Source organism: Trachypithecus francoisi, unplaced genomic scaffold (assembly GCF_009764315.1).
Source record: "Trachypithecus francoisi isolate TF-2019V2 unplaced genomic scaffold, Tfra_2.0 Lachesis_group3, whole genome shotgun sequence".
Lineage (NCBI taxonomy): Eukaryota > Metazoa > Chordata > Mammalia > Primates > Cercopithecidae > Trachypithecus > Trachypithecus francoisi.
Window position 1 is genome coordinate 48,250,795 of NW_022681468.1, and position 288,358 is coordinate 48,539,152.

The 288,358-nt window shown below is 40.7% G+C and overlaps 2 protein-coding genes, 1 non-coding gene and 1 pseudogene across 4 annotated transcripts; 1 reads left to right on the forward strand and 3 right to left on the reverse strand.

Moving 5' to 3' along the window:
- Positions 1 to 28,203: 28,203 nt before the first annotated feature.
- LOC117071172 lies at positions 28,204 to 29,413 on the reverse strand (annotated as a pseudogene).
- Positions 29,414 to 88,519: 59,106 nt separating this feature from the next.
- On the reverse strand, positions 88,520 to 209,922 carry LOC117071020. Its single transcript, XM_033190830.1, has 5 exons — positions 209,874 to 209,922; positions 207,792 to 208,049; positions 206,582 to 206,739; positions 89,246 to 89,818; positions 88,520 to 88,927 (listed from the first exon to the last, which is right to left on the reverse strand). The coding sequence occupies exons 1-4, from the start codon at positions 209,920 to 209,922 to the stop codon at positions 89,798 to 89,800; spliced, it is 486 nt and encodes a 161-aa protein (XP_033046721.1). The 3' UTR covers positions 88,520 to 88,927; positions 89,246 to 89,797.
- Positions 194,601 to 194,707, reverse strand: LOC117071664. The gene has a single exon (XR_004432429.1). It is a non-coding gene; the product is annotated as a U6 spliceosomal RNA (small nuclear RNA).
- Positions 209,528 to 219,339, forward strand: OTX2 (orthodenticle homeobox 2). 2 transcript variants are annotated; one of them, XM_033187931.1, is made up of 5 exons: positions 209,528 to 209,669; positions 209,828 to 209,891; positions 214,475 to 214,690; positions 215,706 to 215,857; positions 217,694 to 219,339. In XM_033187931.1, the coding sequence occupies exons 3-5, from the start codon at positions 214,594 to 214,596 to the stop codon at positions 218,312 to 218,314; spliced, it is 870 nt and encodes a 289-aa protein (XP_033043822.1). In that variant the 5' UTR covers positions 209,528 to 209,669; positions 209,828 to 209,891; positions 214,475 to 214,593; the 3' UTR covers positions 218,315 to 219,339. The 2 variants fall into 2 exon arrangements, with proteins under 2 accessions (XP_033043822.1, XP_033043823.1); XM_033187932.1 differs by lacking the exons at positions 209,528 to 209,669; positions 209,828 to 209,891 and adding an exon at positions 211,165 to 211,250.
- The last annotated feature ends 69,019 nt before the right edge of the window (positions 219,340 to 288,358 follow it).

Sequence of the window (288,358 nt, forward strand, 5' to 3'; positions counted from 1 at the left end):
GAAATTAAGGGACTGCCTCATCCTGCTGTATTTTACTGAATGAATTTGCCTGAATCACTTGGAGACCAAATTCTTCCTGGTTACAGTCCGCATCACATTCAACTATTATCTGTGGGTTTCCTTGGCTGGGCAGCTAGGGGTGGCTAATGATGAGAGGCATATCCAAATCCCAGCAAGCCTCCTCAGGCTTTGAACTCAACTTTGGGACGTGACAGGACCTGGCAAAAATGGAAATACCTTCCCTGACATTTTCGCTCATGTTTTTCTAAATTCACTTTCAGATAAGGGCAGTGAGTTTGCTAGAGTGGGAAGTGCTGACAGACAAAGTGTAGTCTACTACAAAATTCTTCCTGGCACTCTAATTATCCTTTCCTTCTCTACTTCAGTATCACATGTAGCCATGTGTAGAATCATAAAATAATTATGCAGTGTACAAGCTTTCTGGGAGCATGTACCACTGTTTTCCTAATTCTTTATCTCTCCCATTGATCGTGGTGTGTGTGCATTGATCCAAGTCGGCCATCTGGTTAGGCAAGATAAGCGTGCTAGTGTCTTTGCATTGCACTGTCACGCGGGGAGGGGGCACATTTTGGCTGTAGGGAATTACGGGGGCAGGATTAGCCCTCTTCCTATGAGGAAACTGAATTTTAAATGCAATGTTGCAGCTGCATGGACCATGTTGCTAACTTCTGTTTTTGCCATGAACTGGGTAGATTTTTCTTCTTGTTCATATTGTCTCCAAAGGTATAGAGATGCCTTGTATTAAATAGAGGGGGATGGAATGGGTGGAAGATTCATTTTTAGCACATGTAAGATTTGCAAGTGACTGATACATTAGAGGATTTCTATATGGTAAAATTGCTTTCAAATGACTACAAAAGGCTGCTGAATAAAAAGCATTTTAAACTGAGACTTGTTGGGCACCCCCCTCCAAACAAAATTATTTTCAAGAGGAAAGATATTTGTATTAGCCTATGAAAAAAGAAAGGAAAATAGAAGAAAAATATATGCATGTATCATAGCAGAAGGAATTACTGCATGAAGCCCAGAATGGGACTGTTGGATATAGTCTTCGTTTGTTTATCTCTTTCTTTCACATACTGAAATGAATGTTTGCCCCAAGTTTATGACCACTGGGACTGACTGAATGTGCTATTTAATTCAAAGAGACTTTTTTCCAGCCCTGTTGGTCACTGTTGTTTTTAAAATTTGATTGTGGCCATTGTTGTCTCATATTCTGCAAATGTGTGGAAGACTCAAAAGCTTTTCCTCTAAAATTGAACAATTCTGTCAAAAAAGATTAGTTCTATTTTGTCTGCTGGGTGCTGACTATTCATGAATGTAAAGAGAGAGGGCTTGGGTGTCATACTAAGTTGCTAAGGTGGCTGGATTTCGGCTATTGACTTGAGGATACCAAACTGGAGGCTACAAAAGAGCAGCCAGAAGGAGAGGGAGAGGCGGCCTGCCATGTGTTTAGCTACACCTTCTTTAGCTGCCCATTTATTTCTTTTGTTGCCAGAACTTTTATTGTCATACAGTTGAAAAAAATGTTAGACACAAGCTTCAGGCAGCACCAAGCAGAAAAAGGGATTAGCATATCACTAGGATCATCTTACACTGAACCAAATTCTTTTCAGGATGTATAATTAGTGAATACAGTCTTTTTTTTTTTGAGCCTATGGACAGGAAAAAAATGAGCTCGGATCTCTGGCTAGAATATTAGAGGAAATAAAAGATATTTGCCAATTTCAGAGAGATATATACATGTTAACTGTTTCTTCGCAGAGCCTTTGCAATTCCCTCAAGAAATGTCTGGTTGAATGGGAAAACTTGCTATGAATTCTGGTCATTGTCTCAGGTTTTCCAAGAGGGAAACACTCTGTAGTCGAACATGCTCAAAATTTTAGACCGATGAAATCAGATTCAGGATTAAATGAATGTAGAACTTTTCTGAGCAGGGGGTACTAAAAGGAAATGTGTGGTTTTCACACGATGATATTGGAGTCTGCAGAAGGTACTTTGACAGTAATTAAAAATATAATTGGGAAGTTAAAGGCAGTAAAATGTACATTTTGGGTCTGTTAGTAAATAATTCTGTGGGGCTCACTTAAAGCTGTCTAAAACTTCCTGTATAATTTGTGGGTGTTAAATATGTTTATCTGAAGTATGAAAATGGAAGTCTTGGATTGCTTCCCTTTTAAATCTCTTCTCTTCTCTTCTCTTCCTCTTCGTTGTACATTTAAGCTGTTTTACACACAGCGTGTAGGTAAAAGCAGATTTGTCTAATTAATTCATATTTAACTGGAAGGATATCTATTTACATTTCCAGATATGCAGGCTTTTAGAGAAGCACATAGTGAGTGAAGGGAGAAAAAGAACCTTTTATCCAAAAGTGTATTTTTAAGAATTAACAGAATATTCATTAAAAGTAAAAGTGCTTATCTGCATATATCTCAGTTTAAATTTCTCAAGGTAGATGATGTTTCTGTTTAACAGAGGAGGTATTGCTATGTTGGTTTGTGTGCTTAGGGATTCTTTATTACAGTAGTTATTACTTATCTTCATTTTTCTTTTCACTCTCCTGTGGATGGCATCACCCTGTGCCACCGTCCTCCCGCCCCCTCCAAATAAATCACAGAATCCCAGCCTTAATTCTGGTTCAGTTTCATATCATATTTCTTAAGGACACTCTTACCTTGTCTTTGAGGCACTGTGTTTTTTTTTTTTTTTTTTTTTTTAAAAAACACATTTTAACTATTGACAAGAGTAATGCAAACTCGGTTCCATAGGAAGCAGCTATTTCAAATTTTACAACCCTTAAGAGACTAGGGAAAAGATTTGTTGAGCTTTTCCTTGGAATTAGAGAACCCAAGCCTGGCTCTTTATTTTCTTATTGATTCTCTTTTGGAATTTTTGGTCAAATGTCTTTCTGTTGGCTAGAAACAGACTGTGAACCTAGGTAGCACAGAAGACTCAATTGTGTTGTCTTCATGTAGAGAAAATCACTTTAGTTTGCAACAGTTATGTCTCCATGGAAGTTGATGTGCAGAATTAGAAACATGGCAAAAAAGAAAGAATAAACATAAAATTAATGTAAAAATGTGAATTTGGATATCATTCTTTAATTACTTTAATTATCATAACGATACTTGAAAGAGTCATTCTTTGTCATTTTAATATTTAGAGTTTGTAACATCTATATTTTTCCTCTGACATTTACTTGTGGACAGAAATATCGGTGGCTAAAAGGAACTAGCTACATACATAGTTGCTCATGATTTAAGATGGTCTTCAGTCACTAACACGTTTGCTCATTTTCTAAGAACGTATTTTAATCAAACTTGTGATTTGCTATTCCCAAATCATTGGCTCTTTATTATTCACATAAGTTTTTTGGTTTTGCACCTTGTCAGTTCACACTACTTAGATTCTTCTCATGCATAAGCACACTTACGCCCTCACAGATCAGAGACTTGGGCTTCCTTTCAGGGGACCGGCCTTCAGAAACATGGCTCTTAATAGTCTAGAAAATAAGAGAATGATTCTTAAATCTAGAGTCCAAATTGTTGAATTCAGAGAATGTAATGTCAGCCAGACATAGAATATCCTCTGTTGGGTAAACTAAAAGTGAGGTCTGAAGAGTTTTTTTTTTCTGGAACTTGAAAGCAATGGCATTGAAGTATAGAGGGCTTCCTATAAAGCAATTTTTAGGTTACTCTGGACCCTGGAATAGCACAACGTCAGGAGTAGACAGGGAAAAAAAGAGTGTGGCCAGGAATAAGAACTCAGCATGGGACAGAGAATTCAGAAAGGTAACAAAGTAGAGAGAAACGCACAGAGAAGAGGTGATAACAAAGTCTCTATTTTAGAGTTTTATGAAGACCAAAAACAGAGAGCAGAATATCTTTCTGAATATCAGGTTTGAGATTTAAAATAAAAGTCATTTGTGATTAACCAAAATATAGTTTGCTAATCGATAGAATCCATGTTTTTTAGCTCATCAATGTATCACTAGCAATGCGATTTTTTATACAGAATATTGCATATACTTTTAACATTGCATACATAGTATTATCATGTTATTCAGATTAACCTACTTGACCTTTCTTTGATATATTCATAATGTCCCTTGTAAAGTTTAACCTCCATGATGGGAATAGCTATTTAATATAATGTGTCAGGCCAGGTGCGGTGGCTCATGCCTGTAATCCCAGCACTTTGAGAGGCCAAGATGGGCAGAGCACCTAAGGTAAGGAGTTCGAGACCAGCCTGATCAACATGCTAAAAGCCTATCTCCACTAAAAATACAAAATTAGCCAGTTGTGGTGGCACATGCCTGTAATCACAGCTACTGGGGAGGCTGAGACAGGAGAATTGCTTGAACCCGGGAGGTGGAGGTTGCAGTGAGCTGAGATCATGCCAGTGCACTCTAACCTGGGTAACAAGAACAAAATTCAAGTCTCAAAAAAAATAAATAAATAATAAAAAATATAACGTGTCATCAAGTTCAGTGCCACACAGTCATTAACATCCTTAGCTAAATTATTTTGAATTCTATGATTAGATACACTTTAAAGATACAGATAAGATTCTCCAAAACATGGGTATGGTAAATATGACTCTAGCCTAATAAACCTCATGACTCCTGTTAGGGATGAACAAAGAGACTTGCCTTTTTAAACATATAATAATGCCATAGTCCACATTTTAAAGATATTAACTTATTTTAATGTATACAAGTAGAATTTTAAAACTTTTTTTGCAGATAGGCCCTGTATAAATTATTATTTATTTTTCCAAATATCGTTTACTCTATGTTACAAAATCCACTGGCTTTTTGACTCTGAATGTGTACACAGCTATTAAGAAAGAGGAGACGTTCCAGTCTTAGGAGTAAAAATTGTCATGATGACAATAAGAATGTGTACATTTTTAACAATGTGATAAAAGCATGGGTCCCTCTCAGACATAACTATAAAGGCAGATGTTATAAATAATGTTTAAAAGAGAATAACATTATGAGTCATGTGTGACATATTCTGATTAATCTATTTTACTGATTAATCTATAATGTGAAAGCAAGAGGCTATTTTATTTCAGTGGCTAGTTTTAACTGAGCTCTAACCAAGGTCGAGGTTCCACTCTAAGGGTTTTACAACGATCATCTCATTTAGTCCTAATAACTGTATGAAATATAGATTGTTATTATTATTATTATACTCTTCCTATAGAGGAGGAAACTGAGATTCATGGATGTTAAGTAACTGGCCCAACGTCATGCATCTGGTAGGTGGTGAAGCTGGGTTCAAAACCAGGTAATCTGACTTGAGTTTGTTTTAACCACAACACTACACTAGCCTTTTACATATTCAGTAGAATTGAGAATACAAAGTTACATCTAGGCCTGCAGGATTATTATAGTGGGATGTATACCTCTAGGCAGACGGAGAGGATATATGTAGAGTCAATGGGACTAGCCAGATAGCAATTGTCATAAGATCCTGCACTCCCAGTTAGGAGTTTTAATCCAGGCCTCTAGATGCATAGGATGTGAGAGTTGGAAAGGAGTTAATAATTCCTAACTTTAACCCTGTTATTTTACAAATGAAGGAACTGAGATGCAGAAAGGTAAAATGACTTACACCGTCAATGGCACACTGAGACTGGAACTCCCAGGTCTCTTAAACCCCAAACCAGGCCTCTTCCCTCTATTAAAGTCAATAAGCTGCTTCAGGATTTTTTGAGAAAGAACAAAATGGGCAAAAGATATGTATGAAAATGATGTCTGCTGCTACTTGTAGGCATAGGAATTGCTGAAATATGTTAATGTTATGAAGGGAAAGTATCTATGGGATTGAATTGGCAGCACAGTCGACATGAACAATAAAGGAAAATTAAAACTTCAAATTTAATTTCAAGACAATGGTGAAATTGGGAAGGAAGGCAAGGACAGAAAATAATTTCTTGAGTTTTAGCATACTTGCTTTTAGTTGGAAACCAGCTCTCCATGTGGAGATGTCCTACTGCCATTAAGAAGTTTAAGCATTCCAAGGGAGAAAAGATCTAAGACAGAGATGTAGAACTGAGAGAGCGAACAGAACACGAGAACTGGCATCAGGAGGTCCAATTTATCTTTAAATACACACACACACAGACACACACGTCTTCACCTTTTTTCCTTTTGTACTTCTTGCTGCCAAGACATCTTTTAGATATAGGAAAATATCACTTTTGTTCTAAGTTAGGCTCACACTCACACTCATAGAAATAAATTTGTTCTGGAAAAACCTGTATTCCTTTTGACTTGAATAGATGAGGAAATGGTCTACAATGTGACAAAGCAGAGAGCAGAGCTGTGAAGAGGAGTAATATGTTTTCTTTTTTCATTTTATAAATTCTCATCACCATTTTTCAAAGTCATTTTTTTTGGTTAATAAATATCGTAAGATGTTTATTTAAGCAATGTTTTGGACTTGAATTCACAAAACTTTGCACTCTTAACCTGCTGCCACTAACCTAAATCTTGTTCAAATATAGAAGGTTAATTCAATATACATTTTTTCCTCATGTTGTCTATTTCAATTATTACAAAACCTGTGAAGGTAAACAATGATATGGCATTTTTGGCAAAAGATATACCTGAATTATAAAATGGTCAGCTCAGGCTTGTATCTGTGGCTTCATATCCCAACCACTCCCATGTTAGTTCAGTGTCAAAAGTTAGCATTTACCAACAAGGAAAGTGAGTTGGTCCCCAAAGAAAAGGAGTTTTGTTTTTACTACTGGGAGAATGTAGTCTTCATTAGGTAAACAAAGAGGGTTTTCATTACACTGTAAACACATTTCACAAAAAAAGACCCCATTTAAGTTTCTTTTTAAATAAACTGGAAAATTTAAGAGAGTTAATTGGAGGTCACTCAAATGACAATTAATGAGCAGGCCCAATTATCTTCTGACTACTGTGGGGCTTAGAGATGTTTTTATCTTTTATTTATGGCACGAGTTTAAAATGTGGGCATGCCAACCCAAGGAGAGGCCGGCACAATATTAAATGACAGATTTCTCTATTTATATTTAAATAACCATCTGCATGAAATTATGCACAAGTCATGGAATAATTCCTAGCAGAAATTACTGTTTAGAAAGTAAAAAAAAATCTGAGACATGGTGTGCCTTTCATATTAAATTGCCCATTTCCAGAACATCACATACGTGTTTGCACAATGTAAAGATGCTGCATTGCAGGACCAATACAAATCGCTCACAATGTTAATGAAGATGGATGGGGAAGGCTGAAAAACATTCATTTACGAGCACAAGAGAAAACGGGAGCAGCGATGTTCACAATCTCTAATTTTTTTGTCTTGATAATATCCAACTGAATGATGGTAACTTGAATAATACAGCTCTTGGGGAGGTTTTGTGATACATTTTTATTTTCGGTTTTGAATATGGTCTACTTTTTCCCATTTGGGGTGAAAATGTGCATGTGAAGTTTGGAGGCTTACAGCTAAACTAGGAAAAAGAATCTTACTCTAAAGAACCATGAACAGGGTAGACTGACTACAAAATTTAAACAGCCTTTAAAATCAAAAAGAAAAAAATACTTCCTCGTACTAAAAAGACTCCCTTTCCAACTAAAGATGTGTTACTTTTCTCCCTCCCTCCTACCCCAGGTAAACCATCCACCCTTCCCAAAGCTCCTCAGCCAAGGGGCAGCTGTGGTTGAATCTATGGAGAGTAGGACGTGCTCTAAGGACTGGGAGATCTATGCCAGGATGACAGCATCAGGACCTCCCTCGGCCCATTGCAACATGCCACCCTTTGCCTAAATTGTAAGAGATTGAGGAATGAGCATGTGTATCGGGAAAGGAGGGGCCACCCTTTACCAATCAGTGAAGGGACCTGATGCTGCCCCACCAAGGCTTCATCTCCACCGTTCCCACCAACTCCCTCCAACACCTTATATCCAGCTTCATCCCTCAGTTAGCCAGGACTCCTTGATATCCCCGGACAATGACTGGACTTCCCTTTGCTTTGAAGGTAGTATCTCCATTTTCCAACATCCCTCAGAAGAGTGAAATCAAGGCACAGAGCCACTCAATCAGATATTTCAAAAAGCTGCTGCTCCGCAGGCCCCATGATAGTTGAGTTATACTCATTCAGTCATCCCTGTTCGCTAATTTGTTTATTTGTTCAACAAACATTTGTTGAGGTCAGTTCTATGTGAGATACTGGGAATACCACTGTGGACAAGAAAGATACAATCCCTGTCACCACAAGGCTGACAGATCCATGAGCAATACAAAATACTAAAGGTAAACAAAGGATACATAATCCAGACTAAGGAAGTCAGAGAAGACTTCCCAGAAGTACAAATCTAAGACCTGAACTGATTGAGCGTCTATTTTGTGCAAAAAAGTAGGAACAACAAATGCTTAGCAAGAGAGGCCCATTCCAATTTGCAGGGCAGAGAAAACTTCATGAACAAAATGATTTAAAATTAATCTTGAAGAACGATTGGACACGAGTTCAGAAGTAGAGTAAAAAGCCAGGCAGTCCAGGTGAAAAGCTATGAGCAACGCTACAGAGGTGAGAAATTCTGAGAAACAGGAGTGGTTGTGTTTCCCTAGAGAGTAGGAAGAGCAGGAGGACATATGCTGAAGAACTCTGGAGAAATGGACCACGTCTTTTGGGGGATGGACTGTCCCGGGGAGGACACAATAGCAGACACTGCCCTCTGGGTGGTGCTCTACTAGCCCATCCTCACTGATGTCCTTGGAAGGGGCATGAGGTATGTGTGCCCAGAGACCCCATGGGGCTTAGGACCCACTCTTCCTACAAATAAAGAACAGCCAGGGGCCTGGATCACTTGGGCCATTCGCAAGTCCCCTGCCTAGGAACCAAGGTGCCTTCTTAAGCCCTGAGGCACACAGTAAGATCTTATTGCAGAAGAGCTTGAACAATACATTGGGCAGTCACTCTGGTCCAGTCTCTGTACAGAGATGAAGAGACTCGCATGGATACGGGAATAACATTCAGCGAGGGAATAGCCATGACCTGTAAGAAATTATTTACAACATAATATAGAAATTATTCAAAGGAGGTTTTTACAAGGTGTAAAAGGATCATGGAAGAAGGTGCCTGTGAGTAGGGTCTGGGGATTGTGGGGGTGGAGGGCAGTAAAGAACAGAGGGTAACATAAATGCTAAGACTTGAAGGTGGGAGAAAAGTTTTCTGAGTCTACTAGGATATTTCTGACATAGGAAATAACATATCATGGAGGTATACCAGAACATAATATGCTCACTAAATACACACATATATATATACATATACACATACATACATACATACATGCATGCACACATACGTAGCACTCTCTCCAGAATGGCTATGGTATAGAGGGGGTGGAGAGATGATATTGAACAGAAAGTCAGAAGCCAACCTTCAAGTTGCTTTTGTGTTACGACATCTAGACCTTAGACAACGACAGCCATTGAAACTTTTTGAGAAGCCATGATGTGATCGAAAGGGGACAAGATGGAGGCAAGGAGTTGAGTGATGATGGTATTTCATCACCTAGCCTGGTTCCTCAATGGGCCATGTCTTAGCTAATTAATAAACAGCAAATTGGAACCCTTCAGTAAATAGTTGAACTGAATGTGTTTAGTGAGTTGGCAAATTAAGATGGAGAGGAACAGAGAAAGACAAAAGAGCTATTCAGACATAGAATTGACAGGACTTTGTATTTAAATGTGTAAGTCAGGGAAAGGGGAGTACAAAGTCTAGGATTAGCCCAGGTGTCTCCAGCTTAAGAGCAGCAGTAGAGTCACCACAAGATAGAGAAGCAGATTAGGACAGGGAAGAGTCCAGTCTTGAACGTGTTGTATTTTAGGTGGGCAAGTGGAAATAATGACTGGAAACTCTGAAGATCTGGACTAGAGGTATCATTTGGAAGTCGCTGGTTTACAGTGTTTGTTGAAGCCACGGATATGGTTAAAGTTGCCCAGGGAAAACAGACAAAGTAAGAACACTTGAGACAAAACCCTAGACTGGGTTTAAGGGGTGGCACCAGTGTTTAAGGAATGGCATCTGTGAAGAAGCAGCCTAATCTTAGAGTTGAACACTGCAGGGAATACAAAGGACTCTCTGAAGATAACTTGTGACTACAGCCATAAGGCTCATGTTGATATCCACAAGACTCTCTAATACCACAATAGTGTTATCTGGGTAAAACTACAAATCTTAGAATGTTACATCTTTTCCAGAAATTGAAATGGATGAATTATGAAAATAGTTATAGTCACAGTTAATTTATAGGCTCCTGTAAATTAAGAGCTTGGACTCTCTTTACTCTTGTCTCCCCATAACCACTAGCTATTCCAAGATGCTTTCAGTTTCCAAATATGCCATACCTCTGGGCTTTTGCAGCTGTTTTTTTTTGTTGTTGTCATTGTTACCCTGGCATGCCCCTCTCCTCATTACACCCTGGCATCCCAGCAACTCCGTACCCCCAATTGCTTAGTGGTGTCCACTTGTTTTCAACACCCATCTAAAGCATCCCCTCTTTTGGGCATCCTTTATCCCTAAGCCCCTGCACTCCCCACCCCCAGAATAGTTAGTTGCCTCTCCTCTGGTTTCCCCCTCTGGGCTACCAAAGCACCTTGACACACTGGATAGTAATGATCAATTTTCTGGTCTGTTTCCTCTCCCACATTATAGATAGGTAAATGCTTCTTGCCATGCTTATACTCCCAGCACACAGTATGCACAATATGCAATATCTGACATACAGCAAGTATCTGCTAAACATTGTTGAAAGATTACAGAAATGTGGATCTTCAGCCAGGGGTGGTGGCTCACATCTGTAATCCCAGCACTTTGAGAGGCCAAGGCATGTGGATCACCTGAGGTCGGGAGTTTGAGATCAGCCTGGCTAACATGGTGAAACCCCGTCTCTACTAAAAATACAAAAATTAGCCGGGCGTGGTGGCAGGCGTTTGTAATTCCAGTTCCTAGGAGGCTGAGGCAGGAGAATCACTTGAACCCGGGAGGCAGAGGTTGCAGTGAGCCAGGATCGCACCACTGCCCTCCAGCCTGGGCAACAGAGTGAGACTCCACCTCAAAAAAAAGAAAGAAATATGGACCATCTTCACCCTCCTTGCTCTCTTTCTGCCTCTTAATTTGTCTGCCTTTTAATTTGATAGAGATTGGGAAAGGTGTTTCAAAGTTCCCTACCGACTTTGTCAACTTCTCCATTGATAACCTTTTTCTTCTTACCCCTTTTGCTACAAGTCCAATCGCAGCTTGCCAGAACACCATACTCTTAATGGAACTCCTTTCTGTTCAGCAGTCCTGGACAGCACACACAAGAGAGTCTGAATATTATATGTGTGGTATTTCAAAGAGAAGTGGTAGGTTTAGGGGAAAAAAATGGTATCTATTGTTGGCCAAGTAGGAAATTGGAGCTGACATAAAAAAAAATTAGGTGGAAAAGTCCCAGTGAAGAGTCCAGGTCCCTTGGGGAATCTCCTTAGTCTTGGAATCATATGAAGATCCTGAGGCAAATGTTCTCTTTTGTTGTTGTTTGGAGGTCATGAGTAGGCAATGGGGTGACGGAAGACAGCAAGGAGCTGGGGAGTAGTGAAAAGACGTAGAAGCAGCAGCAAAATTGTTGGCTATCTCTTGTAGTTTAAGTGATAAATATGGTAATACTGGCTGGAGAGATCACAGGAGTGGACACATGTGTTGATTAAAACATCTTGGAGAGTCCCCAAAATGAAGTTAGATATTTAAAAAGAATTGCTCTCTTCTCAATATTATGCTTTGACGCCCCTTGTGGGACCTTTTCTGTTGATGGGGAGATCCATGCCCACACATTTTACTGTGTTTTCTGCTCTCCACACACAATAGACTATAATAGAGGTCAGGAAATCCCTGCTCTTGCCCAAAGGAGCCTGTCCCAGGGGAGGCTGAATGATGTTATCCCAAGAGAAATCCAGCATTTGCAAACTTACCTATTTTCCAGTTTTTACCAAAGCTTGTTCTGGAAAATAATAACAAGTGGCTTATCTTATCAGCCATGTGGGTTCTCAGTGGCCAATCAGAGGAGAGTGATTTTAGCAAGACAAATCTAATCAGCTAATATCAAGACAGTGGGAGGGAGGTGCATTCTAAGTAGAAGTAGGACTGTAGAAAGAAGGCAACTCTTCCTACAGCCATGGACAAGTTTCACCGCATCTGAAGACAAAATGGCTTGAGGCTTAGTCATTGTTTAAAAGCCATTCCTCAAATTCCGTGTTTACTCTCAGCACCCTGAGTTGTGGGTTCTGTCACTTTAGCTGTTAATGGGACTAAACACTTATGCCAACAGATTAAGCCTTGCTGAAACATTAAGAAAATTGGCCCAAACAGAGTTTAGATGGATTGTTGTTTAGTGGCTGTGGCTTTTGGGTGGGGGGAAGGGGAATGATTGTCCCAAGACAATGGCTTTTTGATACCAGTGAAATAGTGACAATTGTGTAAGAATTACTGGTAGACTTCTGCTAAAGGAAAGAGATTGTTAAAAAAGCAAACAGTTAATTTCAGTCATTTGGACTGACTACACAGAATACAGATGAGACTTTCTGAAATTAAAACTGACAAATGCATTGAAGCCCATCGCCAGTCTCAGGAAGGTTTAAAAAAAAAGTTATAATAAATTTCCAGATGAAATGAAAAATCACTATGCCTGTCATTGCAAAAGGATCCTCCAGGCATGTAGGTGATATTGAAGGTGGAAAACTTTTCTTTGTTACACTGGTACCTTTTAAGATTTGTCAAACCTATTTCCTGTCATTGAGAAGAGGAGCGGTGCCTGCACAGTAGATGTATTTAACTTCAAAAACAGTTTTTCAAGTCTTTCAGGCACCGTAACCCTCTTCATGTAAATTCATTTATCTTTACTTGTCATGTCTTCTTAACCAAGGATTTTTTAAGGTGGCTCATAAAAATCTTTTTCCAGGAAAGAATCAAGAACAACTAAATGTTTCATTTTGATTCCAAGTCTTAAACTTAGTTTGGAAGGGGCTTTACATTAAAAGAATAAGAACACTGTTTGATTATTTTTATAATCAGAAAAAATATTAAAATCTTTCAGATTAAGACTTCTTTGCTGGGTCAAAATGGAATGGAAAGTTGATTTTGAATTTGGAAATAAAATGTTTGTACTCTGTGCTGGTCTTTGGGATATGTGTCATGAAAAACACACGATTTGCATTTGTTTGCCAGGAAGAAGTAGATGGAATGATGAATGGCTGTTATCTGTCTCACTAGCTCTCCTTACATTTGCATCAATGGCCAAGTTGCTTATTCTACATTTATTATCATGAATCACAAATTTCCTTTTGCTGGAAACTTACTGGTAATTTTTACAACAGTTCTTATAAAAGATGGAAGAAAGGAAAGAAGGAGAAAAAGAAGGAAGGAAGAAAAGAGGGAAGGAAGGAAGGAAGGAAGGAAAGAAGGAAGGAAGGAAAAGAAAAGGAAAGAAAAGGGAAAAGAGAAGAAGAAAAAAGAAATCTGCAGTGCTTTCTCTAAATGCTAATATTCAGAGAGGTGCTGAAATATCTGTGATTCTAATGTCTTTGGAAACTTCAAACTTGACTTTGATTAACCATGCTAATAACCAGGGTGCTTCCTTTTAGCTCTACTCCTAATGTCACTTCACCAGAACTGTAAAGACATGCTCATAATATTTGCTTTTCATCTAAATGAAGAAGGCAATGCTAAGCAAAAAAAGTATTTAGCAGTGCATATAGGATTGAAGCGATGATAATCAGGGACCCTGGTAATTGAAGCTTTTGGGGAGGGGGAGAGAACCTTTCTTCTGGATCCTTCAGTCTGTTTAATAGGATAAAATTAGCTTGAGTGGTTTGGTGTTTGAAGAGGATGTGATGTAATTGGAAGTGCCTCCTGGGTTTGCTGCTGGACAAAGCAATCAGGTGGAGACACGGGAGGGCATGAGAAGCTCTGAAGTACGCATCTCGGCTTCTGCCATCCTAATTAGCCTAAATTAGCTATGCCAGTTTTCTGCTTGCTTTTGAATTTCCCTGCTAATGTCACTTTCGGGGCTGAAAGGAAAGAAATATGAAATGCCCACCAAGCGCCTATCTAATGGATGATGACAGAGTCTAAAACTGGACAGTCAGGTTTTATCGTTAAATCCTTAAAAAGTGAGTGACTCACAGGGAATACAAATGGGCACTCGGGGCACAAACCAAAGGGACCAATGGGCACGGGCACTGGTCCTGTGTGATGAGGACGTTTACAAAGCATCTGTCTGAAATGGATAATTCTGAGAATTTTCCACACATCACTCCAAGGCCTCACCTGAGTATTCTAATATTGACTATTTAACTTGAGGTGAACTAGGTAGAACTTCTCACAGCAAACATTTTCTTCTTAGATCAAATTTCAAAGTCTGGGAGGGCCAAAGGAGGCATTTGTGGGTGGGGGAGGTGCTGCCATTTTTAAATGTTTCAGTTCTGACCCCAGTTAGTTAACTGTAACTGTGCAAAGAGATTTGCAGTATATTCAGAGTAGTTTCCACAAAGCTATTTTAATTGGAAGAGTATTTGGGTAGAAATAAATAATATCTCAACCTAAAAGTCACAGATTCTTTTTTTCTTTTTTTTGACCGCCAGTGAGTAAAACAAAATTCAATGGTGTATATACCAAATAATAAAAGCAAATGGGGGCTGAGTGTGGTGGCTCATGCCTGTAATTCCAGCATTTCGGGAGGCCAAAGGAGGCAGATCACTTGAGGCCAGGAGTTCGAGACCAGCCTGGGCAACATGGCGAAACATCATCTCTATTAAAAATACAAAAATTTTCCAAGCATGGTGGCGCACACCTGTAGTCCCAGCTACTCAGGAGGCTGAGGCACGAGAATCACTTGAACCCAGAAGATGGAAGTTGCAGTGAGCTGAGATCGCACCACTGTACTCCAGCCTGAGTGACAGAGATTCTGTTTCAAAAAAAAAAAAAAAAAAGCAAATGGAGATTATTTAGTTAGTCATTTTCTATAGTCATCCAACAAAAGCACAGTTTTCTCCAAGTCTCTGGTCATTAGTCCTCAGAGATAAACTTTCAATTACTCCTAGACAGGTGTTCTGAGTACAAATGTCATTGGGTTTTTCATTTAAGATAAGTAAACCCTGAACATCTAAAGCCAAATGTTCAAGATGAGTATCAGAAACATACACACACACACACACACACACACATGCACACACACATACAACAAGGAACTGTGTACTTATTTTACGCATTTAATGTTATGTATCAAATGGTTATTGAGCCCTACAATGTGATGGCTCTGTGCTAGGCCCTGTAGGGGATACCAGAAACCTCACTGATATCTGTTGATGTTTCCCTATAGAAAATGACCAATAAATGCATTTTCAAAAATTTCTGAGAGTGGCTAGAGAAAGAAGAGGTGCGTGGATCCAGGTTTTAGTGGATGTGAAACAATTTGAGAGCCTCTTTAGGAGAAATTAACTGTCCCCACCAACCTTGAAAAGCACCTATGTAAGTTACAGGCCCCAAAGCTTCACCTTTATTAGCTTCTGGGCAAATCTGCTTCTGGCCAGGACAGCTGTCCTCAGGTGCACCTCCTGTCCTCCTTACATGCTCAGGAACCCTGGCTCCTTGCTCTTCAGAGCCATAAACTTCATGATTTCAAAATGTTATCATTTTGCAACTTGGCTTGGTAACTCAGACAGTGGCCAAGAGCAATTGCAGACTACACAATAGGCATGGTTTGGTTTGTGTCTGAAACATTAGCAAATGTGATGTTAGATCATGTGAGACTGGGTGGTGCTCAGGTGGACACGTATGATACCCTGCAGTGTACTTTGCAATTTATTGTGGTGCAACACTGCACATAGGTCCTGTTTGTTTGCTACAGCTCCTTAGGCCATTTCCAGGATCCCTTCACCCAGTGACTCTGGCTCTTAGTAATCGGGAATGGCATTGTTGAAAACTTTCCATTGTGAAATTCTGTTTGTAAAGTGCACAGAAGCCATGTGTTAAGATTACATGTTGTGAGTGACTCACTAATTTTCAGACTTCAGTTTGTTTAGGAATTAGGTTTCTGTGACACACTCCTTCTATACCCCAATGCAATATTTTTCTTTTCTTTTTGAGACAGGATTTTGCTTTGTCACCCAGGCTGGAGTGCAGTAGCACAATTATAGCTCACTGCAGCCTTGATCTCCTGGGCTTAAGTGATCCTCCTGTCTCTGCCTCCTGAGTAGGTGGGACTACAGGCATGCACCACAATTTCTGGCTAATTTTTAAACTTTTTGTGGAGGCGGGGATCTTTCTATGTTGCCCACACTGGTCTCAAACTCCTGATCTCAGGTGATCCTTCTACCTTTGCCTCCGGAAGTGCTGGGCCTTCAGGCATGAGACATCACACCCAGCTCCCCCAGTGCAATATTTTCATTCCTGTTTACACATAGTACAATGCAGCCTTAGTATTGGGCAACTAGAAAGGGAAGGAGTGTACAATTCTCCATGCAAGCTTTATGAAAATTTTTAATTCACTTTGAATTCCAATTCTAATAACTAAATTTAATCTGAGGTTGATGCATATATTTTATGACATATCATTTCATTTAAATTGTGTTTAGTCTTCACTTTCAGAAGTCCTAAGATAATGGTGCTTATTGGTTCAAGGCTACACACAATTGTACATTGTGAATGATTTAATGCCACCAAATTCTACCCTCATGAATGGTTAAAATTATCAATATTATGTTATGTCTATTTTACCGCAACTTTTTAAAAAACGTTAAGGACCTTGGTGGAGAATGACTGGGAGTGGGAGGGGCACAGCTCTGATGCCTAATACAGACTGTGGACTTGTTACCTAATTCATGTGCTGTTGTTTAAGCACTGATTTTTGGACAAATAAATTAGCAATGATAGTCATATAGTTCTGCAAGAGGAACATCCATGTATTCCTTTATTTAATGTAATTCCTAGGTGTGACAGGAACAGTTCTGGATGCTGGAAATGTAGAAACGAACATAGAAGAAATGGTTCTGCCTTTATGAATTTCCAGACTAATAAACCCAGTAAGGGAAAATAACAAGACCATTTCATATAACGTTAAAGACTATGAAAAAATAGGTAAAACCACAAAGAGATACTGCTTCCAATCTATTGGGATGGCTACAATTTTTTTAAACAGGAAAACAACAAGTGTTGGCAAGGATATGGAGAAATTAGAACCCGTATGCATTGCTGCTGGGAATGTAAAACCACACAGTTGAGGTTCCTCATAAAGTTAAACATAGACCTAGCATATTACCAGCAATTCAACACCTAGATACATACCCAAAAGAATGGAAAGTAGAAACTTGAAGAGATACTCGTACAACCATGTTCACAGCAGTCTTACAATATCCAAAGAGTGGAAACAGCCCAAGTATTCATCAATAGATAAATGAGTAAACAAAATGTAGCAAACACAGACAATGGAATATTATTTCGCCATCAAGAAGAATAGAATTCGTAGGTGGTGCTGCACCACAATGAGCCTTGAAAACATTGTATTTAGTAAAGGAACGGAAGGACAAATATTGTATGGTTCCACTATATGAGGTATCTGTAATAGTCAAACTCATAGAAGCAAAAATACAGCCGTGGTTGCCCGGGTTTGTGGGGAAGAGAGGAAAAAGGGCAGTTTTTGTTTAATGGGTACAGAGTTTATATTGGAAATGATTTTTTTAATGGGGGTATAGATATTAATAGCAGTGATGGTCGCACAACATTGTGAATTATTTAATGCCACCAAATTCTACACTCATGAATGGTTAAAATGATCAATATTATGTTATGCATATTTTAGCCACTTTTTTTTTTTTTTTTTTAAAGTCAAGGATCTTGGTAGAGAAAGACTGGGAGGGGGAGGAGCCCTTGCTAAGACCCTAAGGTAGGAGCAAGCTTTTGAGGAAGCAAGAAGGCAGGTGTCCCTGGAGCGGAGTGTAGAAGGACCCTGCTGGCCGAGCTGACTGTGGAGCCAAAAGCACAGACTTTGGTGCCCCTCACTCGCATAGGCCCCTGCAAAGGAGCTGTACTGAATTTTCCATTTGCAATCTTTAATTCTCCTTAAAGAAGCGCCCTTATAAACTTTAGTTTAGTCTCCACGAAACTTTAACTTTAGTCTCCACAGAAACCTGGATCTGCTGCTGGGAATAAATGACAGAAAATGAGACCTGAACATTATCATTAGAGGAAGTGATGGTCATGTGTAGATAGAATGACAGCTCTGAAAAAGTGAGTGACAGCTCACTTTTGTACATATTGTTGCATTGGGAAATTAAATTTATGTGTTTATTCATATACTCACTCATTATGTTACTTACTTGTTCAACAAACATTTATAAGACCCCTAATGTTGTAGGACTTTTCCTTAGTTCAACTAAAAACAGAGTCCTTGTCACATGACGATGAGAGATTAGGCTCGCAGACACTTTGAAAGGTGAGAAAAATGGAATTTATTGGGCAAAAAGGGGAAAAAAAGGGAAACGGGAACTCAGCAGAGCAAGAGTCCTGCTCCTATAGGCTTCCCGCCTTGCAGATTGAATTCCAAGTACCCCGCAGGAAGAGGAGGGCCCAGGTTCTTCCGCCCTGCAAACAGCACGGGCTTCCGGAGGCTCCACCCCGCTGTCCGCTCCTCCCAGTGCGCAGGCTGGTCAAAGGTTCTCTGGTGACGCGTTTATACTTGACTGTGTCACTAACATGCCTACCACACACTGAACCTTGGAGGAGATAAAGAAGACACCCACCGCCCTAAGAAAAAAGAAACACCACAGCAATTATAATACAAAGTTTAGAAACATTTCTAAATATTGAAATATTGAACTTGTCTCATCACCTCACTGGATTGTACATTCTTGGAAGACAGGACCTCTGGAATTATCACATTTTATAGCTACAAGGGACTTAAAATGTTTTTAAGTTGAACCTCTCATTTTACCTCTAATAAACCCAGGCTCAAGGAAACTAGGTAACTTGTCTGAGGCCAAGGAAATAATTTGTAAGACTCCAAAGTAGAAGGCAGTCCTGCCTGGCTCCCAGGTCTGGTCTTGTTCCCCTATTCCATGCAGCCATATTGCTTTGGGCTCCTTCCAAGTCTCCGGCTTCCTTTTTATCCTGTACATTGTCTAATCTAGTGCTCCAGACATCATGATTATTCTGTAAACAGGAATTTGGCAGTGACGGTCATATGTAGATAGAGTGACAGCTCTGGAATTTCTACCTGGGATGGTCTTCTGGATTGCCATACGTATTTACTTAGCAACTGTCCTCACTTGGATAAAATGTCTATTTGGGTGGCTTGGAGGAGGCAGTTTCTGACAGAGATCATGGTAAGTTCAAGTCTTCCAAGCTTCCCACCTCATTGCCACTATTGGACAGATGACAAGGAGTTGCTGGCTCATGTTTTTGCTGCCTGCTGTACTTCTCTAACCCTTAATTTCCTCATTACTAACATGGAGGTTGTTATGAGAATTATGCGAGATAATATATGCTAAGATCTTAGCACAGCACTAGGCACATAGTAAGTGCGCAATCAATATTAGCTTGTGTTGTTAGTATTATTGTTATTCATGCTGAAAACTGAAAACTATCCTTATGGATTTCAGTGAAAGATGGTTGTATTATGCTTCTTTTTTTCTTTTTTCTTTTTTTTTTAAACAGGGTCTCACTTTGTCACCAATGCTGGAGTGCAGTGGCACCATCACAGATCACTGCAGGCTCAACCTCCCAGGTTCAAGCGATCCTCCCACCTCAGCTTCCTGAGCTGCTGGGGCTACAGGTGTAAACCACCATGCTCCATGGGAATACGGGAAATGCTTTGCTGTATTTCTTGAGAGGAGGAAAGATGTGCTGACTCATATTACCTTCCTCCTAGGTTCACACAGCTCCTCACTCTGCAAGTGTTTGTCCCTAGAATAGAGGTGAAACTTGAGAAGTACCCACTGTCTGTTTGCAGTGGAGAAGATGTCCATGGAAATATTAGCCTGCATTGCTTCAAATCTTGACGGGTCTTGAGAAGGCAATTACAGATATTATGCAAAGTTGTCTGACATATCTGTGGCTTTTCTTTTCTATTTTCAGACTTTTTCCTTTATGCATTTAAAACCTGGAGTTCAATTTGCAACACAGCACCAATCTGGATAAATTTCTTTTGCAAAAGCTACAGGTGGCTTCTCTTAAACATCAAGATAAGGTGTGAGTTACTTGAACACTTACAAATTTGTAGGACGCAAGCTTATTAAATAAGTAGTTCAATAGAACCAGTTAGTAAGTGACAGCCAGGAGGCAGGAATAGCAAATGGTAGTGGCATGTTTCATTTTTTATTGCTTTTAGGTGATTTACACCTAATTTAGAACTTGCTTCTGAAGATGGCTTATGACTTAGAAGCAGTGGAAGTTTCTAATACATTAAGATATACATTTGGCCGGGTGTGGTAGCTCATGCCTGTAATCTCAGCACTTTGGGAGGCCAAGGTGGGCAGATCATCTGAGGTCAGCAGTTCGAGACCAGCCTGGGCAACATGGTGAAACCTTGTCTGTACTAAAAATACAAAACTTAGCCAGGTGTGGTGGTGGGCGCCTGTAATCCCAGGTATTTGGGAGGGTGAAGCAGGAGAATCGCTTGAACCGGGGAGGTGGAGGTGACAGTGAGCCGAGATTGCACCACTGCACTACAGCCTGGGCTACAGAATAAGACTCCATCTAAATAAATAAATAAATAATACATAAATTCATGGTGATCTCTATTGTATCACCTTATCTTACATTCTTTGCAGCATTTATCACCATCTTCCATAAACCTTTTGGTTTACTTGTGGGTGGTTTGGTTTATTGTCTGTCTGCCCATGCTAGAACGGAAGCTCCATGAAAATAGGAGTCTTGCCTGCCTTGCTCACCGTTATGGCCCCACCACGGACACTGCGCCTGTGGGCCCTCCACAAATGTTTGCTGACTCAATCAGCCTGTACTTCAGTAGAGATGTTTAACTCAAATTATGCTCAAGAGGAACCTTGGGGGTCCACAAGTGGAGTGAGATTAATTTCATTGCTACAGTTCAAGAATGGAGTTCCTCCTGCTTCCCATTGCCAGGAAAAAAAAAGAGTTAATGTATAAAGTTTCACAATTTATAATTTTTCTCCTTTAAATTTCCCATGCTTTAGTTTTCTGTGACTTCCTAATCAGTTTGCAATCAACATGACAAGCAAGTAGCAACCTGATATTGTCAGGAAATTTGGAAAAAGACAACTAAATTTAACAGGTTCTAAATATGCTTGTAATATATTTACCACAATGAAAAAATAGTTAAAATTGGAATATAGATTAAAAGTTTATGTTTAAAATAGTTTATGAAATATATATATATTTCTAGTTCTGGAGCTGGATGGTGGTGATAGTTGCACGACAATGTGAATATATTTAATGCCACTAAGCTGTACACTTAAAAATTGTTAAATTGATGAATTTTATGTTACGCATAGCTTACCACAATATTTTTAAATGATTTAAAAAATATATAACCAGTAACTACTGAGTAATTGAAATGTGGCTAGTGCAAATGAGGGACTGAGTTTTTAATTTTATTTAATTTTGATTTGTTTTTGTTTCAATCTAAATAACCACATGTGCCTAGCAGCTACTGTATTGAATACAGTAGCTAAATGTACAGGGCTAAATGCCTAAAGAATTTCATTTAAATAATGCATTTTAGCATGCTAATTTTAAAAGTTATCATTTGAGTGGATTTTCCCTTGCTTTTTGTTTTCTGACTTTTTGTTATGAAATTGTCAATCTTACATAAAAGTAAGGAGAATAGTATAATGAATATCCACTTGCTTGTCATCGAGATTTAGCAATTGTTAATATTTTGTTATATTTCCCATAGTAATTTTTGAGATCCAGCTACTCTAATGAGTTGAGGCCAAAGCTCTGGAACTGAAAAGGGCTTAGTCTGACATCCATCTCTGGACTCAAAACCAATTCCATCGGCACTGCCCTTCCCTATTGTTAACTAGTTACATTTTCATTTTCATATTTTCTAGGTAATGGTGCCAGAAATGATAATAATACAATCACAGTTATTTGTGAACACATTCACAACTTCTAAATTCATTTCAGATTTGAGCTGGGATTGTTTTGTTATTAGACTGTGACTTCTTTGGGTGGGTGGGTGCTAACAGTAAAATGTCACCAGTCACTGAGTGTGTGACACCTCAAATGACACACAGATGTGACCCAGCAAGTATGGCCCAGATGCCAGATGAACTGGTTCTTTGAAATCTATATTCACATTTAATTTAGCCTGGAGGTATGGCTATAAAATAATGATAGCTATAAGACACTGTGACAAGATGCTTTAATGTCATGATATAGTTGTGGTTCTAAGCGTTACTGTGATTATTGAGAACAGCTGAATTCTAGCTTCACTCTCTTCCTTTGGGGTTGTCCATTGGCATGGTTAGAAAGCTGGTTAATTGCGAGTCAAACTTGTGCAACTAAAATGGGGCAGGAAAAAAAGCACCATGTCCCAACAAAGCATCTAAAAAATGCAATTCCAGAACCGCAGAGAAACATGCAACTCTACCCAGATTTCTATAGTGAGTCTTCATATTTTTGTCTAGTAACTATGGTCTCATGGAAGGAAGGTGTAAATAGTACCGTGGACAAACATGCGGCCCTGGCAAAAGACTTCTTAGTTTCAAATCCTGGCTTTGCCACTCATTGATTGTGGGCCTTGGCCAAGATACTGAAACTTCCTATAACTCAGTTTTTTCATCCATACAATGGAATTAATAATCACATTAAATAAGATACTTAGCAAGGTATGTTGCACATAATGTATGTTCAATAATAAATTATGCCACAAAACATAATAGTATTCACATTTTTAAATATAATAATGATAGCTCTTTGAGGGAAATACCAAATAGGTATAGTTTTATATTGTCTTTATAAACACAGTCCTCATGATCTGAGGAAAATTACATTCCAGGAGACTGGATATAGGAAGCAACATGGAAGGGGCAAAAGATACTTGTCAGTGGTCTCTATAGTTTTCTAGAAGCAGCCAAATGATAGATAATTCTAAAATCCAAAAAAACTCTGAAAACAAAAATTTTCACAAGTTTTCAACAAAAATTCATTTGAAGGCAAAAGCTAATCTGAATTAATATGAGACTATGTATGTCTTTTTTTTCTTTTTTTCTTTGTTGGAGATAGGATCTTGCTGTGTCTCCTAGGCTGGAGTGGAGTGGCACACTCATAGCTCACTGTAACGTCGAATTCCTGGGCTCAAATGATCCTCCTTCTTCAGCCTCCTGAGTAGGTAGGACTACAGACAGATATACCATACCTGGCTAATTATAAATTTTTTTTGTAGAGATGGGATCTTGCTATGTTGCCGAGGCTGTTCTTGTTGCCTGGCCTCGAGTGATTCTTCAGCCTCAGCCTCCCAAAGCACTGGGATTACATGTGTGAGCTGCTACACCTGGCCTTATGGTATTCATTTATCCCACTTAGGGATACTAGTGAATTCTGTTATAATTTGTTGCAGTTAATTGTGAGGTGCTGCCCTCACAGCACAGACTTCAATGGATATATTCCATAAGAAGCTGTATATACATCATGTCACCTTCAAAATCAAAATAAATCTGAATTCCAAACCATATCTGGCCCCGAGGGTTTGGGGCGTGGAATTCTGGATCTCTACTCTGCTTACATTCCATTGGCCAAAAGTTAGTGATGGGTCCACTGCTAGCTACAGGGCACCTGGGAAATGAGGCCTTTATTCTGAGCAGCCAAGGGCACAGCAAAAGTCTATTGCTATGGGATGAGGAAGATTGGACATTGAGGCCCAACCAGTAGTCTCTGACACAGTCTCACTAGTTTTCTCCAAAGCTTTATCCTAAAACATCCTCAGAACCTCCTGAATGGGACCAGAATAAATAGGAATTTTCCATTTCGTCTTCTGTAAGTAGCCTAGATTGACTTCAAACAACCCAGTTCTAGCTTCAAAAGACCCAACATGGTTGGTTACCCTTACTCCCATGGAATGCTACCTTGGCTTCTCAGGCGAATCTATAGCAGTTCACAATTCTTCCCCCTGCAGAACCATTTCAATCTCACAGATATTTCCTAGTCTTCCAGTAAATTCAGAACTAGACCTTTGGTTCCAACTGGCCAGGGTACTTATTTAGTTGGGACCCTTCAAATGGACTAATTGTCAATGTCCCTTCAACTTTTCATGGTAGAAGAGTCAGGACATCCCATGAACATGTCCAAGAAACTTCTGAAAAGGAATATCCAGATTCAAACATTGTCTGTTTGAATTCATCAAACTCCATCAAATGCAAATTTTGCTTCTCTCAAAAAAAATTCAAGTTCAACAAATTCAGCTCTGGCGTAGAGATAGTATTGTGTTCTAGGAAGCATAGAGAATAAAAGATGAGTGTTTTTTTCTGCTTATTGCAATTGGACATAAAAGGTGGAATTTTTCATGAATGCTGAAAGAAGAAAAACAACTTAAAATTGGATTTTATTTTCAACTCGGAGGCTAGAGAACTTCAGTCTATGGTACATATTTTTAATAAATGGGTGGAGTTGATATTATGAGAACCCAGAAACTGCCAGTTCTGAAGCCTACTTCCTAGTCATTGGCAAAATGTAATTTTTCCTCAAATAAAGATGAAATGCAAGATGAGCAAAAAAGAGGTAGTCACAGACAGTAACAAAACAAGATTCAGCCTCTGGCTTGGGTGCAGTAAGCTGTAAATAGATCAATGTTTCATAGTTGTGTGAGAGTTGCCTAGTTGGCCTGTAGAATCTTGCTTCATTTTATGCATTCCTTGTTGATTCTGTAAGAGTGTGCTTTTTGAATGTCCTGTAGTTAATTTATCAAACAGGGATGCCAAACTTTAAGCATTCCATGGGTTCTTTTTAACTTTAAATGGAGTTTGTGCAACTATTCCAAGTAGGTTTAAATAGATAAGTATTCTGGGGAGTGTCAATTTTATTCAGCCTAAAAGCTAAGTTAACATAAATGGAAAAATAGATGGTACCTTCTGCATTTTAATATATTTTAATGGCTAGTTCCTATTGATTGCTGTGCTTCTTTTTGCAAGTAAAGGAAAAATCGGACATCACAATGTACATTTCCTTGCAATGGAAAGTTATTTTGATCATACCTTACAAATGATCCATACTGATATTAAGTTTACAGTGTTGGGAGGAGGAGGAAAGAGTGAACTTAATTTGAATTTAGAAAGTCTCTAAATGATAATTGAATCACAAGTCTGGATTATAATTCTAGGAGCAACACTTGACTTGGTCAAAATCACTGTTATGAAGAGATGCAATTTTTACACAGTACTTCACATTGATTAAGTAATGTGTGAAAATGAAAAAAAAGTATTTGAATCTTAATCACAGTCATTTGCATGAAATAAAAGTCTGTGTCAAGGGAATGCACATTATAATAACTCCTAGGTGTTTTGGTTGCATCAGTGAGCAAAGAAGTTGTATGCATTTTTTTTCATGCCGATATACAAGAATTCCTTTTATGTTTATTGTATCTTTGATTGTACAAAAATTTAGCAATACAGGATTTTGGTTGGTGAGAGACGACAACTGATTAACTACCTTAACAATAGCTGTAATTAAAACAGATGCTTGATAATGCATGCACTCGAATTAAACTGGGAACATTCAAAGACAGAAAAGAGAAATAGGAATTTGATATGAACCTCATTCTCAGTAAGGCTCTCCATTAGATGGAAAGGTAATGAATGAGAGAATGAACTTCAGAAAAATTCTGCCTGTCTCTTTTCTACATATTTTTCTCCCTATTGCTGTATGCTTAGAATACTTGAAATATAGAGACTTAAGCCTCTTTCCCATGTACCACCCCCCCCAAATCATATCTGAGACTGGTCTTCAAATCTACAGATCCTGTTTTTCTGCACCGGCACCTACTAATACCTCCAACTTAGCTTCTCTGTTGAGAATCATCGGAGTCCAAAGTGCCTCCAAACTCTGAAGCTAGACTCCCTCCTGCCTTCTTCAGACCCCCCAATAATTGAAATCGTCAATAACCTGAAATCTCCTATTTGGTTTGATATGTATTTCCTATGATGTTGAGTTAATTTTTTTTCTTATTTTGATAATCTCCCCCTAGTTTTAGGCTGACATTGTCTGGGAATAAAGGAGATTTTGGTCTCTGAAGTTTTTCATCTTTCCAGTTTTGTGGAAAAGAAAAAGAGACTAAGTAAGAGTTTTGATTCCTGAAGAGGTTGAAAATGCCAAAATACACTAATAGTTATTTTCAAAATGTGTAAGTCTAATTGTTCAACCTAAGTCAGAAGAAGAAAGTTGGTGGAAAAATATCTGCGACTATTGGCCATATTAAGGGATAAATGTGAAGCAGAGATGGGATGGTAATGGATGTAATAATTCGTTTAATTATAATTGAATAACAGTAAAAATAATAGTTACAATAACAATGTTTCACTAAATAAAACAGAGTAAAACAATACAAAACAGTAAAAAATAAAAATAAAAAAGATTACTAATTCAGTAATAGTGGAAAACAGTTTTGTGCTCAATCTCGCTTTAAGGAAGAAACAGACACTCTTCGAGAAAATGAAGGCATCAATAAAGTTTCAAAATAAATGCACTGACACTAATGTCCTGAAGTAATTACACACTTAAAACTTAAAAACACTCCAAAATACAAGCTTTCTTTCTTGACAATGACATTCTTTCAACTTCAGAATCTAGAAGTTTGCCTTGATTCTTTACCCTTTGTCTTCTGGTGGATAGCAGACACTTCACAATACCTATTGAAAGAAACAATCCCACTTTCCAATCTTGCAAAATCCACTTCCTTTTTTTAGAAAACATGCCATGTGGCTGCACGCCTTCCTACGTATGCCTCTTTCACCAACCTTGTCAGGCCCTTGCACTTCCAAAGATAGTATCCGCCCTCCTCTTCACCTCTCCAGAATCCCCCGCTTCTCCAACCCTAATTCAGGTTCTATGCCTTGCAAGAAGGTTTCTATGATCACTCCAGACAGCAGTAGTTTCTTCTTTCTCTGAGCTCCTATTGCATCAACAGAGAATACTCCCTAGTTCAGCCCATACTTACCTTTGTAATAGTTTGTAGTTTTTCTCCCTCCCCAGTTGTAAGCTCCTTGAAGATGAGAAAGATATCCCAACTTCCTTCCTTCTTTCCTTCAACAAATTTGTATCTAGTACCTACTCTGTACTGATGAGAGCCTTTCTAGATTTCTTCTACAGCACTTAGCAGCATTGCAGCCTGGAGTAGGCATGAAGTACATGCGTGTGTATTGTTTGAAGACATTTATTAAGCGCTCTCTATCATCCTGGATGATTCAACTTAACTCATCTGCTCTTTCCTCCCAACATACATTTAACCCATTCTTTTTAACCGAAGATCAAACCTTCGGTACCGTCACCAAGCCTACTCTGTTCTTTCTGATAGAGGGAAGCAGATAGATTTATGACAGGGCAGCAAAAACCTGTTTGTGAAACTTGTTTCTGTTCTTAGTTCCACTTGACTTCCTTTGTACTATTGCTCAAGACACTTAACTTCTTGTGCCATCATAATGTCCCCGTCTGTAAAATAGAGACAATAATATATGCTGTGCCACCCCCAACACTCCCCAGGGCGAGGGTTGATGAGATAATGGCTGTAAAACACCTTAAGCTCTTCCAAGGAAGGTGCCATAGTGTGGAAAAAAGTAAAGGTTTATTATGTAGCTAATCACGTTAAAAATACAGGGTGCAAACGGACCTGTGGAGTTTTGAAACAAAGCCTCAGGGAGACAGGCTGATGCTTAACTTGCCCTTCAGGACCAGGCAGCATTTCTGGAACTTTCTCTTACGTAAGTTAACTTTAGAAAATACATTTTATTTGTTTTTTAAAGGGGGTGGTGATTTATGCCTACAAAACAAAGATGAACTCACACAGCTACAATGCAAGTCCCTGCTGTTTGAGGAGATACTGCCTTTGTTTTTTTGTTGTTTTTGTTTTTGTTTTCCAGTGGAAAATAAGTTTTATTGAGACCCTACCAGCTGCAAAATCTGTTCCTGGCATTAAGCTCCTTCTTCCTTTGCAATTCAGTCTTTCTTGAGTGGTCCCATGAATGCTTTTTTCTCCTCCATGGTCTGGAAGCGGCCATGGCCAAACTTGGAGGTGGTATCAATGAACTTAAGGTCGGTTTTCTCCAGAGCCCGCCGTTTGGTTTGCACCAGCAAGGACTTGTGGGGAGGGTGAGCTCTTACTTCTTGGTTCCTACCACACAGTCCTTCAGCATGACAAGTCAATGGTCACTTCACCATAGTGGCCAAAGCCACCCAGAGGGTTGATACTCTTGTCAGACAGGTCCTAGTCAGTGGAGGCATTGTTCGTGCTCAGTTTGTCATCCTTGATAAGATAGCCCTGGCCAATCTTATAGATCTTCTTATTGATCTCAGTGCGGTGATGGTAGCCTTTCTGCCCAGCACGTGCCACAGAGAAGGCCACACTGGCAAGATGTCATGCCCCAATACAGGACTCCATGAGCAGGTCTTGGTGGGTCTTTGGGGGCAGCTTCTTGGTGAGCCAACGACTGGTGATCCCTTTGTAGCCTTTGCCCTTGCTCATTCTGATGACATCGATCATCTCGTCCTGCCTAAACACATGGTTCACAGGTACCTGCTGCTCAAGCCTCTCGTGGACCCAGTCCAGCTTCTGGGCCATGGTGTCTCCATTCACCTGGATCTCCATCAGGTGGGCCTTCTTGTGGCGCAGAGAAAGCAGGCACATCTGGGTGTGGGCAATCACGCAGATGACTTGACAGTACTTCTTCATGCTGCTGAAGTCCTTCTCCAGCTGCTTCTTGCCATCCTTATCCTGCCATTTCTTGCAGTACTTGATAAAGGCCTTCTTCTTAGATTTATGCCAGTTCTTACAGAAGCGCCACTTGCACTCATCACTGATGTGCTCAGCGAAGACGGTCTGGAAGGTCCAGAGGCTTCGAGGGGTTTCCAAGTAGCCCACAATGCCCACAACCACCATGGGTGGTATCTCTACAATGGTCACAGCCTCTACCACCTCCTTCTTATTCACCTTGGATCCTGGCCTGTCGACTTCCTGCATGATGTGAGTCATGCCAGCCTTGTATCCCAGGAAGCCTGTGAGACAGGCCGACTTGGAAGGGTCATCCTTAGGGAGGCTCTTCACCTTCCCACGATGCCTGCTGCTGTGCTTCTGAGGCAGGAAGCTGAGGGACCCATGTCTGGGAGCGAACTTTCTGTGAGACATCACGCTGTCAAATCCTGCTGGTAGAGTGAGATACTGCCTTTGAATTTACATACAAGCCAAAAGAAAGTAAACTCTAGCTTGGCAGAGCCCATCTCTCAAGCTTAGAATACCTTCTGGCCTAGAAGCTCTGTGAGGGCAGGAACTGGTTTCTTGTTCACAATTATATTGCCATCACTGCAAATAATGCCTGGAATGTAGTAGAGTAGAGCTCAACAAATATTTTATGTTCTCTGTATCACATGAATGAGTCTGGCTTTATTGCATGAGTGAACCACGGAAGGAGAGAAAGTGCTAAAATCTGGGCACTGGTAGGTCCAACACTCTCTTATTTGAAGAATGTGCTTAGGGGTTATATCGCCCACTGGGCTGACTGTGTAACAGTCACATTTTGTGGGCACTGCCACTGGCTGCTCAAGTCCTCAGGGCTAGGAGAGTACAGGAGCAAGGTCATTTTAATCCCACATTCTAATGGAATGTGCAACTTTGGATGTGCCAGGTGTAAGTAGGAAACATGCAAGGAACTTGAGCATAGAGTTAATGTGTGGAGTTAGATATTATTGACCCTCCAATATTCTTGTTAAAAAATTTGGATGCTGGAGGCTACCAGAGAAATCTGATTAGCCTAAGTACATGTGGAGTTAGAGTAGTCCATGGGAGGAAAGGAATAAGATTCATTCAGACCTTTTTCTCCCCACCAGAGGTTCAAAGATAGTATGATAGATCTGATAAACCAAGTGGCTATGACTGAGGCCACGTTGCAAGAACAGAGGTGCACCTAAGAGGAAGCTCACCACGTGAGAGGAGTTAGCGGGGGCTGGGGACCACTCTCAACCCCGGGGCTTGGGTCATTAGAGTCAGGCTGATTCTAGGCACAGTGCACAGTGGGTACTAGTGTGCCCAAATCACACTAACATAGCACTGGTCATACAGTTTTAAAAATAAATCCGGATGCTTATAATGCAAAACAATAAACGTGCTAAACAGTGATTTGGCATCTAAGAAGACTTAATGCAGAGTAATGTTCTATTTCTTTCAGGCTGCTCTAACAAAATACCAGAAACTGGGTGGCTTATAAACAGCAGAAATGTATTCCTCACAGTTCTGGAGGTGGGAAATCCAAGATCCAGGCACCTGCTGATTTGATGTCTGATGAGGGTCTGCTGTTTGGTTCATAGATGGCTGTCTTTTTGCTGTGTCTCCACATGGCCAAAGGCACAGGGAGCTCTCTGTGTCTCTTTTATAAGGGCATTAATCCCATTCGTGAGTGCTCCCCCCTCATGACCTAATCACTTCCCTAAGGCCCCATCTCCAAATGCCACCTCCTTGGAGCTTAGGTTTCAACATATGAATTTGGGGAGGACACAAACATTCAGTCTACAGTAGGAAACAAAGAGAAAAGGAACATCTTCCCCTTCAAGGGATGAAACTGCTTGGCCTCAATGACTCAGTGGAGGCCTCTGTGGGAGCCAGCAGGTGTGAAGAGAGTAAGAGTGGAGGCCACCAGGCCAAGCACAGTGTCTCATGTCTGTAATCCCAGCATTTTAGGAGGCCGAGGCGGGCAGATCACCTGAGGTTGGGAGTTGGAGACCAGCCTGACCAACATGGAGAAACCCCATCTCTACTGAAAGTACAAAACTAGCCGGGTGTGGTGGTAGGCACCTGTAATCCCAGCTACTCAGGAGGCTGAGGCAGGAGAATTGCTTGAACCCAGGAGGGGAGGTTGTGGTGAGCCAAGATCACACCATTGCACTCCAGCCTGGGCAACAAGAGCAAAGCTCTGTCTCAAAGAAAAAAAAAAAAAGAGTGGAGGCCACCAAGGATCTGCAGGATAATGTCACCATAATTACATATGTGGCAAGAACATCCAAAGGAAGGGATGGAGGGAAGGAGGAAGGAAAGAGGAAAGGAAGGAAGATAGATCTGGCTTCAAAAAACTGACAGAAATGCCAAAGACAAGGCTTTCATTCAAAAGTGACTGCCTGGTTCACCCTGTGGTGGTGAGCAGAGGGCAAGTGCAGATTAAAAGCAGAAATGGATGTTTCCCTAATGTGGCAAAAAGGCCTTGACCTGTAATACCAGACTGTCAACAAAAATCCTCAGAATGGATGTGTGTAAGACAGGGTGAGAGAGAAGGTTTTCCCAATTCAGCTATTCAGGTCCTGTGCCTTCTCATCATTCCCTAGAGACAGTTGGGAAAAAAGGAACAAAAAGCACCAAAGTACATACATCCGAATGCCCAGGTTAATTTTACAAGAGAAAAGTCTAATAAAGCCCAAGTAAATAAGAAAAATGAAAAGAATCTACCCAGGAAATTTAGGGGCAGATCACAGGCCAGAATATAAAACATTCCTGGGTTAAAAAGAGAAAAAAAGTTATGTGACCTATGCAATGATTATTATTTAGGAAGGAAGGGAGGAAGGAAGGAAGGCAGACTGAACACATATAAAGAAGAGGCACATTCAAAAGAGAATGAGAATCAGGAGAAAATTTGATAAAACAAATGGCTCAGACTTTAATACAGTTAAAGAGAACACAGGCTCTATGAAAGATGATATCAAACATAAAAAAACAAGAAAATGATGAAATCTAAAGGAAGTGGGCAGAGGCAAAGGAGAAAATAATTTTATTGCAGAAATCATAAATGATTTAGTCTGGGCATGATGGCTCACACCTGTAATCGCAACACTTTGGGAGGCTTAAGTGGGGGAAGATTGCTTGAGCCCAGAAGTTTGAGTCTAGTCTGGGCAACATAGTGGGACCTGGTCTCTACGAAAAATCTTAAAACAAAAATTAACCTGGTGTAGTGGTGGATGCCTGTAGTCGCAGCTACGTGGGAGGCTCAGGTGGGAGGCTCACTTGAGCCCAGGAAGTTGAGGCTGCAGTGAGTCATAATCCTGTCACTCTACTCCAACCTGGGTGACACGTGAGACCCTGTCTCAAAAAATATATAATAATAATAATAGTAATCATCATAATAATAAATGATTTAGAAACATCAAGTAAAATTGCAGAAAACTGAGTTTGTGATTTTGTTGATAGATGAGAAAATCACACAGAATGAAGAGGAAAGGGGAAAAAATTAAAAAGAAGTTACAAAGAAGTTAGTAGATATGGAAGGTACCCAACCTAGTTACAAAATATAGATAATCGCTCTTCCTAAAGTCAAGGAAAAAATATTCGGATACAGCAGAGAAAAAGTTTCTGATATCACAGAAGAGCAGAATCTTCAGATTAAATTAATTAATATATCATAATTAATCCAAGGCATATTTTCTGCTGAAATTACTAAACTTCAAGGATAGAAAAAGAATTCTCCTAACACCCAGACAGATGAAACAAATCAAAGAAGGGAAATACCAGGCTGGCTTCGGACCACTCCATAGCAACATTTGAGGCCACGGGACAGGGGAGCAATGACTGACAAACTTTGAGTGGAAAATCATGCGACCCAGAGAAGTTGTTGTCCAACATGTAAAGATAACAACAAAATTCTCAAATGTGTAAAGATTCAAGAGACATAGTACCTATAACTTCTTCCTAAAAAAATTATTTGATGACGTAATCTACCCAATTAAAAAATAATTCAAAATTAACTTGGAGTTGGAAAAGCTTTGTCCTAAGGACTCCTTATGTGTGCTAAATAAATGTGAACACACTGAATGAAGTCTAAATAGTGATGCTTATTACACCTAGGTAATTATCAAATATAAAGTCAATCTTTAAAACCTTCAAATCAAAGCTAAATATTATTTTAAAAATAATAATGGATTTGGTGTCCTATAGTATTAACAAAAACAGAAGGCTAAAGAGAAAGAGGATCTAAAAAGATATAAAGTGACTGGGCGCAATGGCTCACACCTGTAATCCAAGAACTTTGGGAAGCCAAAGCAGGAGGATCGCCAGGAGTTCGAGACCAGTGTGGGGAACAAAGCAAGGTCCGGTCTTAACAAAAAATTTAAAAATTAGCTAGGCATGGTGGTGCCTGCCTATAGTCCCAGCTACTCGAGAGTCTGAGGTGGGAGGATCGCCTGAGCTCAGGAGTTCCAGGCTGCAGTGAGCTGTGAATGCACCACTGCACCCCTGTCTGGGAGACAGAGTGAGACCCTGCCTCTAAAAAGAAAAAGAAAAAAAAAGATGCAAACTGAGCAAATTTCCTCGTCTTCAACAAAGGACTAATAGAAATTTTAATTTTTAAAATAGATAATTGAGAATTACAGACATATAAGTATTATTACAAGTTGTAAAATTCACTGCTGATGTAATAAAAAACAATGTCTACATTCAATAATATAATGCTGGCAGGGCTGGTTGAAGGAGGGCTAAAGGGGTGGAATGGAAACACTGATTACTTACAGTAGGAGATTTTTTATCCAGAATTCCAAGGACTTAACCTGCTCAGATTAATGACAGTATACATATGTACCTTCCAAAAGAGTTGGATAATCAAAGAACAAATCTGAGTATATAAATGTAGTGTGTAATAAAGCAAATAGGTCAAGTTAAGAAATAGTCTTTAAAAATGTATATATTTTGAATATCTCTTTATTATAAATAATATATCATGCCAAAGAATTGAATATTAAATTGCTTGTCATAATTTTGCATCAGTTTAAAACATCAGGCTTACCTATAAAAGTTAGCATTGTGTACTATAAACATAATAAATATGTTTTACTTAATTCCTTAGTGAAATGCACCCACGTTGCCTTAAAAATGTAGGGAAGGAGATGGGAATATAATGCAAGCATATAAATGTATAAAAGTTACATTCACCAAGAAATTCTGCTTGATCTTTATATAGTGGCAAAAATCACTCATCATCAGGATATGTTGTAACAACTTTTGCAAACCAGAAGAGAATGGATGAAGTAACAAGCTCTCTTGGAAAGAGGTATCTGCTTGCCCTTGCTAGTCATTTTTTTTTCTCAAATTTCTTTCTCAGAATGTACCTACAGAGTATTTTCTGCTTAGTAACAAATCACCATTTTAAAATAAAATGTATGAAATATTTTACAACATAGAACAACTAGAAACTATTTCTCATTCATCATAACCTTTCTATCTTGCCTACATTGTTTGAGTTGCACCACCATAAAAGTTGGACTGGCAGAATAGTTTTGATTTTTAGACGTTTGGGCTTCCTAAATAAACAATCTCTACTCTTAGAAAGACAGCAGTAACAAAGAAGGTGGAAAGAAAGTATTAAACTCGTAAAATATGTAATACAAAGACTGGCATAAGGTCAAATATATGCTATAACAATACATGTAAATGATATGAACACCCAAATAAACGTAAAAGAAAGCAAACCCCAACTTTATGTAAAACATTAAACAATTTTTATAATCTATGCTAATATCAAAACCTGAGTAAAATAGACCATTTCCTAAGACAATATAAGTCTACAAAACTAGCTTTCCTTTTTTATTTTGAAATGGAGTCCAGGCTGGAGTGCAATGGCGCAATCTTGGCTCACTGCAACCTCCACCTCCCAGTTCAAGCAATTCTCCTTGCGTTAGCCTCCCATGTAGCTGAGATTACATGTGCCAGCCACCACACCTGGCTAATTTTGTTGTATTTTTAGTAAAGACAGGGTTTCACCATGTTGGCCAGGCTGGTCTCGAACTCTTGACCTTGTGATCTACCAGCCTTGGCCCTCAAAGTGCTGAGATTACAGGCGTGAGCCACCGTGCCTGTCCCTCTTTTCTTTTTAACTGATAGAAAACCTATCTAGCCACCACAAACTGGTCAAGGAAGTACTACTCAAAGGCCAGTACCAAATGGCTTTCCATGGACTGAAATAATTAAATCATTTAATTATATCAGAGTTGAAGGAAATAATTCTTCTTACAAAGGCAGTACAACAGTGATGCCAGGGGTTTGCCACAATGGCACAGAAACAAATAAACAAAAACTACAGGCTAATCTGACTAATGAATAAGATTACAAAATACCAAATGGGGGTAATTCCAGACTTCTGAGGAGTTTCATAATATAAATAATAATATAAAATTTGTTAAGAGATTTTACCATATAAATAGATCAGAGAATTTGAACCACAGGATGATTTCAATATTTGCAAACAAAAATAAAAAGTCTTAACTTTTTAAAAGATCTTACTATAGTGGTAATAGAATAAAATTTTTTAAGCCATATTTTAAAAACATATATTTATCTGCATATCACAAACTAATAGCCAGTATAGCACTTAATGGTGAAAAACTAGAAGTAGTCTCATTAAAGTCAGGAACAAGACAAGAGTACTTGTTATCACCACAGTTATTTAATGATTGTTCTGGAAGTGCTCACCAATGTAATTAGATGAGAGAATGAGATAAGAAGCATAAATATTAGGTAGGAAGAAGCAGAAGTATCATTATTTGCAGATTATAAAGATTATAGTTTTTAAAAACCCAAGTGAATCAACTGAAAAACTATTAGAAATTTAAGAGAATTTAGTAGATTATCTGTTTAAAATATGAACATGATAATAACTTTCTCATATGCCTATAAAAAGTAGTCACAAAATTCAAACTTATGAAGTAGTTTCCTATTCACACACACAAAAATAAAAACCAGAAATGTGTCTGCTTTATATTAAGGAAGTTATAAAACCCAACAGCAAGCACATCATCCCCTTTAGGGGGCATGGTGGTTCATATCTGCAATCCCAGCTACTTGAGAGTCTGTGGTGGGAGGACAGCTTAAGCCCAGCCCAGGAGTTTGAGACCAGCCTGGGCAATATAGAGAGGTCCTCTCTCAAAAACAAACAAACAAACAAACAAAACATACAGAGGACACTGATAAGTATGAAAAGAAAAACTTAAAAGGTCATTACAGACTAAACTATAGGCCAGGCACAGTGGCTCATACCTGTAACCCTAGCACTTTGGGAGGCTGAGCCAGACAGATAACTTGAGGTCAGGAGTTCAAGATCCGCCTGGTCAACATGGCAAAACCCCATCTTGCCTAAAAATACAAAAATTAGCCGGACTGGTGGCGGGTACCTGTAATCCCAGCTACTTGGAAGGCTGAGGTGGGACAATTGCTTGAATCTGAGAGGCAGAGGTTGCATTGAGCAGAGATCATGTCACTGCACTCCAGCCTGGGCTGCAAGAGAATCTGTCTCAAAAAAAAAAAAAAAAAGAAAAGAAAAACAGCAAAACAGGCTAAACTATAAATATAATACAAAAACAAATTCCTGGCTGAGCACGGTGGCTCACACTTGTAATCCCAGCACTTTGGGAGGCACAAGACAGGCAGATTGAGCCCAGCAGTTCAAGACCAGCTTGGGTAACATACTGAAGCTCCTGTCTTGAAAAATAAATAAACAAACAAACAAATAAATAAATAAATAAATAAAGCAAATTCCTAATAGGCCTTTTTTGATAAATGTGAAAAAAATAATTCTAAAGTTTATTTGTAGAATTAACATGTGAGAATAACCAAAGCAGAGCTGAGAAATAAGAATATTAGAAAATTAATTTTATTTAAAATATATTATAAATTTAGAATATATAAATTGAATCTAAATTGGTAATTTTAATTACTTTTTAATTAGGAATTAAAAGTGTGGTTGTGGTCCAGCAATAGATCAAAGTAACAGAGCCAAAAATCTAGAAATATATTCACATTTACAAGAAAACTCACTATATGAGAAGGATGATCTCTCCCTGAATGGCAAAAAGATGAATCATTTTATAATTATATTGAGGCATCTGGCTCAGGCTAAATACATAGGGGTCATTATGATAGCTCCCTTTTCCTCCCTAAAAGCCCCTCCGTCTATCTGCAAATCCTACTGACTTTAGAGCCTTCAAAACACACTCTGAATCTGATTGCTTCTTGCCACCTGCACAGCAATCAGCTTCTTCACCACTTGCCCAAATTTCTGCAGCTTCCTAATCAATATCCTAGTTTTCCTCTTCCAACAATCTTCTCCACACTGCAGTCAGGCTGGTCTTTCAAAAGGTAAATCAACTCGTGTCATTTCCCTTCTCAAGACCTCCCAATAGCGTCCCATCTCACTAAAGAAAAACATCCCACCTCCTTACACATGCATAGACCCTCCCCGCATTCGTGGCCCCTGCCTAGCCCTCTGATCTCATCACTTCCCTGCCTCTCCACTCTAGACAAACCAGCCTTCTAGAAGCTCTGTCTCACCTCAGATCCTTGGAATTTCTTTTCTCTCTGCCAGAGTGCTTCTCCTAGATCTTCAGATGGCTCACCCTTCACATACTTCATGTTTTCCTGTGAAAATGTTCAGTCTGCAGAGGCCACGCCTTGCCATCCTATCTAACGTACTACCTTCCTGTCACGGTCTGCTTCACCTTCATTGCTCTATCGCTCCCCAGGTTGTTCCTTCAGATAGCCTTGCTTATCATCTCTCTCCCACTAGATTGTAAGCTCTGTAAGGACAGGGACTCCATCTGTTTTGTTCACCAGTATAACCCCAGTGCATAGCACAGTGTCTTGGGACATGGTAGATGCTTAATTAATATTTGTTGAACAAATGAATTGCAGTGGGTGTAGAGAAAAGGGGGTGCAACCTGCAGTTATTGAGGAAGTAGAATTAATAGGACTTTTTGACTTATTCAATGGAGGAATGAAGGTAGCCTGAGGGAAGGACCTGAGGATAATTTTAAGTTTCTGGACCAGGTAACTAAAGAAATACTGCATCATTCTTATGTTGGGAAATTGAGGGCAAGATTATTCAGACTATGTTGCCCATTTATTAATTAGAGAAATGGCTAATTTTTATCAGTTTGAGGAAGAATATGATAGGCAAAGCATAGTTTTAGAAAAACTTTCAGCCAGGTGTAGTGGCTCACACCTGTAATCCCAGCACTTCGGGAGGCTGAGGTGGTAGAATCATGAGGTCGGGAGTTCGAGACCAGCCTGGCCAATATGGTGAAACCCCATCTCTACTAAAAATACAAAAACCAGCCAGGCATGGTGGCATGCACCTGTAGTCCCAGATACTACGGAGGCTGAGACAGGAGAATTGCTTGAACCCAGGAGGCAGGGGTTGCAGTGAGCCGAGATCGTGCCACTGCACTCCAGCCTGGGCGACAAAGTGAAACAAACTCCATCTCACCAAAAAAAAAAAAAACTTTTTACATTTTCTGTGCAATTTTTCTGTAAACCTGTAAAAGACAAAGTCTAATAAAATTTTTAAGAATGAAGCTGTAACATTTACCTCCCAGTGTTTCTAAGGAAATTAAATAAAACGACACTCAAGAACATGCCTAGAACATAGGCACTGCTCTCTAGTTTTCCACCAGTCAAATGCCAGTGGCTTGGGCTGTCCCTTCCTTTTCCTCCCAAATCTCTTAATGGGGTTCATTTTCCTACTAGTGCTCACACCTAAAACTGTTCACATTCAGCATCTGATCATCGTAATCAGTTTCCCCATAAGTCCAGCTGGGTTTCAAATGCATGTGTCTTAGTTGTTGTTTTTTCCCATTGCATCACTCCTTTTTTCATTTTAATTTTTTTTAGAGACTAGGTCTTTCTCTGTCACCAAGGCTGGAGTGCCGTGGCGCAATCATAGCTCACTTACCCTCGAATTCCGGGGCTCAAGCAATCCTCCTACTTCAGCCTCCCAAGTAGTTAGGCCTACAAGTGTGCACCATCATGCCTGCCGAATTTTTAAAAATTTTTAGTAGAGATGGGAGTCTTGCTATGTTGCCCAAGCTGGTCTTGAATTTCTGGCCTCAGTTGATGCTCCCGCCTTAGCCTCCCAAAGTGCTGGGATTACACATGTGAGCCACCATGCTGGGCCTCCTTTTCTTTTTTTAACCATGATCATCTCAAGTTATGTGTCCTTGAGACAGTTGGGGCTTGGGGGGTAGGAAGTGCAGGTCAGATTGTCTGCATTGATATCCCAGTGCTGCCATCTTGCACGGTGAGACTGTGAACCAAGTGATAAATCTTTCTCTGCCTCAATTTCTTTATCTGTTCATTGGGAGTGATAAAAAATAATGTCTCCTTCATGTGTTTTTTGACAATTAAATGAGATGACACCTGTAAAGCACTTAGAATGGGAGAAAGCACATAGTAAAACATTAATATTATTTTCCTAAATAAGTATTTAAATGTTGGAGCTTTCTTCTTTATTTCTGTAGCTTCCTAATTGATGTCCTGGTTTTTCTCTTCCAACAGTCTTCTCCATACTTCTCCAGGTTGGTCTTTCAAAAACGTAAATCAACCAATGCCATTTCCCTTCTCAAGGCCTCTCGATAGCATCCCATTACACTGAAGAAAAACGTCACACCCCCTTATAAGTGCATAGACCCTCCTCTCATGCCTGGCCCTTGCCTAGCTTTGCCACAGCTACACCTATGCTGTTGAGAAAGAGAACATCTTCCATCCACATCCTGGGTAAACATCGTAATTTTTTTCAAGCAGACAGCAAAGATGTTGATCGTGAGTTTTTCTGCTGGTGTCAGTCAGGTGCATGTTAGACTTGCCCAATGACTAGATCCGCTCTTTGGATAAGATCGTTGCCATCACTTAACCAGGTCTGCATTCTCGGCATTTTATTAAGTAATGCAACAGCCTTCTACATATTGAAAATATCTTGTATCTGTTGTCTGTTTTTCAGTAAAGAAATAAGGATCTTTCTGATCGAGAGTGGGATTGCTTTTCTCTGTTCCTCTCTCACCTCCATACCTTGTCCACAGTCCCCGAGCTCCCTGGAGTCCAGTAGAACTGCCATCCTCAAAAAGTGAGCTTACATGAGAAAATACGTGCTCATTATATTTACATTCAGCACGTCTAGATCAGCAGCTTCATCTGGGACTTAGACCTACAACACTGGTGATGCAGACAGCCAGATATTTAGTCACATCAAAGCAATTTGCTAATTGCAGATGCCTCCTCTCTGTTTAATGTTTCATGTGTAAGATTAGGTGGTTGATTTAACTGGTTCATAGTGCCTGTTTTATCTCATTAGCTATCTCTAAAGAAAATCAAATCATATTAAATATAGACAGAGGACATTAATTATCTGGAAAACATAATAGTATAACCTGTATATGAGTATGAGAGGAATGATTCCAGTCACTGTTAATTTCCTAGCACTTTAAGTATATGAGAAGTTGTATATACATACATGTTAATCTGCAAGAGTATTCCATACGTGAGTTATGCATCTGTGCATGTTAATTACAATATTTGCTCTCAACTATCAGTTAAACTATATACATATATTATTTTAGCATAGATGAATAGATAATCATTTAAAAGTTAAACTAGGAGTTCTGAAGCTCCAGGTTATTCTCGTGATGTTTTCTTCATCTCTTTTATCTTTTGTACATTTTCAACCATAATTCTAGCAAAACATGCAGGTAGCTTTAGCACTGCTCTAACTATCTTTTGCTCTATGTTCCTGGCCCAAACTTTATTTCCATGGACTCTATCTGACCTTTTATTAATATCTGTCATAAGTATGCAATTGAAACATTTTTACCTGAGATCAAAGCAGCATGTTCATATTTGAGAGAAAAAAAAGTCATAAAATTTCCAGAGAAAAAAGAATGCCACAAAATATGTAATGTAAAAATCCCCTGTGATATTAACATCCCCCAAAAAGTGTTTAGCCTAGTGAACCAGGTTCTTGCCTAGGTTTAGCCTCTAATAAGACCTAATGCTTGTATTATTTATACTGCCACCCCACCGGCATATAGATACCACAATAGCCAATAAGGACTCCTTAGGGAATGTTTATCATGTCACTGAGCTCTGAATTCACAGAGCTTTACCAAGCACATCAGTCACTGAGGATTATCAAGGAAGGAATTCTTCATTTAAATGCTCCCCACTATTTTACATGATAGATTATAGCAATCTTTATATCATGTTAATTTTGGAGTTTTTAAATCTATGAAAATACATGAAGACAAATACAAATAAGAGCGCTATGAGACACTGTTCTCCTCTATCTGTGTCTCTACTCCTACCACTAAAGCAGTGAGTTATTTCTACAAACTCTCAGAATCTGATATTCTAGCCTGAGGGATTGCATACAGATTCAAGAGAATCACTTGTGTTTCTCAGTGTTTATCTTAGCAATGGGCTCAGAACTATTTGGGCATTAGCAATACCCTGGTAGGAAACTGGACAGATCTTTCCTACTTTGATTTATGTTCTTGCCACAAGGATTAAGACGCATTGCACAGATATTGATATTTTAAATCAGTTTCTTAATAAGAGAAACTAGTATAAGAAGAATGAGTATAAGTATATTCTCAGTGCTTATACCTTACAATAAATTTTTGTCATGCAACATACATAGTTCACTTTTAGAGATCAACGTACCTCAGAAACCACTCTTTGATGAGGCCAGGTGCGAATCCCTCCGTATATAAGGCAGTATAATGTAATGATGCTCCAATCCACTTAATTATAGAACTTATTAAAGTAAAAAATTATAATAGCCACTGAACACTTCGTTCAATCAGAAAAGATCTACTCCCCAGAGTACAAAGGTAATGGCTATACTATAAAGTCATCATTTCAGTGGAGTTTTACGTTCCACCCAAGAGACAGGGCATTCATCATGAACATCCTCCATGCCAAGCAATCACAACATCACTGATCACCTTTTGCTCGGGCCCCTTATAATGCAACTATTCCAGTTGTGCCATACCTGGCAGAGAAGATTCTGTGGATCCTAACCTCTTGTTGAGAGTTAAATAATTTCTGAAACGCACGATAGCTACATAACTCTCCCAGCCATTTTCTGCACCACGATTTTGCTCATTTTGCTTCCTTTGTGTTCCATTCAAGGTTTTCCTGCGCTGAGACAATCTTTTACATTTTTTCTTCTTCTGCCTGCATCAAAGTTAGGACTTTGTTAGGGATGCTTTGCTATCGGCATCTGTTACCTCTTTTTCTTAGGGGCTAAGGAGGAGGCTGCTGTGTGGCTGAAAAAGACTCTCATTCAGTTTGGAATTGCCTCCCTTTGCTTTCCTGTCACACTGTCAAGCTCAATCAGAACGCAATGAAAGTGATACAGAGGCGAGGCTTTGCTGGCGAGACTTAGAACAAAGACAGCTCCATAGCCTAGTACAGATTTCACATCCAATTTAACTCTTTGGAAAAGGATTTCAGGAAATACATAGTCAAGAGTTGAAAAAATGGAGTTGGGTCTACTATAAAGGCTAAAAGTATTATCCTGGCTTAGATAAGCTACAAAGATAGGTTGATACTATTTTCTAGCATAAACCACATTAGCCGGCATTACACATTGAGCTTTCTTTACTCGTTAAGTTGCAAGGAGATTTGAGAGGAATTTAGCAGCTACATAAAATGACTCTTTCATGATTCTAGCTTTACCAGTCATTTTAGTTGTACAAGGTGCATGAATAGCAAGGACCTAAATCATGTTGTTTAACAAATCTGGTATTAGAGGGTTAGTCTCAGTTTACTTATTAAGAATTTAGTTGAGTAAAGGATTTTAGGACTCAGTTCTTTGTGTAGATGACAATGAACGGCCCAATACTTGTATTTTTGGGGGAAAACATACGTCAACTACACATGTTTTGAATTGTGCTGTTGGGCCCATAACTAATGTATTGCATTGAATATATTTTTCTGCAGGAACTAACTGTAAAGAAGAAACTTCATTGAGAAGGACATAGGTCAATGGTGACTTGCTTCAGTGGCCTCTACTATTACTTCCTTTCTGAAGCCTAGTTTCTACTTGTTCTCTGTCTCACAAGAGACTCGGTTTAACTCTCTGAATTTTTCAAAGTGAGGTCATGACAAACTTGGTTTAATTCTCTGAGCTTTCAAACTTAGTTCATGATTCCGTTTTGAAGGATCATGGCCCTCATTTTCACTTGATGGATTTGAAGCATACTGAAAACTGTTTCACAAAGCAAATAGAATCTTGAACGATCTATACAGCAGCAGTAATGTTAATGGAATAGTGAAGAGAACTCATGCAGTTTAAATTAACTATTTTTATAAGCAATTCTTTAAAACTGTTATGGTCGCAGATACTGTCAAAAATTTCAATGTTTGGTACATAGGTCAGAGGAGATATTTTTTCATGTTTGTGTACTTTATCTTATTGAAAATAGAAACATTTAAGTAACTTTATATACACTTACGTATGTAATTTTATATACACTCAGTGAGAGAGAGAAAGAGATTGAGAGAGTCTGAAGTTAGTTTACATACACAATTGCATTTAAGGGGCATGCATTTCAAATGACTAGTACCATACCATCATATGAAAGAAGATATCTCTTTGGAAAATTTGTCATGAACAAGAGATGATTAGAAGCAGCATATGATAGACAACAACATTTCATCTCTGCATGCAATTATGGTACAAATTAGAAATGCTATTATGTTGGTGCTCCATAATTAAGTAAGTGATTAAAAACAAAAACAGTTCATTAACAAATGTCATAGCTATGCTGACAAATGTCCAGTGAGGTCACGGTCACAGCAATTGCACGAGATGATGACTAAGTCTTCCCAAGAGCAAAAATCCCCACCAACAGCAATGGTTCTATTTCTAATGCATGTGTTATATAAATAGCAATTTGGGCTGGAAAAACTGAAATAAACATTGCAGTCAAATGTAGAGAGGAGGTGAGCTCTTTGTGGTAAGTTACTTACTCCGTTTGTGAGAGTGTAATTGGAAACCAAAATGAAACTTTAGCTTTATTCAAAAAATGAAAATAAAATCTCTCTTGATACTTAATATAGCTGTGGTAATTTCCTTGTAAGTCTTCGGCCCGTTGGCTCAATTCAGTGTCTTCGCCATTGAGAAACTTATGCTCTATCTTAATGAAGATAGCAACTAGAAATTAGCAGTTACTAGTGGTGGCTGTTAGATCTACCTATTTGCATGGATTTTCTTTAACGGCCATCGGTTCATAAGTATTTTCATTTTTTGAAAATGTTTTCCATTATTTCAAGAGAAACCATATAGTGTCACATGAAAAAGTTATATCAACAATGAACAGGTTTGATAAATAAAATGCAGGGGGAAAAAAGTGAAATGGTTAATCCCTGTACTAATTATTTGTCCCATTTTTGTTAATACAAATTAAATGTTTCACTTGGTTAATGACAAGTTTGATCAAACAGTTCATAAACTGATGGATTGACTTTGAAATGAATTCAGGGAAAAAAAATGACATGATGTGGAGCTGGCAAGGGGCCGCCTCTAGTGGGAACAGATGCCCAACAAATTTGGCGAGTAGTTTTGTTCTCTTCTATCTGTTGCAGTTCACAATCCTAATGAATGTTATGTTTAAATAACATGAATAAAGATAAAGTGAAAATGAATTCAACTCCAGTTTGAGCAGCAGAATAAAAATGAGCAAACTGTATTATCTTCTGCCACCTAATCTGGGTTGAATTTCCTCTGTATCTTTTTTGTTTGTTGAAGAATCCTTTTCTTGAGTCTCCTTGGCCATTGACAAGGTCTTTTGAGATGAATATGAAAAGATAGATTTAAAGGTTAAGGCCAGGGTCAGATGGTTGCAGATGTTTTGTGAGAGATTGTTCGGTTCAGTTTGTGGTACTTCTCCTGACTAAGGTATTTCAAACAGGCAGACTCATGGCCAGCAACTGTCAATGAATGTTGTTTGTCTCACAATTGATCCATGCAAACACAAACACAGAGTAGAAAGAGTGTTTGTTTTTTCTTAGGCAGATAATTTTCCCCCAGCCCAAAGACTTTGTCTGAAACCAGAGAAGACACTATTTTTATTTCTAGAAAGTAGGACATTTTTAGATTTGGCTCTTCAGATGATCAGCTGAGACCATTTTTCAGGGGACAAATAATGGCACCATGTAGCAGAAGCTGATTAGACTGTAAAAGGTTGCAACATTTTTGGAGAGGAAGTGAAAGGAAGTAGAGCTTGAACATTGAAAAAAAAAAAGATAAATGAACTAGTCTCTTATCTCCTGACTTCAAATTCTAATTAACAGAAAATGTGGAAATAAAGGGACAGAGTTCATGAAAGTCATGCTGATTGCCATTGGGATATTTCATTATTTGATATCTTTAGATTGAATCATATTTCCCCATAAGGGAGGTTAGAATACATAGATGTGTATGTATGTAAAAAATGTGTGTGTGTATACACACAATATATATATGTGTATGTGAATCTGTTAAATTATGTGTATATACATTATATATACACATACATGTGTATGCAGTATACACACATATATACACATAAACATATGTGTGTATATGCACACACACGCTCACACACACAGATCCTCTTAACAGTCAGATAGCATTAGATGAAAGGTATTTCCTCCAGGAATGTCTTAAGGGTTTTCCTTTAAGAATTTTTATTTACTACCTCCATAGGTTTATAAACATGATTAAGACATTTCCATGGGCCATTTCCCATCCCTTCCTTTGAGCGTTTTAACATTTAAGTTATGAGTGTTGAGAGCCTATAGTAATTGTCTAAGGCCAATGGGATGGTTCCTTTCCACAATATACAATTCAGAACAATTCAGGTAGGGATGTTTTCTTTCTTAGATCTTGTAAATGGCTTTTAATTAACACATATTTTGGAACATTCTGTGTAAAAATATCTAGGATGTTGAAAAATACAAAGGACTATTAATTTTTTAGTCAACACTCTGAGAGAAAGTTTTTATAGCTTTTACTTTCCTAGCACCTATTCACTATCAGTTCTTCTTCACATTTACATTCTTCTGAATTTTATGCTGCATAATGCTACAGTGAAGACTGTGTTTATTATCCTGACATGATTCTTTGTGAAATAGGTGCTTGATAAGGATTATTTTTAAAAGACCAAAAGCCCCTCAAGTGATTACTCTCTCAAACTTCTTGTAAAGGAGGACAGATAGTGATCCTCACCATCACCAGAGGCAAATCTAGAATTTTCCGATGTTTGAAATGTTTGCATGCCACACAATATCATCAAAATACTTTTTTTTTGCTAAGATGAAAAATTAGATTTTTTTTCTACCCTGAGGCCTGTTACCTGTTGTTCTTTGGAACATTTAGTTACATTTCAAATAACGCAGTAAATTTTCTGGTCATTCCTATATATTTGGATCACTGAAGAATGTAGAAGCTTACAAGAATTACAAATAAAATCGTTTCTTATGCTTCTTCTTGTTGAAAATGAAGGTGTTTGAAAATACAAATTGAAATTTAATTTGCAAACCTTCTTAGTGCTATGGATACACACATAAAACTTATGAAACATTTCCTATTAAAGGGATTCAAGGATGTGTATTTCACTATTTCAGATTATACAATGAAATTATTATCTTTTTACACAAAATTATTCATTTCACTACCTTATCGAACTAAATTGTTTCATTATAGGACACCAAGTGTTAAAGATTGGGATTTTAGTAGAGAGAGTGTTAGCTCTACAACTTTTGCACATGAGTCAAATGTTATTTGAAATATGTATTTTCCTTTTTTGACTATTCTGAAGGCAAAAGAAAAAATGTACAGAACCGAAAAGAAAATCTCAAAATAAAAACAAAAAAACCCATATAAGTTATGGTTCCTGCAAGTGTTGTTTTAAAAAGCTTTATTTAAAGCTGCTTCAGGATATTTTTGTTATAAATAGGAATCAAAATAATTTATTCATATCACAGTTTTCTAAAGCATGTTTACTAGTTCTTTTCTAATTCACATCCTGCCATCATTCTGTTTTTATATATGTTCCTTTCAAAAGATTTGCCAAACATAAATAAGAACAATTACACAATTACAGAGCAGGATTATTTCTGAAGAAAAAAATTATCATCCGTTGTATTTTAATCAGCTATCCTATTAGACTCCATCATTAAGAAAAGTATTCAGGATGTCTAGTGGGTGAAGAGAGCAGAAGTGTGTTTTCATTTTGATATGATAGCTGCATTCAAGTTATTCTCCTCTTTACAATAGATTTTACCTAGCTTTATCTTTATAGGAAGCTGCTTTCAGTTGAAAAGCAGAAGTGAATAGAAGTGTCATGACATGGGATTAACAGTACAACCAGTTAGTAAATCAAATGTTTGAGGTGAAGAAAGTGGAATGTGACATGCATCAGCAGGATGGACTGGCAGGATTTTATAGAGACAAGTAAAAAGAAAAATTTTAATCATTGGTCAATGCTCCTGATATCTGTACCATTTTGAAAACACGTGGTCCATTTAACCAGTCAGCCACCGTAATGAATCTGAGTACATTAAGATGTTCTCAGCAATGTTAGTTCATATAGAAGTAATAATCATAGAAAAAACTAGTCCAAGTGCTGTTTCCAGCTAATAAAAAAAAAGAAAAAGAAAAAGAAAATTTCTTCCTGAGACTGAGAAACTGGACAGTATGGTTCAGTTTTGAGATGGCAATATGACTATAAGAAACCTCATGGTGGGTTTACCTCATGACACCCTCATTACAGTCACTGACGAACTATTAAAAATAACCTTCTCAAATACTTCCAATTACGTAGATTTGATATAGTCCTCATAATTAAGATTTTAGAGTTTCAAGAGTGTTTGTCCACTGTTTTAAGCAGATATAAGCAAGTTATTTAGATCACTTAAAAATGAATGTTTCAGCACAACCATGGATTTCTTCTCTCCTTCTGGTAAGTATCCACACAAATATGTAAAAACTTAAGTTAAAATTGGTAATGCTTAAAGATTTATCTGGGTAGCTTGGGTGAGTAGCTAAAAGGTCAATTTAAAGGCTTAGTAAAGGATATTTCCCATCACCATCAGTGTCTTCACATGAAAAAATATTTAAATTCCATTAGTCTGGCATTCATTTCATAACTCCATATTTTTTGGTCTCCATTTTTTCACAGCACAAGTTTCTCTAAGAATAGAGTTAAAACTCTTACATACCTAATATTTACTTAAAACTTTGTCTAAAAAAAAGAGAATTCACACAAAAAAGCCCATTAAATATTGACACTTTAATATAAGTTCCTTAGAAACAAATGTACAGTTAGATAACACATAAAGAATTATGAATGACTAATTATATTTTGCATATTTACAGCAAAGACAATTAGCAAATAGCTTTTATATGCAAAATAAATGAAAAAGTAATTAAGATGCACTAACCAGAGCAGCAATATCAAGTCTGTTGTCTTGTGATTCATTCCTAACAAACATAATAATTATGCATTCATTGTCATATAATTAAAACAGCTCTGTCCTTTAGAAAAATGGTGATTTACTGTATAATAACCTGAAGAGTGGCAGAAGTTCCTCATAATGGTGAGCAGGATAATTAAATATTTCTTCTTAGGAAATGCTCACCCAGTTTAGTTTATTATCATAAACTTCTACCAGCAAGCAGCTGCTCCTCAGGAATGCCAAGTGTTTTCTCTCTGGTCTGGGAAAGTTATTTTCCATTTTGTTCATCGGCTCTCATTTTTTTTCCTTGCTGTTGAATTGGGCAGGGGTGCTCCTGAGGCACCCTTCACCTTCCTCAGGCTGGTCCTCCTGGAGGCCATCCCTAGCTGTAGAGGGCTGTGGGAAGCAACTTCAAGACCCAGTTCTGTGGCTAGATCTGCTTTTGGTGATAAAAATGTGTAATGTTTGCCTCTCTGCTGAAATATATTGTCTTTTTGAAGATATTCTAGGAGTTTTTCATCACTAAGATAGATATAAATGTGCAAATAAATAAATGAATACAGTAGCATCCAGTGTTTCTCATGTTAGGTAAGCCACCTGCATTCTAGAAACACAGCAACACATTTCAAAATGATCAATACATTTGATATTTCAGCTAATTAAAGTGATATGAACTGTCCTCTGCATTCCACACAAATAGATCATGGGAGTCATTTTGTTTCCCCAAAGCTGAGAACACGTTGATATCTGTGCCCAGCAGTTACACCATCACCTATTGTTCACTCCTGATATTAGCACAGTCCCTACAGAAGTACATGCTGTAATGCAATCAGAAATTACTCAAGCAGGAGATATATATTATTTTGTGTGTATTTGGTGTGTTATCTTAATATTGATACTATTATGTCATCATGTACATATACCCAACAAAATTAACTTATTTTTATAATAAAATCTTGTGTCCAGCAGAATGGAGAGAGCAAGAGTAAATGGGAAGATAAGTGTTTGTTTATGAGTTACTGCTTGCTTTAAAAATATAATAGGAACCTTAAAAATTATTATATATAATAACTTAGATTTTAGGAAAGGATAAATCTTAAGTAAAAAAAAAATTATTAATTAAATTTTTTTCTTATTAAATGTATGTTGTATGAAATAATGCAACATTTAAGTTTTAAGACATTTTATTTTACATATTGCATAATTTTGAGTAACATTAAATGTAATACTCAACCTCAGAGAGTAAGAAAATAAATGATTTGGGTTAGGTTTTATCATTTGACTTTATTATATATTGACAACTAATTATTTTAGCAGTTACTGAGCTATCATTCCTTTCTTTATTAAGTTCAATAAACAAGTAGTAGACACTAAGCCCAACATCATCTTTTGTATAATTTTTTTTTTTTAAGAAGAATCTTTATTTTTCTTTTCTTTTTTTTGGTGTATAACTTAAATAAAGAGCCACGGTCTTACTTGAAACAGTTTACTCAGAATCCTTTAGATATTTTCTAAATATTCTTCACTATAAGCTCCTTTTGGCATGCAATAAAATGAAAACGGGCCAAGGAGAACCTAGAGAGAAAATACGTATTCCTTATCCCTGTGTTACATTTGGGAGAACTTAAACAGACCTCAGAGTACTGAAAAGAAATAATTGCCCTGAAGTAAAACTGGTTAGTATGTTATTAGAGATCCTCTATGCTAGCAACAGAATTTGGGGAAATAGAAAGAAAATAGAACTGGAATTCATAGCACGACATTCAGATAACCAATTTATTAGTAAAAGGTAGAAGAGACAAACAGCCTCATCTTAGATTCTGATGCAAAAATGGTGTAGGATTACCCATTATTAGCACACCGGACACACCAGGAAATGTAAGAGAAAATATTCTAGATTCTATCATTAATATTTTGAGAAATCCTAATAATCCCAAATTAATTCTAAGTAGTCATGATGGAAGAAAATTATATCTTTACTCCTGGTTACATATCCATAGTTTAGTATTGTTTTCTTTTTTTGTTACTCGGGCAGCGGAGGAGACAAGGAACACCACAGCTTTTTTCAGCTCTTAGTTCGTATTAAAGGTTTTCATGCAACCCTATATACATACATATTTCATCTCATTTAAATTCCTACTAAGGATGTCAGTAATCTTCTATCTTGCAACTTTAAAGAATAGGGTTATTCACTATTATAGCAGGAATATCAGTTTATGTATCTGCTATGACAGATAGTAAAGATGATCAAACATTACACTAACTCTTAATAATGAGCTTGTTTCTCTCTTCAAGGAACAAAGTTCATAAGGATGGGAGATGAGAAGGGCCAAAAGGTGAATGTATGCACCTGTTTGTGTGCCTCTTGTCATCCTTCCTTCCCAGAGTGTACATGCTTCTCAGTAAAATGGGAGGTAAGAAGACTAAGCCTCAACTTTCAGACGATCCTCTTTAACCACATCAAGAAACCTATAATTATTCAAAATTTACAATTCATTTTGTAGTTGTTATCTATACCCTTCAATCTGGAGCCTAGTCATCCACCTTGAATTAATTGTTTTATGTATGCATATCATGTGCACCCAGCCAGACTATTGAATGGGAGATCCAGAGAGGCAGAGAAAGTGCTCTTTTTTGGTATAAGTATTCCACACAGTACATGAGATGTGGCAGTTGCTTGGTAGATGCTGTTGAATGAATACTTCCATCACACATTCAACAGACACACACCAAACGGTCTTTGCCCGTTTATTAAAACAATGTCTAAGAAGAAATATGCTCCCGTCTTTATGTTATTTGTTTCCTACCCTGCTCGGTTTCCCTCTCCTACATAAATTTGCAGTTTCCATGTTATCTTACTAAAATACATATAACTCCAGCTATATATTTTGTTATGTTATGATGCATATGCAGTAGAGCCTCAATCAATAGTCATGAAATGACTAATGGACAGCTGATTGAATGAATGAATGACATAAATATGAGTGGAATGTGCATATGGAGAATGGAAATACATCTGTCAGCAGAAATGAATGTCTGTTACTCTGTCTCAGCTCTGGCTTATGTGAAGCCTAGTTCAGCCATCAATGTCGTGGCAGTTAGAACGCTTACATACCAAGCCCATGAACCTTTCCTACATGTGTATTTTTAAAAATAAATGCTCTATATTTAGGGATGGAAGATAAGGGAAAAGTTGAAAAAATAACTGTTTCTGCTGCTTCACGTGCATACTTGCCATTTCAAACTCCCTTTAGCTCTTACGCTAGCCAGTGCTATGATTGTCCATATAGACGGTTCTCTGTTCTCCTGAAGGGCTCAGGTAAAGCTGTATGTACTAAATACTTTGATCACCATCACTCCCCTGTATGCACTCCAAACAATTATACTGCAGAAAACTTTACTACAAAGAGGCCAAACTAAATGGAAGTTTTTCAAAATGTTAGTCTGATTACAAAAAAAATTTATAAAGACTTTCTTCCCTCTTTCCCAGGAACTTACTAAAATGTAATATAAACATACTCATAACTCCAATATTTACCCGTAAGTCTAATAAGCTAGGGCAAAAAAAAAAAAAAAAGACTTTTATAAGGTTGGTATTCAAAAGCAGATCAGAAAGGAAGATCCCAGGTAAAGCTAATGAAAATCGTCTCAAAGTACATTCTCCATTTCACAGTAAGGCTTAATAAGATAGGTGATGTTCTAGAACTCAGCAACATGAGCATTTTTATTGCTTACAGGCTTCATTTCTGACTACTAGTTTTCATGAGATTAATAAATCTCCTACGGAATGAATATGAGCACATGCACAGTAAAAGAAAGTCTATTTATAAACTCCAAATGATGCCACATGATAGAAGATTGGTCCTAGAGTCAAGCTGGCCTAGAATACTTGAATGTATAAGACACATGAGTCCTAGAGATTACATATAAAATCTTCACTCCCTTCTTTGCCCAGTAAATCAACAAGCATCTTCTGAATCCCCCCACCTCAATGTCTTAAGACTCTCCTGAAAGTTTGATTAATTTGGAAAACAACATAGTCAAGTAAACCCCAGAAAAGTCACTGTACAAGTACAAACAAAAAATGTCAAACTAGAATGCTGATATGAAATCGAGTTAATATACTGAAATTAAACACAGACCTTTAAAAAATTTTTTTTAAATTTTACATATGTGTTTGTTTTCAGTGGATGGACTCACTCTCAAATACAATTGGTGAATAACCCAGAGGGAGTGTAGGTAAGTTTCCCATTACCATTGTGGGTGCTATGGGCCTGTCAAGACTTAATAAGGGGCTCCATGTTGCATTGTCTCAAACTCCTTAAACTTCTGGGTTCTGGGATTGACTCCTTCCTCTTCCTCATTCATGTCTCAGATCCAGGGGACATGGCAAAAAGAACCTAAATTCATCATGAGGAAGGAACCCATCATGAGAAAGCAACCTGTGAAGACAGCCATTAGGCAAGGGGCATCTGAGGTGCGCACTGCATGTTCAAGAAAACACCTCTTCTGCCAGCTAGAGGTGCCTCCCGCAGTGGAGGATGAATCAAATTCCACCATCTTTAATCTGGCTACTCCATATTTGAATAATAATCCTGAAATTCACATTGATGCTCAAGAAGTCGCTTCTTCAAAACTTTAAGGCAACAATGAAGTATTCCATTGTCATGGCTCAATTAAATGGTTTGGCCTGAGAAAATTGGGGATTGTAAAGTGAGGATGGAATGTGCTTTGATCCTTTTTCCAGGGTTATTGTTTCATTAATAAATGAACATGTCATTTGTCTCACCAGAGGGAGCTCATGCCCTCCAGGCTTTTTTCCCTTTTTTGTTCAGGTTTTATAAAGATGAATTTCCAGTGCTCTGAAATACCATGGATTAGTAGTTAAGCCTGACAGCACTTCGGGGAGTAGCGAGCTTAAAGTGCCTCACACAGGTCTCCAAAGCACTTGTTTACTAATAGAGGAAATCAGCAACCGTCTGCAGCTGCTGATATCGCATTACCATTTGGAAAGACAGTAGCTGAGATAACAAATCACACAGTTTTAATAATTACTCCTGCATTCTCGTTTTTTGTTTCCTGCATAACTGTAAAGGCTGGATTTCTTCCAAATAAACAGATAAAAACAGTATGGAACTTTTATCTTTTAATGATAATGACAACACATCATGTTTCACTAAAAGTTTCCTGCTGAATTTTTTCTGATTTCTAGAGTTTCAATAAAATGTAATTATACTTTATAATTCCACTCTTTTAATCTTCACTTCAAAAACTATTCACAGTGAGCAAGTTTGCCAGGCACCAAAAAGTAGGGGACAAACTGCTTGGACTTACCCACGTTGACTATCTCCTGCTTTCTGTCTTGGAGTAAACCTGTCATTGAAATTGCATCCTGTACATTGAGCTGCTTTGCATTCAAATTAATAGCCAGTTTAATTTGAATGTAAAATAGCTTCATTTATGCCATCATTTCAAAAAAAAAAAAAGAAGTAAGCCGTTTGACAATGAATGGATGTTTAAGATATGATACATTTGCAACATATTTTTAATCCCAAATTGAACTTATATTAGGATGGAGACATTTTAATATCAATAGTTAAATCATAAAAGAAACCCTTTTAAAAATCTGCATAGTAAATATGTGCGTTAGGGGTCAAAACTACTCCATTGTACAGATACAGTACAGGGTTTAGCTCGTATGGTTGGCGCTGGGTAGTTTCTGGCAAATCTGTGCATTGTTACATTTCTATAGTCCAAGGATGGCAATTGATTTTTAAAACACATGCTGCAACTTTATTTGGTCTGTAATTACATGGACTTCATTTGGAGGTCAGTGAAGGGAACAACTAAATAGGAAAATGAAGTCTTCCTCCCTTGTGCAATGAAACCATAAAAGTTGGCAGACAGAAAGGAATGCTAAACTTTTTCCCAGAGCTCTGAGTTTGGTTTCCACTGGTCCATGTTCCATTGGGTGATTAGAGAAAGCTTTTTTAAAGCCTTACTTCAGAATGATCTTAATTGGTGCAAGGTTGAGCCCTTTCTAGGAGGGGAGGGAAAAGGTTGAATAGCCTTTTCAAGTCACATGAAAGTTTCTAGGATGAATGTACGATAATTAGATTAATAAGTAGCTTAATTTATCACAGCTGAGGATTTCAACAGCCACACATTAGAGCAAGAAAAAAAGATTAGTGTGATTCTAGTTTGCAAAAAAAAAAAAAAAAAATTGTACTGAAACTTGATTAAACTTAAACACAAAGTGCCTTTCTTTCTTTTTCAGTGTAAATGTCTAACCAGGGGGAGGGGTGTGGAGTGGGGAAATCCGGGAGGGGACCTAAAATAATCAGAAAAGTCCTATTTTATTCCTTTTTGTCTCCCGGTTAATGAGCAGTATCAGGATGCCTTGAACCAACTTTTCCTTTCTCATTTCTTATCCTTAAAATAATGGGCTGACCATAAGCCTGCAGAATCTTAAATTATGTTGCCCGCCCACATCATAGAGATCTGTCTTTTTTGATGTACAATTTGTCATAAGCAGAGTCACTCGTCTCTGTTAGGAAAAAGAAAGGTAGTGCGATTGGAAGGACACCATCATTTTGGTTAGTATGTGGCAGGAACTTTGAGGCTTAGCTTGCTGGGTGACATCTCTAGTTCTCTCAAGGCTGAAAAGCCTGAATTTAGACCCATGTATTCAAAAATTGTAAGTTGCCTAAATAAGGGCAGCAGTGACTTGAGATGAACAGTATTCATTGATAAAACATGAAAATCAAGATGATTATTATAATAGCAAGAATAATTGATTTCAACGGGGTTTAAAAAGTCAGATGAGAACTGACATTCAAAAAAAAAAAAAACATCAATTCAAATTATCCTCCATTGGGATTCTTTTTTTCCATCTTCTCCACAAGTGCACAATAAAATATTTTGAGAAAAAGGAGAATCTGCTAGACCATCAGATGATCAGATCAACGGGGTGGGCTAACGTCAGATTTGATTAACTAACCTTAAACTTCCTGACTTCTATCTGGCTAAAAACAAAACTGCAATGCGGTGTGGAACAAAGCTGCTGGCATCAGCGTCATTGTGCTATGGAAGAGCCTGGAGCGTGAATGTGGTACCTGTCAACACTCAACAGTCACTGCGGTTGGGAGGCTGGCTAACGCGAGCCCAGCGGTGGAGCAGGGGTTTGGGCATTGCCTATGTGCCTGCGTGGAAAAAATGTGTGGCTGGATGTGGGTAGGCAGCTATGACACCCTCCAAGTGGAAGGGAAAAATCCAAAGCTAAGATACCAGACAACTTTGGGGACACCAATACTTCCACAACGAAAATCGTTGTGTGTTTCTCTTCAGCCTCCAAAGCTTACATAGAAGCGTCCTGAAATAGGTTTGGGTGTGGCCTGTGCACACAGCCCCAGCTACAACATTGGGAAGTTACCTGTGGCCCAGCCAGAGCTATGAGGGCAATGCCAAGGGCACTTGTGCACCAGCTTGTTTGATAAGTTCAGTGACTTGAAACAGCGCCAGAGGAGAATCCATCTCCACTGCTAGGGAATCTTCTCTCAGAGCACCAGCCTTCTCTTCTGCTGGGATGAAAGGAAAGCTTTAATTTTTTTAAAAAAATCACACAATGAAAAATGACATATTGTAGATAAAATATACTGTAGTTTAAAATGTTGCCATTTCCAAACATTAGTGGAATTATAGACCCTGAATAAACTTGGAAAGCTAAGGCACACTGCAGCCAGCAGCCCAAACCTGTAAGTATGCTTATAATCTAAACTGGATATCTCATTACTGGTTAACATTATTTATTTAGGAGGAGATATGACCTCTAATTTGCCTTTAAATGATTAATTTGGTGTTTAAATAAGTGCCTTTTACTTAATAATGTTTTCTTCAACCAATTCACTTATGTCAATAAACTCTTTGTTTAACCTTCTTAAAGGAAACATTTTCTCTGCTCTGAGGCAATTAATGAGCTATCAAATAAATAGGTACAGGAAAATGAACTAAAGTTAAGGACTGCCCCAGACAACAAAAATGCTTTAATCTGTGGAGTGGGCACTGTGGGTTACTGTCAACCACGGTGCAGGAAGAGCGTCAGTCCATTCCTCACCCTCCCGTGAGTCTCCTTTCTGTCCTTAGTTCACAGAGAAGGCAACTCTCACTGTAGGACCTACCAAAACGGGAATAGCCCATATATAATTAGAGGCACTTTTCTCTCAATTGCTGCTTCTTAAGTTTGGTAAAAACAATGATAAATCTTCAAGTTGGGAATGGGTTGCCATTTTTTTCATGGGAAATTAAGGGGAAATGAAAATATATGCAATACTAACACAAAATATTAATATTAATAATATCACTGTTAATATCAAAGTGTCAAAAAGCATCTTATGCAGTCTTAGGGCATAAAACTGGATGACATATAACTCAGTTATTTATTTTGCAGGTAATTTATTCTTAAATACAGTTTTTCCTGATAATTAAAAATGAAATTAGAATGAATTTGGCTTTTTTTGTTGTTAATTAATAGAACTAAAGCTGCCAAATTTTGTTTAGCTTTCTGTAGTATGTAAAAAACTTTTTTTTTTTTTACAGTAATGAGGTCTCACTATGTTACCCAGGCCAGACTCAAACTCCTGGGCTCAAACGATCCTCTTGCTTCAACCTCCAGGGTAGCTGGGACTACAGGTATGAGCCACTGCACCTGGCTAAAAAGCATTTTTTTAAAACAATTTGACCAATAGTAACCATCAACATTATTTTAAAATTTGGAATTTTTTCCTAATAAGAGTAAATGAACCACCAAATTTGGTCATTCTCAGAGGAGTGCACCAAGTGTGGCAGAGACTGCCAGCCATCCCCTAATAATCATACCCCCCTTTTTTTTATAGTCATAGACTTTTGACCTAGGGCACACAGCCAACAAAAACATAGATGACACTTCCAAGCCTCCTTAACTGCTGACTGCAGTCATAAGACTAAGTTCTGGCCAAGGTGAAGTGAGTGAAAGTGTGTGTGCAACCAACTGGCTGTACCCTTAAAAGACAAGTCATCTTTTCCTCTTCTTCCTTTCACATCAAAATAAAAAGAGCCTTTAATGGTGTCCTGGAACACAGCTGCCATTCCAGCTCAAACTTTCATGAGAGAGAAATAAGCTTCCATCTTAAGCCCTTATGTTTTCTGCTAAACCTTTATCCTAACTAATACACTGACATAGTAGCCATAAAATAAATTCAAACTTTGTGCTGCAAGTGCCACACTCTTAATATGTCTCTCTCTCTTTATCCATGAATATTAGCAATTTCTGCTTTTTAGACTGCTCTTCCTAAAATACACCTCTGATTGGGAATCATTCAAAACCTTTTGGATGACTCCCCTTTGTCTCCTAAATCAGGGACAATCCATAACATGACATTCACTGTTCCAGTTTTTTCCAGCCTTCGCTACTCACGGTACTCTTCTCCACACATCGCCGAACCTCTCCAGTCATATCAGACAGTCGCAATTTGGAGGCCACGCTTGTCCTTCCTCTTTGCCTGTGCAAACCTTATCCATCCTGGATTTTTAAAATATGTGGGGGTTTTTGTTTTGTTTTTCTGTTTGTTTTAATGTGGACTTTGAGCTGGGCATGGTGGCGTTCACCTGTAGTCCGAACTTCTCAGTAGGCTGAGGTGGGAGGATCATTTGAGCCCAGGAATTTGAGGCTGCATTCCAGCCTGAGTGACAGAGCAAGCCCCAACCTCTAACATATTTTTGTAATTAAAATGGAGTCGAACAGGCCTGGTTGAAAGTCATGCTTGGTCACTGCTGGTTCCCCTCATTATTACAGCCCGCATGATACCCTCTAACTTTCCCTCACAGCATTTCTCACAGATTGTTGATGCACATTTGATTACCATCTGCTCCCCCATTAGATTACAAGCTTCACATGGGCAGGGATGATGTCTATTTTGTCTCAGCATTTTATCTCTGAGGGTAGCGTAGTGCCTAGCATTTGATAGATTATCTAAATATTTATTGAGTGAATGATAAACATCTCTGAATCCATTTTCTTATCTATTAATGAGTTAATAATACCTCATTCACAGGATTGTGAATGAAATAAAGATAATGTATGTCAATCAAATGCTGAGTACATGGTAAGTACCAAATTAATAGGAGGCAATATTGTGCAGTGACTCACTACACAAACTTTGGAGTTAGACCTACCTGATATGGCTTCAGCCATGTATTCGTTATATGACATTGGACAAGTTATTTATCTTTTCTAGGGCTCCATTTCTTCCTCTATAAAATGATAATTAATGTGCCTGGTATCGTTGTTGAATATATTAACTTTGATGATCTATGTGCTTACTGCAGTGTTGTTACCTAACAGACATTTAGTAATGGAATCTATTGCAACCGTCACTCATCTAACTATTCAATTGTTCATTCAACAGATGAACAATTGGCCAGACACTATGTATCAGATACTGAGCTTTGTACTGGGAATATAATGGGGAACAAATCAGAGTAGACCATAGGATACACCTCATGGAATCTAAAGCCGAGACCATCAAATAAATAAAGATGCCAATAAATATGTAAGAACTAATTGTGAACAACTGCTAAGAAAGAAAAGAACAGGGTGCTGTGAGATGAGGGATTCATTGAATCAGCTGTTCTCCATGACCCAGTTCAGATGCCAGCAGCTCCATGAACCTGTCTTTGTCTTTCCCATTCTCTCGTAATCATGTGGTCTTCCCCATTTTTTCAAACTCTATACCATACTATACTTTTATTATGACATTTGTTTTATCTATCATATGGCAGCTAATATTAGCTACTCTTGCTAATCTAATTTAAGCTCTTGTCTAATCTTTAGCATCTGGGCTACAAGCTTCTTGAAGTTTGGACTATGTCTTACCTACCTCTGTTGTACCTACAGGATCCAGCAAGGCTCCTGGCACAAACTAAAGCTCTGGGAGTATTTGTAAACTAGAAAGAAATTTTACACTCTTCTTTGACTTTTGACCGTGAAAAACTTACTCTGGCTGGAAAAGACCTTTCTCATATTCACATTAGCCTATTTCTTTAGTCAGTGAATTTTTATACATTAATTTCTTTCACATAGTATAGATGATGAATAAATCAGGAGCAAGTTAAAATAGTCAGAATTTTAATTATGAAAAGGGTCTAACATCTATGACGAGAAAGATTCTTGGAAGAACCCTGGACTTAAAACCCTAGATCAACATCTGGAGATATTATTTTCTGCTACGTTTAAAAGTACCTTCCCAACAAAAGATCCTGCTGCTGCTTGTCCCATGATCTTGTCTAAAACAATGGTCAGCTGGGTGCAGTAGCTCACACCTGTGGTCCCAGCCACTCACAAGGTTGAGGCAGGAAGATCACGTAAGTCCAGAAGTTTGAGACCAGCTTGGGCAACACAGCAAGACCCTGTCTCTATAAAAAATTTAAAATATTCGATGGGTATGGTGGTGTGTGCCTGTAGTCTTGGTTGTCTTGGTTCCTCTGGAGGTTGATGTTGATGCAGGAAGATAGCTTGAGTCCAGCAGTTCAAGACCAGGCTGGACAACATAGTGAGACCCCATTTCAGGAGAAAAAAGGTCATCATTACAACACAAAGCATTTTTTTTTAATATAGTCTCCCTTTGTAGCCCAGGCTGGAGTGCACTGGCATGATCTCGGCTCACTGCAACCTCTACCTCCCAGGTTCAAGCTATTCTCATGCCTCAGCCTCCCAAGAAGCTGGGATTACAGGTGCCCACCACCATACCCAGCTAATTTTTGTATTTTTAGTATAGACAAGGTTTCACCATGTTGGTCAGGTTGGTCTTGAACTCCTGACCTCAAGTGATCCACCCGTTTCAGCCTCTCAAAGTGCTGGGATTACAGGTGTAAGCCACCGCACTCGGTCAACACAAAGCATCTTAATGGCTCTTTCTGGCAGCACAAGCCATTTACTGGAAGGAAAACATTTAAGTTATACCCAGATTGAAAGTAAACAGTACAATAAAGAAAATTTATTCGCTCACATAACTGAAAAACCCAGAGATAAAGGTACTTTAGATGAGGCTTCATCCAGTGTCTCAAGGATATCCCAAAAACCTTGTTCTTCCATCTCTTCGCGTCAGCTTCATCCTAAAGCTGGCTCCACTCCTACTCCCAAGATGGCTGCTCACAGCTCCTGGATTCATATACTTTCTTTTTTGTGTGTGGCAGAGAGAGTTACTTTGTTTTAGCATTCCCAGAAAAACCCTTATAATTACTAGTCTGCTCACTTCACACATCTACCCTTGATTCTATTGCTGTAGTCAAGAGGATGAGATGTGATCATTGGCTTGGCCTATGTCATCTATTCAACCCCTAAATGGGAGGCAGTAAGGTCAGCTTCCACAAAATTATGTTGATCCCCAAAAGAAAACTAGGGACTGCTGGGAAGAGGGAAGCAGAAAATAGATGCTGGCAAGACATCTACTAAATGTTGAATCTACAGTCTTGGTCAGCCTCTGTCTGTGAAGCCTACCAAGTCAGGTGGGTAGGATCACTCACTCATATTAGTAGGAGAAAAGAACACAGCATGGACTTCTTCCATCTCTTCTGGAAATGGCATCATACTCTGACAATAAAAATGAGCTTTGCTTTGGTATTTGTTCTGCTCAGAGGAAAGGTGTTATGGTCTAATTAGAGTCAACATTTTTTTTTTTTGAGGCGGAGTCTCGCTCTGTCACCCGGACTGGAGTGCAGTGGCCGGATCTCAGCTCACTGCAAGCTCCGCCTCCCAGGTTTACGCCATTCTCCTGCCTCAGCCTCCCGAGTAGACTACAGGCGCCCGCCACCTCGCCCGGCTAGTTTTTGTATTTTTTAGTAGAGACGGGGTTTCACCGTGTTAGCCAGGATGGTCTCGATCTCCTGACCTCGTGATCCGCCCGTCTCGGCCTCCCAAAGTGCTGGGATTACAGGCTTGAGCCACCGCGCCCGGCCAGAGTCAGCATTTTTAAATAAAATTATTTTTATTCTAAAAAGGTGAAATCCTTATGAATAAGTGGAACTCAAGTAACAGTATCTACAGTCTTAAGTACTAAATTTCCCAGTAGAATGTTGACATTTTATCTCGTGTTCAAGGGAAAATAACTTGAGAGAAGTCTAGGGAGAGGACTGTCATTTGTTTTCACTAATTTTAAGCAAGTGAGAGTTGCTAGAGAATCTAGTCGATATTTCCTATTATCTTTCTCTTTTTCCTCTTCCTCTGTCCTTTGAGACCCACCCTGCGCATGTGCGTGCGCATACACACACACACACACACTCATACACACACACAAACACACACTCTTTTTCTTCTTTCTTTCTCTGTCCTTTTCCTCTTTCCATTTCTTCTTCCTCTACCCCCTCTCATTCTGCTTTCCCTTCCTCAAATATCCTTTTCTCTTTTTTCTTCTCTCTCTTCTCTCTCATGTTTTTCACTCTTTCTCTTCAAATGGATCCCAATAGGGGGATTCATTTAATATGAGAAAAAAAAGTTATTTTTTCTTCACCAATATCATGGAAACAAGTGTAAAACTCATGACCACGATTTAGGTCTGCTTTAGGGAGAATTACTCCTACTTCTCTGTGGCCTCCAAGATGCATCAGAGGACAAAGTTTGAGCTGTCTGGTAACAAATTTGCTGGTTTCACCAAAACATCCTGCATTAGCTATTAAAGGAAAGAAACTCCAGTCTGTTTACTGGTGAGCTCTACAGTCTAACTCTTATCTCCCTAATCCTCACACCACCCGTGAGAGCTAAGAAGGCAGCTTAGTTTTTTCCCTCCCTTTTCAGAGTCTTGAAGAACCAGTAAGTGCAGGCACTAACAGTGTGATAGAATGACCAGATTTTTAGACTTAGGGTATTATTGTCTTTTCTTCTAGCTGATTTTTCAACTCTGACATTTTCTCAGAGTAGCATGAAATCTCTTTCCCAAATAACTTTATCCATTAACCATTAGCATTATCAAGAAAGACAGCTCACAAACAAGAGACAATGACATTAAAGTCAAGTAAGATGTAGTAACTCATGTTTATAATGTAAAGGCATTATGCTTTGGGGTCAGCCTAAGCCAAATGTAGCCCTCAAATAAGTAAAGAAAATTCATTGCATATTTCCTTAGGGAATCTGCTACTATCAAAATGTTTTGATTTGAAGTTTTAAAACAGCTATTTGTAGTTACCAAAATGCCCTGGCGTAGGGGATAGCTCTGAGAAGATTAATGCCTAAAGTTCTTGTAAGAAAAATAGTATAAAAGTTTTGACCAATGTTTTCAAAATATATACATGATCACTTATGATAAAGAAAAAAATCTGTCCCTGGAAAGGTAATTTAATACTTAGCGCTTGCTTACAAAAGATGGGAGACTAATGACTTGTGTTGTTTTTCTACGTAGTTTTAGGTGTTGTTCTCATGATGATAGACAAACATGCTATTTTCTGGTAGTGAAGAATTTGCTTGTAACCAACAGCTAATGTTCTTCACGGTTTTTTGTTTTTTGTTTTTTTGCGATTCTGCATAACTATAGTGCCATTTGCACTAATGGGAGGATCAATATCGGAATACAGTCAACATTTAATACACATATATTGAGTGCTTGCTTATTTGTCAACATGCTGTATATCTGGCACTAGGCCAACATAGTTCCTGTCCTGAAGGATCTCACAATTTCATGAAAATAGTGCATTTGTAGTTATCAAAATGCCCTGATGTGGGGGACAGCTCTGAGAAGATTATTTATTCATTCATTTAAATAAGTTAATAACAATTAGCTAATCTCTGTATTATAGGCATGTGCAATATATGAGGGGGATATAAAAGGGGAATTAAGGTTCTATGATGAAGTGTGGGAAGACTTCATAGAGAAGGTAGCTTTTGAGATGGAACTTGAAGAATGAATAAGAACAAAGAGAAGTGAAGAGGAGTGCTGTGCCAAGCAGAGAGAAAATCGCATGCCAAGACATGGAGGTATGGTACAACTTGCCTACATAAGGAAACACTAGTAGTTCATTATTGTTGGAAAATAAAATATGAGAGTAGTGATAGAAGATGAGGTATCATCAGGAAACTGTAGACCAATCACAGAAATTCATTTCATGCCATGCTTAAGAATGTAGTTTTTATTCCATAGGCCATAGAGAGTCATTGATAAATTTCATGTAACATGATCAGCTTTGATTAGAAAATGTACAAAATAAACTGGGAGAGAACATCTTAGAAGCAGAAAAACTAGTCATTAAGCTACTGCAATATTCCAGCCAAGGGATTCTGAAAAATCTGAACCATTCTAATGTACAGAGATAGCAGGGCTAGAACAGAGGAGAAAGATGTAAGGTATATTTAGGAAATAGAATTGACAGTAGCTACTGATTGATTAGATATGAGTAGAAAGGAAAGATAAAAAATCTTTAATAACTCTTAGGATTTTGCTTGGGCAATGGAGTGGATGGAAAGTAGTATCACTCATTGTAATAAGAAAAATGGAAAAAAAAAACAGTGAGTTTTGAGAGGTAGGTAGTAATTTGGGGCATTTTCAGCTTGAGATCCTTTTGAGATATCCAAATGGAGTTGTCTGATAGGCAAGACTCTTCTTTCTAGACTCAAAAATAAGTCGGAGCTAGAGATATTATTGAAGCCTTGAATGTGGATGCCAAAGGGAATGTTTACAGTAAGACATGAAGAGGATTGAACATAGAATCTTAGAGAACTCCATCATTTAAAGGTCAGGAAGACAGCCAGAGCAATCAGGCAAGAGAGAGAAATAAAAGGTACCTAAACAGGAAGAGAGGAAGCCAAACTATCTCTCTTTGCAGATTATAGGATTCTATACCTAGAAAACCCCATAGTCTCTGGCCAAAGGCTCCCAGATATGATAAACAACTTCAGCAAAGCTTCAGGATACAAAATCAACATACAAGAATCAGTAGCATATCTATGCACCAAAAAGGTCCAAGCTGAGAGCCAAATCAAGAATGCAATCTCACTCTTAACAGCCATAAAAAGAATAAGACACCTAGGAATACAGCCCATGAGGAAGGTGAAAGATCCCCACAAAGAGAATCACAAAACACTTCTGAAAGAAATCAGAGACAACACAAACAAATGGGAAAATGTTCCATGTTTGTAGATAGGAAGAATCAATATTGTTAAAATCGCCATACTGCTCAAACCAATTTACAGAGTCAATCCTATTCCTATCAAACTACCAAGAACATTTTTCACAGAATTAGAAAAAGCTATACTGAAATTCATATGGAACCAAAAAAGAGTCTGACTAGCCAAAGCAATCCTAAGCACAAAGAACAAAGCCAGAGGCATCACACTACCTAACTTCAAACAATACAACAAGGCTACAGTAACTAAAACATCATGGTACTGATACAAATACAGACACATAGACCAATGGAACGGAGCAGAGAACCCAGAAATAAAGCCACACATCTACAGCCATCTGATCTTTAAAAAAGTCAACAATAACAAGCAATGGAGAAAGGACTCCCCATTCATAAATGGTGCTGAGATAACTGGCTTGCCATGTGCAGAAGATTAAAACTTGGCCCCTTTCTTTCACTATACAAAAATAAACTCAAATACCATTTGACCCAGCAATCCCATTACTGTATATATACCCAAAAGAATATAAACCATTCTATTATAAAGATACATGCATACATATGTTTATTACAGCACTATTCACAATAGCAAAGACATGGAATCAGCCTAAATGCCCATCAATGATAGACTGGATAAAGAAAATGTGGTTAGGCTGGGCGCGGCAGCTCATGCCTATAATCCCAGCACTTTGGGAGACCGAGGAGGGTGGATCACAAGGTCAAGAGATTGAGACCATCCTGGCCAACATGGTGAAGCCCCATCTCTACTAAAAACACAAAAAATTAGCTGGGTGTGGTGGCAGGCACCTGTAATCCCAGCTGCTTGGGAAGCTGAGGCAGGAGAATTGCTTGAACCTGGGAGGCGGAAGTTGCTGTGAGCTAAGATCGCACCACTGCACTCCAGCTGGGCAAAAAGCGAAACTCTATCTCAAAAAAAAAAAAAAAAGAAAAGAAAAGAAAAAGAGAAAATGTGGTACATATACACCACATGAATACTATGCAGCCATAAAAAGGAATGAGATTATGTCCTTTGCAGGGACATGGATAGAGCTGGAAGCCTTTATCCTCAGCAAACTAATGCAGTAACAGAAAACCAAACACCACATATTCTCACTTATAAATGGGAGCTGAATGATGAGAACACTTGGACACATGGTGGGGAACAATACACAGTGGGGTCTTTCACAGTGAAGGGGAAGGGGGCATCAGGAAGACCAGCTAATGTATCCTGGGCTTAACACCTAGCTGATGGGATGACCTGTATAGGAAGCCAACATGGTACCTGTTTACCTGTGCACCAAATCTGCACATCTTGCACATGTATCCTTGAACTTATAATGAAAGTTGGAATAATTTTTTAAATAATAAAAATAAAAACAAACTCAAGATGGATTAAAGACTTAAATGTAAAACCTAAAACTATAAAAACCTAGAAGAGGCCAGGCACAGTGGCTCATGCCTGTAATCCCAGCACTTTGGGAGGCCGAGGCGGGCAGATCATGAGGTCAAGAGATCAAGACCATCCTGGCCAACGTGGTGAAACCTCGTCTCTACTAAAAATACAGAAATTAGCCGGGCGTGGTGGCAGGCACCTGTAGTCCCAGCTACTCGGAAGGCTGAGGCAGGAGAATCGCTTGAACCTGGGAGGTGGAGGTCGCAGTGAGCCGAGATCGCGCCACTGCACTCCAGTCTGGGTGACAGGGTGAGACTCTGTCTCAAAAAAAAAAAAAAAAAAAAAATCCCTAGAAGAAAACCTAGGGAATACCATTCTGGACATAGGCCCTGACACAGGTTTTTCGACAAAGACTCCAAAAGCAATTGAAACAAAAACGAAAACTAACGAATGGAACCTAATTAAACTAAAGAGCTATTACATAGCAAAAGAAACTGTCAACAGAGTAAACAGACAATCTGCAGAAGGGGAGAACATATTTGCAAACTGTGTGTTAGACAAAGGTCTAATATCTAGAATATGTAAGGAATTTAAACAAATCAACAAGCAAAAAACAGAAAACCCCCATTTAAAAATGGGCAATGGACATAAACAGACACTTTTCAAAAGAAGACATACACATGGCCAACAAGCATATGAAAAAATGCTCAACATCACTAATCCTTAGAAAAATGCAAATCAAAACCACAATGAGATACCATCTAACACCAGACAGGATAGCTATTGTTAAAACGTCAAAAAACAACAGATGCTGGCCATGTTGTGGAGAAAAGAGAACACTTAAACACTGCTGGTGGGAATCTAAGTTCAGCCACTGTGGAGAGCAGTTTGGAGATTTCTCAAAGAGCTTAAACTAGAACTACTATTCCACCCAGCAATCCTATTACTGGATATATACCTATAAGAATATAAATTGCTCTGCCATAAGAACACATACACACATATGTTCATTGCAGTAGTATTCACAATTGCAAAGACATGGAATGAACCTAGATGCCCATCAGCAGTGGATTTTTTAAAATGGGATTTTTTAAACTGAAATTTTTTAAACATGATACATAGACACCATGGAATACTACACAGTCATTTAAAAAAAATCATGTCCTTTGCAGCAATCTGGATGAAGCTGGAGGCCATTATCCTATGAGAATTAACGCAGGACCAGAAAGCCAAATACCGTATTTTCTCACACATAAGTGAGAGCTAAACGTTGAGTACACATGAACACAAATAAGGGAACGGTAGACACTGGGGCCTACTTGTGGGGTAGAGGGCAAGAAGAGGGGGAGGATCAAAAAACTACCTATCAGGTACTATACTCACTATCTGCCTGATGAAATAATTTGTATACCAAACCACTGCAACATGCAATTTACTCATGTAACAAACCTGCACATGTACCCCATGTTCTTAAAATGAAAGCTGAAAGGAAAAACAAGTGAAGATCAGGAAGAGGACAAAGAGTATACAAAGAAAAATCGGATGAAGTCTGCTCAGAGAAGTAGGAAGAAAGGCAAGAAATAGTGCCGTAATGAAAAAACCAGGGAGGATGAAGATTTTATTTATGCCCTTGATTGCTTCACATTTTTAACCAAGCACATATTTCTTTTGTAATATAAAAAATATTAATAACAGATTTTAAAGAAGAATGAGAAACTCAACAACAAAAATACAAAAAAACCAATTAAATAATAGGCAAATGACTTGAATAGACATTTCCCCAAAGAAGAGACACGAGTGGCCAACAACCATATGAAAAAATGCTCAGCATCATTAGACATTAGGAAAATACAGATCAAAACACAGTAAGATATCACTTTAAGCCCACTAAGGGTGCCCATAAGTAAAAAAGAAAAAAACAACAGTAAGTGTTGAGAAAGAAACAAAGATGTAGAGGAAGTGGAGCCTTCATTCATGGCTAGTGGGAATGTAAAATGATGCAGCTGCTGTGGAAACTGATTTAGCAGCTCCCCTGATAAGTTAAACATAAAATTACCCTATGACCCAGCAATTCCACTCCTGGGTATACACCCATAAGAATTGAAAACAGATGTTCAGACAAAAATTTGTACATAAATGTTCACAGCAGCTCTATTCACAATAGCCAAAGGTGGAAACAGCCCAAATGTCCATCGACAAATGAATGGATAAACAAAATATAGTATATCTATACAATAGAATATTATTCAGCCATAAAAAAGATGAAATACTAATGCATGCTACAAAATGAGTGAACCTTGAAACCATTGTGCTAAGTGAAAGAAGTCAGACACAAAAGGCCACATATTGTATTACAGACAGTAGACAGGATAGGCAGACCCCTAGAGCTTAGTGGTTGTCAGAGGCTGGTGGAGAATGGGGAGTAAGGACTAACTGTGGAATGGGTACAGGGTTTCCGTTTGTGGTAATGAAAATGTCCTGGAACTAGATAGGGTGATTGTTGTACAATATTGTGAATGTGTTTAACACTGCCAGATTGCACATCTTAAAATGTTTACATGGCAAATTTTATGTCATGCATGTTATGCTATTTTTTAAATGAGAGAATGTGAGGTTAGCAGTGTCTTGTTAGATGAGGACGATAAAGAGGAGGGTCTTAATGACAACACTGAGGGCAGTGTCAGGGAGATAGGAGCAGTGCCAGGCTGCAGTAAGTTGGAGACTAAATCAGACCTGGGATGTGAAGACAGCAGATGAAGACAGCTTTTTCTTGAAGCTGAACAATTAACTCTAGCATGTATCAATACTTCGTCTGTCAGTAGTCAGGGAGACACAGGTTCAAGAAAGGTGATGTTTGTGTGTGTGTGTGTTTTAAGATGACAATAGGTTGAATACATTTATTTACTGGGAGAAGGAAACCCTAGAAAAGAAGAATGAAGACTTATGGACAGAGGTAATTGATAGAACTGGATCTTCAATAAGGCAGGACACAAGTGTGGGTAGAAGCCTTCAGCTTTGTAAGGAAAATGAGTCCTCATCTTCAGAAAAGGAGTCAGTTACCCGTAAAGAAACATTTGTAGGTAGGAAACCAGAGGTTGAAGGATTTTGTGCCCAAGGGCTTCCATCAGAGATTCTGAGAGTTGGAAGTAACCTTAAATACCATCAGGGTAAGTTACTGTCAATGCTAAATGCACACTAAAATCATCTGGATATCCTTTTTTTAAAAAAAATATTGATATTGGGCCTTCTCTCCAGAGATTCTGATTTAATTGGTCTGTAGATGATTTTTCAGAAGCTCTTTGGGTGTACAGTGTGGTAAGTATCACTTTCATTCCCACTTTATAGATAATGCATTTGTCTGGTAAAGAATTTGTTCGAGATCGCAAAATTTGAGTATGGCAAAGGGAGCCCTAACACCAGAACACAAGTCATTAATCGCTATGCTATATAGTCTAATGTTAATAGATAACACTGGAAATAAGGATGGCTCAGGCCAGCTGTATTTTCATCACAAGTTTAGAGCCTTTTAAAAAATGAAATTGGGTAGGGTGTGATGGCTCACATCTGTAATTGCAGCACTTCAGGAGGCCTAGGTGGGAGAATCACTTGAGCCCAGGAGTTCGAGACCAGCCTGGACAACAGAGCAAAACTTCATCTCTGGAAAAAAACAACACAAAATTAGCCAGATTTGGCAGTATGTGCCCCTAGTCCCAGCTACTCCAGAGGCTGCGGCAGGAGAATCACTTGAGCCCAAGAGTTTGAGGCTGCAGTGAGCTATGATTACGCCACTGCACTCCAGCCTGGGTGACAGAGCAAGACTTTATCTCTAAAAAATAAATAAATAAAAATAAAAAATGAAACTGCATTCTTCTTTCATATCAGTATTACTTTTAAGATATTCCCTTATACTCAAAAAACAAGGTTTGAGTTGCCTCATCTCAGGCTGTTTTAGCTGAAAACAGTCACAGACAGGAGAGGTTATATTTTGCATCCGTAACTTCATCTTTCATAATTTATGTCATCTCTGATGTTTAATAAGAGAGGGTGTGTGGTAGAGTGATTTAAAGCATGAGCTTTGGAGTAAGACAGACTTGTGTTGAACCCAGCTCTGGTATATACTAATTATGTGACCTTGAACACTGCGAATCTTCAATTCCCTCAATTGTACAATGAGAATAAATAATACATATGGCACAGTGTCAATGAGAGAAGAAATGAGATGTTTATGAAAGGAGATTAATACAATACCTGGTGTATTGTAAAAGACAAGTGGCACTAGCTTTTTATTATTATTATAACTTTCATCATCATACCATCATCAAGTTTCATCAGGAGCATCATGAAAGTCAAAGAGTTGTGTTGCCTCTTTCAGAGATATTTATGGCTTTTAGATTCATTCTGCCCAATAGAAGTTTCGGCAATGACGGAAATGTTCTATAATGTACACTCTTCAATATAGTAGCCACTTGTCACCTGTGACTGTTGGGTACTTGATACTTGGTTAATGTGACTGAGAAACTAAATCTTTTATTTTAATTAAGATTGAATTTAAATAGCCATGTGAACTTAGCAGCTACCTTACTGGATAAGCCTCTTACTCCTGCTTGAGTAATTTCTCGACTCAGGTGATCTGTCTGCCTCAGCCTCCAAAGTGCTGGGACTACAGGCGTGAGCCACCACACCTGGCCAGTAGCTTCTTAGGAGATATCATGATTGGGTGCTGTGGCCCATGTCTGTAATCCCAGCACTTTGAGAGGCCAAGGCAGGTGGATCACCTGATGTCAGGAGTTTGAGACCAGCCTGGCCAACATGGTGAAACCCCGTCTCTACTAAAAATATACAATTTAGCTGGGCCTGGTGGTGCACACCTGTAGTCACAGCTGCTCAGGAGGCTGAAGCAGGAGAATAACTTGAACCCAGGAGGCGGAGGTTGCAGGAGCCGAGATTGCGCCACTGTACTCCAGCCTGGGTGACAAAGCAAGACTCTGTCTTAAAAAAAAAAAAAAGAAAAAAAAAGAAGAGATATCACTAACCAGCCTGGGCAACCAGCATGAAACCCCCTCTCTATCTAACGAAGTGCTGTGGAAAGGAATAAGGAATATCTGTCTTTGTATACTTCCATTCTCATTGATTCATCTCCAGGATATTTTTTTAAGGTAAGTGCAGAAAAGTATACATTTACATTTATATTTATTTGAGTTTATTTGAATGTATAGTGAATATAAATATAAATTTGAATATATATAATATTCAAGTAGAGAAAGTATAGTATGTTTGTTAAAAGCATTTGTGTGTGAGTGTGCATGTGTAATCTACTTTTATTAATTAAAAAATGGAATGATAAACCATAAAATTATTTAAATGGTTATCTACTGGGGAGGGAAGGAATAGAATAGAATTAAGGAAATAAAAACTAGACTTCTTTGAATATACATTGTTTTCTAGATAAGTCTTGGGAGGCATACAAAATTAAAATATAAAAAAATCCCTATAAATAAAAAGTAACATAAAATAAATGAATTACATGTATATCCAGTCATCAATAGAATGAAAAGAGCAGCAAAAGAGAACTGTAAACACTTTACAGTAATCATATTGTGAGTGGTAACTTTATTATTTTATTTTATTTTATTTTATTTTATTTTTTTGAGACGGAGTCTCACTCTGTCGCCCAGGCTGGAGTGCAGTGGCGTAATCTTGGCTCACTGCAAGCTCTGCCTCCCAGGTTCCCGCCATTCTCCTGCCTCAGCCTCCTGAGTAGCTGGGACTATAGGCGCCTGCCTCCTCGCCTGGTTAATTTTTTGTATTTTTAGTAGAGACGGAGTTTCACCATGTTATGCAGGATGGTCTCGATCTCCTGACCTCGTGATCCGCCCACCTCGGCCTCCCAAAGTGCTGGAATTACAGGCGTAAGCCACGGAGTCCGGCCGTGGTAACTTTAATGGTATTATTCTGTGTAATGTAGAATAAAGAAAATAAGAAAATTTCTGACAATCTGTGGTGCCATCTGTGGTGTCCTTAAGAGCTAGAATTCTTAGTGAAAGAAAAAATATATATAGATGTAAGATAGAAGAGTTTGAATAACAAAGCCTATAGTTGTGAATTTGAACTAGAAATATTAGTATGAACTCATTATATATTTTATCTTAAAAAAATTCTTGACTCTATCCACTGAAAAGGGTTACAATAACCTTATGATAACTTACAATAATAACTAGCATCCTTAGTGTCCAGACAGTGGACTTGAAATTCCATTTTTCCCTAAGAGAAAGGACAACTTCACAGGGAAATGACTGGTTTTTAATTCTGAGGCAGAAAATGTACAGATTGGCCAGCTGCAGCGGCTCACGTCTGTAATCCCAGCACTTTGGGAGACCGAGACTGGTGGATCACGAAGTCAGGAGATCGAGACTATCCTGGCCAACATGGTGAAGCTCCGCCTCTACTAAAAATACAAAAATTAGCTGGGCGTGGTGGCACACACCTGTAATCCCAGCTACTTGGGAGGCTGAGGCAGAAGAATTGCTTGAACCCGGGAGGCAGAGGTTGCAGTGAGCCGAGATTGCACCATTGCACTCCAGCCTGGGTGACAGATCGAGACTCCGTCTCTAAAAAAAAAAAAAAAGAAAGAAAGAAAGAAAAAGAAAATGTACAGATTAGCCTGGAATATCTTGTTATCTTATCAAATAGGAAGGAAAATATCCAGGATTATTAAGGGCATGTCAAAAAGATCCAGGAGCCACCTCAGAGATAGTCCTTCTTGCCAAGGATGGAACAATCTGACCATCAGTAAAGATACGGTTTGAAGCCCATCAAATGTGTTTAAATTCTCATTTGTATAGTGATGATTAAACTCATGAATTCATAATGCTACTGAAACAAACCAACTGGTCGTTGTTAGAGGATGCTGGTCAACAAACTCATTAGTTGAAAGCTGGTAAATAAAGTGAAAGAAACAAGCATTAAACCTGGCTTTCCTACACATGCTATACCACTGGTTAACCACATACTATATCAGGAGAATGTGTTCTTTTGAAACTATTCCACGTTGGGCATGGTGACTTATACCTGTAATCCCAACACTTTGGGAGGCAGAGGTGGGGGGATTGCTTGAGCTCAGAGCTCCAGGCCAGCCTACACAACGTAACAAGACCCCCGTCTCTACAAAAAATGCAAAAATTAGCTGGGCATGATGGCACACAACTGTAGTCCCAGCTACTTAGGAGGCTGAGATAGGAGGATTGCTTGGGCCCAGGAGTTCCAGGTTACAGTGAGCTATGATTGTGCCTCTGCACTCTAGCCTGCGCAAGAATGAGACCCTATCTCAAAAATAAAAAAAAAAAAACCATACCATGAGGATACAATTAGAAAAACAAAAACAAAAAATACAGCTAAAGACTCAGCTTCTTCAACAGATAAATTACAAGAGAGGAAGATGGCTTGGGAAATCTATAGATTAAAAGAGATTAAGGCCAGCATGGTGACGCACACCTGTAATCCCAGCACTTTGGAAGGCCAAGGTGGCTAGATCATGTGAGGTCAGGAGTTCAAGACCAGCCTGGCCAACATGGGGAAGCTCCCATCTTTAAAAAAATACAAAAATTAGCTGGGCATGGTGGCAGGCACCTGCAGTCCCAGCTACTTGGGAGGCTGAGGCAGAAGAATTGCTGGAACCCAGGAGGCAGAGGTTGCAGTGAGCTGAGATCATACCACTGTACTCCAGCCTGGTGACAGAGCAAGACTCACTCTCAAAAAAAAGAAAAAAAGACATCACCTAGTGTGATGGTTAATTTTATGTGTCAATTTGGCTAGGCCATGATATCCAGATAGTTGGTCAAACACCAGTCTACATATTGCTTTGAAGGTATTTTTATTCTTTTTTTCTCCAACTTTATTGAGGTATAATCGACATATTAAAGTGAAATTAACATTTAAATCTGCAGTCTTTGAGTAAAGCAGATTATCCTCCATAATTTGGGTGGGCCTCCTCCAATCAGTTGAAGACCTTAAGAGAAAAGACTAAAGTCCTCCAATGAAGGGGAATTCTGTTTCCAGATTGCCTTTGGACTTGAGCTGCAACATCAAGTCTTCCCTAGGTCTCCATCCTACCAGCCTACCTTGCTAGCCCTCATAATTATATGAGTCAATTCTCTCTCTCTCTGCACACACACACACACACACACACATGCACACACTCCTTATTGATTCTGTTTCTCTGTAGAACCCTAATATACCTGGTCCCCACATGTGGGCCTTACTTGTATCTTCATCCACATAAACAAACTGCTGAAATGTAATACTGACTAAATAAGTTTTATATTTAAAAATTATTGTTAATGTATGATTGTGATAATGGTATTCTTGGATTTGCTTCCAAATAATAAGTGGCTAAAATTAGCCAGGCATGGTGGTGGGTACCTATAGTCCCAGCTACTTGGGAGGCTGAGGCAGGAGGATCATTTGAGCTCAGGAGTTCAAGGCTGCAGTGAGCTATGAGCACCCTACTGCACTCCAGTCTTGGCAACAGAGTGAGACCCTGTCTCAAAACTAATAATAATTATAATAAGTGAAGGTGGGCGCCGCCTCTCCGAAGATTGGTCATTAGTTAATTATTGTTGACGGTGAATGATTAGTATGTGGAGGTTCATTAGATTATTCTGTCTATTTGGATATGTTTGCTATTTTCTGTAATAAAATGTTCTTGAAAGTGTTTTCCGTAGTAATACATTCACCTGGTTAAAAAATAAAAATGATACAAAAAGGTACACATTGACAGATGTTACTCCCATCTCTGTGTCTCTCTCCTTTGCCATGGTGACCAATGGTCCTGATTTGCCAGGGATGCAGGACTTTTAGTGTTAAAACTGGGACAAAAGTCAGGTGTGGTGCCTGTAGTCCTAACTACTTGGGAGGCTGAGGTAGGAGGATTGTTTGAGCCTAGGAGTTCAAGGCTGCAATGAGTTATAATTGCTTCACTGCGCTCCAGCCTGGAAAATATAGTGAGACCCTGTTTCAAAGCAAACAAAACAAAACAAACAAACAAAAAAACTGAGACGGTCCAAGCCAAAACAGAATGGTTGGTCACCCTACACTTACCTCTTTAAGGAACCATTATTGTTAGATTTGTTTTTGTTTGTTTGTTTGTTTTTTGAGAGGAGTCTCACTCTGTCGCCCAGGCTGGGGTGCAGTGGCCGGATCTCAGCTCACAGCAAGCTCCGCGTCCCAGGTTTACGCCATTCTCCTGCCTCAGCCTCCTGAGTAGCTGGGACTACAGGCGCCCGCCACCTAGCCCGACTAGTTTTTTGTATTTTTTTTTTAGTAGAGACGGGGTTTCACCGTGCACCATGTTAGCCAGGATGGTCTCGATCTCCTGACCTCATGATCTGCCCGTCTCAGCCTCCCAAAGTGCTGGGATTACAGGCTTGAGCCACCGCACCCGGACTTATTGTTAGATTTTTATTTATTTATCTATTTATTTATTTATTTTTGCTCTCCTTCCAAGATTTCTTTACAAAGATAAAACAATTATATCTTTATAAAATAAATATTTAATATTATCTTTATAAAAATAAAACAAATATTGTTTTTCACATTTTCTCATAAAAAGGTCATGTTATATACATTGTTCTATACCTTATTTTTTTTTTACCTTAACAGTATACCCAAAAGATTTTCCTACATCAACACATAGAGAACTTCTTCCTACTTTTTTTTTTTGTTTTTTTTTTTGAGACTGAGTCTCGCTCTGTTGGAGTGCAGTGGTGCCATCTCACTGCAAGCTCACGCCTCCCAGGTTCACGTGATTCTCCTGCTTCAGCCTCCCAAGTAGCTGGGACTACAGGCGCCCACCACTAAGCCTGGCAAATTTTTGTATTTTTAGTAGAGATGGAGTTTCACCATGTTGGCCAGGATGGTCTCGGTTTCTTGACCTCATGATCCACCCGCCTTGGTCTCCCAAAGTGCTGGGATTACAGGCATGAGCCACCATGCCCGGCACTTCTTCCCTCTTTTTTAAGTTTCATCATATTCTATTGTGTGGATGTACCAGAGTTTACGTAGCTGCTGATGAATATATGGGTTGTTTCCAGTGTTCTGCCATTGTAAATACTGCCGCAATGTATCACCTTAAATATAGGTCGGTTCCATATGCAAGCATATCTTTAGGATACATTTCCACAGTTGGGATTCCTGGGTCAAGGGGTAAATGCTAAACAAATTTGTAATTTTGATCAGTTTGCCAAATCCCCTCCATAAAGTCTGTACCATTTTTAATTCCTACCAGTCATGTATAAGAGTATCAGTTTCCCCCATGGCTTATAAAACAAAGATATCTAATACTTAAAGTTTTCTATTTCTGATTTCTAGCAAACCATTTTAAGCTCATTATCAAAGTTTAACATGCACATTCATGTAACAAATATACGGCTTGATGAATTTTGTACAGTTGAATACATCTAGGCCAGGAAATAGACACTGCCAGCACCTCAGAAGCCCTTCTCATCACTACCACTTCTCAAAAAGGTATCATCATCCTGATTTGTAACAGCATAGATTAGCTTTACATCGTTTTGTACTTGCTATGAATGGAATCATACCGCTAGAAAAAGAAAAAAGAAAATCAATAAATGTATGAAAGAGCAAACGTGAACGTTGAGGATCAACTGCAAACTGGCTCCCGGAAAACTTTGTATGCCCGAGTACTCCATGAAACATCTTCCATACCTCTGAAGGTTACACGTGTGGCAGATGGAAGACTGCCAGCTAAAGTACAGAACGTCCATGTAGGATGATCTTCTGAAATTGACTTTTTAAAAAAATGCTTTTTATTATGAGGTGAAAAATTGTAAACATAAATTGTTACAATTTTTCCATATAAATATGCCATTCGTTAGGTTCTAGGTGCTGTGGACATAAGAAGGTAAGTAAGACACAACCTATGCCCTCGAAGATCTTAAAGTTTATTTATAAAGATATGTATTTAAGTAGTTATAGAACAAAATAGTTTGCAATTAGTTACATTAAAGCAACATTATATAGTCAAATTTTGTTTAAATAATTTTATGATCAAAGTGATAGTTTTCTCAGATACACATATGTATATATACATTAATTATCTTTATAAGGAGAGGCTTGCTAATATAACTTAAAAGTCAAAGGTTAGTTCTTTCAAGCATCAGGCATGAAGATCCTAAGGCCATAGATTATCATCTTGAAAAGTTAAAACACTGATAGAAAGAATAAAACTGTTGCTTCAGGGTATAGAACATTCAACAGGAAAAAAGAATGTGGAGAGAGGCCGGGTGCGGTCGCTCAAGTCTGTAATCCCAGCACTTTGGGAGGCCAAGACGGGCGGATCACGAGGTCAGGAGAACCAGACCATTCTGGCTAACACGGTGAAACCCCGTCTCTACTAAAAAATACAAAAACTAGCCGGGCGAGGTGGCGGGCGCCTGTAGTCCCAGCTACTCGGGAGGCTGAGGCAGGAGAATGGCGTGAACCCGGGAGGCGGAGCTTGCAGTGAGCTGAGATCCGGCCACTGCACTCCAGCCTGGGCGACAGAGCAAGACTCTGTCTCAAAAAAAAAAAAAAAAAAAAATGTGGACAGAAATTATTGAACATGTTTTAAAACCAGGAAACTTTGAAGAGCAATTTGGCTAAATCTAGTTTAAAGTTTATTTGTGAAAAGCAACAATTCCAACTCTGATACAACTCAAGTGTAGGCACAGGAGACTTGTACAAAGCTGTTCCACAACATTATTTGTAATAAGAAGCATGGACATTAGGAAAGCACATATTGTCTACTGGTACGAGAATGAATAAATAAAATGTGATATGTGGAATACTCGTACAGTTGATTACTCTACAGCAGTTAAAAATGAACGATATTAACTCACTTAAGAAATATATACATATATTGGCAGGCATAGTGGCTCACATCTATAGTCCCAGCACTTTGGGAGGCCAAGGCAGGAGGATCAGTTGAGCAAAGGAGTTTGAAAAAAAAAGTACAAAAAATTATCCAGGTGACATGGTGCACACCTGTCAGGAGGCCGAGGTGGGAGGATTGCTTGAGCCTGGAAGGAGGAGGTCACAGTGAGCAGTGATGGTGCCACTGCACTCCAGCCTGGGAGACAGAGTGAGACCCTGTCGAAAAAAAAAAAAAAAGAAGAAGAAAGAAAGAAAGAGAGAGAGAGTGAGAAAGGAAAGGAAAGGAAAGGAAAGGAAAGGAAAGGAAGAAGGAAAGAAAGAAGGAAAGAAAGATTGAGTGTTTACTTGCCAAATGCTCTTCTAGGTGCTGGGAATTCAGCAATGAGCAAGACAAAGTCCCTGCCCTCAGAGAACTTACAAATAGATCCACATACACTAGCATGGATAGAAGACAGAAACATCACAAAATAGACTGTGAATATTAAATTTGTAAATTCTTAAATTACCCACGAACAATCACACATATTATTATATATATGGGCACATAAATGTATTCTTTAATGACCTCAAACAATACATGCAGATATTATATAGGGTTGCTTTGAGGGAGGGAATGTAGGCAACAGGACTGCAAAGGTAGGTCAAAGGGAACTTCAACTTTATCTGTAACTTTTTTATTAGAAAAAAGATAAGTCAGTGTTTGATAATATTAACAGTCAAGTCTGGGTTTTGGAAACAAGCATATTTGTCTTATTATTCTCTGTGCTTTATTTATTACTTTCTCAAAATTAAAGAACATACAACAAGGGATTTCAGTATTTTACAGAACAGAAGGTGCAATTCCGCTGGGCGTGGTGGCTGGCGTCTGTAATCCCAGAACTTTGGGAGGACGAGGCCGGTGGGGGTGGGCGGATCACCTGAGGTCAGGAATTCGAGACCAGGCTGGCCAAACATAGCGAAAACCCGTCTCTACTAAAAATACAAAAATTTAGCAGGGAGTGATGATGGGCACCTGTAATCCCAGCTACTGGGAAGGCTGAGGCAGGAGAATTGCTTTAACCCAGGAGGCGGAGGTTGCAGTGACCTGAGATCACGCCACTGCACTCCAGCATGGGCAACAGAGTGAGACTCTGTCTCAAAAAAGAAAAAGAGAGAACAAAAAGTACAATTTACAGACAAGAGTCCTGGAGAAGTTAGGTTCAACCTAGAAATAGAGGGGTTGTTTATTCCCCTAAAACAAAAGAGCAGAGGAAGCAAGAGATGAAGAAAAATAGAAAATAGCATAGGAGTGGAAAGTTGAAGGAGATTGCAGATAATCTTGAACTTCTCAATAAAGCAGAAAGCAAGATCATCTTCTGAGTGCAAGGGGAAGGGGAGATCACACAGTGAGTTTCAAAAACATGAAAAAAGCTTTTAGACAACCAATGGAGGAAACTAATCAGTGAGTCTCCAAGAGATTAATAAAGGACTACCAAGCAGCAACAAGAGCCAGGGCAGGTTTGGTAGAATGAATTTGCAATGAACTGAATCAATGGTTTCATGTTTTTCTCCATCACGACTTGGTAGCCTAGGAAAAAAAAAAAGAGAGAGAGAGAAATTAATTGGTAATGGTGAACATGATTTAGGGATTGATTGGATAGGCACTTGGTGGAAATATAAGGTGATATGTTCTAGAGTGATAGTTAAAGCATCTTTTAAAGTTCTCAACTTGAGAGACTGGATAGAAAAAAAAATGGAGCTGGAAAAAGCTGTGGCTGTCTCGGACTAAGGGTTGGCAAAGGCACGACATGTATGTTAACTATTCTGTCTACAGGCCAGGCCACAGATAGAAATCACTAATAGATCTTGGTACCCTTTCTTACCAACTCAGTACTCCAGGAACTTAGTACCAGTAGATTAGAGAGGACAGACAATTAAAACGTACCAGACACACCTGTACCTACAGGGGGCTCCTCCAAGGCAGTAAACATGTCATATTAATCTCTGAATCCCCAAGTGTCCCATCTGCCACATACTAAGCTCTCATTCAATAAATGATTGTGGAAAGCAAGAAGAAAATTGTGGGGAGGAAGCGGGGAAGAGAATAGTCTGTGATGAAAAAAAAGTAAGACTAGGTTCAGAAAGGGGAGGAGCACAAAGCTGATATCTTCGAGATAGAACTAAAAACAGTTATAGGTTTGCCTCTTCTAATGAATGAAAAAAATATTAAACAGGTTGTTAAACCATAACTCTAAATTTTCTTCTATTAAATTTTCTCTTTCCTTTCTTGGAAAGAGTTTTTTTTAGTAACTTAGCCTATAAAAGGCTAACTTTAACTTCAGGCAGAGTAGTCTAATATAAAAGTTTTAGCATCTAAACATTTAAAAACCAAGAGTTCACTAATGTTTTGTTTATATCATATGGATGTTCTGAGGAATAAATACCTTCTGTCACACTGTTATAGAACTGTATAGAACTGTAATATTTTTTTTTTTTTTTTTTTTTTTTTTTTTGAGACGGAGTCTCGCTCTGTCGCCCAGGCTGGAGTGCAGTGGCCGGATCTCAGCTCACTGCAAGCTCCGCCTCCTGGGTTTACGCCATTCTCCTGCCTCAGCCTCCCGAGTAGCTGGGACTACAGGCACCCGCCATCTTGCCCGGCTAGTTTTTTGTATTTTTTAGTAGAGACGGGGTTTCACCGTGTTCGCCAGGATGGTCTCGATCTCCTGACCTCGTGATCCGCCCGTCTCGGCCTCCCAAAGTGCTGGGATTACAGGCTTGAGCCACCGCGCCTGGCCAGTTTTTTGTATTTTTTAGTAGAGACGGGGTTTCACAGTGTTAGCCAGGATGGTCTCGATCTCCTGACCTCGTGATCCGCCCGTCTCGGCCTCCCAAAGTGCTGGGATTACAGGCTTGAGCCACCGCGCCCGGCCAGACTGTAATATTTTCAATTGACAAAAGTATGGGATTTTTGTGTTGATGATTTTTTCCATAAGAAGCATGAAAAATTTTGGCTAAAGTCTGATATAATATAGAATGCAGGGAAAATATTTCTGGTTTTCTGATCCTTAAAGAGAAAATTTAAGATACTTAGTTGTTTGAATTTTTCAGCCATTGATAACTGTAATGGATTATGAATGCAAATGTTTTTAGTAATGCTGTCTTAACATTTACCTGAAAATAAAATTAACTACTTTTCTCTGCATGACTCAAAAATTTGTCTTACATGGTTGCTCTCTAACTGGTATTTTTAATGGAAAGATTGGATATTTTCCTTCGTTCATCTTCTGAACTGCCTCTGATGAGCTCATCATGAGGCAAAACATGCCAAGCCTTCTTATCAGCCACATCAACCGTGATGAGGCCAGCGAGGCTTTGTTAACAGATATTAGCTGCAGATAGCAGAATACAAACAAGACTTGAGTATGGAGGTACAGCCTTAGGAAATATGTGTAAAGTACTTAAAATAAAGGTATCTTCCAGCCAGCCACAGTGGCTCACGCCTGTAATCCCAGTACTTTGGAAGGCAGAGGCAGGTGGATCACCTGAGGTCAGGAGTTCGAGACCTGCCTGGCCAACACTGTGAAAGCCCCATCTCTACTAAAAATACAAAATGAGCCAGGCATGGTGGTGCATGCCTGTAATCCCAGCTACTCGGGAGGCTGAGACAGGAGAATTGCTTGAACCCGGGAGGCAGAGGTTGCAGTCAACCGAGATCGTGCCATTTGTACTCTAGCTTGGGTAACAAGAGCAAAACTCTGTCTCTAAAGTCAAATAAAATAAAGGAGGCTGGGGGTGGTGGCTCATGCCTGTAATCCCAGCACTTTGAGAGGCTGAGGTGAGTGGATCACTTGAGGTCAGGAGGTCAGGAGACCAGCCTGATCAGCATGCTGAAACCCCATCTCTACCAAAAATACAAAATTAGCTGGGTATGGTGGCACATGCCTGTAATCCCAGGTACTTGGGAGGCTCAGGCAAGAGAATTGCTTGAACCAGAGAGGCAGAGGTGCAGTGAGCCGAGATTGTGCCATTGCACTCCAGTCTGGGCAACAAGAGTGAAATTCTGTCTCAGAAAGAAGGAAAGAAGGAAAGAAAGAAGAAAGAAAGAAAGAAAGAAAGAAAGAAAAGGAAAGAGAGAAGGAGAGAAGGAGAAAGGAAGGAAGATACCTTCCCTTTATGATACATATATAACGGAATATTATTCAGCCTTAAAAGGGAAGGCAATACTGAAAACATAGATAAACCCTTATGACACTATGCAAGTGAAATAAACTAGGCACAAAAGGCCACATATTGTACGATTCCTGTTTTACCTGGTACTTCCCTAAGGAGGTGGGGAAAATGGAGAGTTATTGTTTAACGGGTACAAATATTAGTTGGGGAAGATGAAAAAGTTCTGAAGATGGATGGTGATGATGCTTGCACAGCAATGTGACTGTACGAGTACCACTGAATTGTATACCTAAAAATGATTAAAATGGTAAATTTTATGTTCTATATATTTTATCTCAATAAAAAGATAAAATAAAGGAACTTGCAACTATATTTTCATGAGCAAAGGAAACTGTGACTGATTCTGACTCACTAGAATATAAAGTAAGTAGAAGACTTATTTCCCCTCTGAAAATGTTGCAACCCTAAAGTAAATACACTTACATTACCATGTTGGCACCAAATTCATTTTATTAAAAAAAAAAAATTGGATAGGACATGTAACAAAGAAATGGCATTTGATTGTGAGATAAAAAGAAAAAATTATAAAGTGTATCCCACATCGTCAAAAATATATCACCTTGTGGCCTCCAAAGCTTTACTGGAATTAGATTAGAATTAGATTAGAGCTATATTACTTTGGTGGGAGATGGTGTGTGTAGTTTCTTTTCTTAAAAACAACCTGAAATGTTCATTTTGGTTACTAGGAAAAACGAAAAGTAGAAACACTGAAGAGGGTGACTTGAAAATGTGAAGATTGCTAAAATATGCTAGTATAACTAACACATGCAGGGCAAGGTAGAAAAGTAAATTATATTAATGTACTTGTGTTACCAAACTGCTTTCTTGGCCTAAAATTATACAGCATGTAAAAAGATTCCCAATAATGTCAATGACTATGTAGGAAATTGATAACTACTCAACCTCCTACTCCACTCTCCACCCCCACAAAAAATAAAATAAAATCTGAGCCACTGAGCTGCGCAGCACTGTCAGTGGCTTTGTTACCCTGAGAAGTGCAGAGGGTCGGTGGAAATTACCCTGTAATGAGCAATCCATCTGGCTGCACCTAAAAATGGAATAGAAATGCCACCCTTGACTTTTCCATGGTAGTAAATTAAAGCCTAACGTATAGTTCTAATTGCTAACATTTTCTCTCTAATTATGGTTCAGTTTGGCTAGGATTTCCGACAATCCCCTTGTTCTCCTAAAGCAAACACCAGAGAATGTTCTAACCCCACTGGTGGCATTTATTAATAACCCCCTTGACAGATGAAAAAAATCATTATTCTATATAAGACAGGAAAAGATTTTCCAAGTAAAAGCGAATTGATTTTTTTTAAAAAACCCATTCAGACGCTATACAGGAATTAATTTTATAAAGAGGAAAAGAATACAATAGTGTCAAATAAAAACAGACTCATACATAGTGTCATGCAGCCTGGGCACTGTTTGGGGTGCCAGCTAGAAAAAGAAAAACAAAACCTGATAAATGTATAAAAAAATCCATGCATACTTATTTACTGGGATGAAGAAACAAGGAAAAGAGAGCTCTCTTGTGAAGGATTCTTACTTTGTGCCTCCATGAAAGAGATAGGATATGATAAGTTAGTTTCGATGATGGGCAAATACAAACACATATGAAAAAACACTGTTGGGAATGCTTCCACAGTCTTCTGTTTAATCTCTTTCATTCTTACTTTTTAAAAGGCATTATTCTTTTAAACAAATGTACAAATACATGCTAAATACAAATCAGTATTTACCTATAGGTCTAACTCTCATCAAACAGTATACAGCTTCCTGAATGACAATTAATAACTTGGAAAAAAGTAAGATTTCTGATATGCTAAGAAGAGGCATGATAGAAAAAAAAAAATACACTGTTAAAAAAAAAAAAAGGTTTCTGAAAACAACACTCCAAACTACCTAGTATAATACTGAAATACAACTTTATAAAGCAAAGCAGTTGTGGACTCAAGGTGGAGGGAGCGGACATACTGGGGAGCAGTGAGAACCGTCCGTACAAATAATGAGGCACTGTCTTCAGAAAGTGGATAATCAATATTAAAACAATCTTAAAAACAATCTGCTTTTGCCGAGTATGATGGTTCACGCCTGTAATCCCACCACTTTGGGAGGCCGAGGCTGGTGGATCACATGAGGCCAGGAGTTCAAGAGCAGCCTGGCCAACATGGCAAAACCTCGTCTCTACTAAAAATACAAAAATCAGCTGGGTATGGTGGCTCATGCCTGTAGTCTCAGCTACTTGGGAGGCTGAGGCACGAGAATCACTTGAACCCAGGAGGCAGAGGTTGGAGTGAGCCCAGATTGCGCCACTGCACTCCAGCCTGGGCAACAGAGTGAGACTCTGTCTCAAAAAAAAAAAAATCTGCTTTTTGGTATCATACCCAGGTGCTGATCATTCTAAACAATGTAAGGAATAAAATAATACTCTCCACAAAAAGAGTTTGTCTAAGTTCTAAACAATATTTGTGGTTACTGTTAAGTTTTAGTAATATAGTTGTACACTTCAATTACATTATTAAGTTTTAATAATGTAGTGGACAAATTCCCCCCAGGTGTGAGTCTGTGAAATCAAAAGTTTGCACATTTTTATTTCTTAGGCTTTATAAACACTGCATTCTACATGAAAGTTCAGAAAACTGTCAGGCACATTGTCCCCAACATATATGGACTCAGCTACACATGTTCATTTTGAGAGTCAGTTTATAAGAATTGAGAGCCATTGAGTTTGCTTTGGGTAGTTAGTCTTTCAACTCAGTGATACTAACTATATATTCTTGCATATAAACAATAGATTTTAAATGAACAGTAGGAGTACAATGATTGTGGCATTTGTCTGTTTTTTGTTAGCTATAACAACACTATAGACTGGGTAATTTATAAAGAAAAGGAATTTATTTATTACAGTTCTACAGGCTGGGAAGCCCAATAACGAAGTGCTAGCATCTGGTGAGGGCCTTTTTTGCTGCATCATAATATAGCTGAAGGCTGTGGCAAGAGGTCAAGAGCTTGCCAGCTCAGCTCTCTCTTTCTCTTCTTATAAAGCCACCAGTCCCACCATGGGGGCCCCACCCTGATGATCTTATCTGACCCTAATAACCTTCCAAAGGCCTTACCTCCAAATACCATCAACATATGAATTTGAGGATTAAGTTTCCAACACATCAATTTTGGGAAACACATTTAAACCACAGCATTCAGCCCTTGGCCCCTGCCTTTCTTGCATGCAGAATACATTTATTCCATTCCAATATCCCCAAAATCTTAAATCATTCCAGCACCACTTCAAAAGTCCAAAGTTCAGAGTCTCATTTTAACCAGATATGGGTAAGACTCAAGGCACAATTCATCCCATGCAAATTTCCTCCAGCTATGAGCCTGTGAAATCAAAACAAGATATCTACTTCCAAAATACAATGGTGGGACAGGCATAGGCTAGACATTCCCATTCCAAAAGGGAGAAAGAGGAAAGAAAATAAGGGGTAACTGGTCTCAAGTAATTCTGAAACTCAAAAGGAAAAACAACTTTAAACCTTAAAGCTTTCATTCCATATACCACCTCCTAGAAACACTGCGGGATTAGACTTTCAGATCCTCGGCAGTACCACCCCTATGGCTTTGCTGGACTCTGCTCAAGCAGCTGTTTTCACATATTGAAGTCTCATGGAATCCTTCCAGCCTGGCATTGCACACTGGTAGTTGTAGTCTGAGGTTTTAGGGGTGATGCTGCCCCTGCAGCTCCACTAGGTATTGCTGTAGTGGGGGCATTCTGTGGTGACTCCGCTCCTGTGGCAAGTCTCTGCCTGTGTCCCCAGGCTATTGATGCCATCCTTTAAAATCCTTTAAAAAAAAGTGGAGGAAGCCATGCCTCCACAGCTCTTGTATTCTGTGTACCTACAGAATTAGCACCAGGTGGATACCATCAAGGTTTACAACTGTACCTTCAGGAGTGGCTGGTGCAGTCACACTTGGAGCCATTTGAGCTTCAGCTGAGGTGGCCGAGAAGCACTGCACTGGAATGCAGATAGCAGAGACTGGAAGTAGCACCGGGAAGTAACTTGTCCCCTGAAACCATTTTGTTCCCCCAGAGCTCCAGGACTGTGATGGGAGGGACAGCCTGAAAGATCTCTGAGATACTTTCAGGTTCTTCTCCCATTAGCCTAACGAAGAGCCTCTGGTTCCATTCTGCCCATACTCATCTTCTCAAGCAGTTGCTTGGTCACACTCTTGTATTTCTCTGCTGAAAATACTCTTATTCTTTACTGCATGGCCAGGCTTCAGATTTTCCAAATCTTTCCACTCTGCTTTCCTTTTAATTATAAGTTCTGTCTTTAAATAATCTCTTCTCTCGATGGGGCACGGTGGTTCATGCCTGTAATCTCAGCACTTTGGGAGACCAAGGCGGGTAGATCACTTGAGGTCAGGAGTCTGAGACCAACGTGATTAACATGGCAAAACCCCATCTCTACTAAAAATACAAATATTAGTCAGACGTGGTGGTGCACGACTGTAATCCCAGCTACTCAGGAGGCTGAGGGAGAAAATTGCTTGAATGCGGGACGTGGAGGTTGCAGTGAGCAAACCTGCACTCCAGCCTGGGCAACAGAGTGAGACTCCGTTTCAAAAAAATAATAATAATATACATATTCTCTCCTATTTCACTATAAGCAGTTAAAAGTAGCTATGCAGCAACTGGAATACTTTGCTGCTTAGTTTTTCTGCTAAATATTCTAATTTGTCACTCTCAAGTTCTGCATTCCATAAAGCATAGACATATGTCAGCCAAGTTCTTCACTACTTTATAATAGTCTTTGCTACAGTTTCCAATACCTTGTTCTTTAGTTCCATCTGAGACCTTTACTATCTGTCAACATTCTGGCCATGACCACTCAAGTAATCTCTAAGACGTTCCAGACTTTCCCTAGTTTTCTATTCTTCTGAGCCATCAGCAGAGTCACCCTTAATGCTCCATTCATGGCAATACAGGCTTATTTTTAGCCTGCTCCTCCAAATTCTTCCAGCCTCTACTAGTTACCCAATTCCAAAGCTGCTTCCACAGTTCAGATATTTGTTATAGTAACAACCCCACTTCTGGTACCAAGATTCTGCCTTAGTTCATTTTCTGTTGTTATAACAGCATACCACAGATTGGGTGACTTATAAAAAAAAATTTTATTTCTTACAGTTGTGGAGGCTAGGAAGTCCAATGTCAAGTTGCTGGCATCTGTGAGGTCCTGTTTGCTGCATGTACAGAGGATATCATACGTCAAGAGGGCAACAGCAGGCCAGCTTAGCTCTCTTTGTCTTCTTATAAAGCCACCATACTATCAAGGGGCCCCAACCTCAATAACCTTACCTAACCCTAATTAGCTCTTAAAGATCCCACCTTCAAATTCCATCAACATATGACTTTCGGGATTAATTTCTCAACACATGAAATTTGGGAAAAACATTCAAACCATAACAGTTATAAAGACAAAGAAACAGAGTTGAAGGCACTTAATCCTGTCATCCTGAGTGCTCACGTGGAATTTTTATTTATAGTTAATTTTTTTCAACTGCAGATTTAAGAGCCATTAGAATTGATTCTGAGGGAATAAAGACATGGGATTTATTGTAAAATGGGATTTTTATGAATTTCTACCAAAATTATGTTTAAAACTTTTCCTATTGTTATATTTTGTTTCATATAAAAGAAATATTTCAAAACTAAAGTTAATTAAAATTATTCTTGGCCAGGCGCGGTGGCTCAAGCCTGTAATCCCAGCACTTTGGGAGGCCGAGACGGGCGGATCACGAGGTCAGGAGATCGAGACCATCCTGGCTAACACGGTGAAACCCCGTCTCTACTAAAAAATACAAAAACTAGCCGGGCGAGGTGGCGGGTGCCTGTAGTCCCAGCTACTCGGGAGGCTGAGGCAGGAGAATGGCGTGAACCTGGGAGGCGGAGCTTGCAGTGAGCTGAGATCCGGCCACTGCACTCCAGCCTGGGCGACAGAGTGAGACTCCGTCTCAAAAAAAAAAATAAAAAAAATAATAAAAATTATTCTTAATATTTTAATTTTTAGAACTTTTTTTTGAGACAGGGACTTTCTGTGTTGCCCAGGCTAGTCTTAAACTTCTAGGCTCAAGTGATCCTCCTGTCTCAGCCTCCTAAAGTGCTAGGATTACAGGCATGAGCCACTGTACCTGGCCAAAAGTGTTCTTAAATTAACAAAGGGAAAAGATAAGTGTGACTATATTATCTATTGAATATAAATGTGTAAAGATCAGTTTTTACAAAGTCACTGACAAACTTGCAGAAATTATAGCTCAAAGTGAAAAGCAGAAATTATAATATTATTTATTACTGCAACAGACTGATATGTAGATATAATATTTTTCCCTTTTCTCAAAAAAATGCATTACTATACTTAAAGACTTAATTCATTTTTTCCATTTTTTGTACTATGATCTCTATTTATTTAGAATTCTTTATTTTTCCTTTACCTGAACAATTATAAATTTAAAGTTCAGCAAAAGAAAATATTCATGGTTTACATTTCTTTTTTAGACAATATTATTATTGGTTTCATTTTATGAATTTTACAGAAAATAATTTTGTGGTATAAGACGAAGTGTGAAAAAATGATCTGCCCAAGGTTTCAAATGCCCTAGGTGTCTACAGGAGCAAAGAAAATAAATTATATTACCTTACATGATAGGAGGAGATGGATATAATTCAAATACTCTAGCTAATGGTTTTGGTTTTTTATTTTATTTTATTTTATTTTGAGACGGAGTCTCGCTCTGTCGCCCAGGCTGGAGTGCAGTGGCGAGATCTCGGCTCACTGCAAGCTCCGCCTCCCGGGTTCACGCCATTCTCCTGCCTCAGCCTCCCAGGTAGCTGGGACTACAGGAGCCTGCCACCTTGCCCAGCTAATTTTTTGTATTTTTAGTAGAGAAAGGGTTTCATCATGTTAGCCAGGATTGTCTCAATCTCCTGACCTCGTGATCCGCCCACTCCCAAAGTGCTGGGATTACAGGCGTGAGCCACCACGCCCAGCCTCTAGCTAATGGTTTTCTAATAGATTTCCAATTCTTATAAAATAATAATTAAAAACAAATATCAAGTAAAACTAGATTTGTGTACAACTAAATCTTTGATGAAAAGATCACTCAATGACTCAAAATCATTGTGACTGATCAATTATAACATCAATTATCATTGTACTATATATATGTAGAAACACTAATTAGTGAAATCCTAGGTAACAAAATGTTATGTAACAGAACATTAATAAGTTAAAACAAGTGCTTATGGTGAATACTATTTAATTCACACTTCTATTTCTTAAATAATATAAAAGTCATCTGATGTTTACTGTGTTCAATCTCAAGTAAAATTTTCATAGCCCTAAAATACAATTTCAAATTTACTTTTCTGGTAAAAAAAAAAAAAAAAAAAAAAAGAGTTGTCACGTATTTCATTGTTGTCGTTGAGATTTACCTGTTTTGATGAACTAAATAATAATTGTAAGACTTAGTTTCTCCAAATTAGCTGATTAAATTAGTTCTTCGTTACTCAACTCTGTTGATTCCTGGCACCAGGAATACTTCTAATATACGCACAGGTAAGTCTATGAGGAAAAATAACTGCAACATGAAATTACAGGCTGTATGATGAAAATAAATCAGTGCTCCATCATTCAGATCTCTTTGAATTTACTTTTCAGTTGTTGCTGAAAACTAGTTGCTGCTGGTCAAGGCTGAGTTGTGGACCTTGGTTAGGTTTTCACAAGAAGGGCTTCTATTTTCCACCCCAATAGCTTTAGGCACAAATAGGCACCTACAGGTTCATTTGGGCATCAATGGAGTGGCATACAGCTCAATATTCATGCTGAAGCTCCCTTAGCTACACAAATCTGACATCCTGTCAACACATTGACCCAAATTTGTATATGCAAAGGTTTGCCTTAGCAACCTTGGCAGCTAGGAGATCTCAGAAAGGAAGCCCACCCTTTGGGGGAGGTGATGCTTCCTTAAAATCCAGTTTTTATCAAATTTCTCACTTAAAGAGATACTCATTGCCTTTCATCAAGAAGTAAAATTGTGAATGAATTACAACTCACGGATTTCCATAAATTGTACCGTGTAGTTTTCACCACAACTTTTGCTGGCTGTGAAGAAGAAAACAGCCCAAAGCCTAAATAATCACTCAGCAATTAGTAGCTGAGTAGGCAAATATGCCAGCCCCAAACTAAGCATTGCAGCTCTAGGAAAAAGCCTGAGGCAGGTACTGCCGAACACAGGTTACTTCGAATAAACATACACACCTAGCTGGCAAGATTACAAGTGTGTATGTGTAAAAACTGAAACTATCATTAAGAAGCTAATTACGACAAATTCCAAGTGAGTAGTATGGAAAGTAAATGCCACACATGTTCTAAAAAAGAGAAATCTGTGTATGTTGAAGAAGCAGGCAGCAGATCAGCATGTGCTAAGGTGAGTCTTGGATTAATCTGAACATCAAATTGGCCAGTAACATGCTTATAAACTTTAAAAGCTTTATGAAAAGTAAAACTTTTGAATAGACAATAGGAATACTTCTTTATTATGTCAAAGTATAACACCTTTCTATTAATGATAATATTTCTATATTAAATCAAATTCAGTTTCTGATCCCTAAAGATTCCCAAGTCATTTTTAGCTATGTTTTGGATCTCCTATTATAAGGCTAATTATTCTTCATATTATGAACAGTTACTCTACCATCTTACCCTGACATAAAGTGACAATCTTCCCTTCTCGCTTTCCACAAGTGGAGAATACCTCTTCATCCCTTACCCTGAAGAGAAGGTTGACATATTCTTTAATCTACTTACTCCTCATCAAACCCTTCTCACCTTTATCCCACAACTCATACTAGTAAAGTCTGTGCCCGCCTTGATTGACACCCCTTCTCCTGTTGTCACTACCATCAGCCATTCTCCAGCACATTGATTCAGATTTCTCTCCATCCTATCTCCTGCCATTCCTCAGTGCAGCCTCTAGATCAGGAGTCCCCAACTCCCAGGCCACGGACCATGGCCTGTTAGGAACTGGGCCGCACCAGGAGGTGAGTGGAAGGTGAGTGGCAGGTGAGTGAGCCTTATGGCCTTAGCTCCACCTCCTGTCAGATCAGTGGCATTAGATTCTCGCAGGAGTGTGAACCCTATTGTAAACTGCGCATGCCAGGGATCTAGGCTGTGTACTCCTTATAAGAATCTAGGCCGGGCGCGGTGGCTCAAGCCTGTAATCCCAGCACTTTGGGAGGCCGAGACAGGCGGATCACGAGGTCAGGAGATCAAGACCATCCTGGCTAACACAGTGAAACCCCGTCTCTACTAAAAAATACAAAAAACTAGCCGGGCGAGGTGGCGGGTGCCCATAGTCCCAGCTACTCAGGAGGCTGAGGCAGGAGGATGGCGTGAACCCGAAAAGCGGAGCTTGCAGTGAGCTGTGATGCAGCCACTGCACTCCAGTTTGGGCGACAGAGCGAGACTCCGTCTCAAAAAAAAAAAAAAAAAAGAATCTAAAGCCTGATGATCTGAGGTGGAACAGTTTCATCCTGAAACCATTGCTCCCAACCCACCCCCATACATGGAAAAATTGTCTTCTACCAAACCAGTCCCTGGTGCCAAAAAGGTTGGGAACCACTGCTCTAGATTGTATCTCCTGCCGTTCCTGTGTAGCCTCTAGATCTGTTCAGCCTCTGTAACTTTTACTGCTACTCCACTGTTTTCTTTTTTCTTTTCTTCCCCCCCGCCCCCCACTTTTTTTTTTTCGGAGATAGCATCTTGCTCTGTTGCCCAGGCTGGAGTGTGGTGGTGCGATCTCGGCTCACTGCAGCCTAGATCTCCCCAGTCTCAAGAGATCCTCCCACCTCAGCCTCCCGAGTAGCCAGGACTACAGGAAAACACTGCTACATCTGGGTAATTTTTGTATTCTTTGTAGAGATGGGGTATCACCATGTTGCCCAGGCTGGTGTTGAACTCCTGCGCTAAAGCAAGCAGCGCACCTCAGCCTCCCAAAGTGCTGACATTACAGATGTGAGCCACTTCACCCAGACTGTTTTCTTTACAGTCATGCCATGAATCTTAATTGTCAGAATCATCTTTATAATATATTTTAATTTGTCAAAAGAAAAAACACTTTGGAGACCTCTGCCATCACCTGTTGTAGGACTAAGTATCTAAGAGGAGAGAAGGAGATAAGTTATTGTACCAATGGCAAGTAAATGTCTTTCAACATATAAAACAAACGCCTCCTGAATAAGTGATTGTGCAGTGTTTGTGAAAGTTACCAGTGAAAATTTTGTTACTGTCATATCCTTCCAAAGTCAAAGATGCTTGGGGACTGTCCCCCCAAATTTTGAACTCATGGGCCAGGCATGATTGGTCACACATGTAATCCCAGTACCTTGGGAGACTGAAGTAGGCAGATCCTTTGAGGCCAGGAGTTCAAGACCAACCTGGGCAAGACAGTGAGACCCTATTTCTACAAAAAGAAATTTTAAAAATTAGCCAGGTGTGGTGGTGTGTGCCTGTGGTCCTAGAAACTGGGGAGACTGAGGTGGTAGGATGACTTGAGACTGACAGGTCAAGGTTGCGGTGATCCGTGATCATGTCACTGCACTCCAACCTGGATGACAGAATGAGACCCTGTCTCAAAAATAAATAAATTAATTTTAAAAATAGAGCTGGTGTAATTTTTTATTAGTAATGACTTAGTAACTACTAAAATACAATTAGTGAATATTAAAACGGAATTCTTTATTAGTAACTACCAAACGCAGTTGTTTTATTAGAGACTTCTGAAATAGAATTTCTTTTCATATGTCTAAAACCATAAATGTGGGTCTCTGGCCATATTTAAACTGTTGCATGGTAGATGCCAGGAGCTGGGGGTAGGGGAAAGATGGAGGTTGGACTGAGAAGATTTGAGTTTAATTCCCAAGTCTGCCACTTAATGGCACTGTGACTTTTGACAAATAACTTCATCTCTCAGTTTTCCCATCTGTAAAGTAGGGAAAACTATAACATTAGCTTAGGTCACTGAATGTTATTAAAAGAGAAAACAGATGTGAAAATAGTTTATACATTTTAGAAGCACATAGCAAATGCTAATTGCTGTTATTTCTTTTCTTTCCTTTTTCTCTTTTTCTTTTTCTTTTTCTTTTTTTTTTTTTTTTTTGAGATGGAGTTTTGCTCTTGTCACCCAGGTTGGAGTGCAATGGCACCACCTCGGCTCACTGCAACCTCCACCTCCTGGGTTCAAACAATTCTCCTTCCTCAGCCTCCAGAGTAGCTGGAATTACAGGCACCCCCCCACCATGCCCAGCTAAATTTCATAGTTTTAGTAGAGAGGTGGTTTTGCCATGTTGCCCAGGCTGGTCTCGAACTCCTGACCTCAGGGTGACCTGTCCACTTCAGCAACCCAAAGTGCTGGGATTATAGGCATGAGCCACCATGCCCAGCCAAATTGTTGTTATTTCACAATATTGTACTGACAAATTTAATACCGTGGCTAAGGCTGTGGGCTCAAAGTCAGACTGCTTGGATTTAATTCTTACTTTCCTTCCCCAGTTACTAGATACGTGACCTTGGAGGTCCTTTAATTTCTCTAAGACTCAGTCTCCTTACTAAAAAGGTATAGTACCTATTGAGTAGGATGTACTGAAACTCAAATGAGATAAGGAAAACAAAGCATTTCTAGCACTATCTGGAAAATTGCAAAATACAGAGTCATGCATCACGTAACAACGTTTTGGTCAATGACAGACCACAGTATAGTTCCATAAGATTATGATGGAGCTGAAAAATTCCAATCACTCAGCGATGTCTTAGTCGTCATAATGTCATAGTGCAACACACTACTTACATATTTGTGGAGATGCTGGTGTAAACAAAGCTACTGCACTACTAGTTGTGTAAAAGTACAGCATGTACAATTATGTATGTGCATAACATTTGATAATGATAATAAATGACCATGATACCAGATTACATATTTACTATATAAATACTATGTACTATTATTTTTATTGTTATTTTAGAGTGTAATCCTTCTACTTAAAAAAAGAAAATTCAACTATAAGACAGCCTCAGACAGGTCCTTCAGGAGGGATTCCAGAAGAAGGCATTGTTATCATAGGAGATGACAGCTCCATGCGTGTTACTGTCCCTGAAGACTTTCCAGTGGGACAGGATATGGAGGTGGAAGACAGTGATATTGATGATCCTGACCTTGTGTTGGCCTAGGCTTAAGTGTGTGTTTGTGTCTTAGTTTTTTTTTTTTTTTTTGAGACGGAGTCTTGCTCTGTCACCCAGGCTGGAGTGCAGTGGCCGGATCTCAGCTCATTGCAAGCTCCGCCTCTGGGGTTTACGCCATTCTCCTGCCTCAGCCTCCCAAGTAGCTGGGACTACAGGCGCCCGCCATCTCGCCGGGCTAGTTTTTTGTATTTTTTAGTAGAGACAGGGTTTCACCTTGTTAGCCAGGATGGTCTCCATCTCCTGACCTTGTGATCCGCCCGTCTCGGCCTCCCAAAGTGCTGGGATTACAGGCTTGAGCCACCGTGCCTGGCCATGTGTCTTAGTTTTTAACAAAAATGTTTATAAAGAAAAAAAAAAAACTAAAAATTTAAACATAGAAAAACACTTACAGAATAAGGATACAAAGAAATATTTTTGTACAGTGAGTGCTACAATGTTTGTGTTTTAAGTGTTAGTACAAGAGTCAAAAAGTTAAAAACATTTAAGTTTAAAAAGTGAAAAAGTTAGGCCGGGCACGGTGGCTCAAGCCTGTAATCCCAGCACTTTGGGAGGCTGAGGCGGGTGGATCACGAGGTCAGGAAATCGAGACCATCCTGGCTAACATGGTGAAACCCCGTCTCTACTAAAAATTCAAAAAACAAAACAAAACAAAAAGTGAAAATGTTACAGAAAGCTAAGGTCAATTTATTATCAAAGAAAGAAAAAAATTTTTTTTTTTTTTTTAGACAGAGTCTCGCTCTGTCGCCCAGGCTGGAGTGCAGTGGCCGGATCTCAGCTCACTGCAAGCTCCACCTCCCGGGTTTACGCCATTCTCCTGCCTCAGCCTCCGGAGTAGCTGGGACCACAGGCGCCCACCACCTCGCCTGGCTATTTTTTTTTTTTGTACTTTTTAGTAGAGGCGGGGTTTCACCGTGTTAGCCAGGATGGTCTCCATCTCCTGACCTCGTGATCCACCTGTCTCGGCCTCCCAAAGTGCTGGGATTACAGGCTTGAGCCACCACGCCCAGCCAAGAAAAATTTTTAAATAAATTTTAGTGTAGCCTAAGTGTACAGTGTTTATAAAATCTAGAGTAGTGTACGGCCATGTTCTCGGCCTTCACATTCACTCATCACTCACTCACTGTCTCAGCCAGGGAAACTTCTAGTCCTGCAAGCTCCATTCATGGTAAGTGGCCTATGCAGGTGTGTATCATTTAAAATCTTTTATACTGTATTTTCATTATGCTTTTTCTATGTTTAGATACATAAATACTTACCATTATGATATAATTGCCTACAGTATTCAGCACAGTATGATGCTGTATAGGTTTGGAGCCTAGGAGCAATGGGCTATACCATAGAGCCTAGGTGTAGGCCTTACTCTCATGTAGCATATATCTTAGTTGCAGTAAGGAAGGTGTGCAGTAGGCTACACCATCTAGGTTTGCGTAGGTATACTTTATGATGTTCGCACAATAACAAAATTGCCTAACGATGCATTTTGCAGAACATATCCCTGGTGCTGAGCAATGCATGACTGTGCAAATAGATGTTCATTTATTCATTAGTTTACTGAACAAATATTTATCGAGTGCCTACTCTATGCCTGTTCTAGGACTGAGAATACAATACAGAATACAAGACAGAAAAAGCCCTTACTCTGATGTAGCATATATCTTAGTTGTGGTAAGGAAGGTTTTATCATTATTGCAAATAACAAAATAAATGTGAAACGTATCTGGAGGTGATAGCATGCTATAATGAAAAAGCAGGGCAAATGTTATAGAAGAACTTAGAATCTCTATTATTAGTAATCAGAAGCTGACTTTTCCCCACCACTGCTCTTCCTTTTAAATCTACATTGTGGAGGTGTTTCTTTCTCATGCACGGGCTCCACTTTGACTTAGAGAGACGTAAACACTTCTAAGACATCTCTCCTCCTAATGTCACGTAAGAACAATAACACTCTCACACAACAGTGGAAATCCAAGCATCATATAATGAAGCCATGGGTTGTAGTCATAGAAATGAACAGAGAACTCAGTGTAAACACACTTAAACCTATGTAGCCTTTGGAAAGTCAATCTTTTCTATATGGTATTCCAACATTTTTCAAATTAACACATGTTTATGAAACAATTACTACATGAAAGTCTCTATAAGAGACATAAAGTGACATAAGAAAATAGTTCCTATTGTCAAGAAATTAATAGTCTAGTTGGAAGGGAAAATATAATAATATGTTTAAAGTTAAATAACCTAAAAGACTTAATTTACATTTCAAAATAACACTAAAAGTCACTAATTACCAAATAAATTATTTGAATAGGGCAGTTCAAAAGAAAACTCAAAAGACAGAATAACATATCTAATTTGGATAGCCAGGAAAGTTTGCATTTGAAAGACTGGGACAAGACAGTATTTCAAGTGGAGAGTGTAGTTTAAACAAATGTCTGTTGACAGGTGAGTGTAAATACATTTCAAGTAGAATGAGTTTAACTATTTGCCTATAGAAAAATTCAGAAGAAAAGGTAGAAATGTGGCTGAAAGACAAACGGCTTTAGGATTAAAACAACAACAACAAAAGAAGATAGATGCATTAGAAATCTGCACCTTGAGAATGAGAATGTTTATTTTGTCTATCTGTAATGGTAAACAAAGAAAGAAAGGGAAAAGAAAAAGTAAGTAAAGGGGAAGGAAAGGAAAGGAAAAATATATTAGGAAACTATTGTATATAATAAGGTGGAATATTGTGTTACCATGAAATGGTCATTGTGCAGCCTTTGTGGAAACCTTGAGCAATGTGTGTGATGTCATGTTAAGTGAGCAAATCAAAACTATGATTTGATTCTATCACTGTGATTCTCCACTACCAATTAAAAATAGATCTGTATGCATGTTAATGAAGAAGATATTTACAAAGGTTGTTAACGAAGAATTAAGGGAAACTAACAAGGAACAGCATGGCATCACTGGGCTGGCATCAGTGAAGGGACAAAGCCACCTGAGACCTGGAGGGTCACAGGGAGTGGTTATGGGAACCTGGAAAGAGCTGTGGTGGAGAAAAGTTCACCAACAGAGGCTATAGCCTTAGGATGTGGCCTCATGCAGCCGCTGCCTACCAGTGGACCAGGAGAATAAATACCCTCATCCTTCCTCTGACTCTGATCTCTTGCCGATGCCTCCTATAGATAGATTGTCATCAGGCCAGGTGCGGTGGCTCACACCTGTAATCCCAGCAATTTGGGAGGCTGAGGCGGGTGGATCACCTGAGGTAGGGAGTTCAAGACCAGCCTGACCACCATGAAGAAACCCTGTCTCTACTAAAAATGCAAACAATTAGCCGGGTGTGGTGGCTCATGCCTGTAATCCCAGCTACTCGGGAGGCTGAGGAGGAGAATCACTCGAACCCAGGAGGTGGAGATTGTGGTGAGCCGAGATCGTGCCATTGCACTCCAGTCTGAGCAACAAGAGCGAAACTCCATCTCAAAAAAAAAAAAAAAAAAAAAAAGATAAATTGTCCTCAGAGAGAAACCTCCCAAGCAAAGAAAGCCAGAAAGCCAGCAAGGAAGCCTGAATACCACAGTCAAAGAGGTCTGCTTCAGCCTCCCTCACATGTTACCTATGCCTATTTACTATGTTAACACGATGTTTCAAATGTTTTATTGAGCACAAACAGCACAGTGAGTGACTCCATCATCAATGTTTCCATAGTATATTATATATAATCATTCATCCTTCACATAGCAAGTTACAGAGCTAAGGAGCCTTTGCAACGCTAGTCGCTCGGGAAACAAAGATGAATGACTTCTGCCCTATTCTGCCCTAAAAGCTCACAGTCTAATGCGGAAAAACAAACATATGCAGAAAAAAATGTGGTGAATATTATCTTAGAAGCACACGGTGGTAAACACAGGCGTACAATGGTAGTCTGGAGAGCTCAGTTTGGGCTTAGAAGTACAATGGTAGGTTAGGAACAGGAAGAAGGAAGGAGGCAATTTTGCCTAGGAGTTTCAGGGAAAGCGTCACAGAAATTACTTTGGAAGTGACTAGTAAGGGATAAATAGAAGTTTTCCAGAATTGGGAAGTGGGAGAAGAGATTCCAGATTGAAAGTCTAGCTTGTGCAAACATAAATTGTTTGAAAATTAGGGAAAGTGGAGTGTGAATCATTGCAGAGGGAATCAAGGAGGGTTAGGTGGAGACAGAAAAGGGATAAGGCTAACAGAGAGCCAGGTGATAAGTAGTCCCTGAGTGACAGACTCAAGCCAGCTCCTGGGTCTTTTCTGGGAAGCCTTCCATCACCCCGAAGGCAGGACGAGCCACCAATGCCCTTTGCACACTCTTCATGCATTTCTCACAGCAGTCATTTTATTATATTGAAATTATCTGTTCATGTTTTCATCTTTCCCACTAGATCATAAGTTCATGAAGGGCAGAAACTTTTATTCACCTTTGTGGTAACACATGGTCTGGCATATGGTAAGCAACAAAGAAATGTTTGCTGAACTAAGGGAGCCTGAGAATGTCTTTCTGTTATAGAATGTGTAGTGAAGGGGTCTGCAAGCTTTTCTTTTCGGCCGCACCTAAGTACAGGTGCTGGCTTTTCCCTCTCCCATGCCCCATCATTCCACATTCCACCAAGTATCCAAAGTTCCACCTGCCATCTTGAGGGCTATGAGTGTTCCAATGTTTTGAAAGGGAGGTTTGTATTCAGCAGATAAATGGAAGAGAATAGCTGTTGTACTTCCATTTTGGGGGGATTTTGATGTATCGAAAATGGTGAAGCAGGAACTCTAACTGCCTCCTTGGGGGATGTGGGGGTTGAGTATTAAGAGAAGATTGAAGCCCTGAGTGATGTAGCACCTGAACCAGGTTTGAGTGGAAGGTAAAAATGTGAGTAGGTAATGAAAAAACGGAAAGGCATTCTCAGTCCTGAATAAGTACAATTATCCATTTTCTCTGCTCTTTATTCTACGTTATTCAGTGATGCTAAAAATGTATGCAAACTTGTGCTGATTCCTTATTGTTGCTCCCCGTGTAGTATAATGCCTGGAACATTTTAAACAACAGCTTCAACATGGATTGAATTGACTAGTTATAACCCAGCTCAACTCATCTGTCTTCTACCAGCCTACTAAGGAAAAGACCCATTTAAGCTGTTTCCTAAAAAAGATAAACTGTCATATAAACAGAGACTGTAGACAATAAGTGTAAAATTCATCTCTTGCTTAGAACTGGTTATAACCACATCAACATGTGCTACTAGAAGTGCTTTACAAAACTGAGCTGTCTGAATTTCCTCCTTCATAAGTTGCATAATGCTTCTACTATGCTCAAGACTATGTTTGTATAGGATGTTTATTGCATAAGGATATGCAGCTGAGGGGATACCTGAGAGCTCAAATCCAGTCCAAATTCTATGCAATAAGCCATGCCTATGAGTTGCATAGATCCAGAGAAGTCAGCTTTTTAAATTTGCACAATAGTTTATGTGGGCTAGCAGCACCCTCACTATACTCCTTTGCTTCTCTTCCTATTCCCTATTCTCACTGGAAAGGGTGGACTGAAATCTTGATGACGATACTACCGTTACCATCTTCATTACATTTTTGGTACACTGGTGGCCTCAAAAGATGATCCCAAGGCAAAAGTTATGACCTAAGTCTTTATTGGACGGTATAATGCCAGAGTTTTAAGAGTGAGGAAGACTGGGCATGATGGCTCATGCCTGTAATCACAGCACTTTGGGAGGCCGAAGGGGTGCAGATCACAAGGTCGAGAGTTCAAGACCAGCCTGACCAACATGGTGAAACTACATCTCTACTAAAAGTACAAAAATTAGCCAGGCGTACAAATTAGCCAGGTGTAGAAAAATTAGTATACACACACGCACGCACCAGCAGTCAACAGTCAGAACCTCCATCTTCCCATTCTGGGTCATCTGAAGATAGCCCTATCTTCAATTATTTCCAAACTCAGACATAAACAAAACTGTCCTCATATCCTGCAGTCCTTAAGCCACTGCTCTGTCCCTCTCCTTCATAATCAAGCTTCTCAAAGTGATCCAACATCTCTCCTTCCTCATCATCCATTAACTCTTCACCCGTGGGGATGATGTTCTGACTCAAGCCTTCACCATGCCAACCAAATAACCACCACCAAGACACCAGTGGTTCCAAATTGCCACATTATAAGTTGCCAGCTTCTTACTAGACCCCTTTAATGCAGCCCGACTTCAAAATTGGCTTTGCACAGGAGAGACTTCACAAACGAGCAAACAAAGCAAAGCAAAAACAAGTTCATTAGAGAAACAGGGTACAGAAAAATGGCTGCTCTACAGACATAGTAGTAGCAGTAGCAGTAGCAGTAGTAGCAGCAGCAGAAGCAGCAGCCCTCATAGATTGCCGGCTAGCTATATAATGGCTATTCCTTGACTATATGTTAAACAAAGAGTGGGCTATTTGTGAACTTTCTGGGAGTTCCTGGAACTGAGAGTGCCTCCTTTTTTAAGCCATATGAGGTAACTTCCAGGAGTTGCCATGGCATTTGTAAACTGTCATGGCGCTGGTGGGAGTGTTTTTTAACATGCAAATACATTATAATTAGCGTACAGCTAGTAATGAGGGCAACCAGAGGTCTCTTTCATTGCCATCTTGGATTTAGCTGATTTTGACCAGTTCCTTTGCTGTAAGTTGTTTTGATCAGCTCCTGTTTTCTTGAGCAGGGTCTTATGACCAGTGCTTGGAAAACACATCCTGCTGATCTCCTACCTAACCATGAGTAGTAGTCATTCTCTTCTCCTTTGACTTCCATGACAACTCTCTTTTCATTCTCCTCCTTTTCCTCTTTCTTCTCAGATTCCTTTGCTGGTTCTTCCTCTGTCTATCCTGTTCGTACTGGTGTTACCTAAGATCTTGTTCTCAGCCCTCTTCTCTTATTCTATATATTGTGCGTGTTCTGCATAGACAATCTCATCTACTTCCATATAATTAGCAGCCACCTGCTCATTTATTTTGATTAATGACTTCACTACCAAACCAGGTGTCCAGATTCTTAGCAGGTGGCTGCTAATAGTCTCACAACTCCCACAAATTTCTCTCTCTATATATAGTGTGCATATAACATAAATATATACATATGTGTAAATATATTACATAAATACATGTGTGTATATGTATATATGTTCAATTGCCTAGTTGACATCTGCACCTGGATATCCTATGACACTTCTAATTCAGGATGTCCTAAATTAAATTTATTATCTGTTATCCCCACCCCACTCCTAACCTGTGTTCCTTCTTTATTTTGATTAATAACCTCCCCGCCAAACCAGGGGTCCAAACTAGAAAACTTTCAGTCTTCTTGGTGTTCCGCTCTTACACCAGTTCACTAAGTCCTTTAGCCTCTTCTCCTCAAATGCCACTCTCCGCACTGCCAGACCATCAGTCCCTCAAAGTAGGATTTATCCTATTCATCTTTGAGTATCCAGAGATAGTGAAGTTATCCAAAAAGGTAGTAAGAAGTGTGAGGGGGGAGAGATTACATAAAATAATTTTGATAATCAGTTCTTAAAGATATTCATTCATTCAAAAATATGTATTTGGCTTTTAATATATATCAAAAGATTTATAATTTACTTAAATCATCGCCTGTTTTGTAAATGAATATTCTTCATCTTACCAACTGGCTATAGCAGGCATGTGTATTAGTCTATAAAATCCTAACTCCTGGCCTCCTAATTTAAAATTGTTACTAGCAAACACTATTGTTACCATTTTACAGTAAGGTTCAGGATACAGCCAACAACCAGAAACCATTCATGAAAATGTTCAGTGAAAATTCTGTCTTTACAATGTGTGCACTGCATTGTTTAATTGGAAAGGAAATCTTGAAATATACCTGTTCCTGCAAAGTAATTCTGTCCACAAAATGGGCAAAGGGAGCGATTTCTCTTTTTGTTCACCAACCTGTAATTTGGTGGGAGGAGTTCGGGCTATTTTAATTAATTATTGCAAATTAAATATTTCAACAACTTGAAGTGAGTCCTTAAAAGAAGAAAAAAATATACATAGCTCCCCTCTGCTAAAATGGCAGTTGATGACAGAATTCCTACTGTCTAATCTATAAAAATAAAACCCGACTTTTCAACTAATTCCGTTTTCCTAAACACACAAAAAAAACAGTGCCACCCCAGTTAGATCCTTTAACATGCACGTTAATTTCTACTCACAGCTGTGGCAATTAGAAAGTGTACTTAATGGAGTGTCATGTTAATTGTTTTCAGAGTTAACCAATTTCTCTATTTAATTGTCAATTGATTAACCTATTGAAATGTTAAGTGACTCAGTTTCCTTCCAGAGTAAACAGCAGCAGCATATGGTAGCTTCATCAGCCGAAGGCAACACTCATTTGCTTGGATTCAATGTGCTGGTATTTTTCTACACCTCCCTGAGCTTTTAATTAGATGAGGCGATGTTACATGTATTTGTCTGCTGGAAAGGTTATCAGTGCCATAGCTGACCTGCAGAGGCAAGGTTGAGTCTAGCAGCTTTAATAGAAATGGTTTTCCAGCTATGACTGTTGTACTTGATTGCATTGTGATGTTAATTAACTCAAGACTGCTTTCTTCAGCGCGCGCGCGCGCGCGCGCGCGTGTGTGTGTGTGTGTGTGTGTCTTCCCGTCTTTCCTGTAGCACTAACTATGCAATGAGATGTTTTCTGTCATATATATCCACCTATTAAGTACTCATTGGATTCTAATAAGCATGCAAATAGTCAAGAGTTTCTTTAGGCTAATACCACACTACTCAGATTGTGGTGCCATTAAATAAATACAATGATCTTTGCCTGTAGCACATTTTTCAGAGAAAAAAGCTAGCTCCCTTTGGTAGAATTTTGCTCCTTTATGTTCATGGTGTGCCATGCCAGGGGATCATTATAACTATAAAGTAAAAAGTATTTTATTTTTTCAGTTTAAGTACAGATGATGCCACATAGGGTTGAGAGAATCAGACAGACTTGGACATGGAGGCATTTTCCAATGTTCTCATTAGAGATCACTGTGTTTTAGTAGTCAAATTAATGTAAGATCCTGGTGGTGAGCTATTAACTCAGCCTTCTCATCTCTTGCACATTGTTTTGTGACTCGGAGTGTGTGTTGCTTGCATGTGTGTTTTTACTGTACCGCACTATTGTTTAATTACGAGACAATTGCCTCAACTGAGCCAGCATTATCATCCTTGATAATGTTGGTAGCAGGCAACTGAGACAAAATGATTACAAACCTATGTTGTGTTCAATAGTTCTTTAGAGGATTTCTCTCTTCATAGTTCTGGCTCATTCATGTTTGATTCAGCACATTTGTTCTTTAAAAAAAGGCATAGCTTAGAAGAGTTTCAGGGTGGGTTAATAACTCAACTGAAAATGGCTGCTCGCATTGTAAAAGCTTGTTCCTGCAGTTGCTTGAGGCTTTCTTCAGTTTTGCCGCTCTGCAGCTTCGGCCCAGTTGGTAAACAGCTTAAGTCCAGACATCTTTTCATTCTCTGAGCAGCGGATTGAAGTAAAAATGCATATAAGTGGCGACTGACTGGCGCTGGCCTAACAATAGCCTGTAACATTATGCAAGGGTATTTACATAGGAATAAGGCCTTACTAAAGGAGATGGGGCAATTAATGGTGTGGGCCACACATATAAGGAAAGTTTGTCCAATCCTTTCCTCAATAAAGATCTTTTGTAAAGTGCTATGGAAACTCATAGAGGCCTCAAAGAGATTAAGGGTGGGACTCTTCTAGGACTTTCAAATATATATACGTGTGTGTTTGCGTGTGTGTGTGTGTGTGTGTGTGTGTGTGTATATATATATAATCTTTAAAAAGCTAAATGGCATTAAATATATGAATTCCTTGTTTTATTTTAGATGGTTTCTCCAACCCTGTAAAAGAAGGCAGTTCAGGCTGGGCGTGGGGGCTCACGCCTGTAATCCCAGCACTTTGGGAGGCCGAGGCGGGTGGTTCACGAGGTCAGGAGTTCAACACTACCCTGGCCAAGATGGTGAAACCCTGTCTCTACTAAAAATACAAAAATTAGCCCGGTGTGGTGGTGGGCAACTGTAATCCCAGCTACTCGGGAGGCTGAGGCAGAGAATTGCTTGAACCCAGGAGGCGAAGGTTGCAGTGAGCCGAGATCGCACCACTGCACTCCAGCCTGGGCAACAGAGCGAGACTCTGGCAAAAAAAAAAAAAAAAAAGGCAGTTCATATTTTCAGTTCTCCTATTTTCCTTTTCTTTTTTTGGTGATGTTTATTGAATAGAAAATCGTTCTGAGATAGTCAAGTTCTTGAGTTATTTTCCTTCCCTGTTTGAAATTGAAGCATCATCTTTAAAATATTTGAAAAGTTTTGCTATCCTTCTTATTTCAAGTCATGTTTAAGAATGGGAGAAAAAATTGTCCGGTGGCCTGGTCTAAGGGGAAGGACCCAGGATTTTCAGGAGTGTCAAAAGGAGGGCTTGCACAATGAAAATGAACAGCTGCAAAAACGAGGGGTCCGAAAGAAAATGCAGGGTTGTGTCCTAGGAAAATGTGAAAACATTGATGCAAACCTAGTCCCTTTTTGGGATATATATCTTAATAGAATAAATATCTTGTCAGTCCAAATAAAAACTAAAAAGTCAAATGCTTAAATTATTTTCAACCAATACTGTCCCAGTATTATCCCCATTTATTTATTTATTTATTTATTGGTGTGTGTGGGGGTGGGGAGAGTGGGAAGTCCTCCTCATTGCACCCCCACCCCTAGCTCACCAGTCGCAGCAGTGAAAGACAAATCTGGGGTAGATCTTTCACATGGTTTCATTCTTATCAAAGGCTCCCCATCTGCTTCTGCCCTTGGCCAGATATAGCATTACTGTTTTTATTTATTTGCGTCAGAATATTTTTAATAAAGTATCATCAGCATTTAAAAAACAAGAGACAGAAGAATATTACTCTTTGGATAACCCAATCCATTTTTACATGTTTCATGACCAATTAGAGCATCTACTATGTATTTTAAGCAAAGCCCTTCAGTTTCTTTTTTTTCTTTTTAAATGTTCTATCTCACTCAGAGGATATTTTCAAACAAAGCAGAACTTTGGCTGGGAGTGTTCGAGCTCTCTTTGCACTTTCTAGTGAATCTGTTTTTAATTCCAAAGTTGTTTTTCATCCCATTTCCTCATTTATAGTTAGTTCATGAAATTCATGTCCATATGGGATGAGGGAAATAAAATCTTAATATGATAACGTATAAGCTTTGTGTGTGTGTGTTTGTGTGTGTGTGTTGGGGCGGGGGCGCGTACAGAGAAAGTGATTTCAGCTCCAGCCCTGTCAAGCAGGCAGAAATCAATGCCTCATTCAGGACTATTGATCAGTACTAAATTAATTAGACTACAAGGCTTATGGCAGTTGATAAGACAACTTATTAATTTAGTCAATGATAGTGTTTTCCCTAAAGCAGCAAATACCCTCTTGTTTAGAAAAGACATTTCTAATAGTTGCTGCCAGTTCTTTTTAATTGTTTTCATCTTTCTGGTTTTCTTTTTCTGGGGAAAGGGTAGTTAGGGGTAGGTGGGTTTGTGTGGGAAGGAGAGCGTTGGGGGAGCTCTATGGGCAAGGGAGTGCTGAAAAAATGTATATACTGAGGCGTCAGTCTGGAATATGCATTAGCCCACTCCTATTTTGGTTTCCTTGCCTAACACTGGAGTTTTAGGATGAAAAGAATGCAGCAGCCAGATTATAAGACGAGACCTTGATTTCCTATGGGGCTTTGGCCACGTAAGGCCACTCCAGCCCTACAAGGATGTTCATTTGGAAGGGGGCTACTTCCTAAACCTTCATTTAGAATTGACTGATACAGATTGCTTTTGCTTTTCATTGAAACCTGCAACAGTGATGGTCATAGTCAATAACAAAGACTTCGGCCTCTGTCGGTAATGCGAACTGTGAATGGAATGAAGGTATCCCAGAATGCCCTGAACATGGGGCAGTACTTCCTGCTGGCTTAGAAGGACAAAAGGACAAAGCCCGGGAGTGTAGGGGTCCCACCAACAGCTCTTGGAGGCAACAGCCTGCTATCAGCAGCACTCCAACCCTCTGAGAATGCTAATAAGCCAGTGAAGAGCTCAGCTTTCTTGCCATAATTCTATAGTGTGGTTGAGGACCCCATAGTGCTCACTAAATAAAGACAACTAATTGAGAATTTTTTGCACATTTTGCCCAGGGGACTTGCTGTTCATTCGATTCTTTGGGGAGAATGTACCCCTACTGACAAGAGTAGCTGACTGTTTTGGCAGCCTCATGTTACTCTTCCCTGGGTCTAAGACTGACTTTCCAAGTATGACAAAAATGTTTAATTTTGATTTTTTTAATTACGTTGCTGGGAATTATTTTAGATCTCAAAGAATAGGCGTTCCAGTGTTCATCTAAAAAAAAAAAAAATCTTGGCAGAGTTTTTGAATTAAAGCCCCATTTTTTTCTTTTCTTTTTTTTTTTTTTCCTTAAATTGTATTTTCTGTGGTGAGGCCTACATTTTTGTGTCTGCAGGTGACACATTGATTGAAACTAAAATTAATAAATCAGCTGAAAAGCTCACACCTACAGCTCACAGCAGGGCCTAGAAAACACGTTTGTAAAGGGAGCTTTATGCCCTCATATAAAGAAGGAATAAATTACAGAAGCACTTGTTGCCCTGGGACTTGATTTTGCTTTGCAATCTGGTATCTTATTTTGGGGAGGCTTATTGTTAATCAACAGGTTCCTGGTTGCTTTAGCAGGTGACTTTGCTATTAATCTCTTATTTGACCATTATAGCATATTAATGAGGAGGCTTCAAGATGTGGCTCTATCTTCTGACTATGGAATTAGTTTAAAAGGTGCACTTTTTACTCAATGGCTTGCAGTTAGCCACGTTGAGGACCAAATGCAAAGTAGCATTTTCTGTAGCTTGTGTAGTATTAAGGAGTGTTTTACTAACATATGTGTCTTACTGTGCTTTTCTTCTCTCCTACACTTATTTCTTCACCATGGAGGGCAATTATGGAACTTACCAGTCTCTGTTCATTTTTTTTAAACAAAATAGAATTACATATAAATGACAAAATGATATCCTTTCTTATTAATGTGCACTCTTATTTTAATTAAACAATGTCAGTGTTCTTTGGAGGTGTATTCAGAATTAAAATGTATGATTTGGGAAGGCAAGAGGTTCAATATTTCTCACCAGAACTAGATTAATAAATGTCATTACTAGTGCAGGAATTTAACCATCACGCTTCCCTTTAGAGGCTGAGGTAATTGGAAATGTTTAAGCTTGACAAAAGAAAGAAGTAAATATACCTATGGAGGTAGTTTAGAAATATAAAGAAGGACTGAGGATTTAAGTCTTAAATTTGTAATTACAAGGATCTCCGAAGCACATAATGGTGCAAAACAGCTCAGACAACCCCATATAGGAGAAGAACTGCTTTGTCCCCAGTCTGCAGATATTTCAAAGAACATTCTCTGGCACAAAATTATGATTATTATTCATTTATTTTCAAATCTTCAAGACAATTTGGTTCACACCTCAAGTACCCATGCTGTCTTTCTTCTAAACCTAAGAAATGTCAAGTTTGTTTCTTTCTTATTTTTAACTTTACAAAATTAAGGGTTTCTGCCAACTGGGGTACATTTGATGTCATCATCTATCTTACCTTTTCAGACTAAGTCCTGAAGTTTCTTCATTCTGGAGGTTAAGGTCAACATCATCATCTCTTTCATTAAGAAATTTTCTGATTAGGTTTCATGAGAGGAGGAGGCAAGTTAGAGGTATTACTAAAAACATTTAATGTTAATCACAAGAATGCATGAGTGTGAACGTTAACAGGACCTTCCGACTTGACATTATTTTTGAAATGTTTGTCCTTAAAAATACATACCAACAAAAAACCATCAGGGTTATCCTAATGATATAGGGCTGTAATATTAGGCCACTCTCATAGATCAGGACAACTGGAAATACTACTATCCTCTTAAAAGGTTTATCCAAGTAGCTAGCTTAAGCATTGGAATGACACTACCAAGCTGATGGTCAAGAAAAGCAGAGGGACCCTTATCTGCTCCAAAATCGACATTGTTACCTGGAATCTGGATCTTCATTCTAGATTTATTTGTCTGGGCCAATAAGCTAAAAGACTTTGGGGAGGGTTGCCACCGCCCACCTCCAACAACCACACACACACACACACATACACACACACACACACACACACACAAATAGTTAACTGAAGCCTTGTTTTTCTTTTAAAACTGGGGAAGAAAAAATTCTGTTCTGCACTGCACAATAACAAAACTTATGCTCCAGTGACACAAAATCAACTGGTTTAAGTCTTTATGTGCTTCTGACAAGCCTGTAATCCCAGCTACTTGGGAAGCTGAGGCACGAGAATCTCTTGAATCTGGGAGGTGGAGGTTTCAGTGAGCTAAGATTGTGCCACTGCACTTCAGCCTGGGCAACAGAGCGAGACTCCATCTCAAAACACATACGCGCACACACACACACACACACCTTACATTAAAAGAAATTGAGGAAGTGGCTACTGTATTCTAGGAACAGTCAGGTTAATTCTTTTTTTTTAAATAATCATACTACAAATTATCAGAAAACAAAGTTTGTACCAGAGTGTTGGAGTCTGTGGCTGCTCTGGCTTGTGTTTACAATGAAGGAAAGTTACTGTTAGAGAACTTTCCCCTCCCCCAGTTCTCCCTCAAGTACTTCCAGCGAGGGAGGTTTTCAGCCCTTTTTGTCTTTTACAACTTAAGCAAGATCAGACACATTTCTGCAATGCATATGCAGATTTTACCTCTTGTTACTTTCTCTAATGAGCGTTCACTTAATCAATTTGACAGTAGCCTTTATCCCCCAGGCTCCTCCGCCCCCCTTTTTTTTCCACATCCACTAAGAAAGTTTTTAGGAAAAAAAGAATGTTAACAGATTCCAGGGGGTGTTAGCGATGTGAAATGGTAGCTGGCCTAAGTGGAGTGACTCACAGGGCTTTACTTCTACCACTGATTCTGTCCAGCTTCTGAAAACAGGGACCTGGTCTGCTGACCTTATGAGGTAGCATATATTTTCATCGCCAGTAGAAAATGAATTTCCTTTTTCAATAATTGAAAATTACTTTTGTTTGTTTGTTTGTTTAAGACAGGGTCTCACTCTGTCACTCAGGCTGGAGGGCAATGGTACGATCTTGGCTCACTGAGCCCTCTGCCTCCTGGGCGTGGGTGATTCTCCCACCTCAGCTTCCCAAGTAGCTGGGACCACAGGTGAGTGCCACCAAGTCCAGTTAATTCTTGTATTTTTTGTAGAGACTGGGTTTTGCCATGTTGCCCAAACTGGTCTTGATCTCCTGAGTAATCTGCCCTCTTTGGCCTCCCAAAGTGCTGGGATTACAGTGTGAGCCACCATGCCCGGCTGATTAATTGTTACAACTTAACCAAACACTTGAGTATATTTCTCACAGCCTCATATCTTTAGCTTGTCAAGAGCATTTTTAAAAATTTTATGCAAGAGACAATCTTGCTATGAGACACCAGGAACTGACCCACATTGGCATTCTTCCACCAAATTGCCCAACAGGGCATCCTAGATCATCTGAGCAGTCTTGACCTTGTTCATTGCCTTTTCTGCCTGTGAGTGACAAGCGCAGGGGCGGAGGGCAGTTGGGTTTAAATCTAATGTTCAATCCTCCCAGGGAATGAGTGATGATACCCAAATCCTGGTTCTCTCTCTCTCTCTCTCTCTCTCTCTGTCTCTTTTGAGATAGGGTCTTGCTCTGTTGCCCAGGCTGGAGTACAATGGCACAATCATAGCTCACTGCAGCCCTGATCTCCTGGTCTCAAGTGATCCTCCCATCTCAGCCTCCCAAGTAGCTGGGAAAACAGGAATGTACCAGCACTCATGTTTTGTTGTTGTTGTTTGTTTGTTTGTTAGTAGAGATGAGGTTTCACTATCTTGCCCAGGCTGGTCTCCAACTCCTGAGCTCAAGCAGTCCTCCTACCTCGGCCTCCCTAAGTGCTGGGATTACAAGTATGAGCCATGGTGCCCAATCTTTTTTTTTCTTTTTTTAGAGCTAGGGGGTCTCACCATGTTGCTCAGGCTGATCTCCAACTCCTGGGCTCAACTGATCCTCCTGCCTCAGCCTCCCAAGTAGCTGGGATTATAAGAATGAGCCATCGTGCCCAGCCCTAAATCCTGGGATTCTTGATCATATTCTCAACTCAACCTCAGCCTCAACCTGAATCTGCTACTGGGTGATAGAAGACAATATATGGCCCAGCTGCTGGGATTTAGCAGGTTTTCAAGAAACAGAGACAAAGAAAAAGTGAGTTCTGCCCTTCTCTTGTCTGCAGCCAAAGTTTTCGACCCTCGTGCATAGAAGCAGCATTCATGAAGCTGGCTCAACCTCTCCTCTGGCCCCCTGCAGCAGAATTCACATCCTTAAGCCTTAGCCAGTTTTACAGCTCACCCACTTGACTCTCTTTCACTTTATCAGAGCCAGAAAAGGTACCCTAACTGACGAAAAGAAGGAGAAGGCCCCCACTGACCCCTGCTCAAGCCTAGTTCTGTGCTGGATCAGTCTAGTTCCTTTCCTGATTGACTCACCGTCCCCTCTCCCTGACTTCTATCCAATAGGCCCTACTGCCAGCCAATTGTTCACCTTCTAAGTTCAAAAGGAAAGAAATTTGACTTGAAGACAATCAGCGTCTGGTCTGTATTCAAAGCTTATCACTTGGGTTCGTAGGGTCTCTTACAGCCCTTTCTTTTCCTGTCTTTTTTTGATTCAAGGTGAGAGTCTATACAATCGTTTACCTGCCTGCTCTAACTTGAGTGCCTGTTCTACTTAGGCAGATTCTGTTCTAACCGTCGAGAGAGTTTCCAGCTGAGAGTCCTCTGAGGTCTGGGAGGGAGTAACACTTTAGAGTTCACGGCCCTGCTTCTGCGAGGATACCTTGAATTCTAAGGGCTGCACTGACATTTCAAGAAGAGTTGAAGAATCTGAGTGACGTTATCTGAACTCTGTGCTCCCGGTTAGAAAAGCAGAATGGAGGCCTCACCCCAAGACCTATTTAACCAGAATCTGCATTATAACAAGATCACCAGGTGATTCATATGCACATTTCTTTAATCACCTGAGGGTCGGTGCGAAGGCAAGAATATAGAGTACCCTTGTGGATTCTTTAAATTCATTTTCTGTCTTTCATTCACAATCCCTAGTGAGCAAGGGAGGATGTGCGGTTTGGGTTGGAGGGGAAAGTGAGGTACGAAGAACAGTGGGAATCAGCAGGAGAGAAACATCTCCATTATTACTAACCTGGTTTTCTAAACCTTTTAGCATGTACACAATTAAAAGTTTATGCTGTTAGGTCCCTATTCCTCCTGGAAATAATTTGGAATTTGATCTGACTCTCCTCTCCTTTGTTTTGCATCTTGAAATGCCTTCCACTGTATTGCCCTTTTCAATTTATTGATCTGATGATTTGACCCTGATTTCTGCTTTTTATTTAAGATTCATTTCTATTTAGGCTTCATTCTAGAAAACGTGATGGGTTTGTTGGGCTAATAGAAGAACCTGCCGCAGAGGATGCCCCTTGAAAAGGTTTAGCCATTCTTCATCCAACATCTAACGACGGTCCCGTGCCCTGAGCCAATGGGTGGTGAGGGACAGCCATGAGCCGGGATGGAAAAACATGGTCTTCAAGGGCATAGAGATCTAGATTTACAAACCTGGTTCCACCATAAGTAATACCTGTGACCTTTGACAAATGATTTAACATTTCTCAAAGTTCTGGATCCTGCTCTGGGAAAAGGAGATGGTAACTAGAAGTGTTGTTGGGTTGACTGAAGAAGTAACATTTCAGTAAAGCGTACAACGAAGTCAGGGTTTGGAAAATGAGAAGAACCTTTCCCTTTGGGCTTCCCTGGAAAGGCCTCTGATGAGCTATTTAAAAAGGAAGCTTGGCTGTTTCACCCACTAGAGCAAAGGCCCTCCAACTTACTAACGAGTCATTTTGAGATAGGTGAGAATCCATGTTTCTTGGGTTGATGAATATAATAGACTCCATTTACTAAACGCCTACAATGTGACTGTGACATTTGGCATGTGCTTTAACCTTCCTGAATCATTCCCCATTCCCCCCTGTTCTGTGAAATGGAGATTATAATGCCTAACAGGATTGTTGTGGTTGGTTAAAGAGGTTGCTTTACATTCATTATCTCATTTGATCCACCCAATGACGGGGTGAAATAGGCCTTGCTTGCCCCCATTTTATAACTGAGGAAACTGAGTTTCAGAGAGGTCAAGTAATTCTCTCAGGATCATAGAGCTGATAAATGAGAGCTAGGTTTTCAGCCTGCCTGTGTCTCTCTAATCCAAAATATATATGCTCTCCATTGTACTTCCCATGACTTAGGGAGACTGATTAGTGAAAGGGAAACTAGGAAATGCTTGATTATTTCCAGTCTTAATAATACTCAGTTCAAATTCCAGGAAGGGCAGTGATTTTCAAACTTCTTAACTTTTCTGTTTTAACTTTTCTTTCTGCAAAAGAAAACCTGCCACAGACCAGAGAGGAGAAAGTTCCCCCTAAATTGTGTCAATCTTTGCAGATAATAAAGCCACTCTTTCATTTCTGTAGAACTGTCAAGTGGGATGTCCAAACCTGAGAAACAGCGATTTGGTTCTTTACTCTGCCCCTGAATAGAGTCAGAGCTTCAGGCTTCAGGGAGGGACAGTTGCCATCAAAAGTCGTCATGCCCGGGAGCAGATGTTGCTCGAAATTGTGAAGATGTTATGAACCAAGGTGACTCCAGAGTTACAACCCCACTAATGAGAAGGTGAGTCACTCCAATTCAGAAAGTCGGGGGCGGGGAGGTGGGTGGTGATGAGGATTGATGATAAACTGAAGTGTATCCCTTGGGGACCAGCTGAGGAAGGGAGAGACAGGGAAAATGGGTGGGGAAAAGGAGGAAAAGAAGTTGGATAAAGAGAAACAAGTGCATGATGCTGTGAAAAACAGCACAGACTGTCAAAACTCAGGTTGCTACTTTGAACCAGCTTCTTGTATTTTCTTGGGCTTCCGGCATTGTGTTTGATCTGGACAGGTGGAAAATTCGTTTTCTACACAGTCTGTTAAACACTGGATGGGGTGCTGCGCCATGTGAAAATGTTTGTGTCTAAAAATAATGTGCTTACATACAGAAATATTCTTGAAAATCTAAAATGGAATCAGACTTAATAATGAGTGTATTTCAGGTGAAAATATGTCTCCTCTCCTTTGGTAGCTGCGTGGGGCAAATGACCCCACGGATAGTTAGGCTGGCCCTTCAGGACCTTGGCCTCGATTGACTTCCGGTTTCTCACTATTTCCTAGAACTGAGGAGGGAGTGTGCCTGTAAAATAATGTCAAATTAAAGGCAGTCTTCAAAATAGGTAAGGTTCATTATTCATTTTGAATTAGTGCTATCAGAGTGCCAGGTTTCACACATAAAGCCCAAGAGAGGTATATTTTAATGTGATTAACCTATGATATAAAGCTGTCACAACTGGTAGTAACATGAGCTGTATTTTAGTGACTTTCTGATTGTTTTAAAAAATGAAAAAATCTGCTAAGATATGCAACTTCCTTTTTCCTTATATAGGACTTTCTTCTTTTAACCATTGATATCTTGCTCAGCAAAAGTGAAAGAAACTCCAGATGTCTACTTTATTGATAAAAGTACCTGCAATTTGAGTGACTGAAGCCAATAGAGCTTCACAATTCAAATAGTTTGGAATTATAAAATGTCTGATATTTTTAGTGAACTATGAGTATCCCCTTATTTTTATAGGTAAAGGGAATTTGAACATCTCGTCCTAATAAAATCCTAAGCACTACAGTCTATCTGCTCCATGTTAATCAGCAAAAAATTGTTGAGGTTACTCAACTCAAGGAACAATTTTTAGAAAAGCTCAATCTTATGCAAGCTGATCCCTGAAAATAAGAACACCCACAATATTTCTTTCTGAGTTTGTGTTTGTTAGATTTTTTTTGCCTTCATATTATTTTCTTTCTGTGAGCCTGTGCCCTTGTCCCAAGAAGTCCCCTGGACTGGTAATTCCCTGATCTGTCTACTGATATGAACCGCATCCTTGTTTTATAAGGTGGAGGGCGGTAAGGGATAATGTACCACTATTTAAAAAAAAAAAAAAAAAACCCGGACAGGTTTGTTTTTGTAACTGTCAGCAATGTTTGGCCTATTTTGAGAATGTAGGACAGGGTTAAGGATTAGTACCAGCATTCTCCTTTCTGTGTATCAGAGCTGCTTAACAGTAATTAATCAGGACATTAGGTTTTGTACTCTTGGTTCAGGTCATTTGCCTATGAGCTGCTCCAGCCTTTTACAAAGGAATACTGCATATGTTTCTGGGTACCTTTTTGAGAGAAGATTTAAATTGGCCAGATGAATAATACTTTGTTACAAGTGTTTTGCCCTAGGCAAAAAGGTTTTCTTCATATTATCATAGCCTGAAGCTGCAATCCCCAAGCTTGATGTGACTGGTGTTATACTGTCACATGGCAATGATGTAAGAACAGGCCTCTCTGTGTCAGGCAAATCTGGATTTAGGGGAATTATAGCAGATGTTGCAAAATGGCAACAGTTTAGCAAGTTCCTTTTATCCCACTGTTGGGAGGCAGGACTACTAAGTGTACCAGACAGAAAAGAATGTTTTCTTTGATCCCTTACACTCTAGGGTAGGGACTTCCCCAGTTAGAGAACATTGTTAATGATATAGTTATACAGTCACTGATGGATCAGAATACAGAATTAAGGCCTGGCTTTTTTTTTTCTTTTCTTTTCTTTTCTTTTTTTTTTTTTTAGTATTTGTTTTGATTGAGCTTAGTATTTATGGTCATTTACATTATAAGCTTCAGAAAACCTCTAAGGCTTTATTCTTAGTAAAGAAAGCCTTATTCAGTAGAAGAAACAGTAACAATAACAAAAACTAACCTCCACAAAAAAATATTTTAACTTTGGCAACCCGATCGACTCAAACCTACTGTGTACACCTAAGTTACATGAATTCTAAGGAAGAGAAAACGGGAAATATAGCAGTTATTTTAATGTTCACATTCTAGTAAGTTTTAATGAGTATATTCAACCCTGTTTGATAACTAGGTGTGCTGCATTGTCACGGTTCACCCAAGTCTTAGTTTCTTAAAAGAAAAAGCTGTCTTCAAAAGCTTTAGATTCCTCTGATCAAGAATCTCTTCTATTCTATTCTGATAAAATTATTTCATATACATGATTAAGGTGAGTAGGTAGATGATAGTGATGGGGGACAAAAACGAACAAAAAAGCCATTCCCTGATAGTAGAAGTGATGCCAGGTTTGATTTATGGGAACTGTGTTTAGCTGTGGGTTATGTGCATTTGCAGGACTATCTCTGAATCTTTAGAACTTTCAGAACCACACCAAATATCACTATAGAATGTTGCCTGTTGGATTTGATTACCTACTTGCAAAAGATGGCATGTACATGCAGAACAACAAGAAATAATTTTCCACTACGTAAAGATTTCCAATTATCATTAAAACATACATGCAATGAATTTGCTCATTTTTATGCAAATGTTTATTGATCGTTTCCATTGGAGCATTAGACAGTGAAATGCATACAAACATTCAGACAATTTCTTTAAATGGTTTCTGTCTTTACGAAAAGTATTTTTTTAAATTTAAGTTCTTTTATTTGCAAATTAAGATCACTGCTTAGAGCCCTGAAATAACTAGTATATTAATGTTTCAGACAGCTTTTATTTAAATAAAAAAGAAAAAATGATAAACATAAGATGTATTTAAAGAGTATCGATGTAAGTAGCTATATTTTGTATATTTTTTGATAAGATCAGAGGTAAAAACAAACATAAAAGCAGGCTGAGAGACGACTGTCAATAATGCTGCATCATTCTTTTTATTATCCATAGTTGTATTTCATTATCTCTGTGGATTTTACCTATTTTACCACTTTTGACCTGGAGAAAAGATTTGCTTATGCAGCACAAAGACGGAGAATCTGGAGGAAGATATTGGGTTTTGTCATTTGAATAATAGAAATTATATAAAAATGGACTATAGTTACAGTAATTGCTGTCCTTTAATAAGATAAGCATATGTTCTCAAAATAAATGCTAGAAATCCATGTAAAACTTACACTTTAATAATTTTGAAATCATATTTTATTTAAATATAAAACTTGGGATATCTGTCTTTACTGAGAGCTTTTAAAATGGAAGCTTCCTTAAAAGTGTTAGCTCTAACTTTGAATTTAAGATTACTTGGTAAAATGTACACATTTATTGGACAATACTCATCTAAACCCCTGAATGAATCCTTTCCTATGATTTAAATCAACCTCTTGATGACCCAAAGGCAGATCAGTAACACACTTTATATTTGGCTACAAAGACAACCCTAATGATTGGGTTAAGCATTGCACTACATATGTTGGATTTTCTGCAGACATTAGAAGAAGGAAAACTGAAAGTGGCTTTATAAAACCTGCTGTGTTTAAGAACTGAGAGACTGTTAAAAATATTTTCAATAAAAGGTTTTTTTTTCTTCTCTTTTTTTCTGGAAATGTCTATTCCACTTGTCTCAAAAAGCAGAAAATGCCTATCTTTTTCAGAAATCCCATTACAACTCTTAAACATCCTGGCATCAGACAGTAATTCCCACACATACGAAGCTCAGTCTAAGAACAATTTGGAAGAGGTTGCAACATGGTAGCAGCATCTGTTGTTTCACTGTTCAATAATTCGCAGTTAGCAAAGTAGGAAATGCAAACAATCCTTTTTCATATTTGCATACTTGGAATTTGGCTTTTTGATTCATGATTGTTCCGATTAGCTTTGAAAATTCACGTTTCTGTCTAGTTGCATGTTTTGCTTGAGTGAGCTCAAATTATGCTCTTGACTCAAATATTATTACAAGTGTAAATACTTTGGAGATGTAAGTGTCTGCCACTGATTTGGGGGGTATTTGTTTTATTGATTTTCATCTGGCGAGTTTAAAATATGAGCAAACTTTTCATGGAGGGTTTGGGGCATTTGTTTGAACACTCCTGGAGTAATTGGAAATGCAACAATTGTTTAAAAAGTGGCATTGTCCATGAAAAGATTTAGTGAGGGATGAAGAAATTTCTTGAACCTAAAGACCTAATCTGGTGATCCAATTCTCCCCACTGTGTCCATTCCCGTGAAACTCCATTTACTTGCCCCTATCGTCACTAGCTCCCCGCATCCTACCTAGCCAATCCTCTAGGTTTCCCACATTGTCTCCTCTTTTGTCTTTTCAGTCTAAACAGAAGAACAACAGATAGGGTTCTGAAGGGCAGGGAGCATCAGGAGCTGCAGGAGAATGGCTGAGATGAGGGTCAGAGTCCTGCCCCTACTGCCAACAGTTACTAGGGTTTGTGCTGCCCGGCTGAACAGTGTTCAAAGGCTTTGCTGGGCTTTGTTCCACTGTGTAGGGATTAGGCCTGGCGGTCTGAGAATTTGCCTTCTAATTAAAAAGGATAAAAGATAGAAGTAGCATTAGACTAAAACAGAGCAGTGATACTTCACAGGCTGATTTTTTTTTAAAGTCACAAGACAACACTAAAAGTTGTCAGGATATTTTATTTCTTTAGGATTGTGCTCAAATTAAGAGAAAACTTTGCAAACTCTTCCCAGCTGTTGTGCATGGCACATGGAAGTCTAATTGCATCTAAAATATCTGCTGTTTACAGTGAGACTGTTTTGGTGGGGGATTTGCAGTCAGCATTGGAGAATGAAGGCTGCTTCCAGAGCCACCTTCCTCTTTTTCAAATTCTGGCAAGAAATTAATTCTACCAAAAGTGATTTCTGCTTTTCACTCCACCCCAGTGTGCCTTGCTCTCAAGCTTTCCAATGCCTACTCTACCTATTCTCTTTTCAAGGATCAATCATTCCTTTCATCTCCTTGCAGCTGTATACACTATCTTAACCAGGTGTGAAATGCAATTAAGAAATAATTCTGATCTCACAGTCTTTTTTTCTTAATAGCAATCTGATGGAGGGCCATTTTTTAATCTTTCACATCATCACTGTGGACAGTAAATGCAATTCTGTGCCTACATTTTGTTAAGAAAGGAGCCATCTACAGATCCAGGGGAAGACTGGCAGCATCCAAACAGATGATGCACCATCTTAAAACACGATTGCCTGCCATCCAATGTAGCTCTTTTTGTCGTGTATAAAGAGCTATATGCTTTCAGGAGAAGCACAACTCACACTTGTTGAATTAAACAAGAGGCTCGGGGTGTTTTGCCAAGTACTCCAGAGGCTGGTTCTACTCTCACACAGGAAGAAATTTGAGGTGAGAATTTCTGTTAGAAATGCTGATGAGATTATATACATTAGTGGAGGTGGGGTTTTTTTGTTGTTGTTGTGTTTTGTTTTGTTTTGTTTTGTTTTGTTTTTTGAGGGAGGAAAGGGAGGAAAGAGTTTTGTGGAGGACTTCAGAGCTTTCAAAGCCACTGAGCTCAGATTGCATACAAGTATAAAGGAATGCTCTCTCGTTCCCACAAAGCTCATGTTACGTCATGAAGCTAAAGGACTGAATTTCTTATTTTCCACTTTTCTTATTTTTGTTTTCAATTTGCCCAGCGTAAACAAGTAACGCTCCCTTAGTAAAGGAATTTTTTTTTAAGTATGAGATTATAATGGGACTAATCTGTGCATTTCAGGACACACATAAGCACATTACTGTTCACTTTTTAGAAAAATCCATAATGTTTTCAGCTTTATTTTATTCACTTGAGCTAGTTACCAGTTGACTATATTGGGCAGACATGGAAACGTGGAAATCTTCGGAAGAGCACAGAGCCATCTCACTATTTAGTGCATAAATTTTGGGGCAAAGTCTGCGAATATTGTTTTCATCGGAAGACAATGTTCAGTATTTCTAATTTTTTAAACTTTAGCTTTTTAAAAATTATAATGCCTGGCTGGAATTAGTACATCAGTGGCTGTATTTTTTAAGTGTCTGAATTATATTAGGCAACTATACTAAATATTTACGAAACAATGCTTGTGAAATAATCCATATTGATTTCCATCATAAGCTTTGTGTAAAAGAATAAAAAGGTTCTCTCCAGTTCTGAGTTCAGGGACAGCCATGGTAATTTATGTTAAGTTTCAGTCCCTTCTTTTATTTTTGTCTTTTTGAGATGACCATTCCCCCTGCTGATTTTCCAAATGTAGCAAAGCTGGATCTACTAGTTCCACTCTAAAGAAAACAAAGATAATAATCTGATTTAGACATTGAAGAACATCAGTATGAATGACAACAGTAGTAGGGAACAGTGAGTCAACATTTCTCTCTTTCCAGTTCAGCTTCTCTTTAGCATTTAAAATATGTCAGCCAGTAGTACAAAGCCAAACCATTAAAAGAATGTAATTCACAATATTTTGGCTTCTATTTTTCACCAGCTTCTGAGTAATATATTGTACAAGAAAGGGGCCTTTGTTATGTTTATAATACATGTATAACCTGGTGGGAAGCCGAATAAAAAATGTATATTATTTGCATAACTTGAACTAAAGAACCTAATGCATTATTGGGTCTTGAATGTCTTAAATTTAAGTGAGCTAGCTTAAGAGTAATATTACTCTATTACTGTTCTATAATTCATATAATGAAATCATACAGCTAAAAAAAATTTAAGGTTTTAACAATGATAAGTGGAACCTGATTTTTGAACTCCTTTTTAATGAAAACAGTAATTTATAAACTGGCACAAATGTGCCCTTTTTTGTTTGCTGACAATAAAAGTCTGTTGCATTTGTATCCTTTCATCTGCTCTCCCCTCTGTGCATGTAAGAGAAGCCAATTTAGCCTAATGGATGTTACAGGAATGCTAGGCACCAAGGACAAACAGCCTCATGGAAAATCAAGGGATCCGCTTCCCAGACAAGACCATTGGAATGCCTGGAGCTCCATGCAATTTTCTGTGTCCTGACAACCTCCCCAACCTGAGTTTCCTTCAAGCCCACCATCTGAGCCGTCTGAGCAAGTTGAGCTAGGCTGAAGCTCCAATGCTCTCACACTTTGTATTGTATATAGAACAAGAATAGACAGACTTCCCCTCATGTGGGTGGTACTAGTCATCTTTAATTCTTATGGGTGAGGGATGTTTTCCTGTAGTAGAAACATAAACACATAGCAATGCTCCTTTCCCTACTCAGGAGATGTGCATTCACTTTTAAAATAGTTGTTGTTATTTAGTATTCATATGTGTAGAATAGGCTCTTAAATGCTTCTAATAACAGTATCATAGAAGTTCACATTGCCTGCCTAGCTGAGTATCCTAACTTACAGCTAAAGAGAGATTATTCTCTAGCTCTATTTGGAAATAAAGGATGTGGTGTATGACCAGACGTTGGAGGCCTCCCTTCTTGTAATATCAAACAAGTATAATTATAATATATGTTAACTATTTACAATCACTAAAATATTTCTTGGAAAGACTAGGAATGACTAACTTAGTAAACTAATAGAATGAAAAATAAAAGTGGTCAAATGTATAGAAGCAAGGAGAAATTGCCTGAAATAAGATATTACACATTGAAATATTTATGGTATCTATTATCAAATAAATGCAAATGTCAAGTACAAACTACATTATCTTTTATTAATGACTTTAAGTATATATTTTAAAATGTTAAACCATTTATATGGAGCCAATAAAAAGTTTTCTACCTAGTGTAGATTTTTCTACAGTTGATGGAGTGTATCTCCTTCCTGAGAATGTGATGTGAAGGCATAATTGTAATAAATTGTTAACTCTGTAATCTAAAAAACTATACTGAGAATGTAATATCTAACTATTTTTAATCTTCCTTTTAAAAAGCAAAGTCTGAAACATATCGGCTCAGTTGCAATCATCCTTTGAAAAGATGAAAACCATCAACCTAGTTCTACAAATGGCAACCTAAAGATCCCTCTGCTTTTTGTTTCTGGAAGGAGAGGGGTGGGGGAAGGGAGAATTTGGAGAGGAGGTGTTGGCTTGAAAATAGGCTTGGACGAGTTGCAAGCTCTGAAAACAGATTTCTTTATCTGCAAGCCAGGTTGGAGCGCATCCCCAGCTTGCTATTCTGAGCCACCTCGTCCAGTTGAGAAGACTGCCATCTCTAGGATGGCATATGAGCTGGACACTTTTTCACTTCCATGGCTCTGAACTTTTTTCTGTCTTAGGTCTCTCCTAGGCAGGAAAATTTCAGTTTTGCCAATCTGTGTTCTTGGTGATACAGACTACCATCTACCTGTGTGGGACTGGGATCGCAAAAGTCCTTTCATTGGCAATACGATCTGGGTTGGGACCAAGGTCATAAGGTAAATAGCCAGTGCTTTATCCTCTCAGCCAAGCCCTTGATAAGGGGTACTCTTTGATGTTGAGAATGACAGTTGGCTTTTTCAGAGCTAATATCCAAAACAGTAATACATAATGCATTTGTTTCTATCTTACAGCGGCTGATACATGGTTGAAGGTTAATTTAAAGATTATTTAATGACAAGAGCTACTTTAAATCAATCAAATGCTTCACAAAACAAAAATTATCCTCTACTAATTAAAAAAAAATTCTAAGTAAATACACCTACAACTTTCAACATCTTACCAATTCATTATATTTCTTCTTTTAATACAAGCCAGTCGCTGACTGGGTTGAATCCTTCTTACTGGTGATGGCTTTCTCTCCATGGCTGCATTATGGCTGAATTATTTACAGCACACAGTGCCCCTTGTACAAGGCATAAAGACGTCTCTTCCTAGGTTGATAGTAAGAGGACTAGTCACAACAATAACTAGCCTCTATAAATGCTTGCTGTGTACCAACTCATTTAACCCTCACGTCGTCCCCATTTTAACAAGCAGAAAACTAAGGCACAGAGAAGTTACGTATCTTGTTCAAGGTCACACAGCTGGACCTGGAGCAGCTAAGACCTGAACCTAGTAGTGGGCTTGAAAGCCTGCCCTTTTAACCACTATGCGATGAGCAACCAAACACCATCTCATGGGAAGGAGTGTTGTAGAATGACACATCCTATGTTTTTATTAAACACGAGTGTTTAAAAGCAGATTGCCTGGGTTCAAGTCTTTCACTAGTTATATGATGTGAGGCAACTTAATCTTTCTGTGACAGTCTTCTCATCAGAAAAATGGGAACCATCATAGTACCTCTCTCAAAGTAGTATTGGTAGGATTAGGTGTAAAACTCTTAGAAGACCACCTGGTTCAACATGGTCAACATTTAGTAAGTGTCTTCTTTTCATTTGTGAATGTCAAGTATCCTAGGCTGATTTTCTTAAACTTGATCCATGTACTTTTCTGTGGCATTGATGCATCACTCAGTTCACTCTGCCAGAATAGACGTATGTTGTCACCAGATAGCCCAGTGAACAAATAGCCCTTCTCACAATCCAAAAGATTGGAGTTGCCAGGGTCTCCCTTCCTTTATCAGAGCTCTCAATCAAAATGCTCTGTGTGTATGTCTGTGTGTGCGTGTGTGTGTGTGTGTGTGTGTGTGTGTATTTGTAACTCTAGGGAGGGAATAATGCTTGGGTTTAATAAAGTATTGATTATAACTTAGTATACTTTTAAAATCAAAGTGCAAAACTCAAAAGCATTTTAAAATGAGCTCAGAAATAAAATGGAAGTGTACTATCAACATCACTAAATACAAAATCAAACTCTCACAACTTATAAATTGGAACATTCAATAATTTGTAAAAGTGCTTAGCACTGGCATACACAGCCAAATGTGATACCTGCATACATTCTCTGGACTTGACTATGTGTTTCTGACTGTGATGTTAATGGCTCCTCTGAAGAGGTTAAAAGCATATTGAGAGCAACAATCAATGCAACTGTATTTATATGTAATAATTTGCCCAAATATTAGAATATACCTTAATCAGGAATGCACTCCTCAGACTACAAGATAAAGGACACATCACATTGATAAATATTGCTAGTTGTATTTGATTTTAACCTAACGACAATGATTTTTTTAGCAAGTACATGTACAGATTGTATTATTAATAATATTCCAATGCCAAATTCTGGTAAATCAAAATGTATTCATAAAAATCCTTACAGAAATTTGAGCAAAATTTTCAGAAATTCTTAGCCTAAATTACCACTTATTTAAGCTGGCCACATTTTTATTTCAATGATTTTTGGCCACGTTGAAGTCATGACCGGTTTCCCTGGGAAGTCAACAGAAGTTTGGCAGGTACGTGAGCTCTGCAGGGCAGAGAGCAAGAGGAGAGGTGAGCTCAGAAGGTAATTGTAAAATTTGGACACCTTTCTGCAGCTTTAATGACTCAAACCTAAAATAGTACTCAGGGAAAGACAGAGTTCGAAAGAATTTTGAATTGGGAGTTGGCCACTTTGGTGGTTTTCTTCTGATCTAGAAACACTGGGGGAGGGGTGGTTCTTCTAGTGAAGTAAACAGGAATTTGTACACAAAGCAGGGCTCACGTAAGAGTGAGGGGATGTCCCACCAATGACCAGGATGACTCACTAACATCCAGATTTCTACGGTGGAGTTCCCTGGCCTTTATATAGCAGTGGGCAAGTCCATGAGAAACAATCTGACAGGTGGACTAAGGAAAAATGGAAGCATGATGTGGATTTTCTTTTCTTTGTATCTCTTTGTTTTGATCATACTGCTCTTTATTAAAATGCCTCTCTCCAATTTCCTCAGCCCAGCAGTTTGAATATTTGCATGAAGTAGGCACATATCACTATATGAACCATGAAATGTATTTGAAAATAAATGTTTTAATTTAAATTGACATTTCTGAGCCTACTGCTGAGGGCAGCTGCTTTTCTCTTAAATTGCTTTGTCCGTCTCCATAGGAGCCCAATAGAAAAGCAGTTTCCATCCCATTTTAATACTAATTTAATATCAAAAGAACAGTAATGCTGTGTATATACAAATTTTCTTCTTTGGGCTGTTAAACCAGTTCTGAAAGACTACAAATGGGTTTTGTACTCTTCTGAAGCATTTGTCTACTTTGCCTATTTTTCCAAATCCCTGCATTTAACAAAATGGCTGTCCAAGACTGGTGAAGTGGAAACCCTCTGGGGGCTTATGGAGAGAGGGGGTGAGGGAACAGACACTGAGACCTGCTCTTACTACTGTCCCCTCTGTGTTGCTGGGGCTGGTATGGTGGGGGAGGTACAGAGTGAGAGGTAGCTGTGTGTCATCAACTGCACTTACAAAAACATAGTGCAAGACATTTTGGGAACCACCACAGCTAACATGGATTGAGTACTTACTATGTAGTAGGCATCAGTTATATAAATACAGCAGTATTTCCGTTCCCATGAAGCTTACATTTCATGGGAGGAGGTAGATAATGCATGAAATAAGTTATGTAGTACATTAGCATGTGAGAGCTCTTCTGGTAAAATAGCATAGAAGGAATTCAGGAGAGAGAGTGTGTGCTACTCAGAAAAGGGTGGTGACATTTGAATGAAGGCTCAAAGGAGATGGAAGCAAGACATGCTGATACCTTGGAGAAGAGTGCTCCAGGCAGAAGGAAAGTGAGTGCGAAGGCCCTGAGGCAGGAGTGTCTGTAGTGAGTTTGAGAAGGTGGCAAGGAGACTGGAGTGGCTGGAGCAAGGTGAACAGAGGGAGATGGGCTCAGGGAGGTAAGATGCGGTGGGCCATGGGACTTTGGCTTTACCTGAGCCATTGGAGAGTTTTTATCAGTGGCCCGACATGATATGACCTATTTTTTAGTTTAGTTTTGTTGTTGTTGATGTTGTTGTTGTTTTTGAGAGAGAGTTTCACTGTCACCCAGGCTGGAGTGCAGTGGCACGATTTCGGCTCACTGCAACCTCCGCCTCCTAGGTTCCAGTATTTCTTGTGCCTCAGCCTCCCAAGTAGCTGGGATTACAGGCACCTGCCAACACGCCCAGCTCATTTTTGTATTTTTATTAGAGATGGGGTTTCACCATGTTGGCCAGGCTGGTCTTAAACGCCTGGCATCAAGTGATCCGCCCATCTCAACCTCCCAAAGTGCTGGGATTACAGGTGTGAGCCACCACACCTGACCCTAGTTTAGTTTAGCTTTTAGTTTTTTTGTTTTGTTTTTGTTTCAGATAGGGTCTGGCTCTGTTGCCCAGGCTGGAGTGTAGTGGTACAATCTCAGCTCACTGTAGCCTCTGCCTCCTGGGCTCAAGTGATTCTCCTGCCTTAGCCTCCCAGGTTGCCGGGACTACAGGCTCACACCACCATGCCTGGCTAATTTTTTGTATTTTCTGTAGAGGTGGGGTCTTTCCATGTTGCCCAGGCTGGTCTTGAACTCCTGGCCTCAAGTGATCCACCTGCCTTAGCCTTCCAAAGTGCTGGGATTACAGGCATGAGCCACCGCGCCCTGCTGACTTATTTTTTATTTATTTATTTATTATTTTTTATTTTTTATTTTTTTATTTTTTTTGAGGCGGAGTCTTGCTCTGTCGCCCAGGCTGGAGTGCAGTGGCCGGATCTCAGCTCACTGCAAGCTCCGTCTCCCGGGTTCCCGCCATTCTCCTGCCTCAGCCTCCCAAGTAGCTGGGACTACAGGCGCCCGCCACCTCGCCCGGCTAGTTTTTTTTTTTTTTTGTATATTTAGTAGAGACGGGGTTTCACTGTGTTCGCCAGGATGGTCTCGATCTCCTGACCTTGTGATCCGCCTGTCTCGGCCTCCCAAAGTGCTGGGATTACAGGCTTGAGCCACCGCGCCCGGCTGACTTATTTTTTAAAAGGATAATTCTGGCTGCTGTTTGAAGAACAGATAGTAGGTCTTTCCAAACATACACATGTATTATTAAACTTCACAACTCTCTAACAGCTATTATTATTATCTGCATTTTATAGATGAGTTACTAAGCCACAAACAAGTTGAGTGACTTGTTCACAGTTACACCTAGGAAGCAGAGGAGGTGGGTTTTCCAACTCAAGCTTCCTGGCCACAGGCCCTGGTTCCTAACTGCTGTGTTCTCCTGCCTCTCTGCAAATAGAATCAAAAGTAATACATGCTGTCTCAGAAGGGACTTGCTTTTTTTTTTAGGCTTTTTTTTTTTTTTTTTTTGAGAGGAGTCTTTCTGTGTCCCCTAGCCTGGAGTACAGTGGCGCGATCTTGGCTGACTGTGAGCTTCGCCTCCCGGGTTCATGCCATTCTCCTGCCTCAGCCTCCTGAGTAGCTGGGACTACAGGCGCCCACTACTGCGCCCGGCTAATTTTTTGTTTTTTTAGTAGAGACGGGGTTTCACTGTGGTCTCAATCTCCTGACCTTGTGATCTGCCTGCCTCGGCCTCCCAAAGTGCTGGGATTACAGGCGTGAGCCACCGCACCCGGCCAGGGACTTGCTTTTAACTGGACAGCTGAACAAATGCATGTCAAGACGCAACTTCACATTGCACTAAGTATATATTAAATATGCCATAAACCTCCATACTTTAGTTACCACCTACTGCCAATAACATAAGACTCTTTCTCACTGAGTCTCCTAAATTCAACTGTCTAGAGTTCAGTAAGCTCAACACACTTGATCCAGAGCCTATTATGTTCCAAGGTCTATATGAAAGAGTTGTATAATCTTTGCCCTTAAGGAATTTATATTCTAGATCACAGGGGAGCAGACACAGAAGATTGCTCAGTGTAGCATGTCTCCCAACCATCTTCACCTGGATGTCTGTGGACACTTCATAGCATCAGGTCCTAAATCAGTGAATCTCTCTACTCTCCTGCCCCTGTCCAGATCCTCCCTCCTGTGTTTTGCATGTTTATGATGATACTTCTGAAAACTCAGTTGTCCAAACCAAAATTCCTTGATTCAGCCTTGATATCCCCTCTCATTCCCCACCTCCTTCTGGCCAGGATTCCTAAGGGCTTTAAGAAGGACCAGCCTCCTCTTCCTCCCCTTCCTCCCCTTCCCCACTCGCAGGCCACCACCAGCTTTAACTTAGCACAAACCTTTTCTGTAAAGGGACAGATGATAAATGCAGTAAGTTCTCACTTTACATCATTGATAAGTTCTTGGAAACTGCAACCGCTTTACCATGGGCTAATTGATATAAACAAGAGTTAAGTTTCTACAGCATATTTCCAGTCACAAAAACATCCCCAAACTCCAAACTTCTAACTAAAGACCAAAACTCTTTTTTTTCTTTTTTTTTGAATTGGAGTCTCACTCTGTCACCCAGGATGGAGTGCCGTGATGCAATCTCAGTTCACTGCAACCTCTGCCTCTGAGGTTCAAGTGATTCTCCTGCCTCACCCTCCTGAGTAGCTGAAATTACAAACAGGAAGCACTACGCCTGGTTAATTTTTTGTATGTTTTATAGAGATGGGTTTTCACCATGTTGGCCAGGCTGGTCTCGAACTCCTGACCTCAAGTGATCCACCAGCCTTGGCCTCCCAAAGGGTTGGGATTACAGGCGTGAGCCACTGCGCCCAGCCTAAAACACTTTTAATATTAAATACTGAAATAAATGTAAGTTATACATAGATTTAAGAAAGATTAATAAAAACAAATAAAATAATTATTTACCCATTTATTCCAGTTTAGGGTGGCAGGCGGTGGGAGCCTCTCCCAACAACTCAGGGTGCAAGGCAGGAACCAGCCCTGAACAGGGCACCATCCCACTGCAGGACACACTCACACACATTCACTCAGACTGGGACAGTTTAGACACGCCAATTCACCCACCATGCACATCCTTGGGACATGAGAGGAAATGAGAGTACCCAGGGAGAATCCATGCAGACTGGGGAGAACGTGCAAACTCCACACAGACAATGGCCCTGGCTAGAATTGATTTTTTTTTTTTTTTTTTTTTTTTTTTTTGAGACGGAGTCTCGCTCTGTCGCCCGGGCTGGAGTGCAGTGGCCGGATCTCAGCTCACTGGAAGCTCCGCCTCCCGGGTTTACGCCATTCTCCTGCCTCAGCCTCCCGAGTAGCTGGGACTACAGGCGCCTGCTACCTCGCCCGGCTAGTTTTTTGTATTTTTTAGTAGAGACGGGGTTTCACCGTGTTAGCCAGGATGGTCTCGATCTCCTGACCTCGTGATCCGCCCGTCTCGGCCTCCCAAAGTGCTGGGATTACAGGCTTGAGCCACCGCGCCCGGCCGATTTTTTTTCTCATCAACATTATAACAAAACAACATTGAACAAACAATGTTTGTCCTTCTGTATTTTAGGCTTTGCAGGCCATATATTCAGTCTTATTCTGCTGCATATTTTTCTTTGCTTTTTTTGTTTGTTTCACAACCTTTTAAAAATGTAAAAACTATTATTGAGTCCTAGGCTGGATGGTCATTAGATAACAGCAACAGCTGCCAAATAGGTCTACTTACTTCCAAAGTGTTCACCTATGCTGTACCTCCACTCTGACCTCCCCCGCTCATCTGTCAATATTAGACATCTTAAAGTCCCAAGACTCCAGTTCCTTACTTTTCATTTAAATCACTGTAAAAGATGCTCTTATCCCTCTCCACCTTTAAAATTTTCAATGTGCCCCCTATTGTTTACAGAATAAAATGTAGACTCCTCATATATACAAAAGGGCCTTCCACCCCCAGGATCCCCCATCACTCCATCCTTCATACACCATGTGGAAGCCCCCAAAATGTACCATTCCATGAGTATCCCATGGCTCCCTGAAGCCTTCCTACCTTTTGCACACGCTGCTTTTTTCCTATCGGAATGCCCTTTCTTCCATTTTTTTTTCTTTTAATTCTCAATTGGTTTTCCTTTCATGGTACCTCCATTACATTTACTCTCCCAGGTTCAGTTTAAAAGTCACTTCATCTGTGAAGCATGCCAGATCCCTTTTGTGCAACTGCACTGTCCAGCTGGAAGCAGTTGCTCCTCATGCTCCCACCAGGATACGTATACCCAGCACAGTGTTTTCCAGAACCAGAAAGGTTGCTTAGGTTCAGCCTCCATCACTAACCGGCTGTAGAATGTTGGACTGAACTCTTCCTTAGTTACCTTATCAGGAAAATAGGGAATGTGTGATCATTCAATAGTTACTACATGTTATGTCCTCAAAACTCACTAACACATCCTCCATACTCAAAGGCCAGCTAAAGCATTGAGGTTGCTCTCTGATCAATGTTTAATTAACAATCTGTCCCCCACCCCCACTAGATTAAGTTGCTTGAGGACAGAAACTAGGTTTTCTTCATCTTTAAATACTCTAGACTGGTTGGGTGTGGTGTCTGACACCTGTAATCCCAGCAGGCAGGTGGATCGCTTGAGCTAGCTCAAGAGCTCAAGACCAGCCTTAGAAACATGGTGAAAGCACATCTTTACAAAAAAAAAAAAAAATCAAAAGTGTCAAGCCAGGCATGGTGGCTCATGCCTGTAATCTCAGCATTTTGGGAAGCCAAGGCAGGAGGATTACTCGAGCTCAGGAGTTCAAGAGCACCCTGAGCAACACAGGGAGAATATCAGCCAGGTGTGGTGGTGGTATGCCTGCGATCCTAGCTACTTGGGAGGCTGAAGTGGGAGGATCACTTACGCCCAGAAGGTCATGGCTGCAGTGAGCCATGATCATGCCACTGCACTCCAGCCTGGGTGACAGAGCAAGATCTTGTCTCTTTTTTTTTTCTTTTTTTTTTTTTTTTTTTTTTTTGAGGCGGAGTCTCGCTCTGTCGCCCGGACTGGAGTGCAGTGGCCAGATCTCAGCTCACTGCAAGCTCCGCCTCCCGGGTTTACGCCATTCTCCTGCCTCAGCCTCCCGAGTAGCTGGGACTACAGGCGCCCGCCACCTCGCCCGGCTAGTTTTTTTGTATTTTTAGTAGAGACGGGGTTTCACCGTGTTAGCCAGGATGGTCTCGATCTCCTGACCTCGTGATCCGCCCGTCTCGGCCTCCCAAAGTGCTGGGATTACAGGCTTGAGCCACCGCGCCCGGCCAAGATCTTGTCTCAAAAATATATAAACAAATACTCAAGGCCTACAGCATAGTTTGTGTTGAATACATGCTTGAGGAATGAATGAATGACCCCAAATAACAATGCATATGTGAAACCGAGTGTGGTTAGTCACAAACCTCCCTTGAAAATAGGAAAAACTAGGGTGGGCACAGTGGCTCACACCTGTAATCCTAGCACTTTGGGAAGCCAAGGTGAGCAGATCACCTGAGGTCAGCAGTTCAAGACCAACCTGGCCAACAGGGCGAAACTCAGTCTCTACTAAAGGTACATAAATTAGCTGGGCCTGGTAATGGGCACCTGTAATTCCAGCTACTCGGGAGGCTCAGGCATGAGAATTGCTTGAATCCAGTTGGTGGAGGTTGCAGTGAGCTGAGATTGCACTTCTGCACTCCAGCCTGGGCAATAGAGTCAGACTCCATCAAGAAAGAAAGAAAGGAAGAAAGAAAGGAGGAAGGAAGGAAGGAAGGAAGGAAGGGAGGGAGGGAGGGAGGGAGGGAAAGGCAGGAAGGAAGGAAGGAGAGAGAGAGAAAGAAAAGAAAGAAGAAAGAAAGAGAAAGAAGAAGGAAAGGAAGAAAGGAAAGAAAGAAGAAAGAAAGAAAAAAAAAGAAAAAAGAAAGAAAGAAAAGAAAGAAAGAAAAGAAAGAAAGAAAGAAAGAAGGAAAGAAAGAAAGAAGAGAAGAAAGAAAAGAGATAATTAAAAAAGAAAATAGGAAAAACTGACTGCTTCCCCCAGACTGCTGATAGTAAAGGAATGTCCCTTTAGCCTTCAGGAGTGGAAAGGCCAAAGAGTGCAAGGATTGAGATTGTGGGTTCTTGAACACTTATAAGAGATGCAGCCTTGGGCATATTCCTTCACCTCTCTGTGCCTCATTTTCCTCATGTGTAAGGGAGAATAATGGCAGCACCAATCTCATAGAGTTCTTTGTGGATGAAATGACTTACACATATAAAGCACTTAAAACAGTATCCGTGTATAGAGAAAACACTCAGAAAGTGTCGGCTATCATTTTATCAATATCATTCTCCTCTCAGGGATTAAGGCTATGTCAGGATACAGCCATGTTTCAACAACCCTGGACACAATCCCATCGAGTTATATCACTACCTATTTTTATTTTTTCAGATCTCAGGAAATAGCAACATCAGCTCCAATCACAGGTGAAGTGGGGATATTAGGTATGCCAATATTTCCTTGCCATGCGTGAGAAAGGGATACATTAAGATAATTTAAACTTCAGGTAATAGAGGCCTCTGATTAGGCTGGTCTAAACAATGAGGACAATTCCTATGGCACATGATGAGAAGTTCAGAGGTAGGTGGCGCTGCAGCTGGTCAAATTCTCCACTCAATAACATCGTCAAAGACCCAGATTCATTTCACCTTTCTGCTCTGCCATGTTCCATGTGTCAGCTTGGACTGCAGAACAGGACTTTCATGGTTACAAGATGACTGCAGTAACTACAGTCTGGGAATTATATTCTGACACAAGATTCACTGGACAAAAATAAATGTCTTTTCTTGTGTGCTGTTTTGAGAAAGAAATTACCTTTTGCAGAACCCCCAAGCAGATCTCCCTTTACATCTTATTGGTCAGATTTGGGTCACGTACTCACCCCTAAACTAATGACTGTCAATGGGATCATGATTTACACTAATCAGGATTTGCCATAAATTTGGAATGGGGTAAATTCTGGAGAAAGATCAGAGTTCCATAAGCAAGGAAGAAAAGAGGAGCAGCTGTTGGATAGGCAACCAGCAGGGTCTGCTCAGAGAATTGTTGATATTTTTGTATTTCAATACCACTTGTCACAGTGGTTTATTTTGGAAGAAGTAGGGCAGAAAATGGGCTCATCTGGATGAAAGTTTTTCAGCAGACTTGTAAACTTCTTGTTTTGTGTTCTCTATGGTTTTTGTTTGTTTGTTTGTTTGTTTAGTATTTACACCCCTGAGATTCTGGCTTTCAAAATCTGGGCAGTGTGAGCCATGAAATTCAACTCTAAGGTGTCATTGGTATACAATTGGCCAAGGGCTTTACCTAGAAACCTGAGGGACTCTATTAAAAAGAGCAATTTTAGTGTCAACGAAAAGTGAAGGGTCAGTCTTATTGCTGGAATTCATATGCTGAGAGACTTTTACCCTACCCTGAAACAAACATAACAAACAGAATGGAGGGTCCCAAAGAGAAGCATACTCTGTCTAACAAGTTCAAACATTTTTCTTAATTATATTTCTCACTGTCCCTGCTTCACCTAAAACTAGATAACAGCTTTTGATGAGCATCGGATTTCTGAAAAGGCACCAACGAGAGCCACTATTGTTTAGAGAACTAGTGTTTCCAACTGGAATCTCCAACTCAATTAGGGCATTGCGTCTTACATTTTGGAAATTTATCTTCTGTTCAACATTTCCATTTTGTAAATTATTTAGCTAGCGCGAAGAAGTATGGAAAATTCATAATGAAATCTTGTCTTGGTATCTTTTGGGTGACTCAAGTTTTCTATTTATGTAGAATAAAAAGATCCTAGATACTAAAACTATAAAATGTCTACTCCAGAGACATTTCAAGAAAGGCTTCTATTGCAAATGTTGAGTGTCCTTTGAAGCAGAGAACTCATAATTTTGAAGTGAAAGAGTCTTTAAGATTATCCATGGAATGTTTGGCATTGTACAGATGAGGAAACTATTAATAATTTAATAAACTAATAACTCTCAGAAAGAGCAGGTAATGGACAAGCCTAAGTTCCCAGAGTTTGGGAGCTGCAGAATTGAGATTAAGATCCATGTTCCAGGCCAGGCATGGTGGCTCATGTCTGTAATCCCAGTACTTTGGGAGGCCAAAGCAAGGCAGATCACTTGAGATCAGGAGTGCAAGACCAGCCTGGGCAACATGGCGAAACCTTGTCTCAACTGAAAAGCAAAAATTAGCCAGGCACGGTGGTGGCGCATGCCTGTAATCCCAGCTACTCAGGAGGCTGAGGCAGGAGACTCGCTTGAACCTGACAGGTGGAGGTTGCAGTAAGCCGAGATTGCACCACTGCTGTCCAGCCTGGGTGACAGAGTGAGACTCTGTGAAAAAACAAAAAACAAACAAAAAAAAACATGTTCCTTGGGATAGATTAAAGGTGAAGACAAATTTTTTGCTACTCCTCCCCTTGAATCTGGCCTGATCTTAGTGACATGCTTCAGCAATACGATGTGACTAAAATAATGTTCTGGGCCTTCTGAGGCTGGGTCATAGGAGGTCTTGCAGTTTCTGCCTAGGACCCCTTGGACCTCTTGCTCTAGGGAAAGCCAGCAGTAAGGAGTCTGACACCTCTGAGGCTGCCATGCTGTGAAGCAGCTCAATCTAGCCAGTGGAAAGGTGGCATGAAGAAATGGATACCTCATGTGCTCTCAGCTGTTCTATCCATCTCCCAGCTCAGATGGCACATATAGGAGTGAAGCCTTCAGATGACTTCAGCCCTGGCCGCCATTTGACAGCAGCCACGTAAGAGTTCTCAAGCTAGAACTATACAGCTAAGCCCAGCCAGCACAGTCACTGAAGGATAATAATAAATTGGTTTTAAGCTGTGAAATTGGCCAGGTGCCGTGGCTCATGCCTGTAATCCCAGCACTTTGGGAGGCTGAGGTGGGAATACAACTTGAAGCCAGAAGTTTGAGACCAGCCTGGGCAGTAAAGTGAGACGTCTCTACAAAAAATTAGAAACTCGCCAGGCGTGGTGGCGCACACCCGTAGTCTCAGCTACTCAGGAGGTTGAGGCAGGAAGATGGCTTGAGTACTGAGGTAGTTAGCTATGGTCATGCCACTGCATTCCATCCTGAGTGACGCAGCAGGACCCTGACCCTAAAATAAATAAATAAACCAGCCACTCAATTTTGGGACAGTTAGCTTTGCAACGATCGATAACCAGAACATCCTCTGACTCAACGCCTTTGCCCACAGCATTAGTAAAATACATATAACAGGAAACTCAAATTCAAGACAGAACAAATATTCTTCAGGCCGTTGGGAGTTATGTCCTTGTTCTACTCAGTAATACCATAAAGCATATTTTCAGTCTAAGTTCATTAGAGTACAATCCACAAAATGTTTTCATTCTCCATCATGTGACAAAAGTGATATTTATTATTTCTGTGACCATGTAAATCAGGAATCGAGTCATGTTCGGATGATCCCAGGCAAGACACTACTGGATTCTGCTGTCTTTACACCAATATTCATAAATGGCTGTAAATGCCAGAAAGAGATCTTTCACAATATTTTAAAAGGTCCTCTCAAGGATTATCAAGATTAGAGTACACTCTTCAATATTACAACAATTGCACAGCTGATATCATTTGAAGGCATTATTGGTCAATATTTGATTTTGCTCCATAAAGTTCCCTCAGGAAGAAACTAGATTATTACCACTAAGGAATTAATGATTTCTTACCACTAAAGAATTAAACATTGGCCAGGGGCGATGGCTCATGCCTGTAATTCCAGCACTTTGGGAGGCCGAGGCAGGAGGATCATGAGGTCAGGAGATCGAGACCCTCCTGGTCAATGTAGCGAAACACCATCTCTACTAAAATACAAAAAATTAGCTGGGCGTGGTGGCACGCACCTGAAGTCCCAGCTACTCAGGAGGCTGAGGCAAGGGAATTGCTTGAACCCAGGAGGCAGAGGTTGCAATGAGCTGAGATCATACCACTGCACTCCAGCCTGGCAACAGAACAAGATTCTGTCTCTTGGGAGGCCAAGACGGGCGGATCACGAGGTCAGGAGATCAAGACCATCCTGGCTAACACGGTGAAACCCCGTCTCTACTAAAAAAATACAAAAAAACTAGCAGGGCGAGGTGGTGGGCGCCTGTAGTCCCAGCTACTCGGGAGGCTGAGGCAGGAGAATGGCGTAAACCCGGGAGGCGGAGCTTGCAGTGAGCTGAGATCCGGCCACTGCACTCCAGCCCGGGCGACAGAGCAAGACTCCGTCTCAAAAAAAAAAAAAAAAAAAAAAAAAAAAAAAAAAAGATTCTGTCTCAAAAAAAAAAAAAAAAAAAAAATCCATACACTGATTCTATCACAGCAGCTTTCCAGAGGAAGTTGCCCACAAATATCTCCAAGATTTATAAGCTTATAAAGGCAAACCAATATTGTCCCCTGTGGATCAACTATTGCATCAATCTATTTATACCTTTTATAAATCTTGAAAATGCTATGCCAAGTAAAATAAGCCAGACACAAAAGAACAAATATTGTATGATTTCACTTACATGAGGAACCTAGGATAGTAAAATTAATAAAGACAGAAAGTAAAATGGTGGTTAACAGGGGCTGAGGAGCTGGAGTAGTGAGAAGTTACTAATGGTTATACCATCACCACCATCCATCTCCATTAAGTTTTGTGAATATACTTAATGCCACTACACTGTACATCTAAAAATGGTCAAAATGGTAATTTTACGTTATGTATATTTTATCACAATTTTTAAAAAAACCTTTTACTTGGCCAGGCGTGGTGGCTCACGCCTATAATCCTGGCACTTTGGGAAGCCAAGGCCGGTGGATCACCTGAGTTCAGGAGTTCAAGATCAGCCTGGCTAACACGGTGAAACCCTGTCTCTACTAAAACCTCGAAAATTATCCAGGTGTGGTGGCATGCACCAGTAATCCCAACTACTCAGGAGGCCAAGGTGGGAGAATCGCTTGAACCCGGGAGGCGTAGGTTGCAATGAGTGGAGATCGCGCCATTGCACTCCAGCCTGGGCAACAACAACAAAACGCCTTCTCAAACACAAAAATAAAAACAAACAACCAAAAAAACACCTTTTACTTTAAGAAAAAAACTAGAAATAAAAAGAAGAATTCAGGAGTTTTATTAGTCAACTTCCCAGCAGGAAACAGATGGCACACTCAAATTAGGACAATTTGAGGAGTTTCATAAAGGAACTCTACAAAGGTTTGGGCAGAGCATAAGGAAACCACAAAGGGAGAAAGGTGTTCAGGGATAGGAAGGAAAGAGCACAGAGCAGAAGCCAAAGAAAGAGAAGGCTGTGTGGAAAGGGGCTTGTAGAGCAGGTAAGGCTTTCAAGGGAAGAAAACAGTCTGTAACAAACCTGTGAGAAGGGAACCTGGAACGCACCACTCACATCCTGCTCTCCAGCCTCCTACCAGTATGCCTCATTGCCCAAACCCAACCAGAAGTCAAATGGCAAGAGAACCTATTGATACAGCTCATATAGGTCAGCCTCCAGGGGAGAGAGAAGGCAGGGAAACCTAGAGAGTGGATAGAGAAGGTTCAAAAGGAAGACGCCAGCCACAGTATTCTACCTAATAAGGCTGTGGTCCCCAACCTTTTTGGCAGCAGAGAGAGGTTTCATGGAAGAAAATTTTTCTACAGACCTGAGGGTGGGGAAAGTGGTTTCGGGATGAAACTGTTCCACCTCAGAGCATCAGGCATTAGTTAAATTTTCATAAGGAGCATGCAACCTAGATTCCTCACATGGGCAGCTCACAATAGGGTTTGCGCTCCTGTAGGAACCTAATGCCACCGCTGATCTGACAGGAGGTGGAGCTCAGGTGGTAATGCTTACTCGCCCAGCCCCACTCACCTCCTGCTGTGCGGCCCAGGTCCTAACAGGACACAGACTGGTACCATCCATGGCCCTGGCATTGGGGACCCCTATAATAAGGTGTCTTCAAGGCAGTTACATTTATACATTAGCTGTAACAAATACACAGTTATCAAAGTCTACCCTATCATTAGGCCACATAGCATAGTTAGTAACAACTAGACCAAAACGTTTGTTTTGTGAAAATAGGAAACAATAAAACAAATATACATATACCTGTATACTCGTTCTTACAAGATGTGGCTTTCTCTCTGAGACTCAGAGGCGCAATCAGTCCCACTGAAGCTCTGCATGAGCCTATCTCATCTCTGCACCACCTTCTAAGAGCTGACACCCTAACTCTTCAGAGATCGGGATGCAATAGAATGAGACTCAGAAAGAAGGGGAGAAAAACAGTTACCATTCCTTCTCTATTTTGTCTAAAGCTAACCCTGCACGTTGTGGCCTCCAATTTAAGGACCCATCTCTTTCTCACCCGTCCCTTAAAAGGGGTGTAGGCTTGTCCCATGGAATCAGCAAAATCAAAACATCAGAATGTGTAGTCATGAACCCAATCTATTATCGGTTCTGCTTAGTTCTGGTTCTTGCTTTGTAGAGGGGTTTCAGATAAGAATAATTTTGATGCAGCAAGAGAGGTTCCAAGAAATCCTCTCTATTCTTCACAGCTTAGAAATGAAAGGGTTAATGCAACCTCTACTTTGTAGACACTCACAAATGATCTGACAGTCATTTTTGCCTGATTCTAACCCTCTCCTGCCTGCCTCAACTTGGCTATTCCTCCTACTTGACTTAAAAATCTAATTCCATTAACGTCAATCCTCCAGGTTAGACCACTAAAGCCGGGTCGCGGTCTCTAGAAGCTCACTGCTGCTATGCACATATGTTACCTGGCAGGAGAAGAAGAGCCCCTGATTAGGAGGTAGGGGAAGGACAGCCATCTTCTGTAGTCCTCTTTCATTAGCACATTAGCATGAATGAGCTTATCAGATTAGCTAATTGTCACCTGGACACTTTGGACAGTGCAGAGATACTGGTGAGGCACATTTCCACAAAAAGCAGAGGGAAAAGCACAGCAAATGACAAGTCCTGGAAGGGCTTTGGAGCATCCTGGAAGGGCAGGGTTCAATGAGGAAGGACAAACAAGATGCTCCAGAGGACTGGAGAGGTAGGAGAGAAAGCTCTGGATGAGAAGGCGCTAAAGATGAATTTTACCATTTTCAAGCTTTGCTTTGGCCAGGCGTTTTCCTGTTTCCTGCTAGAGGAATAGCAGATACACAAAGCAGCTCAGGCACAAGTGACAACTTGACTCCTGTTTCTTGAAACGGTAACACGAACAAAGACAAGTGCTGGTAAGATGGAAAACGAGATAACCTGCAATCCCTCCTCCTATAAACACCTAGAAAAACTAGATAAACATACAAATATTTTTAATAGATAGATAAGCATCTAAGAAAGAAAAAGAGAGTATAGTCCTTTGTAACACAGAGACTTGAGCTCTGAGCTCAATTAAAAACAGAAGACAAGACTTTGAGCTAGCATAAAGTGTGGAATCGAAGCTAAGATCCTGGCATAAAACCAGGACTCTGACCTTCAGTGAAGAGAAGGACTGGGCAAAAAAAATCTACCCAATGCTACTGAGAGGTGATAAAGAAATGTGTCTGGATTTTTCTGGGGGCAGGGAACCAGGGGGGTTAAGACAGAGTCTCACTCTGTCACCCAGGCTGAAGTGCAGTGGCACAATCATAGCTCAACCGCAGCTTGGATCTCCTAGGCTCAAGCAATCCTCCCACCTCAGCTTCTCGAGTAGCTGGTACTATAGGTGCCCCACCACGCCTGGCTAATGTGTTAAATTTTTGTAGAGACAAGACCTCACTAACTCCTGGGCTGAAACGATTCTCCTGCCTCGGCCTCCCAAAGTGCTGGGATCACAGGCATGAGCCACTATGCCTGGCCCCCAAGAAATTTATCTGAATCTTGCACAGCTCTAGGTGAGAAAATAACCTCCTCTGGAATTTATACTATAAGGTCAGGGGAGCCCATAAGTGTAGCAACCAACATAAAAAGCGGTTCCAGCTGGGCATAGTGGCTTGTGTTTGTAATCCCAACTACTCAGGAGGCTGAGGTGAAGGATCGCTTGAGCCCAAGAGTTCGAGGCTGCAGTAAGCTAGGATTGTGCTTGTGAATTGCCATTGCACTCCAACCTGGGTGAAAGAGTGAGACCCCATCTCTAAAGGAAAAGAAAAAGTGGTTCCAGGCCAGTGATCGCTAACCTTTGAGATGGCCTTCAATGATCTAGTGATACCACTCGGGTGCCTGGCACCTGCCTCAGAGGGACATACCTCAACCCAGGCCCCAGAGGTTTCCCACAGATAAGTTCCCATTGGAGATACAGTCAGAGTCAAAGCATATCATAAATAATCCTACATAAACAAGTCAGGCAGACATAATTTTTTAAAAATCCACAATAGTTGATCCCCAAGAAGTTCAGATAATAGAAGTGACCATGATATAAGTATATTTTATTTTATTTATTGTTTTGAGACAGTGTCTCACTCTGTCACCCAGGCTAGAGTGCAGTAGCATGACCATGGCTCACTGCACCCTCGACTTCCTGGACTCAAGTGATCCTCCTGCATCAGTTTTGTGAGTAGCTGGGATCACAGGCACGTGCCACCATGACTGGCTATTTTTTAAATATTCTATAGGGATGGGTTGTCACCATGTTGCCCAGGCTGGTCTCAAACTCTTAGCCTCAAGTAGTCCTGCTTCAGCCTCCAAGGTGCTGGGATTACAGCATGAGCTACTATGCCCAGCCCCTACGTATATTTTAAATCATATAAAGAAGGAATTGAAGTCACAAAAACAAGACACTGTATTTTTTTTTTTAAAAAGAAAGTATAGACAGAGTTGAGAAAAAAATAAATAAAACTTCCAGAAACAAAATTTTCACTTATTTAAAAAAATCAGTCCAGGCGTGGTGGCTCACGTCTGTAATTCCAACACTTTGGGAGGCTGAGGTGGGTGAATCACCTGAGGTCAGGAGTTCAAGACCGGCCTGGCCAACATGGTGAAGCCCTGTTTCTACTAAAAATACAAAAATTAGCTGGGTGTGGTGGCAGTCGCCTGTAATCCTAGCTACTCGGAAGGCTGAGGCACAAGAATCTCTTGAACCCAGGAGGCGGAGGTTGCAGTGAATCAAGATTGTGCCACTGCACTCCAGCCTGGGCAACAGAGTGAGACTTTGTCTCAAAAATTAATTAATTAATTAATTAACAGATTAGATCTAGATAAAGTAAGGATCAATTGGCTATAAAATAAATCCGAGAGAATGCTTAGAATGAAGTGCAGATAGATGAATGTTAGACCTTCTCATTGTCTTCTCAACATTTCTTAACTTCTGATATTTCCCTTTTTTTTTTATTTTGAGACAGATTCTTGCTCTATCACCAAGGCTGGAGTGCAGTGGCGTGATCTCGGCTCATTGCAACCTCTGCCTCCCAGGTTCAAGTGATTCTCCTGCCTCAGCCTCCTAAGTAGCTGGGATTTCAGGTGCGCACAACCATGCCCAGCTAACTTTTGCATTTTTAGTAGAGACGAGGTTTTGCCATGTTGGTTAGGCTGGTCTCGAACTCCCGACCTTGTGATCCACCTGCCTCAGCCTCCCAAAATACTGGGATTACAGGCGTGATTTGGCAGGAGACCAATTTTTGTCAATAGCAATGCCAAAAGGATAGACAAGAGAGAAGGAAGGAGATGTACTATTTGAATAGATGGTGGCTGTGAATCTTCCAAAGTATGAAAAGGCATATATCCTCAAATTCAAGAGCCGTAGTGAGTCCCGGGTAGGATAAGCAAACATAAATCCATACCTGAACACACTGTAATGAAAATGCAGAGACAGAAAGAGAGAGAGAGAGAGAGACTGCCACTTCATAGAAAAGATAGATTACCTACAAAAAGAAATGACAGACTTACAGCAGATTACTTAGTAGCAATGGTGAAGACCAGAAGTAAATGGAATAATGTCTTTATACTACTAAAATAGCTATCCTAAAATTCTATATACAAGTCAAGTAAACTGGCATTTGGGAATGGAAGTAAAATTAAAACACTTTCAGACAAAAACTTTAAGAGTTTCTCACTTACAGATTCTTAATGAAAGAACTTTCTAGGGATAGACTTTAAGAGCAGAAAAGGAGAGTCAATCCAGAAGGAAGATGCAAGAAACAAAAGAGAACCAATAAGTTGGTGAATATGGGGATAAATCAAAGCAAACATTGACTATTAGGCACATGAATATGCACAAACACACAAAACAAGAGCAACAATAAAACTGAATGAAACCAGACCAAGCACAATGGCTCACATCTGTAATCTCAGCACTTTGGCAGGCCGAGGCGGGTAGATCCCCCGGGGTCAAAAGATCAAGACTATCCTGGCCAACATGGTGAAACCCCTTCTCTACTAAAAATACAAAAATTAGCTGGGCATGGTGGCACATGCCTGCAGTCCCAGCTACTCGGGAAGCTGAGGCAGGAGAATCGCTTGAACCTGGGAGGTGGATGTTGCAGTGAGCCAAGATCATGCCACTGCACTCCAGCCTGGGTGACAGAATGAGACTTCCTCTCAAAAAAAAAAAAAAAAAAAAAGAAAGAAAGAAAGAAAGAAAATAAAAAAGAAAGTAATGGCAAAATCGCAGTTACTTTTGCACCAATTTAATAAGATCCTTATATTGCACAAAATGAGGCAGGGATATTAATTAACTTCAGGCTTTGTTAAAGTGAGTATGCTTGTTAAAATCTTACAGGTGACTGTGGTTGCCAGGCTTTGAGATGGCCCCCAGTAAGCCTCACCTCCTTGTACTCATGCCTTTGTGTAGCTCCTTCCCAGTTAGTCTTGTGACTATAAAATATGGTGAAAGACATGGTATGTCACTTCCAAGGCTAGATCATAAAAGACATTCCAGCTCTGTTTTATTCCCTCTTGGATCACTCTTTTTGAGGAAAACTAGCCACCATGTTGTGAAGACGTTCAAGCAGCACCATGGAGAGGTCCGTGTGGTGAAGAACTGAAGCCTCCTCCAACAGCCAACACCAACTTGACTGCCATATAAATAAGCCATTTGATAAGCAGATCCTCCAGCCCCAGCCAAGCTTTCAGAAGACAGTAGTCCCTGCTAAATTTGGATTGCTGTTCTTCAGAGGCCCTGACCCAAACCACCCAGTTAAGCCATTCCCAAATTCCTGACCCAGCAAAGATGTGTAAGGTAATAAATATTCATTGTTGTTTTAAGCTGCCTCATTTTTGGATAGTTTGTTATATAGTATTAGCTAACTAATATAACAATAAAGAGAATAAAATTAGATTATATAACTTCGAAACCATTAAAGAGGAGTAAAGGAATTTTGAAAAAACACTCTATCTCAATAGAAAACTGGAAAGGAAAGGGAATTGTAAAGAAAAATCATTGTGAAAAACAAATGCAAAATAATATGATATCATGCCAGGCATGGTGGCTCATGCCTGTAGTCCCAGCACTTTGAGAGGCTGAGGTGGGCAAATCACCTGAGATCAGAAGTTCAAGATCAGCTTGGCCAACATGGTGAAACCCCGTCTCTACTAAAAATACAAAAATTAGCTGGGTATGGTGACACATGCCTGTAATTCCCAGCTACTCAGGAGGCTCAGGCACAAGAATAGCTTGAACCTAGGAGGCGCAAGTTCCAGTGAGCCGAGATCACACCACTGCACTCCAGCCTAAGTAACAGAGTGAGACTCTGTCTCAAGAAAACAAAACAAAACAAAAATGAAAAATGTAAATAAACCAAATTTATCACTTAAAGGAATATTCCTATGTGTGTGTGTGTGTTTGTGTGTGTGTGCGTGTGTGTATATGTATACATATATTTAAATCTAGGTAGGTATACGTTATTTTTTAAACACAGAAAGTTATAAAAGATGAGAAAAGAAATATCAAACAAATAATAAAGCTGGTATACCTATGCTAATATCAGATGAAATAGATTGTTAAGCAAACATCTCCTTTAGCAATAAAAGAGATCACTGAATGATGTAAAAGGAAAAAATATACCAGGAAATATAACAATTACAAATTGTTTGTTCCCAATAACATAGCCTCCAAATAATGCAAAAATTGACAGAACTGCAAGAAGAATTTGAACAATCCACAATCATAGAGGAACATTTAAACACTAATCTTTTTTTAATTATCAAGAAGACTAAAAATTTAGAAAGATTATTTATAATTTAAATGACACTGTTAATAAACTTGATTTAATAAATATAGAGAATTTTCTACCAACAGTTAGAGAAGATACTTTTATTTCAAGCTTGCACAGTACATCTATGTAAATTGACCATGTATTAGGTCACAAACCAAATATCAAAAAATCGGTATCTTATAGACCATGTTCTCCGACCACAATGCAATAACACTAAAACAAATTCCCAGAATTGTTAAATTTATTTATTAATTTTTAAGTTTATTATTATTTTTTTGAGATGGGATCTTGCTCTGTTGCCCAGGCTGGAGTGCAGTGGCATAATCTTGGTTCACAGCAGCATCCACCTCCTGGTCCCAAGGGATCCTCCCACCTTAGCCTCCCAAATAGCTGGGACTACAGGAGCAAGCTACCATTCCCAGCTGATTTTTATTTTTTAAATTTTTGTAGAGATGAAGTCTCACTATGTCGCCCAGACTGGTCTCAAACTCCTGGGTTCAAGCGATCCTCCCGCCTTAGCCTCCCAAAGTGCTGGGATTACAGGTATGAACTACTGAGCTAGGCCATTTTTTAAAATTTAAAAACATACTTCAATTCTTGAGTTAAGAAATAAATCATAACGAAAGTAGAATATGTTTAGAAGTAAACCATAAAAAAAAAAATGGAAACACATCCCATGCTCATGGATGGGTAGAGTCAATATTGTGAAAATGACAACACTGACGAAAGCAATCTACAAATTCAATGCAACTCCCATCAAAATACTACCATCATTCTTCACAGAACTGGGAAAGAAATCCTAAAATTCACATGGAACCAAAAAAGAGCGCGCATAGCCAAAGCAAGACTAAGCAAAAAGAAATATCTGGAGGTGTCACATTATATGATTTCAAACTATGCTATAAAGCCATAGTCACCGAAACAGCATAATACTGGTATAAAAATAGGCACATTGACCAATGGAACAGAATAGAGAACCCAGAAATAAACCCAAATACTTACAGTCAACTGATCTTTAACAAAGCAAACAAAAACATAAAGTGGGGTAAGGACACCCTATTCAACAAATGGTGATGGGATAATTGGCAAGCCATATATAGGAGAATGAAACTGGATCTTCATCTCTCACCTTATACAAAAATAAACTCAAGATGGATTAAGGACTTAAATCTAAGACCTGAAACTATAAAAATTCTACAGGATAACATCTGAGAAATCCTTCTAGACATTGGCTTAGGCAAGGATTTCATGACCCAAAAACAAATGCAATAAAAACAAAGATAAATAACTGGTACTTAATTAAACCAAAGAGATTTTACACCGCAAAAAGAATAGTCAGCACAGTACACAGACAACCCACAGAGTGGGAGAAAATCTTCACAATCTATACATTTAACAAAAGACAATATCCAGAATCTACAAAGAACTCAAATAACTTAGCAAGCGAAAAACAAACAATCCCATCAAAAAGTGGGCTAAGGACATGAATAGATAATTCTCCAAAAAACATATATGAACGGCCAACAAACATATGAAAAAATGTTCCATATCACTAATTATCAGGGAAATGCAAATCAAAACCAAAATGCAATACCACCTTACTCCTGCAAGAATGGCCATAATAAAAATAATATTAATAATAGATGTTGGTGTGGATGTGGTGAAAAGGGAACACTTCTACACTGCTGGTGGGAATGTAAACTAGTTCAACCACTGTGGAAAACAGTGTGGAGATTTATTTAAAAGCTGAAAGTAGAACTACCATTTGATCCAGCAATCACACTAAAAGGGTGATTTACCCAGAGGAAAAGAAGTCATTACATGAAAAACATACTTGCTTACACATGTTTATAGTGCACAATTCACAATTGCAAAAACATGGAACCAGGTGAAATGCACATCAATCAACAGGTGGATAGAGGAACTGTGGTATATGCAGTCGATGGAATGCCACTCAGCCATAAAAAAGGAATGAACTAATGGTATTTGCAGCAGCCTAGGAGACTATTATTCTAAGTGAAGTAACTCAGGAATGGAAAATCAAACTCGTATATTCTCACTCATAAGTGGGAGCTAAGCTATGAGGATGAAAAGGCAAAATAATGACACGGTGTACTTTGGGGATTTGGTGGAAAAGGTGAAAAGGGAGTGAGGGACAAAAGACTACAAATTGGGTTCAGTGTATACTGCTCGGGAGATGGGTGCACCAAAATCTCACAAATCACCACTGAAGAACTTACTCATGTAACCTAATACCACCTGTTCCCCCAAAACCTATGGAAATATATATATATATTTTGAGACAGAGTCTTGTTCTTCTTGCCCAGGCTGGAGTGCAATGGCACAATCTTGGCTCACTGCAACCTCCACCTCCTCCTGAGTTCTAGCAATTCTACTGCCTCAACCTCCCAAGTAGCTGGCACTACAGGCATGCACCACCACGCCCAGCTAATGTTGTATTTTTAGTAGAGATGGGGTTTCACCATGTTGGTCAGGCTGGACTCAAACTCCTGACTTCAGGTGATCCACCCACCTTGGCCTCCCAAAGTGCTGGGTTTACAAGCATGAGCCATCACCACTGGCGAAATCAAAAATTTTTTAAAAAGAAGTAAACAATAAAAATACTTTACGCAATCCAAATAGTGCATCCTTAATAAATATGAGCAGAAATTAAGAAATTTGTAATAAATTAAAAGCTGTTTTCTTCTTGTGTTTGTATGCAAGCCAAACGTCTTTGTTTAAGAAAAACTATTAAGTTATAAACAAGCAATAACCTAATAAGAAGGCAAACATCAGTACAAACAAATATTTCATAAATAATGAAGTATTACTTCATAAATACTATGAATAGACTATGAATATCTACTTTCATAACAACAAATTTGGAAACATAGGTAAAAAGTTAGAAATTTTCCTTTGAAAATAAAATTTATTAAAGCTGATTCAAGAAAAAAAGAAAACTAAAGACTGTAACATTTTTTAAAAATTGGATCAGTTATAAAAATAATTTATCCACAAAACAAACAAAAATACCAGACTCAGACACTTTTATAAATTTCTACCAAGTTTTCACAATATAGATAAACTGTATCTTGCACAAACTGTTCCAAAAAAGAGAAAAAGAAGAGAAGGTCCCCAACTTACTTTCTGAAACTAATATTCCCTTCACTTTCGATACAAAAGCCAGGCAAAGATAATATAACAAAACATACATTAAAGGAGAAAAGCCACATGATTATCCCAATAGATGTACAAAAATATCTGATAAAATTCAATCCTCCGTTATTTAAAAGCAAAACAAAATAAACAAACCCCAAAACTCTAGAGAGATTAGCTACCGTCCTCATGAACCTACAACAAATATCCTATTTAATGGTGAAACCTACAGTAAACATCCTATTTAATGGTTATAAGCATTTCCTTTAAAATCAGAGAGAATGCAAGGACAGTCAGCATCAACATTTCTATTCAACATTGTACTGACTGCTCTAGATAGCATGGTAAGACAGGGAGACAAAAATGAAAGGTATAAAATTGAAAAGAAGGAAATGAAGCTGTCAATTTTCAAAGACAGTAAGATTGGTTCAAAGAAACAATATAAGACAAGTATAAAAGTTCAAGGCTGCTAAATATAAGATCAACATCGCAAATTAATTGCATTTCTATAGAACAAACAACTGGAAAATGTAATTGAAAGTTTTCCATTTACAATAGCCACATGAGCTAGAAGGAACCTAGGGAAAATACACAACAACAAAAAACACTTATGGAAAAAATATGAAACTTTATTAAAGAACATGGGGCCGGGCACAGTGGCTCACACCTATAATCCCAGCACACTGGGAGGCTGAGGCAGGAAGGTGTCCTGAGCTGGGGAGTTCAAGATCAGCCTGGGAAACACAGCAAGACCTCATCTCTACTAAAAAAATAAAAATAAAAAATTAGCCAGGCACACACCTGTTAGTTCCACCTTCAGCTACATGGGAGACTGAGGTGGAAGGACTGCTTGAGCCCAGGAGGTTGAGGCTGCAGTGAGCAATGACGGCATCACTGCACTCCAGCCTGGGTGACAGAGTGAGACCCTGTATCCAGAAAAAAAAAAAAAGAACATGATAGAACTAAAACAAAAAGAGATATACCAAGTTAATAAATGAAAAGACTCAATAAAGATTGCATCTCTCTAAGTTATTCTAAAAGTTACGTTCAATGCCAATCAAAATCTCAACATGATTTTTCATTGAATGTGACAACTCTTATTGTATAATAGAAAGCTAAGGAGAGGCTAGACAATCCTTGTAAAGAAGGAGGAGTTAAGAATGGGAAAGGGGAGCTTATTCCAAACAGGGTAGCATTAGAGCATCAGTAGACAAATAGAACAAAATAGAGAGCCCAGAAAGAGTCTCTTTTATATATTTATATGAGTGCTTGATATATAATAGAGAAGACATTACAAATCCATGGGGAAAAAAACGTATTATCCAACAATAGTGCTAGGACAATTAGAAATTCATATGGAAAAAGATAAAATTGAATTCTTATTTCATACCATAAACAAAATTATGTCATTCCAGAAAGACAAAAAACCCAAATGTTAAAAAAAAAATATATAAAACTTTTAGAGGAAAACATAGTAGAATATATTTGTGGCATCATAATAAAGAAAAATATCTTTTAAAAATTAGTTTATTTTTGGATGGGTGCAGTGGCTTATGCCTGTAATCCCAGCCCTTTGGGAGGCCAAGGCGGGTGGATCACCTGAGGTCAAAAGCTCGAGACCAGCCTGGCCAACATGGTGAAACCCTGTCTCTACTAAAAATACAAAAAAATTAGCCAGATGTGGTGGCGGGTGCCTGTAATCTCAGCTACTCAGGAGGCTGAGGCAAGAGAATTGCTTGAATTGGGGAGGCAGAGGTTGTAGTGAGCCAAGGTCGTGCTACTGCACTCCAACCTGTACAACAGAGCCTGTACAACAGGCTGGAGCGCAGTGGTGAGATCTGGGCTCACTGCAAGCTCCGCCTCCTGGGTTCATGCCATTCTTCTGTCTCAGCCTCCCGAGTAGCTGGGACTACAGGCGCCCGCCACCTCACCTGGCTAATTTTTTGTATTTTTTTTTTAGTAGAGATGGGGTTTCACCGTGTTAGCCAGGATGGTCTCGATCTCCTGACCTCGTGATCTGCCTCCCAAAGTGCTGGGATTACAGGCTTGAGCCACCGCGCCTGGCCGAAGAAGGATATGTTAAAAAATATATAAAAAACAAAAACCTTAAAATATGAATATATATTACTACTTTAAATTCAAATATTTGATATGATATCATGAACAAAATTAAATACAAGTCACAGATTGGAAGAAAATATTTGCAAATGATGCAACAGTAGATCTGTGTCTAAGCCATATTAAAAATTCCTAAAACCCAGTAAGAACACCAGGCATGGCGGCTCACACCTGTAATCCCAGCACTTTGGGAGGCCGAGGCTGGTGGATCACCTGAGGTTAGGAGTTCGAGGCCAGTCTGGCCAACATGGTGAAACCCCATTCTCTACTAAAAACACAAAAAAGTAGCCTGTAATCACAGCTACTCGGGAGGCTGAGGCAAGAAAATTGCTTGAACCCGGGAGACGGAGGTTGCAGTGAGCCCAGATGACACCACTGAACTCCAGCCTGGGCAACAAGAGCAAAACTCTAAAAAAAAAAAAGAACAGGAACAAATTTTAAAGCAGAAGTTATGAATAAAAAATTGACAGAACAAGAAATTTGAATGGTAAATAAACATATGAAAAATATCCTCAACTTCAATAACAATTAGATAAATACAAGTTAAATCAATGGGATACTATTTCACCATCATCAGATTGGCAAACATTAGAAAACTTAGAAAACTGAAGGTTTTCATATTTTACAAGAAATTATACTTTTAGATGTCCTCCCTAAAAAATTATTGAGGCCTGGCAGGTGCCTCACTCCTGTAATCTCAGCACTTTGGAGGCTGAGGCAGGGGGATCACTTGAGGCCAGGAGTTGGAGACCAGTCTGGACAACACAGCAAGACCCTGTCTCTATTTAAAAATGTATATATATTGAGTATGTGTACTTGGAAGCACCCATTGCTACACTGTATCAGATAAAACAATGCAAACATTCTAACTGTCCCTGAATAGATATATTCATTCAGTGGGATACTTTACAGCAGTTTAAGTAAATGCATTAAATCTACATATATTAACATAAATTAATTTACAAAATATGAAGCAAGTGGAAAAAAACGAATTCCAACGAATATATGCAGTGTTTCTCTTTTGCTAAATACACAAAACAATAGTTTATATACCCATACATATATTGTAAAAGGACAAAAGCATTCATGGGAATGACACAATAACTTCAAGGCAGTGGTTGCTCCTGGCAAGGGAAGGAAAGAAAAGAGATGTGTTTTCAGCAGTATCTGTTATATTTCATTCCTTCAAAATACAGAAAATTCTTTTTTTTTAATTTTTTTTAAATTTTACTTTAAGTTCTAGGGTACATGTGCACAACGTGCAGGTTTGTTACATATGTATACATGTGCCATGTTGGTGTGCTGCACCCATTAACTCGTCATTTACATTAGGTATATCTCCTAATGCTATCCCTCCCCTCTCCTCCCTCCCCCAACCCACGACAGGCCCTGGTGTGTGATGTTCCCCTTCCTGTGTCCAAGTGTTCTCATTGTTCAATTCCCACCTATGAGTGAGAACATGCAGTGTTTGGTTTTCTGTTCTTGTGAGAGTTTGTTGAGAATGATGGTTTCCAGCTGCATCCATGTCCCTACAAATGACATGAACTTATCCTTTTTTATGGCTGCATAGTATTCCATAGTGTATATGTGCCACATTTTCTTTTTTTTTTTTTTTTTTTGAGACGGAGTCTCGCTCTGTCACCCAGGCTGGAGCGCAGTGGCCGGATCTCAGCTCACTGCAAGCTCCCGCCCTCCCGAGTTTACGCGCCATTCTTCTGCCTCAGCCTCCCAAGTAGCTGGGACTTCAGGCGCCCGCCACCTCGCTAGGCTAGTGCTGGGATTACAGGCTTGAGCCACCGCGCCCGGCCTATGTGCCACATTTTCTTAATCCAGTCTATCATTGATGGACATAGAAATACAAACCAAGTAATAATAATAATAATAAATGTATTGGTAGTGGATAGAAATGTGATAGATTCCTATTCTTTTGGGGGTGTTTGAAAAGTGTCATTATTAGTCGTTTTAAAGGGGAATTCAGAGACCTGAGATTATGGTTGCTTGTGTGTATGTGTGTGTGTGTGTGTGTGTGTGTGTGTGTTTAAGACCAAGTCTTACTCTGTCGCCCAGGCTGGAGTGCAGTGGCGCGATCTCAGCTCACTGCATCCTCTGTCTCCTGGGTTCAAGCGATTCTCCTGCCTCAGCCTCCCAGGTAGTTGAGATTACAGGCATGAGCCACCACACCTGGCTAATTTTTTGTATTTTTAATAGAGATGGGGTTTCACCATGTTGGTCAGGCTGGTCTCAAACTCCTGACCTCAAGTGATATGCCTGCCTAGGCCTCCCAAAGTGCTGGGATTGCAGGCATGAGCCACCACGCCTGGCATAAGCTTTTTTTTCTTATTATCTTATTTTTCTTAAACTCTCTATAATGGTTATGTATAACTTTTGCAATCAGAAAAAAATATGAAAATATGCATAGATAACCTTGACAATCTCTCAGGCTATGCCATTCCTACCTATGGACATTCTAAATCAATCATTTAAAATCAAATTCTAAAGTTTGATAAGCTGGTTGCCAAGTGAGTACTCACCATAAGACTAGGTTGTGGCACAATAAACTGGGTCATTCCCATCATCTTAGTCAAATCAGCCTCTGCACCACTGATCTGAATATATTTAATAATCCCATTCATTATTGATGGCAAATTGATCAGAGCAATTACACATAAATATGTGAGAATTTTCTGATTGTATCAATGGCTACATTTTCCTCTAACGATATATATACATATGTGTAGATTACGTATGTGCGTATGCCTTTTTATATATACATATAACTTTATCATCCCATGAAATGTCTTGCAGAGATGAAGTGTTGAGGTGATTCTGGAATTGGTGCAATTCTGGGAATTAAAGGAAGTAGAGATTCTTTTACTCCTGAGTCATTGTTTTGTCTCCAAACAGAAGATATGAACAGTTGCCCAGTGACCTCTGTGAAATGTTTATGGTCTCGTGTCAGTTCCCAACAATGAGTTGTCCACATAATAGATGCACTTTATTTGTTGTACATAGTCCTTTGATGTGTGTCAAATTTTTTATGTTTCCCTTTCTTTTTATCTGGTCTCTCACTGTTGATATTGTCCTGTTCTTATTGTCTTTCTAGATTGAAAGGACCAAGTCCACTTTAACTTGGCATGGCAACCAGCACAACTCTGATGAGCATGTGGACACTTGATGATGTTTGTGGTGCTGCTATTGAAGGCTCCAAAACTGTGCTGACAATAGTGCCTTAAAATCATAATCTGGGCCAAGTTTGGTGGCTCACGCCTGTAACCCCAGCACTTTAGGAGGCCGAGACAGGAGGATCACTTGAACCCAGGAGTTTGAGACCAGCCTGGGCAATATGGTGAAACCCTATCTCTACCAAACAAGAATAAAAACAAAACTAAACTAGAAAAAAAAAAAAAAAAAAACTTAGCCCAGTGTTGTGGCACACGCCTGTAGTCCCAGCTACTCAGGAGGCCGAGGTGGGAGGATTGCTAGAGGTTGGGAGGCAGAGGTTAACAGTGAGCCAAGACTGCACCCTTGCACTTTAGCCTGGGAGACAGAATGAGACCTTGTCTCAAAATAAATAAATAAGTAAAAGTCATAATCTGATCTATCTATGCTTACCACAATATGAATACTCTAAATACCATAATATGAATACTCCATCTATAGATACCACAATATGAATACTCTGGTGCCTATTGCTCAGGCATAATGTTGCCAGATATGGCAAGTAAAAATATAAGATGGCACAAATAGTTTTTTTTTTTTAGTATAAGCATATCCCAAACATTGCATGAGATGTATTTATACTAAAAAATTATTTGTTGTTTATCTGAAATTCAAGTTTGACTGAACATCCAGAATTTTATCTAGCAACCCTACCCAGGTACCCTGCTTTAAGGTCTTCAAACACTTGGCAGAGGACACACCCAAAATGGAAGAGTTGAGAATTTTCTTTTTCTTTTTCTTTTTTTTTTTTTGAGACAGAGTCTCGCTCTGTCACCCAGGCTGGAGTGCAGTGGCCGGATCTCAGCTCACTGCAAGCTCCACCTCCTGGGTTTATGCCATTCTCCTGCCTCAGCCTCCCGAGTAGCTGGGACTACAGGCACCCGCCACCTCGCCCGGCTAGTTTTTTGTATTTTTTAGAAGAGACGGGGTTTCACCGTGTTAGCCAGGATGGTCTCGATCTCCTGACCTCGTGATCCGCCCGTCTTGGCCTCCCAAAGTGCTGGGATTACAGGCTTGAGCCACTGCGCCCGGCCCGAGAATTTTCTTAAAAGAAACTCTATCATACTCATTTGGATAGGAGACAAAGAAAACAGCTGCAACTTTAAGTCAGCTTCACAGTGGTAGAGGTGTTTCTCTCAGTGCACAAACTCCGTGATCAGATTATTGTGAGCTCTCTCTGGGCAACATAAAGAAGCTTGAATGCCATATGGTTACATTCTGAGTCACCAAAACTCTCTGTTCTCCTGCCGTGGCAGCCAGCATCTTCTGTGATGCTTTCACAAATAATGGCAGAAATAGAACAGATTCAAGGGAATGTAGACTAGTGGATGCAAATGCATTCATGGAGAGAAGTTATATTCCAAAAAGATTTCAAGCCCTCCCCTCCTATCTCCTCTCTCACCATCACCCACATCTGCCCCAAAGCATTCAAGCTTAGGGTGTTCTCATAGGAAGCTGTACTCTGAGGAGTACACAAACATGCCAAAACATTAGGACAGAAAAAAAAAAAAAATCTACTATATTCTCTGAATTAAAATCAGTTCACAGAAAGTAAAAGAGAAGCCTACTGCTAGTTGTGAGTTCAGTGATGAAGTATGTGAAGGCTGTGAATGTCATCTATTGTGGGACATGTAATAAGGCAACTTGGGGGAAATCTCTTTAGTATCAGAGGGTCACAACTACCAACAAGAAGAATGTTCACGCTGATGCATAAGGTCACTGGCGGGAATACCTGTCAAAACTGGCTTCTCTAAAACCCTTTCTCCTTTCTGGTTTGTCTCCTATCCCACGCCCGCACCTTTAAATCCCATCCAAAAATAAACTGGGTTGTTCTGCTTGCTGTATCCCTAGATCCTGGCCCTGTGCCTGGCACACAGTGGACACTCAAAGCTATTTATTAATGAATGTAGAGAAAAAACTTCAGTCACCCATTAAAAATAGTATTTTTTTTTCGAGCCAGAGTCGTGCTCTGTTGCCTAGGCTGAAGTGCACTGGCGCAATCAGCTCACCGAACTCGCAAAATCCTGGGCTCAAGGATGCTTCCACCTCAGCCTCCCAGTAGCTGGGACTACAGGTGCACGCAACTATGCTTAGCTAATTGTTGCTTCTGGGTTTTTTTGTTGTTGTTGCTGGTCTCAATCCTCCCTCCTTGGCCTTCCAAAGTGCTGGGATTGTAGGCATGAGCCACCGCATCTGGCCTAGTCACCTATTTAACAAATATTTGTAACTGTTTTTTAAAAACTTTAAAAGCTGGTAATTTAAGGGTACAGACCAACAGCTAAAGAATATAGCTATGCCTCTTTAAAAAAAATTGTTATACTTTTTCTTATATTAACTGCACTATAGAACTTAAATTTTTAATTAAATAAATTAAAAAGCAATAAAAGATAGTATGAAGTAACTTATGTATATTTTAGCTTTTAAGCATTTGCCCTATGTTATGTAATCTGAAAGACTCAAATCCAAAGAGCAAAATGGGAAAATCAATGGTTTTAAAAGACAATGTTTTTGCTCTGTGTGTTTTAACAAATGAATAGTTAGACATTTAGCCCATCATTGCTGCATGAATAAATCTTAGGGCCTACCTGACATTACAGGTTTAGAATTCTAAGGCTTATTTTGTAACATGGAATCTTTGCATTATTGTGAGACTATTAAAATAGATCTAAGGTGATTATTCTGGAAGTAGCATAAAAATAAGCTACATTGACTCAAATGAACTAGCTCTCTGACTTTTTCCATTAGTAAACCTTCTTGAATAGGGATCCTTGACCAGCTATGGTATGTTTGGGTTACCTGCATGTCTGCTCTTAAGAATATACCTTTCCAGACAGCTACTTGAGGAGACTGAGAGGGAGAATGACTTAGGTCCTCCCAGTGAATTTGAGTCCAGGAGTCCAATGCTAATTGAGGCAAATAGTGAGACCTCGTCTCTAAAAACATACATAAATGTGTATGTGTGTGTGTATATATATGTATATATGTTTGTGTGTATATATATGAAAACATATATGTATATATATACCTCTGAGACTGAAAGAAGCTATGATTTTGATCTGGAATTGGCTTTTAATCTTTTTCTCTCCAACAGTGTAGCAAATTAAATATAAATCATCCAACAATCAGTCCTTTTCTAAAACTGATTTGATACTTTATTCCTAACAAATAAAGCATATAGAATGAGAACCATAACATTTGATTAAAAATACACACATGTGTATACATACACATATGTATAGAGAGAGAGAGACTCCTGGCTTTGTTATGCAAAAATGTATTAAGCCGGCTTCCTTTGAGGGTCACATATACATCTGTGCCCATCCTTAGCAAACACTCACCTTAATGCCAACACATCCAACTAAAAACTGAAATCCGGCCGGGCGCGGTGGCTCAAGCCTGTAATCCCAGCACTTTGGGAGGCCGAGATGGGCGGATCACGAGGTCAGGAGATCGAGACCATCCTGGCTAATACGGTGAAACCCCGTCTCTACTAAAAAATACAAAAAAACTAGCCGGGCGAGGTGGCGGGTGCCTGTAGTCCCAGCTACTTGGGAGGCTGAGGCAGGAGAATGGTGTAAACCCGGGGGGCAGAGCTTGCAGTGAGCTGAGATCCGGCCATTGCACTCCAGCCTGGGCGACAGAGCGAGACTCCGTCTCAAAAAAAAAAAAAAAAAAAAAACTGAAATCCATGAGACATGCATTATGCGTTATGTCTGACCATTGCAAAGCATCTGACCTGTCTTTGCAATAGTTATTATGCAGACATAACCATGGATCACAATAGAAAGAAGCACACACCACTCATGTTCTGCCGACTAGAGTTACAGCCAAATTTAAATCCCAGCCTGGTGAGTGGATTCCATAGTAAACTGTTATGCAGAAAAGCTTCTGTCACCTACCACTGCCGCCTCCCGTTCATTTTCTGGCAAAACGTTAAGACTGAAGACACCAACATCAATTAGAATGTAAACCCATCTCTGCCTAATAACAAATCCTCTCCATCCCTGTCTAGCCAGAAACAATCCGCCTGCTTGTTCCTATTTTCATATCCTCTCCTCCCAAATTAGCTTTGGTTGCATTCCCATGACTGGATAGTATTGATCTTGAGTTAAGAAGCGTACATCATGTAGAACCTGCATATCAGAGGTGCTAATGAATGAGTGGCTCACCTACATTTTGAAATCTAGCATAAACAGTCTGCTCTTAACATTTTTAGAGGGTAAAGAGCTCTATAATGCTGCACAAATAGCTCCTGGGAATTCTGATATTCTACCAATAGCATTGCTTCTGTAGTCTCTGGCCTTTGGGGTAAGAATTAGGGTGAAGAGCAATACTGCATTTTTTTCCTAAAAGAATCTTACCTAAAAGTCTCTCTCTTCAATGGCTTCAGTGACTTCATATTGTTCTTATAATTTAGTCCCAACCAGTATTTTTCTTTATATGTCTGGCCTATTCCCTTAGCATAATGTCTTCTAGTTAAAAAAAAAAAAATGAATACATAAAAACAGTGAAAACAGTATTTGTGGGGAGCACAGGGGGAAATAGGAAGATGTAGATCAAAAGGTACAAAGTTACAGTAATGTAGCATGAATAAGTCTAGAGATCTATTTGCACAACATGAGGACTCTAGTTCGTAATATCATATTGTATCCTGGTAATCTGCCAAAAGAGTAACTTTTAGGTATTCTTACCACACGCGTGTGCGCACACACACACACACACACACACATACAGGGAAGTATATGAGACAATAGGTTTGTTAATGTGCTTGACCGTAGTAACCACTTCACTCACTACATATATGTATATCAAGCTAAGTATCAAAAAATCATGTTGTGCACCTTAAATATATACAAAAAAAGATATTTCTGAGCCCCAGATGTTATTGAGGAATTTCAAATGATATTTCATACAAAACAATTTAATTTCTAATCAATAAAAACAGTATGAAATAGTCCTTTGAAGTTCACTGAAAAAAACAAAACAGAACAAAAATACACACTAGCCCTAACATTGGACTAGGCCTGGGTTTCAATTCTGGCCCCCTACTTCCTAGCTATGTGATCTTCACTAGCTACTCATCCTCTCAAAGCCTCAGCTTTTTCGCCTTTAAAATGGGGATAATAATAATTATCTTACTGTGGCTGGGCACGGTGGCTCACACCTACAATCCCAACACTTTGGGAGGCTGAGGGGGGTAGATCACTTGAGGTCAGGAGTTCAGGACCAACCTGGCCAACATGAAGAAACCCTGTCTCTACCAAAAAAAAAAAAAAAAAAATCAGCCAGACATGGTGGTGCACACCTGTAATCTCAGCTACTCAGGAGGCTGAGGCACAAGGATCACTTGAGCCCAGGAGGTGGAGGTTGCAGTGAGCTGAGATCGTAGCACTGTACTCCAACTCCAGCCTGGGCAACAGAGCAAGACTCTGTCTCAATAATAATAATAATTATTATTGATAATAATAATTATCAATTGAAAAACAATAATAATTATTATTACTCTTATTATCTATTGTGCAGACTGAATGTGATAATGCATCTGCAATAGCTGGCACTTAGTAGAGAAAGGAATAAACATTAGCTATGACTGCTGGTCTCATGATTACTAACTCTGACTATACTGAATAATAAATTGGAACAATAGTGTCTTTTGGGGGAAAAAAAAAAAAGAATATGATGTCAACCCCTTACTAAGGCCTTCAAGGCCAGTAAAACTCTTTAGCCTCAACCTCATACCATTCTCCCACTCCGCGACAGCTTGGTCACTATGCGATAGGCACACAGAGCAACAAGCACAGGGCTTCGTGCTTCTTGCTCCCTCTTCCTAAAGTGCTCTTTCTCCAGCTCTGTGCATGTCTGTGGCTCCTTATCATCCTTCCAGTGTCAATTTAAACACCCCCTTCGCAAAGAGGCTTTCCCTGGCCACTCTATCTGAAGTAGCTCTCCCTAGCACCTCCCCAACTTCCTGCAGTTCTCTTTATCACATACTCCTGTTTATCTTCTTTGCAGCACTTATTACAATCACTAATTATCACTGGACTATAAGCTCTGAGACATCACCACTGTATCTGTATTGTGTAGTATAGCACCTGGCAAAAAGTTGGTGCTTGATATCTGTCAAATTAATTATTGAATACATAAATGAATAACTAGGCTAATAATATGCATTTTCTCCTCTTTTTTATTCCCATGTATAGCATCCAGCACCATACAACATGGAAGAATTTAACACAATAATACTATTTTTGAGAAATAATAACATTGAGAAGCAGACATTTACAAACATTGCAGACATGTGCTAAATAGCCTGACTTTCAGAAATATCACTGGTGAAACTGTTGAGCAGATTCTCTAAAATTATTTTCGTTTTTATTTTCTTTATCCTTTTCCTTCTCCCCTTCTCCCTCTCCTCCTCCTCCTCCTTCTTTTTCTCTCCTTCTTTTAAATTATGTATGACGTTGGTTATTAGCATCTCAGTCCCCCAGTTCTTCTACCTTCAAGCTTTTCCCCTCAACTGTTGCTCAACGTCATGAGCTGATGTGAAGCATATATCAAGAAAGAGTTGGTCTCCTACAGTCAAATGGTCCCCTGAAAGACAGTCTTTCAGGGATGTGGCCAGGCACGGTGGCTCACGCCTGTAATCCTAGCACTTTGGGAGGCTGAGGCGGGTGGGTCACGAGGTCAGGAGATGGAGACCATCCTGGCTAACATGGTGAAACCCCGTCTCCACTAAAAATACAAAAAATTAGCTGGGCGTGGTGGCGGGCGCCTGTAGTCCCAGCTACTTGGGAGGCTGAGGCAGGAGAATGGCGTGAATCCGGGAGGCAGAGCTTGCAGTGAGCCAAGATCACCCCACTGCACTCCAGCCAGGGCGACAGAGCAAGACTCCGTCTCAAAAAAAAAAAAAAAAAAAGAAAGACAGTCTTCCAGGGATGTAAGTGGCAAACAAACCCAGAGTATAAAGCAGCACATTTATATTTGGAAGCAGTATGTTGGAGAAAAAAGACATTAGAGTCAGGAGGCTGGAATTTCAGTCATTTTGCCACTCTGGGAATGATAGAAAGTCAATTAACCACTCTGTGCCCCAATTTTCTCATCTGTAAAATTGAAATGGCTCCTATGTTGCCTACCCCACAGGTAGGAAAGGATCCATTGAGTTGATCATGTGAAAGTACTCTGCAAAATACAACGGATTTCCAAGTTAAAGGTATTATTATATTAAAAGGGAAACACTACATCCACTTAAGTAAACTAGACAAGGGAAGGGCAAACAACGGTCATATCTTGGGAGCAATGGGTATAGTGACCATATTTTCAAAACTCAAATCAGAACATATCTTTTGGCATATGATCTGACACATGGTTTGACCACATGACAGAATATTTGAAATAAAAAATGTCCTGAAAAATCCAGGACATGTGGTTGCCATGGCAATGAGGAGCCATGGGGAGGCTGTGGGCAATGAAAAGACAGGGTCGAATTGGCAAGCATAGAAAACTATTTTGCCAGCGATGTGCAGGACAGTTTGCAGTCAATCGATGTGGAAGATAGAAAAGGCAAGAAGGAAATTTTACTAATTTGAGTGTGAGGTATAATCATCTTGAATCATGTTCACTTTGGAAAATTCTTCCCACCCTCTCCAGAAAATCCAAGGTAGTCTCTGGTTTACATGAACATGGAACTAGAAGAGAGGTTTTGGATAGAAATTTTGTTGGAATGAACCTAGTCCCATGGTAGTCCTGTATCTACCCTCAATATCCCAAGGGCACCTCTAAATTAAGAATAATCTCATGGCCGCTCAGTTCTCCAGACCAAGGGAGACTCCCTTGAAATACCCTAGTGTAAACCCAAATCTGCCTCCCTCTGAATGGAAAGACCATGGAACTCTTCACCTCTCAAAATTCTGCTCTTCATGGACTGCCTTCTGCCTCCAGCTTTCCCCACACAAAATTAAAGCAACTCTTTTCTATGTGCAACTGTTCAGAAAATATTTTTGCTGTTTACAACTCCATCAGAGCTCGTGACAACACAACCTTGGTGTCATATGAATTCTACTGCCAACTTTTAAGTCAGAAAGTCAGATTATTTTTTTTCTTATGGCCAGGGTCAAAATTAAGGTGTAGATAATATTAACAAGAAGGCATAATGATTGGACTCAGAAGAAGTGGGTTTATAAAAAGTTTAACTCTTTTAACAACTTACATAGATTCCTATTAAAATTAATAAATTACATATAAGGGGCAAGCGTTGTTTCATGGGGGCACATTTCCCCCCATTCAGCTCTCTTATTCCATTCCAGCCCTTTAAGACCCCAAGACCTCTAAATTCCATCCAGTGCCTATCACATGCTATTGAGTTGGCATGTTTGCAAATTGCATGCAGTGAGATCCTTCCATACCAATAGCCCTGTCTCAGATTCCCCAGCATCGCAGCCAAACTAGTATTGCCTGCACATTTTCTTCATCTTTTCATTGAGTTCAGCGTGGCAGCAGCACATTCCTTAGCACAGGCTCCAGTCGGCATGGTAACTAGTTAGGGACTGCAAGTTGCCTTCTGGCAGACTCCTATTGCTTTCTGAGGGTGCTTTCTTGGGGTTGGGGGGAGGTGCAGGGAGGGGACGGCAGTGGAGGAAGTAGTGAAAAGAGGGTGGAGAAAGAATTGATTGGGTTGGGCTGGAGGGGGAAGGGCAGAAGAATGACTTAAACGGGCTTTTTAAAAAGAGTTATCTGGTCCACCCATGGTGTTGGTGCTAAATTGCCTGGGCTGGAAAAAGTCCTAATTGGGGTAGGGAGGCAGTGACAAAGCAAAGCTTGTTCAAGCCTCGGAATCTGCGCTGTTGATAGTGCAGGTACCTCAAGGGTGGTTGGGAGTGATTGCTGTGTTGACTTTGTCTAATTGCAGGGGAGGAGTTATGTGGGCTGTGGCAGGCAGTGTTACACCCAGTGGGGTGGTGGACAAAAACTGGCATAACCATGCAGAGCTAAATAAACTGACTGACAAAGCTCTTGGCATATTATTAAAAATCTGGCAAAATGTTCATCTCTTGACAAAAATGTAGAGAGACTAGTAATGCATAACTTCATCCCACGTTGGATTTTAAAATGGCTAATGCCAAGTTGTCTGTCAAAATTAATAGGGCATTGCTGCTTCTTATAGAACAAAAAAGAATTCTCATCCATTTTATTCATTGCTAAAAAATCATGTATCTGCCAAAAATTTCATTTAGACAAAAAGGTTCAAAGGTAGTTTCCTTGATTTTAAAGTACTGTGAATTAAAAGCTACTTTTTCTCAGGTTTGTTATTATCAAAACCACACCTTCATTAAAATGTAAAGCATTTTATTCTTTGAGAATAGATTAAAACTCTGTATTCAACCTTATATTAAGAGAGGTATTAAAACTCCAATTTTGGATTATAGCTTTATATGAGTTTGGAGACTTTTTTAAAACTTCCTTTATATCAAGAAACACGTTAAACGGTTAATTGACTGTTGAGTAGATACTCTACATCATCATAGGAATTAATCAATATATTGACTTTTTGACTCTCTGACTTGCTATTTCATGTGCTAATTTAACGGTTTCTCCTTCCTTCGTTGCTTTCCATGAAGCCTTCATGCATGCTGTTCTATACAAACTACTTTTTATTCTAAGTTTTACACATATAGGGTAACTTACTATTCTAGGATCTGAGTACATTTTGTGTGCGTTCAGGCCTTAAAAAGAAAGTGGAAATAATACTCTACCTTGTCATACGCATAAAGTGTATGTGGATAGCTATTTCCTTTCTTATTTTCCACACCTCAATGCTTGCAATTAAATGGAAATGAAAAACAATTCTTCTGAAAATTTTAAAAATCTTTTAAAATATATTTTAATCCCTACTTTGCCTAATGAAACAATACATTTTCTTATTCATAAGTTTAGAATTTTCATTAATTTTTTTTGAAAAATAATTCTGAAAGAGTGTTGTCCTCAAAATCCTGTGTCTTCTCTAATTCTGTTCTTAAAAGAAATTCAATAAAATAGGAAAGTCAGTGAGGCTGGTGGCAAGGCTTTGCTCTTGAAGTCTAATAAATACTTCAGTTTGGTGATTTGCCTCTTCTTAAAGCATCTACCTACAATGGAGTCTGTAAATTCTTTTAGGAAACTGAGACACTAGAAGCATCAACACTGGTATACGTCCAGGTAAAAGGAAAATACTGATACACTCCCAGGTAAAAGAGAAATACACAAATACTCCTTAAGTGCAGAAGGAACAAACATGTAAATAAGAGATGGGCTGCTTCCCTACTGTTCATGTTTGCTCACTGCGAACATTTGGTTCACTTGGCTTGGCTCATTATTTCAGCTGGGAAAGTCACTATATGAATTAATAGCAGATTTCCCAGCTGAAAATAAATGTTTACCAGTTTAGGGGGCTGGGGTTTTTTGGCAAAGATCTGGCTTTTTGTCTGACTGGCTCTTTTTTTGGCATGCACATCCCTGAGGTGTGTAATTAAAGTAAGGGAATTTGCAAATAGTGCTTTGGGGCTTTAATAAGTAGAAAACACAGGATATTTCAGCAATTTTAGTGCCTAATGTCAGAGTGTGCATTTTCTGTGCGAGGTATCACAATAATAGGGTTCTGTGATAATAAAGGTGCCTGCAATACCATGAAAAGAAAAAGAAAAATGACAGCATTTGTTCCTAAATTCCAATACAAAATACATGAAAAAGAACAATTTACATTTAAAACAGATGGACTTTGAACTTGAACATACCCTCAGAATGAATGGCTATTAAATCAGTTCAACTTTGCTGAATATTGAAATTCCCTTCAGGACAAAGATCTTGGCTGTTGATATCAGGTTACATTACAAAATTGAATACACAATATCAAATGGTTCTAATCATAACCAATCCACCCTTGCTGTGAAATTTTTGAACAGCTCAAAACCTGAAAAGGTATTTTTAAACCTCAGGAATCTTGAGGGGAAGGGTAGAAAGAACAATGAACATTTACTGAGCACCTGTTATATGCCAGATAGTTTCACATGCCTATCAAATTTCATATTGTACAATAAAAACCAGGTTAAAAAAACTATTTGCACTTATATTTTTGCTTAAAAGAAAATAAAGTTCAGACTGGGCATGGTGGCTCACACCTGTAATCCCAGAACTTTGGGAGGCCGAGGTGGGGGGATCACCTGAGGTCGGGAGTTCGACACCAGCCTGATCAACATGAAGAAACCCTGTCTCTACTACAAATACAAAATTAGCCAGGCGTGGTGGTGCCTTCCTGTAATCCCAGCTACTTGGGAGGCTGAGGCACGAGAATTGCTTGAACCCAGGAGGTTGCGGTGAGCCAAGATCGCGCCATTGCACTCCAACCTGGGCAACAAGAGCGAAACTCCATCTCAAAAATAAATAAATAAATAAATAAATAAATAAAGTTCAGATAAATCAGGTAACCTGCCAAAGACCACATTGCTAGTAATCAATGACATCAAGATGTGAGAGAGGACAATGCCAACAAAGAGTAAACACTCTGTGTATACTGACTAGTATTATTGTCGAACTCCAAAACCCATGCTCTTTCCAGCAAAGTTCACTTATTATCTTTATTTCTCTTCTACACAATTTATTCTAAAGAGGGATGAAAACCTTGTTCCCTCCTCATCCCTCAGTCTTTGATGGTTCTCATGAGTAAAATTTATATCCAATTTGAAAAGCAGAAACTAAAACTTCTTGCTCCATCCCATGCATAACAGTACAGGAAGCCACGAGTTTGTGCTTCCTGGGTCATGGGAAGGGCATCTCAATCCTGAAAGCAAGCAACACTTTTAATACAGGACAAGGGAGGCCATGACAGGAATGGATCTTACACAGAATCCTGGAAGAAGCGGATACTTTGATCACAGCCAGAGGCCAGAATGTATCTCCTATGTTACCACATAATATAGAAAACAGGTTTCACCTTGCTAGGGCCCAATTTTATCAATTATAAACTGATAAAATTTACAGTTGGAAAGGATTGGTCCAAATGATGTAAAAGTCCCTTTTTTTAATTTAAAAATCTAAACTACCAAATAACCCTTGGCTGATGACCAGAGGGTCATAAACATGAGAATTCCCACAGGATAAGCTTCAGGTAACTACCTATCTGGTGGTCACAACACAAAGACATCTGCCAGCATTTCAGAGCCATATTCCCCAGTGAAGTGATTATCAAGTTTCTAGCACATATTTCCCACAGTGCTATGTCTTGATATAATCCATAAACTAAGTTCTCAGGTAAAACATTGTCTTTTTGTTTTTAAGAGATGAGGTCTCACTCTGTCACCCAGGCTGGAGAGCAGTGGCATGACCACAGCTCATTACAGCCTTGAACTGCTGAACTCAAAGCAATCCTCCTGCCTCAGCCTCTTGAGTAGCTGGGAGTACACATGCACGCCACCATACCTGGCTACTTTAAAAAAATTTTGTGGAGCCAGGCTCTCACTTTTTGCCCAGGCTGGTTTTGAACTCCGGACTTCAAGTCATCCTCCTGCCTCAGCCTCCCAAAGTGTTGGGATTATGGGCGTAAGCCACTGTGCCTGGCCAAACTTTGTATTTAAAAGGCTTTTTCTCCAGACCTTTCATTTCCTGATATTTTGTCTTATCTTCGCCTTTCTGTGGACTTCCTCTTATTCTCTAAAAACCCTGGAAGAATCATTGACAGACTACAAACCTGAGGCTAGGGAACTATCCTAATTTTCTGGTAACCAAGAAAAATATGAACAATTTGTATATATGTGTGTTATTATTATCTCCATCAAAATTTAAAGAAATTTGAACATTAGGATTTGGAGAGATTTGTTAGTACAAGGGCCAGAAATGCCATTTGGAGCACATTTTTTTTGACTCCACTGGAATTTAGAGTCCTACGAGGTGGATCTCACCACCTATCCCTGTCAGCACCTCTCATATATCCTCATTTTCCTCCTTCTTACCCTGCTTAAATTCCAAAAGTCATGATGATGATGATGATGATGATGATTTGAGACACAGTCTCTTTCTGTTGCCCAGGCTGAAGTGCAGTGGCATGATCTTGGCTCACTGCAACCTCCGCCTCCCGGGTTCAAGCGATTCTCCTGCCTCAGCCTCCCAAGTAACTGCGACTACAGGCTTGTGCCAAAACTTCTGGCTAATTTTCATGTTTTTAGTAGAGATGGGGTTTTACCATGTTGGCCAGGCTGGTCTTGAACTCCTGACCTCGTAATCCACCCACCTCAGCCTCCCAAAGTACTGGGATTACAGGTGTGAGCCATCATACCCAGCCTTCTTTTCCAAGCTCCCTCAACTTCCTTGCTGCTCTGTCACTGTACTGTACTGGCAAATTCTCACCCCAGTTCATTCCAACTTCCTGCCCATTCTGTGTCTGCATCCCTGCCACTAAATGTGCTGGAGAAAACCACACAACCATGCTGGTTGGGCTCATGCTAAATCATGGTCATTATAACCTTCTGTGAATCATGAATGCTGACCAACTGTCATTCATTGTCTATTCCCTCTTCCACCCTCCTCCACAACTGTTTCATCACTTCTCTCCTCAGTCCTTCACAACCTGCCCGCCCATCATCATTCACTTGCTTTCTGTTTCACCAAGAAAACAGAAGCGCCCAGGACAATCTTCTTCATGTCCCACCATCACATCTCCCTAGCTACCAGCATCAGAGCCTGTATACCCCACCATTACTTCTGTGACTTTGGATAGATTATTGAGGCCAATCAGGACCAGTCTCTGACTCATGTACTAGATCCCTCCCCTCTCTCCTGCATCATGAATTTCCCTGCTTTTGCTGGACTGTTGCAATAACATACAAACAGGCTCTTGTTTCTTTCATTAAAAATAAAATAAGCTGGGTGTGGTGGCTCATGCCTGTAATCCCAACACTTTGGGAGCCCAAGGCAGGTGGATCACCTGAGGTGTCAGGAGTTCCAGACCACCCTGGCCAACATGGTGAAACCCTGTCTCTATTAAAAATATAAAAAATTAGCCAGGCATGTTGGCACCCACCTGTACTTCCAGGTACTTGGGAGGCTGAGGCAGGAGACTCGCTTGAACCTGGGAGGTGGAGATTGCAGTGAGCCGAGATTGCATCACTGCACTCCAGTCTGGGCTACAAGAGTGAAACTCTGTGTCAAAAGAATAAAAATAAAAATAAAACAGCCTGGACACAGTGGCTCATGCTTATAATCCCAGCATTTTGGGAGGCTGACGTGGGAGGATCCCTTGAGCCCAGGAGTTCAAGACCAGCATAGTCAAAAAATGAGACTCAGTCTCCAGAAAAAAAAAAAAAAAAAAAAAAATTAAAAGATTAGCCAGGCGTAGTGGTATGCACCTGTAGTCCCAGCTACTCCAGAGGCAGAGGCAGGAGGATCACTTGAGACCTTGAGTTCAAGGCTGTAGCAGTGAGGCAGGATCATGCTACTGCACTCCAGTTGGGGCGACAGAGACCCTGTCTCAAAAAACAAACAAACAAACAAAAACAAAAACAAAAAAACCTTTTTAAATGAAAATAAAAACAAAAATCTTTTGATGCCATATCTCTCTCCAACTACTGCTCCAGTTCTCTAAACCACTTGACAGCAAAACTTCTCCAAGAAATTGTTCATATTCACTGGTAACTTTTCTCCTCCCAATCTCTCTTGAACCCAATTCAATCAGCTCCCCCTTACTTCTTCCCTCTCCATAGCAAACGTTCCATCAAAATGCCCTGTGTTCAGGTTACTATGGACATTGACAAGTCCATTGGCCAGTTCTCAGTCCTCATCTTATTCGTACTTAAACATTTCATGTATCTAAGCGCTCTCCTCCTCTCCCTGCCCCCCAAACACCTTTTCACTTGCCTTCCAGGATGCGGTGCTCTCCTGAGTTTTCTCCTGTGTCTTAGGCCATTTTTCTTCACCTCCCTGACTCTGAGTTGGAGTGATCCAGAATTTAGGGCTCAGATCTCTTTTCCCTAACAACATTCGATTCCTAGAGGATGTTATCAGTCCCACAGCTTTAGATACCATCTCTACAGTGCTATCCAGATTTCCATCTCCAGTCTGCATGGCTCTTACCCTAAGCTTCTATCGTGAAACAAAATCTAGGTTCTCTCTTGTTCCCCAGTTATGTTATATGAATTTCTCTCTTCTTTCCCTGTCTAATACCATAATTCCTTGAGGTCTGAGATCCTATATTGTTCTTATTGATTTCCATTTAAGTGCTTTGTATCTGATACCTGCTGACAGACTTTCCTAATACTGCCTACCTGTCTAGGTTTCTGAAAACCTTGTATGGAGGAGGAGGAAGAAGAAAAAAGAAGAGGAGAAAGAGGAGGAGAATGAAGAGAAAGAGGAAGAACAGGAAGACAAGGATGGCTTGTGGTTATTGTGCACAGCCCAGAGAAAATGAGTGGTGTGGGTTGTCAGTTGCCACTCTTGGGGAAAAGGCAGCAGAGCAGGCTCCCTCCTGAGCAGCCACGGGAAAAGTTACTGCTGTGGTGAATTTACTGTGGTCTAGGAAAGGCCCAATTCTTAATACTGCGAACCAGAAACTTCAGATTTTTAGAAAGTAAATCAATCGTCCTAGGGCAGACTGCCTAATCTTTCTCCTAAGTCTGATATTGCAAATCAGAGTACCATTTTGTCAATTTACATTGAGAAATAAATGTTATAAGACCTGAAAGCTCAAAAACCACATGATTGGTGGGCACAGTGGCTCATGCCTGTAATCCCAGCAATTTGGGAGGCCAAGGCCAACAAATCACCTGAGGTCAGAAGTTTAAGACCAGCCAGGCCAACCTGGCAAAACCCCGTCTCCACTAAAAATACAAAAATTAGCTGGGCGTGGTGGTGCGTGCCTGTAGTCCCAGCTACTTTGGAGGCTGAGGCACGAGAATAGCTTGAACCTGGGAGGTGAAGGTTGCAGTGAGCCGAGATTGCACCACTGCACTCCAGCAGACTCTGTCTCAAAACACACACACACACACACACACACACACACACACACACACACGAGCAACATCTTCTCTCCCTGCAGTCAAGAATTGACTTGCTGAGCAAAGTTCTTGAAATGTATATGATCTATGCATCCTGTCTTTCTCAGCAGACTTACACAGGAAGAAAAATCATAGTCGGGCTTTTGAGACATGGTAGCTAAGTGAATCTTTCCTCACATTGCAGCCAGAGTGATATTTTTTGGAGCACACATCCAAGCAGATCACTCCTTTAAAACTGTATATTCCTCCTTTTTTTTTTTTTTTCTCTTTTGAGACAGAGTCTTGCCCTGTCACCCAGGCTGGCTGGAATGCAGTGGCGCGATCTCTGCTCACTGCAACCTCTGCCTGCCGGGTTCAAGCGATTCTCCTGCCTCAGCTTCCCGAGTAGCTGGGATTACAGGTGCCTGCCACCACGCCCAGCTAATTTTTGTATTTTTAGTAGAGACAGGGTTTCACCCTGTTGGCCAGACTGATCTCAAACTCCTGACCTCAAGTGATCCACTCGCCTTGGCCTCCAAAGTGCTGGGATTATAGGTGTGAGCCACTGCGCCTGGCCTAAAACTGTATACCGTTCTTAAAAGAAGAAAAATCCTCAACCTACTAGTCCTACAATGGTCTGGGCACTTCAGCCTCTGTCTTCAGTGTAAGAACTGGATAGGAATGTGGGCTCTGGGACCACACCCCAATGGTTCAAATCCTTGTTCCTCTCATTCCCGGCTCAGGTGATTTATTTACTTATATTGTGCCATAGTTTCCTCCTTAATAAAATGGAAATAAAGATAGTGCTTAACTCATAGGATTATAATGAAAATTAAAAGAGTAAACTTCTTTTGACCATGTCTGGCAACTGCCAAAAACTCAGTAAATATTATCTGTTATTATTGAAAACCACTCTGCGTCCAGCCACGCCTGCCTTCTTTCCATCCCCCAGATAGGCTGCAAACCAAGATCTTTCCAGCCTGGCTGCCTGAGCAGATGCTGCCCTGTTCAAGGTACTGTCCTTAAACCCACCTCCTTGCACCGTTTCACTCCCACACGTCCTTGTCTCTCAGATCTAGTGTTGCTTCCTCAGGCAAGTCTCCTCCTGAGACCGCAAGTTCTCAGTCTCAAGTTTCCTTCATTATGTTGATGTGTTCTCCTTCCAGTTTGTGCCTGGCTCAGGTCAGTCTTCAACCTCTAGAGGTCATCTCCAGGCCTCGGCACTTTTTCCCAGAGTCTGATACATGTCTGACTCATTGTAGGAACTTCATACTGATTTGTTGGGATAGATGTTTAGTTGATGCTTAGCCCAGTCTGAAAGACTTTGGCCAGATCTGGCCTTCCAGGGACAAGCCTGGACCAGCTCCACTGTCTTTGGCTTACGGGCTCTTTTTTTCTCCCCCTACCTCCCAGGGTTCGCCAACCCCCTTCTGATTAACACATTCTTTCTTTGCATGTGTTAATGAATTTGATGAGGTTTCTTAGGGTCCTAAGAAAACTTTGCATATCTATGCTCTGTTTTAGTTCACGTTGTTTTTAAAGTTTTGCTCTCAGTAGGTGTCTTATTTCCCTTATTTCCAAGTTCTGGCAGGGGCAGGTGGATGAAGGTTGTCTCATTGTGTCTCTCTATTACTGACAACACACCTGGACCAGGATTCTATGTGGCAGTGGAGACTCCCTGGTGTTTTGTATTTAGGTGAGTGTCTGCTCACCTTGCCAAGGGAACACTCCATCTTCTACACTGAACTTCTAAAGTCTGATCTAGATCTGTCCCTAGCCTCCCTCAACTCCATCCCCAGTCTCTACCAATCTGTTCCTTCTAGTCTCCTAAGATAGGGCCTAGCAGATACTCTCTCCAGAGAATACACTAGGTTGCTATATAACTCCATTTAATGGAGGTAGGTGGTCAGGTGTGTTTTTCAATAACCCAAGAATACAGCACTGCTCTGGGGATGAGTTATTGTCTTAAATGGAAACATTAAAACTAGCCCAAGGGCAAGAGTAATAAATAGAGAGTCATAGTTACCACTCCATATTTGTACTGTATAATGAGACATATGCAAATCCTCCCGTCAATACCAGGCAAAAGTGACTATAGATACAAAGATTCCATCCTGCTGTCATAAACTCTCTGTCAAAAAGACTCAATGCTATGTTAACAAAAATAATTGATCTACAATATACATCCTGAAACCCTGGATGTCTGAAAAGCATTGCTCTGGGTTTTCATGCTGTTTCCAAAATGCTAAGATCTAGTGTAGGCCAGAGATGTGTGTGGAAATGGCACAAGAAGAGGGCTTGTCCAATCCAGTGCAGAATTTAGCAGAAGGTAAGAAAGGACACAAAACTCAGGTTAAAGAAAGCCTCTCTCTGGAGTATTTCTCGTCCTTTATTTTTACCCCAGATCCAAGACTTGTGGTTAATTCAGATAAGCACTTGACCTTTGTGGGTGCTTATCCAAAGTCAACCTTCCCATGTCTGAGGGTCACCTGTAACTCATTAATCTCAGTCCATTATTGTTTTGCAGGGATGTCTGTTCCATTTAAGATATAAAACTCCTATACAGATAACATGGTAGGTTAATGCACTCACCTTTCATTCCTTGATTGCTGGGTTCAAACCGAACTCAATTCTGTTCTGAGTAAGGATTATGTTTTGATACGTTCCCTGTCCCCAGGAGCCATTTGTCTACAGGTCTTCAAATCCTAAAAGGATGTTGCAGGCATCAGCATACTCTTCAGGGCCCTATACAGGAGATTCCAGGGAATAGAATGGCCCAGAGGTTACTGGGTCAGGACTGGAAAGGAAACAACTATTTAGGGAATCTTGCTAAGTGCATGCTTCTGAGGGTGCTATCAGTCTTTTTGCCACTCTCAACTCTTAAGATGAAAACAAGGCCATTATCACTTTTCAAAAAATAGTAAATTGCTTTATGTAGAATCTAGTACTGTTGTACTATAGGTAGTTCTCTACAGCAAGAAATGTGCTAGCAGGCAGTCAGGGAAAAAAAGGCACAAGCTCTTTGCCGTTTTTCGAACATCACACTTTTCTAGTGTTCTCTTCTTTATGATTTAACTTTATTTTCTCTTCAACTAAGATATGCTAATCTATACTCTCACCTGTGACAAAAATCAATGCTGTAAATCAAGAGGGAAATAACAACCAGGCATTCGTCTATCTATGAGGCATCACTGCCATGCACAGTGAATGGCTTGCTTCTCTGGAGTCAGACTGCCAACAATAGAATTCTGGGCCTGCTGCTGAAAGCCTTAACCTCTTCCAGCCTCAGTTTCATTAGCTGAAAGATGCAAACAATAAGAGCACCTACCACAGAGAGTTATTGGAATCAAATAAGATAATGATACATAAAGCTCTTAGAACAGTGCCTAGGCCGGGCGCGTTGGCTCAAGCCTGTAATCTTAGCACATTTGGAGGCCAAGGCAGGCAGATCACTCGAGTCCAGGAGTTTGAGACCAGCCTGGACAACATAGAGAAACCCCGTCTCTACAAAAAATACAAAAAAAATTTAGTCAAGCATAATCCCAGCTACTTAGGAGGTTGAGGCAGAGGATCACCTGAGCCCAGGAGGTCGAGGCTGCAGTGAGCCGCGATCACACCACTGCACTCCAGCCTGGGTGAGTGACAAAGTGAGACCCTATCTAAAAACAAACAAACAAACAACAACAACAACAACAACAACAAACAGTGTCTGGCATATAAAAGGAGCTCAATAAGTGTCAGCTGTTATTGGTACTTAATTGCTTTGACTCATGCTATAGAAACCAAAGGTGCTTTTTCTTTAAATCTGTGGCTTCTCCAACCACCTGAAACAAGTGACTGAACTCCAAACAAATACTTCTGGTTCTTTCTACCTTGCACGGCCATGTCACTCTTCCCTCCTGCTCCATGCCCCTTGAATCCCAAGCAATTAAAGTACAAGGGAGTGGCAGGGAGTGAGGATGATGCAGTCCAAACCACCTCACTTAATTAATTTCAGCCAACTCCTGCTGCTGTCCACGCTGCTGCCGCCTCAATTACCCTTGGAGTTAACAACGGAAAGCGGCGCACAAAGACTTTTACTTAATAGCAAGAAAAGGAAAAATGTACTGTCGATACATATTACTTGTCAATGTAAATGCTTTCAGGAGCCCTTCGCTGCTTCTTTTCATGTTCTTCAAGTCTAAGAACCATTTAGAGAAGTCCCGCTGTTCTAGCACCCTAAGGACATGTAAGAGGATGCTCACAGGCAGCTGAGAAACAGAGCTTCTATTTATGTGGAGCAAGGCAGGCCTAGATCTTTGACTAACAATAAGCAGAATATCTTAATCACAAGCATTCTGAAGTCATGCCAGTGGAGTGCTTAGTGTTTGCCAGCTTGCTTTTCTTTCTTTTTAGAGAATACAACTTGGGAAAGATGCAAACACATGCAGGTAGGCTCTTATTTTAGGATCCACTGTTATTTTCCCGTTGGGAGCATTGGGAGAGAGCTACCTAAATATCAGTCCCAATCCCCCCACCAGGAGGGGTCTAGAATTTCTAAAAATAATAGGTGCAATCTGGCAGAAAAGTAAGACAGAGAACTTCTCTTTTTTTTTTTTTTTTTTTGAGACGGAGTCGCGCTCTGTCACCCAGGCTGGAGTGCAGTGGCCAGATCTCAGCTCACTGCAAGCTCCGCCTCCCGGGTTTATGCCATTCTCCTGCCTCAGCCTCCCGAGTAGCTGGGACTACAGGCGCCTGCCACCACGCCCGGCTAGTTTTTTGTATTTTTTAGTAGAGATGGGGTTTCATCAGGTTAGCCAGGATGGTCTCGATCTCCTGACCTTGTGATCCGCCTGTCTCGGCCTCCCAAAGTGCTGGGATTACAGGCTTGAGCCACCGCGCCCGACAGAGAACTTCTCTTGAAATTATATTTGCACCACTGGGTGCGGTCAGTCACTTACGCCTATAATCCCAGTGCTTTGGGAGGCAGAGGCGGGCAGATCACTTGAAGTTAGGAGTTCGGGATCAGCCTGGCCAACATGGCGAAATCCTGTCTTTACTAAAAATACAAAAATTGCCCAGGTGTGGTGGCACACATCTGTGGTCCCAGCTACTTGAGAGACTGAGGCAGGAGAATTGCTTGAACCCAGGAGGCGGAGGTTGCAGTGAGCCGAGATGGCACCACCGCACTCCAGCCTGGGCAATAGAGCAAGACTGTCTCAAAAATAAAAATGTTTACACAGAAAACAGTCTGAGTGTTTGGAGTCCATGTTTACTGGGGGTGAAATTGTAGGACTGATGGAGATTTTGAAGGGCTGGAGTCCACCCCCAACTCCTACCCCTCACCACCTCAAAGCACCCTTCACTTTGTATTCTGACACCAGGACTCCCAACTTTCATTCCCCATGCTTTTAGGAGCCTTTACTACACATTCAAGGTAGTGTCTTCAACAGAGATGATGTGTTAGAGTAAACATTGTTTGTGGTGTAGGAAACAGGGACATTTATTTGCCTGGAAAAATGCCCGGCACTATAGGTGCTCAAATATATTTGTTGAATACATTTCTGATGTTATGGAAGCTACTAAGGTAAAAGCCTTGGAAAAGAGGCTGCCACCAGAATAACTCCTTGAGATTTTTAGGATTTAAGGTAATCATTAAATATATTTTGAATAACTTCTTTCCCCCGATTGAAGCAATTAAAATGATCTCCGTATAGAGTATAGAAATTGTTTAGCAATATGCGAGGCTTGGCAGAGATCACCTACTGTCTTCCGATTTTTAACAATATCTATTCTATCCATCTCTTTAAAGATAGACGCCCCCATGGCCGGGCACGCTGGCTCATGCCTGTAATCCCAGCACTTTGGGAGGCCGAGGCGGGTGGATCACGAGGTCAGGAGATCGAGACCATCCTGGCTAACATGGTCAAAACCCATCTCCACTAAAAGTACAAAAAATTAGCAGGGCGTGGTGGCGGGCACCTGTAGTCCCAGCTACTCGGGAGGCTGAGGCAGGAGAATGGCATTAACTAGGGGGGTGGAGTTTGCAGTGAGCTGAGGTCACACCGCTGCTCTCCAGCATGGGCAACAGAGCGAAACTCCGTCTAAAAAAAAGGATAGACGGCCCCATTTTTGTTGAGTACATGACTTCCCAGATGATTGTATTTCCAAACCCCTACCTCCTCTGCAGCTAGCTGTAGGTACATCGCTAACTTCTGACCAATGAAATGTGAACAGAAGTAATATATACAACTTCTAAGCTGGCACTTAAAGGAAAGGAGTATGGCCTTTGCTTCTTCTTTCTCCTCTTCCCACTGGCTGGGATGCAAATGTGATGGTAGGTGCTGGAGCAGCCATCATAGACTGTGAGTTCAGAGTTGTGGGTTGAGGATGATGGAGCAAAAGACAGAAGCAGCCTGCACCTCTGACACCCCCAAGCCTCCCTGAAAGCCTCAGACTACTTATACTCAAACCCTTACTTGAGAGATAAATAAATTTCTATCCTGTTCAAACCATTGTATTTTAGAATGCCTCTGTTACTTTAGCCTAACCTGTATTTTAACAAGTATTGACACCATTAGAAAGGAAAGTCAAAAAAGAAAAAACTTGCTACATTAGAACGGAAAGTTAAAAAAAAAAAAAAACTTGCTACATTAGGAAGGACAGTTTTTTAAAAACTCCATTCATTTGAAACAAAAACAAGTAGAACAGAATAAATTATTGAGATATTAATTTGTTCTCATATTTTCCTTCTCTTAGTTCAACTACTGCTTTCAGAATAAGTTCATCTTGTTGTTGACTCACAAAAGATAGGTTGGTCCTGGTTTCTAGTGCTGTCGTAGGACACAATGACACTAACAGTAAATGACAAGTCCAGCCTACTTTCTCTTTTTTCATGACCTATGAGACAAGAATAGTTTTTATGGGAGGCTGAGGCAGGAGAATGGCGTAAACCCGGGAGGCGGAGCTTGCAGTGAGCTGAGATCCGGCCACTGCACTTCAGTCCGGGAGACAGAACGAGACTCTGCCTCAAAAAAAAAAAAAAAAAAAAGAATAGTTTTTATATTTTGTAATGGTAGGGAAAAAACAAAAGAATATTTCATGGCATATGAAAATTATATAAAATTCAATTGCAGTGTCCATAAAGTTTTATTGGAACACAACTACATTCATTCATTTAAATATTATTCACAGCTGCTTTCACGCAGTTGAGTAACTATAACAGAGACTGTATGGCCCAGAAAGCCTAAAATGTTTACCATATGACCTTTTACAGAAGAAGTTTGCCAATCCAGCCCTGGAGTGTCTTTCCTGCTGTTTTTAATGAAAGGTAGATATATATTGTCAGAATTGGTTCCCTTCACTTTGAAGTTTTAAGCTATAAGATTACATTCATGCATTTAAGGATTTTTTTCAAATAGCTTGATTGTAATCATCAAGAATATTTGATTAGCTGATAATGAACTTGCAACAGTGGCTGAATTGCATTGCTAGTTGTTTTGTTTTTTTGTTTGTTTTTCAGACAGAGTCTCACTCTGTTGCCCAGGCTGGAGTACAGTGACATGATCTCAGCTCACTGCAATCTCCCACTCACAGGTTCTAGCGATTGTCATGCCTCAGCCTCCCAAGTAGCTAGGATGACAGGCGGGTGCCACCACACTCAGTTAATTGTAATTTTTAGTAGAGATGGAGTTTCGCTATGTTGGCCAGGCTGGTCTGGAACTCCTGTCCTCAAGTGATCCGCCTGCTTTGGCCTCCCAAAGTGTTGGGATTACAGGTATGAGCCATCGCACCCAGCCACATTGTTAGTATTTCTGAGTCATAATATTTCCTGGAATTTTAATGATAGAGTCTTCAGTCCCACATTCAGCTTCACTTCATATAGTATTGGTTGACAGCAAGCCCTGTTGCTATATGTTGCCTTTATAATGTTTCTTGTGCCTCTCTCTTCAACTATATTCCTACAGTGATGATAGTCATTCAGCTCCTTAGTAATTCTAGACCAAGCTTTTGCAATAATGTCTGAACTGGTTTTCTTGCATCTAATCTCTTCTCCTCCCTTCCATCCCTTGTCACCAAAGACATCTTCCCTTTAAAAAAGTACATAACTAATTCCAATATTTAATTACATAGCTACATCTCCCATCTCAAAAATATCAGCCCATCAATTGCTTACAGAATAAAATCCAAACTCCTTAGGCTAGTATTCATGATTCTTCATGGCTTGTTCTTACTCTATACTCTATCCAAACAGAACCATTTTCTCTTCCCTGTATACCTCTATAGGACAGACTTTGTTCTCTGGTCCATCATATATACCTCTGTTTATGCCATGATCTCTTGTCTTCAAACCTAACCCTTCCTCTTCATCCCTGAATATTCAAATACTATGTATTTTTAAGACCTAATTCCAATATGAACTCTTTCATGATGGTTTCTCTGACTCCTGTATCCCCAGCCCAATGAGTATTGTGGACACCTATGGCTTTTTTCTTGCCTGACGTTATTCATTCACCATTCTTTCAGAATGATTTGGATACTTCTAGGATGCATTGGTTTTGCTTTGAGAATACAATCAATCTTGGGGATGCATGCAGTCTTGATGGAATTATAACTCAAAATGTCCCAGTCTTTCTGGTGAGGGGATGGAAATATGAGATTCACTAGGCCAATCAGAATTGCACTTGTGCACGTGCTAGTAATGTCTCTCTCAGGTTGCAATTTGACTCTTGACTCATTTTGTGAGCATAGAAAATGGCTGGAGCTCACTGATGCCCTGAAGAGGCCAACAATGACTCCTACTAATGGATCCCTGTAGCTGACCTACTCTAGTTCTTGCAAGTGTTGGGTTCTTTGACCTACAGTTTAATTTCATGAAGAACTCCATATCCATCCAATGAAGTTCTTTGTTAAATTAGCCACTACCAGTTTCTATTGTTTGCAGTCAAAGACACTGACTGATAGAAGGGATGATCATTCCTTTTCCCAAACCCTCATAATACTTTACCTAAACATTTCTTAGGGCCCCTAACATTTCCAGCCTTGTATAATAGTTGTTCATGTCATTATTTTCTTTGTCTTACACAATTCTTTTCAGAATTCAATCCAGAAAAGCAATCAGAGTGGAAGGAGAAAAGTATAAGGGAATTATCATTACTCTTTATTAGAATAAGTGTTTTCTTTTTATTTAGATTGTGTGTTTAAAATCCATGAGAGAATAAAGTTTTCTAAAAATGCCTTTATTTTTATTTATTTATTTATTTATTTTGAGCAAGACTCCGCTACCCAGGCTGGAGTGCAGTGGCATGAATTCAACTCACTGCAACCTCCACCTCCCAGGTTCAAGTGATTCTCCTGCCTCAACCTCCCGAGTAGGTGGGACTACAGGCACACACCTCCATGCCTGGCTAATTTTTGTATTTTTAGTAGAGACGGGGTTTCACCATCTTGGCCAGGCTGGTCTTGATCTCCTGACCTCCCGATCCACCCTGCTCGGCTTCCCAAAGTGCTGGGATTACAGGTGTGAGCCACTGCGCCCGGCCTTATTCATATTTTAAGACTAATAGAAACATCAGTTTTCCTTATTAGAGCACACTTATTTGAAGGAGAGATGGCACTGAGATTACAGTGGAGTGAAATTCTCCCTCCCCTTCCAAGGCTTCTTTTGGTATGGCCAGTCAACTTAAAAGACTGTGAGCCGTTTGTTACCGGGTGGTCACAGTACTTGCATGGACCTAATAAAGTGTTTGAATCAAACAATCACAGGTCACTGTACCATCTTGTATTATTTTTTTGCCACCTTTCCAATGAGATTTCAAGGTGTATATTTTTCCCATTTGGAAATTATTTGACTTACAAATCTATTTTAACAATTATCATTAAACACCCACCACTATAACGGGCTCTCTTCTAAGTGCTGGGAACACAGTCAAGATCAGGCAAGATTACTGTCACACAGAGCTTGTATTCTAGTGGGATGTATGTCTACTTAAGAGATGAAAATCACTATATAATAATTCGTCTCCTTATTTATTATGAGTATAGGACCAAAACTATTCATCTTTCTCCTATGTTACTTTGTGTTTCTGCCTCTTCTTTACTTCTGTTTCCAGCTATAATTCAGTTTAATTCTCTTGTTACTTTTTCTCTTGTTACTTTTATTGCTTTTTTCACTTTTCCCACTATTTCTTTGTGTCTTCTGATATTTGAAATATTCTTAAAAAATAACAACTCTTTATTGTTTAATCTTTTGTACAAAGTTCCTAAAACTAAGAAATATTAGTCACACACAGCTAGTATCTATGAGTCATAGACTCTTAATGACATAAAATTAAAAGGAAGAGCTTCTTACCAGGTGCAGTGGCTCACATCTGTAATCCCAGCACTTTGAGAGGCTGAGGCAGGCGGATCACCTGAGGTCGGGAGTTTGAGATCAGCCTGACCAACATGGAGAATCCCCGTCTTTACTAAAAATACAAAATTAGCCGGGTGTGGTGGCACACCTGTCATTATAGCTACTCAGGAGACTGAGGCAGGAGAATCGCTTGAACCTGGGAGGTGAAGGTTGCAGTGAGCTGAGATCGTGCCATTGCACTCCAGCCTGGGCAACAAGATGTCTCAAAAAAGAAAAAAAAAAAAAAGAAAAGAAAGAAAAGAAAAAAAAGAACTTCCAACTAACTAGTGTTTTTTTGTTTCCCAACCAAGAAAAACGTACAGATGTTATTTATATCCCATTTAAAACAAATTATTTTTCCAGTTTTATTGAGGTATAACCGACAAATAAAAATTGTATATATGCATGGTGTACAACCTGATGATTTGACATCCATATTCACTGTAAAATGATTGCCACAATCAAATTAGTTGACACATCCATCACCATACATAGTTACCATCGTGCGGTGGTGTGTGGGGTGAGGACACTTAAGATCTACTCTCTTAGAACATTTCAATACACCATTAATTATAGTCATCACACTGTAAATCAGATACTTGGAACTTATTCATCTTATAACTCAAAGTCCATACCTTTGACCAACATCTCCCCATTTTTTCCACTTACCTGCCCTGGCAAAATTTTAAAAATAAATTTTATTTCCAAGTACCATGTTTAATGATAGCACTCAATAAGTCATCAAATCTAAAGAGAGAAGAACTACTTCCCCAAAGAGGGGCAAGTAGTAAGGAAATTTCACTAACAATCAAAGAAATATAAATTAAAACAATTAGTATCATTTTTGCACATTTTAGGCATTGAAATGTGTTTCCAATGCCATTCAGACTGATGAGGTTGCAGCCTCACTGAACTTTGCACTCATTTCTGCCAATACTGTAAATACCTCATAAAAATCATGAAAATATTTACTTCTTTTGATCCGATATTTTCACTTCTAGGATTTATTGTAAGCAACTACTTCAACCAACATAAATACATATGTGCACAAAAATAATCCCTTTACAGTTATGTTTAATCATATGTATAAACCAAAAATATGTCAACATTTAGAATAAGACTTAATAAATTTAATTGTAGCATTGCAATTATTAAGCCTATTCAGAAGCATAGAAAAATATTTATTAGTTAATGACAAGTTATTTCATGTTGCCAGATTATTGTATCTTTAATTCTTTTTTATAACAAATTGGGATATAAGTAACTACCGAAACAAGTAATAAACTATGAAGTCACAGTAGCAAAACAGGAAATAGCATGACTATCCTATTGTGTCATCATGGAAACATACATGATTTTGGAAAGCAATATATACATACTCAATTCAGCAAATGTTAATGGAATACTACATATCACACAGTCTGCCAGGCTGGGAGGGTGCTAGACTGTGGCAGAGGCTATTGGCTACTCACCAAAATCTATGTACCCTTTTTCTTAGGCACAGAGCTAGAATACATTTGCAGTTAGGTAGCCATGTGACTAAGTTCCAGCCACATGGAATGGGAACAGGACGTGTGCCACTCCCTCCCTGGCCCATAATGCCCTCCCATTCTCCTCTGTACTCTTTCTCCCTTCCAGCTGGCTATGATGGAGATAACTACAGTGACTATAGAATTTGAAGATGGCAAAGTCTCTATCAGCCTGGTACCCTAAAGAAGTGCGTGAAGGAGAGCTACTGGAGATTCTGTTCATATTCCCAAGACTCTGACATGAGCAAGAACTAAACTTCCATTGTCCTGACCCATTACTTGTTTGGGTGTATTTACTACTGCAACCTTGCCTACCCTATCAGACATGGAATTACAGATTATTTATTTTAAATGTTTTTATTTAAAATTATTGGCTGAGCACGGTGGCTCATGCCTGTAATTCCAGTACTCTGGGAGGCTGAGGCGGGTGGATCACGAGGTCAGGAGTTCAAGACCAGCCTGGCCAAGATGGTGAAACCCCGTCTCTACTAAAAATACAAAAATTAGCTGGGCACAGCGGCAGGTGCCTGTAATCCCAGCTACTTGAAAGGCTGAGGCAGAGAATTGCTTGAACCTGGGAGGCAGAGGTTGCAGTGAGCCGAGATCGCGCTACTGCATGTCCAGCCTGGGTGACAGAGCAAGACTCCATCTCAAAAATAAATAAAATAATTAATTAAATTAAATAATTATATCCCATCAATTAAATTTAGAAATCCTAAATCACCATGTCATTAAGCCATCTTTTCTTTTCTTATTTGCTAAAATGCCTACAGCTTGCTCAATACAGTGAAAAAGTAGACCATCTTTGTTTCTTACCGAAAGAGGTGATGGGAAGTTACAAAAACCTAATTAATTTTCTTGTTTGTCAATTTAAAATTTGTTAGGGTTCAGAAGACATTTGAAAAATGTTTAAATAATTCCAAATTATACTCCTCAACTGAGATTTCATGTCTCATATTTCAGACCAAAGTAGATTTTTTTTTTCATTTCTTCATGAACTTTCTAAAAGGAAAAAAAAATTCCACCTATTGGAATGCTATAGTGGTCTCAATGTAGCATTGAAGTACATTGTAGTTTGAAGTACAGTGGTCTTCAAACATGTACTATTGTGGTTTTTTGTTTTTTTTTTATTTTTTGAGATGGAGTCTCGCTCTGTCGCCCGGGCTGGAGTGCAGTGGCCGGAGCTCAGCTCACTGCAAGCTCCGCCTCCCGGGTTTACCCCATTCTCCTGCCCCAGCCTCCCGAGTAGCTGGGATTATAGGCGCCGCCACCTCGCCCGGCTAGTTTTTTGTATTTTTTAGTAGAGACGGGGTTTCACCGTGTTATTCAGGATGGTCTCAATCTCCTGACCTCGTGATCCGCCCGTCTCGGCCTCCCAAAGTGCTGGGATTACAGGCTTGAGCCACCTCGCCCGGCTATTGTGTTATTTTTATGTAGCATCCATAATAATTATTACTGGGGACAAAAACTAAATGTATCAGTTTAATTTCATAATCTCTACTAAAAACTTGCTTAGAATATGACATATACATTAGAAACTGAATGCTGGCAAACACATCTGCACATTAAAATCTAAGTATATTTAGCAGAGGGAAAATCTTTAAAACAAGAAAAAAATTCATAAATTAGAACAAATACTCAGAACTGAAGGCATCATATGCCTAATTGTATTTCTAACACACAGGTTTAAAACATTTTTTCATCCATGTGTTTCAGAGTCCTTTCACCTTTTTTACATTTCAGTCTGTCTTAGAGTGTATAGGTTAAGGTTTTCATCATAAACAATCTTTTGTTCAAGTGAAAAGAATTCATCCTATCTCAGGCACAAGATTCTGAAAACCCCCTCATCACAAACTCCCTCTTCAGGTCAGCAGGGTGCCATCGGCACTAACAATCTTTTTCTGTTTCTTTCTAAATACAAACACAGAGCACCTCTCCCACAGTTGGATTGCAGTAGGTATTCCCAGATCTTAGAGACACCTGAAAACCTTGGATCTCCTCAAAGAGGTAGGAATTGTTAAACTGAAATTCAACTCAATGAGAAATTAGGTTGTGCAAATGTAATTCACCATAAAAGGAGGGCTGTCCACTTTAAAGTTAAAATTACCACATATTTATCATCATCTGACGATATTAACCTTGTCTGACTTTTAGCTTCTATAAGCCATAAAATAAGTTTGAACTTAGTTCTCTCTTTGTGTCTGATGGCAAATAAAAATTGTAATGTTTAAAAGCCAGTAAACAGGAATTTACCCTCAGGTATCGTAATTAACAAGGCAGTAAGGTTAAAGCTACCTATTAAGGAAGAAGAAAAAGTGCCTCACTCTTTGTTGGGTAAATGGGGCATGTGGGGAGGGTGTACACCCCCAATACTCTCTTCTCTAAAATGAATGTCACTCGGATTACAAACTAAAATAATAACCTATTCCACACAGGTAGATAATTGTTCTCACGGTTGTACTTCTCATTTGGTGTTTATGGGAAGCACTTCAGAATTACTTAATATGATTTTAATGGCAGTGGGAAAAGAAGTTGAATGCTTAAAGAAAGGAACAAAGGTGAAAGGAGCCCAGGATCCACCTCCACTGCAGCAAGTGGCACTGAGGCCAGCTGCAGGTGCGCATACCCCGGGCTGGAGGCTGGAGACAGAAGCCCTGCGTCTGAAATGTGGTGTTCTCATGGGTTGCCTCTCAAAGCTGATGCAGGGCCTGAGTTGTTTTTTAACTCACCCTTATATTTAAGCTATTTGAACAACTGCAAATCTGAGACTCACAAGAAATTAAAGGGAGGAAAAATTAAGAAGCACTTACAAGTAGTCGGCTCACGCCTGTAATCCTAACACGTTGGGAGGCCGAGGCAGGCAGATCACCTGAGGTCAGGAATTCGAGACCAGCCTGGCCAACATGGTAAAACCCCGTCTCTACTATAAAACACCAAATTAGCTGGGTGTGGTGGTGGGCGCCTGTAATCCCAGCTACTTGGGAGGCTAAGGCAGGAGAATCACTTGAACCCAGGAGGCCGAGGTTGCGGTGAGCCAAGATTGTGCCATTGTACTCCAGCCTGGGCAAAAAGAGCGAAACTCCATCTCAGAAAAACAAACAAACAAACAAAAAAAAACAAAGAAAACAAACCAAAAAAACCAAGTAGTCATTAAAAGGCTGACTACTTAATGTACCTTAACAGTAACTGTACCTGCCAAGGGTATGGAGGGATCACCACCCCAAGCAACCTGACTGTAAAAGGATAAATGCATTCAAGTATGCGTTCATTTATTAATTTATCCCAGCATTTATTCAACAGATATAGGATGATGCTGTAGCTCTGAGCTGGGCTCTGTGCTAGGAGATGGGATTATTTTAAGAACAAGGTAGACCAAGTTCCTGCTTTCAGAGTGGGTCTGCGTGATGATTAGCTGGAGTGCAATGGCATGATCTCTGCTCACTGCAACCTCTGCCTCCTGGGTTCAAGCAATTCTCCTGCCTCAGCCTCCCGAGTAGCTGGGATTACAGGCGGCGGCCACCACACCTGGCTAAATTTTTATTTTATTTTATTTTTAGTAGAGATGGGGTTTCACTACATTGGCCAGGCTGGTCTCGAATCCCTGACCTGGTGATCTGCCCGCCTCGGCCTCCCAAAGTGCTGGGATTATAGGCATGAACCACCGTGCCTAGCCTGATGATTAGATTTTGGAAATCAATGTAAATGGCCATCTTATGCACTGTTTCAAAACATCATAGAAATTTATAGTAACTTCATTTTAATTACTTATCTCTTTCATTTGGTCAACAAATATTTAGTGACCACCTGTTGTGGATTCATCAGAACCTGCTTTGGAAGAGCACACTTCACTTACATCCTGTCTAAACTAGATGAGGTTCAGGCTGAGTCAAACTCTCAATTATTGCCTTCTGAAACTGGATCACTCCCAAGGAACTGTATCTTTTTTTTCTTTTTTTTTTGAGATGGAGTTTCACTCTTGTCGCCCAGGCTGGAGTTCAGTGGTGTGATCTCAGCTCACTGCAACCTCCACCTCCCAGATTCAAGCAATTCTCCTGCCTCAGCCTCCCAAGTAGCTGGGACTACAGGCACACACCATGCCTAGCTAATTTTTGTATTTTTAATAGAGATGGGGTTTTGCCATGGTGGCCAGGCTGGTCTCAAACTCATGCCTGCATCTGCTTATTCTGTGCTTCAGCCAGTCGGATACAGCCTGTCAGCTATACTATATTTATTTCTATTTCATGTCTTTGTTCCACTGTTCCCTGTCCTCCATATTCCTCTCTGCTAATCTAATTCTTACTCATTCTTTTTTTTTTTTTTTTTTTTTTTTTTTTTGAGACGGAGTCTCGCTCTGTCACCCGGGCTGGAGTGCAGTGGCCGGATCTCAGCTCACTGCAAGCTCCGCCTCCCGGGTTTATGCCATTCTCCTGCCTCAGCCTCCCGAGTAGCTGGGACTACAGGCACCCGCCACCTCGCCTGGCTAGTTTTTTTTTTGTATTTTTTAGTAGAGACAGGGTTTCACTGTGTTAGCCAGGATGGTCTCGATCTCCTAACTTCCTGATCCGCCCGTCTCGGCCTCCCAAAGTGCTGGGATTACAGGCTTGAGCCACCGCGCCCGGCCAAATTCTTACTCATTCTTAAAGGCCCAACCCAAAAAAGTATTCCTTTCTTCCTAGGGATCTTCCCTAAGTTATATGACATCCCTCACCTGAACCTGTTGTCTATACTTCTCGCTGTCATCTTGTGACATCGTTTGTATCGCAGCTTTATTTTGTGGCTATGTTTCTTTCCATGTATGTCCCAAGGCAGCATGCTGCAAATGCCATTTGCCCCTCTAGAACCATCCTCTACCTTTCTCTACCCTTCTCTGTAGAGTAGGACATAGATCTTTGTGAAGTATGTCAGCGAGTTCCCCTGTGTTCTGGCTCTTGGTTGAGTTTAACCAATGCAAGCCACCAGCAGGAATCAGTGCGTGGGAGGAGAGGGTGTGTAGCATTTGCTGCCCAGTGCCCACCATGCTGGGATGCACTGGGTCAGCATTCATCTCCTGAAGGCCACTGCATCCATCAGGTGGCCCTCTCCTCCAGCTACAGCCACAACCACAGCTTCGGCTAGCCTTGGGTTCCAGTTCCCAGCCCTTTCCTTGACCTCTTCAGGCTTATGGGTGGTAATGGCTCCCAAGTGTTGCTAGTCTCATGTGCTTCACCACCCCTTGTGGTTTCCTGTGTCCCTGCCAACACATTTGTAAATACTCCCTTCATTGAAGTCTCCTCAACTGCCATGCTTGAGGACACCATCAATTACCATCCTTAAGTGCCAGGACCCTGATTGCTAGGGCAGCAACTGTGGATTTTGCTTCTATGTGTTCCCACGAGTTAGGCTTCCATATAGTCCCCACAACATCTAGCTCACTGTGGGGCTTAATAAGCATTTGTTGAAGGAAGGAATAAAACCATGGACGGACTACCATACCTGAATTAACACTAGATACTTCACAGAAGAAAAAGAATCTCTATGAACTATGGTTCCTCAACTAATGAGAAGATTCACCTTCACCTAGCACCTATACGTAACCAAACATAGTGCTATTTCATTTTTTGTCATCGTGTTTCTTCTTGAATCTGTATTTATGACATTAATTAACCTATATTAAAATAGTTCATATATTTAGTCCCACTTATTCTGGGGAAAAAACTAGTTGGACTCCGATAAACTGGGTTAGTTGAAATGAAACTTAGGTTTTTCTCCTTCTTTGCTTTTCACTTTTTTTAATGGAGTTTCTTTACTGATGACCCAGTCATACCAGACTTTGCCCTCCTATTTTCAGTCCTTTTTCTGGACATGTTTTTGCATTTCTCAATCTAATGGATACAAAATTAAATAGATCTGATGAATACATAAGCTTTCAATCGCTTGAGAAAGTCCCAGCTTTTTCACCTGCTTATCTCCACCCTTTTCTACTGAATATCCTAGGTGCCACCTGACACATGCCTATCACACATGGGTGAGAAAAGAAGTACGTTAGTTCTGTGCAGTGGAGATGAAAAGATAGGTGTACATAGATAACCTGGAGAACAGGTTAAATGACTCCCTGAGCAGCGATCTTTTGAGAGGCTGTCCCTTCTCGAAAGTAAACTCAGATACCTGCAGCCTGGTCTTCCTCCCTCAGTGGTCTTTCTTAAGCAACCCTCAAGCTCTTCTGCCTTGTCTTTCAGAGTCAGAGGACAGCCTGTTACCACAAAATACATGCTCCTTGAACCATACTGGTTTGAGCAGTACCACTATCTGATTAGTATCCTTTTAGCATCACTATGATTGTTCACCAAGAATAATATTACAACTAATTGCATTTATATATATATTATATATATTATATATTATATATAATAAAATTATATATATAATATTGCAACTACTATTGCATTTATAGCCAATATTCCATGAAGAAATAACTGTTTGGTAGTTTGCTAGGTCAATGAACAGCAACAGTAGGCTGATTGTGGTGGGAATACCAGGGTCCTGCTATTCAAAATCCTAACAGTGGTGTAGGTGGATTGAGAGTTATAACCATTAATCTTGAGGGATTAAAAAAGACAAAATTATTTCAGCCAAATGTTTCATCATTTCAGTCACCATGGAATTAAACCTATGAGAGATTTTGCATCAGTTTCCATACCTAAAAATTCAGAGAGAAAGAAAAAAAACTATAACAAACTAGCTTCAAATTTTTATTTTATAAGAGAAATGATTCATGATTAGTGGCAAAGAACTACATACTGACTCTTCTGAAAATGTATTCAACATTATTTCCACTTTCTCCCAGGATGAAATTGTGGGGTAAAGCCAGTGGGTTTTCAAAAGATAAATTTAGCAATCACTATAAAATGTAGAGGGGTTTAATCCTCTCTACAGCAATTCCCTCTTACCTATAGTTTCACTTTCTATGATTTCAGTTATCTGAGATCAACCAGGGTTCAAAAACATTAAATGGAAAATTCCAGAGAAAAAGAGAAATCACATTCACAAAACTTTGATTACAGTATATTGGCTTTTGTGTGTTTTTGTTTTGTTTTGTTTTGAGACAGCGTCTCCCTCTGTCACGGAGGCTGGAGTGCAGTGGCATGATCTCGGCTCACTGCAACCTCCGCCTCCTGGGTTTAAGCAATTCTCCTGTCTCAGCCTCCCAAGTAGTTAGGACTACAGGCGTCTGCCACCATGCCCGGCTAATTTTTGTATTTTTAGTAGAGACGGGGTTTCACTATGTTGGTCAGGCTGGTCTCGAACTCCTGACCTCAGGTGATCCACCCACCTTGGCCTCCCAAAGTGCTGGGATTACAGGCGTAGGCCACCGTGCCTGGCCAATTACAGTATATTGTTAATAACTGCTCTATAATATTAGCTGTTATAGTTAATGTCTTACCGTGACTAATTTATAAATTAAATTTTGTCATAGGTATGTATGTATAGGAGAAAACATAGTATATATAGAGTTCAGCATTATCCAAAGTATCAGACATCCACTGGAGATCATGGAACACAACCACTGTGAATTAAGGGAGATACTGTAGTTTCTGATCTTTATTGCATTTTGAGTGTATTTAGAGGTCTGCTCCTTGAACCATGCTCATTTGAGCAGCACCACCCACTGCCCACCCTCTAGAGATAATAAGTAAATAATCAAATATCCAAAATAAGCTTTCCTCTTAGAAATAAGGAGATGAAGAGTGGTAAGCAGCAATGAGCAGTGGCATGGGTGGTACAGTTTGAACTTTAACATTTTGGCTTTCTTCACGAATAGAGATACTGATTCTTTTTCCTCCAAGATGCTCTTCTTTACACTTACACTACTATGCTATATAACTACTATAACTACTATAACTTCTATGATCATACTTTAGGATTAAAAAAAAATCTGAAACCATTTATTTCTTCATGACAAGTGAAATGGTAAAAAAAAAAAAAAAAAAAGGAAAATAGATAAAGAAACATTTTACAGTACAAGCAACCACAAACAGCTCAGGTGAACATCAGAAATGGGGAAGTATCCAGACAATTTTGCAGCATTGAAGAAAGTCTTTGAGGTAAGTAATTGAATTAGAGACAGCTAGCATAGCTTTATGAAAGCGATACTTGTGTACCTTACTAGTTGGAATGCTTTAGAGGGCATTACTGCCATAGAAAGAAAATGGAACTCAATGGATGTCATATAATTGTTAAAAAGCCATTGAATGTTATTAACAATGAAAATTATTGGCTAAGACTGCATCTATTGTGTAAGGTAAAATGGCTTGTTGGATTAAAAAACTGTTCAAAACCTGCAAAAAGTGAGTGAATGTTAATGGTAATTTTTTTTTTTAAACTGAAGAGAGGTTATCAGCAAGGGTGAAATAATAGCTTTGAAAGCAAATGACTAAAATTGGAAGAATACACATGATCCAACCTCATTACATTGGACTATTGTGGTATCTTCTCTGACACTAGGTACTAAATTTCCAGGTACTTTTAATTGTATGATGTTTACAGTCTTAAAATAAACCCCCTTTCTGAAGAAGGGATGGAAAGAAAGGGCCATGTTTAACAGAATACAATTCAGTGTGTTGACTGTAATTATTGGAGCACAAATTCTTGACTTTTTCAACTTAGCTACTTAAAAATTACAAACATACCTTTTCTTCTATCTGTAGAGACAACATAGCCAAAAATCAATGCTATCTTACCTATATTATTTACCTATGTATATACAAACTTGGCTTACAGTAAATTATTAACATGCTCTATATCTACAAACAGGTAGGCAAATTTGACACTGCTAAAAGATCTGACTCATCATGGTCTATCAAAAAGACTCTGTCTATAGTATTAATTCCTCTTAGGAAGTTTAGACAAGTCAGAATGACCCAAGCTTTTTATTGTATCCAATTCAGTCATAAAAGGTGCGTAGAATCTCCAAATCTTGGGCCAGGTACAGTGGCGCACGCCTGTAATTCCAGCACTTTGGGAAGCCAAGGCGGGCGGATCACCCGAGGTCAGGAGTTTGAAACCAGCCTGGACAACATGGTGAAACCCTGTCTCTACTAAAAATACAAAAATCAGTTGGGTGTGGTGGTGGGCACCTATAATCCCACCTACTTGGGAGGCTGAGACAGGAGAATCACTTGAACCCGGGAGGCGGAGGTTGCAGTGAGCCAAGATTCCACCACTGCACTCCAGCCTGGGCGACAGAGTGAGATGCCATCTCAAAAAACAAAAACAAAAACAAAAAAACTCCAAACCTATTTCTTTAATCTTGAGTGTAGTATTTTTAGGATACATAAATCTGTTGTGGCAAAGAGTTTGTTTTGTTTTGATGGCTTATGATGGAAGTCATATTTTCTGCAATCTGTTCTAAGCAACTTTTTTTTTTTTTTTTTTTGAGACGAGTCTCGCTCTGTCACCTTGGGCTGGAGTGCAGTGGTGTGATCTCTGCTCACTGCAAGCTCTGCCTCCTGGGTTTATGCCATTCTCCTGCCTCAGCCTCCCCAGTAGCTGGGCATACAGGTGCCTGCCACAACGCCAAGCTAATTTTTTATACTTTTAGTAGAGATGGGGTTTCACCGTGTTAGCCAGGATGGTCTCGATCTCCTGACTTCATGATCCGCCCTCCTTGGCCTCCCAAAGTGCTAGGATTACAGGCATGAGCCACCGCACCTGGCCTCTAAGCAACTTTTTTTTTTTTTTTTTTTGAGACGGAGTCTCGCTCTGTCTCCGGGTCTGGAGTGCAGTGGCCGGATCTCAGCTCACTGCATGCTCCGCCTCCCGGGTTTACGCCATTCTCCTGCCTCAGCCTCCTGAGTAGCTGGGACTACAGGCGTCCGCCACCTCGCCCGGCTAGCTTTTTGTATTTTTTTTAGTAGAGACGGGGTTCTAAGCAACTTTTAAAGAAAAAATAAAACAAAACATAATCAGGGCAGATTCTACAACAAGCAATTGAGTGAAAGTACTATAAGTTACAATCTAATTGTAAATCTGATTGTAAATCAGAAAGTTCTATGTTATAATCTGATTGTAAATCTATGTCATAGTTTAAATTAGATTTTAAAAACTAAAAAACCTTATGAGACACTATTGAATCCTCAAAATTATGGAGAATTGATATTCATATTGATATGTATATATGCATATGCTATTGTCTGTTAATAATGACAGCTGTTACAATAACAAGGAATTGCATAAAATTCATTTGAACACAATGAGTCTGATTCAGCAACTTGGATCTGTTAAGAATATCTTCAGTAAAGCACTTTATTGTACGTAAACACTACTTTACATTTTGTAGTAAGTATTATATACTCTACTATATATTTTGCTCATTGACCAGTTACATTAGAGAATGGATTTCAGTGACAAAGCTATTAAAATATGGAGAGTATCTTATGTTAAAAGAGCTTAGTGTATCCAGATTGTAGTGGTGGTTACCTGAATCTCTACGTACATTAAAATATTCACAGAATAGGTTCAACATTCGCAAATCAATAAACGTAATCCAGCATATAAACAGAACCAAAGACAAGAACCACATGATTATCTCAATAGATGCAGAAAAGGCTTCTGACAAAATTCAACAGCCCTTTATGCTAAAAACGCTCAATAAATTCGGTATTGATGGAACGTACCTCAAAATAATAAGAGCTATTTATGACAAACCCACAGCTAATATCATACTGAATGGGCAAAAACTGGAAAAATTCCCTTTGAAAACTGGCACAAGACAGGGATGCCCTCTCTCACCACTCCTATTCAACATAGTGTTGGAAGTTCTGGCTAGGGCAATCAGGCAAGAGAAAGAAATCAAGGGTATCCAGTTAGGAAAAGAAGAAGTCAAATTGTCCTGTTTGCAGATGACATGATTGTATATTTAGAAAACCCCATCGTCTCAGCCCAAAATCTCCTGAAGCTGATAAGCAACTTCAGCAAAGTCTCAGGATACAAAATTAATGTGCAAAAATCACAAGCATTCTTATACACCAGTAACAGACAAGCAGAGAGCCAAATCAGGAATCAACTTCCATTCACAATTGCTTCAAAGAGAACAAAATACCTAGGAATCCAGCTTACAAGGGATGTCAAGGACCTCTTCAAGGAGAACTACAAACCACTGCTCAGTGAAATCAAAGAGGACACAAACAAATGGAAGAACATACCATGCTCATGGATAGGAAGAATCAATATCGTGAAAATGGCCATACTGCCCAAGGTGATTTATAGATTCAATGCCATCCCCATCAAGCTACCAATGACTTTCTTCACAGAATTGGAAAAAACTGCTTTAAAGTTCATATGGAACCAAAAAAGAGCCCGCATTGCCAAGACAATCCTAAGTCAAAAGGACAAAGCTGGAGGCGTCACGCTACCTGACTTCAAACTATACTACAAGGCTACAGTAACCAAAACAGCATGGTACTGGTACCACAACAGAGATATAGACCAATGAAACAGAACAGAGTCCTCAGAAATAATACCACACATCTACAGCCATCTGATCTTTGACAACCTGAGACAAACAAGAAATGGGGAAAGGATTCCCTATTTAATAAATGGTGCTGGGAAAATTGGCTAGCCATAAGTAGAAAGCTGAAACTGGATCCTTTCCTTACCCCTTATACGAAAATTAATTCAAGATGGATCAGAGACTTAAATGTTAGACCTAATACCATAAAAACCCTAGAAGAAAATCTAGGTAGTACCATTCAGGACATAGGCATGGGCAAGGACTTCATGTCTAAAACACCAAAAGCAACGGCAGCAAAAGCAAAAATTGACACATGGGATCTAATTAAACTAAAGAGCTTTTGCACAGCCAAAGAAACTACCATCAGAGTGAACAGGCAACCTACAGAATGGGAGAAAATTTTTGCAACCTACTCATCTGACAAAGGGCTAATAGCCAGAATATACAAAGAACTCAAACAAATATACAAGAAAAAAACAAACAACCCCATCAAAAAGTGGGGAAAGGATATGAACAGACATTTCTCAAAAGAAGACATCCATACAGCCAACAGACACGTGAAAAAATGCTCATCATCACTCGCCATCAGAGAAATGCAAATCAAAACCACAATGAGATACCATCTCACACCAGTTAGAATGGCAATCATTAAGAAGTCAGGAAATAACAGGTGTTGGAGAGGATGTGGAGAAATAGGAACACTTTTACACTGTTGGTGGGATTGTAAACTAGTTCAACCATTATGGAAAACAGTATGGCGATTCCTCAAGGATCTAGAACTAGATGTACCATATGACCCAGCCATCCCACTACTGGGTATATACCCAAAGGATTATAAATTACTCTACTACAAAGACACATGCACACGTATGTTTATTGCAGCACTATTCACAATAGCAAAGACTTGGAATCAACCCAAATGTCCATCTGTGACAGACTGGATTAAGAAAATGTGGCACATATACACCATGGAATACTATGCAGCCATCAAAAAGGATGAGTTTGCGTCCTTTGTAGGGACATGGATGCAGCTGGAAACCATCATTCTTAGCAAACTATCACAAGAACAGAAAACCAAACACCGCATGTTCTCACTCATAGGTGGGAACTGAACAATGAGATCACTTGGACTCGGGAAGGGGAACATCACACACTGGGGCCTATCATGGGGAGGGGGGAGGAGGGAGGGATTGCATTGGGGAGTTATACATGATATAAACGTCATGCACATGTACCCTAGAACTTAAAGTATAATAAAAAAAAATAAATTAATTAAAAAAAAATTCACAGAATAGTATACCAAAAGAAGTCCATTTTACTGTATGATGATTAAAATAATAAAATTAACTTTTTTTTTTTTTTTGCAGTGGGTGTCTTCATCACATTGCCCAGGCTGCATTGCACCACCATAACCAGTCAAAACTAATATTCAAGATGTAACAAATAGTTTAGTTTTTTTAAACGTTTGTGCTGGGCTCTGAAAGATAAAATATAACCTGTGGCATAAAATAAACATTTTTAAGTTATAAATAATGTTGACTATAAATAACAAAAAAAAATTTTAAAGTATATCCCCCCAAATATCACAAAACAATCTATCACAGATGTAATCTGGGACTCTGAGCTTTTTCAAGGGAGAATTTCAAAGCTAGTAAATCTTTACAACATAAACTTCCTACAACCTCAAAAGATGAGATGGCTTTCCTAGGGTTTACTAGTTGGGAATAAATATTTTGCTCACCAATTAATAAAAATAATTGTAAAATTGTGTTTGCTTCATAGAATAAGAACTAGAAGGAAACTTAAAGAATCATTTGATTATCTTCAGGCAGGTGTAAATAAAGGTATTTAACCAAAGCTTACAAATCTCTTCTCAGAGATCTCTAAACAAAGAGATTCCACAATGGCCACCAATGAACATATTCTTGTGTTTTAGCACTAGGATAGCTAACCTGGGGATGTGAGTCTGTGTGTTTCTGCCGAAACAGCTCCTATGTTAAGTTCTTTCATCATCTTGGATCTCTCAAGGTATGGAGAACTACTATAAAAATTCCTTTTCTAGAAAATATCCATGCTTTTCAAGACATTAATTGGATTCTCTCTTTAGCCGTTCTTCTTCAAGTTTAACAAACCTACCCTTGATGTGCTGTGCTCATAGAGATGACCATAAGACATTTCTATCAAAATAGCTCTTTCTGTTCACTTTGGGTTGTCCACATCCTTTGTGTTTTAAAGAACAGTGACCAAAGTAGGCCCTGTACTCAGCCCAAGTCCCGAGAGTAGAGTGCTGGAGTGCTTCCTGGGCCATGTTTCTCTTTCTTTCTTTTTCTTTCTTTCCCTTTCTTTCTTTCTTTCTTTCTTTCTTCTTTCTTTCTTTCTTTCTTTCTGCCTGTCTCTTTCTTTCTTTCCAGTCATTTTCTTTCTTCTCTCTTTCTTTCTCTATCTCTCTTTTTCCTTCCTTCCTTCCTTCCTTCCTTTTCTTTGTTTTTAGCATTCTTGGGAGAAGAATGTGTTGTATATACAAACCACATACAAATGGGCCTCATGTAAAACACAAAACCCCAGTAAAGAAGCACATGGTTCTTTAGTTAATTTTTTAGTTAATGATGGAAGTACATGTAAGAATATAAAAAAGGAGTATCCTCCAGCCAAGGATGTACAAGTAAGTGACTGAAATAAAAAAGAAAACTCCAGGCAGTAGCCAGAGTAGTTACCATTCCCTTTCTATCAACACTAGGGCGGATGTGTAGGCCCCTTTCTCTATAGCAGCAGAACAAAATTAAACGAGTTTTATAATTGGCAGTCACAACAACTTACAGATGACTACACAATTAAATGAGGAGCCATCTCTGATATTTGTACCATAATAGGAACAGAAATATCTAGACCTGTAGACGTAAAGTTGATGAAGACACTTGACATTAAATTTCAAACTTCAAGTAACACCCAGAGACCAAGATTTTTTTGTAATTCCTAAGTCAGTCCTGATTCAGAGAAGTGACCAGGTTGGCATAGGCCAACTTTGGATATGAACAGGACCTAAAGGAGGCCCAGCAGAGACCCATAATCAGCTAGTTGATGAGGAGGAAGACCAAACACAGAATCAGAACAAAGGATTCTGTAGTCTTAAGGACAAAAGGGTTTGTCCGCCCATTATTGTGGAAAGGATCCATGCTTCAGGTGAACTCTCATATATTTTTTACTGACTGGCATATTATTCATTCTGTGGTATATTTCATTTCTCTTCACTGAACCTTTTGCAATCTTTAAAAAAATTCCTGCTTATGTACTCATTCTTTATTTTTTTATTTTTTGTTTTTGTAATTAAAAAAATGCAGAACGGTTCACAAATTTGCATGTCATTCTCACGCAGGGGCGGTACTAATGTTCTCTCTGTTGTTCCAATTTTAGTGTATATGCTGCGGAAGTAAGCACTACATTCCCCTTCATGTGCCTGAACTTGGTGGACACAAGAGAGCTGGCTTCTAAATTCTGTTGCTCAGAGTATATAAAAACAAACAAGGCCGGGCACGGTGGCTCACGCCTGTAATTCCAGCACTTTGGGAGGCCGAGGCGGGCGGATCACGAGGTCGGGAGATCTAGACCATCCTGGCTAACACGCGAAACCCCGTCTCTACTAAAAATACAAAAAAAAATTAGCCGGACGTGGTGGCAGGCGCCTGTAGTCGCAGCTACTCGGGAGGCTGAGGCAGGAGAATCACTTGAATCCGGGAGGCGAAGCTTGCAGTGATCCAAGATCACGCCACTGCACTGCAGCCTGGGTGACAGAGCGAGACTCCTTCTCAAACAAACAAACAAACAAACAAACAAATAAACAGCTTCCCCTGTTACTGTTTGCATGTGCCACCTATTATTTACCCAAGGGTGAGACCTATTTTGTGAAGAGAAAAGAAGTTCTGCTCTAGAAACTGTTGAGTGAAGTTTTCGTTTTATATTGCAGGTGGGGGAGGAATGCAGCCAGGAGGTTTCCATGAAATTGGCATTGTCAGTTGCCGAATGCAGAACTTGTGGTAGCTTGAGCTAGTCACTGTTTTAAATTCCTGAAAAAGCCAGGTGTGGTGCCATGCACCTCTAGTTTCAGCTACTTGGGAAGCTGAGGTGGGAGGATGGCTTGAGCCCAGGAGTTCTGTGCTACACCACATGTTTGCACTAAGTTCAGCATCAATATGGTGACCTCTTGGGAGCAAAAGACCAACAGGTTGCCCAAGGAGGGGTGAACCGGCTCAGGGCAGAAATGAAGCAAGCCAAAACTCCAGTGCTGATCAGTAGTGGGATCACATCTGTGAATTGCCACTGCATTCCAACCTGGACAACATGTTATCTTATTAAAAGAAAAGAGAAAAAAAAAATCCTGGAAAAAATAAACCCTGAAAATTGTGGGCCCATTTCCAATTTTTCTCCACTTCCCTGACAAGAGGTATTGGTGCAAAAGAAATTGCAATTTTTGCCATTAAAAGTAATGACAAAACTGCAACTACTTTTGCATCAACCTAATAATATGGGTCCGGGGAGGAAACCAAAGATTAATGCCTCAAATAGAGCAGAAGTCTTGTCATGTAACTGCCCTTCTTAGACTACTTGGGCTGCTATAACAAAACACCATAAACTGGGTAGCTTTAAAACAGCAGAAGTTTATTGCTCACCATTCTGAAGACTGGGAAGTGCAAAATCGAGGCAAATTTGGTGTCTGGTGATGGCCTGCTTTCTGGTTTGTAGAGGGCACCTTCTTGCTGTGTCCTCACAGCAAGATGGAAGGGGTAAGGGTCTCTCTGGGGTCTCTTTTATAAGGACACTAATCCCATTCATGAGGGCTCCCTCATGAATCACTTCCCAAATCACTTCCCAAAGTCCCCATCTCGTAATAGCATCACCTTAGGGGTTAGGATTTTAACATGAATTTTGGAGGGACACAAACATTCAGATGATAGCACTGCCCAAATGCTAAATGCAAACTCATTGTTGTTCAATGTGTTATTTAAAGGCTGTGCATTATTGCATTATCGTCCTCTTGTCCTCTTTCCTTCTGTAATTTGTCCATATTAGGCTGCTCTATCTTCTGGCAGTTCTCCTCTCCCTTCTCTCTGGGTTTCATTCCCTAACAAGGGCTCTGTGCCTGTCTCCCTGCCCAAACCCATTGGTAACTGTAACTACCACCTTAGTCTTGCCCAGTGGCAATATCTTCACCCATAGATTTAACTGAGGCAAAACTATTACCTGTTAAATAACTTTAGCTCTGCAGCATAAACACCTGAGTTAAGAAAAAATTACTAGTACACAAGTCATACATAGTGTTGGGGAATATTAGTTCTAAACATCTGACTTAAGAAGAAATGACTAGGAGACAAGTCATACATAGTGTTGGAGAACACTAGTCCTACAAGACATAAACAGATAAGGCAGATGAGGTCCAAGCCAGTTTCTCTATGGGGAGATGTCTTCCACTTAATATAACTGAATACATTACAAAAGAACGAAAGAAAAGAAGTAAAGGAAGAAAGAAAGAAAAGAAAAAAAATCCAATAAATCCACACTCAAAAAAAAAGGAGGCAAACTGGTATGGACAGAACAATTAGGAAAACAACGATAAATTTCACTTTACATGTGCTAGACAAAGGAGTTAATATCACGAAAACTTAACTATAACAAAATATTTTGCTGAACAGTATTTGGTCCTATATTAAGAAATCAATGTCCATAGACACAAGTTTTAGTTTAAAGAAACTAAAAACTTAAGATGGCCAGATTAAAGATGTCTTTCATTTTCCTCTTTATAAGTTTATGTATTTTTCAAATTATTTGGAAGGAAATTTTGGAATCGAAGAAAATTTAAAAACTGAAAATTCTTTTATGTATTTTTCCTGTTGAATTAGTATTCTGTTTGTGAAATAGGAACATGATATCCCCAAGCTGCTGTTGATGTCATCCAGTTGTAGCTAACTATGCGCTTAAATAATAATTGAAGTGAGGATGAGAAATATATCTTACAGAAAGTGACAATATTATGCCTTTATACTTTGTCAATATGACCCCAAATGTGAAGATATTTGAAAATATCTGTTACTGATTTTTTTTTTCTTTTCATCTAGATTAACAACACTACAGAGCTATCTATATTTTGGTAGTCACCAAACTTTTTAAAATGTCAATATCATTATACATGTTATCCATTCTCTACACCAGGATTTTTCAACCTTGGAACTATTAACACTTTGGGCCAGACAATTCTCTGTTGTAGGGTGCTGTCCTCTGTAGTGCAGGATGTTTAGCAGCATTCCTGATCTCTACCCAGTAGATGAGAGTTGTGATGACTAAAAACATCTCCAGACATTGCCAAATGTCCCCTGGGGGGACAAAATTGTCCCTGGTTGAGAAACACTGCTGTATAGTGAGTTATTACTATCCAAATATTTTGATTATCTTTTTAACCATTACCTATTACCCCAGCCACGTTAATCATGCCATGATTCACATTGATCACAATGATTAAAGAAATTATAGATTTACTATGGTGCTCAGGCACTTACCATTAGGCTATTAGACAAAGTCTGGGAATACAAGGGGAAAAAATTCCCATAATTACAAAAAATAAAAGATTACACGGAAAAGCAAAGGTGTTGGCTGTACACTAGGATCAAATGACATTCATTTGTTGAAGTAGTCTGAGTGACTCAAAGACATACAGCAGCTATTATTCACTTAGCTACAACACAGCAAATATTAACACATATTTTGAAAAGGAGAGATGTTGCTTCATGTGACAATACTGATAATATTTAAGAAGAGATGTTAGTGACTCATCAGACACTCAGGCAGTCATGATTTTTCCCCTTAAATGTCACTAATGATTTTTCTTACTGCCTTTTTTATTTAAGCACATGTTCAGTGGCACCCACAATCAAAATTCTATTACAAAATGCAATATCGAATATCTTACTTTTATTTTATTTACGTAAATATTGTAAATGATCATAGTGAGTAACATAAACAATAAGTATTATTTGTACCACCATTCTTCTAGATTGTAGTGATTTTTATTTCATCACTGTGAATGGTGGATGGTCTTTTGTCTCCTCTAAATGTCCCATTCCTCATGGGATAAATTAAAATGACCCATAAGCAAAGTTAAGTTTTAAGCGGATTTTTTTTTTCAAATAGGCAGCCTTGCCTTTTACTATTATCCTCCAATTTCCTTTTTACATTTTCAAAAATAATATGTGAGTTTTAAAACTTGTTTAATTTAAAATGACTCTTTTTAAAAAAAGAAAACACTGTAGTGGGATGCCGGGATTGCATTCATCCCAGCATGCCCCACCACTGTTCTTTGGATGGCAATCACAGGACCCAGACATCAAGCTGTGGAAGAGATTCTTCCAAGCAACAGCATCTGGCTCTTTGGCAAACTGAACAGGCAGTTGCCCTGGTGGCTTTGGAGTTGCCTCTGGGTCTGTCACAGGGTAAGGCTGCTGATGGAGTGTCTGGATTCTCATCTCCTTTTCATTTCACTGTCTTTCTCATATACATTTTGGGCATCAAGAGACCCACTCTCTTCCATAAGGCAAATACTGCCCTCCTTAAGCCTGATGAACTTTTAAATAAACCGTGTTGTACTTCCATAAGTATCCCTTTCCATTGCCCACATCTCTTACGGAAGTGTAAAAATAGGCAAGCATTCTGGCATCAGCAACACTAGCATTCTATTTCACACCCCACCTACAGAGAGAATCAGAAATTCAATGCTCTATTCTCAGTCCTGAATATTTTAAGCTTGCATTTTCACCTTCTTTACTCATAATAGATCTTTTTGCCAGTTAAATTTAATAAATTCATATTTATAATATGAATAGCTACCTAATCTCATAAAACTTTTTTTTCATTCTTAGGATCACATAATCTAAGCTGGTAAGGTGGTATAAAGACTGTAGGAGCTTAGTTTGAAGAATTTATGGCACTTTAAAATCATAAGTGCAGTCCTTGGAACAAACAAACACCTTGAATACCAGAATCAGCAGCTCCAGAACAAAGGGGCTCTCATACCTTCTTAGCTGTGAAGGAAATTAAAAAGACCAAATTTGAAAAATAAAGAATGAGTTTTTAGAGGTTTGGAGATTAAAAAAAAAATTCCTCAACCTGCTGAATAATTTGCATGAAAACTATTAATCAATATGGCTTCTCTACAGACCATAGGCTATGCACGGGCACCATTACCCACAATTCATACCCAAAAGGTAAAGTACTATTGGTGAGGATGTGGCTCAAAGTCTCTAGTGTGTCCAAACACACACTAGATCAGTAGGACTGATTTGTAAGAGGTAGCATTTAATTCTTCCTGTGAGAATTCTTCAGAAAAAAAGAAACCTTCATGCACTGGCCACCTCATGGAGACTCAGTTTTAATCTGTTATTTGATCAGCACATTCAATAACTCCATCAATAACCTATGAAAACTTCCATGGTAATGTCTGTGTTATGAATGGAAAGTGAATAAAATAGAGAGGGGGAGAATTTTTGTAAGAAAGACTACATTTGAGTGTAAGTTGTTACTCAAAAAATCCTAAATTCGAGGGGAAATTAAACCCATTAATTTCTAGGACTGGCAATCAGTTGAAGCTAAAATGGACAAAAATAAATAACAGTAACTACTTCTAGCCCAGAAAGGGGGTTTTAAAAAGTAAATTGTATTTATAATTAATTAATGCTTGCTTTTACATTCTGTTTGAAATAAGATAAGAATGTAATGATGGCATATATGCATATATGGTCTCTATCTTTTAGCGATGAACTAAAAGAATATAGAATTAAATCTAAAGATTGTTTTTATTCCTAACAAAAAAATATTTTTTACTGAGGAGCACATATTCTAAACACATAATAAATCATACATTCAGCTGCCTTCTGATTTTATTTTTTAGAAGCAAATTAGATTTGAACATTAAAAGTCATATACTTTTGTCAGTTCATGCAAACAATTCCTACAGCTTTCCCTGGGAACATTGCTATGGATGAGCAGTACAAGTCCTTACAACTTAGAGCAAATCTCTCCAGGCTTAATTTTCGGCCAGAAGAGAGCAATGAAAACTTTTAGATCAAATGTTTATTATTACTATTCGATTATTTGAAATGAGAAAAATACGAACCTCTAGACATAATCAATTCCTGACAATTGCCTACTATGTAGTAGGCGCCCAGATATGCTTGTTGAATGCATACACGAATGAATGAATGAATGTGAGTTCATGTTACAATAAACTTTTGAAAAAGTACTTATGCTCTGGAGACATTCTGGCTTGATAATCACAAATCTTTAGATAAATCAGAGACTTCAATAAATATTTTTGCACGTGAAAAAAACAAATTTATCCATCCCACCATGTGTGCACCAATTGGTTAATAAACCAAATTGATCAAAATGTGCAATTGGATTTAAGAATATATGGTCTAATGTAAAATGTTGTTTGCTTTTACTGAAATGTTTTCATTAAGACTCTAGACTTGACTGAAGTTATGTTTACCCAATGCCAACTACAAGGATATTAAAAATATTTCTTGATGATAATGAAATTGTTTGGTTTCCCTCCAATTCCTTGGTGAATATCTCATGTTTACAGAATGTCTTTTTGTTAGAGAAAGACTTCAACCACTTCAACCACTACTTCTGGTTTTTGGTTGAAACAGTAGGAAAAGGTCAGGGTAGACTTAAGCCCAAGATTCTGTTGATACTCAAGGTCTATACCCCATGCCTGTTTCTTCTGACACATTTTGCTTATCTGACACACTTTGTCCATCAAATACAAGAGAGCATAATCAAAAGGGTTACTGCTTTTCCAGTAACCCAGAATACACCATCTACACGTGGGGTGATCTGTGTGTCTCTTAAGTGATGGCTTTAATTGTCATATTTGGGAGCTAAGTATTGGAAGCAATGGTATCTTTCACTTTTTGCATGTTCATTGGTTGAATACGCTGCCAGGAAACTGCCATTTAGGCTAAGAGTTACTGTCTGTGGTTGAACTCACTTAAATGGTATTCAATAAATGATTAGGAATGTCATTATTGAGTGGCTATCCAAAGTCAGACACTTGTTAATAAAGATGCCAACAAGCATCCATAGGTTAAATGCTAAGAAACAGATTCACAAATGGAAGCAAGTCTATTTTTGCTCTTATGTTGTTGGGCAAGTAAGACATCTAGACTTCAAGCTATCCCTAGGAGACCTGGTGTCCTCCTTACTCCAGCTGACACACACGGCCTCACCAAAAGCAGAAACCAGAGCTTGGATGATAAATAGTAACTAAGTACTTCAACGTTTGCAATCTGAAAAAGGCATTTAAAATGAACAGGTGAAACTCTAGATCCATCATGCAAGGAGGCTTATCTAACATTGATGGAAAGCTGCAAAGAAGGCGAGAAGATTCCTAAACCACACCAAGTAGCTGATAGTTGACTCTCACCAAAGGGAGGTTACAATGTTCTAGAGACTCACCTGCCCTAAGGGAGGAAGAGCAGGTACCTGGGGTTTCGTGGATATCTCCAGGCCTGCTTGTCTTCAGAGTCTTGAAGAGGTTACCTAGCCCGTGGGCAAAATCACAAAAGTGGCAAGTCTATAGGAAGTCTGTAGAAAAATCGATGGAAGCAGGGAAGGAAGTGGGGTATGCTTGATTGAGGGAAAACAGAGCTGGCCCCAGGATATTGACGGCTGCAGAAGGAAGCGTGCATTTGTGGAAAGAGCTTTCCTGTGAGGCTATGCCTCAAGGGAGGGGAGTGTATACAGTTGGCCTTGGAGGACAGGATCCTTCCTCCTCCACGAGGCTGGATGTGTGCAGGTGTCCGCAGGTCAGCCGCCAAAGCGACTACCTGCTCTTCTCTCTTCTCTCCTAGACACTTCCAACGGACTCAGACCCCAGCAATATCTCTCCCTCGCACTGCGCTTGGCTGATCAAAGCGAGAAGCTTTGCGAACTCCCCAGAGGGTGCACGCTCCCCATCTAATCTTTGGTGAAGAGAAGCGACGGCCTGGTCACAGTGCGCCTGTCAGCCTGCAGCCGGCCCTGGCTCACACTGGGGCGGGTTGTGGGGGATACTGATGGGGGCGCCTCTTTCCCTGGCTGTCTGAGCCTTAGCTGGGAGACTGTGCTGGGGAAGAGGCAGGGGCAGAGCCAGTTCCGAGGGGTTTAGGATGCCAAGCAAGAAGGGCCTACCCTTTCGCGAACATCGAAGCACTTCGTGGAGACCAAACAGAGTTTGCCCCTTCCCCAAGCTGTAACGGCCCCGGGGGTCTTGGGACTGCGGAAGAAAACCGCGTCCTCGAGTCCTGGCGCCCGGGAAGGCCAGCAGTCTCAAGGACCGGGCCCGGCACCAAAGACTGCCACTCCTTCCGTGCCGAGGGCGCCCGGGGGTCCCCTAGTCCCACGCTGTCTCCCCTAGCTCGGCGCCCTAGGTCCGAGCGGCCGGCGTGAGGTCTCAGCTGGCCGCACCTCGCCCAAAAAGGGAAAAGACCAGAGGCCGCCGACGTCTCCTCCCAGTCAGAAGTTGGGACGCACTAGGGTGTAGAAAGGTCGGCATGTTCCCCCACCCCAAACCCACACGCGCTTGCGAGCACACACGCAGACACAGAGACACGCGCGCGCGCACACGCACACACGTAAGCTTTGCTCCCCTGGCCTGAGAGCCGGAGAGGGGGCGCTTTGGAAAACTTGGCTGATTCGCGGGATGACCATGTGCGCTCACGACTGTACCCGCCAAACATAATCTTAATTTTACAAGATGTTTTTCCCCATAACTTTTCTGCAAATGAGTCAGAACAGAACCCAGTTTCCGAGGCAGCCCAGTCTGGTTTGCTAAATATCTCAAAATGTACCAGGTGGTTCTAAGCTTCCAAATCCTCCATCGCGCGGGGGCCGCAGCCGCCCTCACCCGGCTCCGGGCGCGCAAACGGAAGGGCGCGAGGTTTGCGCAGAGAGCCAGGCAGCCCGGGCGCCTCCAGCGGGGCGGCGCAGCTCGAGACCTGGCGACCCGCCGGCAGGGGCGTCCAGTCCCGCGCCGCACTTGCCAGAAAATAGCCCGCCTGACCACAGCCGGCCCTGGCGTTTGCACATTAAGAAACTCAAATTAAGAAGTGGGTGAATTGGGAAAGGAGGGAGCCGGGGGAGTTTGCACCGTGTATCTCAGGTATGAGCACTTTTCCCTGACATTGATGCAACTGCATTAGAGTTAATGGCAGCAGCCTGCTTCTCATTATTAATTGTCTTTGTGTTTGGATAAAGTATGTAATCTTCTTCTCAACCACACCATTAAAATAGGTTGCCTTTTCAATTAAGAACTGTCGTGAGCACAGCAGTCAATTTTCCTAATGAAGATGCATTATATTTTCACTTTTTTTTAAATAATGGAAAATCCCAGGTTTTCATTAGACACGATTACAGAGAAATACAAGAGGGCTTCTCTAAAATTCACGCGGTCATGTAGTGCATTAAACGCCAGGCTTTTAAATAAATTGAAATTTCTGCAGATAAAAGAAAAGCATGGCTATCAAATATGTTGAAACACGCTTCATTCAGATTTTTAAAAGCAAACATGATGAGTTCATTTTTCCAAATGCACTTAACAGATACAACAGTTTTTAAAAGTACAGTGACTGCCTGAAAATTCACCATAAACTTTTTTTTGGGGGGGTCCCTTCTAGTAGACGGATGATCTGCAGATCTTAAACTAAGCGGTGAATGTTGGAAATGCACTATGCACATTTAGATAATGTTCGGCCTTTGAACAAATGCCTCAGATTAATCATTCAGCAGCACAAACGGTCTGGACTGTGCACCTACAATTAGTTTTTATTTGTTTGTTTGTTTATTTGCTTTCTTCCTTGCTTTCATTTTCTTTTCTTTTCTCTTTTAAGACAAATTGAAAGCCAGTGACGCTGGTAGAACTGTTTAAAATTCTATACCTTCGAGATAAGCAACTTTCCAATTGTTGCAAAAAAATTAAAAATTGCAAAATTCTAATTTTGAAGTTTTAAAATTGGTCAGAAATATTCATTCCTGAATCCGAAAATGGAAAGTTTGCATTCATGAAGAAAAATGAAAAAGTGTGTGTTATTTATTCTCTAACCTTGGGAATCTGGGACCATGTAGTGAAAGGGATCTGTCAAGATTTCTGGGTTTTTTTGTTAATAAAAAATTAAGGTTGCTATCTTTTGCGTATGAAATACTGTTTCAGGTGAACAATTTCTGTCTTTTTCTTTCTCCATTCAATGTGAATACTCTCATAGGAGCCACATTAGGGAATGCTGTTTGAGAGAAAAATAAATCAAATTCTTCTAAGTTGAAAAAAATAAAGTTCCCAACAACCGCCAGACTTTCTTTGTAAGGCAACATCAGTTGGTTTCTTGTAGACATGATCTTTTCCAGGTTTGAGGTGTATGTTTTTTAAAAATTGAACTTTTTTTTTTTTTTTAATCAACCAGCCCCTTAAAATGATCTGCAAAGAGAGGGAAATTAGATTTTCGATTAAAACCTTATCCCATCTCGAAGGATTACTTTATATTGATTCTTAAATATGGCTACAATTGATGGACTCTAATTAAAAATCCAAAGGAAAAGTCTGTCGTGCCCATATAAAAGAAGCTTTTCATATACGGGAAATAAAGCTTGTAAAAGGTTACAAATAAAAGATTAGAGATTTATCCAAACTAGTTTAAAGCTTCACTGTGGTTTTCTTTTCTTCTTTTTTTCCTTTCTTACAAAACCATTCCTGGGTCTTTTTTTCCCCAGTTTTAAATGAAGTTTGCAAACAGGCAAGATATTGGACTGTAATGGTTGTTTTATATCAGCTCTGTAAGCTCAAGGCTGCTGCCTGCAGTAGAATTGATTTCAAGGAAACTTCAGAACCAGGAGATGAAAATTATGTAAACTGACAGCTACCACCCTTCATCAATCCATCCACATTCCCATCCACACCCTCCTAACACACACACACACACACACACACACACACATACACATACACAGACTTGCCTCACACTTCTCTCTGTCTCACATCCACACAAGTCCTTCCTATCCCTCACCATAACCTTACTCTGCACACACCCTTGGTCCCCACACTCTCAGGGACAGAGGCACAGCTCCCGGCTCACACTCTGCTCATAAATGTCTCACAGCCCCACATCTCGCACTTGTCACACAATCTTAATCCGTTTCATTCCGGAGCAACATGGTCCTCTTTTCCTCTTTTTCACATTTGGAGTTTGTCTCCCTACTCTTTTATCGAGACAGCCCAATCCTATCTTTGAAGTTATTTCTTTCTCCCTTATCCTCTTTTTTGAGGCAACCACAGTGCAGGGAGTGAGAGACCCAAGCTTAATTTATAAGTGATCTGCTGCCTTATTTTTTCCCCTAAATTCTGTCTGCATTTCCAATCTTAAATCCTTATTTAAAAAATTATGGTTAGTCTCATCAAAGTTTATAATAAAGACATATCTAAAAACCTAATGAAAAAATGACTTCTTTCTAGGTATTATGGTGCTTCTAAAGCAAAATGTAGTCCCTCACTGTCCACTGAATTGCTGAAAAGATTGGAAATTAATGTTCATATTTCTGAAGTCAGTGTTAAGGAAGTCTAACTGGCTCCTTTCCCTCAAGAGGCTATGTTCTCACGGAATATGGGTTTTGTTCTTCTTTTTTAATTAGCCTGCAAGAATCCTGGGATGTCTTCTCTCCCCTCCCCCTCCCCCACTCCCCCCCACCAAAGTTAATAAACTTGGAGGAAAGTTTGGAATATTTTAAACTGGCCTGGCTTGTGCAGTGGAGAAAGTGAGCCTAGTTAGTGTCACGCATGAATCTTGATTTCAAAATATGAGTATCAGACATATTCTGGAAACTGCACACAAGCTCTGGCAAATAATTTGATTCCCTTCGTATTGGTTTTCTTAATTTAGCTTCTGAATGCTTGTATCTCATATGCATAGCAAAATAATTGTGCAAGTGGCAATTAAAAACCATCCACTTGTTAATGAAAATTATCTAAAAACACAAAGCATGCTACCATAAGTCAGATTCATAGAAAAAAAATGTTGAAGACACAGGACACAGAAAAAAAAAGTTAAACACAGAAATACAATGAACAGATAGTAAATTGGAAGTTCAAGAACTTACTGAAAATCAAGAGTTAGACTTTTCATCCAAAGAGTCTTTTTCTCCCACCAAGCATCTAAGGTTTTCAGTAAAATAGCCCAACCCCCTTCCCCCAAAGCCAGTGGCTTTTGTCCTGACCTAGAATAGGGTTTGTGGGGACTGTACCTGAGCCGGACTGTCTGCAATTTCCAAATTGACAAGAAGAGACTGGAAGATAAAGAGCATGTTCTTACAGGTGAAGAACAATTTTGCAACTTTTCCAGGCGACACCCAGGAGAAAGCTTGCCTGCTACCAACTGCTGCAGAGTCTGGGCAGAATTCCTCTAGAAAGAAAAAGAAAGTCTTTCCCCCCCCTCCCTGTCTGCCTCTCTCTGTCTCTAGTTCTCTTTCTCCTCTGTGTCTCTCTCTCTCTCTCAGATCCAATCTTTTAAGAGCTTCAGCACATTGCTAAGCTAAAGGGAAATTCTCTTTGATAAAGCAGTGTTTCCAGCTTCTGGGTTTTAAAACCTAAATCTATATTCAAATCTGGCTGAAGGTGTGTTCTGGGATTTATGAAAGCCTCTTAAAGGGGTAAATTTACCAAACCGTGACAAAATCATCACAATCTTACTTTAGACATCTGAAGTGGATGAGAATTTTAAAGAGACCCTTGTTTATTTAACACTGTCCATTTCCAACTCGTAGTTTATTGGCCCGGTATTTCTGGGAAGTTATTAGACTAGAGTGCAAAGGAGAAGCGGGAGCTGTCTGCTGCCGGCCGCTGGAAGGGCAAAACCCTCTCACGCCCCACCACGCATAAATCTGCCCCTGTCAAATAGAACAGGGGGATTTTTAGGGAGATTCAGCTGCCCTCGCCATCTGGGAGGACATTGCAAACCTCTACATTGAGCTTGAAAGGTTTCCCTGGACACTGAACCCTACAGCAGATGGATCTCCTAGCCCAAAATGGTTTACTTGGTGGAGCTCACAAGAGCGTGTTCTGATATTTCTCCATCCCACCCTATGCTCACTGTCCCCGAGGCCTCCCTCCGGCCTTCCCCTCTGCCAGATCCACAACGTTCATTTTTCTTCTTCGGCTCTTTTATGCTTTAAGCATCATTGTGATCAAACTGAGGGAAACGTTCTCTTTTCTAGGGGTAGGAAGGAGACTCTGCTTCAGGCGATCGGGGTGGATTTGCCTTTCCTTCATCGAAAGCATCGTGACTCTGACCAAGGGCACCCAACCAGTGCCTCCGACAGCCAGCGCCAAGAGGGTCATAACGCCTGGGGCATTTGTACCCCCTCCCCACCACCATCCCCATTAAAGGCTTCGGGGGCGGTCGCCAGGTATTTCAGTACAGTGGGGGTGGGGTGAGAAAAAAAGGTCCGTACTCACCCTCCCCCCCCGCCCGGGCCCCTAGAAAGTCTTGACTCCTGGGAACGTGACAGCCAGCGGGTCTCCGGACTGGAGCTGTTGCAGAGGGCCGGGAAGGAGCTGGGCGGGCCCCGGGCCCCTCGGGGGCTCGAGGGGCCGCCAGGGCCCAAAGCTCTAGAGACACCTGTGACGGGGGCCGCGGCCGCGGAGTCCTCAGCCCCAGGCCGAGCAGGAGCCGGAGCCCAGCCCAGCTGCTGAGGGCTTGCTGCCTCGTGCGCACTCCCGTAATTCGTTAATTGCTGTAAATCCCAAGGACGGCCACATTTGATTACACATACAGTATAAGAACCGACAACAAAGCGACGAATTAATTACCAACTTCATTAACATAGGTCCCCAAATTAAAAGCAGCGAGCTGTTTCTTTGGGCTCACTAGCCGTGGTGGTGATGGTAGTTGGTGGTGGGTGGGTGGCGGGGGATGGGGTATTTAGGAAGAGATTTTATTTTTCTTTTCCTGCACTGGGTGTTGTGAAGGAAGAGCTGTCTTCTGCTCCCACCCCCACCCCCCTTATTCACACACACTCAGCAGTTCCACTAGCCACCCCCCATCCCATACTCCGCCCAGTCTGTTTTTGCTTTTCTAGGGACTCGGATCCGTTTGAAACCTGTCCGGTCCCTGCTCTCTATGCCAGGCAAAAAAGTTGGGCTAGGGATCGCACTCTCCAGCTCGGGTCCCCAGGTCCCATCACTTCCCAGTCTCCCGGCTCTCAGCCCCGGGCTCAGACGGCGCCAGCCCAGTTAGCTCCAGGCCTCGCAGTGTCGGGCGTTTGGTGGCGTTTGTTCTAACACAGAAGCTGTTTCCAACGGGAGCTTCCCTCGCTCGCTCCCTTTCCCGATATCTTGTCGACCTCACACTTGCATCCTCGAGGCCCGATGTGGCCCCAGCTACTTCCCCTAAATGGGCCCTGGGATTAGATTCCGGGGTTCATGTTCCCTGCAGTCTGTCGTGGGCTTCTCAATTCCAAAAAAACCCCAGGCGCCTACCAGAAGCCCGGGTCTCTCACTCGGGGATCATTTATTTTATATGTGTAAGGATATTTATAAGGGCTTAGGAAATAGAGAAGACACTGAGTTTTAGAAAATAGTTTGTTCTCGGACTTGTGTATCTTTCTGTCTCTGTTTTCCGTACATGCTCACATCGCACTCCCAGACCTCCCTCCTTTACCCTTTCTGGCAGTCAGCGTGTTCTGGCCCTGTTTGAGACGGTATAGTCGTGTTTTTGAGTTTCAGTCTGACTTGCTTTCTGCCTGTCATCCACACACTTATTGCTGGGGTTGAATGTGATAACCCAGTCACTCCCTATCCCTCGCCCTTCTCCAGCATTTACTTAAATATTTTTATCTTCCATCTTCCATTGCATGGGTTTCCTTTCTTCCCTTCCCTAAAAACAAAAAACAAAAAGAATGAGGGGAAAGGAAATTACGGAGTAAAAGAAGCAGGGGAAAAGAGGGTAAGAGAAGAACTCCCTGTCCATCACTTTAATTATACAATTAGTTCACATGCTCCGGCCCATAATGTGTATTTTAAGCAAAGCTCAGTGTCTTTAAAGAACATTCTGGTAATGTCGGAGGCCTGGATTTGTTGCCTGCTCGTCCCCCCGTGCAGCAGCGGCCTGTTTTCCTCCCCCTGTTGTGTGTTTTTATTATTTTCCCTCTGGCTTAGATGTGTCAATCATTCTCTCCCTGCCATTGGTTGGAGAGTTTGCGTCAAAAAGTTGCCAGAGAGGCGCTTTCTCAGCAAATCTCCCTGAGAGCGGGACCGACCTCAGCTCCAACTCAGCCTCTACTGTGATTAAAAATAAAAATTGCTAGAGCAGCCCTCACTCACCACATCTACTTTGTATGTATTGCAGAGGGGCCCACGCGTGTTTAGAACTCTAGCCTCCTGCCTCATTTTCTGTTCTTTAAAAAAAATTTTTTTGTTGTTGTTGTGTTTGACTTTTCATGGAAGGGTGAAGACTGCAAGGTTTCTAACTCAATACTCTTGATTTCTTTTAGGATAGCTGGCTATTTGGAATTTAAAGGATATTTGACTTTTTCTAACCTCCCATGAGGCTGTAAGGTAAGTGTCCGTCTGTCTTGTCTATATCCATATGTACGTGTCCCCGAGTCTGTCGGCCATCACCCAGTACCTCCAATAGACCGACCGATGCCCCTCTGCGAACGTGGAGTTCTGTAGGCGGATGTATTTTTTTTCTCTTACAAATTTTGAGGTGTAATAACGATCGTTGCAAAAAGAAAAACGTGATCTAGGGATGAGAACGGTAGTGAGAGAGAGGCAGAGAGCGTGCTCCTGGGGGTCGTCGCTTCTGCAAAACGTCGTCGAAACGCTGCGAGTGTAATCTGGGATGTTTTGGAAGGTTTTGTTTGTGGTTTTGTTTTTGTCAACGCCGTTCTAGGCTTCTCCCCGCGATCTTTGCGTTTTGGCCCCCAGATCGGGTTGGGGTCGTCTGGATGGATCCCAGAGACCTTTTCAGAGTCCGAGACAAAAAGATGCAAATGTAACTAGATGGATGGATTGAAACAACAATAATAAAAAGCCAGGCGCCTTCTTGGGCCCGCGCGCCGGAAGCCCGGTTCGCTTGCCGGTCGGCCTGGGCCGGGGGCCGCCGCTCGAGCCCCTGTCGGCCCCTGATGAACGTGAGCCGAAACCGGAGCGGATAACCGAGGAGGCTGGGAGCGCTGGCTTCTCGTTGCTCCGGCGCTCACTGCTTGCTCTCTTTGGCCTCCTCTCCCTCAGCCTAGCACAGCTCGGTTCTCTGTTTCTCCCAAACGCTTCCAGATCTCCTTTTTGTGTTTAAATACCCACCACACCCCAAAATGCAAACCACCCTGGGTTGTAATTACGCAGCCTCCCAACCCCAGGTTGTCGGGGTCCCCGACCCTGGTCACCAGGCCGAGCGAACGTGAAGAGTGGTTTTTCAACTTGACTGTGCCGTGTACGGTTCGCGGCCAGCCCCACGTAGCCCTCTGCGCGCACCTGGAGCTGGCAGAAGTGGCAGCGAGTGGCCCCTGCTCTGCCCGAGGCCGCGGCCAGGCCAGGGACCGGAATCCTCCCGCTGGGACCGCGGCCCCTCAGCTGTTCTCTGGCGGGGAGCCACAGGGCTCCCCCGCGCGCTCGCGCACCCCCTTCCCAGGCTCGGGGACAATAAGGTGTTGTGGGTCGGGGCCAGGCGGGGGCCGAGGGGTTCGCCGAGGCCCAACCTGTGCCCTGGGTCGGCCCAGTGAGAACCATCCGAAGGTCCCTGCCAGCTCCAGGCGCGGGCGACGGGTCGCGCTGCAAACTCCTAAGAAGTCTTCGCGTTGCTGCGTTCAAGTGACTCTTGAAATCGATGCCCGATTTCGGGACACATTTTTGGAAACCCAAGTCCTCTGTCAGGATTCCATCGTGTTGGCTTTTGCCTCCTACACAGACGAAATGGTGCGCGGGGAGCGAAGGCCGAGCGGCGCTGACCCTGCGGTGGTGGATTGCTTGGGGAGGAGACGGTGAAGTGGCTCCTAGAAATTATCCGCCCCCGCCCCCCCCCCCCCATTCTAGAGCTTCGGGGGTCAGGATTTCTCCTGCTCAGCTCGGGACTTTTTCCAGGCACAAAAGTTATTAGCAACAGAGAGGGGAGTAGGAGAGGAAACTCCTCCCCCCAGAGTAAGGTAGACACCCAGACCTCAGCGCTAACACCGGGGCTTTCTCCCAATGATAATTAATAGTCAAGGCCAACCCTTTTGGCACGTTTCTTCCTCCCTCCCTCGCGGGTGGCAGAGTTATTTGATTCCCCGAGACCAGAAACTTTCACTCGAGTTCGCCGGAGAGAGGCCAGCGCCGGCCGTTTTCCGCGGTGCCCTCACTTCTCCTTTTTCTTTCTTTCCTCCTCTTCGGCGTCCTCCCAGCCGCAGGCCAGTCGCCAGTCCGCGTAGTTTTGTTTCCTTTCCATCATGCAGAAAATTAATCAGCCCGGACGAGAAGCAGAGCGGAGCATGGCGGCCTGTAATTAAGGGACGTGTGCCCCTCGGATTATCTCGTTAGTTTATCAAGAAAACATTTATTATAATTAATTCTCGGACGAGGTAATTATTGTTGAGCGAGGACACAGCAACTGGTAGATGGGTTTCTTGGAAGAAAAAAAACAAGGCGGGGGGAGGGGGAAGCGACAGATTGCACGAATTGACCGTTAGATATAAGGCTGCGCGGGCGACGCGGGCAGTGGAGCGGGACCTCGGGCGCCAGGCCTGCGGGGCTGCCGGGCTGCCGGGCAGGGACGCGGGACCCAGGCACTCGCGCCTGGAGGTGCGGTCGCCGACCGGCGGCCGGGACTCGCCGCGCGACCGCGGCCAGCTTCTAGGTATGAGTTCTCCAGAGGTCACCTCGTGAGCAGTCATAGTGAGGCGTGGATTTTTGAAAAGTCATTTCTTTTTCCCCTTCTGGACCCCGCTGCGAGATTGGAAAAGGGCTTTGAAAGTTAGATTGAAGGGCCCATGCCTTCTATGCAGAGTGCATACTAGGCCAGTTGTGGAGAGAATCTCTTAGTTTTGGTTTTTGGTTTTCCTCTTTTCCTTTTAAAGGTGGATCCAGAAATAAAAATGAAAATAGTCTATTCCGAGAATTTTAGCCATTGTGCAATGGTAAGAGCAAAGGAGCCCCTGGAAGGATCTCGGCCCTGGTGCTTTCTGCGTGTTACTGCTTTTTATGTTGGAATGTGCTACTTTATTGTGTGATGTGTCAGGCATTTCTAATTTGGTGAGAGCTCGACATGTAAGAACATTTCCATATTTCTCAAGGGTACACCTGACATGATTTTACGATTCTCTATAGTACTGTAGTTCAGAACTTTGCAAGGTAGTACGATTAAACAAAAAATCTCCAATCTCCGGTATAGAGGCTGTTTAAACACATATACAACTGTATTTTAAAGCAGTCGTATGTGTGTTTAAACAGCCTCTAAGCTGAAGGTTTTTGTTTATTTTCCCAGCCTCCAAAGAACAGCATTTTGAAAAGAAAAGACAATGCAAAAACATGAAGTCTGTATTGTAGGAGTAACTAAATTAGTTTTACTGAGGATAATACAAACTCCTTCAAGAAAGACATTTATAAAATTACATTAAATTAGATCTTGGGGTAGAAAAGTATGACTTTTGTGCTCTGAATTTAAATCAGAAAGAAGTTACAGTTACTGAGTTTCATTTATGGACTTTTGTGTCTTGCTGTCTTAAGCAACGTAAATATGAAAACCCGGAGTCCTTTAAACTCAGTAAGACCTTTCTCTTGTATCCGCCATTTTGAAGCAATTTCTCATGGTATCAAAGTTTCAAAGTAGAGATCCTTGCATATAAGTGCCACATTTTAGGAAAATAAAGGCCAGACTTGCAAACTGCCAGTCCATATTAACATCTACTTTGAATCTCTTTGCTGGGGTGCGTGGGTGGGGGGGTGTAACACAGCTGAAGAAAGTAAATAACTTTTCTTTTTCTTCCTTTCTTTTCCCCCTGGAGCTCTTTTTCTTATAGGATTGTAGGAAACTTGAAAGGTAGGGAGAAATTCTATTAGTTTCACAACTTTGGGTGTTTGTGTATCTACTTTCTTCAAAACTAAAATGTGCAAAAGGCAGTTAGAGTTAACAGGAAGCTCTGCTGCAGCTGCGGAAGACCCAAATGTCTGAAAATTTGCCTCCCGCAGGATCTGCAGCCTCCACACATCAAAATCAACATGGAAGCAGCTTGCACTACAAATGTGGGGTCCCGTCATTATCTGATTGGTGGGATTCTAACTTTACTTCACAATTTCTGGCAAGCCCTGTGCCAATCTTGAAGACTTTTTTGCAATATGTTTAAATATTTGATGGGTGTCTATTAAAAGTTAAATACTTGTTTGTTTAGCTTTCGTTCCTTAGACACATATAATCAAGGTTCTCCAAAACCCTAATAAATCTGTTACTTACCTCGAAATCTAATTACCCAGACTACTAATTAGGTGAAAATGATTACCGGAAATGACTTCAAATGTGGAATAATAGTGGTTGAGCGGTTTTTCCAAGTTTGTCGTTTAGTAAGTTGGTATTTTAGATGTTAAACGCACTGACATTTTAGGTTCGCAGCAGTTGAAAGTGGTAAAAAGCTAAGATAATTAAAATCTCTGCCATGGAAAGGCAACAGTCTGGGGAGAGGTAGATTTCTTGAATTGTTTCTTTGTTTCTCACCAATGGGCTTTGTTATCAGCATTATTTATTTAGCCAAAGAGTTCTTTGTCTCTGCAAATGGCCCCAATCAAGTTTTGTTTGAGACAATTAGCTAGTGCCAGCCAATGAGTCCTATGCAAATGTAGGGATAGGAATGCAATGTGTGCATTTGAAGGCGTGGGGTTTTGTTCTTGGGGAAGGCAGATTGTAATTGCTTTCTTCGGGTACTTTTTTTTTTTTAAACTTTAGGGTGGGGGTGGGGAAGACAGGTTTATCTGGTCTCCCTCCATCCCCTCTAGTTCCAGAGCAGCTGGGGGTGGGGGTGGGGATGGGGGTGGGGGGAGTGTCTGCAAGTCCTTTAAAAGCCTCTGCCTCGCCTAGCCCGTGCTCTTTTTAAGTTAGTGGTGAAACGTGGAAGAACTGCTGCCTCCGAAGCAGTAAACCAGCCCCTCTGTTTGTTTGTTTGCTTTGCCCTTAGTTCCACTGCTCCAAACCCACCCACCAAGGACTCTGAACCTGTCCACCCCGGGCGCATCAAGATCTTCCAGCTGGGTACCCCCGATTTGGGCCGACTTTGCACCTCCAAACAACCTTAGCATGATGTCTTATCTTAAGCAACCGCCTTACGCAGTCAATGGGCTGAGTCTGACCACTTCGGGTATGGACTTGCTGCACCCCTCCGTGGGCTACCCGGGTAAGTGAGCCCTGCTGCACTCCCGCAACCCCCTTCCCCACGCCCATCCTCCGGGGATGCAACACCCTGTTCCCATGGAACACAGGGGTTGGCAGTCACACTGTCCCCACCCAGCTTCAGGGTAGGTCTCCACTAGGTTTGCCTTCTGAGGGGGGCATTTACTCACCAAGCAGAGAACAGGGGTTGGGAGAAGTGAGTAGGTGGGTCTGCAACAGTTACAATCACATCACTTTATTCTTAATTCAAGTAAATAAGGATCGGCATCAGAGTGGGATGAGGAAGGTTACTGTCCTTGTCATTTGGGCAAAAGACCCCTGCCCATATCTCAATGCCCAATTCCTCAGAAGTGTCCTCTTGGAGAAGCCGAGTTTTCTCTCCCTAAGTCCTTAGCACCCTCGGGCTTTGCAGTTGTTCCCTCCATGCCCGGGCCTTCCCCTATGACCTCCAGAGCCTGCTTTAATCCCAAGAGGCGTGACTTCCTCCAAATGAGGGTGCTTTCCTTTCCGATCAGATCTGTTTAAAATCCTCCCAGAAGGAGAAGTATGAACTATGTCCCCATTTTAAAGATGGAGGAACAAAGGCCCGAGGTGTGCTAAAAACCATGGGAACAGGATCCAGATTTCCCCCATCAATTCGAGCTGCCAGTCTGTCCTCGCAGATCCTTTGACTTCATGGAATAGCCTTTTTGTGTTGTGGTTTGGGGGTTGATCTTGGAGAAGTTTTTTGTGTGTGTTTTAAAAAATGTTTCATTTGTTAACTTTCCAAGTGATGCTCTGATTGGAGCAATCCCAACACCAAGACGAGTGGGGAAAGAAGCAGTGTGTGTCCTGGGTCCCCGGGGAGCAAGGCTGGGGAGACGGTGGGGAGAGCATTGGTAGGCTCCCAGTTGAAGGGCTGTGAGGAACGGGGGACTGCTGCGGGGTGGAGGGCAGGGGCGTCGGAGAACCCGCGGAAACGCCTATGACTGAGAAACTGCTCCCCCACCCTAAAGGGCCCTGGGCTTCTTGTCCCGCAGCCACCCCCCGGAAACAGCGCCGGGAGAGGACGACGTTCACTCGGGCGCAGCTAGATGTGCTGGAAGCACTGTTTGCCAAGACCCGGTACCCAGACATCTTCATGCGAGAGGAGGTGGCACTGAAAATCAACTTGCCCGAGTCCAGGGTGCAGGTAGGGCAGATGCAGGCAGAACCATTCTTCCTGATCATGCCACCTTTCCCCAGAGTATGGGGCTGTGGAGAGCCCCAGGTCTTTGAGAGGACTGAAGGAAGGCTTGAAATTCTCCTTCACTCACTAAGGGGCCAGGAAACTATTCTCCTCCTGTCCTTTTTTGCCTGCCCATCACCACTTAATCCTATAAGCAAGGGTCTTCAAGGCCTGGGTTGCTGGTGGACAGAGACCCATCTTTGAGCAGATTTCAAGAGTAGTCACGTGGTGTTGTAACCCTTCCCTTCCTCTGTATAGAAATCCTCTCCTATTCTCATGGACTTGTACATGTGAAAGCAGCTCAGCTCCTGGACAGTCCAAATATTTTTACAGATGAAAAAATAGAGTAAATGACTTGCTCAAGGTCATAACTAAGTTTGGTGGCAGAATCAGGACATAGATGCAGCTGGTGCTTTTACCAAATAAATCAACACAAAAAGAATGTATTTTCCTTGACTTCTTAGGGATTGAACAGACTTTTCTAGCTCTGAGCCATTTAACAGATAAAATATCTACATAATGTCTCTAGTGACACCCCTCTTGTTTTAGTTTCCCTAAACTTGACCTTAAACTGAAGAGGGAAGGTCAACTCCAGCTTGCCTTGTGAGTGAGGCCTGTACAGAGTTCTCTGCAAAGTGTTTAGCACATAAACCACATACATACCTGGGCCTCTCCTTGAACTAGAATATATTTATGAAAGCAACAGACATCAGTGTCAGTTGCAAATTGGGAAAGGGGCCTTTTCAAAGTAGGTTAGAGGAAGTTTTAGCACTTGCAAGGCTTGAACCAAAGTCCTCACTAGGAGAAAACAAATGGCTCCAAATGGTTGGTGCTCTTGAGCTTGGCCTTGGTGGCATCACTTCTACCACAGTTACAGCACCCATACAGAGAGCTCGTTGAAAAGTTCAGCTAAGGATTTGTCCTCCAGAAAATGCCAGTAGTTTCTCTTCTAAGCCCCCTCGTACACCAATCATAGCTCCTTCATTGCAGAACATGAACAGGCCTGGTAAAGAGAATTGTAAAGATTGCAGCAGGGGGTGGAAGTGGTAAGTCAGTAAACACAGCACAGGAGACTGAGTCTATGTGCTGAGTGGCAATACTCTAAAGACACAGACTCGAGTCTCAGAGACTAGCAGGTCTGTGCTCCCAGCTCAAAGCAGAGTGCATGTAAGTCACTCCTTTTACCGCAAAGAAGCTTTTAGCAAATAGTGGCTTTCAGACCTCTTTCTTCAACAAGATCGTTTCTTCCCCTTGAGCTTTGTTTTGTGAGCCTTTCTTTCTAAGAGAGACAGAAGGGTGATGGAACCAACCAACCTCCATATTAGCAGCTGCCTCCTGGAAGATGAACTGTAAATGAATTTAGGCTGTTCCTGTTAGCATGTAACAACAGAATTGCTTTCTCTCACTTCTCATGTATTTCCCTCCAAAAGACATAGATACATTCTATTCCTCTGTGAGAGTGTTCCAAAATATAGCTGGGTCTATGTGTATGTGTGTGTTAGAGGCAAAATAAGATAGGAAAGTGATGTGGAGAGTTTTTAGCTATATGATTTGGGGGATTATCTTAAATGTTATTCTGGGCAAGAAATAAGGCAGCGTCAAGTGTTTTGACAGAGCCTCCCCAACTTTCTTACAAGTCCAGGAGTTTATATGAGAGTGCCACATAATAGGTCTTCAGTGGCAGGGGAAATTTTGTGTTTAGCTGATCTGCCAATGTAGGATAGATTTATAATATGGGAGCCATTGTTGTCCTTAAGGAGTTATCAAAACTGTGTTAAAGAAGTTTCTTTCCCTTCCAAGGTATGGTTTAAGAATCGAAGAGCTAAGTGCCGCCAACAACAGCAACAACAGCAGAATGGAGGTCAAAACAAAGTGAGACCTGCCAAAAAGAAGACATCTCCAGCTCGGGAAGTGAGTTCAGAGAGTGGAACAAGTGGCCAATTCACTCCCCCCTCTAGCACCTCAGTCCCGACCATTGCCAGCAGCAGTGCTCCTGTGTCTATCTGGAGCCCAGCTTCCATCTCCCCACTGTCAGATCCCTTGTCCACCTCCTCTTCCTGCATGCAGAGGTCCTATCCCATGACCTATACTCAGGCTTCAGGTTATAGTCAAGGATATGCTGGCTCAACTTCCTACTTTGGGGGCATGGACTGTGGATCTTACTTGACCCCTATGCATCACCAGCTTCCCGGACCAGGGGCCACACTCAGTCCCATGGGTACCAATGCAGTCACCAGCCATCTCAATCAGTCCCCAGCTTCTCTTTCCACCCAGGGATATGGAGCTTCAAGCTTGGGTTTTAACTCAACCACTGATTGCTTGGATTATAAGGACCAAACTGCCTCCTGGAAGCTTAACTTCAATGCTGACTGCTTGGATTATAAAGATCAGACATCCTCGTGGAAATTCCAGGTTTTGTGAAGACCTGTAGAACCTCTTTTTGTGGGTGATTTTTAAATATACTGGGCTGGACATTCCAGTTTTAGCCAGGCATTGGTTAAAAGAGTTAGATGGGATGATGCTCAGACTCATCTGATCAAAGTTCCGAGAGGCATAGAAGGAAAAACGAAGGGACTTAGAGGGGCCTACCAACCAGCAACCTGAAATGGACAAACCAGTCTACTTAAGATCCTGTCATAGTTTTAGATCATTGGTTTTCCTGATTTGAATGATCAAAAGCATTCTAGCCACGTGCAACCAAACACCACCAAAAATAAAATCAAACAAAACTAAGTTGTGAAGGAAGGGAGGGAAGGTCATAGCCTTCTTAAGCAGAGGTGTTCCAATGTTTTAGCCAATCCTTGGTTGAATCTTAGGAATGAACAGTGTCTCAAGCTCATTCACGTTTCATGACCAACTGGTAGTTGGCACTGAAAAAACTTTTCAGGGCTGTGTGAATTGTGCGACTGATTGTCCTAGATGCACTACTTTATTTAAAAAATAATGTTCATAAGGAGTCAATATGTAGTTTAAGAGACAATCAGTGTGTGTCTTATAAATGGTACATCTGTGGTTTTTAATCTGTGCTAGACTTCAAAACTGTGATCTCCTGTTATTGTATGCAACCTTGAACTCCACCTCTGCAGGGGTTCTTCTGTGATTAAATAGGTTATAATTATAAGCAAAATTCAGAGCAACTGAGTACTGATCTAAAAAGATTACCTTTGGCTGGAGGTGAGTTGCACTGAAACTTTACGACAAAATGTCTCTGGACAAGGAGAGTGAGAGAAGAGAAGCAAAAGGACACGAATTCATCTGTAATTTACTGTTGGTAAGCCTAGCAGTAAAGAGACATTGGTCAATTGCTCTGACCCTGATGAATTATTAAACTGAGATCATTGTCGTTTATGCTTGCAGATGTTAACTGGAAAAGTTATATATGCATAAACCTTTTCTTCCTGGATTTGGCAGATATGTATAATTATATTAAAATGGTTCTAGCACAACATTGGGTCCAGTTTAATTTTACACCACTATTTACAAATGAGAAGCCTACCTTCAGTCTTTCCTTCCCAAAACACATTTTTCTTAGGACAGAGAGGAAATTAGCAAACTTATTTTTACTTTTTCTTTTTTTGCTAATCTATGCATAAAGTAGATATGACCGACAGTGGTATGTAGACTTTTTGTGACTTTCATCAGGATTGCTCTGAAATTGAGTTTGGAGAGCCTGACAGTAGGATCTTGTTTTCCTTGCTTTTCCCTTCCTGCCTCAAACCTGAACAATTTCTTAGGCACTTTATTAGTATGTTTAAAAATATATCAAGTTTTTAAGAGGGAGGAGGAGAATTGGAGTATCTCTGAAAACATCAGAATGACAAGAATTTCTTGTTTCTATTCTCTTATTTGGTTAAGGGGATTTTTTTTTTTTTTAACTTCCAAATACTGAGGTAAACGTGAGAGGGAGTGTAATCAGAATCTGAAAGCAATTCAGGCAGAAATGATTTCTGAACAAAAGAGTTTCAGAAAAGTTTTAAAACCTATAATTTCAGTAGCTGAACATAAGGCACCCTGGTCAGTTTTTTTGTGTGTGTTTAAGAAAGTGCCGAGGGGGGAAAAAAATGGGTCCCTTTTGAGTTGTACCTGCATTTTGTAAACCAGTCACCAGAAAAGACAAATGGGCCCATGATCATGGTGCTCCTCAGGTAAAAGCAATATTTAATTTCATTTTAAGCTGCTTAAGCTCTTACAGCTGACCAAAATTAAGTGACTCTTGATTGTAACGTTTTAAATGAAGGTTAGCAGTTGCAACCATTTTGTTTTCTGGCTATTTCATTTTTCCAGTCCCTGGCTGCGCATGCTCTCTTCAACTCTATGTAATCTTTCCTAATAATTGGTTCACTGGTAAAGGAAATGCAATAGTTTGCAACCAACATTTGAGGCCAAATTTGATGGCAAGAGTTTTCAGTACCTATTGATGACCTTCAACATACTGTAGTTTACATGAAGTTAAATTGGGGCCTGAGGTTTACCCAGATTCAGGGTCTTAATCTCCCAGCTTTTCTTCTGCAACAGTAAAGCAGTACCAAAATAACCATTTTCTACTATTGCCTTCAGCTTTTCAGGATGTCCCGCAAGGGGCAGGGAAAGATTACCCTTTCTTTAAAAACAATAATGACGATAAACATTGGGCTACTCAGCAAATAACGCAATTGGCAGTTTCTCTCCTGAAACTTTAAAAAAAAAAAGGTCAGAAAGAAGAGGCCCTGAGCACCCTCTGAAACTAATTTTTCCATCACCTCTGCACAACTTCTCTTAACTAAGACCACGCAGTTAAATCCCTTTGAATCAAAGGCGAAGTAGAAATGAATTCCCCTGACCGAAGGCAACGGAGGGAGGGAAGGAGGCGGGGAGCTAGCACTGGCTTAAAGACATCCAGAGAGTTCCGATCTCCACTCCTAGTCAAGACCGGTTTTAATGAAGTTAATAAGTCCAATAATGGTGATACTTGGTACTGAAATGACGCCGTCCTCCAAAGGGGTCAGGGAGCTACTTCAGCTGCGTATCGGCAATTAACAAGAAGTGAGCCGGCAATATAAGCTTCGTTTTGGAGGGCAGGTCCTGATGAGGGTGGGGGTAGTTTGCTTTACAAAGATCTGTTGCCCCAAACCTTTATCTTTCCCACAGAGATTCTTGGCCCTTTGTATTTCACCTTGGGAGTGTTTCTTTCCTTCCTAGATAAGAAGAGAAATTCAATCAACTCAATTAAGTTCCGGCTTTCGAAACCTCCAGGTTTTAGATAATGGTGGGTTTCCTCAACCTCTCTCCCACACGGTGCCGCTAATCTCACCTTTCCTGTGGGTGTCCCCCCAGGCCCGTACTGCCGCCGCCACAGGCGCAAGACGCTGGGAGGCTGGGGCGGGACTGCCAGAAGGAACGTGGTGCCGGGCGGCCCGCGCTCTCTGCCGCGCCCTCGGCGCTCTGGCTAAAGAGCTGGCTTTCCAACTCCCTAGGGCCCAGTCGGAGTTACCCGGGAACAGCACTCACGTCTCTGCCCCGAGGGTCCCCAGCCGGGGCAGACGTCGGACTCCCCAGGCTGGCGCTGCCCAACAGGCCCCACTCACAGCCTGGCGAGCCAGGCAGGGGCGAGACTGAGGTTCTTGCCTCGTCGGGTGTCCCCCTTTCTCTCTGGGATGGCTCCGTCCCTGGCCCCCACCTAGGACCTCTCTTGAGCCTCAGCCCGCCCCCCTGGGCCTAGTCCTCAGGCCTCGGGGACGCCGGGCCCAGGGCGCTGTGGGCCGCGGCAAGGCCGAGGCCGGGTGGCGAGGCCTGTGGGCCCGCGGGAGTGGGCCGCCAGCCAGAGCCGAGCGAGGGCCCCGCCCGAGCCCTGCAGTAAGGCCTCCAGGTCGGCCGCGGGCCGGGGTGCCGGTCGCTGGGAAACCTCGCAGCCTGGCGTAGTGCAGGGGTCGGGTCGGCCTAGGGAATTGGCGGGTGGGGTGGCCTGCCCGGAGGCGAGCGCCCTGCGCCCAAAGGAGCTAAAACCGAGACCGACAGACGGGACGGCGAGCTGGGTCCACCGGCCGGGGAGAAGGGGCCGGGACGGCGAAAGCAAGCCCGGCGGGGCTCGCGGCCGCTAGTTTCCCAGGTCTCCCGGTAGGATAAGCCGCGGACGGCTTGGGAGGGGGCCGCTTCTCCTGGCTGCTAAGGGCGAGGCCGCCACAGCGGGGGCTCCCGCCGCGGCTGTGGCCTCCCGCGTCCCGAGCAGACGGGGCCCAGCTGGGCCTACCTCGGGCCCCCGGGGAACTTCCCAGGAAATCCAGCTCCTCGGCCCCTGGATTTGGGGGAGTCTGGCCGTCCGTTAGGGTCTCCCTCGGCACTGAACTGAGGCTTTCGGGGGGAAGCACGAGCAATTCCCAGTTTCCCTTGGCTCATCCCCTTTCTCCCAGTCCTCTAGATCTCTTTTTTTAAACCGAGTGCCTTCTCTTTCTTTTCGGACGTGTCGCAGTACTCAGCGGCGCTGAAGGCCAGAGGCCAGCTCTGGAATGGGGAAGCGGTCTCTTCGGCGTCCCGGGCAGTGCAAACTTCCCAGGCAGCCCATTCCGGTTACCTGCAGGGCAGGGGCCGCAGTCAAGTCCCGGCGTCCACTTAACCGGAAGAGGCCAGCCCTGGCGCGCACACCACATGTTCGAACCCGCATCTCACACCCAGGGAGAACCTCGCTGTTGTTACCCGAACAAAGCTGTAACCCAAAACCAGGCGTGCCAGTGCTAGGTGATGTTTTATTGCATACAGAAACGTGTTTTTAATCATGCAAAAGAGGAACACAAAAGAGTCGGGCAGGAGACCAGCGCATCCCACGCAAATGGAAGCAGATGCGGTGGAAAACAACCAGAATGGGAAGATGCAGGATCAGAGTCAGCCATGACTTCCGCCTGGGTTTTTGCCTTCCTTCGAGACTTTTAAGATGAACAGCAATCTCTTTCCTTTTCGTGCCACGAAAGGGTCCAGTCCTCCATCAGGCATCTGCATGCCCAGATTTGTGACCAGGTGCCCTGAGCACCTCTGATTTTCTCTTCTAAACCGCCCGAGCCTGTCAGCGCAGGGTGCTCTGATAAAACCTGATTCCCCAGTCGCCCCATTTCCGCCCTTGGGTTGGTGTGACAGAAAAGACCGGGAGCCCCTGGGACTTTCCCCTGGAATGGGGAGAGCAAAACCCCAAACAAAACCCATCCCCATGATTTTTGGTATTAGGCTCTGAAACTGCACAGATTATAGGATTTGTCTCGGACAGAATTAACATTACATGTGAAACCGTAGTGCTCCGGTGTATCGAGACACGTTGTGTAGGATTGCTTGGAGCATCTCTTTCAAACTGCCTGTTAATAGCAACATGAGACCTTCAATAATAATGTGTTGGGGGGGTTGTTTTTTACCCGATGGAAACAAAATCTAGGCACTATTTGGAAAGGGTAGTTTTTGTGATGGCAGCAGTTGGAAGGAAAAGGGACCAAATGGGAAACGAGAGGAAGTTTCTGTATACTGAAGTGGCTGTAAAGGAGGGAGCAGACCTGCGTTTGAAAGGCCTTGTACTATGCAGCAGTCCTCACAACCAAGGGAGGCCCCCCAATGCTAAAGAGAAACAGCCAGACTTCCTCTCTTGCAAGCAGTGTGTTTTATGTTTAAAAACCAACCTGCTGTCAACTGCAAACAAACAGTAAGCAAATTCAAATAAAGGATCCCTACCAAGTCCAACCCATTTGGTCAAAGATAACTGCAGGTGCCAGGGAAGCCAGGCTATCACTAGGGGGAGGGTCGCTTCAAATTTTGTTTTTCTCCTAGAGGGAAAGTCAAACAGCATGAAGTCTATGACTCACTTTTATTCCTTAATCTCCCCACCCCTTTTCTTTTAATTCTTAGTGGAAACACGATATTTTGAAAGAAAAAACAACAGCAACAACAAAGAAAACAAAAAGAATCCCACTGAAAATATAATGGTAAGTGGGCAAAGTTTGGATTGACTTCTGTTTCAGCACCACAAGGAAAAAAGGTATTCAAGAATCAGAATCCTCTGCTGCTCCTGCCTTACTTTGCCTACTGCAGGTGTGCAAAGGGGGCCTTTTGATTAATAATTTCTTAGTCTACTTGACATCACTAGGTGACTTTTCCAGCTGAGGGCTTCTTTAAAAATAAGATGCCAGTTTCTGGTAGCTATACAATTGTCTACTGCTTTTTTTGTCCCCCTGGACTCCCCATTAAAGGACCTGCAAATGCTGCCTTTAGGAGCCACAGGCCTGCTCCCCCTCTATCTCAGGTTCCCCAGGTAAAAGCTGGAAAGTACCCTTTAGAGACAGGTCCTTAGTGGAGTGAGGGCTCTCTCCCTTAGGTCTTGCCCCCAATCTCCCAAATGAAATCTCTTGAGGCCTTAGGCTGAACGGAAACCAGAAAATCACTCATCACAGCCTTGAGTTGTTAAAATCTGTTCCTAGAACTAATAGTCACATTTTAGGATCATGGACCATTAATAAAAATCTCCTTAACATTCAAATGGCTCTAAAATGCGTTGATAGCGGATTACTAGGGCCTAATGGACGTCGCGTGTGATAACATGGTCTCTGAGTAGCAGAGGTTCTGGGGTGGGTGTCTGACCACATCTACCTGATTATCAGCTTACAGCCAACCCACTTTTTAGCTGCGATACTCTTAAGAGGGTTTTGCCCGGCAGAGCGAGAGACTTCTGTGTTCCTCATTTAATCGATGTAACAACCGCATAGTGTTCCTCAAAGTAGACAGAAAAACCTGCCTGTAGGCGTGGGGTGACCTCCGGACATAAGGAGGGCGGGTCGCTGGCTAATGCCCCTCTTCTCCCTGGCCTTAGTGGAGCGATGCCTGAATGGCAGTGGCTCCGGCAGATTGAGACCTTCTCCCGGGACACCCGGATTGTCCTAAGGCTGGGGCCTCCTTCGCTAGGTCAGCGCGCCTCCCTGCCTCGGGCACCCTCGGAGTGCAATCCCTGAAGTGGCTGCTCAGCTTCCCTCTTTAGGATCGGACACATCCGAGAGAGCTCGCGGGCCTCTCCTGCCCGCGGTGGGGAAGACTTCGGGCTCCGGTGCGCGCAATCGACAACGCTAAGGACCCGCTGGCAGTGGCCGGGGCACCAGGGACAGAGCTAGTCCGGGGTTTCTCCGGAAAATTTGGCAGAGACAGTGCTCCCATTCTCCACCCCCACGTCTAAGCCAATGTCCCTGAAAGCTAGGCCTTCTCTGGCTGTAAAGTACACACCTGCGTCATCCCGGGGGCCTGCCCTCCCTGTGCCCGGTGCCCCCAGCAAAAGTCATTTGGAGAGTCCAGAAAGACTACCGGGGGAGGCAGTGAGTTACTCAGGAAGCTCAGAGGCAGCTTTCTGGCCAGCTGCGGGGGACATACGGCTCACGACCCCCCAACCTGCGCCTCCGACGGCCACCGGCCCCCGGAAGCGGGCCTGAAACCCGCGGCGCCGAGAGCCTTGCTCGCGGCCGCACGTGGCGGGGCCGCCGGGTCCCCTCCAGAGCAGCGGCTGGTGGTTAGCGCTGGCCCGGCGGATGCGAAGACTCGAGCCCCCGGACACCGCGCCGCCGCGCTCGGAGGCGGAGGTGGTTTGGGGGGTACCAGGGCAGCCCTCTTCCCACTCCTTTGTAGTCTTTGCGGGGGTCAGAGTGTAGTGAGTGGGTGTAACGACACTGGGAGACGACGTGGGCGCTCTTCGCGCCGCGCTCCTGGATCGCGGCCCCAGGCAGGGCGGGCTCCGAAGCGCAGGCTTCCTCTTGACACGAGAACTGAGATGGGCTTGGCCTCAAGGCTCCCGGGCTAGTACCTGCCTCCCGGAACCGAGTGTGCCGTTGCCCGCAAGATTTGGCCGGCGCTGTCCCCGGGCCCTCGCGGAAGTGTGCCCACCCGGGCACCCAGGGCCTAGGAGGCCGGCTGGAGACGGCTTCCGGTTCCAACTCCAGGCCTCACCAGCTGGCGCGTGGAGCGGTCGGATACCCAGTGCCAGGGCCCGTTTAGACGGCTGGTTTAACGAATTGGCCTAAAATGAATTTTGAATTAGAGCTTTTGAACACTACAGTTGCACACAAAGCTCACTTCACACCCCACCCCACCCCCGCAAGTCCTTCATGGCCACTAATCCGAGTTAGTTTCATGACCTTTGAGTTACATTTGGTTTGAGATTTCCAACCAACCTTATTGCTATTGCTTAATGCTAGGGAATTTTTTTTTATTTGGGAGGCAGATATGTGAGCAAAAGTAAAAAAGAAATACATGTAGATATAAAATATATGTAACAAATAGGTATTTAAATTGAAGTCTAAGATGAAACTGGGCAATTTTGGAAAGAGGAATCACGTTAATATTTTTACATTTAAATTGATGCAAGTCTAATTGAAATGCATCTTTCAACTGCTCTTCTTGCTGATTAAATTGGTTCTATTTTTAATTCTAGTCTAAATTGACCACTTGAAGCTTTAGTAAGCTAACAAGCTCTCAGTCTGTTTGTTAATTACCTTTAACCAAAAACATAGCTTTCATTTAGTCTTAAAACAGTCGATCCACTCCGGCCCTCTGATTTTGAGGTAGGGAGAAATGGAAAACTTGGGAGAAACATGCTTTCACCATCTTCATCTTCACCAATGATTTTAGCTGATTAAACCACTACCCTTGATTCCTGCCCATTTTGGGTGGGCACATTGTTTTGTCTCCTTTTTTCCTTCATATGTATTGATAAGAATGTGGATTATGTACACATTTTTAACACAAGATCCTTTAGTTGATATTTTTTCAGAGATTCTTAATCTGTAGTTCAGGCATCCTTTGAAGATAGTTGTCCATGAATAGGTTCTATAGGATGGGTGAATTATTTCAATTGTATGGAAAAAAAAATTGTTTTCTGTATTTCTGCAGTGTAGTCTTCCCGGGCAGAAGATCCACAGTTTTCATCAAATTCACAAAGAGACTGGTAACAACCCAGAATTAAGAGCCATTGTCTTTATGATATTTATGTTGGGTGAACTTGGAGATAGAAACGTTGTAGTTCTTGGTAACAACTGGAAAAGATCCAGGCGTAGGGACTGGTAAATCTACCCTATACTTTTTGAGACTTTGATTTCATTTAAATAAATTAATCCCCAAAGAGACTTTTATTTCTAAATTTTACCCAGTGAGACCTAATTTGAATTATTTTTAAAGAGGCTGTTTATGTATGACAAATTTAAAACTAATGAAAGAACTAAACAAGAATGATTTTGACCAGAATCTACACATGAAATGCAATGTAGAAAATTTAAACAAGTATTTTAATGATTCAGACTAAAAACCCTCTTTAGCCAAAATAACAACAAAAGCAATTACCTGGCCCTAATTAAAAGCTTAAGAAAATTTATTGGCTGGGCATGGTGGCTCACACCTGTAATCCCAGCACTTTGGGAGGCCGAGGTGGGCAGATCATGAGGTCAGGATATCGAGACCCTCCTGGCCAATGTAGTGAAACCCCATCTCTACTAAAAATACAAAAGATTAGCTGGGCGTGGTGGCATGCACCTGTAGTCCCAGCTACTCAGGAGGCTGAGGCAGGATAATTGCTTGAACCAAGGAGGCAGAGGTTGCCGTGAGCGAGACTCTGTCTCAAAAATGAAAAAAGAAAATTTATTTGATTGGTTCTCTCTCTCTCTCTCATTCTCTGTACATACATAAGTTTACCAACTATGCCTAAGTGACCAAATGTTTCTTTTGAAAAGTTTTCATTTTCTTTAAAGCTTGATGACTCTCAAAGGTGAATGAAGGCCCAGCATGGTGGCTCATGCCTGTAATCCCAGCAGTTTGGGAGGTCAAGGCAGGCAGCGTTTGAGTCCAGGAGTTTGAGACCAGCCTGGTCAACATGGGGAAATCCCATCTCCACTAAAAATACAAAAATTAGCTGGGTGTGGTGGTGCATGCCTGTAATCCCAGCTACTCAGGAGGCTGAGGCAGGAGAATCTCTTGAACTCAGGAAGTGAAGGTTGCAGTGAGCCAAGATCACACCACTGCACTCCAGCCTGGGTGACAGAACAAGACTCCATTTCAAAAAAAAAAAAAAGCTGGATGAAACAATAGGTAAAAGAAGTGAGAGCTCTGAGTCAGAAGGAGGGCATGGCTGTACCATCCAGGTGAGGAAATCAAGCTCAAATGGTAAAATCACCTGTAAGAGAGCCAGGATAGAATTTAAATTAAATATTCAGAAGTCTGCTGTTCAGAATACACAGATTTTGCCCATTTCCCCCACCTATCACTCCCTGGCTTCCACCCTTGTCTGGGAGGATATCTTCCATTAGCGCAAGAGGTAGCATAATCTATGCGTTTATTTAGCATTTGATCCTTGTGCAGAGGCTTCCATTTAGAGTAACCATTTTAGCTAAGATTTGGATCTGGTCCCCAAAATAGTCTGAACTGGGTGACCTCCAGCAAGTAGACACAAGATACTAGCAATTTATTTCATATCAGCTCCCAAGCCATCACAAGATGATAACAACCCTTGGACACTGTTAATCTCTGCTTGATTCAAACTGGTGACCGCAAGGTGAAAGGCAAGAGTGTTATCTCTAAGCAATTCATGTGGCCTTCCACAAATTGCCAGTTGGGCCAATACAATTGAAGCCTCTTCTCCAGTGGTTACTTTAAAAATTTCATATCCAAAGTCTTTGGTCTTCGTTGGACTGTAAGGTAGGAGGGCTTTATCAAGGGAAATGCCCAAGGGCCAAGATGTGGGAGCTTAGAATCCAATACAAATTAGAAAGGTTGGAAAGGTAACTGTGTGTGTTCCCTACCCAATAAACTGTGAACAAGATCACTGTGACTATGACTAGAAAAAGCTTGTGGAAGTAGATGTTTTTGCCGAACAGTACAGGGAAAATACACCTTAAAAAATAAAATGTAAAGTCCTATCTAGAATTGGTTTTATTGTTTTGAAAACAGCTTTATTTTTGCAACAGGCAGGGTCAGTACAGATCAGCATATGCTCATTTAGCATCAGTTCAGGGCAAGAAGGGGCAGGGTAAAGTGGGTAGAACAGTGGAGAATTAAGGAAAGGGGAGTACTAGTGAACAGAAACTGTCCTGTGTTTTGGTGCCTGCAGGGAAAGCAGGCTGAGTGGCCTGCAGGGGAACTGATACTATTTGCACTTTTCAAATATGTAGAGTGAACAGTTTTAGCCTCATATCCCAGGGTATTCATCTCTAACCTGAAGTTATAGAAATGTGTTTTTACTGCCTGGTGGAATTATTCTGCCCTTGCTACCCCAATATCATAGTTTAAATGATTCGGTTTGATTTTGCTAGATTGCTCTAGAGAGGATTGACAGATAAAAAATTTGAAGAGGTGTCAAAATATTGCAGCGATTTTAACAATACATTTTTTAAGGTTCATGTATTGGAAGTTGGTTATTGATGTTAAAAGTTAAAAAAAAATAGGTATTTTCAGCAAAACATTCTTTTGGATAGGATCAAAGACCAAGTTGTCATATATAGAATTTTAGCCTTCAGCAAATGATGTCACAAAGACATCCCACTATGTTGTTCAATAACTTCACTCCTGGATTCTTTGTTTGCTGTCCTACCTTTTTAATTAACTGGTATTTGCAAACCCTACCCCATTGTTTGGTATCTTCTCCCAAAAATAATACACTCAATAAACACAAGCTATAATTATGAATGGGAAAACAGAATAGCCACAGTATGGGTGCACTGTATACAATTGATAAAAGAACACTCTTTATGATAAAAAAGTCACTGATTGACTGATAACGTGGTGCATTTTGTAACGCTGTATGATTGTCTAAGTGATTGTGAGGAAATAGGGCATGGAATAAACATTGAAGTATTGTCACTGCTTAAGACTGGCTTTGGCTCCAGTGTCTTGCTGATATAAGCTTCAAACAGCATAAAGAGAGTCACAGCATTTGCCTGGTTAGATAAGAGGTAAACTATCATGGTTAGAGTATTTGGAAGGGATTACAATTTCAGAACTATCTTTCCTTAGTATTTGCTCAATGAGAGGTAGTCTGGCTAGAGCCTGGAGCCTGGAAGGAGAGGAGACTAGGCCTCTGTTCTTTTGGCCTAATGATGCCACATCTTCATGATGATGATGATGATGATGATGATCGTGATGATGGTGATATGATGATAATGATGATGATGATGGTGATGATGGTGATATGATGATAATGATGATGATGATGATCGTGATGATGGTGATATGATGATAATGATGATGGTGATATGATTGATCCCCCATACTGAAATGATTTGCATGTATCTTAACTAATAAGCAGGGCACTGGACAAGGTGATTTACTTAGCCTTTCCAAGATATGTCCAAATTGGCAAATTTACCACTTTCCAGAGGCTGGTTTTCATTTTAGGTCTAGAACTTTAACACCTGTGTGTTTCATTGATAACTTAGTAGATATGTTGCCAATAGAAGTCAGCACCTTCCCTTATAGAAGTACAATCTGGGCTCATCCTGCTTATCTTTTCTGAACATCTTGAGCTTTTCCTGAGCCTTGGTTTATTTTATCCCAACCTCATATACAAATTGAATGTTGTTTTGGTCTGTATCTCTATGCTCCTAACATTATAGAAACTCTCATACAACAGTATCTAATAAGAAGATAAGATTTCCAGGTGCTTTAAAACATGTAAATTAGGGCTGGGCCCAGTGGCTTACATCTGTAATCCTGGCACTTTTAGAAGCCAAGGTAGGAGGATCGCTTGAGCCCAGGAGTTCAAGACTGGTCTGGGCAACATAACAAGACCTTGTCTCTATAAATAATTTTAAAAATTAGCTGGGCATGGTGGTGCATGCCTGTGGTCCCAACTACTCAGGAGGCTGAGGTGGGAAGATTGCTTAAGCCCAGGCAGTCAAGGCTGCAGAGAGCCCAGATCGTGCCACTGCACTCTAGCCTAGGTGACACAGCAAGACCCTGTCTCAAAACAAACAAACAAAGAAAAAAGATGTAAATTGGTACTTTAAAAAAATTATTTAAAATATTGGCCTCTAGTTTCACCAGGGGAGTAGTTAAGGATAGCGTTTAAGCATTCAGCCTCTATAGTTGGATTGTCTGGTTTTAAATCCAACGTTCTCTACAACGTGGTAGATGTGTCCACATGAAGATTATTTAAGCCCTCTGGGCCTGAGGGTCTTTGTCTACAACACAGGAAAAATAACACTTTCTAGTTTCCAGTTTGTTGTGAGGATTAACTGTCTGGCAGGTTGTAAGTGCTCAATTCGTGTTACCTGCTAGAGTTATCATTGTTATTGTCATCCTCACTGTAGTCAGTTTCTAGCCAGCTACACTGAGTCAGAGCAGAAGCCTTGATGAACTAATGCTGAGTCTATTCATTTTGCTAAAAGGACAGGAACACTGATATGGTAGGAAGAATCAAGAAGAGAGATGATATAATATTACATACCATATATCAAGCTACATATTTAGCATAACTGCATGGCTAAATTCATTTTGTATTGTATTTGTCTTTGTCACATATATTCTGTATATTTTGTTGAACAACCAAAGAAACCATAAGAATTTAGAAATCTGCAAATATGTTAGGAAAAAAGGAAGTAAGAACAAATTCTACAAGGGAGTCAAGTTGTAGCAAACAAACCACCCCACTGTCTTTAGATCACATTTTAGTCCTCTCCATCTAAGATTTAAAATATTTCTCCATCACTGCAAGTAGCTCTAGTTCAAGCACTCTGAATAAGAACCTGTTCTTATTATAATTGAGAATGATACTGGCATGTTTATTACCATATAATGTAGGTTAATTCAGTCTGTGGGCCATGTTTATTACCCTCCTCATCTATAAAAACACTGTGAAACATGGTCTTCATTTCCTTTTAAACGCGGCTCAAACAGAGCTGCCAACACATTTCATACTTTCCTCCCTAAATATTGGCATTTAGTAAGAAAAGTGGTGTAAAGCAGTTTAGTAATAAAGTAATGAAGACTTGTAAATGGGCTTTTGGTTTAAAAAGGAAGTAAGAAAATAATTGGGAATAAAAAAGACTTTATGTGAATCAACTAGTATGGATGATGGCAGAAGGAGAAGAGAACAGGGTAATGAATTTGTTCAAATACATTTACTGAAGACGGCATTTCAGCTCTCTAAGGAATTACAGAGAAAACAAGTAAGTGGCTAGAGGGGCTAATATCTCAAGAAATTCTGACTAGGCAAAATGGACCACATTTGCAAAAAGCCAAGGTTTCTTTAGTCACCAGCTTCAGCAGTTCTTCAGCACACAGGTCTGTGCAAATAATCAATTTGTTTAAGATTGCAAAATCAAAATGTGTTCCAGGGCACAGGCAGGATGCAAGACGTTTTTTGTGATGTTTGCAATGGAGCAAGGACCTGTTAACCACCTACAAGTGTCTAAAAAGGCATCACCCACCAGGCAGGCAGAAGAATTGTCCAGGGTCGTCCAAGGGGCTAATTTGTAGTAAAGACATGAAAACGAGAAATCTCTCAGTGATGACCTTTCACAAGCTATAGAAGAGTCCCTTAAGGCCAAGTGTCAGAAACTTCAGTTTAGAACATTCAAAACTAGGGAAGGAAGAACTCTTGGAAGTAAGCCATGGGGAACTGTCCAGCATTAACAGAGGTTTGGGCTTACTATTAAATGACCTGTTAGGTGTGAGTTTCTATCTACATTTTATCTAACAGTATGCTTCTTAAACACTTATTTTTAAAATTCTCTTGACAGCTGTGTCACTAATGATGTTATTGCCAAAGGGATTTCTGTAGGTTCATGTGGATTTGCATTTGTTACATGGGAAATGTAGTTACTTAAGAGTCAGCATTTGCCTTGAAGATACTTGGCTTTGACCACCTCAGGAGATTGAAAAGAATAACTAAGCACTTGCCAGCTTCTCATGTCTACTGTAAATTTCTGCAAACAGTAGACATTAACTGCATTAGTCACAATTTCATGAGTTAAAAATATCATGTTTTTCTGGCCCTAGAGACATTAAAATGTATGTTAGAATGTCTACAGGAAAGGGTTCTCAGGTGTCAGACATACTCAAAATTAAGTTTCCACTTAAACTTTCTTTGGAATTTAGAAAAATTAGGCCATGATAAAGATGTATCTATTCATTCAGCAAATATTTGGGGGTCTTCTCTGAACCACACACCATTCAATGTCTGGAACACACACGGTTTCAGCTTCCCTGGAACTCATATTTGTTGTTAAGGGAGAATATAATGATGGGTGGTGATTACAGGAGCCAGAAACTTCTGAGTCCGAAGGAAACAGCAGTGGGTTTAAAGGTGTATGGAAATGGAAATAATACCAGAAGCTTCATGTTGGTCAGCACTCTAATGAATAAAAACATATTTTTCAAGACACATTTGAACAGAATTCAGCATTCTAATGGATGGAAGGAAGCACAGTGTGTGCTACTCCTTACCCAAGTCTCTCTTTCTTTCCAGGTGTCCTGGATGTGTGGAAGGAGGTTGGTGCACACAAGGTGCTCTGCACTAAGAACACATGTGGGTCTCGGGGTCTCTGGCTGCTGAAGCTCCATATGGTGTCATGTGTCCTGGCCCTGTTGTGTGACAGTTGCTGCTAACAAGCTTGGCTTTGGCTGAATGTCTTTGAAACTACCCACTCCTTCACCCTCTCCAATTGCCTCCAATGCACTCCTGATATTTAAAAAAAAAAAAAAAAAAAAAAAAGGAGGGCTATTAAAGGAATGACCAAAAAAATGTCACTGGAATGGGCAAAAGCAATTACTTAGTGTTTTCTACAGACATGCTGATTGTAAATTAAAGGCCCTTTTGGAAAAGACAGTCCATTAAGAGATCACTTCATGTTTAATTACATGCGTTTGAAAATGACATAGAGTAGCAGCCCAGCCAAACAGGTCATCAAAATCTAAGATAGACACAGTGGCTGATGCAGTTTGCTTTTGAGTTCCAGGTACAAAAACTCAAACCCAGAGTAGTGAATTGGCCCACTCTGGGGCTACTATAATACTTATTACTGTCCCTGTGATGTAATGGGATCTTGGAAAATGTCATAAAAGAATTCCTTCAAATTGTTTGTCTCTTTACTCTTCCTCCTCCCTCCTAGTTTCTATTTCTTGTCTCTGTTCTTTTCTGTAGTTGCCTTGCTCTCTCTTTTCTCTCTTCAAATGGTATTGTAAGGTTTAATTCACCAGGTGTGCAAACTTCCTCCCTCATTTGACACTTCTTTGGCAGAAAGTGCAGGTAACCCAGCAGGTATTGTCAGGGTCAAGTTAAAAAATAACAAAACCTGCCAATGCAGGTTTCCTTCTTGTGTTGCCTGGCATCAATGGGTTCTCAAAAGACTGCTGTGGCTTAAAAATTTCCCTTTTTACAACTGGCATGGACTTGGCAGTCTATCCGTAGCCCACAACCTTTCTCCCACTCTGTCTTTGTCATGACCAGAGGATGGTTGGCATTTCCCCTGGTCACCAAGACAAGGGAGATAAGGACAGGAGCACAGGAGCAGAGTGGCTAATGGCTTTATTCTATTTAGAAAGTTAATTGGAAAAAGTACTATTCTTATGTCCCACTTTAAACCTCAGTAGTCATTGTTATACCCTTGATTCACTGGAAGTGAGCTAACTTAGTAAAATATTGAATATGTTTAAACTAATCTGTGCGGTGAGTTTTACGAAAATTTCAAACTAGAAGCTGGACACGGAATCCCAACACTTTGGGAGACTGAGGTCAGGAGTTTGAGACCAGCCTGGCCAACATGGTAAAACTCTGTCTCTACTAAAAGTACAAAAATTAGCCGGGCATGGTGGTGTATGCCTGTAATCCCAGCTACTTGGGAGACAGAGACAGGAGAATCGCTTGAATCTGGGAGGCAGAGGTTGCAGTGAGCCGAGATCATGCCGCTACACTGTAGCCTGGGCAACAAAACAAGATTCCATCTCCAAAAAAAAAAAAAAAAAACAAAGTAGGAAAGAACATGGTATTAAAAGTAGTAACTGATATACCAGGTAAATGCCAAAGTCTGACCTGGTAGTTAAACTTAGAAACTAGTTGATTTTGAGAAAAATAGTACAGGGTTTGATTTTGTTTTTGTTTTTCTATGATGTAGTAGTAATCCTAGTAGATCCTACTAGTAATAATCCTACTAGGAAAACGAAAAAGTGAAAATGCATCTCTTAGAAAACCTGGCATGCTACTAGCATTAGAAAGCTTTGTGTAGCTTCCACAGCTCTTTCAGAGAGGGAGTGCCCAGACTGTTCCCAAATCTTTCTCAAGTGGCACAATCTGTAGTGACATTCCCGAACACTGTCAACAGGCCGTGCTCCCTACATACTTCCAAAACATTGTTAGGTAACAATGGACTTAATGTTCAAATCAAGTTACAAGGTAGTTTTTTATACATATTTGTATTTTCTTTAATAATAAAGTGAAATTGTATTTTTGTCTCTTTTCCTAATTTAGTGTGCATGTCCTCATTTCTTCTGCATCTGCTATGGGGCTAGCCTTGTTCACAGATGACACCAATGGAGAAATTTCCGAAGAAAGATGTGTGTGTGTGTGTGTGTGTGTGTGTGTGTGTATATGAGAGAGAGACAGAACAAGAGGGACAGAGAATGGTGGTGTTGGTATATTTAGAACTTGGTTTAGTAACTAAGCTCTAATTTTCCCACTTGTCCATAGTCAGGTAGGAAAAGGGGATAGGTGTGTCCATTGGCTGAACTGCTATGGGGCCCCTTCTGATATGTTTCTGCTATAAAATGTGGGGTTATGGATACTTCTAAGACATCACTCTGCTGGCTACACCAACAATAAAGAAAGAATCACAGGTATACATTAGGATGCAATGTTGGTCAAGAAGGGAGATTTTCTTGCAGATAATAAATACTCTTTCATTTTAGAAGAACAAGTATCTTCCTAAGAAACAAAAGTTAATATATTTTGAATTGACACTATTATTAATACTACTTTTAAGTGCTACTGATTCATTAGGCCATTTAAATTTACACCAAACATCTAAAAAATTAATTTTTCTTTTTCTTTTCTTTTTTCTTTTTTTTTAGACAAGGTCTCTCTTTATCGTCCAGGCTGGAGTATGGTGTTGTGAACATAACTCACTGCAGACTCAAACTCCTGGGCTCAAATGATCCTCCTGCCTCAGCCTCTTGAGAAGTTGGGACCACAGGCATTCGCCAACACACCTGGCTAATTTTTAATTTTTTTGTAGAGACAGGGTTTCACCATGTTGCCCAGGCTGGTCTCAAACTCCTGGGTTTAAATAATCCTCCCTCCTCGACCTCCCAAAGTGCTGGGATTACAGGCATGACCACTGTGCCTAGCCTAACTAGTTCTTATGTTAATAGAGAAGAAGGTGTGTTGCAGAATTTCTTCTTCTTGTTTTTTTTTTTCTAAAATAGCACCGATAGATACAAAATAATGTCTAGTTTAAACATTCTAGGCACAGGGCAAGTAATTGCAGTATCAAGGAAAAACTGCCTCCCCTCCAGTTAATAGCTGATATGATGATGCTCTAAGCCCCCATTAACGATCCATTCTCATCTCTTCAGATGAGCAGAGCTCAGCCATGAAACCAGGACTGGTTGCCAGTTTCACCTGAGGAAGATGGCCAGTAAAAACCTTATCAGAGAGTATTGTGGAAAGCCTCTATTATCTAGCCCCCCTGCTTTCTGCTTTCCACCTTCCAATCTGTTGGTTGGTGCTGCTATTAGACTTACTTTCTAGAAACCAGATCTATAACACACATGGACCACAGAATAAAGGCTTAACATCTTAGCCTGGCATTTAAGGTTTTAGAGCAGTGCTTTTCAAACCTCAGTATGTATATAAATCACCTGGGGATTTCACTAATACAGATTCTGATCCAGTAGATATGGGGGTGGAGCCCAATAATTTGTAATATTTTTTGAGATGGAGTCTCGCTCTATCACCCAGGCTGGAGTACAGTGACATGATCTCAGCTCACTACAACCTCCGCCTCCTTGATTCAAGTGATTTTCATATCTCAGCCTTCTGAGTGGCTGGGATTACAGACATGTGCCACCACACCTGGCTAATTTTCATACTTTTAATAGAGATGTGGGTTTCACCATGTTGGCCAGGCTGGTCTTGAACCCCTGACCTCAAGTGATCCGCCCGCCTCGGCCTCCCAAAGTGCTGGGATTACAGGCATGAGCCACCTCACCGGGCCAAGAATTTGCATTTTTAACAATCTCCCAGGTGATACAGATGCTGCTGGTCCTGGAACCACACCGAGTAGCAAGTTTTATGACACGGCCTGGCCCAGGGGCCAAATACCTTTTCAGGTTCATCTCTGTTCCCACACCCTAGAAACACTGTTGTTCTTGGCATTCCCTGGCAATTCTCTGTACTCGTTCTGCCTACTAAACTCATCCCTCCAGACAGCTCAAATATCATCTGTGAGGCCTTCCAGCTCCAAGGATTCATTCCTCAGCCAAAGAATCCTTCTGTCTACCAAGTTGTCACAGCACTTTGCAAATACTAATGTTTAGTACTTAATACAAGTTATCATAACTGTTTGTTTACATGGTTATCTTTCCAGCTAGACCATGAGCTACACAGGGCAGAAAGCCAGGTCTTATCCATTTTATAATCTCAGCACTGGCCAGGCATGGTAGCTCATGCCTGTAATCCCAACACTTTGGGAGGCCAAGGTGGGAGGATTGCTTGAGCCCAGAAGTGCAAGACCAGCCTGGGCAACTTAAGGAGACACCCCCCCCCCCCGCTCTACAAAAATAAAAAAACTACCCAGGTATGGTGGTGGTGTGCCTGCCTGTGATCCTAGCTACTTCAGAGGCCAAGGTGGGAAGATCACCTGAACCTGTGAGGTTGAGGCTGCTGTGAGCCATGATTGTATCACTGTACTCTAGCCTGGGCAACAGTGGGACCCTGTCTCAAAATAATAATAATAATAGTAATCATCATCATCATCACCATCTTGCATACAGTATATAGCCCAGCACACAATAATTCTTTAATAAATATTCATTGAATTGAATTGAACTGAATTTCTCATTGTCACTATTTTACAGAATACTTTTAATGATGAATGATTTTAGACAAAAAATCTCGAGGTAAATCTCTATCTGCTCAATTTTGCTGTGAATTGAAGACTGCTCTAAAGAAAAAAGTCTATTAGAAAACATTTCTTAGGCCAGGTGCAGGGGCTCATAACTATAATCCTTAGCACTTTGGGAGGCCAAACTGGGAGGATCTCTTGAGGCCAGGAGTTTCCGACCAGCCTGGGCAATATAGTGAGACCTTGTCTCTACAAAAACAACAACAAAATTAGCTGGTGTGGTGATGCACACCTGCAGTCCCAGCTACTTAGGAGTCTGAGGTGGGAGGATCACTTAAGCCCAAGAGTTTGAGACTAGCTTATGATGGAGCCACTGCTCTCCGGTCTGGGTAACAGAGCGAGATCCTGTCTCTTAAAAAAAACATAAAAAATTTTTGACAGAGTTGAGGAGGAAGTTACATAGAATCACAGTTGTTATTTAATACTAGATTGGCGCAAAAGTAATTGCGGTTTTTGCCATTAAAAGTAATGACTGGTAGTATGACGAAAATGGTAGTATTATCAACTCTAATAATGAACTATAATTATCATTAATAATAGCTATTATTTATTGAATGCTTACTATTTAACAGACACTGTGCTAATTACATAGATAGAAAACTTCATTTTATTTTTACAACAGCTGGCTGGGTGTGGTGGCTCACACCTGTAATCCTAGCACTTTGGGAGCCTGAGGCAGGTGGATGAACTGAGGTCAGGAGTTCAAGACCAGCCTGGGCAACATGACAAAACCCTGTCTCTACTAAAAATACAAAAAATTAGCCGAGTATGGGGGCGCGTGCTCATAATCCCAGCTACTTGGGAGGCTGAGGCATGAGAATTGCTTGAACCTGGTAGGCAAATGTTGCAGTGAGCTGAGATCATGCCAGTGCACTTCAGCCTGGGTGACTGAGTGAGATGCCATCTAAAAAAAAAAAGGCCAGGTGCGGTGGCTCACGCCTGTAATCCCAACATTTTGGGAGGCCGAGGTGGGTGTATTACCTGAGGTCAGGAATTCAAGACCAGCCTGGCCAAAATCGCGTAACCCTGCCTCTACTAAAAGTACAAAAATTAGCCGGGCTTGGTGGCGGGCACCTGTAATCCCAGCTACTCAGGAGGCTGAGGCAGAGAATTGCTCGAACCTGGGAGGTGGAGGTTGCAGTGAGCCGAGATTGTGCTACTGCACTCCAGCCTGGGTGACAAGAGTGAGACTCCGTCTCAAAAAAAAAAAAAAAAAGGTACAACAGTTTGTTACCTGTATTCATAATGGAAGAAAATGCTCAATTTCCATAAGAAATTAATGAAATTATAGACTTTTTTTCCATCCAATTTCATGGACCCCCAGAATTCTATGCACAAACACCTTGGATATGTATGTGTTGGGGGCTACCCCTGTGAACTTTACATTAAAAATACATGTTCGTGGCCGGGCGCGGTGGCTCAAGCCTGTAATCCCAGCACTTTGGGAGGCTGAGATGGGCGGATCACGAGGTCAGGAGATCGAGACCATCCTGGCTAACACGGTGAAACCTGTCTCTACTAAAAAAATATAAAAAATATAGCCGGGCGAGGTGGCGGGCGCCTGTAGTCCCAGCTACTCGGGAGGCTGAGGCAGTAGAATGGCGTGAACCCGGGAGGCGGAGCTTGCAGTGAGCTGAGATCCGGCCACTGCACTCCAGCTTGGGCGACAGAGCAAGACTCCGTCTCAAAAAAAAAAAAAAAAAAAGAAAACATGAAGTTGTTCCTTTGGCCAGGTATATGCGAATCCATAAGAAAGGTGATATCGTAGACATCAAGGGAATGGGTAGTGTTCAAAAAGGAATGCCCCACAGCCCCACAAGTGTTACCATGGCAAAACCTAGAGTCTACAATGTTACCCAGCATGCTGTTGACATTGTTGTAAATAAACAAGTTAAGGGCAAGATCCTTGCCAAGAGAATTAATGTGCGTATTGAACACATTAAGCACTCTAAGAGCCGAGATAGCTTACTGAAACGCGTGAAGGAAAATGATCAGAAAAAGAAAGAAGCCAAAGAGAAAGGTACCTGGGTTCAACTGAAGCGCCAGCCTGCTCCACCCAGAGAAGCACACTTTGTGAGAACCAATGGGAAGGAGCCTGAGCTGCTGGAACCTATTCCCTAGGAATTCATGACATAATAGGTGTTTTAAAAAAAAAAAAAAGGACCTCTGGGCTGAAAAAATAAAAATAAAAATAAAAATCCATGTTCTAGGGTGAAGAACCTCAACTACCTTTTTGGAGAGGTTGGAGTGCTTAGGTTGACTAGATAGAAGTCAGATGGGGAAAAAAATGTCACATACACTGAAATGGCAAAAAGTCAGTGGCAAGAGTTATGTAGTGAAGGAGTATAATAAAGGGGACAAGGAACAGGAGGAGGAAGAGAAACTTGGCAGCATTAGAGCCATGCAACAGGTAAGAGACTCTTTCTTTGAAGGGTGAACCCAGAGATTCTCAGAAGAGGATGCAGAGAGCATACTCGGAGGAATCTTAAAGGCTATGTACAAGTCTTAGCAATTGGGAGAAATTCTGTAGCTGTCTCCAGGAGGAAGAGACACGTTGTGATTATCAGTGACACTGCACTGAATAGTACAAAGGCATCTGTGCCTAAAGTCATCATGTGATGGCAAATTGGGAAGTGTCTCCGTTTTCCTGTATTATACATTGATATGTGGCAAGGGTCATCAAACCCACTAACCTCTACATATTTTGACTGATTCAAATGGGAACATATGACACAATATAAACCCATACCTAGTATTTATCTTTTATTTTTTAATTTAAAAATCTTTTGTGTTTTTAGAGAAAGGGTCTTGCTCTGCCACCAGGCTGGAGTGCAGTGGTGCAATCATAGCTCACTGCAGCCTTCACTGCAGTTGAGGTCTCAAGCCATCCTCCTGTCTCAGCTTCCCAAGTAGCTAGGACCACAGATATGAACCATCACATCCAGCTTTTTTTTTTTTTTTTTTTTTGGTAGAGATGGGGTCTTGCTATGTTGCCCAGGCTGGCCTGGAACTCCTGGCCTCAAGCGATCCTCCTGCCTTGGCTTCCCAAAGGGATAGTATTATAGGTGTAAGCCACTGTGCGTGGCCCCTAGTATATATCTTTATTGGCCTTGAAAAGATAGGCAATCCAAAGCTTGCAATGGAGGCACAAATGGAATTCTGATCACTCTAAATTGGAAATTTGTGGCCGGGTGCCGTGGCTTATGCCTGTAATCCCAGCACTTTGGGAGACAAAGGCAGGCAGATCACCAGAGGTCAGGAGTTCGAGACCAGCCTGGCCAACATGGCAAAACTACCTCTCTAATAAAAATACAAAAATTAGCCAGGTGTGGTAGTGCACGCCTGCAATCCCAGCTACTAGGGAGGCCGAGGCAGGGTAATTGCTTGAACCCAGGAGGTGGAGGTTGCAGTGAGCTGAGATCATGCCAGTGTACTGCAGCCTGGGTGACAGAGTGAGACTTTGTCTCAAAAAACAAAAAAACAAGGAAAGGAAAATTTGTTATTTTAATGGCATCAAATGCCTCCGTCTGATATTCAACTACATTGTGATCTGATCCCTCTTTTCCTTTTAGGGCCTTATCTCCCTTTTCTCATTGTACTTCATGTTCTTGGCAATGGGACCTATCAAAATTCTTTGCCCACTCCCAGTTTATTTTCCTTTGCAAATTCCAACAGCAATAATACCCTTTCTCTGACCCAATCCCAAAATTCTATCCATCCTTTATGGCTCAACTCAAATTCTGCCTCTTTCAGGAAGATTTTCCTGGGCCTCCTCCTATCTGTCATGGCCCCCAAGCTGGAGGCAATCTCTTTCACTCTGAATCTTCCATAGCACTTTATTTGTATTTCTCTTACAATATGCATATTTTTTCTTGTTACTATGGAGAACAACAGTTGTGGCCTTTAAAGAAAAATCACACTAGAAAAAATGTCCAGTAATGGGGGAAAAAAGATTGAGAATTAAAACCAATACTTATGACCCTGGATAATTATATATCAATACACAGAATATAAGTAATAAACAAAGTGAACTTGAAGTATTAAACAAGGTTGTAAATATAATCACACAGGTATTACTCACATAGTATATAATAGGATTACGAATAGAATGTGGCAAGTAAAAATATATATTTGGTTAAAAAAAAATTTCCATGAGAAGTGCAGGGGAAGTTTAAGAAGATAGAGCATATATATCAGCTTGGAGTGACATGATCAGAGCCTTCCTTATGAAGATTACTTTGGTGGCAGCTGAAGAATGGATTATAGCAAAGAGAGATTTAAGGCAGAAAGACCAGTTGGTAGCCATTTAATTAGTCCAACTGAGATATAATAAATACCCACATGAGGACTTTTAAGTTTTCAAGTCTAGGTGCCTGAAAGTATGTTGATGCCTTTAAGAGAGACTGTGTAGTAAGAAGAGAAGATTTAGGGGGCAGTTGCAGGAAAAACATGGTTTGACTCTAAAGCTGCTGGAATACAGAGTGAGAGCTTCCCAATCAAGTAACAAACATTAAATGCAATGGTAGGCTGACTTAGTAGAAATATAGTGTCCCAATTATAACCACAGAAGTGCTAAGTGAAGGACTTTGACAACTACTTGTTCCTTTGGAGAAAAAGTCACAGATTGGTGACTTGTAAATTATCTCATTTGAAGAACATTACAAGAAACTGGGAATACTTAACTCCAAAGAAAAAAATAAGGAGGATATAATTACTGTCTTTAAATATAGGAGACAATGAAAAAGGAAAGAGGGATTTAATTATTTTCTATGGTGATAACAATGAGGCCTCCAAATAGTGTGACAAATGGACTCACAGAGCAGTGAGCTATTCATCTACAAACCATCCGAACAGAAACAGGATGAAATTTTGGTCCTATGTTTTGTAGAAGGAATTTCCAAAGTCTGTAGAAGGAATTTTCATAGTCTATAGAAAGAAGGTTGAATTACAGGATGTTTAAGATATCTTTCTAGTCTAAAATCCTTAACTTCATTTCTCCAAGGAAACCATCCTTATTTCCTTCCTGCCCTAGTCTGAGTGCTCACAAAGCACCCTGGGGCTACCCCTGTCATACTAGTACCCCACATTGTGGTAATCACTGACCTGTCTTCCTCATTAGACTGCATGTCTTTGAAGGTAGGGATGGTCTTTTATCTACATAAATTTATTGTCTAGTGCAGTGTTCAGCACAGAGTATTAGCATTCAGTAAATGTTTGTCAAGTGTTGAATAAATAAATGAATGGAGATGATTTGAGTGCAACTGCTATAAAATTTTGGTAAAAGGAGCTAGAGCTGGGCAGTTTCCATTTGCAAAATTACCTTAGTGGGAAAGTCTCATTCTCAGAAATCACATGCTTTCTTTCCTTCTTCTTTCCTAGTACAGACTCACTTATCAGAAATATGAGGGAGTGTGATCATAATTGAAAGTAATCACCTTATCTGAAAAGTCAGAATATGTTTTCAGGGTAGTAGAAAATCAGGAGACTTCAAAGTTGCATTTGCTTTTTATTTAATTAATAAAAATTTAAAAGCATAAAAACACCAGTGGCTATTAAAAGTTCAATAGCTGGAAACATGCATACAAGGTACATATGAAAAAGACCAGTATGGAGTCAACTTAGGTAGCTTCTGAGCCGTTCAGCATCATATACGATCTCAATCACATTGTTGGGAATCATCTGACATTGCAGGTGGTTCTCCCAAAAGATCCAGTTTCTCACTTATCCTTTGATATTATTTGCACACTGTTTATACCGCCTATAGTTGTCAGTCTGTGTTACCAGAGACTGTTGCTGAAATTGCCATGGGGCTGAAAATATGGTTCCCTATGTGGGGAATGGTCCAAACATGACTAGTGCCTGCAGGTTCAGAAAACTGAGTTTGATTGGAGATGCTAGTTTGTCTTCACAAACATGGAAAAGAGCTGTCAGTCAGATTGGAGAACATGTCCTGTGTGCAGCCATTATGCAGGTATGGATTCAAGGCTACCTTCTCTCCTTAGATTTATGATGGTGGCAATGAGAAATTGCATTTGTTTACAAAGGAAAGAAAGGCAAAAATGTTCCTTATGAAAAGAGGAAGCAATTGTTTCCTAGCACATTTGGGGTGGAAGAGCTGGCTACTGCGCCCTGACTGCCGAGCAGCCCCAATGCTTCTTGGTGGCTCACACACATTCAGGTCAGCGTGGTGCAGGCTAATGGGTGTTGTCCTAGAGATTACACAGTTAAAAAGAGAATTATTACATCGGACGTGGATAGTTGTGTCTGTAATGGGAGTGATTATAAAAGAACGAGGAACCTACTGTAAATGTAAAGGTTTCTTATCTTAACAACATAATAATTGTAACCAGGACTGACAGTGAAGATAAACAGATCCCAACATTAATATTAACACTGTTTCACAAGGCTGAATGGAAACAGATTCAGCTGTCATTTGATTAATTTTCCATTAATAATAAAAGAAAAAGCTTACAGGTCTAAAATCCCTACCATATTTGCATTATCAGTGTTGACATTACAGATGGACCAATCTATCATTCACATAATTTGCTTTAAATTACCCTATTGTAAGACTGAAGAATGGATTTCTGTGAAACACAGAATTGTATGTGTGTCTGTGCATATGTGTGTCATCCATGTGTTTGTGTATGTTCTGTGCTTGTGTGTGTATGTTTATGTTTCAGCGCTACTGTTAACCAAATGAGACATCATCTTAAAAACCCAAATTTCAATGTGTTAAGGGTTATATAAACTGAAGGGTATAAACACTACAGAAGCAACTGAAGGCTTTAGCATGCTTATACTTAGTGGTTTCCACCTGAGTAGCTAAAACAAGCACACATGTTGAATATGTTCACAGGCCTCTTTCTGTTTCTGTCTTTATGTCTCCATCTACCTCCTCTATCTGATTCCCTTTAAATCAAAGTGTATACAGATGGTCAGAGGGAGAACTTGATCTAGTAAAGGATTTTTTCCTCCCTGTATGTTTTCTTGCACTTTAAGGAGTTTCAGAAAGGAGGAGGAGGAGCCTTTCTTATTGGACATAAGGGAACTCATAGTGACAAATTCTGAAAAGAGATTTCATTCAGAAAGCCAAGTGATTTAAGCACAACGAAAGGGCTTCTTTCTCTGATAAAAGTCCCAAGATAGTCACTAACACCCAAAGTTGACTTCCAATTAGTTTTAAGTTCACTGAAAATTTGGTCTGAGGAAATGCCAAAGAGGGATCCCAAGAGTTTGTTCCCACCACTTTTGTCCCATTCACCTATACATGGACCTGAGGGAGCTGTGAAGCTGCCAGCTGTACCTACCAGGAAAGACGGCAGTGGAGAGCAGACCAGAAACCTATTTAAGTCTCCCAGTAAATGTCTACATTGCACACCTGTAGTTCTTTATTTATTTTTTTCTTCTTTTTTGAGACAGAGTATCACTCTGTCACCCAGGTTGGAGTGCAGCCACACAATCTCAGCTCACTGCAACGTCTGTCTCTCAGGCTCAAGTGATTCCCCCGCCTCAGCCTCCTGAGTAGCTAGGACTACAGGTGCGTGCCACCATGCTTGGCTAATTTTTGTATTTTTAGTAGAGACAGGGTTTCACCATGTTAGCCAGGTTGGTCTTGAACTCCTGACCTCAAGTGATCCACCTGCCTCGGCCTCCTAAAGTGCTGGGATGACAGGCATGAGCCACCGTGCCCGGCCTCATTTTTTTTTTTTTTAATAGGTATAAGATAAGCATGCCCCAGGTCAGTGTGCAGATTTCCCACAAGGCTTGGAAGAACCACCAGAACATTCCTTTATAAGTAAGGATATTTTAGAAATGACCAGCTTAAACATAGCTGGGATGTGTCTCAATTTAAAAATTTTCTGTAGAAGTTTTAAGTCAACACTCACGAACTTAAATGCAATGAAACAGAAAAGGTACCTTGATAATCTCAAAAACTGAGCTGACCAGAAGAAACAACGATGAAGGATCTACCTTCCTGACATTTGCACTGATATTCAAAAGGCCTAGAAGGAAGTTGGGACTCTATACAAAATGGTCACAAGCCTAATCTCAAAAGCTGACTCAAGCCCCATTTGTGGCAAATTATCTAAAAGAGCAAGGGACAGAAGGGAAAAAGCAAAAACACCTGTTGGTAATTTTCCCCAAGCAACATTTTTCTCTTTCAAAAGACCAAAGCGAGGCTGAACTTTAGAGACAAGGATTCCCTTGTTGGAAACAGAGCAGGCCAATAGCGCCTTTAAACAGTTCCCTGTTTTTCAAGCAGCCGAGGGAGGTAAAACCTGCAGAGAGCTCGGTGAGGACGGCCCCAGGAAGGCCCTGCAGAGAGGTGCTTCATTAACCCGATTAAGCAGGTGGATGGAGAGGGCCTCGCTGATAATTTACACCTTGCTAATGAAGCGTGTGACTCTTAATCTCCTCCAAACAAGATACACTCATGAAACTCTGGTACAAGGAAAGGGGAAATTAATTAGGTGAAAAAACTATGAGATTATAGCAGAGGGATTCCTGCAAGGCAACTGTAACCTGGGTGGTTATTCATTTTAGCCTTTCTGAAATTAATGGCTGAGCTGTCAAGTAAACAAGTTGTGGTACCTTTTGGGCTTATAAGAAGTTCAAAAGCAGTACATCATTATGTGTCTGATTTCATATTTTATGCAATGTCTTTAAAAATCAGTCTGATGGACTGACTTCTAATGTGTAATTTTAATATATTTGTAGTACAGCTGTTTATAGTTGTATTCACAGATGATTCAGTTATATATTTCGTATAATTTATTTTAAAATGTTACATTGCAAAATAATTCTTATATCTAATGCAAGCTGTAAAGAAATTTTGTGTTCAAAGAGAACATTTTAAATGGTTGGTTAGAATTCTTACTGGATGAATGGTATCAGTTTAATAAAAGAAATATAACATGACAATAGTAGCTAATATTTATCAAGTGTTGATATATATCAAGTACTAGCTAAGTATTTTATTTTTAAATTTATTTTTATTTTTATTTATTTTGTTATTGTTGAGACAGGATCTCACTCTTGTCACCCAGGCAGGAGTGCAGAGGTGTAATCACAGCTCAGTGCAGCCTCGACCTCCTGGGTTCAGGCAATCCTCCCACCTCAGACTCCTTTTTAGCTGGGACTACAGGTGCACACCACTACGCCCAGCTAGTTTTTTGTGTTTTTAGTAGAGCCAGGCTGGTCTTGAACTCCTGTGCTCAAGTGATCCATCTGCTTCCACCTCCCAAATTGCTGGGATTACAGCCATGAGCCACCATGCCTGGCAATGTACTTTTTTTTTTTTGAGACAGAGTCTCGCTCTGTCACCCAGGCTGGAGTATAGTGGCACGATCTCGGCTCACTGCAACCTCCACCTCCCGGGTTCAAGCAATTCTCGTGCCTTTCTGAGTAGCTGGGACTACAGGAGCACGCCACTATGCCCAGCTAATTTTTGTAATTTTAGTAGAGACAGGGTTTCACCATGTTGGCCAGGCTGGTCTTAAACTCCTGGACTCAACTGATCCACCCACCTCAGCCTCCCAAAGTGCTAGGATTACAGGTGTGAGCCATCATGCCCAGTCAAGACGAAGTACATTAAGTTTATTAACTCATTAATCTATATACCAACTCTATGAGGTAATTATTTGTTTATAGATGAGTAAACTATGGCCAGTGAAGTTAAGTAGACATGTATTTTATTTTCTTTTTTCTTTTAATATATATATTTTTTGGCAGTATTCCTGTGATGACAGCATGTGTTTTCTTGCTTAGTTATAGGTGAAATAAACCCCATCTTAAAGCCAGAAATTAATTTAAATGGTGTTTATTTCAGAGCACTTCACATATTTTGGGTCAAGTATGGAAATGACATAGATTTTTATGCCAGTCAAAGTTATGAAAAGAATACGAACTTCATGGTGAGTTACCCTGGCAGACTAGACCTGGATTTAAATTTATCATCATTTACTTGATCTTGGGAAAGTTACTTAACTTCTCTGTTTCAGTTCCTTCATCTCTAAAAGGCGGATAATGATTCCTACTTCATCAGATTGGAATGAGTTTTGCCTGAGGTATCATGTAAAGCACCATGCACACAGATGGGGTTCATACATGTTGCTTTCTCCACACTCCCCCCTTCACTTTTTTGGATCCACGCTGGACTTCATGACAGACTCATCATTCTAACTCAAGGCTTTACTTACTTGAAGACCTACAAGCCATCTTTTTTTTTTGAGACGGAGTCTTGCTCTGTCTCCCGGGCTGGAGTGCAGTGGCCGGATCTCAGCTCACTGCAAGCTCCGCCTCCCGGGTTTACGCCATTCTCCTGCCTCAGCCTCCCGGGTAGCTGGGACTACAGGCGCCCGCCACCTCGCCCAGCTAGTTTTTTGTATTTTTTTTTTTACTAGAGACAGGGTTTCACCGTGTTAGCCAGGATGGTCTCGATCTCCTGACCTCGTGATCCACCCGTCTCGGCCTCCCAAAGTGCTGGGATTACAGGCTTGAGCCACCGCGCCCGGCCACAAGCCATCATTTTTAAAATGGCTTCCTATTCTGTGGCATATCTAAACCAAACTCATTCTGGAGACCTGGACTGTGTTCTCAGGAAGGTAGCATTTTCAGTGTGCCCATTCCTGCTTTCATCTCTGGGTTCGTCCACTCACCTATCCATTCATTCAAAGAACATTTCTCCACCAGGCATTGAGCCCTGGACTATTGAGGACCCAAAGGACAAATGAGACAAGGTCCCGGGCCTCTAGGAGTGCATTGTTTAGATGGGGCAACAGAGCAGGAAGCCAAACACTTCATGCAAGGGGAAGAGCTTAATAACATCAATGGTGCAGGCAGTGAGGAGTGGGTATTCAATGCTGCCTGGTGTTAGGGTGAGATGAGAGGAGGTGTCTCTCAAAGTGAGGCCTGAAGGATGGATAACTTTGGGGAGATAATTTCAGGCAGAAGGAACTTAAAGTTATGCAACTGCAAAATGTCAAAAGATATTATGGAAAATTCAAGTGCTTTGATGTTGTTGAGTTGAGGAGAGAGTGATAAATGAGGCTGGAGCAGTGACAGAGGCCAGATAAACAGGGGCTGTGTCTGTAGGGCTAAGACTTCTGTGCTCTTTTCTCTGGGCTGTGGAGATGCCATCGACCCTGGGAGTTTACATACTAAATGTAAATGGTGGATTATAGGAGAGCAAGACTGGATGCAAGGAGAAGAATTAGAGGTCAGCTGCTAAAACTCAGTTGAGAGGTGATGAAGGCTGCTTTAGGGCTATAACTCTGGAGTGGTGGATGGGCAGCCAGCCAAACAGAGAGCAATTTCAGAGGTAGCAAATAGAATGTGATCATTAGAACAGTGTCTTATACATGCTCAACAAATAGTTGTTGAATGAATGAATGTGCTTTTTTAGTTGTTTTTGTTCTGTGTATGCATTTTCTTCACTCAGCTCTCTGAAGATATTAATTTTTAATTTTTTTAAGTTTGGGGCTTTCCCTCTCCCCTTTTTCTGCCTTATCTCTGTTTCCTCTGAGTTCTGTATTTTTGTTGTTTGTTTGATCTCCATCTTTACAGCAGGGTGATCCTTGGATATCCATTTATGTTTAAATATGGGGCACTAAAAGTCAATTGGAAGCTCTATGTGCATAGGTAGAGTTTGGCTGACTATTGGAGTCCACCGTAGGATGGTTGGGCATAACCTGGTCTTTATATTGGGGGCTCTAAGTTTTCAGTATTTTTTTTCTCTGGGCCTGTTAAGTTTCTCCAGAGAAGAATTCTCAAATTTCCTGCCTATGGGAAATAAACAGGGGTGACAGTCAACTGGACACACCGGTGCAGCCATACTCGTTGTAAACATATTGAAACTCCTATTGCTAGTGGCCTATAACCACTGCCTCAAGTTCTCAGACTGCCTCATTCCAGCCACACTGAGACTATCTTCCCACAACCTAGCAACAAAACAGTTAAAACCTGCAGGATCTTGCCTTAATGCTCAGGTCAGTGTCCATTCCATTTGGTTGGCGCCCGGGCTACACTGGCTGTATTCAACATGTTAAAAAACAAGGCATGGTCCGGAGTGGTATAATCCCAACACTTTGGGAGGCTGAGGTCGGTGGATCACCTGAGGTCAGGAGTTTGAGATCAGCCTTGCCAACATGGTGAAACCCCGTCTCTACTAAAAATACAAAGAAAACAGCTGGGCATGGTGGCAGGCTCCTGTAATCCCAGCTACTCAGGAGGCTGAAGCAAGAGAATTGCTTGAACCCGGGAGGCGGAGGTTGCAGTGAGCCGAGACTGCATCATTATACTCCAGCCTGGGCAGCAAGAGTGAAACTCTGTCTCAAAAACAAAACAAAACAAAACAAAACAAACAAACAAGCAAACAAAACAAAACAAACAAACAAACAACAAAAAAAAAACAAGACATGTCCCTGGCATTCTGGAAAAGCAGGAAAAGAAGTTTGGATGGTCCTGACTCAGCCTGCAAACTGTCATCCCTTCTGTCTTTTAATGCACCCTTCCTTCCTCCTTGCCTGGAGAGCCCATGTCTGGAGTGCCCTGGTTTGATTTATTGAAAGAGTAGCCCTCCTATCTCCTGCTGATGTGAGGGAGCGCTGGTCATGTGACCCCTGCAGGATGTATTCTTCCGTGGAAAGGTCCCACCCCTATTTTATTCTTTCTAGTGCCTCTGAATCCTGACCCCTTATTGGGTTCTGTGGCATTAATCTTGCTTTTATTCTGTTTTGTTTGATTTTGATTTTGGTCTTTCTCCTCTCCAGGTGCTATTAATAACATTTTTTCCTTACTTTGCTGAGAGAGTTACTGCCTGGCCATCTACTTTCCACCTTCTAAACTTTTGTGGCTATCTTGGCCCTAGCTTCTCATAGATATTGATGATTTCTGGAACTCTCTTTCAGTCACTTTGAACTACTTGGAAGAAAAATGGTATATTAGTTAGTCAAGACTCATGGATTCTATGGAAAAGAAACTAAAACTAGTTTACACAAAAGTGGGAAGGACATTTCAGGATCTAAAGGTTTTCTTCTAGACTCAAGTCAGGGATGCAGGAGGCAGTCACGAAGCTGAAGTGCAAAGCCCTGAGGCCTTCAATGTTTCTTTTCTCTTCTGGGTATTTATACATAAGAATTTTCTTGTTTGCTTCCTCTTTGGCCAGCTCTTTTTCTCTTTCTCTCTGTTGTCTGTGTAGTGGAATATGGCCTCCTCACAGTTCCTGAGTGTACATACTATGATTCCAAGTATCAGTGGAATTTAGTGTGCTGCCTTTCTGACCCACTTCCAAATTCTGAGGAAGGAATGAAATTAGTTTGGGACAGATGCCCCCACCCTTAATCCAATCCATGAAGATCCTGGTGAGTAATGAAGTACAAGCCACGTTACTATGTTGACAGACAGGGTAGGAGAACTACTTCCAGAAGTAAGGGAACCATTGTGAGCTAGGCAGACACACCAAAAGCTATCAACTATAACAGAGGAGAAAGAGTCCATGATTTATTCACCTAATTTCCTTCATACTTGCTTACCTTCAACTTTATTTAGAGGAAGCAGGAGGCAGGGTGTGGAAGGCATTCACGTTTGGAAAGCTGCTGCAGCTGTAGCCAGATATGAGGCCGGGAGCTGGGGGCTGGGTTCCTTTAGGCTTTTTGCAACTGGCCTGTGCCAAACTGCTCTGAGAGGAGTTCGCCTTGGCTCCTGGGTCTCCTGGAAGCTGGGCTCTGGTCTGTTGCCCAAGGGGCCTGGGTCAGCTGCTCTTCACGGCGTTGGGCCAGTACCTTACATAATTTGTCTTTTTTATTTCCCCTATTATTTATTTATTTATTTAATTAATTAATTATTTTGGAGATAGAGTCTGGCTCTGTCGCCCAGTCTGGAGTGCAGTGGCGCGATCTCGACTCACTGCAAGCTCCACCTCCCAGGTTCACGCCATTCTCCTGCCTCAGCCTCCTGAGTAGCTGGGACTACAGGCGCCCGCCACCTTGCGCAGCTAATTTTTCTATTTTTAGTAGAGACAGGGTTTCACTGTATTAGCCAGGATGGTCTCAATCTCCTGACCTTGTGATCCGCCCACCTTGGCCTCCCAAAGTGCTGGGATTATAGGCATGAGCCACTGCACCCTGCCTACTTCCCCTATTTTAAAAGGCAAAGACATCAAGCTTTGCTTGGGGAATTTTTTCAAATAAATATGACAATACACAAACCGTGGGCTATATATCAAGTTCCTCTGAATATTAGATGCCAAGTAAGAAGTTTGAGTTAGAACTCCATGTCCCAGGTGACAGAATTCATTTTTCAAATGAAATGTTTATTGAATAGGGCAAGAGAAAGCAAGCCCATGTCCTGCTTATGCTAATCAGCATCTGATAAGTAGAGTGCAATTTTCTCTTTAATAACCCAGCACCCATCATGCTCAATTAGTAATGCACTGGTGACAGTCCATGCAGGGCTGGAAGAAGAGGAGTAGCCGAGCCTTGTTCGGGGATCTACAGCCATGCTCTGTGACACCACCCACCACCATGCAAATGACTTCACAGTTAAAAGGGGCACCACTCAGAGGCCCATGATTCATTTCCAGTTCCTTCTGTAGATACAGGGGCCACACTGCATGCATCATGAAATTTCTTTAGAAATGAAGTCCTTTGGGAATAAAGTTATAACTCTACTATTTATATTTGAGCAGCGTTATGATAATAGCTGCAAATCACTGAAATAGATAGTACTTTTCAAATGATACTTTAAGCATTGTATGTTTGCTAATAATAAAATTAGAAATAAAGTGAATTAAAGGGATGGGTTCTTTTATTTTTAATTCTCATGTTTTAGACCTTTAGAATTGTCCTTGGTGCAGGCCGGGCATGGTGGCCCACGCCTGTAATCCCAGCACTTTAGGAGGCCGATGCGGGCAGATCTCTTGAGGTCAGAAGTTCAAGACCAGCCTGGCCAACATGATGAAACACCCGTCTCTACTAAAACTACAAAAATTAGCCGGGCTAATTGTCCCTGGTGCAAGAATTGTCCCTGGTGCAAATATGCTGAATCTCTTAGAGTAGGTGCCGTCCGCATGTACCATGAGTGGCACTTAGTCCCGAAATACTGTGTCACTCTCCTAGTGGTTTTCTCTAACACTAGCCCTGAAAAGCAGACATACATTTTTATTCCAGCTGTTAATAAAATGTTTAGCACATTTCTTTTAGACATGCAAAGTTTCCCTATACCAGTTCTGCAAGACAGAATATAAAGAAATCCCAACCAGGAGCAGTGGCTCACACTGTAATCCCAGTACTTTGGGAGGCCAAGGCAGACAGATCACTTGAGGCCAGGAGTTCAAGACCCGCCTGGCCAACATAGTGAAACCTCGTCTCTACTAAAAATACAAAAATTAGCTGAGCATGGTGGCACCTGCCTGTAGTCCCAGCTATTTGGGAGGCTGAGGCAGGAGAATGGCTTGAACCTGGGAGGTGGAGGTTGCAATGCGCCAAGATCGCGCCACTGCACTCCAGCCTGGGCAATAGAGTGAGACTCTGTCTCAAAGAAAAAAAAAAAAATAGAAAGAAAGAAATGCCTAACATTTAGGTTCACCCGCTGGATGAGGCTAAATTTATGAGACTAAGAGTCATCTACCCTTGAGAATGTTTGTTTCCAGATAAAAGTCCACAATGACTATTTTATTTAATTTTTACAATATGCCTTTCCTTGTTGGTCTTAGCATATATTTTTTAAAACTTCATGAAACGTTTCCACCCTGTAGTAAAATTGAAATCCTCTATTTTAATTTTAACATCAGATGCAAACAGTTGAGTTAATGATACTCTTCAGTTAACATCACATCATCATCACCCCTACCCTAACCTCATACCCATTCTTCTCTCTGTTTCCATAGGCACCCTCTGTAATATAGTTCATGTTTTTTTTCTTGAAGACATATATATCTTTGGAAGATATGCAGTATAGGATTTTATTTTGGTGTATGTGTGATTTTGATATAAATAAATGATGTACTGTGGATCTTTGGGGTTTGTTTTGTTTTGAAACAGGGTCTCGCTCTGTCATCCAGGCTGCAGTGTAGTGGTGTGATCTTGGCTCACTGCAGCCTCGACCTTCTGGGCTCAAGTGATCCTTCTACCTCAGCCTCCCAAGTAGCTGGGGTGCCACCACATCCGGGTAATTTTTAAATTTTTTGCAGAAACGGGGTTTCATCATGTTGCTCAGGCTGGTCTCAAACTCCTGAGCTCAAGGGATCCACTCTCCCTTGGCCTGCCAAAGTATTGGGATTACAGGCGTTAGCCACCACACCCAGCCTGTACTGTGGATCTTACTCCACTTGAAATTTTTCCTCCATACTATAAGATCTGCAAATGTTGCTGTATATACTTATAGCTCATTGCATTTGATCACTACATAATATTATATGCATCTATCTTATTTACTTTGTTTCCATTCTCCACTGTTATGAAAATGCTGCCATAAGCATCATTGTAGATGATCATTTTGGAGAATTTCTCTCACATATGCATCATAAATAGTGTCAGGTTATATTCTAGCTTAACTGTACAGGCCTCCACTCCCACCAGCAGTGCATGAGTGTTCATAATATCTCAGCCTCTAACACTTAGCATTATCTGATTTTCCAATGTTGTACTAATCCGACATACATAACAGTTATTTTATTGTTTTAATTTACATAGCTCTGGTAATTAGTGTTGTTGCCTACATTTCCATGTATTTGTTACCTCTTGGATTTCCTTTACTGTGACTTGAATATTTATATCTTTGAACCATTTTTCCTATTGGGATTTGTGCTTTTATCATAGTTTTTTTTTTAACAGAGTCTCACTCTGTTGCCCAGGCTGGATTGCAGTGGTGTGATCTCTGCTCACTGTAGCCTCTGCCTCCTGGGTTCAAGTGATTCTTCTGTCTTCATCTCCCGAGTAGCTGGGATTACAGGTGCCCGCCACCATGCCCGGCTAAATTTTGTATTTTTGGTAGAGATGGGGTTTCACCACATTGGCCAGGCTGGTCTTGAACTCCTGACCTCAAGTGATCCACCCACCTTGGCCTCCCAAAGTGCTAAGATTACAGGCATGAGCCACAGCGCCCGGCTGCTTTTTTCACGTTCATCTGTAGGATTTCTTTGGATAGTCTAGAAATTAATAAACCAAATCAATTGGTTTTACTCAGTACACACACATTTTTCCTATGTGTCACCTAATTGTTATCTGTCTGTGGTGTCCTTTGTTGAATAAAGTTCCCAATTTTAATAGTTTTTTCCAGTCCATCAGTTTTCCCTCTTATGGTTTATGCCTTTACATTTTTTAAAATAAATCTTGGCCAGGCGCGGTGGCTCAAGCCTGTAATCCCGGCACTTTGGGAGGCCGAGACGGGCGGTTCACGAGGTCAGGAGATCGAGACCATCCTGGCTAACATGGTGAAACCCCGTCTCTACTAAAAAAAATACAAAAAAAAACTAGCCGGGCGCGGTGGCGGGCGCCTGTAGTCGCAGATACTTGGAGGCTGAGGCAGGAGAATGGCGTAAACCCGGGAGGTGGAGCTTGCAGTGAGCTGAGATCCTGCCACTGCACTCCAGCCTGGGTGACAGAGCAAGACTCCGTCTCAAAAAAAAAAGAAAAAAAAATCTTTCCTCACCTTTAGTTTATCAAGATATTCTGCAACATTTTTCTTATATTAGCTTTTCAGTTTTATCTTTCACAATGAGATCTCTAATTCTCACTGAAGTTCATCCTTTTAGGTATAAATTCAATTTTTCTTCATATAATGAATCTGTTTTCCGAGACTGTATCATTCTAAATGACCCATTTTTTTCTTCACTGATTTGGGGTGATGGTTTTCTTATATGCAAAGTGCTTGGTATGTAAGAGAAGTTTCATATATTTAGATATAGTTTTATTGCATATTTATTTTACTATTTTAAGACTCTTTATTCTGAACTATTGGTCTATTCTTGTATCATACAACTACTGTTTTTTATTATTCCCAAGGCTTTACTGCATTTCTGAACATCTCACAGGGTAAATCATACTCCTCTTCCCTCCTGGCTCCTCTTTTTAAAAAGCATCTTAGCTATTCATGGATCTTTATTCTTCCATATTCGAGTTAGAATAAAAGTGTTCAAGTTTCCAAAAAGTCTTCCTGGAATTTTGATTGGAATTTCAAGAAAGGTATAGATTATGTTATTAGCTTCTCACGACAGCTGGGCTTCAGGGCTATCTTGATATGAGTCCTACTGCTGCCAGCTAGTGCGGAGCTGGCACAAATATTTTTCTGCCCCAGGTAGTTAGTGGTGGCTTGTGCACAGAGGGCACTGAGGGAAGAAAAAGTGCATGGCAGAGAAGTACTCCCTCCCATGCCTGAAACATGTTTGTGATACCTGACCTGTCTGCTTTCTCTTCCCTCCATTTCCTGGACTGATCTATTCAAGGAGAATCAGGGGTTTTATGTTCTGGAATCATCGGTTCCCCTTTCACTCAGTGGCACCACCGAGGATTGAGGTTTCATGCTGAAAACCAGTATCACGAGTTGTTTGCCATCTTCTTGGGAACCAGATATCTTTCACTACAATATTTCAAATATATTTTCTTCTGCCCTCCAAAAAAAAAATCTTTTTATAGACTTTTAAAGTATTTCCTGTATAGTAACTCTGTGAAATAGATAACTCAGGTGTTATCATCCTGGGCTTCAGAACACTTACAAGACTCCCCTATAAGTGCAGTGTCAGAAGGAAGCTAGAAGAAAACTAGAATTCCAAACTTTGACTTCCTGTCCCAGAAGAGAGTATCTGTAATATAGCAGAGAGGCACAGGGCCCAGAGTCAGCGGTCTAGCTCTAATCTGCACATTGGCATCACATCAGCGCTGTGTTCTTGAAAGTTGGGGGGTCCTGGGCCTCAGTTTCCTCATGTCTTGGAAGGGCTACGTCATCCCTAAAGCCCTTTTCCCCAAATTTTTAAGATTCTCAATATACAAGGGAGAAACCAAGGCTGCTTTATGAGAATTTCAACCTTCTGTTTTTTTCGTGTTCTTTTTCTACTGAAAGTGCCAATGAAAAGTGAAATGGCTGAAAGCCAATAGCCTGGAGGGTTGCTGTAGAGTTATGTAATTAATAGGCTGCAAATACGGCTTCTGGATAAATTGAGTGGGTTTTATTATAATAGTTGCCCTTTAACACTGAAGGATGACATCATTCCTGATGTTTGGGTTCTTGCTCCTGAAAATTAAACCCACTCTTAAGGGGAAGGTACTAACAGTCATCCATGAACTTTAAAAAAATGAAACAAAGTCCAGAGGATGGATCTGCTGCCGCTACCGGTGCCAGTGCTGAAGAGATGACAGAGTTAGGAGTCCCTGTTTGATAGACCAAGAGAAAGAATACTGCCTTATACAGAAGCAATTGGCTCAGGGAAAATAAACCAAACAATAACACGTTTTTTAAAAATGAGGAGGGAGCAGTGGTTCAACCTGTAATCCCAGCATTTGGGGAGGGTAAGGTGGGAGGATTAATTGAGGCCAGGAGTTCAAGACCAGCCTGGGCAACATAGTGAGACCTGGTCTCTACAAAATATTAAAAATTGGCCACGTGTGGTAGTGCGTGCCTATAGTCCCAGCTGCACAGGAGGATGACATGGGAGGATCTCTTGAGTCCAGGACTTCAAGGTTACAGTGAGCTATGATTGCACCACTGTACTCCAGTCTGGGCAAAAGAGTGAGAGCCTGTCTCTAAAACTAAACATTTGAATAAAGAGGAGTTGAGTAAAAGAAGACAGAATGTAGGGTAAGAAGACAATTTATTAAAAATCCCAAAAGCATGTCCACTAGCAAGATATAATCAACAGTGGGAGACAAGAACCTCATCCTCAGAAAGAATCAAAGAGCTTAAGAAAGGCCTAGAAGAATCAATGAAAGTGTCAGGGAGGTTACAAAATTAAAAAAAAAAAAAAAAGAATCAATGAAGTGTGGAGTTGATGCTTTGGAGGCAATTTAAGAATTAAGAAATGACAAAATTTAATGCTCAATACTATCTATCTATCTTGTACATCAGTAATGCTCATGTTTAATTAGGCTAAGAAAAAGATGTTTTCTTTCTTTCTTTCTTTCTTTCTTTTGACAGTCTCAATCTGTTGCCCAGGCTGGAGTGCAGTGGCATGATCTTGGCTCACTGCAACCTCTGCCTCCTGGGTTCAAGCGATTCTCCTGCCTCAGCCTCCCAAGCAGCTGGGACTATATGCATGCACTAATTAATAAGCTGCAGCTAATTTTTTGTGTTTTTAGTAGACAAGGAGTTTCACCATGTTTGCCAGGCCGGTCTCGAACTCCGGACCTCAAGTAATCCTCCTGCCTCAGCCTTCCAAAGTGCTAGGATTACAGGCATGAGCCACCATGCTTGGAGTGCAGTGGTGCAATCTCAGCTCACTGCAAGCTCCACCTCCCGGGTTCACACCATTCTCCTGCCTCAGCCTCCCGAGTAGTTGGGACTACAGGTGTCCGCCACCACGCCTGGCTAATTTTTTGTATTTTTTTTTTTTTTTTGAGACGGAGTCTCGCTCTGTCGCCCGGCCTGGAGTGCAGTGGTCGGATCTCAGCTCATTGCAAGCTCCGCCTCCCGGGTTTACGCCATTCTCCTGCCTCAGCCTCCCGAGTAGCTGGGACTACAGGCGCCAGCCACCTCGCCCAGCTAGTTTTTTGTATTTTTTAGTAGAGACGGGGTTTCACCACGTTAGCCAGGATGGTCTCGAACTCCTGACCTCGTGATTCACCCGTCTCGGCCTCCCAAAGTGCTGGGATTACAGGCTTGAGCCACCGCGCCTGGCAATTTTTTGTATTTTTAGTAGAGACGGGGTTTCACCGTGTTAGCCAGGATGGTCTCGATCTCCTGAACTCATGATCCTCCCACCTCGGCCTCCCAAAGTGCTGGGATTACAGGCGTGAGCCACCGCGCCCAGCCAAGATGTTTTCTTTAGTGATGTTTGAGTCAAGTTAATAGTCAACACATTCCTACTTATAATGCTTCCTTGTGTTGCCTTCCACAGGGTCAACTTTCCAAAGACATAGGAAACTATATCTTACATAATTGTGTATCTACAACAAGTTCAATCCTTTGTCCACATTGGCAGGCTCACTCAATCTCATAAAAGGTAGGTTTGGCTGATTTTGCTTTTTTTGTTTGTTTGTTTTTGTCTTTTTTCCACTTTTTAGGAGTCTAGTATCTTAGTGCTGGTAGAGCTGGTATTTACCTTTTAAAAAATTGCTTGGGTAGTTTAAGAAGAAGACACTGAGAAACAAATTCTTAGCTATGATAGAAACAAAGTTTTATTCATAGAAGACCAAAATTTTATTGAATATAGGCCAATTATAAAGGAGCTTATTCATCTTTGCATGCCAGTGAAGTTCCTAACTCAGAGGCTAACCTGTATACACATGAGAAGAACATTTTGGCTATGGCTCTGAAATTAGTAGATGGTTAAGCCTTTAAAGTGGGGTGTTAATTGCAAAACAGGAGTTGGATATCTGAACAGCTCAGACTGTAAACCCTAGGTTTCTATAATTCTGCGTTATTTGTGAGTATTATGGGGTAGTTAAATCTTTGGGAGTTTCCAAAGTGAGATCATACAGTCTTATTTGTTCATGATATAATTGACAAGACTCTACAAGAGCAGAGGACATAAGGAAAAGGCTCTTGGGTTTCGCATTAATCCAGACCCTGCAGCTGGCCCCCGACCACACTTATTGCCTCCTTCAGCACCAGGCCCTCCCCACTCCCAGGATGCCAGACACTGGCCTTCTTTCAATTCCTTAAAGAACCTTGCCCTCACCCATCTCAGGAACTTTGTCCATGATGCGCCCTTTGCCTGGAGAAAGCTGACTTCTATTTTCCTTCTTTGGCTTCATTCAGGTAATTTCTACTCCTCCTTAAGATTTCAGCCCCAAAGTCACTTCTTCAAGGAAACTTTCCCTAATCCCCAGAATGATCTAATGCCCTTTTCCTTCTGGCAGTCCCAAAGGTAGGAACTCCAATGTTCATTCCCACTATGGTACGCTCACTCGAAGTGCAATCAATGCGCAGCAAGATGTACGTGCTTGAGAGTTCTCAGGTGAGCACCACGTAAACAAGGTGCCCGTGACTCAATCAGGCTGCTTCAATAAAACATCTTAGATTCTGAAAAATAGGACTAGAAATGATCTCAAGAAATCTTATTTGACCCTGTCTCCAATCTTTAGAAGTAGGTGATGAATGGGTAGAATAGTATATTTCTAACAAATAAGTTGGTTAGAGCATCTATTATGTAAATGAGTCTGCATGAGAAATTGTAATGAGGCATTCTATCTTTAGGTTGGACATTACAGGGAAACCAGGTAGGTGCATTATGAGTTACACTGTGTCTGCTTCATTTATCTGTGGGGAGAGACCTAGAGTCTTTTCTTTTTTTTAGATTTAGTCTTGCTCTGTCGCCAGGCTGGAGTGAGTGATGCGATCTCGGCTCACTGCAACCTCCGCCTCCTGGGTTCAAGCGATTCCCCTGCCTCAGCCTCCCAAGTCCCTGGGACTACAGGCATGTACCACCAGGCCCAGCTAATTTTTTGTATTTTAGTAGAGACAGGATTTTGCCATGTTGGCCAGGATGGTCTCAATCTCCTGACCTTGTGATCTGCCCTCCTTGGCCTCCCAAAGTGCTGGGATTACAGGTGTGAGTCGCCGCGCCCGGCCACCTAGAGTCTGTTTATCTGTAGTGAGGCAATGTGTCCTGGACACACTCTGAGTTCCCCCAAGTTCTGGTTGGTGAAGCTGTGATGCCACTGACCTGTGGAACCACAGGCTGCTGCTTCGTTCCTTATTTTGATTAGAGACCTTTGTGGTGGTTGTTTTGTTTGTTTAACAATCACTGAATCACCACAGAGGCAGAGGTAGATAGTTCTTTAAAATGTTCTACTGAGGGGAAAATGTAGAAACCTTCTGTAAAGGAAAGTAAGCAAGCAAGCATTTAGAAACATCATTTTTTGCATGCGTGATGTTTTACTAAGATGCCCTAATAATGGAGGGAGTTTTATATTTAATATTCCAGTTCCAAATGGGTGTCATGAAAGGCCTGTGTATGTCAGCTCTGAAAACTCTCTAACCTTGAAAGGCCTATTTTCTCCTCTTGCCAACTCGTCTATGGAGCTTATCAGGAAGAGAGGATTGCTATTGCTGTCTAGTGCCCATAATTAATCCCGGAGACAGTGAGGATTTAGGACCACTGATTGTGGCTGACTTCAAATTAAAAAGTCACTGTTAGCGTGTGAAACAGATACCATATGTTATAAACAAACCCTTTGAATGATGTAGAACGTCAAGATAATTCATATGTAAACACAGGTTACACTTAGGATAGGGGATTTTACATATGCCCATTCATACTTTTCGAAGATGCTATGGACACACAAACATAGATGGCACACTGCTTTTCCTTCATTTGGTCCCCAGAAAATGGGTATGATTTAAGATGTGAATTTAGTGCAAACCTCAAATTACGAGTTATGAAATTTGTCTTTCTCTTTACCATCAGTGTGGTGAGTACAAAGGCAGACACCAGTCTGATTGGTTCGTGTAATCCAATTGCCGAGTTGAGCTTCTTTTCTTGTTCCTGCCATGACTAATTTGTGGTTTCACAAAGTGTTTCTGAATGTCAGACACATCAATTATAAGAGATGGGCAAGATGCATAAGGAGAACCACAGTAAGGGGGAGAGGGGCTTTAAAAATGTTTACAAGAAATTAAAGTAGTGAGTGTAGGCAGAAGTTGTCCTATAACCTTCACCAGAGCAATTCTTTTATTTAAGAAAGTGGCTGGATTATTTCCCAAGTGAACAAATTCTCTGTCCATTGCCAATCAGAACTGTTAGTGGCCTCATTTCTTCTTACTAATTGGCCCTCCCTTTCCTTCAGTCCTCTAGATAACACACAATAATGCCACCTTCACTCTGTAGACACTGGTGCTTTAAGGGAAGGCTGGGTTAGGTGTTCACAAACATATTCTCTAATGGTGTTTATTTTCTATGGTTGGAGTGATTTTTTTTCCCCCTACTGAAACTCTATTATATACCCCTTTGTTGTCATGGCTGAAGCCTGTTGTTTCTGCAAAAACAATAATAGGCCTGAAGATTAGGGTTGCATTTTATGGGCCTAGCAGCCCAGCAGGGCATCATATTTGTATCAATCCTATAAATTCCTGGCATCAGGCCTCTTTACTCCTAGTAATTAATCTTTTTCATAAATGCTGTCATGTTTAGAGCTGTTTTATTAAGTTTCTGCTTTCTAATTTTTTTGTGTGTCACTTCTTTGCCTCATCAATATTAAAAATTAAAATAGAAAAACAACAGAGCAGCCAAATAGATGGAACCTACCAGTTACAGCTTTCTTTTCTTACCAGGGGAATCTAGATGCAAAGGCTGTTCTTTTTATCTTCGTAAATACCAGCCCTCATCTCCAAGCTGTGGGTATGGTTTGTTTGGGTTTTCTCCTTCTCCTTGTTGGTGTGGGTGCGCTTCAGGTGTGAGAAGCTGAAGAAGAAAGGAAGACTTGCTTCTTTTAGTCTCTCACACTCTTGTCAAAATGCCAGGGCTAGAGAGGAAGACCTGTTCTGAAGGAAGTTTGTTCACTGCCCTTGGACTTAGCCTTTCCGATGCAGCCGACGAACTGACTACCATCCCTTCTGCCTCCTTTGGGATTGCAATTGCATTGGCGTGTGGTAGTGTGAGCAGCCTTTTTCTTTGGCCCACTGACCTAATTGCAATAGGGGTGGTAAAATATTTTCATTACCCTCTCCCCAGAATATAGAAATCTTCAAAGGGAACCCAGGAGGGAGGTTAGCCTCTTAACCCTAATTTCCCTACCACTACCTCAGCTTGGCTGTACATCACAAAATTAGTCTCCAAACATAGTGGCACCAGGATTGTTGTCGGTTTTGCTTTTAAAAGTCATTTCATATTGTAAACCCGGCGATTATTTCATGCTGTTTAAACTATATTTGTAGTCTTTGATCATGCATAAGTAGACTCAAGTTAACTGCTGATAGAATGATGATATTTTCTCCATGTTTCTTTTTCTTTTTCTTCTTCTCTGTCTTTAAGGACCCTGTACCCAAGAGCTGGCCTCAAGAAATTTCCATTACTACGTTACAACATGCCTTTGTTTTTTAATTGGTTCAGGACTACCTATTTGCATGACAAGCAACATAATTCAGTTAGAAAAATCTGTTGTGTGTATGGTATGCAGACTCTATATTTACTGCATTTTATAAATTACTGATTATTTAAAAATTTGAAAGACCGCAGATTGGCAATGAATGCCAAAGAGAAGGAGAGACTAGTAGTCATTGCTGATTATTGTTATTTGAGCACAGGCTGGTTTCTCCTCTCCTTCCTCCCTTCCATTTTTCTTCAGGAGTTCCTTTCTATCAGCCACCCCCTTCTACACCTCAATTCCCAGCAGGAAGATACTGTACTGCCACGAGTGGGGGCTGAAAATGGGGCAAAATAGGTTTTGAATAGCAGCATCAAATAAATTCAAGTGCCTTTCTAAATATATTTCAAGATTAAGTAATTAAGGAGTGTAAAGCACTTGGAAAAAAATAAAGTGCCATGTAAGTGCTAAGTAATAAAGAGTAATCATAACAGTAATAAAAGGGTGAACTGCTAAATCTTTCTTGCTTCTTTTCCTCTCAGTATTTTCATCATTTCAGATTTGGCTCCTGAATACAACTCTTTTATTTCTAATGAAGAACTGGGACTTAAAATGATAATGATAATAAGTAAGTTGTTTTTTTTTTTTTTTAAGATTTGTTTGGGGATATAGAGAGATCATGCTCCACGTTGTCTTTTCCTTCCATTGCTGCCCACCCAGGAAAGATTTGAGCTTCATCCTGATAGGTGGACTAGAGAGAGGAGCTGGGACACAGAATTCCCTTGAAAGAAAACGCTGGTCCCTGTTGGTTTCGCAACTTTATCAACCCAACCATCAGCCTAATGATGTATGTTTATGATTTACCCAGTATTATGATTTGTATCATTTTTCAATAAACTTGAGACCACCTGCTGTGATTGTGACTATTTCCCATTATAGGCAAGGCGTTTCATCCCCCAAACCCTGAGTTTCCATCCCCTGGGTAACTTTTACAACAACCTGACTACCCTTAATGCCTGGGTGTTCTCTTCCTGTGACAGTATTTATAAAAAAAGTATGTGTATATTTCTTTAATAGGACATATATAGTTACTATCAATGTTTATTTTCCATTTTCTCCAACCTTTGGAAGAAGAGTGCATCTCCTTGTGTGCACATCCTTATTGTTGACCACCTGTAGATCTCCAGGCCTCACATGGGTTAGGACAACAAACCCTCTGGTTTTTGTGTTAGCACGTACACAGACTATACTCATGATATGGATGAACTAGGAATCTAATTTGAATACCTGGCCCTGGAGGGGGCAGATTTTCAGCCTGTTGTGAGGATATACAAAATAAAGGGCTAGTGATATAGATTCAAAATTGTCATTTGTTTTTCACTTTCTGTCAAACAAGGGCCTCTGCCACCTCACAGTAAATGTAGAGTCACAGAATTTGTGTTTGCCATACCTCTGTTTGTACTATACCACCACACAACACATATGACCAGTGCTGAAACTTGTTTGACAATCCTTCTGGGAATGGGACAGAGAATTGGGATTTGGCAGAAACTTTAGTCAAATATCAATAACAATAAAAACTAAACAATTGCTTGTGAAAGTGTTTTTATGTTTTTTTCATTTTTCTTTTTTCTTAAAGAATGATTAAGGAAATCTGTTTAGTTGAGGCATGTAATATTTTATGTGCATACTCAGTGTAACTTGACTTCAAGGGAAGCTACATATCACATAGAAATCAAAGAGGAAATGTTCAGAGATTCTTCAGTTGGAAAACAGGAGGTGATTTTATTACTACATCATGAGAATGTAAAAGTCTCCAATAAATCCTGTATCCAAAACACTGTTAGAATTGTTAGATAAGATTTCATTGTCAGAAAATTCTTTTTTCTTAAAAGAATACAATTCTTTCAAGTTTTTAGAGATGGCCCCAAAGTAGTCTGGAAGTCAGGCTTCAGTCCTTACCTTAAGAACTGGTTGGTTTTTTCTTGATTTGCAGACACACTTACATGGATTCTAAGGTTGCCTTCATGTTCAGGAGCGTGGGAGGCGGAGGTGATTTAAAGCAGAAGAGCAGTACCCAAAAACGGTGACAGGAATTTACAATTAGGTGAGGAAGTTTTGAATGTATAATAAAAGTCTAACAGGCAGGTAACAAGTTCTTTGTGAGTCTTAACTCCACTGATGAATTTTTTTTTTTTTTTTTTGCATGTGACTTTGGTCAAACTGCTTATTCCTTTTGGCGCTTTGTTACGTTTCACTCACTGTGTTCAAAGAGGTACTGTGAGGATTAACAACATAAAAATTTGTTTTGATATAATGTTCTAATAATTTAAAGTAGTCTTTAAAAAACTTTCTTAATTAAAAAAATTAATGTCTTATTTTATGTATTAAACTATAGAATTGATTTATAAAGTAATCATACAGAGAGTAAATTATTATAAACATTCAGAACTGTGGAGTTATAATTCTTGTTTTGATTTCATGAGGTGCAAATAGAATATTTTACAGAGGTGTGACAAGCGGCTCAGAAACCAAAACTCTTTTCTTCTATCTAATATTATTGTTTGCCAATATGGTGGTTTTTATTAAAATCTGAGTTGAAGCAAATATGAATATCAAACACAAATAATGTTTGAAATGGGTTGGGTCAAGGAAAGAAAGCAAAAATAGTAAAATAAACTTTAAATTTTGAAAAATATGTAACACCTTTGTAAGGTTTCATAGAGAAACGTGATTTGGAAAATCCCTTATCGTGATAAATTACCTAAAACAAATCTTCAGACGAACGAAGGAACACATAATTTGTAACGAAGGACCTAGACATTAAAATAACAGAAGTTATTCTCAAATTAGAGTTATCCGTACAGGAATTCATATTTTTATGAAAGCATATAAAAAGTGTCAGTAATGAAATCAGCAGATTACAGATTGAAGGAGCAGGACAGTTAATGGTTTAGTCCAGGCCCAACACACTTACTTCCTTGTTGGGTTTCTTCTCCTCTGAATACTCTAAACCCTCAGTCCATTTTAATTAGGCCAATGGAAAGCATCATTAAACTTTGCCATTTTTGTAGGTGGGAGCCTGAGCACCTTTATTTGCCTAAGAGTCCTTTTGAATTCTACCTTTGCCCAAGGCAAGGGCTCTTCCTGGCTAGGACTAACTCCTGGGTGCCTTTTCAAAGCGCTTTACTGGTATCCTGTATGGAAGGCCTAGTGGCAGAGTCTGTGAGGGGTCTCGAACAGATTGTGTAACTGTTGCACAACCAATGTGTACACGTGTGTCACTAATTTAATTTTAATTTTACTGTATGCGTTTGTATAAGATCCTGCAGCTGTCATGTGCTCATCATCTGTCACTGAACTATCTCTAAGCCATGCTGGGCTAAGACAGGATTATAAACGATGAACTGCCATGTGCTCTAAATCTTCTTATTTGCCTAGCCTGGAAGGTATGCCCTGTAAAATTTGATTGGCAGTGTGCTCTATGCTGGCCATTGACTTTTGAAGGCCTTTTCTATTGGTTCTTTGAGCAGCTCTCAGTGGCTGTATTGACCATCACCTGCTGATTCCTGCACTGGCCTGACCTCCAACCTCTGCTTCTCCTCTTTCCTCTCATCTTTTCCCCACTTGTTTGGCTACTTGCTCAGAGGCTGTAAAACAGGCCCTGCCACTCTGGTGGCACGTGCAGTATATAGGGCATATGGCTGGCTGGTTGTATGCAGAAGAGGATAACTGAAGCCAAGCAGACCCAGCACTGTTATTACAGCAGATGGGGGAAGCGTGGCATTCAATATTTAGACAGATGCCACCTCCTTATTCCACCTGTCTGGAAGTTGGACATTGTACAGAACGAATGTCTGCCTAATGATGAAGGAAACAAAGGACACATTTATGAAGCGCAGCAGAGCAGCATATTTACTGAGCATGCACAATATAATTGTTGATCATAACAATAAACGTAAACTGCTACTGGTCAGAACTGCTGAAACATGCACACAATTACAGCAGGAGAAAGGAATTGCTACTTTTTTACCAGCTGCTTGGGTATCTTTAATTTTGATGACTGGGAGGAATAGATAGGACTCAAAGTTTGTGATGAATGCCTGAAAGAATTCAATTTTCTCAAGTGATGGTCCATCCTCCTTTTTTGTTAAAATCCTCAAAACAAGTGTCACTTCCTCTCTGTTTTGCATGTTTCTAGGAAATTCAGTTCTTTATTTTCTTTGTGAATGGTTTCTAACCAGGCAGAAAACAAAGAAATTATCTTTGTAACTGCTACTATTTTGATGTGTTTGCCATCAAAGTGAATATATCTTTTTCCTCTAAATTCAAAATGCTGATGATGCTGAACAATAGAGATTTAAAGATTTAGTTAGAAATAAAAAAGAACAGTGTATATTCTTTGAGAGTGTTAATTTTTTTGATAGATCATTCATTGTGGTCTTTGGTGTGTTTTAATTTATAAATTGTTTTATCTCATCCTCACAGATTAATTTTTTAAATCAATACTAGTCTTTATTTATGTGTAAAGATGCTTTATGTTTTATCAGTAATCAGCAGGAGGAATAGGTATGTACAATTTGTGAACTGCCCATGGATTTCTTGCAAGAGTAGAAGTTGACTAGCTTGCTAAGAAGCAAAATAATCTTTGATTCAATGCACCTAGCATTTATTTATTATAACTATAGGCAGAGGATGGTAGCCTTTTTTTGCAGGGAAATGTAAATGGAATTCTCCATACAAAAAAAGTTGAAGGCAATAATTTACAAAAAGGAATCAAAGGTAAATTTTTCAGAAGCACAATAGATCACCCCTGTTTTAGAATCAGCTTGCATGATTAGACAAACCCCTATTTTAAAAGATATTCTGATACCTATTATTAGTAGCATTAATGATCTGAAAAATTCATCATTATTATTTTTAGGGACGCCACCAATTAATAACCCTAGTTGAATAAATAACTGAGAAGCACTTGAGATGGGGAACTTTTTCTTTTGTCCTGTTTTCATCCAGGTCTAACTTTTGGGAAGCTTTCTTTTTGGTTCATTTTTCTTCAGTGATTATTTCACATTAAAACCCCATCTGACGAAAGGCATATGGAAGGGAAGGGAGGTCATTCCTAATTGAACAACCTAGGACTCGTGAGGTTAATTACAGATATTAACGCTGCTGTTCTTCAGCTTCTTGCCCTCAAGAAGCCTCTAGCTTCCAAATGACCTGGCTCCAACAAAGAGACTCTCTTTAGCCCATTAACTAATTGATAAAAATGTGAGTGTTTAGAATGAGTCTAATTAAATCACCGAGCCTTACAATTACTAGTCCATTTGGTAGCTGTTGGGAGATGGGTAACCTCAGCTGGCATTGTAGGGGAATAAAAGATAAAAATAAAAGGGAGCTTAACCAAGATCATTTTGAAAGCTGTTCATTTGAAGACAAAGTACATATTTGCCTGAAATGTCTACATTTACTACTTCAAATGCATTCCCTTTCGAGGGTAGCACAATCTCTGAAAAAGAAAATAATGTCTTTTTTCTTCTTAAGAGCAGGCATGCTCCACTTTGTCTAATAAAGTTACATGAGTGGCTGGGGAATTTTTCTGCGTTAGCATTAAGCTAAATTCCTTTAGAGCTGGGAACACTGAAGTTTGTCCATTGAGCCTTTGTTTAAGAGCTGGCAAATGTCTCAAATAGTAGACATTGAAAAACCCAGAGTGGGCTCTCAGGACTTTTTACTTTGTCCCGAGTCTGCTCTAACTCACTGTTTCTGCTGCAGCCCCGATCCATGACGTTTCTTTCTTTCTTTCTTTCTTTCTTTCTTTTGAGACAGAGTCTCACCCTGTCGCCCAGGCTGGAGTGCAGTGGTGCGATCTTGGCTCACTGCAAACTCTGCCTCCCGGGTTCACACCATTCTCCTGCCTCAGCCTCCCTATTAGCTGGAACTACAGGCCCCTGCCACCACGCCTGGCTATTTTTTTGTATTTTCTAGTAGAGATGGGATTTCACCATGTTAGCCAGGATGGTCTCCATCTCCTGACCTCGTGATCCGCCCGCCTTGGCCTCCCAAAGTGCTGAAATTACAGGCACATGACGTTTCTTAAAGGCAGGAAGTCTGGAGCTTGTTTGGGCCCTGGGTGGAGGGATGAGAACCACTGACTCAACAGTGGCAGGTCCAGCAAAGCATGCACAATGAGTCAGCCACCAGCCCAGGTGGTGACTTTTGTCCCCAATTAAGAGACATTCGTAGGCTTCTAAGTAGGGGATAACACAAGGATAATATGATACATCTCACTGAAGTCTTAAAAGCAATGTATTAATCAAAGAGCCAAGGAATTTTAAAAGTGGGAAACTTAATTTGTAAAGATGTATTGAATACTTCTCTCCATTTATTTAAAAAAAAAGTACTCTATAGTCAGAAAGCCAATTTATCCTGACTTATAAGCTAATCTGGCTGACATCAGTCTCTCTTGAAATGGGTAATATTTTGGACTGGGGAGAAATTGCCTGAGAGTCCTCTATTTTCTATAGTATTTTTGTAGTAGGTGGTCATAAAAATAATACTGCAGCTTCTTGAATGAGTATCCCCATACTTAATCAGGTGTCAGTGCCTTCACTATTAGCTCCGAGAGATAGTTATTTGTTACTGTTGGAAGCATTCGGAAAGTGATAAGCAACAGTTATTTTCAAAGTTTTTGTGATATGGAAAGAATGAATATAAATATGAGCATATGTCAGTCCTCCCTAGGCACATATTTATTGCCAGAGACATTAATATTGATAAACAATAGGTCCATCCACTCTACATTTATATAAACCCAAGCAAAAAAGTGTTAAACATTTCACTTTTTCATCATTTACTGCTAGTCTCCAAGAGGAGGTATTTTCTTTCTGATTATCCTGTCATTCAACTCATGCTAATTAGTGAGTGTAACGGAACTTTAGCAGACAGTTTGGTTGCAGGTGTATTCAGACCAAGGGAGATTTAATTACTTGCTAATTGCCTGGTGTCCAAGGTAACATAATATTATAGTTGCAAATGCTATGGTATTAATCCATCTTAAAGAAGTGCAACGTGGCTCAGCCTCCATATTCAGAGACTCCTGGAGGACGCTGTTGGCATTGCTACAAGTGCATTCAGGATGGGGGATTGTGTCTTTTGTGTTCATGACTGAATACCCAGTGTCTGCCATGGGGCAAGACACATAGTAGACACTCAACAAATATCTATTGCTAAGTGAATGTGAATGAAAGTAAGGCAAATACAAGTACAGTATGAATTACCTGAGCACAGAAAGGAAAGCTGTAATTCAGTAGGCTAAGAACAAAAGTGGAGGCAAAACAGAAGCAAAGTAACATTTTATGAGCAAGTTCCGAAGGCCAAATACTATACGTTTACCTAAATTGCCTCACTTAATCTTCTTAGAAGGGTAATGTAGTAATTAAGATCATGGACTTTGGATGAGAAATCTCTGTGTCCCAATCAAAATTCTACCTCTTGCTGGCTTCATGTCTTTCGCCACATCATCTGACTCGTAGAAGCCTCAGTTTTCTCATCTCTAAAATAGACGGTGTGGGAATAATGCTAAACTCAAGGAAGAGTTGTAAAAGTTAAATAAAATGTGTACAGTGTCTAGCATACAGGTAGGTGGTCAATAAAGCAATTGTTACTTTTAATTTTATAATGGTATTTTAAAGTAGCATTATAAAAAACATTATATAAACTATTGTGATTACTGTTTTATTGAATAGGCACTTGAGACTCAGAGATGTTAAAGATTTTGCCCTGGCTGGGTGCGTTGGCTCACGCCTGTAATCCCAGCACTTTGGGAGGCCGAGGCTGGCAGATCACCTGAGGTCAGGAGTTGGAGACCAGCCTGGCCAGCATGGTGAAACCCCATCTCTACTAAAACTACAAGATTAGCCTGGCACGGTGGCATGCGCCTGTAGTCCCAGCTACTTGGGAGGCTGAGGCAGGAGAGTTGCTGGAACCCAGGAGGTGGAGGTTGCAGTGAGCCAAGATCATGCCACTGCACTCCAGCCTGGGCAACATAGCAAGACTCCATCTCAAAAAAAAAAAAGGGATTTGCCTAAGTTCACGGAGCTGGCAAGTGACAAACAGAGCAGGCTGACTTCAAATCCCATGATTTTTCCATTCTAGCAGACTGCTTAAAGGATATGTTACCTGAATCGATGTGGCTTAATGAAACTTATTCTGCAGCACTCAAACCAGCCCCTAAACGTAGGCTGGGGAGTTTTGAAAGCTACACTAAGTTTTATAGCCCAGCATATAACACAGCAATAATGAATCTCCAACTATGTCGTGGATTGTGGTTTGCCAGCATTGAAATGCTGCTTGCTATCTCATCCTGATCTTGGAGGTTGACTTGTGGAGACAATGGGTGACAAAACCATCAGAAAGGTGCTACACAGTCAACTGAAATAAGATCAACAAGGAAAAAAACAAAAACAAAAACAAACACTTAAGGGCACACTGAACTACAAATCAAACTTCACAGCCTTATATTAGATAAGTGGAAGAATGTACCTACTAAGAGGTCAGTTTATCATTCATCTTAAGCAATAGAGTGGCTTCTTTTGGCCAAAAGTTATATGGTATTTTGGATCCAACTTCAGATCAGTGTGTGTCTATTGCACACAGTAAACAAGTGTTTAGTTTTTAATCTGCCTGGTCATATCCAGAACTTTCTGATGCCATCTTTGATTATGAAGGACAATGACACTTTTAGCTTGTGGGGTGAATATTTGGGAGGGAAGACACTTGGGTTTTTCTGTTCATCATTTCTGACCCTGGCTTTGCATAGTTCCCTGAACTGAAATTGACCACGTTCATCCTTCCTTTCAGAGCTAACTCGGCAAGGAAGTCAATTGTGTGATCTTTGTGATGTGTGTGACTGAGGCTGTCAGTTTCCGTCCCTGTGTGTGGGCCATTTAGATCTGTTCCTTGGCCGTGGCTTGTGGGCCCTCCCCTGCCAGACGCCATACTGTTGGCCACAAGCAGGACTCGTTAGGTCATGTGAATAACTCAGGGTGGCATTGTCCTGCTGGGAAGAACATGATGGACAAACAACCATGGCATTGTCACCTCATCACACCATCATTTGGATGTTGTTCTTTCACCCTCCTCCTCATATTTCTAGTACCCTTGTCTTTTCCTTCCTAACAAAACCTGATGCCAGTCACTAACATTAATGGCCAGTGCTTTCCTTTTCAGGGATCTCTGTCCTTTATTTTTTATTTTTTTTTGAGATGGATCTCGCTCTGTCACCTAGGCTGGAGTGCTGTGGCAAAATCTTGGCTCACTGAAACCTTCACCTCCCAGGTTTAAGCTATTCTTGTGCCTCAGCCGCCCAAGGAACTGGAATTACAGGCCTGCGCCACCAAGCCTGGTTAATTTTTTTCTATTTTTAGTAGAGATGGGGTTTCACCATGTTGGCCAGGCTGATCTTGAACTCCTGGCCTCAAGTGATCTGCCCACTGCACTCCAACCTGGGAGACAGAGTTAGACTCCATCTCAAAAAATAAAGAAAGAAAGAAAAAATGATGCTGCTTCCTTAGAACTTGGGAGGTGAGCTTCACTTGTGGTGTGTCCCACTTCATGGGCTACGAAGTGAAGCTACTGAACTAACAGCCACTGCTCTCCCTGGTGTCAGAGGGGAAGGTGCAGCAGTCGTAAGAAAGTCATGAACTCTCCTGCTCTTTCCTGCCTATGGGGTTTTTATCATGCAGACTGTGGTGTCCTCACCTTTGTCTATATGCATAAACCACAGACAGAGGCTGCCCGCATTCTCTATCTGAGAGAAATGTTTCTCAGCAAGGCCCACTAAAGTATTCTCGGTCCCAACCCATCGCCACAACTTAACCTTTTGGGGAGGCTTTCTAGATTGAGAACATCATTTAAGTCTATGAATTGTCTCAGAGGACTTGGGGAAAATGTCTCGAAGACATCTCCTGCTTGCAAAGGCAGGTGTTTTAAGATATTGAACCCATCCTTAGGTTAACTATTATACATTTCAGGATTTGCAGTCTGCTCTCTGGAGGGGAAAATCCACACATGTCCACTCAGTCCTATGCAAGCTCCCTCCTCAGACTCTGGAGTGTTAAGAAGGAACTCAACTTTGGTGGGATTTGGATTTCTCATCACACTTTCTGAATGAAGCTAGAGGCTTTCAATCCTTATCGAAGGCAATGAGACAGTGGTCTGTGAGAGAGAAACAAAAAGGCAGCAATTGGATTAGTGCCTGAAAGTCTAACAAATGCCCCAGACTGGAGTAAATCCCCACCAATAAGCACATTCTCTATTGCAGCAAAGTTAGGAACATAATCTGAAACTAGGAAGAGAAGTAGCAGGCAGTGGGAAGTATATGAAGACAACAATCAGCCTGAACCCATGGCTACCTTGTCTGTAGGCCAAGGTGCAATGCATTGCACATTGATTATGAGAGTAAAGGGATTATAAATCATATCAGGCACTTTGTATATTATTCAAATCCAACAGATGGGAAATCGGCAGGTCCTAGGAAATAGAAAATTCAACCTTCACTCAAGTGGACTGATAAAATCATCATAAACCATTTTAGAATACCCCCCAACCACAAAGCTCAGTGATTAACTCGAACACCTCTCAGCTCTCCTTCAATGGTCATTTCATGCTGCCTTAAGTCAAAGAGATGTTTTACCCCTAAAGTTTAAAGGATATAATTTCAACTTACATAGACTGAAGTCTGCGACACTGTATAGGATTAAAGACACCTTCTGGGTCTGTCCCTAAAGTACATGTAGCCAAGCAACATCTCGACAGGACAAGTATTTTTCACAGTGGTGTGGCTTAGGAGAGACTTCTCTGTGCTTAAGGGCTGGATTTTCCCACTATAGATGGATGAGATCAGTCCAGAGAGAACTAGCTGTACGAATGAATGAATACATGGATGGAAGATGTCTAGAATTAGGTGGAAAATTCTCCAAGAATGGAGTGCCAGTGACTGACCCTTGCTCTTTTATTACTGAGAGACAAGGAAAAGACTGGATGTGAATAGGCGACATCTCAAAGGTGAATATAGCGGACGAGTGGTTGGTTTCTTCAGAGCAGGGCAATGTCTGGGAAAGTGGATGGGCGAGTATAAGGGGTGATGAACAAGCAGTGCATCCCAAGAGCTGGTGGCAGAATCCTAAGTATGTCATTTTATAGACTCAACTAGATAATATGTAGTATGAATCTGAGATGCTCCATCTGTAGCACTGTGAGAACAATTCTAGTCTTTTCACTAACCCCAGGGAGTGTTTCTGTGTGGACCAGTGGTCTACTCAGAGCATTTGCACTACTGAAGTTGCCCATTAACTGGGGAAAAAAATGAGAAAGGAAACCTACTGATTAGATTATGATTTAATATTCATTGCTTGTTCCCTCTTCTACCAAACCTGCTGACTAGGAGCCAGTAATTACAAAGGTTTCTGGAGACACAGTGCCTTTTGGAGTTTTATATTTTAATTAAAGTGAATCAAAACTTTTTTCATTAAAGTGAATCAAAACAATTTTTAGAAATTCTTGAAATGACCAGGAGAATTATACACATTGCAAAAATCTTAGGCAGGAATAATCACTGCAGAGATGTACCCTCCCCTACTACAATCAGTGCTTCTAAAGACTTCATCCTTCAGTGACATTTCTGCTCAGAGGAAAAAACCTCACAAGGAAGAAAGCACAGGTGAGTGTCACATTTTTCACTAATAACAGAAACTCAGGGACATCTCCCCCATGCATCTGTCTTTTGAAATAGGGCAGCACTGTGGAAAAGCATTTGACTTGGCTGAAAGACAGTCGGTTCTGGAGTACTTGTTGGTTGGACATGCAGGCCACTTTTCACAGCTGTGATCCTCAGGTCCCCAATCATGAGCAGGCAGGTGGCATGCCAAATATATACACAGACCTCTCTTGTGGATAGGTGTGTCCTGGACATCATCCTCATTGCCACCACCCTCTTCCTCATCATCCACCTCAAAAACAGAGGTCACCATTCATTGTGCCAAGCACTGTATTAGGGACTTCACTGAATTATTACTAGTAATAATCTTCACACAAATCTACGAAGTAGCCTTATTTCCATTTTTACCATGAGGAAATTGAGGCTCAGAGAGGTTAAGTGATTTTCTCAATGGTGCACAAGAGCGTAAGAAGCTGATGTTGGATTCGAACTCAGGCCTGCTTGATTCTGCAGTCCCAGGCTGTATTGCCTTAGCAAGGTATTTCCACCTTGCCTGTGGACTGTGGGATTTTTCCAAGGTCTACCTGTGTCATGGGAATGTTCAGTCAGGTGGAACTAAATTTTCTTATGGAAGATATTTTAGAGCATTTTTGTTTCCCTATATTCAGTGGGACCTCTGCTTTTCTCTCACCCCAAATTGCTTCCTGGGGTAACTTGAGCATTGGGGAAGAATGGGAACTAAAATTATATGCTGTGAACCTCTCCCAGGAGAAAACATCATGCTGATTTTATACAGGCCAAAAGCTCAGGTGTATTTTATGCGGATTTTCTCAACTGGTGACTTCAACCTTTTTGCATTTGGCACTTATTAGGGACTCTCCGGGGGCCTCCTGCTCCACGGAACCTCCTCCCTCAAAGATATTGCAGTCTAGTCAGGAGGCAAAACAGACACACAAAGTAAGCAATTAGAGAAAAAGGAAGTGTCAAATTGTGTGGAGCCACTGCTGGAAGTAAAATACTGTCGTTTGGAAGAGAAAATACTTTCCTAGGGTGTGTGTATGGGGGGAGAGGCATTAATGGGCTTATTTGGGGCCATGTGGAACTTAGGGAGATGAGGCTTTTTCCAGGCACAGACATCTGGAAAGAGCTGGTAAAACAGAATCAGAGCCAGGGGCATGGGCAGGACTGGAGAAGGAGACTTCCAAGTTCTATACAGAGATGATATTAAGGATACTAGAAAGAGCAAGTTCTGGAGGGCTTAAATTTGGAAAGAAACTGATGGCAGATTAAGAAACACTCATAGTCAGAGGTCCAGGAGGAGAAGGAGCCAGGGAAGGTCACATTACAGAAGCCACAGATTTGTTTGATGTAGAGTGCAGTCTGCAATGTCACCAGCTACAGAGAAGGTGGGCAAGATGAGCATGGAGAACCAGAGTTCTCTAGTGTGGGGGCCTGGCTGGGATTCAGGCATTGCAACTTCCTCATAAGAAAGAGGACTGACTCCCTGGGAAGACTTGTAACTACAACAGCCTCAGTTTCCCCACCTTAACAAGGTAGACACATCCTACTTGGAAACCAGAGGAGTCTAAACTGATGAATTTCTACAGTTTCCAAGATGTAAGCTATGAAACGAAACGAAGGAGTTAGCCTATAAGAGAGTCTATACTATATGTGTGAATATGCTATGTGTTCTCATTTGGCAAGAATCTGAAATATTTACAAGTAATGCTGGGGGATGCAGGAATGTCCAGAGGGGAGCTGAGAAGTGAGTGCCACACTTCTGAGGTTGGTTTTCCTCAGGGGGCAAGAGCAGGGTCAACTGGCAAAGTCAGGAAACTGTTCAGAGAAATAATTATGTCTTCTGCAAAGTACTCATTGATAACATCTAAAATTGTTTTGTAAGAAGTGAAATAGTGAATGTATTAGAAATAATTAAAAACTTATAAACCAAAATATTCTTTGAGAAATTTTTTAAAATTATGATTCACAGGCAGGTGCGGTGGCTCACACCTGTAATCCCAGCACTTTGGGAGGCTCAGGGAGGCAGATTGCCTGAGGTCAGCAGTTCAAGACCGTCTGGCCAACATGGTGAAATCCCGTTTCTACTAAAAATACAAAAATTAGCCAGGAGTACTGGTGCATGCCTGTGATCCCAGCTACTCAGGAGGCTGAGGCAGGAAAATCACTTGAACCCAGGAGGCAGAGGTTGCAGTGAGGCGAGATCACGCCATTGTACTCCAGCCTGGGTGACAGAGTCAGGCTCTGTCTCAGAAAAAAAAAAAAAAGAAAAAGAAAAAATTATTATTCACTTTGAAAAAGACAACCTGAAAAATAAAAGGGCATTAGTATACACTGCAGGGAAATAATTTGCCAAAAGCTAACGTATTAGGGCCTTAAAATGTTTTATTCAAATTAATTATTTCTTCTCTACCCTTTAGGACGGTAGGAATGAGGACAGCACATGCATGGCCATGTGGGCCAGATGTGGCCCAGAGAGGTCTGTGAGTCTTTCAAAGTAACACAGCCACAGTGGGTTGAAGACCCAACCCATCTCTGTCCTCTTGCAGCCCTGGTATACACACCACATTAATTACAATCCTGACAAACATACCTCATCCCGTGCCTGATCCTTTAACAAATATTTGCTTATATAATGAATAAAAGCCACAAATTGAAATGGCCCAACCGTGGAAATAAATACAAAACAGCTGTCAGAGCTGCTGGTATAAATTCCAAAGGATGGTCCTTCTTCAGGGTACATCCTCAAAGCCGCAGGGAAGGGGCGTTTTGGAAGTGTAAATGTGAAACATTCACATTTTAGCATATTTTCCTCTCTGCCAGAGAGCAAGAAGAACTAACTTGTAGATTTAACTAATTAAAACCCTGTCAGTATCAGCAAAGATATGAAATAGGGTCCTGGCTAATTAAGAGCTGGGCTTGTGCCCTGACAGAGTGTACACTGAAAACAGCCCCTGCCGTTTCAAGTAGGTTTTGCCTTGACCAAGAGCATGCAGTTGGCCCCATGCCGTTCCTCTGCAGATTCCACAACTAACAGTAACTTGAAACTCATACCTTATGAATTTCCACCATTAATAACAGCAAATCTGCTGGCTAACTTGATTAACATCATCGTTGCCTCTATTTCTTTTCTTGAGACAGTCTCGCTTTGTTGCCCAGGCGGGAGTGCAGTGGCGTGATTTGAGCTCACTGCAACCTCCACCTCCTGGGTTCAAGTGATTCTCCTGCCTCAGCCTCCTGAGTAGCTGGATTACAGGTGCCCACCACCATGCCCGGCTAATTTTTGTATTTTTAGTAGAGACGAGGTTCCACCGTGTTGGCCAAGCTGGTCTCGAACTCCTGACCTCAGGTGATCTGCTCGCCTTGGCCTCCCAAAGTGCTGGGATTACAGGCGTGAGCCACTGGGCCCAGCCTAATTTCTTTATTTGAGGATTATAACTAACTACTTGTCCCTTTCACCTTCAAAATTGTTTATGAAGAATTTTGTGAAGAGTCCTTATGTTCAAATACAGAGATCAGTAAGCATTGATTAATGGCCACCTGTAGGAAATACAAAAGAATAAGATGTGAATTTTACCCTTCAGGAATGTATATATTTTTTGGGAAGATGAAATGTATACACACAAAATAATTAGTAGATAATGGTCAGCACAATTTGATCAAGAGCTATTTTATTTTGTTGTTTTGGCTATAACTTCAATAGGAATTCAGAAAATGGTAGGAGTAGCTAACTTTTATCAAGGTTTTATCATTTGTAAAGTTGAGTTCTTTACATGGAATGTCTCAGTCAACTTTCAGAGCAACTTGATGAAGCAGACGCTGTTTTAGCAAGGGCAAAAATGGAATCTTTAAGAGGTTAAGGGACTGGCCGGCAAACAGCAGAACCTGAGTTTCAATATACGTGTCTTGGATTTCAGGACCCTGGGCACTGGGTTCTCATTCAGGGATGCAGGATTCAATTATCCCCACATTTGCCCTCTTCACTTCTCAGCTGTTTGATTTCTGGATTAGGGTCAGGAATATTTTCCTCCATGTGTGATTTGTTCCTGGCAGAAGGCAGTGGCAGGTTGAGAGTGGCTTAAAGAAGCCTCAGAATACAGAGGTATGATCTTGCCACCTCTCTTTTTAAAGTATCCTACAATATTAGGCATCATATGATGTTTATCAGTGACTGTGTCCAGACAGCTTTTAGAGGTGAGTGGATTTCTGCACCCCGATGAATCCGCTTCATTACCAGTGCTGAGAAGTACAGGATGAATTGGAAGCAAAGGGAGAAAGAGAACACGGCAACCTAATTGGTCACTGCCATGAATCTATACTCAGGGGACAGATAGCACAACCAGAGGTAATAGCTTACACACATATTCTTGAGCTGCGCAATAGATGGAAAAGGGTCCCAGATGGATTGGGCAGGGGCTTAGTTCCGGGATTATGATGAGACAGTGGGTAATTATTGAGTGGCAGGGCCTCAGCCCTGATTAGTATCTGCAAGCTTGTTCCCCTCCTTCAGAGGAAAGCATTGATAAAGATAAACCATGCTGCTTCATGTCCTTCATGCAGCACGGAACAACACATTTCAATCTAACAGGATCAGGTCCCCACTTTGATCACAATCTGTTACCTAGATGTCTTTGCAAATTAATCAGTCCTGCTTGTTTAGCTCCAGTCAGTTTGTACTGCTAAATTAATAAATGTACCAGGAGCAACAGAACACATAATTAAATTCTACAGTTTAATCTCCACATAATAATTTTGACCCAGTCTGGGTCCTCCATTCTAGCCAGTAGAATGTAGAACAACCACCACCTTTCCTGGGTAGTTTATACTCACAAGCCACCATACAGGTGAGCTCCATGGCTCTGAAAATCAGAGAAATACTGATATAAAATGCAATAAACGAACAAAAAATCACGTGCTCAACTTCAAGGTAGAGAAGGCAGATAAACTAAGCATTTGGTATCCTGAGCTATCTTTAAAACAGAAAGTACTCTTTTGGCAGAAGAACAAAAAAAAACTTTTTTGTTTCAAAAACAAAGGATATAGGCCGGGCATGGTGGCTCATGGCTGTAATCCCAGCACTTTGGGAGGCCAAGGCAGGTGGATCACGAGGTCAGGAGATCGAGACCAGTCTGGTCAACATGGTGAAACCCAATCTCTACTAAAAAAATTTTAAAAAATTAGCTGGGCGTGGCGGCATGCACCTGTAGTCCCAGTCACTCAGGAGGCTGAGGCAGAGGAATCCCTTGAATCTGGGAGGCAGAGGTTGCAGTGAGTCGAGATGGCGCCACTCCAGCCTGGACGACAGAGCGAGACTCTGTCCCCTCCCCTGCCCCCCCCCCAAAAAAAACAAAAAACAGATATGTGTTTGTCGAATTTAATGCTCTAGGAGAGTAAAAAAGCAACCTAACAGGCTGGGAGCTCCTTTATAGAGAACTTTGGGCCTAAGTGTGAGCTCTTTCATAACGGTCTGATGTAATGTGTTGGCTGTGCTTGAAGGCCCTCGGACTGATAACTTCGCTGGGCACGCCTTCACACTGAGCCAGATATTCAGCTCGTGCAACATCCTGGACCTGAGTTTCCCTGTGGGTCTTAAAAGATTCTTGTAGGTTTTTCACTGGATACCTATTAGGAATGGTGAAGGCCAGGCATGGTGGCTCACATCTGTAATCCCAACATTTTGGGAGGCTGAGGCCTGTGGATCACCTGAGGTCAGGAGTTCAAGACCAGCCTGGCCAACATGGTGAAACCCCATCTCCACTAAAAATAAAAAAAAAATTAGCTGGGCATTGTGGTGGGCACCTGTAATCCCAGTGACTTGGGTGACTGACGCAGGAGAATGACTTAAACCTGGGAGGCAGAGGTTGCAGTGAGCCGAAATTGCACCATTGCACTCCAGCCTGGGCAACAACAGTGAAACTCTGTCTCAAAAGAAAAAAAACGGAACAGTGAAAATTATTTTTGTTTATTTTGTGAAGACTCATTTATTTTTCAAAGCTGGTTATTTTAGTGTTCTTGGAAAATGTATAGAGAACGTTATTTGATATTCAGCCAAGGTGAATTGTTGCATTTGATTTGAGTGGAGTTTTGCTGTCTTCATTTAAAGTTTACCAGAATTATAACTAACTACTTGTCCCTTTCACCTTGTTGGCGATACGTTTTCTTTCTGTAGAGGTAATGGAGCCGGGACAAGGTGACATTGTATTGAGCTGGGAGCCGGCAGATGTAAGCTCATGAATGGACTCTGCTACCACCCTCTGATGACCGGGACAGGGCATTTAACCTCTGTGGGTCTCAGTTTTCTGATCTGAAAAATAAGGGGTTGGACTCACTAATCTCCAAGAGACTAAAATTCTGTGTGTCTGTGATTCCACTCACACGAAGTCAAGTGGGAATTAAGGCAATTATGGGAATAATGCAAACCAAAGGGACACTTTGCAAACCAAAAGGAACTCTCTCCATGATTGGGGTATTTCAGGAAAAACTGGCCATTGAGTTTAGTTTTTAAACTGAATTTATAGATAATTACCTCAGATCTGCCACTTAATTGTGTGGCTGTCAGCATAGGCTTGATGCTTTTATCAGATAACCAATGATTAAAGTATTTGGTTAAATATTCAGCAGTGTGCAATTCCCACTCAGCTCTATCAATAAGGAGGTGGTGGGGGACAGAGATGTGTATTTGTCGGGGAGCCCAGGGGTAGGGGAGGGATTATGCATAATTTGAGGGTTTTTAATATTTGGGTCATCAATGTTTAACCTAAAATAAATTGATTTCCTTTAAAAAATAAGTTGGGCTTGTCACAAAAGAACTCCAACATAAATTAAACATGAGAAATGTAGCTGCGCAGTAAGACGTTAAAATACAGATGATATCGGGAAAAAAATGAGGAAGTCTTAAAGGAAAGATTTTTAACCTGAAATTAATTCATGTATTATTTACTTAAATATTGTGGTATGCAATTGTGTAAATACACCATCTATTTTTATAATAATGACTTTATTTTGGCACTCTAAGTTATAGATTAGAAAAATCTGGTAGAGGGAGGAAGGGCTAGTTTATTTAACATTTTTCATCTGAAAAGATTGAAGGATTAAAAATATTTACTTCATTTTTATAATAAAATAGCTTATCTCTACTTATACAAAATAGTTTATATTGGGATTCCCCTTTAAGCCTTTTCTAAAAGCACCATCAATATCAGTTAATATGTGGAATTCCCTGAGGAAAATCTATTAAAGCGTCCGTATGTCACCCATGTGAATAACAAATGAATTAATTATGACGGGTGCAATTACAAGGAATAGTTAATGAAGCCGTAATGACCAGACTCTGGTGGTTAATTTTCAAAGCACAGTGAGAGAGAAATGTGGCAAAGGGTCCCCAAAGAAAACAATGAGCTTTGTGTACTCACCTTGGAGGCAGGGTCATTGAGTGCGTCGTGGAATGGGGCTGGTGAAGAACACTTGCTATCTGAATGGAGCTTTTCCTGCAGTCTATCACCAACTTGCTGTGGGTTCAGATGGCCTAGCAGCAGCAGTTCAACCAAACCAGCAACATCAAGTCCCCAGTTTCAGTTGACCACGGTTCCCAGAGACATCAGTTTCTTACTTTAAGAACAGGGCGAAAGGGAAAGAAACCAAAATTTCAGTGAAGATATGGTTTTTACTTAAGCAAGATAAATTAAGAATAGGTGAGCAAAATGAAGTAAAGAGGAGTAAGAAAGTGAGAGAGCATCAAAAAGGAGGGTGGTGCACAAACCACAGGCTGTGCTTGGCCCCCCACTTCCTCGGTTTGGATCCATTTCCTCATCTGAAAAGTAAGGGGGCAGACTAGCTCATCTACAAGAGACTAAAATTCTGTGTATCTATGATTCATTTATATTTTATAGTTCCGAAAAGCAGTTTTAACTTAGAAAAGCAGTAGTGTTAATTTTCTAGTGGCCGGGTTGAAAAGGGAAAGGCAATTGGTTATGTTATTGAGGGAGGAAAACAAAGCAAAAACTTAGGAGAAATCCTAGTATTCCCAGTACTGAGGCCAGAGACTATGAAAATAACACAGTGGCAACATTATACCTGGTGTCCTGATATTTGCCTAGAAATCTACCTTCTTTTAAAAAATACAAATATACAAACACACATACATATCAGCCTATTGAAGATCTATTTGTAAGTTTGGGGATACAAAACCATATTGCTATATTAGCCAACAAGAAGCCTATTTGCCAGTTTTTCAAAATATTAGGTTAGGGAACTTGAGTTCTTACCACAGTGAGGAAACTTGTGACAAGACCCACTGGGTGCTCATGCCAAGCCTCTCTTCCTGGGGTCACGTTCTTCCTGATGGGAGGAAGGACTAAAGGATGGTCAAAGAGTAAGGGAAGGTTATGATGGTGAGTCTGGCAGGCAGAAGCCCAGAGGATCAGGTTGTAATGGCACCACCCCCTTTCACCTCCATGAATGTGTTTATTCACCTCTGTGGATGGGAATTAGCTAATATCTGTCAAAATAACAACTGGCAGGATCCAAAATACACAGAGGACTAAGTACTTACTACCCGGGATATTTCAATAGTGGTTTATCTTTACAATCTACAGTCACCTTTTTTTTTCAGGTTTTAAATTCATGTCAAGGTCTATCCTAGCTATCCATCTCTGATTGGCTCACCATTTTTGAAAGTCAAGAGATCTTCCAATAGGAGGCTTGCTTCAAAGACATTTGCTGATCGCTGCCTCAAGGGAGAAGGTTCTTAAACATTCTATCTTATGCAAATATGGATGACCTGCTATGTGCCAAGCACTTGACTAGGTGCCACAAATGTAATGATGAACCCACTAAATAGTTATCCTCGTGAAACCTGTGATATAATGGAGAAACCATCTGTTTATAAGTAAACAGATACTTACAAATGAGGATAATATGCTCTACCTAAGGGTGGCAAGGGGCGAGGGCATTCCAAGGGAAGGGCACCTAGTCTTGGCGGTGTTAAGTAGGATGTTGAGAGAAAGCTTCCTGCAGAAAGTTGACCTTTAAGTCAAGACCTAAAGGATGAGGAAAAGGCAAAGGCAGGGGGCACACAGGGAAAGTGGGAGTGTTGCTAGGTATAGAACAGCAAGGGCAAAATCTCGGAGTTTATACCGTAATGACAGCTAATATGTATTGAGCACTTACTATTTGCACAGCACTTCTCTAAGTATACACACACACACACACACACATTCCTCTCTACGAAGCATGCACATACTGTCAGAATCCCCATTTTTATCAGTTTTTATAAACATAGTAACACTTCTATGAGCCATAGAAAGTTTAAGAAACTTGCCCTCGGTCCTTGAGCTAGTAATGGGAAGATCTGGCATTCAAGTCCAGGTGTTCAATTCCAGAGCCACTATATTTAATGACAAAAGCTAATGACTTTTGGGATCCAGAACTACCATGTTAACAATTTCTATTCCAGAGCCACCATGTTAGTGCCTGGCTTTTCATGATGCTCAGGGGGAATTGAAGTGGTTCAGTATGGTTGGAGTGTGGCAGGGTAGCGACAGATGATACTGCAGACCTTAACAGAGGACTAATTGTGAAGGCTGTTTTACAAGCTGTGCCCCTTTCCCTTATGAACACCTGAAAGTTAGCATGAGAGCAAAAGATGAGGAAGGAGAGTGATAAGTGGCTTTGGATATCCTTTGAAAGAGCTGAATTTATTGTGGTTTTTCACCTAAATCACTGTTTTCAGTTTTTCTGGCCTAAATATAGAAAAGAGTAATTGATACACGTTAAGTAAAATAGAGCTGATTGGACTCGAGTAAAATGCAGTATGGTAATATAATAATGACAACCATAAAAATAGCAGCAGTAGTAATGAGTTTGCATCTATGGCGAAGGCCTTGTAGACTTTTTTTCACCCCAGGCTTCTCAAGAACATTCTGTCTTCCACCTGGGACCCTAGCAGATTGGGCATCAGTGAGAAGGCCTCTTAAAAGCTGTTGGCTGCCAAGACCATATATAGGAAAATCCCTGTCTTCATTACTTCAGGGGCAACCTGGTGTCCCACACAGCCAGATAACGACTCTGCCCACTCCCTAACACCCTCCCCCACCGAAACTCTGAGACACTCCATCAGATCATCTGGTCTCATTTCAAAACATCGATGAGGGTATTTTTACATCATGTCTTAGAAAATAGCATGAAAACAAAGAGAACCTAATAAAAGATGTAACAAGAAATATAATGGGTGGATTTGAATACAGTGTGAAGGAATAAATATACTCAGTTAGCTTTTGTACTTCTCTAAGAACAAAAGAACGATGCTTTAAAGAAAGAAATCAAAATTCCAGTTCTTTAACTGTCTTAGGACCCCATTTACCTTGTATAAGATGAGGCTAGGCTGGGCACGGTGGCTCAAACCTATAATCCCCACACTTTGGGAGGCAGTGGGAGGATTGCTTGAGTCCCAAAGTACAAGAACAGCCTGGACAATACAGTGAGACCCTGTCTCTACAAAAAATTAGAAAATTAGTTGGGCATGGTGGCATGTACCCACTTGGGAAGCTGAGGTGGGAGGATCACTTGAGCCCAGGAAGTCGAGGCGGCAGTCAGCTGTGATCATGGTAGCACCACTGTACTCTAGCCTGTGTGACAGAGCAAGGCTCTGCCTTAAAAAGGAAAAAAAAAGTAATTAAAAAATAAAAAAATGTGGCTAATGTCTTTGCACAAGGGTTTGGACCTAAATGAGGCCCGTATCTCTAAGAGCTATGAGCTAGTCAGCTTTTATTTAGTGCTCACCATTTGTAGGTCACTAATGCTGCCAGAAAAGAACAGGTTAAAAAAAAAAAGGCAGCTTTACTATCACTTATAATTAAGTTAAGGAGGTAGACCAAGGAGCTAAAATGACAAAGATGATAGCTGCCATTCACCAGCCACCACACCAGGCATTCTGTGTGAATGATCTCACTTCATCCCTACTACTCTTCTGTGTATCAGGACCATCCCATTTTATAGGTGAGGGACAGTAGTTCAGAGAAATTATGTAATTTGCTTGATGTCATGTAGCTAGTAAATACAGCTTTGGGATCTGAAGCTAGCCTGTCTCTCTAAGCCTCATATGTTTAGGTTAGCCACAGAAATTGTGCTCACTATAAACATGTACTGTGGGGCTACCTAATAAAGTATAAATGAAAGGTCAAAAAATTCAGAAGATGAAAAGAGTGACTCATGAAAGAGTTTTAAAGAAGAGAGCAATATGAGAGCCCAGTGTGGTGGCTCACACCTGTAATCCCAGCACTTTGGAAGGCTGAGGCAGGCAGATCACTTGAGGTCAGGAGTTCAAGACCAACCTGGCCAGCATGGTGAGACCCCATCTCTACTAAAAATACAAAAATTAGTCAGATGTGGTGGTGCGCACCTGTAATCCCAGCTACTCAGGAGGCTGAGGCATGAGAATTGCTTGAACCCAGGAGGTGGAGGTTGCAGTGAGCCGAGGTTGCAGTGAGCCGAGATTGCACCAACAGCAATCCAGCCTGCCTGGGTGACAGAGCGAGACTCTGTCTCAAAAAAAAAAAGAGGGCCGGGCGCGGTGGGTCAAGCCTGTAATCCCAGCACTTTGGGAGGCCGAGGCGGGCGGATCACAAGGTCAGGAGATCGAGACCATCCTGGCTAACACGGTGAAACCCCGTCTCTACTAAAAATACAAAAAACTAGCCGGGCGAGGTGGCGGGCGCCTGTAGTCCCAGCTACTCGGGAGGCTGAGGCAGGAGAATGGCGTGAACCCAGGAGGCGGAGCTTGCAGTGAGCTGAGATCTGGCCAGTGCACTCCAGCTTGGGTGACAGAGCGAGACTCCGTCTCAAAAAAAAAAAAAAAAAAAGAGAGAGGGGCTGGGCACAGTGGCTCAAGCCTGTAATCCCAGCACTTTGGGAGGCCGAGACAGGCGGATCACGAGGTCAAGAGATGGAGACCATCCTGGCTAACACGGTGAAACCCCGTCTCTACTAAAAAAAAAAAATACAAAATACTAGCCGGGCGTGGTGGTGGGCGCCTGTAGTCCCAGCTACTCGGGAGGCTGAGGCAGGAGAATGGCGTAAACCCGGCAGGCGGAGTTTGCAGTGAGCTGAGATCCGGCTACCGCACTCCAGCCCCGGCGACAGAGCAAGACTCCGTCTCAAAAAAAAAAAAAGAGAGAGATACTAAAGTAAACTTAATAACTTAATTTCTGCTTTAAATATATACTTTCTTGGGGATTTGGTTATCATTTATTAGATCAAATATTAGGATCTGGTTTTAGAGATGTACATCTGATTCCAGGCACCTTAAATTCATCTCTTTGTTAATCTTATTTTTATTTTTCTTACAGAATTAAAAAATTAGGCAGAATGTTGTTTTTATTGGAGAGGCACCATTTAACCAAATTTCCTGTGTTAATTCTGTACCTGAAACCACTTCAGAAGTGCAACATGGTATTCCTTTGCATTAAAATCATGAAAAATGGGAATACAGTGCTTCACAACAAGCAGATCAAGAAAATATTGGTGCCTAGAGTGAAAGCATCTAGAATGCACAAATCACCGTTTAAGACATTCATTTACATTCTCACTTGCTTATTTTGCATAAGCTAATTGCCCAGGATGCAAAACTTAAAAGATAACGAAAGGGTATAGAAAGAAGGCTCCCTTCTATACTTGTTCCCAGACTAGCAGTTCCCTTTACCAAAGGCAAAAAATGTCAACTGTTGCTGGGCTATCATTGCAGAGACATTTTGTGTAAGTTGAAACTTACTTGCATGTGTTTCTGCACTCTATCACCCTACACCATTTTAGAAACATAGTAGTATATTGCACACATTGTTTGCCCTGTGTTTTCTTAACTTAGAGATATAACTGGCAGATCACTCCACATTTTTTTTTTTTTTTTTTTTTTTTTTTTTTTTTTTTTTTTGAGACGGAGTCTCGCTCTGTCGCCCAGGCTGGAGTGCAGTGGCCGGATCTCAGCTCACTGCAAGCTCCGCCTCCCGGTTTACGCCATTCTCTCGCCTCAGCCTCCCGAGTAGCTGGGACTACAGGCGCCCGCCATCTCGCCCGGCTAATTTTTTGTATTTTTTTTAGTAGAGACGGGGTTTCACAGTGTTAGCCAGGATGGTCTCGATCTCCTGACCTCGTGATCCGCCCGTCTCGGCCTCCCAAAGTGCTGGGATTACAGGCTTGAGCCACCGCGCCCGGCCCACTCCACATTTTTTTTTACAACTGTACTAATTAGGCATTGTAAACAGTTTCCGACTGATATGGAGAAGCTATTTCATACACAAACTAGTATGTCTGTAAGAAAAATTCCTAGAAGTGGAATTGCTGGGTCAAAGATATCCACAAATTGCTTTCCAAAGAGGCTGCCCTAACTTAAATGCCCCAGCAATGTACCTATAGCCACAGTCTCACCAACACAGTGCAAGATGTTTTTAAATCTGTGCTCATCTAACAGGTG

Bases quoted from the DNA above. Each gene is read 5' to 3' on its own strand.
- LOC117071020 (XM_033190830.1), bottom strand. From the start codon at position 209,922: ATGGATATAGACAAGACAGACGGACACTTACCTTACAGCCTCATGGGA. The intron at 206,740-207,791 runs GTGAGTACGGAC...TTTTCTTTCTAG, and splicing joins GGCCCGGGCGGGGGGGGAGG to AGGAATTCTGCCCAGACTCT. The intron at 89,819-206,581 runs GTACAGTCCCCA...TTTTCCTCATAG, and splicing joins TTGCAGACAGTCCGGCTCAG to ACTTACCTGTGCGTATATTA.
- OTX2 (XM_033187931.1), top strand. From the start codon at position 214,594: ATGATGTCTTATCTTAAGCAACCGCCTTACGCAGTCAATGGGCTGAGT. The intron at 214,691-215,705 runs GTAAGTGAGCCC...CTTGTCCCGCAG, and splicing joins CCCCTCCGTGGGCTACCCGG to CCACCCCCCGGAAACAGCGC. The intron at 215,858-217,693 runs GTAGGGCAGATG...TTCCCTTCCAAG, and splicing joins TGCCCGAGTCCAGGGTGCAG to GTATGGTTTAAGAATCGAAG.